The sequence below is a fragment of the Anticarsia gemmatalis genome, chromosome 20, assembly GCF_050436995.1.
Source record: "Anticarsia gemmatalis isolate Benzon Research Colony breed Stoneville strain chromosome 20, ilAntGemm2 primary, whole genome shotgun sequence".
Taxonomy (NCBI): Eukaryota; Metazoa; Arthropoda; class Insecta; order Lepidoptera; family Erebidae; genus Anticarsia; species Anticarsia gemmatalis.
The window spans coordinates 10,412,911-10,621,155 of NC_134764.1; the positions used below are offsets into that span (position 1 = coordinate 10,412,911).

General features: G+C 33.9%; 4 protein-coding genes and 1 non-coding gene across 6 annotated transcripts; 3 read left to right on the plus strand and 2 right to left on the minus strand.

The window, feature by feature from the left end:
- Positions 1 to 56,173: 56,173 nt before the first annotated feature.
- On the plus strand, positions 56,174 to 156,644 carry pigs (GAS2-like protein pickled eggs). Its single transcript, XM_076127318.1, has 5 exons — positions 56,174 to 56,358; positions 71,323 to 71,544; positions 142,337 to 142,903; positions 146,783 to 147,464; positions 153,320 to 156,644. The coding sequence occupies exons 2-5, from the start codon at positions 71,362 to 71,364 to the stop codon at positions 154,222 to 154,224; spliced, it is 2,337 nt and encodes a 778-aa protein (XP_075983433.1). The 5' UTR covers positions 56,174 to 56,358; positions 71,323 to 71,361; the 3' UTR covers positions 154,225 to 156,644.
- TRNAG-UCC (transfer RNA glycine (anticodon UCC)) lies at positions 124,218 to 124,289 on the plus strand. The gene has a single exon. It is a non-coding gene; the product is annotated as a tRNA-Gly (tRNA).
- A 5,594-nt stretch (positions 156,645 to 162,238) lies between the features above and the next one.
- Jhbp12 (Juvenile hormone binding protein 12) lies at positions 162,239 to 176,208 on the minus strand. Its single transcript, XM_076127904.1, has 6 exons — positions 176,048 to 176,208; positions 164,744 to 164,836; positions 164,397 to 164,544; positions 163,901 to 164,034; positions 163,400 to 163,565; positions 162,239 to 162,927 (listed from the first exon to the last, which is right to left on the minus strand). Exons 1-6 carry the CDS (start codon positions 176,109 to 176,111, stop codon positions 162,789 to 162,791), a joined length of 744 nt encoding a protein of 247 aa, XP_075984019.1. The 5' UTR covers positions 176,112 to 176,208; the 3' UTR covers positions 162,239 to 162,788.
- Positions 176,209 to 178,354: 2,146 nt separating this feature from the next.
- LOC142981906 (uncharacterized) lies at positions 178,355 to 179,470 on the minus strand. The gene has a single exon (XM_076128046.1). The coding sequence runs from the start codon at positions 179,468 to 179,470 to the stop codon at positions 178,355 to 178,357; it is 1,116 nt and encodes a 371-aa protein (XP_075984161.1).
- A 5,957-nt stretch (positions 179,471 to 185,427) lies between these two features.
- On the plus strand, positions 185,428 to 206,608 carry LOC142981542 (uncharacterized). Of its 2 annotated transcripts, none has more exons than XM_076127538.1 (4): positions 185,428 to 185,568; positions 202,330 to 202,481; positions 203,463 to 203,632; positions 205,020 to 206,608. In XM_076127538.1, exons 1-4 carry the CDS (start codon positions 185,503 to 185,505, stop codon positions 205,289 to 205,291), a joined length of 660 nt encoding a protein of 219 aa, XP_075983653.1. In that variant the 5' UTR covers positions 185,428 to 185,502; the 3' UTR covers positions 205,292 to 206,608. The 2 variants fall into 2 exon arrangements, with proteins under 2 accessions (XP_075983653.1, XP_075983654.1); XM_076127539.1 differs by lacking the exon at positions 185,428 to 185,568 and adding an exon at positions 186,162 to 186,300.
- Positions 206,609 to 208,245: the final 1,637 nt, after the last annotated feature.

A 208,245-nucleotide genomic window follows, 5' to 3' on the forward strand; every position in this document is an offset into this window, starting at 1 on the left:
TATTATTGACACAATTCCGAGGTCAGTGAACCGCTGACTATCGATAGTGTACCCCCATCACTATCGGAAGCAGCTAATTCATGAGAAGGGGTCAGCAGCTCAAGTGGTGTTCACGAGGGAGGGTCATGCACCACATACGATCAACAGTTTATTTACTTCAACTTAGGGTGGCACTGATTGGGTTAACTAATCTTTCCTGTGGATATTGTTTTTGTCTGATTATGTTGGTAGCATGGATTTTTTATTTTATTTACTACTTTACTTAGTACCAAACTAACTATTTACTTAATACCAAAGGTGTTTTCTGCCAGTCTACCTTGGGGTCATGCAGAGATTAAATGAAGTAGGTGTTTAAAATTAATAGTGGAAGGAAAAAAAGAGTTATCTTAAAGTGAGTGAGAGCTTTTGTAAATACAAACAGAAAACCGCTACTGCCCCACGGGGTAGGCAGACCAAAGAGCTTTTTTCTGCGGACTATGTGACCAATTTCGAAGAATAAATAAATATAACCCATTAATGTCCCACTGCTGAGCAAGGGTCGCCTCCCGTAATGAGGGAGGGGTTAGGCTTTGAGTCCACCGCGCTGATCGACTGCGGGTTGGGGACTTTACACACACATTACTATAAATCTATCCATGCGTTTTTGAGTAATCGTAACATATAGAAAAAAACCGCGCCTGTGAGAATTCTTTACAAGTCTGCTAAGGAAATATCGCTAGAATAATGTTTACGAGAAAGAAAGATCAATACATTGTGACAAAGCTAGTGGTCGTTTACTGTATTTTACAGGTGCTATAAAACCTTATCTAGGTTATTATGAATATACATAGATTGTAGTTGATAGCAATATGGACGTATTTGTTACAAGTCACACCCTTTTCCAATAACGATATTGTTTTTCCGAGTAAACACGATGGTGTATGATAAAAACATTTGTTTTTACAAGATTGTGTTATTTTACTGAATTAGAAGCTGATTCATCAATATTTCAGAATAGTTGGTGGTTAATTCTTTTTATCATGGAGCAAGCTTTTAAGCTTTGATTGCTTTCAATAATGTTGGTATTAAATTAAGACTTATATTTTCAATAATTTCGAGGGTAATTTTTAGCAATTTTATTATTTTGGAATAAATAAATGTAAAAAAAAATAAACAGAACATAGGTAACAATATTTTTGATTCGCAAAAAAATATCATTGAGGGTAAATATCGATGTTTTGCTAAGGTGTCTCGTAATTAGGTATTGTGTATGATATAAGCGTCATCAGTATCAAATGAAATCAGTATCTTTAAAGTGTATAGGTATTTACATTCATACATAAAATCATTTTCCCATAAAGGTAAGCAAAGACCAAAGATCATCACTTGGTACGTATTAATTAATTAAGTGAATAAAGTTTTCATGACAACAATTCCTCAAACTTTAAATAAATAGTTAATCTCTTATCAAGAATTACTTTCTTTTTACAACAGTAATCGTTTGATAAGTAATCAATAAAATATGTGAGTATCATAAACCTTTGTTTTGGTGTGACGCTACTTTGCACTAATTTATCGTATGTCTGATAAATAATAATTACTATCGTATAAGCAGTAGATAGAAATGGCCGGAAATATATTACCTAATAATAGTTGCTAGAAAATGACTTTATAAGAAGGATTTTATACCTTTAAGGTATAATAAATACTATGTTTTTCAGGAGAAAGGCTTCATTAATATAAGAAGAACTTTGTATGAATCTTTGTACTCCTGAAAGCAGAACAGTAGAAGAAAGGGACCGTTCCTAAACTAACAATTTAAATACAAATAGTCTTATTACACAAGCAAGGTCCCCCAATTCGAAGTATTTTTTTCAGAATTAAGAATACATTCTTAGCTGCTCTAAGATTAAGTTTCTTTTATTATTTTTTACTTTTTAAAGGAAAATTAAGTTCTTATGTCGGGGGATGTTTAAATTTTTAATTAAATTTTTTAATGCGGTACATTTTAAATGTCAAACTTTCGAAACACAAAAGTACCCATTGTACAGAATCTACGCTACGTGTTTACGGTTTTACCCATTTTTTTACTCCGAAGAGGCGCCTAATTATTATCAGTAATTGATTCATGTATCAGACGGATATAGTATACTATCTTGTAGATAAGAGTTGCTAAATTAAGTGTCGAATTGTAAAAGTGTTCGTCATTATCGTCGGTAAATGTGTGTACGTGCCGGCTGTCACATATGACATGACACGTGTTTACGCGGGAAAATCAAGCCATAGATTAGTTGTTTTTTTATTGTTGTTAGCCAGTGTTTTTGGTGGGTAGGTACTTTTTTCTGTTTTGTGGTTGTAAGTTCCTAGGGAATAGTTTTGTTAAAAGATTGTCGTTTCGGGCTTCTGTTGCTTTTTTATTAATCTTAAGTTGTAAATTTTGCTACTAAGTATTTATGTTTGGGATTATTTTTATCAATGTTTGTTTTAGCTGGATGTTTAATACTTATTTTGCCTATTACATAAGACAATAGCTGGCACTAAACCACTTCTGGAGAAAATTTTAAATTGTTTTTCAACTTTCTGCCAGAACTAGGTGAGAATAGAAAAGGGAATATTCTATTGTTTCTCTACTTAGATATGTCCCAGCAAAATAAAAAATATCTTACACATTACCATTTGATTTGGTGCCGAAACTGTGAACATTTTCATTAAATAAATGTCCAAATTCATGAAAATATTCTCGCACGCGACGAAAAATTAACTTTCAGCTTACACTCATATTTTCCAGAAAGAACTTTTCATTTTGCCACTCAGCTAATGCAGTTCATGTTTGTAACTTCCCTCGACGTCGCAGAATTCCCGCTTCAGACCATTCTGACGTTTATTTTCAGTCTTAATTAAGTAATTAGTCTAGTTCTGCTTGCAGTTTTAATGAACTGCCATCAAAGCTTGCAGAGAAGAATTCTCGTCGTTTTATTTGCGCGCGAAAATCCACTGGGACGGCAGCCATCTTTTGTGGATTAATATTTTTATTTTATTTGCTCGAATGGTTTTTTGTTTTGATTTCTCATGAGAATTGTATTGTAGAGATTGTTATTGAATGTATTGTGTGGTTTATTACTATAGTACAGTATAATAAACGTTGTTTAGTATACATTTTCTCGTTATTTCTGAGCCTTCATATTTTTTTCTTAGATATGATTAAGAATTTTATACTTCACATGGGTATTCAGAAATTGGTTTCTTGTTAAATTTTTATGCTATTTACAAATTTCTTGAAATAGTAAAAAGGTTCCATTCTGTCCTAGATTATTTATGATCATTCGTATATGAGAGCTTTTTCAGGGGCTCTTATTGGCTCTGGCTTCCCAACTGTCGGTGAATACACAACGGTAATTGTAACTTTGAAAATTGTAAAGATGATTTCAACTTTAAAGTCCATTCAATGGAAATAATGCAATACCAAAAGGTTACTTAACTCAATAACTAAAACTTTAACGACCAGTTTCCCGTTAATCATTGTTTAATGAAACAACATTCCTTCAATTGAAAGCTTTACATTTGTTAATAAAATAATAATAAATTAGTCTGTTAATGTCGTCTGTATATCATTATTTACAACGAGTGATTGAAGAAATGCATGAAATTATGTGTTCTTGCATTCTGTGCAATTGATAGTGATTGGTTCGTAAAGTGAGGAATTATCACACAATTCCTTTCGTTATCGAGTTGCCAACGAGTGTAAACCTAAACTTAGAGAGCATTTGCATGCATTTATCTAGATTATAAACATTCTGTCTATTTTCAAACAGGTCATTGTCAGCTAGATAAAATTGCAGGTAGCTAGAGTTTAAAATTTTGAATTTTGTATACTTACGACAGCCGCGAACTTTGCACACAAGGCTCTCTACTAAGTTGTTAGATTATAGTAGTGTTTATTACGAGAAAAAGAAAAGTTTGATTTTAATTTCTTGACAAAGTATGTAGTTTTGTATGATTTTATTGGTTTTAAAACATTGCTTTTCTGACTTTAGCACCTAAATTGGCCATAGTTAAACGGAAACGATCCAACCCACACAGACGTAGTTTCGAGATATTTAACTTTTAAGTTCAGATCACTAACTTTGGGGACTAACTCAGGACTATAACTTCATGGTGGGTTTGAATTTTACTTGGATTGTTTTCGTGATATTAAAATTTTAACTTCAAGGAGTGTTTTGGTATACATAACTCATTTTACCCATAGTGTGGGTTGGATCCTTTCCGTTTAACTATGGCCAATTATTCTAGAAAAACATAATATATTGAGGATCAACAAATAAGATTAAACATCGTTTTATTTCGAAAGTGTAGCTCGGCACAACATTGCCCACAGGCACATTCATTATCAAAGATTTCTGTAACAAACTAAGTTTCCATATGAAATTCACTTTCATCCTTTTGAGTGCTGCGGTATCAGGCACAAAAGAAACCCAACTACATCGCGTAAAGATCAATACTTCAATGTATCAAAGGTTAAGCTATAATTCGTTTGTTTATGATAGTATATATTCCTACGTCACTCGGGAATTTGATTTCGTTATCACAAATATGTATATTGCTTCTTTTATCTACGAGAGACTAACATATCAAACGTTATCTTATCAACCAATAATTAAATAATATTGAACAAAGTTTTGGCAGAATATTGTATTACAATTTCTTACTTAAAAGTTGATTGTGGGTTTGTCGATAAGCATGACTTACCTATATCTTACAATATCTTAAAATATTATATAAGTAGTTGCAGTTGAAGATGTTCAGTTACCAGTTGAAGATGCTGTGATAGTGACTTTAAAGTAATTTGACTCAAATAGGCATATGAATCTATACTAATATTATAAAGCTGAAGAGTTCGTTTGTTTGAACGCGCTAATCTCAGGAACTACTGGTGCGAATTGAAAAATAATTTTACTGCGGGATAGCGAAGTTGCGCGGGTCAGCTATGTATCCATAATAATGTTAATTACAATGTACCGCAATCCGATATTGACCGGGTTACTAACTTTTTTAACATCATTTTTAATACAATTTTCCAAAGTCTTTTCTTCGGTCGGCATTCTAATGTATCTTATTTCTTATAGTAATTATCAGGATTTTAAACCATTGCTGTAGTCAGCACTGGATCCTCATTCACTCATAATAAGATGTTAAAAGTTTGTATAGTTATTTATTTATTAGATGTAACAGTAGGATCTGCTCCCGCGACCTTAAAACAAAACGTCCATATCCAAATGGAAGATAGAAACATTTCAGCATCCCCTGAAATTATTTTTACAGTACCCATTTTTCTATAAATGAAATATATCTTAATATTTGAAATACTGTTGTTCCCAAAATAGAAATGTTATTACTTAATATCATAAGTTATTAATTCATTGATGTACAAAGTGCGTGTGCACTGCATGCGCATGCGCACCGTTCTATTTTGACGCGCCAAGTTCATTAACGTCCGTATAATTAGTGATGGGACGTAGACTTGAAGATGTATCGATAGATTGTATTTCTCATTTATTGTGTTCTAGTGGAAAAATAGTTTGCTCGCCCGCTGTAACACTCGATTAACAATATTAATGCCGAAACTTCGGTATTATATTACACCTCTGCCTACACTTTTGGGTATAACAGTGATATTATGTATGTATGTATTTAAGACATTTTTTAATACCAATAAAATGTCAGATATTCGATACAGTTTCTCGCTGAAAACGCATTTTTTTTCCAACTAATTAATCTTGTTTTCTGGGCCAGTTTGTAATTTATAATATACTTATTTTAGTCTACAGCGTGAAATTTTTTAAGTATACCTACCTTATATTTTAAGAACATAATTATTTTGAAAAACTTAAAAATATAGTTGTAATTAACTTTCCTAGAGCAAAAAGAATGTCCTTTATCATAATTATTATATTATATTAACACCGGACACGGAACTCGGATCCGGAAGTGAACTACCCGGTTTTTTATCAATGTTAATGTTATTCGTTAAACGAGTGCCGCCGGGAGGCCGGCTTGTATGTCTAATGTCATTTGCATAATAGTTTGGAGAGAATTAAGCTACTTAATTTGTATATAATTAATTATGTATTAAGTAGTCGTTTAAGGCTTAAAAGGCGAGGTTAACTAAAGCGCGGTCAGATTTTTGAGAGATTCGTGCGTCAATACTTTAAAAGGTACGTAAATACTAGTTTTAGAAGAAGTGTTAGTATGGAGATAATAATATTTCATTTTAATAGGGCTCATAGCATTCATATTTTTAATCCATTACTGTCCCACTGCTGGTCAATTGAAGAAGGGCAGAAAATTAATTCGCAAAAGCATTCCCAATAAGAGAAATTGAAATCGATAGCAGTAAAGATCATTCTATTTTCTAGCTATTCTGCTAGCAAAACTTACGACAAAGAGCTTTTCCAATGTAAGTATATAGTCAAATGATGTAAATTATAAACGAGTATACATAAAATAGTATCCATAAAGTATAAAAGTATAAAGTATTTAAATTGCAATCGACTTTTTCAAACAAGATAGATAACAGTGAAGGTGACAGGAGGCATAAAATATATTATAATTATGCTGGTTTTCAGGGTTTTGCTGATTTCTACCCAAATCTTGTATTAAGGAAATGAATTTTGTTTCGATAGAAATAAAACTGATCCTGTACTTTGATACGATCCTACTTTAGTATTCATAGTGACTGAGGAACGAATTCGCAAAGGGTTCCCGATGCGGGGAAATTGAAATCGATAGTCGTAAAGATCATTCTGCTTTAAACTAGACATTTTTAGCGGGTTTGCTTGCAAAGACTCTAAGGACAAATAGCTAGTTCAATGTAAGTATAAGTCAAAGTATAAGTAACGATACAATTGGTAAAATATTTATTAATTGTTTGATTATAATCTATAAAACTCTAATAGGCTTTTCGGATTCGTCAACTGTAACTGTTTTAAATAGAGCACGATTTCCGACCTGTATTGCCTTTTGCCAACCATGTATCTTTTTGATTTCCTTACGAAAAATCGATTTTTCAACCATTTTTATATTTCAAACGACAGTGACAGCGATTCTACGCAAAATACTTTACCTATACTCTTTAAAATATAGCTTGATTAAAATGACAGTTCTAAGCAAAACAGAGAACACAACTTTGTAGTGACGTCTTACGAGTATTACAAATTGAAACACGAAAAATCTGTCTTGTCTAGCATTATAACTATTTTTTAAATACAGATCCTCAATAAGAAATCAGAGTAATTCAATACAATCAGCCTTTAAACTAAAAATCAGTACTATTTTCTGTAGTCTTAAAAATAAACCTAATAATTTGCAACCTCTCTACAAGGCTACGTCATGTTGCAAAAATTTTAGTGAGGAGACACAATAGATGAGAGTAAATCGATTGATTAAAACAATATTAACAATAATTGTTATTTTTCATAAAGAAGTAAATCAGATTCATATTTCAAAATCGCAAGCTCGCAAGCCTATCATCAGAATTGCACCATTAACTGAATAAATTAATTTTAATTAACTGTTTTTATTGTTTTATTTAATTGATCCTAATTAATACTAAACTAGAAGAGGTCTCCGTTCGGTGTTAAAAGTAGGGCTGGTCGTCCTATACGAATTTGCTTAAACAATAAGATTCACAACAACAATTCGTAAAAAGCAAATTCAAAAATAATTGAATCGAATATAATTATTTTAGATTCGATTTTTTTGCTATCGATTTTGATCAATACTTCTACAACCCTAGTCAAAACAGTTTGACATCTGTCATTCTAATCAAGCTATATTTTAAAGAGTATAATTATTAATGTCATTGCGGAGAATCAATAAAAATATCAAAGTAACCTAATCCCAAAACTGATTCATAACAACTTAAATAGTACGTACATACAATTAACATTGTAATAGAACAGGTACATTAGAATCAATTAAGTAGCGGTCCCACCGGTGTGGTACAACAGTGCGGACACCCACGCACATTTTTATTTCATTGTCATCTCGTTACGACCGGCCCACTTCTGTCAATGTTAAGTCACTTGCACATCGTGGTAGATAGCTTTTGTATGAGGTTTTGTTTGATATGATATTTATATGTATATGTTTTTTTTATGTCTAGGTGTTTTTATTCCGGGTTCGAAACTTTTACAGCCTCCGTGGCGCAGTGGTTTATGTCGCCACGTCGCGTCGCTACCATTGCGTCAAGAGGACGTTGGGTCGATTCCCACACGGAGCAATTATTTGTGCGATCCACAAATAATTGTTTCGGGTCTAGTGGTACTTTGTGTAAGTTCTTTGTATGTTTGTAAAAGTCCCCGCGACACAAGAGCAATCCTTAGTGCGGGTGTTGTCTGTTAAAAAACACAGCACCAACGGATCAGTATTTGAGTAAATAGTTATTTATTTTCACTCTATGTAAGAACTGTAGTTTAGTTCCTAGGTTCCATTTCTTCACAGAATTTTGAATACAAACCTTTGTACATGGGAATCGAACCCACCGTATCATAAGTGGCGACATTGTGAATGAATAAACCGTTAATTTATATTACTAAAGAAATAGAGTATTAAAATTATGATACGTGTGGGAATTAGGATCATTTCAACAAAAATAAAGTTTTACTAAACCTTTTATTGTTTCGGGTGTGTGAAGTGAGAACTTATAGTAATTGTTTTGCAAGCGTGTTGATGTGTACGGCGTATAAATCATTGCCGTAATAGTAAAATTACGGTTGCATGGAATTACTTAAGAAGGTTACTTTTAAGAGATGACATAACTAAGTATATTTTGCATCTTTTCTAACTGAAGTATTGTAACTAACTCATTTAAAATGTTTGGAGCTGTCCATTATGATATATTGTTAAAAAATGTAAACATTCTTTTTTTATAAGTTTAGTTAGCGAATACTGAAACCCTTAGTTTAGGATCGAGTTTGCAATGGTTAGATAACTTTATTAAACAAATGAATTGAGCATTTTAACAAATAATCAATGACATTCTTCATTTATTATTTATCAAAATGGTTAATTTAAGAAATACAAAATGATTAGGTAATTGAAAAGTTTTTTAAGCTTCTACTAGCCCTCATTTAATAAACACTTAAAAAAAATATTGCATCCCCTGAAAAACGCAAGTTAAGGCCTAAGAAATATAGCATTTCAATAAAAAATTCATTTCAACCTTAAATGAAAAGAAATGTCGCCAATTCTTCGTTATTCTTTTTTTTTTTTTTTTTTTTTTTTTTTAATAACCCATATCTGTCCCACTGCAGGGCAAGGGTCTCCTCCCAAACGAGGGGGAGGGGTTAGGCCTTGAGTCCACCACGCTGGCCAAGTGCGGGTTGGGGACTTTGCATGCCCTCAATAAATGTATTAAACAAATTTTAGGCATGCAAGGTTTCCTCACGATGTTTTCCTTCACCGTTACAGCAAGTGATAATTATTTCTAATACACACATAACTTCGAAAAGTCATTGGTGTGTTGCCTCGGATTCGAACCTGCGACCACTTGCGTACCAACTTAAACCACTCGGCTATCACTGTAAAATTATTTAATCTAAACAAATTTTTGTTTACGCTTTTTACTTTCAACATACCATATTCATTGCAAGATATCTTCTATTTCCTAAGATAATTAGTCAATTAACCAACAATATAAACGATTAAAACCATTGTTTATTTGACACAGCATCTTACACAACCGCAAACCTTTTAACCCGAAGATAATTCGTCACAATACATTTTAAATTATCTTCAATAAAAGCTGGCCCATTAGCTACCGTCCTCGAAATTCCGATACGACTATCAAAGAGACGTAGAGTTTTATGTTGTGTTATATTTTCTATTGTGTTGGTACTTTTTGATGTTATTAAAAGTTTGTTGAATAGATTATGTATTTTTTGTTACAGGATTTGGTGGTTTGAAGTGGAGGTTAAAATCGAAAGGGAATTCGGTGAGTTTTTCATTGATAAGTATTCACAAGATAAACATAATAAGCGCACATAAAAAGATATATAAGATAGCTATCAAGAGTAAATAAAATATGAAACGAAAATTTCATTTCTTCAAAAAAAATAACCCAATAATATGCTAAAAATATAGAATTTTAGACGTTTACTTACATGGTCTTTGAAAATTTCGGACTTAAAATAATTTATGAATGGGACTTAAGGCCTTACCCCTCTCTCGTTCGGGACTCTCGCCTAACAGTGGGGCAGGAACGGATTTCAAAAGTGGCATAAATCTAATATATAAAATTCTCGCGTCATAGTTTTCGTTGCCATACTCCTCCGAAACGGCTTGACCAATTCTCATGAAATTTTGTGAGCATATTGAGTAGGTCTGAGAATCGGCCAAACAACGTTTGCCGGGTCAGCTAGTTTACTATAACATTTTAATAATTCAAACGAGCAATGACAGCGCACAAAATAACTGACATAACATAATAATATTGAGTCACCTCACTTCAAAGCTTGACTCAATCAAGTGAAAGATAACTTACAATATAAGTCAACACTCAATTGAACGGAATGTGCAGTCCACTTAACATTTTACTGACATTTCATCACCCCACAAGGCAAGTGGCATGCAAATCTATCATCGGTAAGAATCCGATACGATTGCGAGATATCGACTCGATAACATCGATAATCGTATGCTTGTTATATTGGATCGGTAAAGAATAATGAACGATTATTTCGTCACTTTACATTTGTATACACAACTTAAAAACTACTGCACCGATTTTGGTAATATTTATACTGTTTTGTAGATGAAACTTTAAGCTTTTATATTGTGTGAGTTTTATGAAAATATGTTTAGTAGTTTTTGTGTTATGTTGATGTAAACTTTTGCAATTTGATAACATTTCGCCATTTTAAATTAGGTTTCAAGTTAGGAGTCAAAGGTTGCGATCTTATCCGTTTAAACATAATTGCAATGATAAATCTTTCTTTGATTGTAATATCGACTCTCGTGTAGGCTTTGAAAGACAACGAAGGTTAGATGTTGATTTAGAAATTAAGAACAAGTTTGTTTTCTTTGAAATTGTAGGCAGCGTAACAATACACCTACATTTCGTCAGATCTGGTTAATCTATAGTTGTTTGATGCTTGTAATTTTTTTATACGTGGGCTTTATTCCCATAAATAAACAAATACATTTAACCCGTTATTGTCCCACTGCTGGATTTCTGTATCCTACCGTTATACCATAACTACTTTTAACTAACTCTGCTTTTAATAAAACTAGAGTAAGTTAGAAGCAGAGTCTACCGCGCTTGCTAAATACGGGTTGCGGGCAAATATGTGTTCAAATTATTTTATGAGTCAACTGAGAGCATGATGCATTTTTATTGAAAAGCTATTTCGATATCGATATTTTCACTACCCCATCCCTAATTGATTGTGCTGTGTACACTGAGGGATGCGGGCGTCTAACACTACATCGTGATGAATCACATGTCTGTACCCAGCTTTATTGGCTCTTCTGACAGTCAATATAGGGTAGATAGTAATGTATGTCTAGCTTATATTGGTAGTGTAAATATATTAGGTTTTATAGTGCTCCTCGTTTTGGTATATAGTTGTTTATTTATACAAAATTTTATAGAAGTTGATTCTTTTTACATAATGCACAATACAAGCTTAGGCGGTGCTCATAAAATAGTACAAAACATGTTGTCTGTATGTATGGTCCGGTTAATATATGAAATGGTGAGGTCGTTTTTGAAACATCGCGTTTAAAAAGTGGCGTAAAGTCATCGTGACTTTCTTAGGTATCTACAAAAATACTTTTTTAAAGTTTGTATAGTAAGATGCCCATGATATAGAATGCAAATTAAATTATATTATTATTCGATTCCTTGACACGTGTAACACAAGGGATAATTAATAAGCATTAATATTATAATACATAGTGCGTAGAATGCCATATTTGACTATAAAGGCGGCTTAAAGGTTTCTTTCATCTATGCCGAACAAAACAACAAAACAAGTTGTCATAGTCTATTTATACTAATTACTTCATTATATCTGCAGTCATTTAATTAAGAGATAAACTATGATCGTGTGTGAGGCTAATTCTCCGAAACTACAGCGTCAAGTCTAGATTATATTATATTGTGTAGATAATTAGCTATCGAAAAAAACACCAATATGTAATAAAGAAATTACGTGCTTTTCCTATTTGTGGATCTACATTTCAAGCGAGAGCATTATGCTAGACTTATAATATATTTATTGAATACTGAGACACCTTTCCGATTATTATAACCCACTACTGGGCAAGGGTCTCCTTCGAATGAGTGAGCGGTTAGACCTTGTCTCCACCGGGCTGGCCAGGTGAGGGTTGTGGTAAGTAAGTCTGAAATTATACTCTACAATAATTAACGAAAAAACCGTGCTATAGGAGGAACTTTTTGAATGAACATTTTAATACTTTACAACAAAGACTATACGTAATTTGTTTTATAAAACAAAGAAGTACGAAAACGTCTAAAGTTTCTGTTTGTGTGTGGTTTATTCTTCACAATTTGGGTGGCATGCCCTCCAAGTTGCACCCTCCAACTGCATCTAATTATAAATCACGTAAAACGAAGAAATACGACCGTTTACATCCTTGATCCTTTCCTCAAACCCATAGATTTATAACTAACAAAACACAACATTGGAAAATCAACCCTATAACTTTAAAATAAGGTGTGATTTTCAAAAGCATCGTGTGATCTATTTTGGTGGTCAATAAATCCTTATTTGATTGTTGAAGACAATGTTTTGTGTACGTGTTAGTATCAGTTGTTTATGAAACATTATTGGAGGTAAATAAACTAAGTTTGTTCATGAATGTCTGTTATTTTTGTTGGAAATGTAACTGGGATGTTTTTGGGTTTCCGCATTCGTGTGATGGTGGGTCTTTGTGATTATCTCACATTATGATGAGCGTTTTGCTTCTCGATTTACTAGTTAGTATATTATATTCTCCGCTCTTAAAATAACTTTGCAAGATCCCCTCGCTGTCTTTATTAAACTTTTAGATATGACTGTAAATTCATTTTATCTCTATTTTTTCTTAATTAATGGAAACGTTACCTGCCTGTTTGGTTACTTTAAAAGATTTAGTACATTAGATTCATATAGTTTCTTTAAGTTTTGAATACTGGATGCATAAGAACCACATAAGTTGTGTTTTTCAGTTGATACAGCAGGTGTAACCAAAAAGCTATAATATAGGAAACTATAATATTATGTCTTGCTTTTCAGTTTTTTACAAAACAACGTTCTTAACTGAAACTTACCCATATAGCTCGAAATTTAATTACGGAATCTGTAAGTTATAAAAACGGATCCCATAACTGAAATATTCAGTATTTTCAGCGCAGTATGTCGTAACGCAAGTAACAGGATGTGGCACATAGTGCACATAAACGTGTACATAAAACCGTCGCGGTAAAAGAATCACGCTCTCATGCGCCGACGGTTTAGAACGCCTTAAAAGGCACATGTCCATGTCAGGGCTGGCAAACTTTGTTATATTTTTTAGTAATTAATTTAACCTTACCTTTCCTTAATTGCGGGAGGAGTCACTTGGTTCACCAGCTGGGTTCAATTTAATTTGTTTTTTGAAATCAGCTCAGTGATAATATTTTTATCTGCATGCGTGCTCTAGCGTGCACTCGTCAAATGTTGTTTGCAGAAGACAACCTGCCGGAGCAGTATTTATAATTTTCCAATTCTATAATTTTCTTCCGAAGTCCGAATTGCGATGTTATGCCTAGTTTATAGCAATAGAAAAGCCGCTTATTAGAGTCAATTGCAAAAACCTTTGCTCACATCTTTGTATGGCATAGGCATACTATTGTTAAAAGAAAAACAAAACCTCCCGTTAAAAATCAAATCTAAAAAGAAGAATCTGATCATATTTACACACTCCCGTCACCCCTGACATAATATCACATTACGTAACATGTTATGGCCGACAGATGGCGTTGTATATTTCTGTACACTGCATTAGACACATGCACGTCCCCACCAACACATCAGGGAGGGGGGAGCCCTTCAGATTCAGCTGTGTGTTGATAACATGAATAACATGGATTAATTTTATAATTGGATTTCTTTTCTTTTTTTAAGACAACTCCCGTACTAAGAATTACTCTTGTGTCGCGGGCACTGTTACAAATATCCAAACAACGGACACAAAGTTCAGGCAGACCCGAAACAATTATTTGTGAATCGCACAAATAATTGTCCCGTGTAGGAATCGAAGCCGCGACCTCCCGAGGCAATGGTACGAAGTTTTTTCAAAGCGAGTGCAGGCTTCTTCAGGAAAAGTTAATACGTGTGAATCTACGAAAAAAACGTTAGTGTCTTGAACTTCTCGTATCATTTTGACAAGACGTAATTTCCAGTTAATTTCAAGCCCCACATAAATCACCATCATGCCATATCTAATTGGCAATGACATAACAGATTCCTAACCATTACGACTACAATGAAAAGGCGGGTCTGGCAGTGCGCTGCGCTTTTATCAATCAGCGTGATATACGTCGGAAATGTCCCCTACTGTCAATACTTTGCTGAAAGTACGTTGACCTTAGGAAGTTGACAAGTTCAATGGTATTTTCAATTGCCATGTGATTTAACGGTGAAACATCGTGAGGTATGTTTGACAGTCGTTGAAGGAAAGTGAGGTTCCTAACACGAACTTTGAAACTAGTTTAGTCCAAGTCCTAGCCATCAGTATAAGTATAATCGGGCTGTAAATATTAACTAAACAGTAATATACCAGTAGCGCTTAGATGCGTTTTAAAAATTTGGCAATGATGTTATCGTTTAGTCAATGTCGGTGGGAGTAGAAATCGTAGAATCCGTCTTAATGGATCTTAAAACCCTTAGACGAGTGTGTACTGTGTAATGTTAAAATTCGTTTTGACTGCTCATGTTTCAAAGCTTCAGAAGAAAATTCAGTCAAGCTACTATTTTATGATTCCAATGCTTGGATGGGCTCCTGACAATTTGAGGACTTCGTGCAACAGGAATATAAGATACAAGCGGACCCGACATACGTTGTCCTGTCTACACGTCAAAAAACCTTGTCCAGCGGACAAAATTGTGAATCTAAACCATTCTCAGATCCCTTTGGACACACACAAAAAAAAACATCAAAATCGGTCCAGTCGTTTAAGAGAAGTTCAGTGACATACACACTTACAGAAGAATTATATAAGTATATAAAGATAAAGATTGTCTTGTTAAGACGATGTCTGAAACTTTAACTTTGTCATTAGTTTGATGACTTCGCAAGCACTATTAATATTGTAATCAACCTTTAAATCCAATCTGATAATTTACTTCAAATAGTTATTTAGCGATAACCTACGTTTTCCTTAACTAGACAACAAAATAACATCCATTTATCATTACATCTTTAACAATTAAGGACAAAAGTCTATTGAAATCCAACGATCTATTGCTACGAGAATTACAAATTGTAATTAAAAGGTATTTTCCATAGATGTATGGAAGATGTAGTGGTTTCTTAGTATTGTGTATTAGTATTCTGTTACGATAGACAAATGGACACCGGCTACTTATATGGATTAAGGAAGATTTTGATTCCGATTGTTATATTGTTGACGTATTTCTGTTTCCCTGAAGAGTGTTGTTTTTGCATAAATGTCATCATCATTTTCGTCATAGTTAGGTAAAGGATAATATGTAATAAAGTCCCTTATAAGGTCTTAAAAGGGAGTGGCAGTGTGTTCTGATTAAATGACATCAGTAAAGTTCTAATAAGATAGATTCTTTGAAAAATGGTGACAGTAATTTTTGCTGTTGTGAAGTTGGTTGTCTACATTCCTATTTTTACTAATTGATGGACGTAATTATTGCTTGATTGATTATGACATTTTATTTAATTCTAATCATACTACTTAGATCTTGGCTAAATGTATAGCTATTTTCAGAACACGTCTCACAATTTCAATTAATTCTTTAAAAAAATTGGTTTAAGAGTAATACCGTAGGTCCTGAGAGGTTTCAAGGACCCTAAAATAATGACTAGCACATGACTCTCGCTATATGATAATCTAAATGAAGTCACTATCTTTGTGACACAGTCATGACAAACTACTATTATCTTTATCAACACACAAGTTTTCTCAGAAGAATTTCTCCCAAATACCTATTTTTCATAGTAATAACAGTCATTGTTTCTTCTTGTTTATTAAATTCCATCTCGCGTTGTTTCGCGCTGTGCACAGGAATGTGCATTGTGTAGTATATGAGTGTGTAGTGTTATAGTGAATCATTGTGAATCCAAATATTTGAGCTATCGGTGTTCATCGTGGAAATATTTGTTTCTGAGAATACGGGAATGTTGGGACAGATGGTTTGACAGTTTATAATTGCGTTAATTATGGGTATTGTTATATGATTACTTTTAGGTTTTCTTAGATGCATTTTTCTTTGTCGTGTTTATTGTCTAAGATTTTCAAATGCCCAAAGATTTGTGTATGTTGATTTGTTTTTTTTTATTATGAATGAAAACCGGTCTAAGTTATACAATTATAGTATCACGATATGAAAACAATATTTTTAAGTATTACATGTCATGTAATTTCAAATTTAATAAAAAAGATAATATTTTTAATTGAACTATGCTTACATCGGTGCAAAGATGGTTTACGAATTCACTACCTTTCGGTTGTTGTCTCAAAACCTAACTATTGAACTGTCTCGTGCAAAATTATCAGCAAATTCTAGACCTTTATAATTATACTTGACAGACTTTATTAATAACTCGATATCATGCCAGATGAATGAGGACCACAGTTAGAGCGCAGGTATGAATTATAAATACATCTGACCGGCTGATTGATAGCTTATCTTTGTACCTAGTTACTTGTAATAACTATGTTAATGTAAGTACTCTGGTACAGGTGCGTGGAAAACTTTTATATAAGAAGTTATTGTGACAATCTGGATACACTGAAAGAGGATATTTTTTTTAAACCTGATTGTTTCTTATTGGCATAATTTCAGTGCAGGTCACAGCTTAGAGTAGTTAACAATCAATGAAAACTGGGTAATTTTATAAAGATTTTATAAGTATTCTGTACAGTAACTGTAACAGTGAACATTTGTGATAGCTGAAAGTAAACGTTATGAAATCACAACAGTCATGTGTGTGTGCAACGACTATGAACTACATATCTGTTAGAAATTGGTACATATATTATGTTAAAACATCAATATATTACATTTCTGTAATATATTTACGTATTCAGTTTTTTTACAAGAAAATGCAATATTCTATGTGATAATAGCATCCTATAGGCTCATTGCCAAAGTCCAGAATAAGATAATAAATAAAATAGAATAATCATAACCGCAAATGTTCTGTATCCATCAGTACCTCGACATTCCATTAGCAGTCATGAGAGCACCGATAAGCGACTTATGTAAATAATATAATATATAATAATATAACTGAAATGCCATTCTGTAAGCGTGGCACCGTGCACTGAGCAGTTGTACCGGCGACCAGTCGGTGACAAGTGGCATTCTTGATCATGGAATGTTGACATCTGGTTTATCAAATATTTTATACAAATGATAATTTAATGTTATTGTTTACCACCAAAGGTTCGACTTCCACCCACCTTACTATTATAGTAAGGTGGGTGGAAGTCGAACCTAAATAAATAAATAAACACTATAAATAAGTAAATACTAGCTCGCACGTGTATAATACACGTGCGAGCTAGTATTTAAGTGAGCAACTACTGAATAAACGTTGTTTGATTTTTTTGTCAGGCCAGGTGCTATTAAGTATTCAAACAGTCGGAATATCCTCAATAGTAGATATAAGATAGTAAACCCTATTACATGGGACATTATTATTATATTTCTTTAATTTAAATTATTTACAACAAACATTCTTCCATCATAACAGGATACACCCAATATGACTTTAAGGACTGATTAGTAAAAAATATTACATTAAAAACGACTAAATCATAACATAAAAAAAAGTAGTACTAATTTATTTATATGACACGAGAAAATATATAAACAGCGGGATTGTAACCTTACAATTGCGTATAATAAACAATATTTATAAATATGATGTTATAAAAAAATAAGTCCTTCAATAGCGGGGAATTTTATCTTAGAGCTTATACAAAGGAATTGACAACTTCCATTAATATTCCTATTCTAAGAACACAAGTGTACCTCCATACTTCGCAGTATTTACACAAACAGACTTTATAATTAAGACATGCAAATATCAATTAACAAGAGTTCCACTGTACCAATAAATCTGTCATATAATTAGTGTTAATTAAAAGTCACTTGGGCGCAATTGTGCACGTGAGCGTTTGTGCCTAATAGGTAGTAGGTTCGAGGTTGATTAATTGTTCATTAGAAATATTAATGCTATGATATATGGTATTGTGAACAATTAATTGGTTTTATGAAGCTTTATGAGGTTCGGTGCTTCAGTCGGGTTAGCTGTTATTGAGTTACATTGGCATGAAGATCACTGCAACGTTTGAAATATAAAATATGTGCGAAACTACCTATCGAATATAGAGCTTGCTTATTTAGGTGTATTTCTTATGTATGAAATTGAAAAAGTAATGGAGGTATAAAAAAAGGCCTAATCATAGATCGCTCAATTTATCGAAGAGATATGACCGTTTTTATTCAGAAATTTATATTTTTGATTTATTTTCTTGTAGAAATTTTACTATACACTACCTTTACTCACTCACTCATCAATATTTTAATAAATTGGGTAGTTTATTAATTTTATTGAACGAATTGAAACTTAGAGTTATATTTTACAGGACGGGAATTAACGCGAACACGCATTTTACCTTAAAATGCCTAACGTTTCGGCGCAGGTTGCACTTGCCGTGATCGCAGCGTATTCTATTATTCATTAAACATGCAACGCGAGAGTTTAAAACTTATAATATTCTACAGATCTAGAGTGCAGTCGCTATTATACTATACTACTAATTTATCTACAGTTATTTAATTAGTAAGCTCATATAAATAACAAGTGCGTGTATCATCAAGCTTGTAAGTAAAGAGCGACATAACTGCAAGGTCAGTATCAACATGTTAATGAAGTGACCTCATGTTCGCAGCTTGCCAATTGCACATGCACTGATACAGGGCTGCTAAACATAAAGGTGGACACGTGATATACACAATTTTATTGACCATACATTTTAAGTTACTAACGTCCTGTGTGTGTTTGATAATGTCACCCGAAGATTTTTGCGAGAAAACCCAAAAAAAACTTGCAATGTATATCCACTACAATTAGTAAGATGAAGGTGAGACTTCACATAAGTAATATATTTATTATGTACATAGTTTTAGATTGTTAACATGGGAGTTTAATTATATTCACTGCACTTTAGAAATTTGTTCTACTTAAAGACGAGAGTTCAAAAATAAAAAAATTTGAAAAATCCAATACTATTTTCGTTGAATCAAAATGAAACTACATGATCAGTAGCGCAATTCTTTACAATGAAACCAAGTATCGAGAGTTTGACATTTAAAACGTACTGCAAAACAGTTCCTACGATGGCCGCTTGAGGCGCTGATCAGATATTCATACATTTTTTGTCGATAGCTTGCCAGTTGTCGATATTCAATAGTAGTAGAGAATCGGGCTACAGCATTCACAGGCACTATCGCACGAATTATAGAGACGGTAAAGGGTAATTCTATGTAAAATCCTTATTGTCAAAGGTTGTTTATCCCTGTGTAAGTACGCGGAGGATGTACGGATGGCGCCAGCCGGATCAATGGAGCTATCGTCTCGTTATCTCTTTATAAAGGGGAGTTGTCTCACAGGAACACTGTGGAGTAAACATCAATATTTTTAAATGTATTTTTGTCTGCTTTGGTAGTTTGAAAAGGCCATTTTTTTTTTATTGCCAAATAAAGCGGAATTTATTAATTGATTCTCGCATTGGTCGACTGCTCAAAATGTTATTAGATTCTCTGTCAAAAAATTAAAGACACGTTCAATGTTCATCTGGGCACCAGTCAATTCTATTGGCACTAACCAATTGCGTAGAACTCTGTACATTTATTGGCAGAAAAACTCAGAAATCACTTAGACCGACCCGGGATTTGAACGCGAGACCACTGCATGCCAGACTCATATGCTTATTACACAACAGAGGCAGTTATAATAGATCAAATCAATTTTTTGCCACAACATATTTTTTACCGACTTAAAAAAAGGAGGAGGTTCTCAATTCGACAGTATTTTTTGTTTCTATTTACTTAGTTAAATCTTCGCCTTATTAAACGTTTAATAAATACACACTTCAGTTTGATAGACAGACATGAGGTTTAAAACAATAAAGTTTTTATATACTAATAGTAATAAACAATTAGTTAATATTACATAAGGAAGTGTTTACAAGAAACGCGTGCGCAGTCTGCGCTGGTCATTAATTATAAACTATATTGACGAGCTTATGTAATATGGAGTCAAGAATCTATTTCACTTGTAACATTAACCCAATAACATTGCAAGCTTTAATGCAAGCTATATACATACGGATCACCACTGCAGTAAATAGGCCATGTTAAGACTAGTACACTGAAAGGCAATTTTACTCTACAAATTATGTTAGAATTTTTGTGTTTTGTTAATGTGTCATTACATATTATAAATCTAAGTACCACGCCGCGTTTGTCTATCTGTCTGTCTGTCTGTTTGCTCCCGATATACTTTAAAACCCGAACCGAACGGATTTTCATGCGGTTTTTACCAAAAGATACAAATAGATACCATTTCCCGAGGATGCCTTTAGAGTATATTTTGTAGAGGCTAACCCGGTGTAATCCGGACGTAGGCCGCTAGTGTATTATGAAGCAACCAGTACATTACGAAATTACTTAAAATTTACATTAACATAGAATTACTTAAGAATAAATCATCAATCCTATCTCATCTGTATCACATCACATAACACTGTCCGTCTCTTACAATCGTCGCACGCGCAGGCCCACTCGTGAGTTTTTGCGCATCGCACCCACACACGCGCGGGTCTCGCAGTGATTTTGTTTAATCGCCTATTTGTTCAACTAATATAAGTACTTGTTACTAAGGAAGCGGTTGTAGTGGATTTACTTTAGATTAGATCATTATAAGGAAATTATTTCAGTTAGAGGTCATAACGCTACTGAAGGTCAAGGGACTGACCTAATAGTTAGATAATATCTTAAAGAATAATTTAGGAGTTGCCAGTTGCGCTCCCGGTCTGTTAACGATTTGTGGGATAAGCATCGTTTGGCGCGGTCATTCCGTAGATGGATGACCGCTTAGCAGTATTCGAACTGGGCGTCTCCGCACTTCGGATGTCACGTTAAAAGTCGGTCTCGATTGTTATCCACAAAAATAACAGTCGTTAAGCCAAAGGCTTTATGGACGGCTTGAACAACTTTGACACTAGATTGACCACTAACCATACGATAAAATACGTCCTTATGAACCTTTTATATGTCCAAGTAATGCTGGTAGTTTGATCTCTAATACATATTCTCTAACTAAACTAGTCCAAACCTTCAAAATCTACCTACAAGGGCTGATATTAGCTACCATTGTACACATGTCATAGAAAACAGAAGACATGTTTTTTATGATTGTACAAAGCTAGCGAACGTTGCTTGGTAGGAGATACCAATAACAGACGTATAAATGAATAGAAAAACGATAATACTTCTAATAAAACAAAAATCTTACATCCCGAAAGCTTCTATATTTATGCTAGTAGTAATAGTATGATTAAAGTTGAGGCAAAATATTTGTATCCTGATGTCAACTGTTCCTGTTAAAATACATCGTGATATCATGCATGTATGGCATGTATGCACTTGTAGTCGTTAATCAGTGGACGATCAGCAAGGTTAAGTAATTATGTAGAGGAGTTTATTAGTCAGGTGTACGGCTCGATCGATACGATCTGCGAAACGTGAGCCCGACGGTATTGAGGCGTGCCCGTGCTCCGCGGGGCACGTGGGACTTTCAATTGGTTTGCGAAGTTCAATTTGGTAGGTCGATTGTTTTTTGCACAAAAGTACGTTAGTTAGCTGCACAAATTTAGTTGATAAAATCAATATAAAAGATTGAATAGAATTGATCTTGTTTTTAGTTTTCACCTTTTGAAATTATTGTGTAAATTATTTACTTATCGACTGCCAATTCTGAAAATATAGAAGTCTTATTGCCAGTTTCATAAATTATGGAGAAGGGTCGGATTATTATCTATCCGATAGATAAAGTGATAAAATTATATGAAAATGTCAGTCAGATTTTTACCTTATAAGCGATCCGATACTTATTTAGAAGTAGATATACCAACCATAAGTGTTCTATAATTATACGGTTTGGGTAAGGTCTTAAGTTACAATATTTATCTTAGAAACTTCTTAGTAGCAACTTAAAGCTACCATGCTTTGTTAATGGCAAATAGTTTATTGCGCGACTTAAAAACTTACTCTGCAAGAAATCACAAAAACTTTTACTGCAAGGTAACGCCTTGCAAGATGTGAACTAGGGCAAGTCTCCACCAAACATAGTCTTATAAAAATGAGGAATAGTCGTAGGTGTGCGTAAAGGACGTTGCTGATGGAATACGTGCCGCAGTCTCCAGGGCTCGTCCTCAGCAATTACCACTATCTGATCTTGTCCGGGCCGGTCTGCTTGCGACACGGCTAAGAATGTCATCTGGACACCCACTGATTTGTGCTGTTAGACAGCGGAGAGGCAGTAGGTTAAGTTAAGCTTCAGCTTTAGTGATTTGGTTACTTGAAGCTTGAAAGTCTGTTAACCAGTCTTACAGAGTATTTAAAATTAATAGCAAATTTGCCCGTGATTTTGAGAATTGTAAAACAATCTAGTTTATCAAAACCTTCTTAAGATTACTTAAAGTACTGTGTACTAATTCCGAATTTCTGCCATGGGATATAGCCTATATACCTGAAAGCAATTTTATTTTCTTGTAAAACACATCAACTTATTTGTCATCGATTTTCCAAGGACCATCCTTTTAGGTACTCTTATATAATGTGAAAATAATATATTATATATTAGCATTACGTATTATGTTATTGTAGTATAATAATTGTTATCGTAGGTAAGGGTTTTTGCCGAGCATTAGTTGAAGTGGTAATTATGAAACAACGCAATTTATTGTATTACGTAATCATTTATTATACCTTATTGTAATATTATATGATTGGTTTCAACGATAAAACCGATTGTAATTAAAACTTAAAAAAATATTAAACATTCTGATATTACATCTTCTTCTTATTAGAGACTAGCTGACCCGCGCAACTTCGCTTGCGTCATTTAAGAGAATAAGTCAAAAATTTTCCCCGTTTTTGTAACATTTTTCGTTGCTACTCCGCTCCTAATGACTGTAGCGTGATGTTATATAGCCTATAGCCTTCCTCGATAAATGGGCTATCTAACACTGAAAGAATTTTTCAAATCGGACCAGTAGTTCCTGAGATTAGCGCGTTCAAACAAACAAACAAACAAACAAACAAACAAACTCTTCAGCTTTATAATATTAGTATAGATGTATTTGATTACTGTTTAACAGGGAAAATCAAGAAAATATACCATGAAAGTGTAAAAAAAATACACAGTAGTCCATTAGCCAAGTTGTCAACTTCACCTACTGTTGTTTAGCTGTACAGTGGCAATCAACTCGGACCAAATCAGTCTCCTGGTGGGCGCTCTAATATCCTTGCTGCGCCCATATACCTAACCTTACAAATACGACTATACGACTAAACGTGACCACGACTAGTGTCGTGTGCAAGACTATGCCAAACAAGACTACTGACTTTTGATTAGTTAGACCATTTTTTTTACGATGACATTTTGTTTTTTTGCAATTTTGTCATTTTTTTGTTTTCAAATCTGTGAAAGTAGACTGTAATCTATACTAATCTATACTAATATTATAAAGCTGAAGAGTTTGTTTGTTTGTTTGTTTGTTTGAACGCGCTAATCTCAGGAACTACTGGTCCGATTTGAAAAAGTATTTCAGTGTTAGATAGTCCATTTATCGAGGAAGGTTATAGGCTATATATCATCACGCTACTACCAATAGGAGCAGAATACCAGTGAAAAATGTTACAAAAACGGGGAAATTTTTTAACTTATGTAACGCAAGCGAAGTTGCGCGGGTCAGCTAGTTCATCATAAAATTATTGTAAAACTAAGTTTCCCGCCAAGACTGTCTAAATTAATACATAGATCACGCCTTCTTCCATCGTCTATATATTTGTAAAAATGACAAATATTATAGAACCAATTTCCATGCTGTTTTAACAGAAGACAAACATTTTCTAGCAAGCGTATTTATCACTATCCAACCCAAAAATCGAATCTAGCACGGCGAAAACTACATTCGCATACACTTTGATCAATCGATATAACAATATTAGTAGTGTGAAATCAAAATATTTCGACATTGTTAAAAGACTATAAAAATCATAAAGTGTTGAAATCTTTGATTTGGTTTGTCACATCATAAAATATGAACTGTTGTGTTAATTTTCTGTATGTTTACTTAATTGTGGCTCTTTATGGCAAACATCTTTTATGGTATAGATTGACAAATTGATGCGTGTGGAAATCAACGAATAGAAGAACAACGCTCCTTTTTTGTAAGATATTAAAAAGATTTTTACACTACAATGAGAGTATAATATGATCTAATAATAATCATATTGTAAATGTTAACTTACAATTACAACCTTACAAGAACTTGTCACTGGTTACGAATACTACGCACCTGAAATTTTCTTCCTTATTTTATAGTGTGGTTTGTGATCAACCTAATGTCACAATTGTTCAAGCCGCCCAAATGCCTTTGACATGGCAATACGACTGTTATCTTTGTAGACAACAACCGGGACCGAATTTAGATGTGCCTTCCAAGGCCCGAGGTTCCTCAGTTCAAATATCACTATGTGGTCACCCATCTATAAAATGATCGTTCTTAACACACTGATCGTTTACTGATCTATGAGCGCAACTAGTTATGACCGCTTTTCTAATGCACACATACAAAATCAATTAGGCCACGTTTTTGGAGTTCAAAAAAAACTAGAGTATTATTTAGTACATAACAAAATAACATAGTAAATACATTACTCAGAGGTCCAAGGCGAGTTCCGTATAGCCCTCAAATTGCACCCAGCATAGTGTGATTCATACATGAGTGCTATGACCAAACATAGCCATCTCAGATCTGAACTTACTTCATCTTACTCATAGCGACCTTACATTCCTCAGATATTGTTTTGATGTTATTGGTAAGGGATGGTAGTGAGGTTTGGATTAGGATAGGTGAGCGATGCTGACTGCCGTATTAATGTGTATGGGCACTACGTCCCTGCACCTGCTCTGCCGCGTTTAGCGGGTTTGAATCCATTTGCAAAAACGTCTATAACGAACTCAAATGTCTATATGTTGAGTCTGGTTATTTATAAATAATACGGTTTCGAGTATAGGTGTAAAGGTTTGCAATGGTATACCTAGTTTGGAGTCAAATTGACTCGTTATCTCTCCATAAAAAAAATTCTATTGAGCTTGTGTCTACTTATACAAGCCAAGAAAATCTCTGGCCATAGCCTTACCTGTCCACAAAAATATTAGTTATCCGCAAATGGTAACATTGGCACCTTAAATCTGTTATTTTTAGGCTTACCAAAGTCCTCGTTACGCTAAATTAATCCCTAGTCTAAGAATTGTTTGAAAAAACTATTTAAAAGATTAAGAGTACTTATCCTTTGACCAATGACAGGTTATGAGGTAACAAATATACAAAAAATCTAACAAATTGAAAGCCTACTCCTTCTTGAAGTCGGTTAATTAAACGGAACTTTATCTCAACACAGTATTTCCTCAAGATGCTTGAGTGTTGAATCACTTGACACTCTGCTGAGCCCTACATGGTGTTATCATTGTGAGCTCTAATGAATACTGCCTGCTAGTATCCCATCTACGACGAACAATGACTACAACCACTACGGTGAGTTTGTGGGTTCGATTCTCAGACTGAACAAACATATTAGTATGGTCCACGAATGGTTGTATTACATAGAAGATGGACTTTAGGTCCATTGTTTGTAGGCTTATCAAAGCCCTCGTTGCACTTAACTAATTTTTAGTCTGATTTTTTTCTTATAGTATATTAAAAAAAAAACTGTTTAAAGAATTACGAGTACTTATCCATTCAAAAAAAGAGGAGAGCTATCAAAATCGGTTGACTGAATAAAACAAAAGGTAACGAAAAGAAATCACAAATTAAGAACCTCCTACTTCTTTAAAGTCGGTTAATTAAACGGAACTTTATCTCAACATAGTATTTCCTCAAGATGCCTGAGTGTTGAATCACTTGACACTCTGCTGAGCCCTACATGGCGTTATCGTCGAGCAGTAACGAAGGGTCGGGACCTTGCCAAGGTGCTTCCGCGCGATATTTGAGAATACTACTTGACAATGAACTGTGTGTAAGTTGCGTATGTGACTGAGTGAGTACTGCCTTTTTTGAAAATCGGTTAAGAATTTTGCAAAGTGGTTTTATTAGGAATAATGTCGCTGTCATTAAATTCAGGACTTTAAAGGCTAAGTAAGATACGAATAATTATTATCGACGATTTCTATTTTATTCTCTCCTCTGCTTCTATCAGGGCACAAGCTCTGATCTAATCATCATTCTAAAATATAACCTTATTAATTAATTGCTCATAGCCGGTATATTGTCCAGACCTTCTGAATTTTTATATTGTCTTTGCATTGACAGTTTTCTTATACGCTTCAAAAGATTTAAAGATTAGGTCATAAAATTATTGTCTTTCCTAAAACACCATCTATGAATGTCTTAAAATAGTATCTTAAATAGTTGTTACATAAGTTATTTATACATAGGTAATTTATGAACTGTTAATTTAGGCGAAAATTAAAATATCCTTTAATTTCCAATCGCTTTTAAGACACGTTACATTATAACATATACTTATATAAATAATCAAACTTATATACTTCGGTCCAGTACGCAACAAACCAGTAATAACTAAATAACAGTCACAACGCGCGGCGCCTGCGCTGCCCGGGTGCGCTTATATGGCGCTCTCCACGAAAACACTCTGTTAGGTATCGAGCTGTTTATTATAATATGCAAATACAAGGATAACGAACACCTGTCACTAGTTTGTATTCATTATTGCGGTTTCTTTTATTTTTCTTTTTGTATTTTTATTGGCGTCAAACTTCTGCCTGCGATTTTGTCTTAGTGGAAAGATTTTCCGAGTTAAAACGTATGTATCTTATCCTAAGTATAAATCAGGCATCAGTGTATCAAATTTCAATACAATTTGTCCAGAAGTTTATTCATTTTTGCAGTCACGAAGCTGCATTTGTATCTACAGACACATTTATTTCTTGCTAACTATGCTTATAAGACTCTACCCCTTTTCTAAGCTAGTGTTGCTCAGTACGTACCGTAGCTGGTAGACATAACAGAATAGCTACACAGGCAAATAAGAGTTATAAACACCGTAAGCTTTATTTTGCAGCCAATAAAAAGGATTCTAATCACTTTATCTGTCCCACAAGCTGACACGACAAGGCACATGTATGAATGTGAATGAATAAAAAAAAGCATTTACGTTCTATAGGGCTCCAATGGGCGTGTTTCATAAAAAAAATAACTCTACAACTAATCTTTCAATTTACCAACAAAATCATCAGCAACAATGACTTGTGAACAATACGTGTACGTTTTCATTAGATGTACCGGTCTGTTGTCCGTTGTTTCGTGGAAGTAAGTCGCGAATCATATCAAATCTGTCGCACGTTGTCTGAGGACACTCACCCCGTATTTATGTGTAGAGTTTAACAGTGTACTTGGCTAGATGTGAACTGAAGGCCTAACCCCTTCCTCGTTTGAAAGACCCTTGCCCAGGAGGGTGACAGTGATGGGTTAAAAAAGGAGTAATTGGCCAAAGGTTTATCTCTCTAACTAGCCTTTAAGGATTGAAATTTGATATCAGCTTTACGGAGTTTTGTGTGTATTAGAAATTACTATTAATGTAAAGAAAAATATCGCGATTAAAGGACAAAAATAATTCAGGATCATTGTTTTTAACTAGGAATTATTTGATTTCTGTCAGGCAGACGTAGGCTGGATAAAGTGAACATCTGATAATATGGCACATGTATTTTGATCTCCCAGTAGTCTATTGTTTACATAAACGAAAAAGCTTTGCAACGCTGACAAATATAATTTTGTAGAACTATAAATTCATATTTTTACGTGGCATTGAATGGCAGTTTATTAAAAAGAAATCTGCACACATCACCAAAGCGACACAGTTACAAAACGTCATAAGTAATATCATGAATAAAGCAACATACGTCCTTGTAGGGCTTGTCCTCGGGCTCGGCCCAAATACCGGTGTACATAATCCGATTGATTACTGCTAACTGTCACACTGACTCACTGAGACCTGATACACTCCGCGGTACCAATGTGTTTTGTGTAATTAGGGGATAGTGGGGTATCAGGACACGCTATTAGAATTAATTTTGATAGGTTTTTTATTGATCTTGCATTATTACCATTTGATTTTTTATGTTTCCGTATAGTTGCAAACTAGTGTTTTGTTTAATGTATAATAGAAAAATAGAAAAAAAAACTAGTGTTTTGCGTTGCAAAGAAAAATGTGAGCATTGTAGTAACTGAAGCTTAAGTTATGTATTTTGAAGGCGCTTTAAAAAGTGACGGGTCATAACCGATTATGGTAATAAACAATTCACTTTTTCTTTATCTGAATGGTTTCTGTTTGGTTGATGCGTCCAAATAATGTATTTAGCAATTAGTATATATTATATTGGTTATTTATTAAATTCGTAGATTTTCTCTCTAAAAAGTACAACCTTGCTCTTATCTAAAACGAATAGAAAGATAATAACTTTTGCCAACTTCCTGTACTTTTTCAACCAATTTCAAATTCAAGTACCTCCCTATATGGTCCTGGTAAATTCCCTGGTGTGTTTCCTAATTTAGTGTAGTCGTGTCCATTTTCCCCTCATGTCCTCATTCTACCAAACTGCGCGGAGTTTGTTGACGTGCGTGGGCGTTGGCTTGACCGGCTTGATACGATCTACTGATAACACACAGTAGGTAGCTAAGTAGGGCTGCCAATTGGCGGTGTGTTTTGTGAATAAAATTATACCGCTTGGTAGACGAAAGTCTTGCAAATGTATTTCAATAAAATTGTTAAGAATCGTTTGGAAATAAAGCTTTTCGAACAAGGAGGGTAAAACGTCGCGTTTTATATATTTTTATATAATTTGTCCATTTTAAATGGACAATCAAAATTAACCATCCGTAGACGACTAACTAACAGCTGACTCGTTCAATTTAAGTTTTCAAAGAATGGGATTACAGTTGATAAATTATATACCTACGTCAGATTTTTCAGCATCTTCTTTTAGGTTTTCCATAGCTGCTGCTTACATTGTGTAGTATTAGTAGTGTATAATGATGAGATAAGCTAGTATAACGATGGAAAATAAACATTAGAAATCTTGAAATGTTAAAAAAGTTGCATTTTTGGAACAGCCCTGATGAAACAATTTAAAACATAATGTTTACCAAACTGTGTATATACTTTATACAGTGTGGTGTAGTAATCTGTGCCCATTAGCCTTAGTCGGTACACATTCACATTATTGTAGCAATTATTGCTGTTTAAAAAATACTGTGGGTAGTACTACTTGCTGCATTGTTTTTTATTGTTACTTCCATATAGTATGAATTCTAAAAATATAGGGGAAAGGGATCAAATTTAAAGGTTCTCTGCTAAATATCTTTGAGATTAACATATTGCATTAGGTTTAGTAATACGCAACAAGTTTTTTCGGATATTTCCATGTTTAATCTTTCATCCTACTCTACATAATATTCAATATTAATGCCGAAAAGTTTTCTTTTACTATAAAAATATATCAGTAATATTCAGTTCAAACCCTGACTTTCCACCGTCACATTATTTGAATCCTGGATGAATTTATAAAAAAAAAAAAAATTGATTTAAATAATTAAACTAACTAATGATGTAAAAACAGATTTAGGTAACTGAACCTGAGACTATACGATCACCAATTGAACACCTTACATCCAAATCATAGAGTCTCTACACGTGCTGTACTCCTCCTAATTAATTAAAATGCTTTTAACTAATTAATTTGCACCACTTATAACATACTCCATCATAAAGATGAATATATCTGTCGCATTCTATTACTTCTAAATAGACAGAGACATAATAACACCATATGGACAAGTGAAGGTCGAACGACGTAATTGTGTCAAACGTCACTTGTGCTAAAACTGATCATTATTGGTTTAGGAATTTCATTGACGTGCGTTACTTGTTGTATTGTGAATCAATTGTTTTTTGTAGTGGCGTATGTGATACTTGGTATAAATAGTTGTTGTAAGGATTAATAGTTTATTTCTAGATGTGAAGTAGTCGTAATATAAATAAAAAACGTATCTTTTAATTTAAATAAGTCTCATAAGATCACTAAAGTCCCCTGAAACATTTGTTTTATGTTTTAGTAAAAATATTGAACGGACTTGCGATTTGACAATAATGTAATTTGCAATATGTAGCTTAGGTTGACTTTTATTAATACTCCTTACTCATCCTTCCAGAAATGTCTGAAGACTTTTCAGTAGCTATATACATAATATCACGCCTTTTTCCCATAGGGGTAGAACCAAAGAACGCCACTTGGTATGATCCTTAAAAACTTCCCTTGCTTCATTCTCATCCAAACATTTTGTAGTACAGGAGCGCCGGTTCCGAATACTACGCACCTGACCTTTTTTCAAGACTTCAATCATATTTTTTTAAATCGCTGTGAAAAGTAGCTAAATCAATAAACCAGGTGGAAAAGTTAACTAGGCAAGTTGATCTTCAACACCAAATCGACCATCTATTTAAACCCATTCACAATACACGAGCACACGTGTAAAACCCCCATAAATCACACTGGTCACTGGTCAGTGGCCACAGAGCTACGTCACATATGTTAGTGACACTCCGCGGCCGCGAGGTCAGCACATCACCTTGACACAGCCGTGACTCATGCATTCTCTCACTTGGTTTACTTACTTAGTTCTAATGTTACTATAACTTGAGTTGCTTAGGGACTTAGTTTTACTAGTTTGTGAGCAGAGATCTCATCCAATATGTTGTCGAAATAGCATTTTTGGAGTTCGATGGAATCTAGCACTCGAAAGTTTAGAGTAAAGAGAAAAATTTCGAAACAAGGATTTCCAATTTTTTATTTTGGGTATTATGACTAGGGTCTGTAGTAGCTTAAGCTGTTGCTAAGGCATCAGAGCCTTACAAGACTTCATTTTAATCAACGATTTGTGTGAGAAATACATATTTTCTTTTAGAAGCAGAACCTTTCATTCTTTCTTGAAAGATGAAACACGTCATGATATAAGATGAAGTTTACAACCTGCATTTGATCATACTGAAACTACTTCGTTTCAATATTGTGCACGCTATTTCTCAGCAGTCGTTCCTTCTAACTACTTTTAATAAAAAAAGTTAATATCTGTAGCCCGATTCTCTAGTATGACATTTAAAATCTACTGCAGAAATTGTTCCCGAGACGCCCACTAGAGGTGCTGAACAGATTTTCATGCAAAATTTCTCGATAGTCATCCGGTTATCGATAGTGGTAAATAATCGAGCTACAGTTTCTTTCTAATAACATTTATAAAACCGCAACCACAAACCAGTTTAAAATTATAAAGGATAATTTAAATTTAATATCAGTTATTAAATAGAGGCGCTTGCCGAAAGCGTGATGGATGGATGTGTGTGAAGCAATACATTAATATACTAAGTATTATAATTATTATTATATTCGCTATTATATCGAGTACGTTTCACAGTGATCGATTGATATGTAAGGTTACACATTCTTTCGTTTAATCGGGGTCAGGAGGATTGCAAATATGTGGTCAGTCCTTTTCATTAAAGTATAGGTAGGTAAGCTTTATTAGGTACATGTTTTTTGAAAAAAAAATATGTAAACGTTTATTTTAATAGAAAATAGTACAAAATACACAAAAAAGTTACAGTGAGATCAATTTAGATAATCGTGCCTGAAGAAATTATTTAGAGAATTTTGGTTTAATATGCGAGACATTGTGTTATAGGAAAGTTTTACATTGAAATTCTTTGAAAACTTAATGGTACTGTTGCCCTAGGTTCAAAGTTTCGAACTGTTCCAAGTGAAAGACGAATACTAGCAGTCAACCATCACTGCTAGCCAGAGAGGAAAAAAACATAGATTTTGGAATACAGATTAAATACTTTTATCAGTTTTTCTAACGGAGAAGGAATAAATGTGTCAAAATCTGTAGGGAGGCCCTTGACAAGTTGTGGAAAAGTTTGTTGAAAACAAATAATCCAGCGAATCACACACCTATGTTTCCATTATCACTAATACGCAATTATCGTGAGTTTGACTCATCAACCAAACCGTACATATATCTCTAAATGCGTCAATATAAAACAAAAATACATTCAATATTTCTACTACAAACCTTTTATAGTTATCCAAGCGTTAATAAATGGCTCCACAACTGTGTAAGGCATTAATTAAACTAAATACGTATCAATTAATAGATTTTTTGTTGATTAGTCGTTTTAATCGTGAGCTATAAATAAGTCGCCAATGAGCCTTTATATGGACAGGCGTGTCAACTTGTGGGTCACTGCGGATGTCAGTATATAGGGGTATTGAAGAAGTTTAAATGTATTTTGGATACTTTTAGCCCTGCTGTTAGCTATTCTCGGCCTCGAGGACGTAGGTTCTCATAGGACAATTTTTTTCTTCAATCCACAAATTGTTGTAATCTTACTATCGGAGCTGCCTAATTCAAGAATAAAGCTGCTTATTTCTAAAACAAATAAAGGAAATAAAATGCAAGCGACAAAAAATCTAAATATGCACAAAAACAAAAGAAATCAGTGGGTTCGATTCCTATTTTCTCCAGTTTTCATATTCCTGATTTCTTCAGTCTTGTTAGTTTAATTGCTAGGAAATTACATCGTTACTCGAAGTTTAGAAAGATGCTGATGAAGAAAGTTTATAAGGGCTTAATAAGGCAACAAATTGGGCTTTATAAGGGTTGAAAATTGAAGTCTCAGTTACAATACAAATTTCAAAAATAAGAAGTCGTTGTCCAAAAAAAACATTTTTGTTTGTAAATAACATAGTAAAGTGAAACTTCTGTATACATCTTGTGTGTTGTGTCCATACAGTCCGGCGCCACGGTGGCCGCCGGGTCAACTATGTATAACTGAGGTAAATACTAATGAACCGATACACACTTCCTTTATTATAATACACTCGGGACATTTACAACACACTTTGTATCACTTAGATAATGAACATTATAAATAGTCGTGACTGATGATAGGCGCCCATAGGCAGTAGCGCTCGCCGGTCGGTAAACGATCTCTGGTTTGGGCAAATCTTGGCGCGGTCATACCATAGATGGGTGACCGTATAGTGGTATTTGAACTGGGCGTCTCCGTGCTTCGGAGGGCACGTAAAAAGTCGGTTATCTACTACTGATACTAATACTAATAGCCGTTATGCCATGTCAAAGGCGAGGCGACTTGAATAACTTTGACACTAGTTTGTCCACTAACCTTTGATATTTGCTTGTAATCCAGTACAAGGAGTTCGCAATCTGAACTTAGCCAGCGTGGTGGACTCCAAACCTTACTTCTCCCTCATTCCGAGAGGAGATAGCCCAGCTACGAGTCAATAATGGATTAAATTAGTTTTTTGAATAATAAGCAAGCCCAAACAGATATATACACCTACTTCCTTGGAAAGGCAAAACCTTAGTAAAGTAAAACAGTAAAAATGTAACAAAATACACACATAACGTAATAATATTATTATTTCCTACATCCTCCATGTTAAACACAGCACATGCTCTCATAAGATCAAACAAGGGGTAAACTTTTATGACGCAATAAAGCACATCTATACAATTAAGTTTTTGTTAACTACGTACAGACCACGACCCCTTGCTCTCTGTACTGTGTACAGTCGAGTGCAAAACGCTTTGTATAGGAAAATACAATATTAATGTAAAAAGTGCTGTATTTTGCATGTCTTATAGTTAGCTATTTTTTATACCTGTATGATATTTTAATGTAGAACTTTAAATCTATACTAATATTATAAAGCTTAAGAGTTTGTTTGTTTGTTTGATTGTTTGTTTGTTTGTTTGTTTGTTTGAACGCGCTAATCTCAGAAACTACTGATCCGATTTGAAAAATTCTTTCAGTGTTAGATAGCCCATTTATCGAGGAAGGTTATAGGCTATATATCATCACGCTACGACCAGTAGGAGCAGAGTACCAGTATAAAAAATGTTACAAAAACGGGGAAAAAGTTGACCCATTCTCTCTTATGTGACGCAAGCGAAGTTGCGCGGGTCAGCTAGTTTCTTATACAAGTTTTTCAGTGTTCATTGATTTTTCTTTATAATAATAGTTCGCCACAAGAGTTTGAAGATTTTTTGAAAGAATTTTAATTTTTCGTTTGAATTTCCTTTAATTGTCTTAGATAAGTCAATAATAATTTGTTTTTATGACAAATAATGTATCTCATTACTCAAATACAGTCATACAAAAGTAAAGAAACAATTAAAATTATTAAAATGAAATGAAAAAGTTTTACGTGGTATGTTAGTTTTATTTTTAATTGTGTGTTTCACTTGTGTACACGAGCATACAAGCTTGCAGCCGGGCATCGCCCGCATCGCTATAAAATTAGTGACAAACAAACACATGTTCTTGGGGGATTTCTTTAACATGTGCGTATACGCATCCGACATAAAATTTACAAATATAAACCGTACTCCAATAGAATTACGGTTTAAAATACCATACCACTATAAAGGGCTTAACTGCCCTATAAATTGAAACTTTAGTCTTAAGTAAATTAAGTTCAAAATGCTTTCTAAAATAATCAAAATAAGTTCAAAAGCCCATTCTTTTTTAAATTTTCTAATACAATAATTATTTTATTACTCTAACTACTATTTAACCGAACACCAACTTTATTTCAACAAACATAAAATTCAAAATTGACTGTCAGACAAAACTGCGTAATAACATACTTATTCATTTCTTTATATTGAAATATTCTAGCGAAAATGATCTTTACAGTTTCAGGAATAAGGTTTAAAATGTGTTCAAGTTCAAGCACACGTGTCATATATAGGGTGTTCTCATAGGTCTGAAGGGTTATTGTATTATTATTGATAATGCACTCCTTATCTTGAAGAGTTCTCGATAAAATATTGTGTAACTTGTTTATTGTTATATAAAGTTAATAATAATGAATGTTTTATGAAGTTTGTAATGTGTTGCAAGAGCTAATTGTTTTGTGTTTAATTGTAATGAAATAAAACAATAGATTTTTTTAATTTTGTCGAAGATTTAGTTCATAATTTTGGAATTTTGGAACCATCTAACCAGGTGTTGTTTAGATCATTAGTACATTATTTTTGTAAATAAGAAAATATGTTCGCATGTTTGAATGATAGGGACTTCGTTTGTGAGTCCGTCGACTGGCTAAAGTTTACTTCAAAACTTATAATATGTTAAAATACTTTGGTAATGTTTATTTCTTACATAGGCAATAATAGGCATGGAATGTATTTATAAGCCAATCATAAAAATGGATTAATAAACATTTCTCCCAAGAAATCCTCCATTACGTTGCGCAGTCAGGTAAATATGTCGTCTGTGTGTCAGTCAGACGACACACAGAACATATCTAAACCAAACTTCTATCTAACTTAAATTGATTGTCCTAATTTTAAATCTACCAGAAAATTCTAGACTCCATCCCAGATTGTACAGATTTACACTTCAAATCTTATAAATTAGGTCAGGATTACAATAACAGGAAGGTTTCATACACAGTTAGGTCTCATAGTGAGCCACTTGAACGGTCACTGACCTCTGATTAGATAGCGCTGCCCTATATACTGATGCATAGATAAATATGCACAGATAGGTGATGTTTTGGTGATTGGTTGATAAAATAAGTTTGATATTAAGGGTTTTAGAAATAATGTCAAACACACATTGCAAGAAGGGATTAAAAGTATAGCCTAGAGGTTAAAAAAAATTGGTCAAAGTAAAGTGAAATAGATTTTTAACTTGTCTATGGTGGAATTCGGCGATATCTATGGTGTTTCCAAGACTAACAACTATTTGTGGTAGAAAAATGAATAACTTGTACCTCATGGTAACTAAAGCGATTGAAATGATATAATAAGTTAAGTTAACTTTTGACTAACTGGTTCTCAATTTTGATCATAACGATGTTCGGTAACCAATGGCCGCTAAAAATATATTTGCAGCGTCAAATTCGGTTCTTCATTTTGAGTAATAGTTATCTGCTTCTAAATTAAGAAAACATTAGCAGTAACAATTTTATCTCCAATTTTCTGTGTGTCAGGTTATACTATCTTCAATTTGCTTAAAAAGAAAGCTACTACAATTTTTCTCTCAAGGACTCAACTAATGAATATTCCTCATTCGTCCCACTAACGAGAGTAACGACTGTAGGGAAGAGATGAAAGCCTCACGTACAACCTAGTCGCTACGTGCTCTCTCTGTACGAGAAATTATTTGTACAAACTTTGTAGCTTTTTATGTGGTTTTAATTACATTTTTGTGGTTGTAAAGATTTACATTAGAAGTAATTGATCACATGATGGCGAAATCGTGATAAAACTTTGAATATCTGAAAGCATAATATTAATACGTTAAACGTTATCTGAAAGCAGTTCTTGAAGTCATTCATAAATCTAATTCTTATTTTGTGAAAAAAGTGCCTTGTGTTTATACTTTGAAAATTTAAAATCTAACATTGTTCATTCTGTCGCCTCAAAAAGGCTTAACCGATTTTGATAAAATATGACAGGGTTACATCTATACTAATATCATAAAGCTGAAGAGTTTGTTTGTTTGTTTGAAAGCGCTAATCTCAGGAACTACTGATCCGATTTGAAAAATTCTTTTAGTGTTATATAGCCCATTTATCGAGGAAGACTATAGGCTATATATCATCACGCTATGACCAATAGGAGCAGAGTACCAGTAAATTTTTTTACAAAAACGGGGAAAATTTTGATCCATTCTCTCTTATGTTACGCAAGCGAAGTTGCGCGGGTCAGCTAGCTCTAAGATATAGGCAAGTAAAAAAAACACAGGCAAACCTGTCGTAAACAAATATTTCATTTATCGGTTTACCCTTCTCCACCATATCTACTCTGTATCGACGTTCATCAACACTACATATTAAGCCATTGATACTTGACACTAATCCTCTCTCAACTGGTACAACACGCCACTGTGGCCGCGGACCAGGGACCTGGACGACTGACAGTCTAAAGTACAAGGGGTCAATACTTCCGATCAATGACCTAGTTACTATATTTGGATCATTCATCTTGTATTGAAGCATTGAATAAATACAAAATGATAGGCACATCATACCTCAATCTAGCATTTTTCAACCATGTGGCAGTCGGCTTCCAATTTTACCAGATGCAGCTGGAAACACGTTTACATGGAACGACGCAAATTAGGGGCATAGTGTGAAAAAATATTTTTAAAAGTTTGTTATTAAATTTTGCCAAAACTACTGAAGGGATTTTTGTGGTAGAGTGTATAACTTGTATTAACACTAGCATAACATAGGATACTTTTTACTTTGGGAAATCTTTTGACACGGACAAAATTGCTGGCAGAAGGTGGTTAGGAATAATGATCGCTTGTTCTAACATTAAAAGATAACATCGTGATGAAACCTTGAGTTCCTGAGAGTTCTTTAGAACAGTTCTTGAACGGATTTAATGTCCCCACTGACTGACACTGACCAGTAGTGACCAGTGTGTCATCAGGACTATCCGCCAAATCACTTCCTCATTAGTGGAAATGATCTGTACCCAACATTGGGATAGTAATGATTATATTATATAATAGAATACAGGGAATTGACGCGCATTTTACCCTAAAATGCCTGACGTTTCGGCGCAGGGACTTACCGTATTCTATTTTATGTGTAATAAAAACCTATGATGATTTTATATAGAGTTTGCTGTTCAGTATCGCAAAATCCTTTATACCAACTCTTGATTTAACCTCCCATGGTTCACAAAATCAATATTTCTATAGTATTTTTTGTTGCTCACATGTTACAATGCTCGATAGTTTTTATAACAATGTGTTATAAAGTTTATAACACGTACCATGACATCAGACATCTTTGTAGTCTTGTCTGTGAAGACTAGGTGTGGTTTCTGGGTTTATTTGCTTTTAATAACACTAGTAAGACACTGCGGGTCCACTGTCTTTCTGGCACAAAGTAAGAACAATGTCCGCGCCCAAGACTCAATTTATGCAAACCAAGAAATTATAATGATTATAAATCTGAAAGTTCTCTGTAACGGGCTAAACTTCTTGAAAAATAACTTTTATAATTTCGCGTTGCATGTTTTAATTGTAAGGGAATTAATACGAACATGAATATTACCTTGAATTGGCTTAGAATGCTTGACGCTTTGGCGCAGGATGCACTGGCAGTGGTGGCTAGCTAACTGAAACGCACGGTCTCCAAATTCTCGCATAATATTAAATGAAAAATAAAGATGTCAAGTCCAATGCCACCAGGACCAAACTTTGATATTAGCTACTAACATTCTTAATGAAAAAGAAACAATAAAAGTAAGTTTTGTTAAAGAATTTAAATATATATATGTTATAAAGCTCCAATAAATTTTTAAAATTCGAGTTTTGTATAATTATTAACCTTTATCAAAGCTCGACATTATAAATATCTCTCAATTTAAGCCTAGCTATTTCTAGTTCAATGACAGACCTAGATTCTAGACCAACGTTCTAGACATTCCAATTAATTCCATTCTATTCCAGTCACATCATATTAGTATGGAATAAATCACCTACTTACATTTCGCTCTATCAATTCTCCGATTTGCTACGGACAGACATACAAATTGCTTATAATATAGATCCGACAATGACCTTATGACCTCTGTGAGAAATATAGATAGTTTTTTGTTGGAGGTGTCATCATTATATTACATCATTGTGTTTGTATGTTTTATATGCTTTATTAACATAATATTATATGTTGAAGGAAGATTTGTATTAAGATGAGTCATATTGTGCATAGTAGAAAAGGCTTCCTTAAATTATATATCTGTTGTGTAAAACCTAAACAGTGCTTTGGGATTAAAAGCCAAGAGTTTCTTGCCAGCTCTTCTCATTGGACCTACCTTCCGAGCTGACGGTAAATACGCTCTTTGTATCATTGACTATCATAAGTGTCTGCATTTTACCTAAATGAATAAATATTTTGAAAAACTAACTTCCGAATATGCAGCTCTTAATTAAGTTGATAAAAATTAATATGTCTTGTAACTTAAAATAATCCGAAAAGAAGTGTATTTCAGAACAGGGAACTCGGAAATGTTGTTTTTTTCAAGATTTAAATAATCTTATTAAAATGATGACTTCGAGTACTATAATATACTACAACAATAAATACTGACTGAATAGAACTAATTTCGTGACTAGGTTCTTTTTTTAAAACGGATTTTCGCCTCTTTAAAGTAATCGTTTTTACTTTGCCTTATTAAAAGCTTTGTAAGCTTTGAAAGTTTCATTGTAAGTTCAAGGACTGTTCAAACGTTTTTTTGTAACTATCGGTTTAATAAAACTTCAAATAATATTACTTACACGACGTTTGATGTAAGATCAAAAGTCAAATAAGGTAAAAAATCGTGTTGTTGATGATTCATATAATATTGATTCTGACGTATACCAGTAAGGAAGTGTTAGGAAAATAAATAAAAAATTAAATATTAGCGAGGTGAATGAACTAAGTAATTCTTTCAACTTATTATTATTAAGATTTCAATTAAGGGTTTTAAAATAAATTGTCAACAACTGTGGCCTTAGAACCGTCGCGACCGTAGTTAGTGTTCATGACTTTTGATCATATGGATTGGGTTCGATTCTCCGGTCGGGCTATTGAGTTTTGAGTCTTTTAGTAGCAGGAACCATCGCTGCAATCCTTGTCAGTCATATACTACAGGCTGGCATCTAAATATATTATGTGTAACTAAAGGTGACTGACATAGTGATCTATTAGCGCACAGCCCAGACCACTGGACGGATCGGGCTGGAATTTGGCAATTTATGACGTAGGCATCTGCTTAGAAAGGATTTTGATCAATCCTACCCCCAAGGGGATCAAATAGGGAATGAAAGTTAGCATTGAAAATTCTGTCCTAAGTCACAAACCACGTAGATAAAGTCGCGGGCAACTGTTCTACAGAATAAAGTGTGACCCTCTGCCTACACCTTTGTGAATAACATGAAGTTATCAAAATATTATATTTTAATCTGACAATAAAAACAGTTAAGAAGGTAAAGAAAGGGCACAAATAAGTCATAAATTTTGCATAATCCGGTGCAATAAAAATACCAAAATATAATAAAAATGCCATAAAGTGTGACCTAGACCTATTGACCTATATAATTGCAATATATTACACAGTAAGAGCAGTGATAGCCGAGTGGTTTAAACATGCGTCTCCCACGCAAGTGGTCGAGAATTCGTACCCGAGGCAACACATCAATGACTTATCGAAGTTATGTGTGTATTAGAAATAATTATCACTTGTTCCAACGGTGAATTAATCCCGACTAAATATATATTTCCAAATACTTGAAGAAGTTAAGTAGCTGTAGTATGTTCTATCTCAAGTTTTAAAATTTAAAATTTAATTAAAATCGGTTCAGCAGTTTTAGCCTTACAAACGTAATAGAACGACACGTTACTTCAATTAGGAATTTTGTACGATCAGTCTCATTTCGTACAACATTATCCATCATTCAGATTAATATCACATTCGGTGCACTAGTTTAGCCGTAAATGTGTAACAGACAGACAGAATTAAGTATTTTTATATTAGTATATATTAAGACATAAATAGTTTCCTATGTACACACAATTAAGTCTCGATTATCGTAGAACGGTATGTATTTAAGACAATATGTCAGGTTGACAGTTAGTCGCGAATTGGCGGCGTTAGCGACAAGTGGCACGGAACTGTTTGTTTGAAGTATCGGTACTACTGAGAGCGGAGAGCGGGGCGACATTCGTCCTTGGTATAATGCGTGAACTGGATTTGTTGGTTGCTTTAGCTTGTTGTAGTACAGGAAAAATAATAAGACAGAAAATAGACGTTTGTAGGGTAATTTTTAACATTAACCAATAATTGCACACGTTAGACCTACTGCTATGTATTGGGTATATGACATACTTAATGATAAATATGATGAGAGATATTCAACCACTTTTAAAAAGCAGGTTTAAAACCGAGCAGGGTTTATACCTTGGTATAGATCGACCAGTAAAAATGTATAATCCTTAAGCGAAATAAAAACCAACGCACACAGTTATATTACTAAATAACAACAGTAAAAAATCTTCAATGCCAAAGAACCTCCCCTATTTTATTATTTTACCCCGTCAATAAGGTCGCGTGCTAACTAACAAGCAACCACATCGAACCAGAGAATCGCGTTTTTTCACCCGCTAATCGCTAACAATGCGACCTCGCCTCTATCCTTACACCGTTACCCACTCAGTAGCTTGGTTTAAACAAGTCAACTGGGCTAAGTACACGCTAACACAACGTTACTAGAAGAATTCAACACAGGATATTCATTTGTCTAATGGATAATTCGTTAGTAGGTAAAAACATGTTTTTGAACTACTTATGTGATGAGTATGTAGGTTTAATTATCACTTGTTTTAATGGTGGAGGAAAACATCGTAAGAAAACTTTGCATTCCTGAGAGCTCGAGTAAGTAGTTCTTGAAGAAATGCCAGGTCCCGAAATTGCATGTTTCTTAGTGTCCTCAAGGTCCTAAGCCTAGGAGGGGTGTCCGTCATCGGTAGTGTGGCAGTAATGGGTTAATACAACCTTTATTTCCTTAGAACTTTACTTAAAACGTGGCGTTTTTAGTTCACTACGCTTCTATTTCTCTTCTTTGAGACGCAGTTTGTGTAATATTTTAAAATTAACCCAATGCCTACTTCGCTGTAGGTAAGTTTCGAATCTTGTGTGTTAATCCAGGTTATGAGGTACCTGTGTTCAAAACCTCATTAAAATTTGTCCAGTACTTTTGGCGTGAAAGAGTAACAAACAAACATTCATCCTCACAAACATTCGCATTTATTATATTAAATAGTCTTAGGATTCATAAAAAAATATATATTTTCGGCAGATGACATTTCTCCACACTATTGCAAATATCACAAAAAGCTCTAACAAAACGATTACACAACAGATTTAAACGACAGTCGCAGATCCATCGCTGAACGGTTGCGAATAAAGAAAGTCATAGGTCAGCGGTTGCGACAATGTATGGAGTATTGATAATGTCTCACTTTCCAACGTGCATCGAGCGCCCGTGATGGATGAGTGCTCGAACGAATTGTTACGTGATGATATAGCGACTGGTTGCTATTGCTATGATTGTCATAGATACAGTGTTTAAAGGTATTGATTTTAGGAAAAGGTTTTTTAATGTACTGCGTTTTTAATGATTTTGTAGTTTTTGCAGGAAGTGTAGTGCTTTTTAGTTCAGCTTATTGTTAAGTCTTTGACTTTTGATTGAAAGCGTTAGGGATGGATTGGGTAAGAAATTGGGTATTTTTTAAATCACATTTTATTGATAATTTTTATTAGAAATTTTAGTTTTGAGGATGTCTTTATTTTCATAGCGAGAAACCCTTTGTGTTATCGAAATCCGATGTCAAAAGAAACATTAGAAAATTTTGTATCTTGCCCTTGCCTAATTTCTAGGGATTTTTAAAGTATCAAATCCTTCCAAATATAGTAAAACATCAAAACAGTTTTATACCCATTAAAGTTCAAATATGCCATAAGCATTGCTTACGAGTCTTTATCCAACACGTAATACAACCAAGTATTGGTCAGGTCAGTATCAATAGATTCGCGGGTCAGCAAATAAATTAATTATTGCGTATTTGCTTCAACGACCAGTGTTACCTGACCCGTGGGAAACCGCGCAATCATTCTAATGATCCTATTTAAAGACGATATTGTACATTAATCATTGATTGAACATTTGTTTAAGTAGATAATTATATAAATAAATATTTAAGGTACTAGTTTTGCTCGCGACTTTGTCTGCATAAGATCTTCTGGGGTAAAAAGTATGCTAAGTGTTCATCTAAATTGTAAACTGTTTGTATACCAAAATTCATTATAATCCGTTCAATTATTCTTAAAAATATTTATATTGACTAAGATACTTGTGTTTATGGATATATAAAATCACATCCATAGATAAAATCACATTTTTCCACAGGGGCAGGCAGAGACCAACAAACGCCACTTGCTACGGACTATCCATGGACATTATGCTTGTATAAGCAAAAATGGCCATGGATCGTAGCAAGTAGCAAATCCTCATTATAATAAATATTATAATAAGGATTGCCATTTTTATTTTTATTGAATTAATCACGTCATTATGATACAATCACTAAAAACTTAACAATTACGTAGAAATGACAATTAAATCGAACTTTAAAAAACCCATGGGAATAACCTCTAATCATTGCAAATCTTCTGAAACTGTTAAGTCATGTTTAATTCAAACGTTTTTGCGCTTCGCTTCACCTCGGGCACTTTGCAAAATCTCACTCAATAATGATGTTTTGACTAGAGTTCTATCAATAACGGTCAAGTAAAAGCGGTCGCCGCGGGCGGTCATTACGAGAAATGACCGTTTGATTGATCATATCGTTTATTTAGATATATCAATAAATTGTGAAATAAATATTTTAATGTTGGTACATACTGTAGTTGAATAATTCATCATTATCTTCTTAGTGATTTAGGGTTGTAAAATATGTAATCTGATTAAATGTGACCATGAAAATTGACCATGAACAGGTGAACATTAATACACAAGGACCATTTGAAGTAATTTTAATATTGCACGTTGCTGAAATGACCCTATTTATTGAGTAAAAGAGACACATTTTACGTCTATGTTTGTCCACAAAGCTAATTATACACCAGTTATTAATTATACGCCAGGAATATTATGAAAAACCGGTGTCAATTCAGGCAAGCCTATTTACTGTATAACGATATCAACAATCGATACCAGGATATAATTAAAAATTTTCACACAGATATCCTTTCAGAGCTTTGTGGTCCGGGACCTAAACCTAGGACTTCCATCTTCCGCTTCATTGCCGATCAAGTAATCACATAGACCACTCTCCGACCATAAAATCAGTTATTTATCTCTCTATATTAAAGCACTACAATCTTGCAATTTAACTGGCGAAATAGGTGTCACTTTAATTGCATAACTGGCGGTCGTTGGCCCATGCGTTTAGGAGTAATGCGCATACACACATACATAGGATATTATGTCCTGTAAAACATGTTCATTGGCTGACTGCCAGGCGAATACCTGGCGCATTCGTTATAGAACCATTTTAATGAGGTGCGAACTCTATTTAGAATTATTGAAGTGCTTCGGAGTTTGAAAGTATGAATAAATTTTGGGAATGGATCCTGAAATTAAGGTTTTAAGGATAAATTGTCCTTAAAAGTAGCTAATATTATATTTTTACTCAATATACCATACAATATTTCAAGATAATCGCAATTGATTTAAATTGAGATAAATTATTTTCTTTTAGGTTTTCTCTCTTTTGCCTAGTCGGTCTACCGGATTGAAATTTGAAGTTATGCACTATGACTTAATAGACGGGTAGTAGCCATTCAACAATGACAGCTGAGAGTCTCGGAAGACTCTTTAAAGACGCGGACTGTCTCGTTTCTTACACATTGTGATATAATAATTAAGAGATTAGGTCTGTTTGAGTAGTAAATTAATTCACGACTCATCATAATAAAAAAGAAACTCTTCGAAAATACATGCTTGTAAAATTAAAGGCGGATTACTCTTAAACGACACTCAATTTGAAGTTAAACTTCTAGTACTGTTAGTGTTGCTTCAATATTATGGCGTTGTAGCTTAAAATCGAGTCACGTTTGAATATTTAGCCGTTTAATCAATTTTTTAACCCCTATTTCCCTGCCGGGAAAGGGTCATACCCAGGTATAGATTTTTTTTTGAATCCACCGCGGTGGTCAAGAGCAAGTGCAATTCAAATTAATTAAATCAGAAGCGTAGGCAGAGCCATGCTCTTCACATAGGTCTCAGAGACCTTTCAGACAAGAACTGACCTGGGTGAAGAGTCATTGGCCAGTTAATGTGCAAGCATGCACGTTAGCATACATCACATAGTTCAGTACTGGAACCATGCCAGGATCTAGCGTGATGTATACGTGCCATGTGTTACCTCGTAGATTTAGGAGGTAGATGGAAGGTGGGTTTAAGGAAATTAGTATAATTTGAGGGTTATATAAGTAGCTGTGAATACTTATATTTTAGGTCCTGTAGCGCAATTCTCTACCACCATCGACTACCAGCAACAGGCTAGATTGAAAATTTTGTATGATAATTTAATCAGCGCCTCTAGCGGACGTCGTAGAAACTATTTTTGGCAGTACATTTTAAATGTCAAATTCTCTCGATACCCGATGGTTCCAATTGTAGAGAAATAGAAAATCGTGACAGGCCCTTCTTTTTAAGTTCAGTCGACTCTAATCTGATATCGGAGTCTATGAAGAGTTATAGCTTTTAAAGTTTAAATAAGGCAAAAAATATACTTTTGGGTTTTGTTTAAATTTTTTGACAGCATGACCATTTTTTGTATTTTTATGTTTAGAGTAATTACAAATATTATCTTGAAAGTGATAAAAATGTTCAATAAAACTTTTTTAGGGTTCCATGCCTCAGAAGACGAAAACAGAAACCCTTATTTGGCCAGCGTGGTGGAATCATGGCCTAACCCTTGCCCAGGAGTGGGACATTCACAAGTTACAAAATAGCTTAGGGAAATACGCAATTGTATAAGTGTTATACTAACTTAACTTAGCAGACCATTGTAGCTAAGTAGTTTATTAAGCAGTCAATTTTACATTGCCTAATAAATTCATCAAATAATTATAATCCTCTGAGTCATAAGGTTTCCCCTATATTTTCCATCACCGTTAAGGCGCGCTTATTCATTCGTAATACGCACATCAATTCGAAAAAGTCGAGCACGTGTTATGAATTCGAACGTGGGTCTCTTCCATGAATAACTATGTTTTTAATTTATACTGTAGTATTTAAATATGGTACTAAGAAGATTTTCTTTAGAAACCAAACCTATTCTTAATCTATACTATAATTATAATAAACTAAAAACAGATGATTGACTATATATTAACTCCTAGTTATAATATTGAGTATTACTTCTACTCCAACTACATTTTTTCAACAAATGAGCTTGTAGCACTTGCTAAATTTAAGCCTCTCTATGTATTAATATTTTTTTTTTTCTTGAAGATAATTTATAAGAATAATAAGAGACATTGACATCGCAAACTATCCTATGCCTTCCCAACTAGCACACAAGCGCTATAACAAGCTGCACAATGGCCGGTTAAAGGATTTTTATAACGCCTTAGGCTCCTTAGTAAGAAGTATAGTGGTTCTATAAGCGGCTACAGATCTCTTGTAGCGTCAAATAGGCCCATACTGTCCAGCTTATAGCTCTAAATTGGATCTACAGTGGTCGTAAATAGTAATTATAATAGTACGTAGTATAGTAGTAATACAGGAGCGCTAAAATAAGATGAAGGTGGTATAATCGCGCTACAAGAGCTTTTTCGCAGCTTCGTGGCGCTTACCAGCTGTTGTACAGAGGTGGTTAGCGCCACGAGCGTTCGAAAAAGCTCTTGCAGCGCGATTATACCACCTTTACCTTATTTTAGCGCTACTGTGTAACGGTTATAAATGCTAACGCTCTAAATTAGTAATATGGTCGGTTTATTATGGTGTAAACTAAATATATTTTTTTAAAATGAATCATCAGTGACAAATGAGGAGACATTTTATTTTTACGGATTGCATTATTAAAATAACAAGTAGTCTATCGCTTTTATTTCTTTGTGTACGTGATATGAAAGTGCGAGTTCCAGTTTGCTGTCAATATATATGTATATTATCGTCAATATTTTCATGCGCCCTCAAAATATTCAGTTTTAAATGCAAAAAATATATAGATATGTGGATTTGGAAATTGTATTTTGAACATAAATAAGACTTTGAGGGTTACAGATAATTTAATTAGGGTTATAGGTAATAAAAAATGATTTTAATTATGTTAACGTTACCAGGCTATAGATTTATATGATCTTCAAAAGATCGTAATAACCTCAAAAAATTTGTTTACCAAATGCTATAATGGCGTCTCGATCAAGCAGCTCTCAGAGTTGGTTACATCTGCTCTAGCGCCTTAAGCTGTACAAAGGCTCTAGTGTTTGCTGTTGTAGACCTCAAGGTTTTGCAGTTGTGGCATAGGAGTGCTTCAATATAACTGTTTTGGTCGCACACCAGCATTTTACTCGTACTTTTAGGGGTCAGTCGTTGAATATCAAAATAGTTTGAAAATCTTTTTTTATTTTTTTTATTTATTTTATTTTATTTTATTTTATTTTATTTTATTTTATTTTATTTTATTTTATTTTATTTTATTTTATTTTATTTTATTTTATTTTATTTTATTTTATTTTATTTTATTTTATTTTATTTTATTTTATTTTATTTTATTTTATTTTATTTTATTTTATTTTATTTTATTTTATTTTATTTTATTTTATTTTATTTTATTTTATTTTATTTTATTTTATTTTATTTTATTTTATTTTATTTTATTTTATTTTATTTTATTTTATTTTATTTTATTTTATTTTATTTTATTTTATTTTATTTTATTTTATTTTATTTTATTTTATTTTATTTTATTTTATTTTATTTTATTTTATTTTATTTTATTTTATTTTATTTTATTTTATTTTATTTTATTTATTCTTTAAAAACAGTTTACAGACTGAACCACCACTGCACCTATGTAAATATATTATGATAATAATTTTAAGCTTTAGTATAAAGGTATATTACTCGGTTATAGCGCTTTAGATGCTTAACATAATTCTGTAATCCCCATGGCTGTAAAAATGTTTCGAATGATACCTTATACATCTATTTGCCGTACAGAAGCCATATAAATATCTGATATAACGCTCAAGGCGCTATTAAAGACCTACGCAACTCTTTTATAGATGAGTAATACACTAGCCCTAAAAAAATCTGTTATAGAACCTAAGGCATTACAAAAAGCTTATTTACGCTCTTGAGCGCTATAAGCGCAACGCATAACTCCGTTTAAACTCCTTTATCTCCTAAAGTCCCCTTATACAGTTAACGGTGTTATAGAAGATTCCATTAACTCAGTTATACTTCCCTAGGCTGTCTAGCGATGCAATTACATGCTCATATATCACTATAAGTCATTCGTTTCCTACTAAACGGCTACTGTCCCGCCTAGCTGTTAAAGGGTTTTTTAAATAGCTAGTATACAACTTATAGAGAATTGTACAGCATTTGAACGACTCTTATGCAACTATCAGGCTGTATAACGACTGTATAAGCAGCTTGTGTGCTAGTTGGGTTGGCCTTATTAATGGTCACCTATCCAATTCCATACCTCTACAACACACCTTAACTTTTCCCAATACTTCCTATAATTTCCTATCTAATCACCTAATGTATTAGTTATTTAGTGGCCCCATTAACTAGATAGTAATCGAAGATAACAATGGGGAAACACGTAACATACAAGACTGACTCAGTGTGCGTGTTTCAAACGGAATGTTCACTGAAATTATGCTTTACATGATTTAGTTTGCCCGCATTGATTGCATTACTTCCACTGTAATAGGCCAGACCATGCAAGTATTCGTTATGTTTGATATTTTGGTATTTATGTAGAATTCCGTGCAATTAAAATTGTTTAATCCAAGAAGCTTCAAATTTTATGGTATTTCGGTATTTACGTAGAATTCTGTGCAAGAAAAATGTATTAGCTTCAATTCCCGGTTTTTTGACTAGATTTCCCGAGGTAAATATAACCTACGTGTTATTTGCCTACCCCTACGAAGGAAGCGTGATTTTTTGTATGCATGCAAAAAATATCTTGTATGTTTCAGCGATATACGAACAGCTTTTCATCCACCAAAACAAAATTCATGTTTGCATTATTAGTATGAAGGTCTAAAAGGTATAGACTGCGTATCAAGTCAAACCTATTTTGATTTCAGCCTTTAGTAGTATTACTGAAAATTGGCATCTTAATCGGTGTAGTTGTTTTTGAGTAATGCACAACAAACATCAACATACAAGTGAAACAATAAAAAAGAATGTTTCTTTGAAATCATTATATTATCCGAATAAAAGAATGTATAAATACGAAAGACATTGTGACGTTTTACATTTCAATAGATGTGAGTTTCATTTCCGTTTCAATGAAAATATTGTGTGTAATGTTTGTTGTGGAAGTGATTCAAATGAAAGGAAATATGTCATATTTTATATTGTGTGCTAAAGAAGAAATATATAAGGCATTATCACTTATTTATCTAGTAAACTTAAACTAATGCTTCTCTGAGCTGCCTCTTCAAAAGCATACTGATATTTGTGCGAATATCATGAAGCGGCCACCCTTCTGTGCCTTCGCGATAAGGTTGTTAAAACCTATTTGTATCACTTTTAACGCAAATAAACAATTAAAAAAAACCTTACTCATTTTATCCCAACCGAGTTTATATGACATCAACTCATGACTTTGTCACTATGTATTATGAAAGAAGTAGGTGCGATTTCATACAAAAACGTGCAATTGGTTATAATATACATAAATGAATTCCAAATTATAGTGTAAGAGCTGCCTTACTTTAGAAACAAAAAGATACAGACAAAATGAAACTCTCAACTAGTGCATATTCCCATTTCTACACAGGTGCATATAGTACGAAATATTTCGGTTATTTTCTTCCTCGCGTTGGCATCAGCGCGTCGCATTTCCGCCCGCCCAAGCTCTCACTGGGCGGGCGGCGATTGCCCTAAATACTCGCAGGTAATACCAGGTACTGAAACTAATATACATAATGGTATGTGGCTGAATTCTTTGAATTGGTATATTAATGTTAGTAAATCGATCGTTTTGTTGTTTAAAGGATGGGTAATGTGTGCAGGAGTTGGTTTAAAAATGTCGACAATTAGTTTGTAGATGTGCGTGGTTAAGATGGTCTTCTTACCGTTTAAACTGTGCCTGAAGTTCGTTGGTTCGCTTCTGTCACGGATGAAATGTTTGGGTGATCTACAAATAGATGTATACTGGTTGTACTTTGTACCCTTTGTTTATATGTTTGTAAAAGTTCCCGCAAAACAAAAATATTAGTGCGGAAGTTGTATTAAAAAACAAGCCTGTAGGTAAGCTAATCTCTCGCTATAAGAATTAAACTTTTACGTTTTTCAGTTTGAACCAATAACAATTCAAAAAAACACGCCACAACATATATTTTAAAGATAAGCAGGGCTTCATAGATGCGCATAACCTCCCTGTGATAAATCTAGATCTAAATCATAAAGGTATTTAAAGCCAAATAACTTACTAAATTGATTCCAATCCTTCCTAGGAATCAAACCTGCACACCAAACTTTAATCAATCATAACCCTACATCCCGTGATTATACCACAGCGATAACCTAGAGGGTTACATTATGACATGTTATCAGCGCGTCAGAAGGGTCGGCGATAAACAGGAACTGTACTGATAACACGAACTGCATGTGATAACGAATTTCAATGATATACTGACTGTGAATGTTTGAGTGTAATTTTGTTCCCGCTCTTGCCTACAACTTTCCGGGTGATATCATTGGCCTATTTAATATTAAAGGGTGATTTTTCCATAACCAGCAAGTTGAGATATAATTTTTGTTTTAAGTTACGGCTATATTTATATTCATTAAACATTTGACTAAGAAAACTACTTTTCAAATTAGGATTTAATTTTTATCACGGGACTTTTGCAAATATTGCTTTACAAACGGTGTAAGAAGTATCTACCATAAGTATTAGTTACTTAGTATCCGTGTTTTTTAGATTTCAATGCCACTTGCTTGTTCAGGAAAGCGAACCTAGGAATGATGGACATTTAAGACCATTTTGACACTCTTCGGCATTGGGCGCTCCTGAGACTGCAAATTAAAAACCAGAACACACAAAAGTAAAAATAAATATTGCAACAAAAGTACCGGTTAATAGATACGCTTTTTCAAACGTCTTAGCCCTTCGAAGAACAGCATGACACCATTCAAAATAGTTGTACCGAGGTGGAAACTTGGAAATCAAACATTTAGTCAGAAATTCCTACACATCAACGTCAAGGAGAACAATCAATCATGCATTCTTCTAACTTTATAACTAAATATGGTCATACGTACTACAGTTGTAGTGTTATATCACGATCTAAATTAAAATAATACAAGTATTTTGACGTAAAGACACAAGTGACCGTTGGTTTGATGGCATTATTGGGGGACTGTTAACGTTTCTGAGATGCGGTTTTGAAGGATTGCAGTAGCGACTGAAGCTTTACTACTACTACTTTCTTTCTTCCCACCGACTCAAAAAAATAAAGGTTTTTAATTCGACGCGAAATCTTATTTTTATTTTAGTTTCCCAATTATTCGGTAACGCGTGGACCAATTTCAGAAAAACGTATTTCAAATATACAATCTCTCTTGCGTCAAGGGGACTTTTACGAACATATTATATCATTATTTATATTAACAACAGGCACAAAGTATAACCAGACTCCAATAACTATTTGTAGACCGTTAAGTATATAACTGTTTAGTAATGCTCTAAATTTATCCTGTTATTGCGGTAATTTCTGAAGAATCCTTGATGAGTCAGGTGATCTTGTAACCTTCACAGTTAGGGGAAATCTTACAATGTCTTATATGTTGACAAATAGAATATTTTACGTGATGTGGAGCAAGGTCACACATTGTCACTTTCCTATAAATTTAATTAGTAATACGGTAAAATTAATATGAATGACTTTGTTAAAAACTCACTGATACAGAATTAATAGTAGAATTTAGAAATAATTATCACTTGCTCCAACAACGGTGTCAGAAAACATCGTGATGAATCCTTGCTTGCCTAAAAGTTAAAATATTTATTGAGGGCATCTACTCGTAAAGTCTCCAGCCCACACTTGGCCAGCATGGTGGACTCAAGGCCTCAATTTGGAAGTAGACCTCTGTCCTATAGTGGGACAACCAGCGGTAAAAAAACAGGTCATCTTTTTATTCTTCTTCTTCTTCTTCTTATGGTATGGTTAGTGGTCAACCTAGTTTCAAAGTTGTTCAAGCCGCCTGAAAGGCCTTTGGCATGGCTTAACGGCTGTTATAGCGGGACCGAAATTTTACGTGTCCTCCGAAGTACGGAGACGCCCAGCTCAAATACTACTATGCGGTCACCCATCTATATAATGACCGCGCCAACGGTTGCTTCACCCACAGATCGTTATCAGACCGGTGAGCGCAACTGGCTATGGGCACTCACATCTTTTCATTATATCTGGATGTTATTTTAATACATGCGTACACAAATCACGCCATCGTCCCTTAGGGGTTTGCAGAGACCAGAGACAAATAAGAGAGTTATTCTTTTTAATCACTCCTAGCAACCGAAGTCTCATAAATTTGCAATAGTCGGAAGAAACGCATATTTTTATCTGTCGCAAGGGCAATTATGTTAACCATATACACTAGGAACAAGATGTTGAAATATAAGATAGTAATGCGGAAAATTATCTGTGCGACATTCAATGATATTTTCATAGCAGAATACCCTTATATGGGTATATGTGCTCGCGGTTTGTTGCGGTTAAATAGTGACTGTTGTAGCTATAATTATATAAATTGTAAGCTTAGTTTTGTGTAAACTTGAATGAGTGTCTATTTAGTTAGTTGGTGACTGAAAGAATACGTGAATAATGTAGTGTATAAAACGTAGGTCAAATTCCACTAAACTATAACTTACTACTACTTGCAATGTCGGATAACGCCTCGATTTCTGGAGCAAAACCATTCTATGAAGGAAAGAAGTGATAGGTTCTACCATATGTTATTTTCTCGTAAAGTCTAACGATTTTTGTGTTAATTATAAGGAAATAGGTATTACAGTCACAGCACATTGTATAGCAGTTTTAATTAGACACGGAATACTTTTACAGAATCCCGGGATATTTTTATATTCCTCGGACTTTTAACCTTATTCCAATGAATCGTGTTTAACACACAAAGGACAAGCTTTTGTACACTAAAAACACAAAATGAAACATTAAGGACATAGCCAGTAAGAAAAACGAAATCTTTACATTCATCATTTATGTTATTTTTACAAAATAACAAACAAGCTTGTAATCAATCTGGTAATAAATATTTCAATATTATCGATAAAGAGTCAGCCTAACCATAGATTATTACACCATTATTACCAATTACTTTTACCCCGTGAACACAATTTTCACTTATTACATGCATATGGTCATAAAACATAGTATTTTGTTCGTTGTTTTCTCACATTAGTTATGTTTTCTAATAGTTACAATGGTAAAAGCTTGTTAGCTTCATGTAATCGTTGGTTACGATGATCCGTTGAGGTATTGTCTCATTGAAAGCGTTTTTGGTGGAAACAAACAAACATACTTTATTAATTAGTTAACCTTGTTGTTTAAACTACATAGGTATTGTTGGTTTAAACGCTTCTTATTCAAATAACAAATCAACAGCTAGCCGCGCAAAAACACAATATAAAATCAAAGTTTGCTTAACGCACTGACTGTATAGCTACTGCCGGTTGCGATCTGCGCTTCACATTTCTCACCAATCCTTGACTGACTTTTCATAGTGAAGTCACCTAAAGCCAACTTAGTGGACTTAAGACCTAATAATATCTCTTTCTCCGGTAGAAAACCCTTGCCCATCCGTGGGACAATAATGGGCACTAGCACGACCTATTGTAGTAGATATTTATCGCTAGCAATGCCACCTGGCGTCGTGTGATGGAAAGTCGTTATTGTTTACATATTGCAGTGGAAAACCGATGGGAAAGGAAATCGCACTGTGACTGACTACACTGTAGAAATTGTATGAGTTTAACATTACTATGACAGGTAGAATTGTCAAGTGCAGTTACTAAGTTAGAAAGAACAAATGCATAAATTTCATTAGCTTCTGGTTTTTCTTTTTGTGCAATAAGAAAAATAATCCCAGTCAGAAATCTAATTATCATTTGTAAATCAATGAATTGGGAGGTTAAGTATTTAGACAGGTGATTTGTTTTTAAGATTTTATATTACATTCTTTAGTTCTTATTGAGTATTTTAAAAGTCAATAAAATCATTAATGCAAACAATTTATTGGTAATTTTTTTAGAACTGAAATTTGGTACATTCATGGCCAGAAGTCTTGGTCTTTGGTTGAATGTCTAGTTCGATTTCCCTAAAAAAGAAGAATTCCTTAAGAAACTATCGGAAAAACGCATCAAATTAAGTACTCATTAACCCCTGGTAGTTTATCTATTCAATAGCGTTTATACTCAAATAAAAAAACGCTATTGAATAGATAAACTACCGCTTAATGTACCTCAGAAACCGGGGGTAAATCAATTATACATTTGTTTTCGTGTATCAAACTCCAGACAGGACAAATTTCAACATAATTAAGAGCAGTTGAATGCACCAGATTGAAATCTGTCAGCGATGTGTATCAGGGGGTAATGACCTCTTATCTCTTGTGTTAGGGGGAGATGTCATGATACGAGTGTCAAGTGTATGCTGCATTTTAAAGTAGAATTTTGTATTTCACGTTGCAAGTGACTTAAGTTTCGTACAAAAAATTAGAATAAAATCTATACTTGTTTGTTTGTTTGTTTGAACGCGCTAATCTCAGGAACTACTGGTCCGATTTGAAAAATTCTTTCAGTGTTAGATAGCCTATTTATCGAGGAAGGCTATAGGCTATATAACATCACGCTACGGTCATTAGGAGCGGAGTAGCAACGAAAAATGTTACGAAAACGGAGAAAATTTTGACCCATTCTCTTCAGTGACGCAAGCGAAGTTGCGCGTGTCAGCTAGTGTTGTTATAAAAGTTTTGATATTATTTCAAAATTTTGAAAAATATGTCCGTTAATATACAATACACATTACTATTTGGAAAGGAATCAATTTAATTTAATCAAAGTTTTGTGGTAGGTAGTAGGTTCGTTCGCCTAAAATTAAAATATAAAATAAATCAGCTCCTGCATTGAGAGTTTCCTAATAAACGGTATTGTGTCCCAGTTTAAGTGTTAAGAGTCTCCGGTAATAAATAACTATATATTTAAAGACACATAAAAAAGCAAAAATCTAATAAATTGATGGTACGTGTGACAAGCACTCAATTACAACGGGCCACATGTGCTAATAGTTGCTAATGAGACATTCATTCATTAATTAAATATATTAATGATATCCAAACCATTCCCAGCTTCCGTTCCCGCGGCACTCTAAAAAAAACTAACAAGATAAGAACGCTAATATTCCACTTCAATAGGCCAAGCCGTTTTGGAGTTAACCTCTAACAGACAAATAAATCTTTCCGCTTCATATTAGCATGAAGTACGCACCATATTCGTAACAAGAAACATCATCATCTAAATACTGAATTGCGAAATTCCAAAAAGGAACAATTTAAGATAAATCTCGAAATGCATTCAAGGTTGTTTTGTTGTCGGTACATGCGCGAGCGCAACTCCCGCGCGGCTGTCCGTCAGTCAACCCGCCGCCGTCGTGGAGCACGCACGCAGTCGCTCGCGACTATCGAAACGGTCGATAGAAAAGCGCAGCTCGCGATCATTTCGATAAAAACCTGTGTAGTGTTGTTTTTTGGCGAAAAAAAGGATTTTGTTTTAAAAAAATAGTGGTGTGACCAGTTGGAGAGGCGAGAATTTTTTTTCTTTAAGGTGCGTTTTTTTAGAATTAGTTGTAACGGCTTTTTTAGGATCCTGTAATTATACAATTATTTTATTAAAGGAACAGCATATCCGTATCGCACGGAGCGTTAGCAAAAAAACGGATTAATTGATTTTTTTTCGATTGAATATCAATTTTTAGTTATGTAAAAAAGTGATTTTATTAGCTTTTTATGGTTGTTATAGATTGTTCGGCGTAATAAAGCTGTGTGCTTTTATTTCATTTGCAAGTTATGAGTATTAGTTAAAATGATGCAATGTTCTAAAACAGTTTTTTGCTATGCATTGCTGCATAATAAAGATTAAAACAATAAAACAGTATCTCAGGTCCGGTTCGATGCGTCGATGCACCACACATTGAAGACGTTTGTCATATTTTTATCGATGACGTCATGATTGTATCTTTAAACCGATAATCTACTTATATACAATTGGACAGGTTTATTGTAGTACTCGCTTATCTGAAGGAAATAACACGTAACTTAGATATTAAAACAAACGTACTTGTAATATCTCATTAGTCATTAGTTACAATACCTACTTACAAGAAAATATTCGAATAGTAATGAAAGAGCTTCAAAACCATTTTGTCTGTAAACGGTGAATCGCATTAAAAAATCACGATGCACAAAAATATTATTCTAAGCCACTATACCTATACGATAAAAGAAAAGAAAGATAATCTATGAAATTTTTGGACTCTCTTTGCTCTCTTTGCTACACTCCAACCCAGGAAAAAAAGCATTTAGGTATATACCTACCATAAATGCTTTTTACACTTAAGTGAATAGTTAATTTACACTTCATCTGTATAATACAATAAGTGATTTATCAGTAGGCCTTTCATGGCTAAATTCTATGAAATTTCGATCTATTTGTGATAATTTAGGGTAAAAAAACAAGAATGCAGTTAGTTTTCAGTATTTGATTCCAATAAAGAAAACAGTACGAAGCCCACATAGAAAAAGCTTATGGGAATAAAAATACAAAGCAACGCGGAAGACACAGATTCGTATAAAAAAGTGTATATAGTTGACAATACGATAGAGACAGGTTGTCAGTACAAACAGCATTATAATCCGTTACTGACAGTTGATTCTTACTATTTAAAATGTCAATTGAATCAAGCTACTTTTTATGATATAATAATAATCTATACGCGATTTTTGCCCGTTTGAAAACTTATAATATCTTCATTTTTTGTTATTTAATTTTTATATGAAATATAGCAGCTTATAGGTAATTTTATAAGCTTTTACACAATATCAATTTTATAATAATCTGACCAGTATTTTTTAAGTTATGATCAAAAAACAAACACAATAAAAAATGTTTTTTAATGTTATGCCATCGTATTCGTTAAGTGTCACCAAAGGATAATTCTTAAAAACAAAAGACTAAAAAACAATAAAAAAATTAAACAAACGGAAATAAAAATGTCTACCACACGTCAATTATATTCATACCATAATTGTTAACTTAAATATGGTGTGAGACCTTAAATGCAGTTCACGATCGTACTGAGTTACATGACCATAATATGGTCCACAGATGTTTGGTACATGTCAATTTGTATGGTCGAATGGTGCCTAACCACCATAGATGTATCTCGTATCATCTCTTTGATACTCATGGGAAGCTGGTAGCCTGTGGGTGGTCTATTTTGAACCAGAAATGCATGAAAAAAGGGCTATTGTTTGTGTCAATATAGGGGCAGACTTTTTTTATAAATGTCAATCGTAAATAAGATCGTAAATTGGGTTGGTTAGATGTTTATAAGACGAGAGTTTCTTGCTTGTTAAGATAGTGCATTCAATATAGAAGTACCTATAACCCAATATGTGTTTTAAAATTATAACAGAAATAAGAATTTGAATTGATATGCAAATATTTTAATACATTATTTGCTTTATTTTATAAATGATTATTATTTATTGCTCATGTTAAATCCTTTTTTCAATACTAATAAATACTTATGACTTCTTGCTTATATTTACGTTAAAATCCTTCTTTTAGATACACAAAAAGAACAGGGCAGTTTCATTTGAGTATAATAATGTTCCTTATTTTGCTTTAGTCTTTCATAACGTTAGCTTGTAAATTTATATGATAAAAATATATTACAATCAAATTCATAATTATTATATGCTAGGGTGCATATAATAATTATGAATTTGATTGTATAATCAAAATCTGTATAACATATACTTTTAAATACTTCAGTTTCATTACACTATTATAATACAGAAAATACACATTTAAAACACAGATACTAAGAAACGTATCTTCCGAGTTCCAATGTTCAGCGGTTTACGATGTCTGTCGCAGCCAATCACGGAACAGTTTTATACATACAGATTAATCTATACTTAATATTATAAAGCTGAAGAGTTTGTTTGTTTGTTTGTTTGTTTGAACGCGCTAATCTCAGGAACTACTGGTCCGATTTGAAAAATTCTTTCAGTGTTAGATAGCCCATTTATCGAGGAAGGCTATAGGCTATATATCATCACGCAACGACCAATAGGAGCAGAGCACCAGTAAAAAATGATACAAAAACCGGGAAAATTTTAATTCTCTTTATGTGACGCAAGCGAAGTTGCGTCGGTCGGCTAGTTTAATAATACTGCTACACAAAGAACTGTCATGTATATAATATAATTCATTTATTACATATGGACGTAGTACTATTAATATATCAGTTCTTAGTGCAGTGGCCATTTTACGTGAATAAATAACTTGTTTGCAATTGCATATGAAATGACTAAAACTAGATGATTTTATAATGAATTTTCCTTGTTTATTATTTCAAAACAATACCTAAATATATAATTGTGTTTCAAATTACTAGCCGACGGAAAACAAATAAATCAATCCTAATAAAATTATAAACGCGAAAGTTTGTTGGGATAAACGTATGATTGTTTGTTACTCTTTCACGAAAAAACTGCAAAACGGATACCAATAAAAATTTAACCATAGATAGTTTATAACATAACCTATATTTTCACAAAGGTTTTTTTTACCACCATCAATCTTTTCACGCGGACGCAGTCGCGGGCAGAAGCGAGTAAAATATCTTTAAATGAAAAACTTTTTGCGTTTCAACTTATTTTGCTAACCGTACTGGTAGTAAAATAACGTCTTGGAACGGCGAAAATAAATTGAATTATTAGTTTTATCTGAATTGACTGTAGATAGCACAAAATGGCAGGTTTTTTGTACAAGTTTTTGACTCTAATATTATAATTAAGATTGTCAATGTAAATAACTTTTTATCGTTAGAAGCATTTTAATTATAATTTACTAGACTAGCTGACCCGCGCAACTTCGCTTGCGTCACATAAGAGAGAATGGGTCAAAATTTTCCCCGTTTTTGTAATATTTTTCGTTGCTACTCCGGTCCTATTAGTCGTAGCGTGATGAAATATAGCCTATAGCCTTCCTCGATAAATAGACTATCTAACACTAAAAGAATTTTTCAAATCGGACCAGTAGTTCCTGAGATTAGCGCGTTCAAACAAACAAACAAACTCTACAGCTTTATAATATTAGTATAGATTACGCCTGCGTTTTTGTCTGCCCTATTAATTAAAAACCTCGGCTGTATTTTGAAGTCAGTAAAGCCTAATGTAATTTCTTACATTGCAAATTTTACTCAATTCAGAGCAGCCGTTCTCGTGTGATATTTATTTTTTTAACCAAAAAACATTTATTAGTTTTTTGTCGTCAACTAATTTACATGACTCATGATCATATAATATTTAACGCAATTAAGACTGAAAATATCAACTGTAATTAACTCAGATAGTTAATTGTTTTACTTATAAATATCATGTGTTGTAAATAGGTCACGATAGGCCTTAGTCATTACTCTCCCGGGAAGAATGATCTAGATTCTATGCTGTTTATTCTATGTCTCATGTTTGTATGTTTGTAACACATGTGTTCTTATTACATGGACTATCGAGCGTGAAATTTAAAAACGTGTACAATTATAGCAGGTTTGATGCCGATGTGGTGTAGAATGGATTTCAAAAGGATAGTTTGCTATTTGTATGATTGCTCTGAAAGTGTTATTAGAATTTAGGGAACTTGCAAAAAAATTGTGATATTTTTTATAGTGTAAAAGTTCAAATTGTAAAAGTTCCGGTTATGATTATCAAGTTGACTGAAACTCTTTATTTAATCAATGAAATATAGGTTGAATAAAACGGTTTATTGAATATTATTTGCCTGGAAATTATTCTTCATTATATGTATATATTTCTAATTCAGCAATAGCGCCTGGGAGTAAAGAATTGTTGCCGATAAGTAGCAAAACTCTTTCAAATTAACCAACAAGTTGACCACTATAGAACGACTAAAAATCAGTTTAACAACATCGGAAATTCTTTAACCAGTAATTGGCGCAGAATGGTCAGCGCGATAGTGTGTATTTTTTATTGAATTTAGTACGGTTATACAAGTACTATATATTAAAAGAAGTCATTTTATATTTACCTCGTATCTTTTAAAAGAAGTCATTTTATATTTACAAATTGGGCAGGAACCGGCGCCACGCTATGACATGTCCGTTTGTAAACTCATAAAAGTGATCAGATGAACGAATACGATTAGTGTTTGTATCGTGAGAATTCCGCCGAACATATTACGTGGATATTCTTACATTTTAATAGTTTGTAGTTTATGTAAGACTTCCATTCATTAGTGGAGATCGATAATTGATATAGATCTAAAAATTAATTGCTTAGATTTTTTTTCTCATACATAGTCTAGCGATTAAATATGTTGTATATTGTGTATGAGTTTTAAAGTTTTACCGTGTCTTATCATGTACCCAGGTAAATGTATTTTAGTGATTCGATAGGCAGTCGTTCAATGATAAATACTGGAATCCGTTGTGACTAGGAGCCGACTCCAATATTCTTGGTGGAAAGATTAGGCTGATGATAAGTTTTGAACTTATAGTTTCACATTGTATTATATTATATTAACATACAGGAGACGCGATTTATTCCCAGTGCGGGTATTGACTTAAAGAATGCAGAGGGATAAGGAATTGGTTGAAGTTTACATTACCTAAAATTAAATCGAAATTTTGATATTTAATAGGAACAACTATTTAGCCAAAGTTTTAAACTCAAAACTTACTACCCAACAAGGAACCGCAAGTTTACCAATATTTTCAAACCGAGTCTAAAAGTCATACTCGGGAACATCGCTACATAATTAAATGCAATAAACCAAAAAAATACTAGCTTGTTCTTCTACATAATTCTTTATATAAATAAAGGTGTTAAGTATAACAAGTTCAAGTATCAGAATGATCTGTAAATACGTGAGACGAGGCATTCCAAATGGAGCAAGAGTGAGGTTATTTCGGGAGGCGACGGACTCCGCCGCGAGACATATTTAGTTCGTTTTACCTTACTTTCTTGTGGCTAAGCGGGAGATATTATTTTAGTATACATTTTAGGGCGAAATTTGACAGTATTTTTTTGCTTGAGTGTTTAATATACGCAATAATCTATCATTTGAATTTATATTATGCTAGCGTAAAAGCGCTGAGACTGACGTACAGGTGATGAAAAATAAGTGATAGCAACAATTCTTGTTTGCATAGGTACAAAGATTGACTGGTTTGATTAAAATGTGACCGTGTAATATTGATTCTTACGTCGATTTTGCGCATATTCCTTGCCCTGCAAAAGTTATAGTTAAATTAAAACTTGCCAAATGTAGTCAAGATTAAGTTATACGATTCAGCTCTATCCTTCAAGGAGAAACAAGCGTGAACTTAGTTCATAAGAACTTTAGCAGTATTACCGATTTCTTTGTAAATCTTAATTAGTATTTTGTTTTTAGTTTCGCTTGATCGCCCGCGGTTACGGCTTCAATTAGACAAGCCAATTATAATTGAGGTAAACACACTTTTTGTTTTATTAGAAGACAGAAGTATTGTGTTTCTAAGGTCTAGGCAGTGTGTTGAGGCTTGTTTAGGCATTGTTTTTAGAACTAGGAAATGTATGAAACAAAGACGTTTTTATTCATAACTTTTAAACTCTCGCGTTGCATGTTTAATGTATAATAAAATACGTGTATTTTAAGGTAAAATGCGTGTTCGCGTTAATTCCCGTAATCTATTATATAAAAGACGTTTTTATTGTTTTTGAAATTCAGTACACTTTTGGGAAATAACTCTTAATACATTTTTTATAGTGAAGATCTTTACAAACAATAATAAGGTATACCTTTCGGACTATAATTATTTGTCACTGAAGAAATCAAACCTTGAGGTGCAGGGATAATTACAAATCCATCCCATTGACTAAACCGTCGAAGTTATTTTGATTCTGACTTGACATTACACAAATCTATACTTCTATACTAATATTATAAAGCTGAAGAGTTTGTTTGTTTGATTGTTTGTTTGAACGCGCTAATCTCCGGAACTACTGGTCCGATTTGAAAAATTCTTTCAGTGTTAGATAGTCCATTTATCGAGGAAGGCTTTAGGCTATATATTATCACGCTACGACCAATAGGAGCAGAGTACCAGTAAAAAATGTTACAAAAACGGGGAAAATCTTGACCCATTCTCTCTTATGTGACGCAAGCGAAGTTGCGTGGGTCAGCTAGTATAAAATAAAATACATAGTTATTTCCAGTATAAATATTATACAAGTAGGTATTTAACAATATTATACGATAGTAATTTATTAGTTTTACACCTAAAAATAAATACGAAACTTGAAAATCGATGCCACATTTTATAGTTTTATTTATAGCTAACTAAAAGTGTTATAAAATAAAAATAGCCCGTAAATCAACATTTATTATTAAAAAATTTACCTTTATCAAATCAAAACGCTTCTGAAATTCAAATCAATTCATAACACATCAAATCAATTCAGTTTATTTATTTTAACGAGTTTATCAATTAAATCTTTAAAATTCTTAAATCGTGAGTGGTAGTATGAGAATTTTAGTAAAATTATAGGTTTAAGCTATTTTCTAGAATTCCGATAAGGTCAAGGCTTTTGAGGCAATTTAAGTCACTTAGGTACATGACGTCATCATAGGTAGGGTCATGTGCCATTATTGAAGAATGTTGCAGTTATGTGTGGAAGCACATTGACTATAATGACTTAAGTATGGTCTAAGCTGGTTTACAGAAAACAGGCAAATTTATCTATAGTTCACGATTTTTTTGTTTTAGCTAAGTACCTATATCATCAAATAATTGTTTTAAAATCAATTTCAAATTCTAATATTAAAACACAACATTTGAACCCATTACTGTCCCACTGCTGGGCAAGGGTCTCCTCCCGTAATGAGAGTTAGGCCTCGAGTCCACCACGCTGGCCAAGTGCGGATTGGGGACTTTGCATGCCCTCAATAAATGTATTAAACAAATTTTAGGCATGCAAGGTTTCCTCACGATGTTTTCCTTCACCGTTGGAGCATGTGATAATTATTTCTAATACACACCTAACTTCGAAAAGTCATTTGTGTGTTGCCTCGGGTTCGAACCTGCGACCACTTGAGTGGGAGGTGTCAACTTATACCGCTCGGCTATCATGTAAATCAATATTCAACTAAATAATTTGAGGAATGAATTAGGTAGGGGAGAACTTCCATAGACTAAATAGAACTTTGTAACAAAATTCCATAGATAAACATACACTTTTATCAATAGTAATATCAGATATTATCACCACAATCATTATTATTTCGTTCAAACTATTTCCTGTTTGGTATACAATCCTACCTACCTACCAGCCGTACCTATTTGTGGTACAAACCGTTATTATATATAGAGATATATTTTAGCTTTTGGCTTAAATTATTTAATCGGTTATTTGTATGATAATTTCTAGATTTATAAGAGATTTGTTTCATTCATGTGCTCAAATTGTCGTAAATTTTACTTAACCTGAAAAAACTAGGTCGCTAATTCAATTATTCATTTGGAATTTTATAAAATTGTTTGATTATTAACAGTTTATTACGGTTTTCAGTTAAATGTCCTTTTCTTTTTCTTAAATAAAAGTTCAAATGTTGAAATACGACGTGGATGTAAAGTAATATCCTGGAGGCAGTTTCATAGCTATATAAAAAAATCTGAGTTACAAAGTTAGAAATGTCCCTTTTCGTTGTATTTTTTATGTATCTGCTAAATTTTTCTGTCCCGCTGCTGAGCATGGGGCTGTCATGATGTTTAATAACAAAATTATCCATCTCCCTATGACAAATCAAAGTAATACAATATAAAACACATAAATAAGTCTAGCCAACGAACAATCGATCGCTATCATCATGTGAACCGAACATTTACATAAAAATAGCTCAAACAATGAAATACCTGATATTCTCTACCGTGGCCGGAGATAAAGCAAATATGTGAAACTAATCAGCATCAAAACTATAAAAAATTGTATTGTTAGTTATGTAAAATACACATTCCTTAATATTGTATTTATTATAAAAGAAAATTATCTGGAAACATGCACCTCTTAAAAATATCACTCTTTTTAAACCTATGGCAAACTTAAAAATAATTTAAGATGAAATAAAATATCTTCCAAATCCGTTCACGAGTTTTAGAGTAATCGGGAATCGCGATGAATTGAAAGCCTCCTTCTTTTTTGAAGTCGGTAATTTGTTTTTCATAAATAAAAATATTATTCACTTTTCTAATTTATATTTTTTGCGTTATTAGGAAAAACATAGTTTTACTCTTTAATTAATCTTTATAAGGTACCTACACAAAAAATGCCAAAGACCTTGCAAGACAATTTTAGACTCAGTGGCCTCATCAAAGAACTACAGAAACTTCACAAATCACTCGGAGATGTTCCCACGAAATGTAACATTCGCGTATAAACGATTTATCGTAATGTCACTATCGATTTATCAATTACGCCTGAAGGTCGCACACACACACACACACACACACACAAACATACACACACACACACACGCACACAAAATTCTCAGACATTATGTGCTAGATCGATATGTGTATTGTATAGGTATAGTCAAAAGCAAATATATGTATAATATATGAATGTATAAACTGTTCCATTATTATCAACGAAAAATGAAAAATTACTACCGGCCTGTGTACGTATTGTCGCATTTGAATGATTGAAAATACAAATATTGCTACCTGTATATTAACTACCCAGCGTAATAATTAAATTAATATGTTTATACAAAAATTACGATTAAAATGTGTCTATGAATATATATTTTTTCCCGACCGTGTATTCAAATGTGTTTGTGTGTGTGTGTGTGTGTGTATATTTCCGTGGAGGTTGTCATATTCACGATTGCCCTAAAGGGTGTCAAATTAAATAAGGAAGTGTTAGAAGTTTGTGATAATATCTATGACCAATATTAATTTTACCACATGTAGGTGGTATTGTAATGGTATTCATACGATTTATTTAGGGTTATAGTGTCATAACGAGGTAATTTATTGTGTAGTAACAGAAGTATTTTAGAAATTAAGCCTATGCTACTAAAACAAGAACCTAAGAACTTGATGCTGTACGAACATTTCCTTTTCAGAATCCAATCCCCTGAATTTCAGAACTAGCCTGTAAATCATAATTGCTACTTGCACCAATAGCCAACGTCCATTATTCATATATGATAATATATTATATTCTTCTAGATAGCATACCAATACATTTTTAGCAAAAGACCATTTTTATTCATAGTTTTAAACGCCAAAACAATAACTAAAACCCTTACTTTATACGTGTTTTCCTAGTTAACTGAATGCTTCGTCTCTACCTACCCTTTATGAGGTAGCTCGTTCATAAGTCATACACCGCGGTGTGTAATGGGCGACTCAAAATAAATGCGCCCGCGCAGCCGACGGTGATGCGCTGTAAACAGATTAGCCTACTATCTGTACTGAGGACAGACAAACGTATGAAAATACTCTTATAACGAACTTAAGTTTTTTTTTATGCAGTAGATACTAAACTTTAACTAGATACATCTATCCATAAACAAAGCAGTGAAACAATAAAATAATAAAAAAAACTCTAAAATCAATAATTTTTTTTTTCAGTATGTTTTTCATGTATTTGTATGTTAACTAATGTATCTTTTTTAAATTATATATTAACAATAATTGTATATGTTACCTTAACATGACATTATTAAATTTAAATTCATTCACTAGTTTATCATATAAATAAGCTCTAAACGTTTTTTTTTAAAATATTCGTTTTTTCTGCAGTCAGTACACTGGCGACAACGGAAGTCACCGGAGCGTGCGCTTGCGCAACTCGTGCCATTGTGTTGTCGTTGCTGACCCTACCGCCGACGTTTACTAACATTAGGCTTTTTAATTACACATTGTTTTGTTGTGTAAACAGATACGCCGTTCTATTATACTAATAACAAATATTATTGAAGCTATTACTCATCTAGATTTTACCTAATTCGTAAGGAATAAGAAATAGGGCAGCATTTCGTTCATAGTTTTAAGCAGTACATTAATAATCAAGCAAAAAATTTAAGTACACGTATAATAAAATAAATTGTATCACATTAGAATGCAATATATTTTTTTTTAAATAAATTCATCTTTTTTAATTTTGTGAAATTTCAATTTTGTGAGCACCTAAAGCGCCTTAATAAATAATAAATAGTACATACATAAAATTACGTCTTGTTCCTATAAGTGTAGGCAGTGACCAAAGAATATAATAATATGTAATAAACATAACTAGTAAAGTAAATAACCATCTCTCACGAGTCTTACATATCAAAATTAAAATAAAACAAACCAAAAATAATCTCCAATTAAATCCATACTTCAAACATCTTTACCTCGTAATTACTTAAACAAAAACCTCCTTGTTCTGCTACCAGTACAACGACAACGGAAGTCACCGAAGCGTGCGCTTGTGTAACGTCAGATTTATACCATTGTGTTGCTGACGGTACTGGGGTACTTAGTGCGGTGTTATGACTCTTATGACTGTGACTATTTCACGGTAGCTGCTTGAAGATGTATGTGTTCAAGAATTTTATGGTAATTTGACTGTTTCTGTATTAGTTCATAGATTTTTTTTTAAGTCTTAGGCTTTGTATTGCGTTTATCAGAAGACTCCTTTTTCCAAGATGGCGGCCGTGGGACTATGGCAGTGACCCCAAAAGCTTAATTTAAGCTTGTACTAAAAAAAAAAACAATCTGTTTTTAGAGGTCCTCATGATAAACAATTTTGGTTTTCTGTCTAATATGGACGACGTGCGTAGTCATGTTAAAAAAATATTATAGAAAATTAAAATAAACCGACGTATAATTTTAGTAGTCAGTATGTCAAGTCAAAATCATATTAAATTTAATGAATCAGTAAGTCTACATATATAAATACATTTAAAATGACTAACTCGAAAGATTCAAAACAAAAATATAGCTACCGAGAAAATAATCTAAAAATATATTTACCAGCCGGGAATCGAACACCAAGCGCCACTAGTACACTCATAGTATGACACACCACACCTACACACTTCCACCAAACTAAATTCCTAAACAACTAACAAACGACCTAAAAATCAATCTTTTATCACAAAAGATTAAAATCTCGGAAACAATAATCCGAGTTCTTAAAATTCTCACCAAAATAAGCCTACCAGTTTCCGAGATAAGAGCACAAGTTATGCGGACAATTCGGTTCAAACGTATTCGACCTAGATTTCGCCGTGACCTAGGCACTTAGAATATTTTGTAATGTCATTAGAGTTACAAAGTTTATACAGGCATTGTAAAATTTTTGTGGGAATACCGTACAAAAGCGAGTTATCTGTTACTGTCTGTAAGGTTTGTTTAGTCTATTTTGATAATTTGAAGTTAAAAGACTGCTAAAATATCATAAGGATCGTGCTTAGTAGCAAAGCTAAAAAAAAATACTTAACTTTATTTGTGTTTGCGTGTATTCGTAATAATATTGTATAATCTACTTACTTTATATTAAATGAGACAAAACTTTATTAAACAGATACTTATAGAGACATCGATTATTTACTTTCGCAATCACAAAATTTAATAATCTAAAAATGTATACTTTATTTTCATTTTAAACTTCCTAGCTAATGCTATAATCTAAGGAAGAAAACAATATACAGTGTAGTGGCTTTCAATTAGTTGACAACTGAGATACGTGACAGCCCCCTGAACTAACTCAGTCTCGACTGTCTGACACCAATTTCTACAAACATAGCCCAGCCTACTACAGTTAAACCATACTATCTTCTAAACTACCCATTACCCAACAGCATACCATGAGCATAACCACTTATAACCAGTGACCATCGCTTGAGTGAGCATACAGCAGGCAGTTTCACGGCAAGTGCGGCGTTTCCATACATCATCGGACGCAATGAGACGTGAGATATGTAATCGTTATGATGCTCACGTAAGAATGGAGCAGAAAGTATGGTAGTTATGTTGGTAGTACCTGGTAGAACAATTCTGGTGGGGAATAAAGGAGTAAATTTTGTTTTTTTTTATGATAGCAGAAGATTAGCTTATGCCTGTTTTCTGAGGCACATTAAGCGGTAGTTTTTCCATTCAATAGCGTTTAAGTTGATATAAACATGACAGTTTGAATAGAGAAACGGTGGTTAGTCATGATTCTCATAAATGCCTTAACTCTTAGAGAAATGACCTGTGCTCCGCAGTGGGACTAATGAGTGAGATAATAAATCTACTTTTTTATTGATGGCTATAAATTTCTGATAGAGGGTCTTCTGGCCTGAAGTTTCTTCTTTCTTGATTAAACGTGACGTAATCTAAAAGGCATAATCAACACTCCAAATCACGTAAAAATTACTTTTAGGTTCTTGCTACTGGAAGCTCTTTCAAATAATTGTTTTTTGAAAACTTGACTGTACGTAAGGACTACAGCATTGATCCTACAGACCACAAAAAATACTTTGCAATGAATGGCAACCAAACCTACTAAACAATACCTAAGGGTAGTTCAATCAATGAACAAATAGTCATAACAGACCGAACCGGGAGTGGTACCCGCGAAAGCGCGCAGTGAGCCGCGTCGCTCGCCGGACCGTGGGGGTAAATGAACTGTCGCCGCGATGACAAGTGTGATGTACCGTATTACATATATGCATACATACATAATGTATGTTGTTATAACAATGTATGTGATACATAGGAGGCAACAGGCGTGGAAATATATTATTTAGTTTAGTTTATATGGTTAGTTTGTTATGGCAAGGGTGTCTTTCTAGCATGAGCAAAGTGAATTAGGACTGAGTCCACCAGGCTGGCTTAATGCGGACCTATGAAAATATTAAAGAAAAGAGCATGAAATGAATATTTTCAAAGAGCACAGTTGCTCGATGATCGGGCGGGCTGGGGTCGTGTAGATTCGATTCCTACAAGAAGGTAATGTTTGTGTAATTCAGTTGTTTTCACTTTTGGGTCTTGTTGAACGCTGAGTCAGTTGTTTGTATGTTTATAGAAGTCACAACTACCAGTAAGCGGTCACCCATCTCTGTCTTGGCAGTAGTTCTGATAACACAAATTGTGAACCCAAAGTATACTGAATGCTCTTTAATTTTATAGGATATTTTTAAAATTCGCCGTAATGTCGTCATAGATAACGGTATTAGAAATAGAAAACAATTTGATTAGAAATAAATCTAGGATTATAAACTCATTCATTTCTAAAACGATAAGAAGATTATGACTAGTTCTTCGATTAATATAAAAGATAATTAAATTGATGTTTTTATCCTTATAATTTTCTAAATCAAGGTACAGGTAGCAACAAATTAATTACTCGTTTCCTAATTTCTGTAGTTTTTAATGTATTTTATGGCTTCCTTAAAGTTATGATTTATTTCCTGAAATTGAAGATTATTTGAATTGATCTATTAAAAAGAACTACTAGTTACATACGATTATTATAACCTAATTGTTCTTTGTTGGGAACTATAAAATGTAATGTAAACTTACGATTACCGTCACTAAATTATGAAGTTTAATCTATGGAATGACCGCGCCAATGGTTGCTTAACCCACAGATCGTTTACCGACCGGTGAGCGCAACTGTCTATGGGCGCCTCAGTAAGTTTTGCGATGCGATTGTCACGCAGAGGTCTCGGGTTCGAATTCCATGTAGGGTCAAAAACATACTCCTGAGTTTTTCTGTCTGTATTTACTGCTAGAAACCCAAACATGTCTAATTAAACAAAACGATCAATTAGTTCATAAATCAAGTGTTCCATCGTTGGCAATCTGGGCGCCATTACACTAAATGATGTGACAACTGCAATGTGTATGAGTTATGATGGCGACTGATGTCAATTAATGAATTATAAAGCTTTTTGTATGTCTAGACGTGAGGCTGTTAGGTGCTTGTATGGGTCTGTTTAAATGGGTTTTAGGAGTGATGACTGGTAGATGGAATGATCTTGCGGACTATGTTTTGTTAGTATTAAAGTTTGTTTTGTGTTTAACTAGATAACTTGGATAACTATACCATACATTTATTATACAATCTCAATCTCAAATCTCGGATCTGCAGTCATCTAAGGGTTACATTTCGTAAAGAAGTTTCGACGGTTTAGACGTAAGAACGTTAACTTATTTTAAAATAGGAGGTTTTCTAAGTTATAAGCTATAACTCTTTGCCGTGATATAAAATTAAGTAATTCGTACATAAACATGGCTGTTTATTAGCACGATTTTTTACAATACAAAAATTGACATTACAAAAAATTAATTTCAAAATTAGTTACTACTGCATTCACTAGGGGCGCTGATCAAGTTTTCATATAAAATTTTTCGATGACTAGCCGGCAGCCCGGCACAAAATCAACAATATTTCAGTATAAATAACCTCTAAGAATATTTTTAATTAACAATGCCATCTAACGTTCTTTCTTTTTTTCCAGACCCAGTAATGTCCATCTAACTCCACAAGAAACATCACAATGGCGAGTGCCGGCGCAGTACTTCTGGAGGCCAGGCCGTTCAGGCCCTTCAAGTCCTCGGAAGAATACCTGTATGCTATGAAGGAGGACTTGGCTGAGTGGCTGACAGTCCTGTACCCCGAACTTAGGATCAATGCTGATAATTTCCTGGATAGATTGGACACGGGCGTCGCTTTGTGCAGGGTAAGTTGACATTTTAGTTCTTTAGTAACAGTATTTTTGTATGACAAGATGTGTGCAGGAGTGGTTATGTATCTTTGTATGTAACTATGTATGTATTATTAAATACCTTTGGTTATTTTTGTTATAAATGGTTAGAGTTCAATCTAGCATTAAAGTTATTCAAGCTCGAAGACCCTTCGCGTCCTTTTCAAATACGTAGACTCTCAGTTCAAATGAAAATAAGCGGTCACCCATCTATGGAATGTTCGTGACAAAGGTTGCTTCACCCATCAATCGATTACTGGTGTGTGCAAGCTATAAGTGCCAATAGTCAATCGTAGTTTATTTCTAATAATATTGGGTATAAAGTATATAGTTATGAATAACTGACGTACCTTATGACTAATTGAAATAAATAAAATGTATTTTATAGTATTGTAGTCAAGCATATCTATAAAATGGAAAAATAAAACTACTAGGTGTTTTTCCAACTAGGTTAAAACGACGTCATTACTAGGGATAGCATATAAACAAAGTTTATTTTAAAATATAAATAAATTTCCAATAAACAATTAACACATTTAAGTACTAAACATTTTGTAATAGACATCATTTTATCACTTGTTTCAACTGTGAAAGAAAGCATTGTTTGATGAAAATTTTTTAACAAAGTTCTTGAAGGAATGCACAGTTTTTAACCCACACTTGGCCAGCATGGTCGTATGTGGGACAGTGGGACAGTGTTTTAAATTTTTAATAAATATTTTCAGCTTGAAAATGTTTCAGACAATGATTATATACTTATTTTTAGAACTTTTAAAACAGATGTCGTAATAAATATAACAATTATTTAAATAATCAAAATGGATTACAAATGATTAAACACTTTTAACACAAAAAATACATAATTACCTTTATCCAAATACCTATTAAGCCTAAAAAAAATATTTACGAAAGATAACAAACATATTTGTGTAGCGCCATTCATATTCTTTCGACAAGATTGTGCATAATCTTTAAAATTATTATTTTTAGAATAAAATACAATGACATCTGTAGTGGAGTTTATTCTTATATCGTCTTCCCTTGACCTTATACTCAATTATAATTAAAGATAAGTAAGGAGACATAATAATTACAAATAATTATGAGACTGTCGTAAGAATATGACAGAAATTATAAGAAAAGTGACTACTGTCTTAATTTTTATGCTACATTTACATTTATACCTAATTCATGCAAGCTGATGTACGCACCATTTTTAGTGATTCTAATTAGTACTTAAGATAATTGATTAAAGCTATAATGTATATTTTAAACATATAGGCTAAAAATAACCGCTCAAAGTTTCATTTCACCCTACCTAGCAATTTTATCAAAATTATAACACCAATTTTGATGAAAATTTTACATTGATGTACCGTGGACTCTTGAAGAGGATATAAATTTCTATTTACGCATAAAATATTGCAATAATAGGTTAAATCACGAAAACATATATTTAATCAATACTGGTATTTTTAATATAACACGATATCCCTTCGTGTGGTAAGCAGTAAAGCTACTGAAGGTACAAAGATCTTTTTTTTCTATCATAGTGATAGTACACATAATTTGACAGCTGGTCTTATATTTACCGTATAGGCTTATAATGATGAACTTATGTGACAACACTTTACAATAGATGTGATGTAGAAATAAGATAGTGTATGTTATAGTTTCATGATTAAAGGCAGTAGAAATGGAGAACGAACAATACATGTTTCAAAAATATATCAAAATTGTTTCACTGAAAATGTTTTGTTTAGTTTTGGAAAGGAAATTCTTGTGCCTATAAAAATGTTGTGAAACTTATAAGCTTCTAGAATTAAAATTAAAGTATCATTTTAAATAAATTTTGTAGTTCAAATAATCTATTACGTGATTATTTGATCTAAGTACTTATTTTAGCACAATACTATTAGAAAGCTTATACAATACGTATTTTAATAACATACATATATACACATATAGACCTTCTCTCGTGTAAATGTAAATTATTCGGTAGATCGAATGAAATTCCTGAAACAATTGATATTAAAATCTTTTCTACTGTTTCCGTAGTAGCTTTTATTGTAAATTGTTTGTTATTTCATCCAAAGATATCGGGTTTTTCATAGTATATGCAAATACAATAATAAGATATAATGACATTAGCACGTAATCTCAAGTATTTATCGTTGATAATATTTTATTGGCCTCTTTGAGTTTCGATAAACTGTAGGAAGTCATTACGCATGCGCAAATTCTTGTGAATGTGACTGAAATTACTTGCGGTTATTCCTAGAGAATTAAGTTGTATTGATAAGTGAAGTGGACTCCGACCTTTGTGTGGTTGAGTGGATATGTTAATTTATATAATGCTTTATAGTTTTATTTGTAGTCAGTTTTATTAAAAAAATATGATTTATCCATAAAGTCAAAATTAAAATCAAATGATTTATTAATTTAGGACATTCAGGTCAAATAAATAATTTATAAATTCTGCTATGTAAGCTGTATACAAATAACCCTTTAACTGCCAATAGTTGGAATATAGTGTAAATGAAAATTATAAGGTCACAAACACATCATCATCTTTAAATTGGCATAATTGGCAATCCTTAACTTTCTTGTTTTAACATTCGATTTACTTATGTAAATACATAAAAACACTCCCTTTTTCCCAACAGGGTAAGCAGATACAAAATAACTTAATATTAACAACCACACCAATTTCAGGCATAAAAACTTTAATTTAATAACAATCAGTTAAAAAGGAAATAACTTTAATTACACATATCGATTACCAATAAGTTTACAATGAACTTTCATGTGCTACGGCCACAGTGGGGTCAACGACCGTACTCCAAAGGAAAACCACTTATATCTTGAATGTTGAATGTGGTTCTAGTTTTACATTTATTTCTGCAAGTATTTTTGTTCATGGTCGGTAAATTTATTGATTTTTGTTAATAAGTTCTTTAACGGCTCCGGTTAATTAAGGAAGATGTATTGAGGAAGGAAAGTTAAGTACTGGCTAAATGATATACCAATATTATGTATAAAATATGTTTTTGTAGTAATGTTATAAAGAGGAAACATTTATTTCTTTATAATTGCATTAAATAATTGAAAAAAAAGACAAAAGTTACCTTAGCCCATTGCATTATTGTTTCATAGTAAATAAAAATCATTTGTTATAGTAATATTGGATGACTACAAAAATGAGTTCCAGGAATGGGCAAGGATGTTCTCTTCGGATGAGAGAGTGGAGTAATACAATTAACAATTTCAATGAAATCGTTATACCTGTAAAAGTATAAATTTAATTTCAGGACATTTGTGGCTCAATCACTAAGACATTGCCTAGGCTTGGAAGTCATGAGTTTGATTTATTATTTGTCAACAACAGTTATTTCATACCTTCGTCATACTTTTTATCGCGACTCTCGGAAAATCACTGAAAAATCTAAATGATGGAGACCCGATCAATAAATATATAAACTGATTGACACTTAGCGTTGGTCGAGTGGTAAACACGTGGTTATCTTAACAGTATTGATAAGATTACTGACTGACCGACTAACTGAACCAGTGATGAGGTAATGCGTCACGAGTGATAGGATGTAATAAATAGATGTTATGTATAAAGTTATGACTTTATTTGAGCAGTACATAATACGTATTATGAAGACTCAGGTTCTTTAAGGGGAAATAAAATGTTCCAGACATTTATGTTTTTTTTTTATTTACATTCTTATTAAGGTTTTTAGACAGGTATTTGTTCAGCAGTCGGACATTTTTTACACAGGGGATCTCCAATATAGTTGGAATAATCGCTAGGCTGATGGTGGGAGGTTCAGTTAATTTTTTTTTACAAAATGTGATTTATATGTGAAATAAATATCATATTTGTCCTTCAGACACTTGCGGGATTAATATTATTTATTACACAGGGGGGATCTACAATTAAGTTGCAATAAAGAATAGACTGATATGGTGGGAGGTACAGGAGCTATAAAAAAGACGTCAAGAGTGAATGTGAATGTCACATTTTCTTTTTAAATATATGATTATTTGTGAAGTAAATAAATGAACAAATAGTGCGTATGTGTAGCCGCAGTACCTGTGTAATCGTTTATAGTAAAAACCCAGTGGCGTAAAGCTATGAATATAAAATTGTCCATCAATAGTGGCCATGTATTTCGTAGTAATAACTCGGCACGTCAATCAAGATTATACTTGCGACATTGCTTATTAAACGTTTTGTCGAATTAATATGCTGTGTAGTAACGGTTGCATTGAGGTTAGTATATATAAGAGCATTTACGAGTTTTTAGTTACTGTGTTAATATGACTTATGGAAAGTTGAGCGCGAATAATATGAATGGGCACAGTTTTCAAATTCAAATTCTAAATATCCTTTATTTCGTAAACTTCGTATAAAGCATTTGGAATAGTCATATGTAAGATGTACCTGATCTTACTAATTTTCGAATCTAAGTAAAGAAAGTTCAGCAGTTTCAATCTCGTTTGTGGTGATAACTTGGATTTCATAGTTCGTAGCTGGATATTGGATGACTAATAGCCTTCTTCATATATGTGAAACAAACTTTGCTTTAGTCCAATAAAAATCAAACTATTAGTTTAAAAAAAAAAGCGTCATTATCAGCAAAAAAATGTAAAGCGGGCTACGCTTAAGAATCATCCTATCCTTCCTCAGTAAGGGGAATTGTGCCCTACATATACATATTATAGATAGCAAAGAGTGCCAGCCTTCCACTGTATTATTTAAAAAAGTATAAAACTTCTCGTACTGCCGAGGAATCGAACGTAACATTACTAACTAAATGCTCTAATGTATACTAAACTCAATTATGAAACAGTTTTGATAAGGACATTCGGACGGTTGCAGTCGTTATTGAAACTGACGGGCTGTCAACGTAATTGTAGGTCCACAGTTGTTTATCACTGACCATGCTAATGGTTTAGCTAATTAAATATACTTACAAAAATATTTTGGTCATATTACAATTATTACAGGTTCATGCCTAAGATTTTGAATGATCATGTGATGAAACGAGGCCGAAATGGATTTTTTTGAAACAGTTGTTTTACAAAAAACCTTTACATCTTTTACAGACAAACCTTCTTCTTGACAAATCTTCCTCCGTTCCTTACCTAGTTTCAAACATCTAAGCATACACAGATGTAGGGACAGACGCGGGGAGCGATTTTGCTTTATACTATGTGCTTATTATATACCCAAAGGTACACCTAAGTTTCGTTATTATTAATGTGAATCCCATGTAATAGAGCGCGAGTCTATTGATTACCGGTCACGTTAACAAACTCCGGGCAACTATTAGGAACATACATATATATTTTGTTATATTTTATGTATGTGATATGCCACGTAGTTTTCCGGTATTTATTAAAGAACAAATAATTTAAAATGTACATGTTTATGTGTCATAAATACGTGTTGATAAATAATAGTAGAATCACTGCAATATTTCTAAAATTATCGCATTTAATTAAAATCAAGGCTGACTTACGACACTAATTAGAAAAACACATTAGTCACGAATTTAATTTTAATAATATTAATTAATTTAGTGTTTGTTTGTTACCCAATTAGCTAAGTTTCCGTTAAGTTTAATACCTCAAATTTTCCTTTAATATTTCGAAATAATAGTCAACCGAGTCATTGGGGAATATTTTAATTGTCATTTAATGCCAGACCGTCTTCAATGTCAACCTAGTAATAGTCAAAGTTGTTGATTGACAACAACCGGGATTTATGTGCCCTCCGAAGCGTGGAGACACCCAGCGCATATAACACTAAGCGGTCACCCATCTATGGATTGACCGCGCCAACGGTTGCCTAACCAGTCGGACCACTAATTATAGAACCTGGGACTTGCCTATGCACGATTTATCTATATTCTAACGAAAAAGTCTGTATTAAAAAGGGCAGCTGCATAAACCTGAGGGTCACAAATGTCCTAAATTCTGAATTTTGTATATGCACCTCAAGCCGCGGAACTTACATACAAGGCTCTACTTAGTTGTATGACTATACGTAGTAATGGTACGGTAATCATATAAAATCCTTATTTTTCTATCTTTACTTGACCTGAGAATCGAACTTGAAACTTCACTCCAAGACCAGTTAGAAGGTCATTGTACTACATACGATAATATTTGTTTTCATTCTCACTCAAATTCGGCAACTTCACTTGAAACGAAATCTCTTTTATCTAGATAAGGGGAGGAATAATTTAGATAAGGCCTTATCGTATCAGTGTCATTCGTGAGTGATAAGCTTATCAATGCATATGCAGATTTGGAATCTGAGGATAAACGTGAGATGAATCGTTGTTACCCAGTAGCGTTTACCGTTGAAAGATTTGAAAAGATTTTAAATATTTTTTTCTTTTATTCATAAAATTAGACAAAAAGTGATATATTTTTAGAAGAGCGAACGATTTCAATGAGTAGTGCGACGATAAGTTCATGCATATAAAAGAGTTTTATTTCTCGTACAGATTTCGTTATTCCCATTTTCCGAACTTCATAATTTTCATTTTATGAGCATTAGTGTTGGTAGTTTAGCCTTATGTATTTACGTGACTGATTTATCGTTTACTAAATTATTGTTTTATACGATTCTTGTCGATTTGGGAAAGAATCGTCTTTTGTTTCTTGAGACTACTTCTTTCGCGTAAGATTGTAATTGTCTTATGTTACTAGACGATAGTAAAAGCGTGGTTGAAAATCGATCCCGCAGTAATGGAGATGACCTCCTACAAACTAACTCACTTGGTATGTTACACACCTTTGGGGGAAAAACGTTGTTTTTCTTATAGATATGAATATGAAGTCACGTTGTCTGCCTGTACACTTAGATAAAGTTATCGATATTGATAAAACATGTAGCCATTCTAAATATAGCGCGAGTAGTATTTGTATACACTTATCGTGTTTTAAGTGATTCGGGTAATTTGTTATTATTCATATTTATAAATAAATGTTGAAGTTTTAACTTCATAGAGAGAGGTCCTTCTTTCCTTAGAAACTTTACTTCTGTATTAACCGATTAAACGAATACGCAGACTTGGAAACTGACTTTAATATTAAATAGGCTTTTTAAACTTATATGTATTATTTACATTATGCCAAAAAACTTAAAGGGAAAATCCGAATAAAAGTACGAAATATCTATTAAAAAATGTGTACGGATTTTATTTACAAGCTCTGCTAAGTTTGGAATCAAAGACCGTGCATGAGTTGTCCAATTATACGTGTAAAATTTATATTATTTATTTATTACATAGGGCCACAGCTGACAAGCTTCTTTTAGCATCGACGATCGGCAATTTCGCAACTACCGCGTTTTATTTTATAATATTATATTTATGTATTTATATATTTATTTAATAATAAAAATATGCATTATTAAATAAAGTTTTCCGCATTGGAGCTGTCAACTCAACGGATATGGGATATTATATGGTTTCAAACGTTAACATAAAATATAATGTGCCATAAAGATAACAAGATAAGAACATTTACATAATCATTAATAAAGTTGTAAACTAGATTAATAGTTTATAAGCATTTTTGTTTATTAAATTCACTAGTGGACTGGCCTGACTTCGTCCGGGTATAGTACAATTTTATCCCGTTGATTCCATTCCTATGGGAATTGTGATCCCATACAAACCTTGTCCCGAAAGTTAGGTACATACATATTAAAAAAATATCTAGTTTAATTTAGTTGTTAAAATGTTATACGGGCACATACATTTCGGTGACTTATTTTTATTTATTTGTATATTATAGCAAAGAAGGTTATTCTAAAATTAGATTGTTCTATTTTAGTTGTAATTATTTTTTTAAGAGTTTTAACACAGAAATTAATACAGCTACGCTACTAATATTATTAATGTGAAAGTGTATTTGTTTGTTTATCCTGATATCACCTGAAACCAGCTAAACAGACTTTAATAAAATAATCACGATCCTGCAACCTATCCCGGAAATAATGTCTTTTTTTTCACGAGCTAATTTTTGATACTATTTTATTCTAGTTATCTTAATTAACTACAAGTTCAAAGTGTTATATCTTATCCTGGAAAAAGAGGCTACAATTTTCCACGGGTGAAATCACGGATATGCGTTAGTTTTACAATACTAATTAATTCTAGTAAGTAATTTACTACAATTTCAAAAAATAGCAACAAATAAGTGAAATATTTTCAAACGTCACCTTGAGTGTGTCGCAACCTCATTAGCAAGTTATAACATCTGGCTGCGTTTGTCGTAACTCGACCCTCAACGCCTATGTTGTACCGTTTCGCAAAATATGTGAGAAAAATAACGTTTTGTCGCCTCTTCTAGTTTACGATTGTGACGCCTTCTATGATTAAGTATGACTAGTCGATCTTCGCGGCTCTCCTTGCGTTAAATCTATACCAATATTATGATGTGTGTACGTCAGTCTGTAACAATTTCACAAGTAAACTCTGAAACGAAGTTTCATTGACAAATAGTCCATGAAACTTCGTAGTTGAAGGGTTCGGATCAAATAAAGGATACTTGAAGAAGTAATTGCTAAGTTGCTGAAATTGGGGATGAACCAGTAAAGGCGAAGTGATTGAGAAACTGTGATAAGCCGTTTTGATTTCATAAGAATTCAACTTTAAAAATTGGCATAATATACTTGACTCGGGGTTTCACATGTCTCTATAAAAAATTACACGAAAATGGGTCCAGCACTGCAGTTAAGCCTTAAAAGCATGACAGACAGTCACTTGTTTTTATGAGATTAGTACAGATTGGGTTGTTGATATAAAAGGCGTATATTTAAAGTTACTTTAACTTATTCCTTTAAATTATTCTGCTCCATATTTCATAAAATAATTTACAAACATTAGTCACAAAGCAAATCTGTAACATTTTCCATACAAATCAAGTAAATAATATTAGCGCAGTGATTCACGTGCCGCCCTAATTTCTTAGTATTTCTTATTCATACATACAACTCATACAATTTGTAAGCACTTCCAGACTTCATTCATGGTTTAAAACTGTTCAAGTGGATTTTAATTGATGTTGGGTCAATGACTGAGTGATCGAGTGTCGGTTTGATGCTTGGCTGAGGTTAGTGTCCATATTTGGACTGGTTGTTAGTTTTGAGTTTGAAAATTAAGCTGTTATTATTCTAGATATTTCTGAGGTAAGAATTGAGAATGAAAATACAAATGAAGTTCAGAGTTTGATTTTGCGCTTGAGTAAAATGTAATAGTTTTACTTTGCCAAAGTATTAATAGTATTAAGGAATTTGATGTCAAAGCGTCTCGTGTTCTAGGTTTGGGTTAAGCAAAGGTAGAATGCCAAAGTCACAAAATTTAATATGCGAAAAGGTCTTTTGATAAACGCGGGTTAAAAAAGACTAAGAATTCTAGTCTATTAGTTAATTCTAGTTAGTTTGAAAATGTAGTTCTACATAGGTAAAAATTTGAAAAAAAAATGTGCAACAGAAAATAACAATTTCCTACATACCTGCTATAAAAACTACTAGAACTGCAATTTTTACGACTTCAATATCTTTACGACTGTTGACGGAACAGCTGTTTATCTCTTCCTTTACTCATTTCTGTTTACATACAAACATACATACATACAAACACTGAGTAATATGTTAGTCATAGCGAAATTGGACACTACGTTGATAGCTTTAAATATCTAGACCGGGAAATGTGACTAAGACATTTAGTTGGGTATGTGTTTCGTCTTACTCTCTCTCTCTTATTTGAATCTCGTAAGAAGAACAGAGATAGAACCTGAATTACTACATAACGTAGTAATTACAATGTAATGGGTTGCTGTTTCGAATCTGAGGACATTTTTCTGTTTGTTATAGAATACTCGAAGTAAAATTTTATATTCTTTTAACCACTATTAGAATCTGGATAAGCAACATTTTTATATATTAATTACATTGTAAGTTTCTAACTTACACTTGACCAACATGATGGACTCTAAGGCCTAAGCACCCCAACATTCTGATAACAGACCCATGCCCAGCATTAGGACAGAAATAGGATACTTTTATATTACATGATTAGTTACACGATACCAAAAATTCCACTAACCACCTAAACTATTTTTAATAAGTTTTGATCTTTTTTGATTGTCTGTTTTGATTTATATGTATTCTATACCAGTTGTGTTACATGTAAATAAATAAGCTTAGAACCTTGTATTAGTATCGGGTTCCTATCAATAGTTCTAGAATAATTCTAGCCTACATTTAGTCTATCATTGCAACATACAACGCATTTCGTCAATTAGATTGCATGCGTATCTATTCTTTATCAACATTTCTTTACGTGCATTCTGATTGCGAGTACTACGCACTGCTTTTGAAGGACGAACCGATAACATCCAAGCGTTTCAAAATGATTTACCAGCGTTTAGACCTTTTGTTATTTAATTTTGAACCTTATGTGCCAGAAAATAGAGTGTAGTTTATAAAATGAAGTGTGCTGTTCATAGGTAAATGTGACTGAAACGGTTTTACGGTCTTTTGATTTCTTAAATACTGATTAGTAAATAATTTAGTTGTAATTAATTTGTAGGTTACTAAAGCTAGTTGTAAAATTAATTTTGATTGCGTCGAAATTACTAAATTTTAGGTTTCTTATTTCTCAATTTTGTAATCATATTTTAAAAATAATAATGGTTTGACAATTAACACTAGAATAAAATTAAAATATTACATTTTATTACACAGTATTAATTACTCAGACCGTTCAGGATATTTTTTCAGTATGTGTGTTTCAATTTACTTCGACTTAGATATATGTATATCCCGGGGTTGACCTTGACTTTTTAACATAAAAATAACAACATGGAAGAAACTGAAAATATAAGGTTGATGCTGTTAATTTTATCCCGACAACATTTAATCGTTTTAAAACATTTCTGGACCGAAAATTTCCAGTATTAATGCAAATTTAATGTCTCGTTCCAAGAAGACGCATATTTATACATATTAACATAAACTCCTATAGTTCTGTAATATATAATTTGTTGCATTCTTAATATATTCTTAAGTAACATATAATTGACAACATTGTTGTGTGCGTCTGACATTTATTAACATAATGTTGTATTATTTCACATTTAATACATGGGTTATTGATTATTAATAATGTTTAAGTATGCTTGAAGTGCACTGCATATTTTATATGAATAAAAAAGGTTTTGCATGGAGCTATTATTGTCTTTACAATATTTTCCGTTCACTGTCCCACTGCTAAAACAAGTGTGGTTAAAGGCATGCTTTGCTAGTCGTCCAGAATTTCAGGCCTGCGAGAAATTTGAAAGCTTGTATGCATTTAAATTCCGCATATGTAGCGAACATTGCTACTTACTTCTTTCTTTGAGTACATAGGAACCATCATGTCTCATATCATTCTAGACTTTACTTAGTCCTTAATTTAACACACATGCACCAAACTTAAAAAATAATTATAACAATTGGAGAAATTGCACTGGACTGACTGACCTGGGAATCGAATCGTCGGCCTATTTTATATTATTTTGTCTATTGTCATCAAATAACAATGGGCCCTTCACTTAATATATACGCATCTTCATATATTTTGTAACTCAATAGTCATAAAACAGTTTCCACTTAAGTTTGCTCTCAGCCTAACCTATAAATAAAATATTCAATCAACTGGCATTCAAGTGGTCACAGGCCATAAAGCTCTGATAGTTATTCCGTTAGTATAAACTGTTCAAAACGTTATAAAGTGTTTATCTTCAACATCTTGGGACACGATTAACGATTGAATTAGAATGCTTTACAAATGGCAAGTGGTTTAAAGGTCGGGTTAGCTAAAGGTCTGTCCATACTGTGGATATATAACATAGTAACATACACATGTAAAAAAGTATTTAAGTAATTGACAGATTGTGTTTCTATGTCATTTATTCATTAAGGTCAAATATTGACTCTTATGATAGTCGTTACAATTACTGAATCTACCACTAGCTCGGAAAGGGGGTAGAGCCTTATGAGAAGAGCTAGCGAGAAACTCACGGCCCCTGGCGTATAGGTACCGCAAGAACTAACTTTTCAAATAAATTGTAAACGTCAAACACTTGCAAATTAATGTAGCCTTTCTTATTTTTTTTTAAAGTTTAAACTTTAAAAAAAAATCGTTTAAAATGAACAGCGTAGTTTCCGAAATGAAATCATCATGTAACCGTAAAACCAAATTTTCACAAAACAAAAAAGGACTTTCAAAAAGCATTACCAAATAATATGTTTCATTTAAATGTACTAAATATCCTATTACAGCATATTATAGCCATAAAAGGCTAAAAGCCATAGTTATAAACCATTAACGTCACATTTTCCTTGTTCAAGTGATTCATGTTTTACAACTCATTTTAATAGTTATTTTGTAACTGATTATATTTGAAACACACAAGATTGGTTTAATGTCTAAATTCTTAGTCTATTTGTGGTTATTTTGTCCTGTTCTTATTCCGAGAATGTAGCCGTTACTTACTTAATAGTGAGAAAAGGAGACTTCAATTTCTTGGTCGAAATTTAAAAATACTGAGTCAATAGTAAAGAAAGGAGACTTCGAATTCTTGGTCGAAATGTATAAAAAAATGGGATATGGTTAAAATAATGCTTGTAATTCTTCATCTTTATAATGTTAATGAATTTCTTTATGATCAATGAAAAACCGAAATCTTGCAATGTGAAAAAGCAGCGGGGATTATAAATATGTTGACAACCGTTTGATAGCTACTATTCTGTATATTGTTTCATTCTATAATGATAGAGATTAATATGTTATGTCAAAGCTGCAAAGTGCAGTACAATGCAGCTTCGACATAGTTTGACATGGTGGCTATCAAATTGACGTATACTGTTTGTTAACTGAAATACTCAATAAGTGTGCAGTTGATAATTTAATTTGTTGAAATGTCTTTGTATAAAGGGTTGGCTATTATTATGTCTAAATTCTTAGGCTATTTGTGGTTATTTTGTCCTGTTCCTATTCCGAGAATGTAGCCGTTACTGAGTCAATTGTGGGGAAATTTATTGCATTGCTAATATGTTAGTAAGTAAAGTAGTAATATAATATGAGGTGAAATTAGTTCCTTGATTTGTGAGTAAGTCGTAATTTGTCCAAGGAGGCAGGATTTTTAAAAATATACAAACTGTGTGTACGGACAAGATTTGCATAAACATACAAACGGTAGGTACAAAGTACAAACAGATCTGAAACAGTATTCTTTATTACAAATATTTGTACCCCCACCCTTAGTTACTCCTATTTGGTCAGTGATACAAACATTTGTCAGAGTAAATGTAACATTTATAACTATTTTTTATGCGCCAGATATCTTCCTTTCGTGCCATAAGTTGGACATTGATAGATAATAATTTGGAATCTTTGAAAATAGTCAAACTTATACATCATATTAAGTTAACTTACAAATGCATTGCATTGAAAACAACAGTCATTAATAAAATAAACTTATTACAACTACGGTATTTACATTGGTTGAATCACAACTTACAAGTTAACCTCTTTATTATATGTAATTTTCCCATGATTTACTCAAAAAGTGACGGTCGCATTCTACGAATAACGCAGGACAAAGTTATGACAGAATCATTCAAGGATTTGGGACATAAGATCATGGTTTTATCAGCATTACAAGTGTTAAGGTTCGGTCAAATTAAGTGATCAGTGTTAATGATTATACCTTTGGAATAAAATTCGTTTATAAGAGTTTAAAGTGTGTTACCATTGGTTTTTATAGTGATTATTTATTATTCTCACTGGTCTGAATTAATTTATTGTTATTTTAATGAATAATTGTGTCTTGTTAATAAAATGACAAATTAAGTTAGGTAATTTAAATAGTTATGTACTCAAGATATCACGTCTCCCTCGTTCGGGGGACTCGCCTAGCAATGGGACATTTTCACATAAAAATATAGATATACGTTTGTTGACATTTAACAAATATCTGATATTTATGTTAAATACATCAATAACTTCAAATCCTAATTAATGCAATCTCTGCAACATAGAGACGTGCTCAAATTAATCGTATACATTTCTCAACCAAAGAACCTCACACAATTATTCATACAAACAAACAAACATTACTTACAATAGTAAAGCCGATCGATCACGTCCTTGCGATAGACAACGATCAGAGTAATCGCTGATCGTTGGCGGCGGCGCCTGCGCCCGCGCAGGTCTAATCACACGGCTACACTTATTGTTCCGACTTATTAAGTTATTTGCATATAATTGTATGGTGTTTTGATATTTATTGTAGTTATTTATTGTTTATTAAGCTTTAGTTGATGTCCATGGTCAGTTTCATTGAAACTGGCTATGCGTTACTATTACTATGAAGTGTGGAAAACCGGTAAGCTATCGATAAATATTGAATGAGATAAGCCCCTCTAGCGCTCTGTTACATATTCTGTATCGCGATTCTCTACAATTGGAACCATCTAGAATCGAGAGTTTGACATTTAAAATGTACTGCCAAAATAGTTTCTACGACGTCCGCTAGAGGCGCTGATCCGATTGTTATACAAATTTTCTCGATAGCTAGCCGGTTGTCGGTAGTCGATAATAATTATAGTAGAGAATCGGGCTACTGAGATACGTTTTAAATACCAGACTCTTGATACTCGATAGTACCTACAAAAATCGCGATACAGACCTTTGTTTGTAGTGGCCAAGTGTATAAACTTGTATTCTATTACTCTTGTAGCCCGGTGGCACAGTATTCTAACCAAGGAGAGGTCAGGTGCAGGGTCGACAGCTTTACATGCTCTTCGAGGCACGAAGGACTATGTCATTAAATTCCATACTCTGAACATTTACAAAAAAAATCTTGACAGAAAAACTGAGGAATAACTTAAAAGCTTGATTCAGCAATTAAATCCGCAGCTTCTGTGTAGATTCTTACTAACTTACATATTATTTTGTGCTGTGTGCAGTGTGGGCATTTGCCGGAATATAGCTTTAGAGAATTTTTGTTTTTTTATGTTATAAGTTTATCTCAAGAACTACTAGTTCGATTTTGAACATTCTTTCACAAATACTAAGCTGCGTTTTTTTTAATGCTTTACGCTTAAAATAATTTACGAACAAACGCGGTTGCAAATTATTTATAGATATTTTTTATTCTCATTTACAACCATGCTATCTTCTTTAAAAAATAACAACCATTGTAATTGGTATAAAGAGTCATTATAATAGAAAAATAACTATTGTTTCTTCATCTATTATGTTTATTACATAAATATTCTTTTTAACTAACAATACGTTATGTATGTATGTATGTATGTAGGTATGTCTGTATGTACAATGAGTAAAGTAAAGTTAACAACTCGAGTGGTGGGCGACGACCTTGTGTACAGTTACTTTTATGAATATATTATTTACTATTGTATAATAACTATAGGATGTAGAAGAATATTGTATTTTTTTCTGTTATACCGGTCTAATGTAGCGAATTTTGGCGTTTACCAGGTTCGATTACAAGGTCGGGACTCGGGAGTTTACGTCTTAATTAGCTATAGATTAGTTATTTGAATAGGTACATTTAATGGAAATTAGATTAATATACCGGATCTTAGCTTATCTCAAAGGTTTAGTAATGTGACTATTTTCTATTTGAGTGTTATCGTAAATAAACGAAAATACATTTTTTGATTATGATATACGAGTATTAGCAGTATTTTTTCCAGACCCCTTTGGTAATTATTGCTTAAATAATTATTGTTCGTTACTGTAGCTATGCTGCTAAAAGCTTCCTAAAGAGAAACACTGAAACTATAAACTAAAGTTAAGCCTAGGATTTAAAGCAAAATAAACTTAAAACAATCCTCAAAGTCCAGTTATTACCTAACTTGCTGTCAATATGCCCTTGACTTAGCCCTATTCTCAGTCTACCTATTGTTCTACAACTTCAGAACTTGCTACTTAGTACTCTGCTCACCCATCCGACACAAACGTTCACGCACATACCGCAGATATTACCAATATGAGACAATACCAAACAATGCTTTACAATGTTCAGTGGTGTTAGGAGAACTTCACATTGGTACAATTATTATTGTTGGTGTAAATAAGATGTTTTTACCAAAATTATTTTTTGTGGGTGGTTTTGTAGGAAACTTCAGATCATAAGGTTTCAGTTTCGACTCCCTAGTAAGGCAAAATTCTATTCGTTTGCGTTGAATGTTCTCAAATAGCGGTTTTTAGTTTGGCAGTAAGCTTTATTACACGCATGGAATCGACATTATAAACGACAAAAATGTAACAATTTCGGGAACCTTTTAGTAGTATTATGTGGCTTAGAAAACCTTATGTTTGTATACATAATACATAATGTGAAATAACTACCAACCGTTGATACGACCTGACACCAAAACTTTTTCAGTTTGCCGTCATTATCAAACCACACAATTATTGCTAGTCTATTCTATATACTAAGTTATAAGACAAATAAATGGCACCGAATTGTACTCTCACGGCGCAAGTTTCCAAGTGTACAAACCTACTAAAACACTCAGGTATTTCTTAAAGTCGATTTACATAATTAGGATTCTGTTCGCGTCGGCCGTCGATATTCGACGTACAGCGCTAAATTCTGCCTGTGCTCTCTTTGCCAAGCCACTGTGACTCAAACGTGATCAGCATCATTGATAACAGTGTGAAGCGTTGACATAAAGGTTTTATAGGAATTTGTGGGAATATGGGAATATTCCACCTGTTGGAAATATTTATTGATGCATTACACGTGCGATGCACTCAATAAGATTGGTTCGTTTTGATTTGACAATGCATTGTGTTTCAAATTGAAATAATTTTATTTTTACTTATATTTGATTTTGTGTGATCCTCCAATAGTGTAGAAGTAGTTGTTTCGGGTCTAGTAAAAGACAGTGTTCGGTGTTTGTTTGTTTGTAAAAGTCCCTGCAACACAAGGGATTTTTTTGTATGGGAGCTTTGCAAAATTCGAGACAAAATGTAGTTACTAACACAATTTTATATGTTTGTTTCGCTTTTACTATTAAACTGCTGTACCATTTTAGATTAAACTAAGGATACAGGCTACCTGTTTTCAGTAAATAATACTAGTAATAAAATAAATTGTAGAGCGATAAATAACTCATTTACTTTATAATAACCGATTTTCAAAATGATAAATGTTTTCAATCCCCAAAAACCAGTGTTTAACCTCCAAAAAATGGAAGTAATTTTTCAACACTTCAGTTTTAAAGTTTAACTTTCGACTAATTGCAAGGTATAAATATTTAATTAATCAATCTCTTTTATCTGTATCTGATCTGAATTGCTTTAATTATTACGAGATGTTAAATTTTAATTGACGTTTTAATGCGAAACCGTGTAAATTTACTGAAACAACTTCCACTGTTGTCGATATATGGAAAATAAATTTACTTGTCTGTGTAAAATTAATTATAAAATGTAATCTATTTGATTGCAAGATTGATACACTATTAAATGATTCTGTGTTCTGATATGTATTTTACAAGTAAACTCAACTGCCAACCATGAAAGCTCGAATTCTTCGGTTGTGTGAATTCTTCTTTTCTTATTGTCAAACATAACCTGAAATTAAGATATACAAGCTTGCCCCTTAATTACAAAAAACTAAAACATATCGGTAAAATGAGATGTGTTTCATCTGCCTACACATACAAATATTACTGTCGTCATATTACTACAATAATAAATAAAGACGTGAATAAAATCATACAAAATGAAGTTGTCCAATGATTGATTGGTTATTAAGGGCAAGTTATAAATAATCGCTGACAGGTGTGCGATGAAAGTAAAAGTTACAACTTAATACCGGTAAAATTATAAAACTTACGCATAACGAAACGATAACATTCGTTACGGTCAAACTAGAAATGTATAGTTATAAGCGAATATATGTATGAAAAGTTATATAAAATATAATTAAAATACTATTAGAGAACAAGGGGAGGGAAGATTGAAAAACTGGCATTGTCATTATACCAATCTACTTCTTACTAATCACTACGTTATAAATGTTATAAAATGAAGTCCCCTCACCGCAACTGTCTGACTGGTCGCGATATACTCAAAATCTACTGAACGGATTTTCATAAGGTTTCATGAGATTTTCCGTAAAAGTAACTTTTTATACCAGGCGGTGCGCGTTCATACCAATAAACCTTTTCAGGCAGTCAAAGCCGGGGGAAGAAAGCAGGTTATATTTGTAAAGAATCTATTGCTCGCTCTGTACCTCGATTCTGTACCACTATCGATTACCAACAACCGGCTAGCTATCGAAATTTTGACATTTAGAATGTACTGCCAAAATGTTTCCTACGACACCCGTCAGAGGCGCTGATCAGATTTTCATACAAAATTTTTCGATGACAGGTCGGTTGTCGGTAGTCGATAGTATTAGAGAATTGAGCTACTGTATTGGTTTCTTTGTAATAGACAAACAAAGCAGATGACAATGGTCAATTTCTTATTTGTTTAAAGCGCCATTGTTAATCTCTTTACGCATTTATTGTGTGATTAGTGTTTATCTTATTTTATATCTTTGTTTTTATGTTATCGATATTTCTACGACGTATCACTTTTTTTACTCTATGACTGTCGGTATTAAAATGTTTGATATAAGAATTATTAGTTACTAAATCAATCCATACCTTTCTTCTAAATATGTAGGGGTGGGCTTCCAGTAGATAGTTATAATGTAAATATTTTTATAGTTACCACAACTTAAGAAAAAAGTAAATGAATATATGATAATTTCAAGTTATAAATAAAAAGCTGAGAATGTACAGTAGCTATAACCTCGAGGAAGTTATTTTAAGAGAACAGTTTAAAAACTAATTAGCAAGTACTTTCGTTCCGCTATTATTAAAGGCAGATATATTATTTTAAAAACACGTAAATTAACGGCATAGATACCAAAACAGAAATAAATATATTATTATCAACTGCTACTTAAAGCAGCCATCTTGAAATCGAAAAAAACATTTTTTATTTTGACATTGCCTTTAAATTTATTTTTGTTTCATTAAACTTAACCTATATAAATCACCCCGACATTTTTGAAAAGGTGCTTAATTTCCAAAAGCACCCTATTTCCCGTTGACAACGTGTCTCGGCCTTAAGATAACCGAATGACATTTAATGGCGGGAGTGTCAATTGACTTTGACATTTACATTTTCGTTCAACAATCGTTCAGTTAAATGTTTTGCAACCTTTTTATTGTACTTGTTGATTGATGTGTTAATGAGGTGTTTTGTTAGAATTTGTTTGGTTTGCTTTTGAGTAGCAGTTACAAAATGATTAAAAATAATTCATGATTTAAGGGAACATGTTTGATTATAATGTACATATCATTTGAAAAAAATTATAGACACTAATAAAAAATAAAATTAACCCTAATTAATCTCCCACTGCTGGGCAACGGTCTCCTCCCGTAATGAGGCAGGGGTTAATGATATGCACTAATATTTACAGAAATATATATTTTATGTGTTTAGTGTCATTTATAAACTACTAGCATTTTAATGGTTATCAAGAAAATATCAACTATTTTAAAACATTTAAATTAATCTTTACTTGATACTTAAATCAGGCACAACTACATATTCCTTGTTTTAACTTTTTCATTGTCGGCATCACAACAATTCCCTTCAGCTTTTTTAATTAATTAAAAATTATATACTTTTCAACGATCACCATTTTGGTAAAAATCCGCCAATTTAAAAGCGCACGGCCTCGGTAATTATGACGAATGTAATATGAAAATTTAAATCATAATGTAATATTTTTTTGGGCTAGCAATTATGACTGAAATTAAAAATAATTTTAATGTAATTATTTCCAAATTGTAAAGCAATAACAATTGTAATAATTTTTAAAATCGTAAAAGGTTTTCTGATGGCTTGTCTTTCTCTTTTAATATCGTATTGTTTACACGAGCGATTATATTTAAGTAGCTGACCCAAGCGGCTCTGTTCATGTAGAGATTTAGTCTCTATTTCAAAGTAGCTGAAAAGATATTATTAGTTCATGAAAAAAAAAACAAATCAAAATCGGTTTAGCAGTTAAATCATAAACGCGTTTCAAACATACAGACTATGAGGTTTTAAAATAATTATTTGGATTACACTCATATCAACAATTTATAAAATATTGTAGAGTATATTAATTAGTATTTTAAGTCACAAAATTACGAAGAGTAAACGACCTCCAAAAAACAATAGTTAATTAATTAAAACCGAGAATCATCTACGCTTGTTATTCTTATTTGAAATGTAAGGACATTTTTTGTCTCTTCTGTGAGCTAGGTTTTGTAAACGTTTTTAGTCTGACCAGTCAACATTAGGCACCAACAGGTGCCTAGTCAGTCTAAAAACGTTTAGTTCTTTAACTTTAATCGATTGACAATAACTGCGACTGTAGACTGACCAAAAAAGAATTTCAATAAATGCAGAAGTGGCGGGACGACCTGGACGCGTTTGAAAAGAACTGGTTGGATCTTGCCACCGATAGGGTGATTTGGTAGGGAAGGGGGGAGGCCTTTCCCCGGCAGTGGGACACTTAAACAGGCTAGGAAAAAAAAATACATGCTAACCGGAAATAAAACTTAAGTTTTGTGATCGACTATCACATAAATTAGCCTTCGAAGCAGTAAGTTGTCGTCACAAAATAATGATTAAAGTTTATTTAAACCCGAGAACAGAATCCCAGACCTCTACATAACCGTGTCCAAATTCCCACTTAGTAAACACCAACTCATTATATTTTTTCACTTAATTAACGGATTCCTGAACGGAATTAAAATATCACGGCTACCAACATAACAGGGAGATGTGACAGGCGGCCATATTGGTTGACCATCGACAATTAGAGGTACAATAAATGTTTTTTTAACAGATAATTAATGCCTTATCGTGTGGTCATTAGGCTGTATAATTGAACTTCGAAGGCTGGCTGCAAGTGATGAATGGATGTCAATTGTACGGTTTTTTGTTTGTTTGTGAAATAATATTGGAATTTTCGCGGCCCTTTGTTGTTATTTTTGGATTTTGGGGTCGTGGATGTGCAGTCTGGTTTTTTAAATAAATACAAGACTAATTTTAATTTGTCTTGTTATCATTGAAAATTCATAACAATGTTGGAGCTTAAACATATTTTATAAACCGCATAATTAAAGTTGTAAGAAGGAACTGTAAGAAAAGTAAACTTGTACATGCGATATATTATTATTTAGGAGTCTTTTGCGACTTTGGAAAAACCTCACTCATAACTTCGGACTTAGCCTATAAGATACTCCTATAATAAAGGCTAAAATTGAAGTTTTGTGGTCCAGTTTAAAACTCACATCGTTTATTTTAACCTAAAATTTCAACGAAATGGTCACCAAAAATATACCTGCTAACTTATTTTGCATACAATGCTTAGCAAAACCAGTCACTATCACAAATCAAAGCTTAAAAACCTGTCTAATTTAAAATACGACATCAAACGGGACCCTATTAAATAGCCACAATAAAAAATAAACCTTAACTCAAAGGATTCAAGATTAAAATTGAATAAAATGTCTTTTATTTTCTGCCAAATATGGAGTATCCTTCCGTGTTCCGTCCAGTTTATCTTGATCCATATCCAGTGAAAGTTTGATTCTATTTGTTCTATGAGAAGGGGTCAGGTTACATTGGTGTTGGTTAGTCAGGATGTGCTTAGAACACGAGCCGAATACTAAAGTTCAAAGATTATGAAAGGATCAGAGAGTGTATATTTAGTGTGCTTGCCCCGTTAGGGACAATAATTTTTATAGCTTTTCTATTTCTATGAGTGTAGTTTTGGGTTAGCTGTAGTTTTGACGGAAGGAAATGAATGTATGTAATATTACTGCTGGCTGAAATTGAATAAGAATTTACTAAAGGTTTTCCCATGGTAAAAAGTATTCGGTGTGTATGCATGTAAATATTAAACGGCCCATGTTTTGGGTCGAACACGTGGAAGACTTAATTAAAGAGTGACTACATCTTCAGTAATTTATTCCTAAACTTAAAGTTATCCCAAAAAAAGAAATATTAGATAAATATTGTTTAAAAAAGAAATTCACTTAAAGGAAATAACTTTTATTTATCAAAATAAATATGACTACATTCAAAATGATAAATAAAACGCTCAAACAAACTAACTAGCAAACAATAGTTCGATTCCTAGTCCTATAAAAGGGGACCTACCTACAATTTACAAATACTATTTTTTAAATAACATATTCAATTACATTTAACATGCATCACATGAGCATAACCAAAATGGTCCTAGAACATTCTCGACTACGAGACAAGTCTACCCAAATGGTCTATGACCTGCGTCCTGTCTTATGTCATAACATTATACAAGTAATGAATAATAATAATATACGTAGGTCCGCCATATTTATATTGTTAACCGTGACGTCATACGCCTGTGTTTGGGGTGGAGACTTTAGTAAGGAAGATTATTGTTTGTTGTTTAGAACTTTCTAGAACAGTTTGATCGTATTTGAAGGGTAAATGTTTGAAATGGTAAGATCGATATTGATGCGATTTTTAGTTGAAGTAATTAGTGTGGAGTTTTGGTTCCTAAGCTCACTTTCTGTGCTGTAAAATGTACCTTTAGTGTGGGGTTTTAACAAATGTTCAAACGGCTAAAGTACAGTAAAGTACCATTTGAATTAAATTAAGTATTGGGTCTCGTAAATATCTGTTTTATATGGCAATCGATCCAAATAAATGCTAAAGTTTATTTTTAAAATGTACCTATATTACCTTCGTAAAAATGGAAAAGTGCTTGAATTCAATAAATACTTTGTCAATTATATGATTGTTTAAACTTCGTAGGCTTACACAGGTATAGTAAGTGTAAAAACGATGATCTAGTTTGAAAAACTGTGTTTTAAAACTACACGATACTTCCCGTTATAAAAAGACTGTATTCTTCCGTCCATTGTGGGGTTCGATTCCCGTGTGAACGTCACATGTTACTACTTACACAAGTTGTAAGTGACAATCGTTGTAACGACAATCAGCTACGACATAAGTGAATAAGTAATATGGAAGATAATAACTGTGACTTTATGTGGGGTTACAAGTAGTTACCTGCGGCTTTGCCTGTTCTATTTTTCATTAGAGATGGAAATATAATATTGAAGTTACTTTTAAATCTATGCATTGAAGGACTAGTTAACTTTAAACAATGTTCAGTGATAATTGCGACTAAATTTCAAACAAACCCAGTAAAAAATTGGGGAAGAATCTATCTATCTGACCCTCCCAAATTGTTCTCTAAATCGGTTAAGCTGTTTCAAAGTGAAATGACAAACAAACGTACATTCGTATTTACAATAGAAATACGTATGTTCTGTCGTTGTAATAATTATGTGAATCTTTGTTACGAAACATGATTTTCTTAGTAAATGATCGCGGTAGTTATTTATTTATTATAACATAATAATCACTTTCCGTAAAAGATTAGTATGAGTAACAATAGATGGGGTTTTAATTGATAAGTTATTCTGTTCTTACCAATATGGGTATGTAACATACTAGCGTTTCTCATGCTCAAGAAAAATTTCAAATACACACCGTATTCAAGTCCTCAAGCTTTTTGGTTTGGAAGTCTGAAAGCCAATATATTGGAGCCAAGTCATGATAGTTTTCTAGTAGTCTTACCTACGAACGTTTTTGTTATTCGCCCATATGCTGCCTCTCGTATATTAAAAGTAAATTTGGGATCGGCTCTTTACGTATGGTGTCTTACATATTATAATGCAGTGATAATATTTTTATTCAAACAGTGCTTTTCAGGATTTCTAAGAAACAAAGAAATAAAATTAAACCCTAAAGTTTCAATGTCAATTCAATGTTCGCACAATCAATTCTTCATGTCTTTCTTATAATACAAGATCTATAATATAATCATTGTTTGTCTACCCTTAGTTACGTAATCAAATAAAAACCCATAGGGTAAAAACTCCACTTGTCGTCCGTCACAAGTGATCAGGAAGCGAGTGACAGTTTGACGTTTACACGCCATGTTGTTACAATATTACCATAAATCATAGAGCGGTGTCATAGACAATGTCTTGTGTGAATTATAGGAGCAGTGATATACTAGACAATGCTGTGATGTTTCTCTATAAATCAAGCGTCTTGTTATATTAAACTATGTCCGAGATGTCCTTTTGGTCACCGCTGTTTTTGACATATTATCTAATATATAAAATTCTCGCGTCACAGTTTTCGTTGCCATACTCCTCCGAAACGGCTTGACCAATTCTCATTAAATTTTGTGAGCACATTGACTAGGTCTGAGAATCGGCCAACATCTATTTTTCATACACCTAAGCGACACATTTTTTTTTATATGGAAAAGCAACGTTTGCCCGGTCAGCTAGTATTATATATTTAGATGTACAGATTTCAATGATTTGCGATGAGGGAATGTTTGTAAGGATTGTAGCAATTGACATTCTTTGGTCTTTAGATTCTAGTTACGGAATCTTAATCTTTTCATTCTCAGTCTTTAACGTGCAGTTTCATACTCAATCTATATCTGACTTGTTGGTCAGCTGCTGACAAAACAATTTGAGTTGGTTGGCTTGGAGTTTCAACTGAAACACTAAAAGAACAAGTCTTTATAATTATAATTCAGTATATGTACATTTGATGGTATATTCCACAAGTTATCCGTCACTTAAGAATTAGATATATCTCACGGGTGATGTAAGACGATGTAGATATTGTCAGTGGTGGTATCGCCAGGAATTATGGTTGAATACTTGATTGACGGCTACATGATGTTTATTAATGATTACTATGATGATTGTGGCTTTTGAAGTTTACAAAAAACGTGTTAAAAGTGCCTAACAAAATTTTGTTTTGTTTTCGTTATAAAGGTAAATAAATAATCGTAATCCATACTAATATTATAAATACGAAAGTAACTCTGTCTGTCTGTCTGTCTGTCTGTCTGCTACTCAATCACGCCTAAACTACTGAACCAATTTGCATGAAATTTGGTATGGAGATATTTTGATACCCGAGAAAGGACATAGGCTACTTTTTACCCTGGGAAAATGATTTCCCGGGAAAATTCAGGTGGCGAACGAAATCGCGAATAATCAATATTATAATGACATTAAATTAACAAAATTCCGTTGTCATGGCAACTGTTTTAATGGCGGATAAAGCGCGGCTTCGTTATATTAAGAGGTATAAATAATTTTAAGAATATTTTTCGTGAAAAATAAGCTTATTTTATATCATCACGCTACGACTAATAGGAGCAGAGTAACAGTAAATAAGTGTAACAAAAACGTGGACAATTCTGACCCATTCTCTCTTATGTGACGCAAGCGAAGTTGCGCGGGTCAGCTAGTATCACATAACTTTCATAATTTGCAGATAAAATAAAATAGTTATTGAACATTTTGTATCGCTTGTTTAGGGTCTGTCTGGCCCCTATACGACACCAAAAGAAATGCCTTAATTGATTCAATTACAGTTAATTTAACCGCCTTTTAGTGACCCGCATCGTTCAAGTTGTTAAATAAGGGCCAATTTATCAGTCATTAACTTGTAAGTCTATAATTGATATTATTTAATAAGTAAATACAGTTTATAATTTGCTACAAATTAATAATTTTCTTAAATATGAATGTACTTAATGCATAAGGCATTCCTTTAGTAAGTTGGTAATGTTAATATATTTGAAAAATGTATAGATTACCACAGTTACTTTTAAAATTTTAAGTGTTATGTACCATACATTTGAGATTCTTGAGCATGACATTTTTGAGCGCAAACATCAACTAAGGTGAATTTAACACCAATACTTTTTTTTTAAATATTATTTTTTTTTATAATAGTTATACCATTCAGAAATGAATATACTATCCTATTAACTAAGAAATCAAATTAAATTGATACAAAAAATACACACAGCGAACTTAAAACATAACAATATTCTAAGCTAACAACACAAGCATGCAACAAAAACAAAAAGAAACTTTCATCTATTATTAGCTATAAGAAGCAATAGGGTGAAAACGCCAATTGTCAGTCGATCAGGAAACACTCAAGCACGGCACCTCGTTATATCGATTACCTTATAAGTAAAGATGATTGTACAGTCGGAAACAAAAATATGTTATTACACGCTATTGTTTTTTCAACATCAGTTGTGTCAATTAAAATCACAGTGTTTTTAGAGTTAGAGAATACACACATACATAATATATGACAGTATAGTACGTGTACTAAAAATAATGAATTTTTCTTAGAGTTATAGACAGAGATCAAAAAACGCCACGTACTATGAAATATTATACGTGTGCTGAAAATCACTACTTTTTCCCATTTGGGTAGACAGAGACACCACATACTACAATCAAAATAATTTTGCCTCATTCTTGAATACCAGTTCACAGATCCACGCATCTAACCTTTTTGACGGACACCACCAATCTGTGATTCTCTTTCTAAGGGGTCTTTTCTCGACATTTCCTACTATCTACGTTTATTGAGTAAAATTGTATTGTCCATCTAATATTTAATTTCACACATAAATTGTCTCAGTGAATGGGATATTGTTTACATATTTTTGCTCTCGACTGTACAATAATTTTATATGGCATCCACTTATAATACTCGAGAATGTTGTTGAACCTTTTTTGATGCGGTTTAACACCAATTAGTGGTTATCGTCGGCGAGAGTAAAAGGGGTTCGGTTTATTTGTTTATAGAGGCTTTAAAATCCGTGATTATTAAGATGTAATACTAAATTAATATGTTTATTTTGTTTTTGATTACTCGTAGCGTAAGCTCATGTCTTCAACTGGAGATTTAACTTCAGGCGTTAATATTACATAGTTATTTACAAACTACATACCAAATTTACTTATCTAAGGGATTAATTTCAAACTTTTGGTTATAGATTTTTATCCAGTCGTAGGAAATTCGAAACTCTTCCGGCTCAACTATATTTAAATGTTTCTTTGCATTTCGTTTCTCTTCAAATACTATTACACACTACACTTTTCATTAGGTCTTCTTAAATTACCATAGCCCATGGTGTCTCAAAAAACCACGATTCCCTACTACATAAAACAATAAACACTAACATTAGAACTTTGAACAAACACAAGCCGCTTCAATTTCCTTATTACGTTTTATAATTACGATCATAAAATCCAAGTTAATTTTATTACAAGCACAAATACACTGAATGTGTACAATTAAGAACGGATGTACCCAAGTTGAGTAAACTTTCATAAATAGAAGAAAGTGATTGCATATCGTTGCCTTAGGCGGAATATTTGACGCACTATCTTGAGATGAAGGTGTACTAGTGACTTGCGCAATTTCCACGAGTTCAACATTTCATCCCCTATTTTAATTGCTTAGGGGTTGTCTTTCGGAAAAAATAACTAGATTAACTTCTGGTCCTCAATGTTCTTTAAACTAAATTTCATCAAAATCTGTTCTGTATTTTTTGAGTGGATATATAACAAATTGTCGTATTACCTAGCTGACCCGTGCTGCTTTACACGCAAAAAAGTTGGTTAAAATGAAATATATCTATTATTTTCGAATTGTTTTGATAGACTTGCTTATGTGCTTTACTGATGTATAAGCTACTTTAAAGTTTCATCTAAATCTATCCAGTAGTTTAAAATTAATGAGTAATGAACAAACACAACTCACAAACTTTCGCATTTATTACCTGTATTGTCTGCTCCACAATGAGTGCGGACGATAATTGTGTCAGTTACCCTACTTTCTTATGGCTTATGAAGATGATATGTTTTTTATGATTGTTTGTATGAACATTTGCATAAGGGTTAATCGTTGACACTTGGCTACTAAACGTGTAGACAATAGGTCGTAAACAACGTGAAGGGAAATCATTATGACAGAAGTTAAGTAAAACTTTGGACTATTTTCACAGCTACTGGATATCTGCTGGAAAAGTGACAGTTATGAAAACTCCTGTCTAAAAATCACCTGATTAACTATCTAATACTTATCCGGCAGTACCGAAATCGGGACTTACTGTAGCATTTCGGATTATAAGGGCAATTTTGTAATATGAAGTGCAATAACGGAAAGTTTGGATGTTTGAACCTCAATCGTACCAAAACTGTTGAACCGAATTTGATGAGATTTGGTACACAGATACTGTAACCCCGCGTCATCTTTAACACTAACAAACATCCTAATACATATTATTATATACTTATTAATAACTAGCTGACCCGCGCAACTTCGCTTGCGACACATAAGAGAGAATGGGTCAAAATTTTCCCCGTTTTTGTAACATTTTTTACTGCTGATCTGCTCCTATTTGTCGCAATGTGATGATATATAGCCTATAACCTTCCTCGATAAATGGGCTATCTAACACTGAAAGAATTTTTCAAATCGGACCAGTAGTTCCTGAGATTAGCGCGTTCAAACAAACAAACAAACAAACAATCAAACAAACAAACAAACAAACTCTTCAGCTTTATAATATTAGTATAGATTATCCTGCTGCAAAATTTACCTCAAAAGTCACCTAGCTTTGACAAATTACTTACAAATGTTTCAAGAAATATTAATAATTGTCTCAGCAGGACACTAAACTCATAGGTAACCTCAGTTTGACCACATAACGTCATTGTTCTGATGTCAAACTTAATATTTTTCCTGTAACGCTATGAGATCAATGTATTGTATTATTTGTGTACATGTTATTTGTCTGGACATTCCAGTGTCAATATATTTGTGATGTCTGTTCTATTTATAGACATGGTTTCATTTTGACACGTTAAAATAACGTGGAATAATATGTAATTGTAAGTTTCAAATGCGGAAAATGTTGCAAAATCTGACTGATTGTAGTTTCCAGGGCTTTAACAAAAGCGTCTTAAAATAATTAGATGTCGACAAAAATACTCATTTTAAATAACATTCGTAACTTTTTTATTCATTAGAGTATTTTATAACTTCACTTTCCCGTTACCAGATAATAAAAACATTCATAAACATGGTCGCTTTTCCCATAGAGGTACAGGTACAGGGACAAGAGGACATTTGCTACAATGCTTACAAAGTTTCTTTTTTATTCGAAACTCCAATTACAAGTACTACGCACCTGACCTTTTTGCAGGACATCGTATTTCGCTACCGATACTTAAATAGATGGACTATAAAGCAAATATCATTACCTAAACGATCTCAATCAAATTCTAAATTTACATTCACTTTATGCAAAATTAAACCAGATGACAGTATACTTTTTCTCAAATTCCGCGACAGACTGACTGTTGTAATTCTGCTTACATAACTTGTGTAACGTTACGTTCAATTAAACTTACACCGCTGCTTCGAATCCATTAGCATTTGTACTGCTACCATCTTACATCTTACAATGTAATAGTTTTCACAAAGATTTACATCTATTTGTAGGGTGATACGACCAGTTGTTGGTACTTTATTTTGCTCGATTTGACATGTAGATTTATTGACTTCAGAAAATGAATTGAAGTTATGTCATTATAGATATTGAAATATCTTGTCTGATTTTGGGTTTGTTTGATGTCAAACAAACAGTTTTTTGTTAACTATATTTATGTTTGATATAACGGAGGTTTATTATGCTTTACTTATTTATCAAAATGCTATTTTTTTGCGATTACGTTAAGATGTTTTTAAGATAAGCGAAAAATGTTGGTCACAAACATTTTAAGATATTTTGTTTACAGTAATTTAATGAGGTTTATTGGATAACTTAAAAAAAGTGTGTCAAATTATTGATTATGTTTGTTATATTAATTTAGGAAATCAATCGGTCATTGCAATAAAATTCCAATTAGTATGATTGATTTGGCTACCGATGAAGAGATGATTGGTTATAAAAATGCTTTTTTAAATTATATGACACTACCGAAAACTGGTCACATTTGCTCTGCGATATTTTTTAAGCAAGTTATTGTTGGCAAAGATTATGTGTTGTATAAGCTTTTGCTCGCGACATTGTCCGCGTTAAAAGATTTTCCATGGTCAATCCTATGGGTTATTCAGGTTACAGACTATTAGTACTTAGTAATAAATTTTATTTCCAATTCATTCAATAATTTTGACGTGACAGAATAATTACGTGAAAAAATAATGTGATATGTCAAAGATTACATAGTCTTTTGACATTTTATTATGATACCTTTGTAAAGATATTATGTTTAGTGTATAGATAAAATTATTAATAGGTATATTGATCGTGTCACGGAAAGGATATTATCATTTCTCGTTTGTACAGGATTTCCTTTTGTAATTAAATAATTAATATTAACTGTGTAATATAATTTGTTATTACTTAATTAATTAGATGTTATGAAAACTAACTTTCTTTCGATAAATTGATTATTTATATAAATTCTTGTTACATATTTTTATTAATTATATTTTTCTTCTTTACAGGTAAGTTCAAATCTTCATAAATCACACATTTATCCGCAAAACACATTCAGGCGAAAAGGTAAGTGTATTTTGACAAATGAAACACAAGTTACATACGAAATTGAATTATAATAAATGTTTGCGGTAAAATAAAAATCTAATCATTTTATCATATAGGTCCAATACTGCTAATCAGACGCAAATTATAGTAAATGATACAAAAAGTGAATTTACCGCCGTTTCGGAAGAAGTCCAATAGGAAGAGCTGGCAAGAAACTCTTGGCCACTATTATAATCGTCAACTTTATTTTTACAATTTTCTACTACAAATCATTGAACGTGGCAAGTAGCTGTCACCTATTTTACCGAACTTAATCAAGATATATTATATTTGTGGGCAGGACGACAACTGGTACTTTCACCCTACATTTCTTCAACGCAGTACTTATTCATTAGATGATTCAGTATATTCCACCATTGTCCAAATTTCCCACATTTATTACGAAATTAATTGTTTCAAATGACCACTTAAATACATTATAAGTTGCATGACTGCTGATGCTATCTCAGACTAGCTGTAACCCGCGGCTACGTCCGCTTCTTTATGAAGATTTGTATACCACATCCTGAAAAGAATGCCTTTGCAAAATTTGAATTTCCTAGCACTAGTAGTATCGAAGTTTCATACAAATTATCAAACCCAAAAACAACGACTTAGGGGTTGAGTTCCGTAAAATCCCGTCTTAGTCAGTACCTACGTCCTAAAAAGACCCCTCATTTATAATTTTAATTCCTAGCACTTAATTTTTTTCTAGATTTTGTGATGAGTGAATGAGTCAATGAGTAAGGCTTGCTACAAACATATTCGACTCGGTTCGTTTGGTTCGGCAATATTTATCTAAAAACAAAACTGTATCGACTCACTTGTTCGGCTTGTGCCGATCAGATTCATCGGTTTTGCCGCCCGGCTAGTCCGATTAAAGCCGAACCAAATATGTGTACAGCAAGCCTAACCTTTCGCTTTTTTATATACGGACTCATCAAAGTGACATATAAGGCTATGTTTACAAAATCACATTTTACTGCCAGTCTTATTCCCAAGTTAGTAATACATAATACAATACTAAATTGAATTCTTAATGAACTAATGATTAGATTTAATGACTCGAAAACACATTTATCATAGATTATTTATGTGAGAATTCATATTAGTACAGTCATAAGCAAAAAATATGTACACTATCGCGTATTGAGTCTCATTTAGACTTACGAAAGGTTATCTTTTGAAAAATTACTGCATTTTGATTGCTTTAAAATTGATATATTATCATAGCAAAAAATATATTGCCGTTTTCATAAAATAGTTGAAAATTTTGTATTACATCTTTACTGATATAACATCAAGCATGTAATACCCGTGTTTGTAGACAGTAGAGTATAAAATACATCCGCGTTCGCTATTCACAATCTTAGCCCCATTTACTAAGCAAAAATGTGATATTGTATACACATATAACATCACGCCTGTAATACTCGAGTGACTAGGCAGAAACGTATGAAATACACTCACGGTTTGCAATACACGATATTAGTCCCATGTTAAACGCTAAAATGGTATATTGTATACTTATTTCTGCTTATGACTGTATCAAAATGTCTCGACTCATTAAGTAAATCTTAATCAAACTCATTAGTGTTGAAATCACCGTAAAATGTAAAAGTTAAACAAACATGTAATACTTGTTATTTGACGGTTTTTTATTATTAATGTCGGTGTAAAAGTTGTCATTAATAAACTTAGGAAAAGCTTTTACTTTCAGTTATATTTATTGCTTGAGAATTTTCTTACTAGTTGCGTTTATTTTGAAATAAGCGTGAGAGTGTAATATTTGTCACAATCAATACTATCGTGTAGACTCTAAGCATTTGAAATGCATAGCATTTAGATAAGTTCAATAAATAATATAATATACCGAGGTACTTTTTTCTGACAATTTTTTGAACTGACATTTAGTCCCGCCTTCACCAGAACCAAAAATTAGGCTCCACAGTTGCATTTTAAGCTAGAATAATAATCTATACGGATTTTGTATGCGTAATCAGGGTACTGATTTTTTGCATTAAAATATTGCGCCAAAATATATTTTTTATAAAAGCACTTGCCAATCAAAGCTTTAAACCTAGCTAAAATTAGCTAATAAAAGTAATAAGTAGAAAATAAATGTTAGAACATTTATTTTCTACTTATTACTTTTATTATATAACCAGACATAATATATCTGGTCTTTGCCTAACCCTACGGGAAGAAGGTGTGACTTTATGTACATATATATATATATATCTATAGCCAGACAATAATAAAATCACAAACAAAAACCTTATATCATACCAAAACTCAACAACTCGATTATAAAATTCAAAGATGGTCGATAAACTGTCACCCACGCGCCATTTTGCATCAATATAATATATTTTTTACAATCATAATCAAAAGTTATCAAGATAATGATTTATTTGGTCCGACTGTGTATCGTAAAGATTGCACGGTTGACATTGGGTGCCCGAGCCTTTTATATTCACAATAGTTTTGCATCACAACGCTCTTATAGGCAGGTGTTCAATGAGTATGATAATCTTGTACAAACAAGTTAGCTTTGTCATTGTTGTACATAATAATATGAATTATATTAAGGCAACACACCTATGACTTATCGAAGTTATGCGTGGATTAGAAATAATGATCACTTGGTCTAACGGTGAACGAAAATAACGTGATGGAACCTTGCATTCATGAAAATTTGTTGAATTTATTTATTCAGGACATGCAAAGTCCCTAACCCGCACTTGGCCAGCGTGGTGGACTCAAGGTCTAAACCCTCCCACTCGTTTGGGACCCCCTCCCTTGCTCTGCAATGGGACTTTAATGGGTAAAAACATCGCGATAATAAATGCTATACTAGCTTTTAAAGCTAACAGGGTTTCTTCACCAACTCAGTTCTGAATATTCTTTATGAAGAAGTTCTTAAAATAATGCACAAGTCCATACCATTCTATAACTACGGTCCTAAATCGCTTAACACTTTAGTTTGATGCTGCAGACATAAATATCAAACCTTGCTATATTTCGAACATTTTTATCTGTCATAAAACACGAGAACATGCAATAAAACATACAAAAGTTCTTCTCAGAATAAACCTAGTAAAACACTCGTTCAGTTGACATAAAACAAAGTATCAATCAAATCAAAACGTTAAGAAGTTACTCGCGCGCATTCCCTAAGCGCCATGCGTGCCATTTCACCGAGCGGGCCCGAGCGCACGCGAATCCTCTACGGAAACACCCGAACGATATGTGATCGGAATTACGAATGCTTCCTTCGTGCTGCATTCGTATAAATTCGGATTTAGTAGGCCGTTTATGAGGGTTTTCACCTTCCGATACTATTTTTAACTACGGAACCATCAAGAATTTAGGGTCAGTTGCATTTAACTAACGGCTATTTGTAATCGGTAATTCTGTGACGTGGTTTTATGCAATCAATCGAAATGTATGATTGTATTTGTTATTTCTCGAAAACTACTGAATCGAAGCTAAATCCTACTAATATTTTAAAAACGAAAGTTTGTGAGTATATTATTATATTTGTTATTCTTTCACGCCAATACTACTGAACCGATTACGATGAAATTTAGTATGCAGGTAGCTGAAGACTTAAAATAACACATAGGCTACTTTATATGCCGGAGTTCTCGAGGGATCGGGATTTACAAGGGAATAACGTTAATTAATTTTGTCGTAAGGCAGGCGAACAAAGTCGCGGGCGGCCTCTTATACTAAAATAATTGCAATAGTCGACTTTATTTCGGGTTCAGTGGTTTAATTATAAAATAACGGCATTAGAATCTTAGGTCAATGCTTTTCAAATTATTACTCCTTTTTTGTAAGATCTATTTATTACCTATGGATCGTGGGTGATATAATGATATACATAATTAAGTACCTGGTCCATTTAGTTAGCAAAAACTGGGACCAATGAACTGGTAAATCAAAGGCACCTCTGACATGTCATCAAGCATTAAAATTTAGTGCCTTAAATTTTTTACAAAGTTTTTCAATGTGCGTAAAAAAAAAATACTAAGTTTTAATTAAGATTAAGGATTTACTTTTGGTTGCAATAAGTCGTAATTAAAAGATTTAGAGCAGTTTTCATATTTCCTAAGTTTAGAATAAACTAAGTTTAGAATAGACTAAGTTAGTAGATTTTTTTCCGTTAATGTAAAACTTAATTAGTAAATACTAGAAATAAATCTCGCCTCTTGCTCAATATGCCTAGTCTGAAATCTTAACTTAGGGGTCTTCTCCGCGAACTAAGCTAAGTTATCCAAGCTAGCGACTTTGCACCCGATAAGTTTAAAAATCTTTCTGGCGTTCATGGTTTGTACTTATTACCCAGTGAAACATACTCTGTCATCTTCGTACCTACCAATTTACCAAAAGGGCACACCGTTACGAATCCCCCATCATAATTTATACACCAACAAGCTTGATGACATACAAAATACTATTTCCCGACAATAAATTATCATCCAATCTCATTATGATTACAAGACTTGCGGTTTTCATTCACCTCGACCTTACCGTAGCCAATTCATTACCATTATTAAGACTATACGAAAAATATTTGATACGAGGCCATTCCAAGTGTTGAAATATTACCAAAAATGGGCCAGCATTACCGTGGAATCTGTGTTTTTGGTAATTACGGACATAATTATTGCTAATTATAATTGTTTATTGTAACGGCCGTGTATTGTTGTGTTCGCCTCTGTTGAAAGGACCGAAAGGACGCAATGTAATGACCGTTGAGTAATTATGAGGGAGCAGTCTTTATATTTATTATTTCAGAATGTTATTTCGTGAGTTCTGGTAATCATGTAGTAGTTAATTCTGCTAAGGATGTATAATTATTATGAGGTCTATTTCAGCTGTTATAATAACTACTTAGGTCTTTTGGTTTAATATACTTGCTTTGATATATTTCTTCTACTTTAAAAATTAGACTTAGACTTTAGTTTCTGCTTACTTCCCCATGGGAAAAGAGCGTGATTTTGTGCAAGCAATTGAATTTTTTTGACTAGACTTTTGTTTAAGAAAATCTCGTTAACTATTTTTCCAAAGCAAACATCTTGTTTATCATTTTCAAAAGTATTTAAAGATATTAATATAAACAAAATCTATTCAAAGCCATTCCATCACATTCTACAGCAACTCCTATGGGGTTAGTGCCATAACCATCAGTCGTAGTAAGTTGAAAGTTATGGAGCAATGCACGTGGAATTACGTAACACGTACGTATACTCTAGGGAAGAGCAGGTTAAGCAACGTCGCTGAGGTTGGGTTTTAGATGGATAACCTTTATTTAAAGACCACTTGAAAAGGCATCGTACGGACTATCATGTAGGCTCCCGTAATTGTAGCCAAAACTATCGGATATCTGAATGAAAAACTTTATTCATACCCATAAAGTTTCGGATACAATTTAGTGTATTTTTTTTTCTTTTACTATTTCTTCAAAGATATCAAATACCTATTCATAACTTTAGGATAATTCTTAATTCAAATTCGGAACTGTATATTAATAAAGTTTTATCAATTTCGGATCCGTAATCGAATATTATGAACACATCCAAATCTATATCCGAATCCAAAATTCCATAGTTTAAACAATACCTATTTAATAACATAAATTCTTCATGATGATTCAATTTATAATATCCACTAGACAGTCGTTAACAGACATTATATTTTACGAGCGTAACAGGTAATCAATTAATTGTGGAGACACACTGATCGCCGTGACTGATTGCTCGGTCACAGCCCGGTCAAGGTCAGCTGTGGTTAACATGCTATATTGTTTCACTACTAGTTGATTAACAGCTTTGTGAAGAGATGAGGTGGTATGTTATGGTTATTAGCGTATGAAATAAATTTAAGCCATTAAAAATTATGTATGTATGGTTAGTGGTCAACCTAGTGTCAAAGAGTTTCAAGCCGCCCGAAGACCTATGACATGACAACAACCGGGATTTTTACGTGCCCTCCGAAGTGCGGAGATCTCAATTATTACGCGGCCATCCATCTAATGGAAATGTCCGGTCAAAGGTTGCTTGGCTTTAAGCGCGAATAATTGTCTAGGATTGACCTAGGACTTGCATTACCTAAATTTTATCAAATTCTTATAAGCGGTTTAACTGAAGAAGTATGAGTGTCCCACTGTTAGGCACCAGTACTTTGCTAAAATTAAAAAAATAATGACATATTGTATGTTCTTCGCCAACCCATCTAATAACAGACGGCACTAAGGTTTCTTAACCTGATAATTTATTCCCACAATTAGCAAATTGCATCAGCTAATCAATAAATCATTGCACGAGGTTGTTTCAAACGTTACCATCCCACATTCGAATGCAAAAATGTATTGAAAGTTCAATATTCGGTAAATGGAAGCTCGGTGTTAAAACCTTGATTATTTTGATAGAGTTATTGAATAACTGCCTCGAGGCACTCTGGAGTCAATCTTAGATAGTTTTTTGTAGACTAACTTAATCCCCGGGTTTGTCTGTGTGGATAAATTTTTGATAAAGGTTACCTCTGTTATTTGGCTTTAAAAAAAAATAGTAATTTTCCGTGACTATTATTTTGTTACAATTTATATGTTTGAGAAAGTCCCATTTGTTTACTATTACTCTCATGTTTTCAGAGGTAAAACAATCAAATCTGTGCTCCGTACGAAATATAATTGGGTCCCCATTTAACCCATTAGGTACGGAACCCTAAAATAAGTTTAGATACAAATGAGTCCCATTCAAACTTACTTACAAGTAAAAACTGAAAATTCGCGACTAAAAATAAATACTTGCTCATATTTATAAAATCAATACATCAAAACTTTTTGCAATATAAAACTGCAGTGTTCACTATTGAAAGATATAGCCTGAAGGCTTGAGCGGTGGGCGCGAAGGATAATGTTTTCGTAACTTTAAAAATAGTTATACATTATACTTGCAAAATAATAAGTTAAGATATTTTTACACGCAAATTATTGCACTCACGAAACAATTGTGAGGCAATATTTATGCCTTTAGGGATAAACTATTTTAAAATTACTAAAATAGTCAGTTTAAGCTACTTTTTGCAAAAGTTTTATTTTAAACTTAAGGCGTAACCCCTCTCTTATTAGGGGAGTAATCTCGCATCTACCAGTGGACCAGTATCAATATAATTTGCCTGTACGTTAAAGATTTCGAACAGATGCAAAAACCTTGCATGTTGGAAAATGTTATAAACAATTCTAGCAAAGTAAAGTTCTAAACCAGGACTTGGTTAGCTTGGTGACGCGTCTTCAAGCGCATAGCCCTTTTTCAAAAGAACACCCGTGGCCGGCAGTTAGACAGACATCATTATGGACATAGGCTTCTCACATGGCATTGACTAATGAGGCAATCATATATAATTTTTTATCGTTCCTCCTTGCAGAAAATTACCGCATCTCACATCTGAAATCTTTGCATAGATATTAACGTATCCAATCTTTCTCTCCCATGTCTAAGCGCAAGTAAAAGTTTTCTCATCTATTAAATAAAAACATGACATCACAAAAATCATTTAATTAAATTACATAATCGAACCGCGGGAAATATGTTAACGATTAATGCAACCGCCTGAAGCGACTTTCATGGCCAGAAGACAAATCTCGATTATCGGTAATCGTATAACGAGTCGAGACGAATCGATTTTTAGTATCGATTCATTCGGTCGACACTTTCGCTCGGTAATTGTGGATTCTTTACATGTTTGTGTCTTGTAATTGTGAGATAGATGAAAGTTTTTAACGTGACTGCACTCGTTAATCGATAACTCTGTGAGGAAAGTGACCTTTGGCATGGCTAAAGTTATTTTTTTTTTAGGCTGAGCTTTACCACTCTTGAACATTTATAGTGATCGTAGTAGAGGCGCCCATGGCCCATTGCGCTCACCGGGCGGTAAACAATTTGTGGGTTAAGCAACCATTGGCGCGGTCATTCCATAGATGGGTGACCGCTTAGTGTTATTTGAACTGGGCAGACGGCATGTAAAAAGTCGGCCCCGGTTGTTGTCTTCTAATATAACAGTCGTTACACCACATCAAAGGCTTTTGGTCGGCTTGAACGACTATGACACTAGGTCACCATACGATAAAATAAAATAAATAAATATAAATATATCAAAGTGGTCGTCGGTAAAGGCAGCTGAAGATAGCAAGTATTAAGTTCAAGACAGGTGCCTTAAGCGTAGTGGTTAAGGTTGGTCTCGAAGCAGTAAAATGTGTTCTAAAACTTTTTTTTGTGTTTATCTCGAATATTTGTTTTATTAAATAGGTAGGTAGGTAAATATGTATAGAAACAGATAAAATAAATAATTTTAGCTACAGTGGTAAGACACATGTGAGAAAACAAACTATTGCCCATAATGTCAATGTCTATGAAACATCATAAAGTCAATCAATAATCAGTCAATGATCGACTACATATTCACATTTGTTTATAAAAAGTAACTAATTGATGTATTACGTGTTGATTAATCGATTGATTAAATTATAAATCGTCATTAAGTCTAGTTCCCATGGTGGTAGTCATAGTGAGCATTTTGCTTTAAAAATATTAATTTTTCATTATATTATATATTATGAAGACAATGACGATGTCTGTGGCACAGTGGTGAAGACGATCACAGATTCGATTCCCACACAGAAAAAGACAGACATTTTTTAACCCTATTCTATCCCACCGTTAAGCAAGGGCCTCCCGAACGAGGAAGGGGTTAGGCCTTGAGTCTACTAGGCAAGCCAAGCGCAGGTTAGGGACTTTGCATGCCCTCAAGAAATGTATTAAACAATTACAGTTGTTAAGGGTAGCTATCGTCGGCTTGATAAATCCATAGACACATTACTTTTGGAGCAGGATATATTATGTAAGTCAATCTTCACTGAGGTTTGCACACAGCCTTATATCTCTTTGTAAAGTTATTCATAGCGTCTATAATTACCTTCTTACGTGTCAATATTATTGAATAATTAGACATAATTGATTGATTACAGCAATTGTGTTCGTGAGAGACATGCGACAGTTCACACGATAGAAAGTTTGTTGAACAATAATCATTGTTGATGCACTTTCAGATGCTCTTTGTATTCTATACTTGATTGAACTGGAAAAAAGAAACTGAAAAGTAAATATTTAAAAGGTATTAAGGATATACTACATTTTTGTTTGTTAATGTAATTGGTCACAATATGCCGTGTTAACATAAATAAATATCTGCATTAACTTCAAATTTTTGCACTCTTTCGACCCGACTCGGTTTTTTATTGAATTTTCAACGCTTAACATTAGTTCTATAGGTACGTAAAGTAAGTTATCAAAGTAAAGAAGTACCAATCAAGGAAATAGTTAAAACCAACAAAATCCTTTAGGTGTTTTAGAAAAAAATAACGTTTCTTTTTTGGTCTATTTACTAAACGTCACATAATTATCCGTACTAATATAATAATAATATGAAAGACAGTGTTATTATATAGACACTTTGTCATCTCATAACTACTAAAATAATTTGAATTAAATGTGATTGAGATAATTTAATTTATATTTCAAAGAAGGTCATACGACTTGATTAAAAAAAAGTAGTTTTCCTCTATATTTCTCTTGATACGCTAAACAACTAAACCAAGTGCTAATACTTTTCAACACTTACAAAAGTAGGAGGTTTTAATGAAACAATACACGTAGATATTAATTAATACTAATTATAAACACTAGTTGTGATAAAATCATTGCAAAGTGGCGAAATATTGCCAAATATTTTTAATTAACTTTATCACAAGTCTTTAATTAAACGTGTGCAAGCTGTTTTGTAATAGAAACCTCATCGGAATTTGTTTTGCAGTTTTTAGTCACGATGTACGAATCTGTTTATTTATTATTTATTGATCGATGTGAAATTTTTAAAGAGATATGATCTAGATAAGGATTGTGTTGTAATTTGACATAGTATAGTATAGATTTTAATTGGAATCTCACGATTGTGAGAAATTATTAGATTTTTTTTATTTTGCAATAAATATGAATTAAAAAATCAAAAGTTACTATGAAACGCTTTCATTACTGCAACGATGGAATTTCAACCTAAAATTTCTCCCAATGAGGCACATTCTTTGCAAAAAATACCACATTTTTATCAAATTGCACGACTCAGAAACCAACCTTGGTCATTATCGAGATCCTAAAGTAACAAAACATCTCTCATTAGATACAGATACAATTTGTATATTTTATTAATATAGTTTATTTTATCTGTTCTAACCATAAAGATATGTAATTTACCAAAAAAATTATACAGATTTCTTAAAAATAATAATAATGGAAGTTTTTTTAAATATAAGCAATAAAGTTACAAAAATACTTATTTACACAAGGAAAAACAACATAGCACACTAAATAGACCTTTAAATGTCAGTGAGACGAATCAATAATGTGTTTAAACCTAGGTATTCAATAAGAGCTGTGATCTAGACGCTATGTAGGCTATTGACTGGGTACGTAATTGGTTATTAAATATCAATTTATATGAGATAATAATCCACTATTACTGGAAGGCGCCAAGCTAGGAGATTGTAGGGTGACTATGTATTGTGACTTATGAGTTTAGTCTTGATTCTTAAGAGGAAGTAACAGAGAGGCCAAAGGGTTATTTTTGGTATATTAATATTGTATTTTTTAAAGAACACAGTATTTTTTAAATATTTGTTGCGAAAAACACCTGCCAATACTTCATAGAAATCTGCATGCTAGGTTTCATGTAACACGGTCAAAATACTGCGATATTTTATTTTAAAAGAAATATTATATAAATATACGGGAGATATTTAAGTATTATAAAGTTTTATGACAACTTACTTAAGATACCTATAAAAAAAATTAGCATTCCGAGTATATTCTTTTTTCAGTTGTAGTGTAGGTCCAAATAAATTTAATTTAGATTTATTTATATTTAAACGCAGACTGAAATAATGTAAAAAATGTCCTAACCTTATACGCAAATAGGTTGTAAAGGTCACTCAATCAAGAGTTTTGTAACTGAGCATTATAATTTGGATTACCTCGCGTTTTAATGTAATCAAATGCACGTCTATGCATTGAGTAAGTCGCGAAATACCAACGCGCAAATATTTAGGCTTTTTGGCAATAAATGTATATTATAGTGTTAAGACTGTTTAGTATGTATTGCTTTTTTAATATTAGCAAATATATTTATAATGATTTCGTTCTTAAGTATTAAAACAATGTTGTAGTCTTATTATATCAAAATTAGCTATTAGCTATACTATATAATTATTATGTATTTGTGTTTCTAAAATACAAAAACATGTGGCCTATGTAATAAAAAAGGACAATTCCCCTGTCATTTGTGAAAATCAAAGCAAACCGAAAAAGAAACACACTGGAACCTGAAGTCTCAAAGATAACATATCTTTAAATACCGTTGCAAAAATAAACCTATTGAAAAATGTACAATAAATAAACAGATTAATATGAGGTGGAAAATACCAATTTATTAAACGTCTAAAGTCAATAAAATCCACATAAATCCCACAAATTCTTGCCACCATACTAAGTAGAACTGTATCAAGTGTCTTCGCCCACGCTCATGCCCACGCGTGGCCTTCCACGTCCGCTACGCAGGCTACTATTTAGTCGATAGTTTTTTGTACCAAGTCAATTGGACAACTTTGAGATTGGGTGTTTATTACACCTAAACCTTAAGTTTGATTTGGTTTGAAATTGAGATTTTGAAGTATGTAATTTGGGTTAAAATGGTCCTTATTTGGAGTTTATTTGGTCGTTTAAAACTATTGCCTAAGATAAGTTTTGGAAGTGTACAAGTAATAGTGAAGGTTAGATAAAATGTATGAAAGTTTACATAGTGCAATGGTTGAGGTGGTCACCTCGCCTCTACCCTAGCGTCATAGACCTGGGTTCGATGGCATCAATCCGATTCTCGGGTCCATTTGACTGCATAAGCTCTGCGTAACAAATATTATTTTTTCTACATTACTCAAGAAGAAAAAATAAAACAAGCACAGCTTTTAGACTTCAGCGTTGTTCGGCTATTATGATAGAGTCCATCAGGCATTTATGATAATAGTATAATACATAATTTAGAAAAAGAACATTTTTTTTATTGTTTACAATATTTGTTTCTCGTTTCAACAAATAACATGAACCCAATCCATATTTTCTCAAAAGGCACACATGTTTGTAAACACATTCAGACGATGAGTCAGTCGACCTCTAATCGATTAAGGATCTATTGCGAATCGATTACAATTACCGAGATATCGATCTGTTTACGATACAAGAGAAGAGCCATTGTTTTAGAACGTGAATTGGTGTTTTACACTTGTATACGAGAGATATACAATATATTATGTACATGCTTGTAGACGACGTCTTACTGTACGATCTACAAAGCCTAGGGTTCAGTTCCCATTAAAGTTTATTTTATTGCTCATTCTATACCCTTTTTGTACAAGATCCTATTAATATTATAAATGCGAAAGTTTGTGAGAATGTATATGTATGTATGGATGTTTGATTGTTTGTTACTCCTTCACGCAAATTCTACTAAACCGATTACGATGAAATTTGGTATAAATTATAGCTGGAGGCCCAGCATAACACATCGCTACTTTTAATCTCGGAGTTCCCGAGGGGTCGGGATTTCCACGGGTAGGTTTCCACACGGACGAAGTCGCGGGCGGCCTCAAGTATTTTATATTCCTTGAAGTCCTTATTTAATACATATTTTAATTTTCATTATATATATTTTTGTAATTTCGTATTGTAGTTCATAAATCTCTAGATGACTTTCAGTAATCGTTTAACTTATTTAAAACTTAATGTTTGTATGTTACAATAACAGCTTACTTACGAATGTTTCTTTCTTTACAGGTAAGTTGGATCAAACAATTCCTTCACTACGAAAACTACGCATCACAAAGTATGAAACCTCCGTAGTAAGTAAACCGTACAATCTATACTAATATTATAAATGCGAAAGTAACTCTGTCTGTCTGTCTGTCTGTCTGCTACTTAATCACGCCTAAACTACTGAACCAATTTGCATGAAATTTGGTAAGGAGATACTTTGATACCCGAGAAAGGACATAGGCTATATATCATCACGCTACGACCAAAAGGAGCAGAGTAGCAGTAAAAAATGTTACAAAACGGGGAAAAATTTCACCCATTCTCTCTTATTGGACGCAAGCGAAGTTGCGCGGGTCAGCTAGTTAATAATAAAAACAATTACAAAAATAACTACCATAATTACATACAAACCAACTACATTAATTCTGCTTCAATTTTAAACAATATTCAATTAGTGTTATCTGTTGTATGAAGGTCTGTGACGTCAGTGATGACGTCATAGTACAGTACTTTCCGTCAATCGTATCTGATGTCGTGATGAGAGGCAATTTCTGTGGACATGACACTTTACAGGTGTAAAACAGTAGTACAATTAGTTTACTTTCTTATAAGATCCATGTATGTATAATGGCTGAAATTACCAATGTTGTTTGAATGTTATTTCTTATGTATAAGCATACAATCACGACTGTCTCAGTAGTCTGGGCGCAAGTGTAGGATTTGTTGATCTTGAGGTCTAGGGTTTGATTTTTGAATCGGTGAAACTGCTATCAGGTTTTTTGTTGCAAAATTCATAATACATAGCAGCGCGGCTTCTGGTATATGACAATATGTTTACACTCTAATACATGGGAATATCTAACAGTATAAATGGTATAACGCTAGTGTATTTCATATTCCTTAACCCACACTAGATATGATGTTATAAAAAACCTTTTCATAAGCCTCATAAGGAAGCCGCAATAAGGAATTAAATTTAATCTACTTTTGAAAAGCAAATTATTTTATTCATCTTATCACAAAAGGTACTGAACCATTCTAAATACATATAAGGAGTTTTACACAAAGAAAATGATCTAATACTGAATAAAATATTGATTAATGATGGATCACAGAAGCGGAATTTAATTAACTTTATTATACAATATTGTATTGTGAACAGGCGACCTGCTTTGACCCTCGGGATATAGAAACCTTGAACTTATGAGTCATTCGTATGTTCAAAACCTTGTTGAACGATGAGCTAGTTTAAACTACCTGTTTTGCTGTTAATTTAAGTATATGCCTCCGTCGTAGGTTAGCTAACAATAGCTGCCTTTACACACACACTCTATCGCACGTTCTTAAGAGCGTACAGGAATCCGCGCGGGAAAGCAGCGCTTTTTCGCTCGCGATTTTCTTCGCGGGCTTGACAGATGAGCGCGGCGCGTGGTCTTTCCTTTCCCTTATTGCATGCCTAAAAAAGGCTTTTAAGTTTATCACTACCCTAATATTAGATATTTTTGTATGTATAACTTAGTAAGCAATCAATGTTTTGAATTTGAATTTCCATCAGTTGTGGGTTCAAACCCCAAGTCAGGTAATAAATAATCAATACCGGGATGCTAAAGTACATCCATAGCGAGTTAATGAGACTGCTACGAGAGGTTTTAGATTCGCCTGAAAAAATGATTTATTTTGATGGTTATGTAGGCAAACGAATGCTATGAAAGATACAGTTTATGCTAAAAGAAACATTTTCTTTATTTAGCTGTATGTTTTGTTTTTGGTACCAGTCAGTACAATTAAAAAACGACCTTAGTGGTTTGAACAAGTTGATAATTATCATCCCTAACAAACACTAGTATAAAATCAACAATGATATTCTAATATTTGTGCAAAGTAAACTTACTGTCTTTTACTTGTACAGTGGTAATAATTTTTGACAAGTGTATTAAAAAATGAAGGCTTCAAGTTATCTTTTTACGACCTCGGCAGTAAATGGCGCGTTAAATGAATACGTATGTATGTCTGTCCATCTGGTTATGTATAATTGTCAGATTTTATGTAATTGTGGGCGGGTAAATAAGTACTTGGCTATTTTTTGCCTGAGGGACGGATTAAAATGGGTTTATTAGAGTAACGTAACTTGATTTTGAGGTCAATTTAGATAACAGAAAATCAGAAAATGTGATGTGTTCATTTTTTTATCGTTAATTTTGTTTACTTTTTTTATTAGTAAGTAATTTTTATGGGTTAAATCTTTAAACCTGAAGAGAAGTTCAAAATACACCATTGTTTCACAATTTTCGTAATCCGTCCCGTGTAATATGGCAGAAAGCGAGCCTATTGTCATAGGTCAAGCAGGGTACTAAACTCCTAGCTACTATTAAGAATATCTCATCAGAAATAAGAAAATCTTAATAGCACCTTACCGGACTTAGATATCGAACCCAAAACCTCGTGATCAGCAGACAGAGACCAAAGAGACAGTTCAATAAATCCCTCGTTCAGCTACTCATAGCTTAAACAGTTTTATCACAAGCTACTATGTAGTATCGGAACAATTGTGAAGACGAAGGCAGTAAGGTCGCCGGTATAATTAATGATTGCCGTGTTTGTTGACGGAACACGAGGATGACTCATGTCTGTCAAGAGCAGGGACAGTGTGAGCTTGTTGAATAGTGGCTTTAAGTTCAAGTAACATAGGATTACTATAAGAAATTGAGTTAAGAGAGAGAGAGAAATTAGACTGATTTTTGAACAGGCGGGAATAAAAAATGATGTGAGGGATAAATTGTTATTTATGGGATAATTATTTGTTATTCTGGGAGTATTGCTTGTATGTAAGTCCTCACAATGTAAGATAAATTATTTTGTAAAGATTGTATGTGTATGATTAAGCTTGATATGATTAAATGCTTAATCTGTCCGCGAATTCAACAGCTGTTTCCTGTATTTCTTATCCCCAGATATTGCTGAAAAGCAGCCATTATCCACACTGTCATTGTATGGTCGTTATACTTTCATTCCATTGCTAAAAATTGGATCTAATTTTGAAGAAATGATGTGTGGAGATAGTTTCAGACATAAGCTCACACTAAGGCTACTTATTTAAACGAAAAAGCACATTTTAGTTTTCCAACAGGTCGAATAAGAAGCATTACACATGTCATAGAATTTACTTTTCTAGTCAAGTTAATCTCATGATCTCTGTCAAACGTGTACGAGTCACTTAGTAGGGCACTAGGGACGTGTAGGCGACGTTACCGCTATCCACTAGCGGGTAAGCAGTGTTCTAACTACTTATAAAGGCATTACAGTTTTGTTTATGCGTTTGTTTTTGTGTTTAAAACGTTTATGACCGTCGTAATGTATGTATTAGATTGTAGTTTTAGGTTATATGAGGCTTGTGTGTCGTTTGAGAGTATTTAAAATAGGTTTTTCAACTTTTTGTTACTCACTAGTAGGTTTAATTGACGTCCCGTTTAAGCATATCTTTCTTGTTCCTGAGTGATAAATATTTTTTAGTCTTTTCGACAAACTAGGTCATTGACCTATCTTGTGACTGAATACCAATCTTTTAGAGATATACACTGACACCACTACACAAACTATGGCTATGTGTTATAACTCATGTTTTCTCTCTAAAACTAGCTATAAAGGCGATTGACTGATGTTATAACAGCCAGCCGCCTGCCTGATAACGACCTTACTTTGAATTTTAAAATTACTTAGAAACTTTATTAAGATTTACGTGCTTATTGCAGACCGTTTAAGTAACTCCTTTGTTCTATTCTCGTACTTTTGTCTATGGGTTTCGTTCCCGTGTAATATCTCAAAGCAGTCGCATTGTGGTTGACAGTTGCGCCATCATCCGCGCAGGGTGCTCATTGTGAACGATGCACACAATGGAGCACTTCCTTCCTTTATACACAACTGGGTCGCCGGTCAAGGAGTGACGGCGAGGTCGCTGTGAGGGCGGGCAGCGAATTGCTTAGACGACGGGGACTTTTGCGTTGTGTTACATCGAAAAATTAATTTCTGTTGTGTTGAAAACATGGCACTACGATCGCAAAGCGCTTAAAATATGTGTAGAATAGTTTTATGTTTAACTAGCACCTACATATAAATAAAATTCAAATATATCTTGCATATATTTTTCTCATTCTAACTTGTTTTTAAAAGTCAAATACACAAAGTAAACTTTAATATACCTACGTTTCTTTAAATAAGCGTATGTTTTATGAATGGATACAATATACACAGGATTTGCAATATACAAGAGATAGTTTGCGTTTTATAAGTAATCCGCTTCAGCGTCGCTCCTCGCTTGCAGTGGGACCACAGCTCACTCCATTGACAATTCGTAACGACAATATTTCAAAATGACTCAATACTCAGTACCGACGCAATATTAGAACATTCGTTTTTCACTTTATTAATGAGCTGGATAGAAATATTAGGGTGCGTCCACATCTGGCGAACGTGCCGCGAATGTGCAGCTCGCAAGCCGTTTGCGAGCTGCCGGCGAGCTGCGCGCGTGCAGTCACGGCAATAGTTTGGTGCGCCTCTTTAGCGCAACTCATACAAGGCTCGTATAAAGGCGTGCGCGCGGCGCGCGATCTGCGCGTACTCAATCCTCGCGCTTACAGTTCCATTTACTGGCTCAGTACTTTCGAAGATGTCGGACGACACTAGTGCTTTTAATATAATTGCTGCATCATTAGCTATTATATTACTGATAAAAAGGAAAAAAAAGAGACAACGGCGTTAGGGGTGCGGGGATTGAGACGCGGGTGGAAGGAAGACGCGAGCCGCTAGCGCGCCGCCCGCGCGCTGATCGCGTACGGCGCTTATGTTGCGCGTGAACTGCGCGCGGGCGGCGCAGGAGCAGCGCAGGAGCGGCGCTCGAACAAAATTGTACGCGCGCAGCTCGCAAACGGCTCGCGAGCTGCACATTCGCGGCACATTCGCCAGATGTGGACGCACCCTAACACTTTATTAGGGTTGGCACACTATGCGTCGAAAAACACCAAATAATTTTATAAATTTGCATTTGTTTCTGCGGGTGATTCTGCTAGGTTTTGTTAAGATTTATTGCAATTTTCGCAGGATGAAAAGGCAAATTAATAATGTATTAAACAAATCACTATAATAATCTCTAGTAATTATAAAGTTTAGGTAATATAATATAGGCTGGAATAATCATATTTTTTACCTAAAGGGAAAACTTCATTATACCATTCGGTATGTATTTTTCCTTTTAGCGAGCAAAATATTAACTATCACTTTCCTGTTTTAAGGGGAAATAATAATATAAGAATGTGTTTCAGTTGCCAGAATATTTTTAACAAAACTGTACTTGTATTCGTAGATATTATTATGTAATAGTTGTTAACACTAGACTATTTTTGAAATAGGCACCCCTACTTATAACCAGTAGACAGGCGAAAATTACGCAAAATTGTTTACTAAACAACGCGTGGGCTGGCATTCGGTGCCCGGCTGAGGCATTTTAAGAAACTTGATATATTTATGGTAGTTAGTCGGTTTTAATAGATTGTCCTGGGCTCGTAGGCGATGGGTTTGGTAGCCAGTTTCCAAGGATTGCTCAAGTCTCCTGACAGTGGAAGTTGTTATAAGTCATACTGAAATATTGGCTCATAACTTGTCTGAGAATTTGTCTGAGTTGAGCAGGAAATATGAATTACAGAACTAGCTAGAACCAAGTTTTTAAATGTGTTAAATCAATTTGGAGAAGAATCATTGTTTTAGAATTAAATTGGTATTAAATTTCGTAGCAGTGATGAATATTGAAAATGCATGTAGTCTTCTTATTTCTTATAAGATTATAAAATAGTCTAGGATTTTTGCGACTGAGTTTAGGGTAATTTTACATGTCAATATTTGCCCTAAATTAATAAATAAATAAATCATATGAACCACAATTATAATGCAAATTTTAATATTGTATTATTTGACAAAATATTAAAAGCGTTATATCAAAGTAAATTTTTAATACGAATAATCTCATGTTTTTCACGAAATATTCGAAATTCCTTTAACAAACTATTAAGTAACATAGCTAAACATTAACTAGTAAATGAATGGAGATATTTGAAATTTGATATAAGCTGTAAAACCTGAATGACTGTAGTTTATTGGCTGGAATGGCCGGTCATTATGCAAAGTGTCAATGAAAGCTAATTTTAGTTACATTGCATTCCAATTTGGTAATACTTAACTTTAATATAGAAAGGAATAGGCTATGATAATATAATTCCTTTATCGTATTATTATAAATGCGAAAGATTGGATGTTTAAATGTTTGTTTGTGAATATAAATGAATTCATTCTGAATGGATGATTATGAAATTTGGTAGCAGGTAGTTTAAAGCCTGGATTGACACATATAATGCCTACTTCATACCCCTGGATATCACTCAGTTGAGGATAGTCTACTATAGATACCTTACTATATTTGTTGCATCATAACTTTTTACCGAGTACACTGATTTTGATAATTATTTTTTTATTTGAAAGATGGTGACTCTGAAGTAGTCCCATTGATTATTTGAGCTTGATTTAATGAGTATATTTTGATATATCCCTAAGAGATCTTCATTTTGAATATGGTAAAAATGGTGATATTTATTCTTGGTTCAACTAAAGCTATATTCTTAAGTGGATTTTTTTTTGTAAGAATTATTTAACCTAACTGTTTCAATACAATATTAACAAGACATATCCTGTAGGGTAGGATTTGTGTCGTGGGAACGGAACGATGTCGTGCCGCGCCGCACCGCGCCCAATTACGTGCAACACATAGGTCGTAGCCTGCCCGCGGTTTATCGCCACTCGACAAACGATGCCGCACTCGCTGTGGCGACCATAAAACACAAAGAATAGCTGTTTTTTTTTGTAAAAGAAAGTAGATAGATTTTAGAAAGTAAAGGGTTAAAAATATTAAAAAAATAGCCACTTTAAAGTTTTATGTAATTTTATTCACCACGAAGCAAACATGACCATAATTATTATCATATTAAAGTTGAGTATTCTAAGGATTTAAATCGCATCAAATTGGAAAGACCGTTTATATAATACAGACATATTGAGGACCCCTTCTCGAAGTTGGTTCAGATGACGACATCATACTTTTAGGGCTACAAACAATGGATGAAATTGGTCCTGCATCAAGTAAACCGAGGGGGAATTCCTATGAAAAAAGAGGTTAGATGATAGAGTATGGAAGATGGGGTCATTTAACAATGGGTATTTAGGTTAAGATGGTTTTTAAAATAGTTACTACTTCATTGTGGTACAAAAAGATTTTTTGGCTCTGGTTAAGAAAAACAACCTATAAACAAACACCTAGGTGACATATTAACACCATAAAAACTCTGATTATAAAGCACCTTAAATTAAAATTTATTAGATATACAGTATACACATATAACATTGGCGATGTCTTGGAAAAAGGTCAGGTGCGTAGTACTCGTAACTGGCGGTCCTGTATGACAACTTATATGAATGTGAAAGAGGCAAAGAAAGTTTGTAAGGATCGTACTAAATGGCGCTCTCTGGTCTCTGCCTACCTCTATTGGAAAAAGACGTTAATTTGTGTATGTAATTATTAGCCACGCTTAATTTTTGTTTTAAAAGATCTGCAATGATATGCAAATGAAAATAATGATCTACAGACCGTAGATCCATGATTCATCGGCGGCGATTTACAAAGAGCTACATTGTAGCGCCCGCGCATCTCATGTTTACAACTATGTTTAAATTTAAATTAATTAATTTATTGCAACTCTTCATTTTGTAGATGATGACAGATAAGTGTTCATTGGTTCATTTTGTTTATGACTTTTTTAAGTGTATGGTAAGTTTTGTTAAGTAGTTCCTGTTGTGTGTCCATAACTTTAAAAAGTGCCTTGAAAATACGTTTAATATGAAATGTGGTGAAGTAAAGATTTTAAAATACTTTTGTTAGGAGATTAATATCTAATTATAATTAATATTAATTGGGTTTCTCTGGGCATACGAATAGTTCAAAAAGACATCCGTATATTTAAGAAATATGTTGCCAACCCCTGAAAGTTTCAAAACTCTGTCAACTAATGCGTTTAGTTTTAATTTATTTGAAAGACACCCCTTTACTCAGTAATCTATAAATCTTATATCAAATTTAGAAGCACTTTTCTTTAAAATACAGACAAAGATAACACCAAACAAGCAAACAAACAAATTCCGTCCTCGTCTCATAGATCACAGCATCATGGTGTCCCTATAAATCCCAGGTCGCGCTCCGGCCGGCGGCGATTTACAAAGTGATTGCGCGACAATAGCGCCGCTCATCTTTACGTGTTAGTTACTACATACGGGTTTACTTGCTTTTTGACCTGGTGTAGGAAGATCAGAATTGGAAGAAATTAAATTAAATTTATGTAATATTTTTTGAGTATGCTGTAATCTCCTATAAATTGAAGGAATATTTTGTTACAAATGTTGATTATGTGTATTCAAATGTGTAATGTATCCTTTGTTGGAGATTCATAACAATAAATAAATAAATAAATAAATTGCCTCGTTAAGTCCACCTTGTACGTCCTTTGGATGTAATAAATAAACTAAACTTAACACATGAATGTCCCACTACTGGGCAAAGGTCTCCTCTTGCAATGAGGGAGGGTTTATTTAAAAGTTTTTTCCCGTTTTATTTCCTTTTTCTCCAAAAATCCTTACTTAGCGCTTCTCTACACTTATACTAAAGAGTCTTCATTGCGAAATTCAATTTTTTATGCTTAGTAGTTCCGGCTGTGCGTTGTCCATCAGTCAGTCAGTCAGTAACGGAAGAGTTTTATACAGTTACAAAGATTACGTTATTACTGTAATAGTCTAATTTTTAAGTAGTAGTATTTATTATCTTTGCAAATTTTATACAATTCTTTCCAATTGAGTGATAAGAGCGTTATTATCTGTCTATTAAGTAATTTAGTGACGTAATATTGCATTATTAGTATTTGATATGATACGACTATTTGGACCATTATATCAGCTGCGATGGTGGTGTAATGGTCAGCATAGTTGCCTTCCAAGCAGTTGATCCGGGTTCGATTCCCGGCCATCGCAGGATCTTTTTGATGTTTTTGTTTATTTTTCTAAGTTTTTAACAATATTTGGTCATAAAATTTTGCAGTATTATTGAGAAAATTACTTATTTTACATTTTTAAATCGTATTTTAGCCATTTTATTACTGTTTGGTAAACAAAATACTAACATTAGAATATATTAATTTGAATGAATTAAGCAAGAATATTTAAATTCTATCGTTATTTAGAAACAAGTTATATATTTATATAATTAACTGATAAGGGGTCAAATTTTAATTAGCTATAAAATCTTTAGTGCAATGTTCTAGTATGATTTTTTGGTGCCTAAGAATCTAATTAAGATATACTAGTTTCTCCTCGTGACTTCGTTCGTAAGACAACATATCCCGGGCAAGCAGTATTCCATGTATTAATATAGGTTATAAACTATCTGTGTACATTTCATTATAATCTGTATCGTAGTTTTTGCGTGAAGGAGTTAAAAACATATAAACTCACAAACTTTCACATTTATATAACTAGAATCCCTTGCCCAGCACTGGGATACTAGATATTACAAAAGTTTTATCAAGCAAAGATACTTTATTTTTAAAAAATCGCTACACTATTTGTAGATTATGAAGTTATAGATTCAATTCCCGAATCAGACAGTGTAATTTTATTCAAAATCCTAATTACGCACCTGGATTTTCAAAATATAGAGATCCTTTAATTCACGTTAATCTAAAATGAATCAGCATCAAGTCTAGATTAACACGGTGACCGAAAAAAATTCGAAAACTCTATAAAAGAATGTAGTCATGTAAATATTTTACAAACATACATACAAAGAGGTCATCAGCATAGAACAATGCGGTGATTATGAGACTATGAGTAGAACAAGTAATACAATTATATAGTTAAGGTTTTTGTTTAGTATACCGAGATGTATTCAGGTGGTATTGAAGTTGCGATGCTTAAGTGTGTGTGGGTTAAGCAACCTTTAGCGCGGTCATTCCATAGATGGGTGACCGCATAGTGGTATTTGAACTGGGTGTCTCCGTGCTTCGGAGGGCACGTAAAAAGTCGGTCCCGGTTGTTGTCAATCAATATAGCAGTCGTTAAGCCACGTCAAAGGCCTTCGGGTAGTTTGAACAACTTTGACACTAAGTTGACCACTAACCATACGATAAGAAGAAGTGGTGGGTGCTATTTGAAATATTCTTTATGCTTTTGAAAATATTTTTGAATTAAGTATTAGTCTTTATAATTAAGGTTTTTTAGTTGAAATGTGACCTAAATAAATCTGTCAAATCCGGGAAGTGTTTTCAAGTTCTGAAAGTATTTTTGTAAAACTTTTGTCCTTTACTTAGTAGTACAGGGCCGCATTTAAACAATATTTTTGTTATTTTATTTCATTGTTGCAAATAAAAATTACCATTTAGATAACATTTAAGCCCTAAAAGGGCCAGGAAATCATCAGTATTTATTACATCCCCATTTTGGGTAAAAATATAAGATAGTAAAAATTCACTCGGAACTCAAGGTGATATAAAGTGCGTAAACAATTTCCTACTTGGCGTTAATAAATGCGAAAATTTAGATGCATTGCCACGTGACGTGGAAGCGCCATGTTGAGTGCGAAGGCGGTAGATGTGCCATATAAGGGCTGGCCCGCGCCGCCCTGCGCCAGTCGAGGCCGATAGCGCGACACGCAAGGCCACAAGCGGTCCACACAGGGGTGACTGACTCATATAAAAATTCACACTATAAAGTGAGATTTACGACTCTGATTACCCTAAAAGGCGTGAATACGGAAGAAAAAATGTTTTAATGTGACACTATGAGGATCATTACAGCTGATGGATGGAAAGAGTGAAATAATCGTAAATTAAATTGTTTTTATTTTTATCTTGTGTATCCTTGCTGAGGTCTTTGACTGGTTTTGTTTGTTTACTTAAAGTTTATCAGACAGGCAAACAGCTGTTATTTGTACTCATAAATGCTCAATACATAGTAATTTCATTACTGTGCTACATGACTATGTCTATTTACAAGAAACTAAAAATACGTAACATCTGATATCTATTTTAATATTACAAAATTGTAAAGATTGTTCGTTTGGTTGAACGCGCTAATCTCAGGGACTATTGGTGCAAATTTATTTATTTATTGAGAAAAGCTATAGGCTATATCATCATAACCAATAGGAGCAAAGAACTTGTGAAAAAATGTTACAAAAACGGGGAAAATATTGACCCATTCTCTCTTAAGTGACTCATTGCGGGGGTCAGCTAGTGTAAAATGTTGACTAGTTTTCCAGCACCTCTCGGCTTCCTCGCGGGAAGGTACCAACTTAGTATATAAGTAGTTCTTCGACCTTAGGTGAGAACTTCTTCCGTGTAAAGCCTTGCTTGTTACATGGTCGAGAGCACGCAACACGCTCAAGTTAGCTCCAGTCACGTACCAACTAATTTGAACAATATGGTCACGGCTAGCTTATGACCGAAATGTCGTGTTGCGTACGCGGTGAAAATATAGACAGAGAATAAAATTTACTTAAACATTCAAAGCTTAAAGAAAGCAACATATGTATATTTGTGCGAACCACAAATAATTGTCTCGGGTCTGGTTGTACTTTGTGTCCGATGTTTGTATGTTTGTAAAGTAGTAGTGCCGGAGACGTCTTTAAAAAAAAGTGTAGTTAAAATATATATACATAATATCACGCCTTTTTCCCATACGAAAAAACAAAAAATGCCATTTGGATCGATCCTTACAAACTTCCCTTGCTTTATTCACATGCATACATCTTGTAATACAGTAGCTATACTCGTAAAGCTAACTATTTGATTAATATGTTGCTTTTACAAAAATGAAGTATTCTTAAGCTAATCTTTACTGTGATGCAAAAAATAATTCATAAACTAGGAGTAAAAAACCTAAAATAATGTAAAAATACAATGGAGTTCAAGACCAAAATAAACCCAATTAAATCTATGACAATATACATGAATAGTCATAGTCATTCACATAGATTTGTTACAGATAGATGTTGCCCAAGTTCAAAAGCATACAAAACGAGGTCATGACATCGCCCAAAAGATCTAAATCTATAACGACGCCAAAATATTACTATACTCTAACTTAGTATAGCGCCTCGCCATGCATGATTCTATCAAAATTATACTTAAAAATTCTGTGTATTTCCAAAATAAAGGAGCTGTATCGAACAGGTTACCGCCAGCTGCATGAAGGACTACTCACATATCACTCATTTATTTAGCTCCATTTGCGTTTCGCTGAACGATTGTGGTCACACTTATACAACTCTAGTTCTACCAGCCGCGTACAGCGTCGCGGGAATGAGAAAAGCGTCACAGCATGTTATCTCTGCTAAAACGATTCTATCCACTGCGTATGGCGCTGAATATGCTACGAAGTCCCTAACTCTGCGAGTTACTAACGTTCTAAATTCTGAATTTTCCATAACTAAGCCAGTCGCGAACCGTGTGTATTCAAGGCTCTCGTAGAAGACGACGATGTCGGACTATGATAAGATCTGTCCAAATCAAAACGACGCTACAACAAACAAATATAAATGATAACCCTGACATTGCCATATATCTACAATCAGTACCTTGCAGTTATCACCATGTATGCTCAGACTGGGCCGGTCCACTCCGCCTTGAGATTGTGATCATTAGTTGATCACTTGCCTTATTTAGTGATTCATCAAAGCTTTTGTTGTGGTTTATTGATTTGGTATAGACTTATTGATTATTTGGTGTACAGATTGGATCATTTATTTTATGTTTTGTTGAAACAGAGTTTGTTTAGGATTTTCGATAGTCATTAGAAAGTGTTAGAATGGTCATGGATTTTATGGTACTCTAAAAATGTATACAATAGATTGTGAGCGAAAATTTAAGAATCTAAAATTTAACAATATTTTATGAATCCTTTGAAATATGGCAATTCGAAGTTGTACAAGCAGGTTTATTTTGCAATCATAATAGGTATATTTGGCCTATCAATGTTCTACTGCTAGGCAAGGGTCTCCTCCTGGAATGGGGGCGAAGTTAGGCCTTAAGGTTGCGGGTTGTACAAGGTGTTACATAAATCTTTACCTATGTATGTATAAAGCGTTTTATTTTTAGTTCAGAAATGTTGTTTAACTGCAACTCAAGATTAACAAATCCGAACACACCTTTCCGATATAATAATTTATGTAAAAATATTCATATTGTATTGTGGACTTGTTTGTAATAAACATTAACTGGTCGATTGTATAAATTAATAATTTATTGAGAACTAGCGCCCGCTCGCAACTTCGTCCGCGAAATAAAAATAAATTTTCCCGTCTTAACATCATTCTTTATTACTGCTCCACTCCTATTTGGCCCTAGCATTATGTTACAAAGTCTATAGTTTTCTTAAATAAATGGACTATTTAAATACTCCAAAAGAATTGCTTGTTTGGCGTAGTGGTAAACGTCATCACCTCGCCGCAATAACTGTAGTGCCGCGTGGAGTGTGGTCGAATTCAGGACAAAGATTTGTGTGATGAACACGAGTATCTAATCTGAGCATGGTAGTTAATTTATAAGTATACATGGTAGTTAATATATACTTGTATACTTCTATATATATATTCGCTTAGCCTTTGTTCCAAACTATGTTGGAGTCGGCTTCCAGTCTCACCGGATGCAGCTGGATACCAGTGTTTTACATGGAGCGACTGCCTATCTGACCTCCACAACCCAGTTACTTGGGTACTAACACGATACCCTTCGGTAAGACTGGTTGTCAGACTTTCAAGCTTCTGACTACTGTTAACGACTGTCAAAGATCTTCGAAAATGACAGCCGGGACCCACAATTTAACGTGCCTTCCGAAACACGGAGGAACTCGATATGTATAAGATGGTCACCCATCCACGAAACAACCTCGGCAAGCGTAGCTTAACCTCAGAGATCGGTCCGTGCGGCTATTGTAAACTAAGCCACGAGCGAGAGTATACTTCTATATATAAGTATATATTTAGAAGTATACAAGTATATTTATCAGTTATTTAGTTACCATAGTACAAGCTCTGCTTAAAATCAAATGACCGTGTGCGAGCTGTCCAATGAAATAAAAAAAATCGATCCAGTAGTTCCTAGGGCTTGCGCATTCAGACAAACAAACAAACAAGCAAACAAAATCTTTAGCTTTATTATAAGTATGATTTACATAGAGTTGGCCTAACTAGGTGATTTTTATGATGACAAACACGATAATAGAATCGCTTTGAGAGTTCATTTATATGTTGACATTGCTCTTTGTGATTTAAATCGAGGTTTTCTTATATGGTGACCAGTATTATGATTTAGATTGATGTTTTATGGGCATATCCATATTGTCAACAGTGGTATTAAACTAATGCGGCTTTATTTCCAAGAAATTGAAATGAATTGACGTTTCAAAGTCATGAAATATTAGTATTATAGCTTGTAGTGTTTTGCTTTACTATAGTGCTAAAGTTTAGGTACTTATGAGGAAGAATAAGGGTCCCATATTGGCATAGAAACTGTGGTGCAATAGATGAGGTGCTTATATTGACGGCTACCTAGAAAGAAATGAAGGGTTAATTTCTAGAAGGAACAAGTATTTGTATAAATGATCGAAAAAATAGTTGTTCAGAGTTCGTATTTAAAATTGGTTATCGGTATGTAAAAATTGTTATAAATGTTCTGCATTTGTAGGCGAAAGTAGAAAGAGTTAAGTTTATTGTGTCCTACATTTAAAATAACGTTAGATTCCAATATTACTTAGTCACCTATCTATTGATCTGAATCTAAAGATTGCACAAACAGATCGCCATCTTGGTCGGCTTTTTTAACACACAGAACTGAATATTTCTCTCTGGTCACTGATTGTATTTCAATATTAAACTACCCTTAAATGTTGTTATTTTTATTGATGGAAGACTTGAGGAGGAGGAGATGAGTCAAGTGTTTACAATTAATATGAGTCCATTGCCACAGGTGACGGAGCTTCCTCGAGGAAGTTATTACGATTTGACATATTAATTGTCTTCTTCCGATGCTCGGTAGCTTTTAATTGAACATCGTATTGACGATGTATTGTTTCGATTAAAGAATGTTGGGTCGAAGTTATCGCTTGTTCTGTTAATTGACGTTTTTGTGAAATTTAGTAAAAAATAAACTACACAGACTGACTGAAGGGTATTAGGGACATAGGTCCCAAACTAAGCCTGTATTTTAGGCACCTGTACAATATATCTCGAAAAAAGCAATTAAAAAAATATATATTTTATCGTATAGTCACTGGCCAACTTAGTGTCAAAGCTGCTCCAGTCGCTCGAAAAGCCTTTGACATATTATTATATTATTTTAAAAACAGTTATCTTAGTAGACAACAATTGTGACCAAATTTTACGTGTCTTCTAAAACAACCTTAAGAATTGAAATCTGAAATCATGAAAGTCCCTAATTGTATAGTTATCTATGTATATCTCTTGTTAATACAAGAATTATTGCCATTCTAAATATAGTAATTTCAAACCAATAATTATGTCTGATTGATAGACTTTGTCAATGTAATACATTCAATCGTTTAATCATTAAGCTCACCTTGTACCATACCATAATTAATATACAATTACTACAATTTGCAATATGAAAACATTAACTTTTCCTCGCGACTTCGCCTGCATGACTAAGATTTGCTGGAGTAAGAATTCTATGAAGAATATTAATCCCGATGTTTTAGAATATTTCTCCATTAGAATATGCTGGAGTTTGGTAACGAACCCGGTATATGGCAAAAGACTTGCCTTTAATGGGATGATGGGACTGACATTGTTAATGGCGTAACGTGGATGTACATCTCTCTCTACATCTTCGCGTATAACAGGCGTGATATTATGTATGTTTGTGTATCAAATCCCTTTATCAATATCCCAGGGGTATTCGTGTGACTGAGTAAGAAACCTTTCACATATGTAATATTAGTTATATTATAATACTTCCCTTGCCCTGGGACAGTAATGGGTTAAAAAAAAAAGTATAATAGTAAAATTAACAACAATCTTACTAACAAAATCAATTGCAATTTCATCTTTAAGCAACACTACTGATTCCTCTTCACACAATTTCATTCCCAAGCACAACCTACGCGATATTACCAACATCACCACCGTTTGTCTTAATGCTCACCAAAACTCATTTATCACGAAGACCTTCTTAGGGACTTATAAACCTGGGCCCATACTCAAACAAATATAGAAAGAGATAGCATTATACAGGTCATATAGCTGCATCTCTTTCTTCTATTGCGTTATGTCTTCAAACAATAGGAATAAGCTTCAAGTTAATATCTTTAATGATTGATTGTTTGTTTAATTCAATAGTTTTGTACCATTGGTGCCTGTTCGATGGCCTTCTAGATCTCTCTTATCGTTAGGAAGTCAAGATTTGGTATGTCAAAAGAAGTTTATAGGTGTGCCAATATTGGGAGTACTTGAGAATAGAATGGACGTTGAAGTTGCATAAGTAATTAGCTTAGTTAAATAGATCAACCAATATTTTTACCATATCTCAGGATACTTTACTATAATTGCAATTTTGTACGAACCCACAGTTTAACAAAGATCCCCCTTTATCCCTTAAATAAGGTCAATATGGAACAATCTCTTTTTCACCCCTATCCGAATTAACAGCCCTGGATTATTCTTCAAAAAATTCTAACCCATGACTGTCCCACTGTTGGGCAAAGGTGTCCTCTAGAATTGAGGGAAAAGAACCAAGCAAGCCCAGTTCGGGTTAGGGATTTGCATTAAGTAATGCGTTAAACAATTTTTAGGTATGCAAGGTTCATCATGATGTTTTCCTTCCCCAAGAGTAAGTGATAATAATTTCTAATACACACATAACTTCCTTTAAATGATGACATACTGAAATTATTACTTTCTTGAAAGGCCTGACTCAACGGTAATAAATTTATAAATTATGACTAAAATTCACAAGAAATTAAGTCCAATATTTGCATACGAGCGAACATAAATCACAATCACAATGCTTCAAGTTTTAAAGCAAGTGAGTAACAATCATGAAACAATTTACAACTCGCACCCACTTAACGGAATTGTCCGTTAATTGACTAAAAGTATCTGATGCAAGCGACAATTTCCTTACATATGTATATTATTAATATAAAACAAGAAACCTTTATACCTAGAAAAAACTAGTCATTCAGGAACAAAAAATCGCTTTTTAAAACCTTCAGATGGTTTCCGTAAACAATGAATAATTTCTCTTTAAAGTTGATAAATGGTAAGCCAAGTTTATAATTAGTACATTTTCGTTGTACATTGGAAGAGGGCCCACAAAGAATTGAGTAGGGTAAGGGCAAATGAGGCTGCGAGTGATAGACATCTACTTAGATGAAAAAGGGGTTAACTTACGTTCATCAAGGAAATTGGGGGTTTGTTAGCAGAAATAATTATGTGCATATGTACAATTTTTTTTACAAAATACCACTCCCGCACTAAGAATTGCTCTTTTACAAACACAATAACAACGGACACAAAGTACAACTAGGCCATCACAGTAGTAGTGGCATGGTGAACGCATGACCCACTGAGCCAGTAATGTCGTCAATATATTAGGTCGGGGAAAAAGTCTTTTCGCATTATAGTATGTATGAATTTGTAATCAAATCTTTTCTCTACACAAAAAAGCTCGATATTTGGGTACCTCACGAGCTCACTGACTGATTACAACTTCATACATACTATAATGCGAAAAGACTCTTTCCCCGACCTAATATTTAAAATGGTAATTTTCCTGAACCATATTCAATTAAATAACTCTAAAACATATTAACTACCTAATAATCATAACCGCTCAATTATCAACACCAACAAAACAATATAATCAACACGCAACAACGAACAAAAGTAAAAGTGAAATTTCTCGAACGCACGCGAGAGTGAAAAGCGCATCAGACGGCCTTGAACTCACGATCTTTCCGGTTTGGCGGCCGGACTGTCGAACCTTAATTGAGTCAAGTGCACGTTGCCGTTGGTGCCTTTACAGCTGTTTATATACTGCGGCCAGTTTTTATAAGGCTTTTAAAGGTTGAGTCATCGGGCCCTTCTGAACTTCCGAAATTACTTACATTGTTTTTAATTATCGTCTAGTTGTGAATAAAAATTATGGGTTTAAAAAATACTGTAGATATGTATGTTTTATATGTTAGATAGGGTGGGGTTGATATCTCACATGGAAATTGAAAAGGGGCCCTTTTTGATGTCACAATGAGATGTGATTATAAGAATCATAATATCACGCCTGTTTTACCCGAAGGTGTGGGCCAGAGGTGTATAAAATACACACAAGTGTCGCTATTTAAAAATATTAGTCCCATGTAATAGGGAGCGAGCCTATTTTCATATTACCGGACAAGTTGCCAAACTTAGGGCCATTATTGAAAAGTATTCTAACATAGGTACCTCTAAATTAGAAAAGTAGCATTTTGTCTGACCAGGGAATCGAACCTCATAATCAGCTTAGCCGACCACAGCACAGATAAAAATATTATATTTCAAACCATTACGTAACAGGCGCCTTCAGTAAATTAGTTGTCTGTTTGTTATTATAATAAAGTAATATTCATAACTTATAATATAATCTATGCAGTTTCAATTATTAACTTGTAGATCTAAACTGATAATATAATAACTAACGATACTGTATTACTATTTAAATAAAGGGCTATCTGGATTATAACTGGATTTTACTTTTAGTATCTATATTACGCAGTATTTTGCTACTGATCAGGCAATTTTTAAATCCAATTTTACTACTCTATCAAAATATAATTCACTTAGTAGAAAGCTAAAAAGTATTTTTAAAACAGACTTGCATTTTCAGAGGTATGTTCGATCGATGATTCGATCGTATTTGAAAAATATGTCCGAACAGTTAAAAAAAATCTCATAAATATTATAGGCTGTTGAAACTTTCTTTTAAAATCAATTACTGTATTTCTTTTCTACTGGGCAAAGGCCTCCTTCCGAAATGCGGGTTGGGACTTTGCATGCCCTCGACAAATGCATTAAAACAATTTTAAAGCACGCAAATTTCATCACATTGATTACTTTTTTAAACTTAAATACTTTATCATTTGAAACAACAGTGTTTACTACTTACTAAAACGTATCACCTTTAACAAGACTTATTGGTAAAGTAAACAAAATAATAATATATAAATATTAAACAACACACCCATGTTTGAGCTGTAATGACGAGTTAAAATTAAATTATTCATGCACCCGTGTCGATCCAATTACGGCCCTGTGTTTTTATTGAAATGCATAATTTATATTTTTATTAAATACTGGATGCAAAATCTGAAGTAATGGTAGAGTATGTTGGAAAAATATTATAAAAATGATTTCCGTTTAATATTTTTGCGCCATCTAAATCATAATCATTTTTATCATATTTTATTATTAAATTACATATTATCTTAAATATTGTTTTCAACTGTTTTTATGTATTTTTATAGCTATTAGCAAAATAATTTCAATATGATTGGTACAGATAATAAAATAATAAATTATCTGTAAAATTAAACTACATCACTGTCTAGAGGAATTCTCTCCTCAGTAAAAACCCTATGCAAACACCACAAATTAAAATTATACAATTAATAAAGTACCTGCTTGTCTGAACAGAAAGTGCGTAGAGATTGTACTCGTCATTGATAGTAGGTGTACCCTTGAACTAATTACCGATATTGACAATACATTATTAACTATAAGTATTAATACACGACTCGAATCAATAGAGCCTTACGAAATCATTAAGTATTTAATTAATTACTCGTGAGTAAGTTTTGTGTTAGAGCGAGAAATGTGCTTAAATCAGTTAAGAAATTAAAATAAATAAGTGATTTGTGCATTTCTTTTTCCGTAATTTAAATTACTATGTGGTCAAATCTTATTAGATTGGCTTAAAGCAATTCATAATTAAATATGTATCAGACTTGCAGACAGAATATTGCATTAAAATATTCGTACAAATGTAGAGCTTTCTTGATCTTACCCCTGGTTCCACCTGGTTTGAATATCTTAGAAAGAACTTATCCTGCCTCTCTAGAACATCCATCAAGCACTCTGCTGAATCCTATCAAAACTGGTCCAGTGATCAAATTGTAAAAGCAAAATACACAAACTGAAGACGAGAATATGAAAAACTAGGTTTTATCTATATATATTTAAAAAAATGAATTTCTGTTCGTTAGTCTCGCTAAAACTCGTGAACGGCTGGACCGATTTGACTAATTTTGGTCGTGAATTATTTGTGGAAGTCCAGAGAAGGTGTAAAAGGTGAATAAAAAGAAGAAAGCGTAAGCGGAGCTGCGCGGGTCAGCTAGTTATTTTATAAAAGCATGGATTTTGATATTATCAAAATCTAGTCTTGCCGCAAAGCCTATCACACCAATTCCTACAAACTTAATAAGATTATAATGATCATCTTTCAAGTACTTTCATCACACATTGTTGAGGCATCCACGTGTGGTGATTCACTCGTGGTGCCGGTGGGCTGGCTGTGTTACGTCACGGCGTGGGACTGATAGGTGTCATGGCTGAAGCATGCGCTTGTATCTGTGACCTGTGGTAGGACTTACGTTTTGAATTAATTGGGGATAGCTCCTGTTTGTTTTGTAACTTTTGCTCTATATTGTGTTTTAATCTAGGTTATAAACTATCTGTGTACCTTTTATTAAGGTCTGTTCAATAGCTTTGGCGTGCTTGATAAACACATATTTAAACATCCTGACATCCAAATTTTCGTATGTATTAAACAAAGATTTGTTATTAGTATTGGAATAGAACCTACGACTTCCAAGGCACTTCCAAGGTGCTTCTAATCCTAAGAATAGAGTGCAAACTAGGTCTTAATCAATGCAGATCTTAAACACATAATTGGATCTGATAAATCTGATGACATGCGAGTTTATATTAGTCCTTATTACATAAATGTAGTCGATAAATATATGGACAAATGACTCAATATTTCATAATTACTAACTATTTAAGGAACAATCTGACTCACAACCGAATACTGAACAAAAAACGTTATTACATATCGAATTACTTCCGAATACATGATACGGTGTATAATTGACAATATGGACGCCTTGTGAAGACTGACAGTTGCAGTAGACCTATTGTCTTTTTAAAGGATAAAACACTTTATTTTAATACTTAATTTACTGTATACTAAGTCTGTTTGACTGCCCCTGCGACTAGGTAGTAAATGCAACTGCCTGGCAGAGGTCTTAGGTTTAAATCCTGGGCCGGGCCAAAAATTTCTGAGTTTTCCTGCCCAGTCAATTGCCTAAAGTGAGTAAGTTGAGGTATGTAAAATTCGATGTTTAGGAAAGCATGTGAAGTCATCGGTCCTGCAGCTGGCTTCTCACTGTCGTGTATGTTAGCTGTCCCATCGGGCTATGAGAGTGAGGATACAGAAAGTAACTGTGTATTGGACACAATAAATAAACAAAGTCCCAAACCGATGGCTCGTTTCAATGAAACTAGGCACTCTGGCCGAATATCGGTTAGGAGGCTATATTAATTAATTAATAAATGAGTACAGTACTTACACCAGATAAAAACAATGTAAACATATTCTCTCTCTTTCTGCCCCACCTACACAACAATATTTTTGGACGACATCGAAAAAAATTAATTAAGCAAAAACCCTCCATATATCATTACACCTACATAAGCTTTTAAAGGTACCATTGAGGTTATTAACTGGACAGTGGGTAGGCAGGCCTTGGTATTAACTACTTCATTAAAGCCAGCAGTGGTCGATTCCGATTGGAACCATATTGGCAAAATTTTAAAGTAATTATTGGTGCAAAAAATTAACGAATTTAATAACTTATCGTATGCCAAAACTTGCGCTCCGAGCGAAATTACACATAGTTTTAACCGACTTAGGAAAATAAGAGGTTCTTAAATTGTCTGTATTTTTTTTACTTCGTATCTTTTCACTGATTAGACCGACTATGACGATTTGTTTGTTTGAAAGGTTTTGCTTCCCATATTTAAGATTTCGAGAGACTAAAATTACATAACTTTGTGTTAAGAAAATATTTTATAGAGCTCAATTTTAAACTTTTTGTAAATCGTTTTAAAACAAACTATATCAAACATACCGACATAAAATCACACCTTTTCCCGATAAAAGTAGGCAGAGACTAGAGAACGCCACTTGTTGCGATCCTTCTAAACTTTTCTTGCTTCATTCATTTCTATACATGTTATCTTATTATACAGAACCGGAAAAATGATCTGCGAAAAAGAAACTTACATCATAACTTTTAAATTCTCGCGTTGCATGTTCGACACAGTGGTCGTGGTTACAGTCAGCCTGGGACCACGGCGAGTGCAACCTGCGCCGAAACGTTAGGCATTTTAAGGTAAAATGGGTGTTCGCGTTAATTCCCGTATTCTATTATACAAGAAACTTATAACTTTTAGACCTAAAAGAAACAAACCACTCAATATCGAGCACGTATAAAACGTATAAAAATGCACAAGCATTCATTTAAAACAATAAACATTCGGATAAACATAAAATATAACATTTTAAACATGGCCGTGCAAGGAACACATGACAACGTATTATTAAGATCTCTTGTATTACATATAAGGAGTTTTATGAGTATCACTTATATACTTACTTTGTTACTGTTGCATAAGCGAGCAATATTTTGCAGAATTTTGACTTAAACAAGGACGATTTTCTACTACTATCGACCATTCGACTAGCGAGTGGCTATCGGCTTACGGTCTTACAATACTACTACTTTACTAATAAATGTTATGTAGGCACTGAATACTTACAAAATACATATAATAAATATATAAACAAGTACTTTGTTATAAAATTTTGTTAATATTTGCACGCCACATGTGGCAGAATATGTGCTCTTTCCCTTGTATTATCATCTATATACACTACACCATATTTGAGCAAATAAATTATTTGATTTGATTTGATTACATAAAATTACGAGTTTTTCTCATAGGGGTAAGTAGAAAACAAAGAACACCACTGGCTACGATTGCTACAAACTTCCCTTGCCTCTTTCACATCCCGTACATCTAGTCATACAGTAATTGAAGCTGTTTATGAATATAAACTAAAGTCGAATTGCGAACCTCCTCCTCCGAACAAAAGGACTGTAGACTTAATAAGTTTTAATGATGTACTACATATTAATAACTTAATTTCTAGTAACATTAGGTAATCATCAAAAGTAAGCCCTCATAAAACTTGCAAAAACGTTACGCAAAAAAACACCAAGGAGATCGATTGCTCCAATTATGGTAATAAAAAATTTGATAGATAGTTTTAAGTCTACTCTATTACTCATACTAATATTAATCTGTAGTACAAAATAGACGTACCTGTTCGTCTGTTTGTTCAAGCGTTACTACAAAATTACTACATCAGTTTGGTGAGATTTGTGTAATTGAAGGATATTTTGAACGTTACATACTTGTTTATATATTTTTTAAATGGCGTACCAAATCACAAAATTAGCAAAATTGGCAATAGAAAATTTTTTTTTTTCTCTTGATCAAAAATACTAGGTTTCACTGTAGATATAATTAAGTCTGAAACCTGTAACCAAAACTACATAACTGAGTTACAATTATTAAGAATATAAACCAACAACACTATAATCTATCCGAGAATTGAATCTAGGACTTCGTGTACATCTCATACAGATCCTCACATTGCAGATTTTTTAAACATTTTAATTATCATTGACCTTACACCCGAAGCCGGGGGCATTACCTAGTATAATAACATAACGACGTGATAAATATCTAGACGTCGCAACAACGTGTAATTGTACAGTAATTTACATTTATTAAGCTTGTAATAATCTTCTGAAAGATTACAGTTAACTGTGACAGGTCTGTGCGTGATTTATTTTGTATGCCGCGTCCGCACGCTTGCCAAACCTCAACAAGCGTCCACAAATTCAAACGTGTGGAGAGAGCGCTTGCCATGGTTTGTGAAGGTTTGCAAGCGTTTGTAGCCGTTCCGATCGAGTGTCGGTTTTTTGACACAAATCAAAGGGAATTTGTCGCAAGCGCTTGCGACGCATCCACATGTTGGTGCGCGCTCAGTTTGGTTTGTGTACTGGAGGCCAGCAGACTTAATTCTCTTTCTATATTGAGCCAATCTTCCGACGCCGAGGGCATTTGAAATGATCGCATATTATAGAATATTGATCGTTAGTAGTTTTTTTCTTTTCTTTTAAATAAAATTAACTTAAATCAAATGTTATGGCTGATATTACCTCAATATCCATCACGTCCGTTATGCTTGCCTCTTCAGAACATACTAAGTCACTCGCAAGCGTGTGGATAGCGATGTTTGATTGCCTAAATCAAGCCAAACGTTTGTAGAGGTTTGGAGTTTGCGGCAAGTGCCAAACGTGCGGACGCGGCATAAGTCTATGGTAGTATCTGGTTTGGGCTTATGGTTCAGTGGTTGTAACGTCGTTTTGGAATTGAACTAGGGCAATAAAATATATTTATAAAGCATTTGTTGGAATAAGTTGTGATAAAAATTAGGCATTGCTATTGTACCGAGTGTAGCGGGTTCGATTTCCAGAACAAAAAACTAAAAAATATTCCAAACTGAATTTTGTTCAAATGCACGTTTTATTTACGGCGTTTTAACCCACATGGATCACAATAACGACAAACTAATTTCTTTGGTTAAAATAATATTATCATATCCTAGAAAACGAATATCACAGTTTTTAAGAAATATCTATCAGAAAACTTTTTATTTCTACAAAGGCTTTATAAAACTCATCAAAAAATTAAGCAAACAAAACGATGTTCCATCTCTCTTTAATCACTTGAAAACGAGCGAGACAACAAATCTATTACTAAACTACAAATATACTAGAATATTTATGTCAAAAGCGTTTACCCGTTGACAACCAATTAGTGGGACCTCAATAGTAAATGCACAGAGTAAACATAGTTGCAGAGACTAATGCACAGAGTAATAGCTGAACGGTTGCGACAGGTAAAGACACGCATGCAAATTATGCGCATACGCATAAAGCTATACAGTAAAGGTTATTGTACACTTAAATGATCTGCTGAAAATTATTGACCATTTAATTTTAGACGTGGTTCAATTTTAAGTTCTGTTCAAAAGTATTTTGATCGCTATAACATACGTCAGTGTGACAAAGTTAATACAAGATGAATGCCACTTACGATTGAGTATGGTTCCAGTTGCAAGTTGTTTTTATCAGAAATACGGCAAATTTCTTTATACGGTTTTTTGTTTGTAAAGATATTCGTAGCCAGAATCGTAATCACACAGTTAAATTATCATTATAGAATAGCATTTATAGTCGAAAGTATTGGTAGTTAATAAGAGAACAGCTTTTAAATAGACCTATTACCAAAGACTCTTACAAAAAGCATAATATTAAAATTATATCTAGAAAATATCTACCTTATTTCTTAATTATATTATTTTCTCCGCTTTCCGTCTTCTTTTAACGCCCTAAATTATCGATATTTAAGTAAAGTCTATGTAGGCATATGTTCCTGTACCATTTAGCAATAAGACTCAATGCATTGCTATGCATTCGTCAGTACACTCGTACACTCAGTAGAAAGTGAATCATAATTTTTGCATTGCAAAGTGCCACGCCTAAATATGCAAGCATGTAACCTACATACAATCTGATATCGGTCTTATGTCGTGATAGAATTCTTTATACACGAAATAGACTAAAGCTTTTGAATAATGATTGACCATTTTATTGACATATTGCTCCCTTTTAATTGGTTAAATCATGACAAAAATATTTGGAAATTTCATGTGGTAGCTTTTCTCAAGTACCCGTAAGATAAGGGCCCTGTATGATAAGATGTATGGATGTGAAAGCAAAGGAAGTTGGAGTGTAAGTTGTTTTTGGTTTCTGCCTCCTATCGATCTAAAAAAAATTATAGAGGTCGGGGAAAAAGTCTCTTCGCATTAGAATATGTATGAACTTGTAGTAAAATCTCTTAGACTTCAAGAATCACAAATGAATACACGGTTCATTAGGTTTCTTTCAGTGAGCTCGTGAGGTACCCAAATATCGAGCTTGTTTGTATTACAAGTTCATACATACTATAATGCGAAAAGACTTTTTCCCCGACCTAATAGTACGTATATTATTATGTTTAATAGCTTTTAACGAACTTTTAGAGGCGGGTCGGCATCCAGAAAGTGAAGTATACAATGACATTCGTGTACCAATTTTATTAGCTGAACAGGGTTTAATTTAAAACCACAGATATTATAAAAACTTGACGAATAAAAATTGTTGCTCATGATGCTAGCTGTCTAGTCCTGCGAGATTTTTGGTGTTTTACAAATAACCCCGCATATCTTCAGTATTAAGACATTTAAACATAGTATATTATGTATTAAAATGCCTGTATAAACGCACCTTTATCCTTTTTATAATAATATAACTTGTAAACGAGGGCCATTAACGCGTAAAGTGCAAACACAATATTATGCATTCAATCACTCTACGTGCCTCTTGTGCGTTAGTCCTTTACTTTAATACGGTAATTAGCGAAGCTTATACGCACTTTACTTCGGTCGTGATTACTTCATAATGTGTTTGGGAAATAAACTACCCACTATAACTAAACTAAATTATTATGTAATGAGTAGCTTCTTCGTAGATCTTAAACGTGGAGACTTCAATATCAGTAAGGTTTTAAACTTAAAGTAAATATTTGAGCCATCTATGAAAAAATATTATTTTTGATCCCACCACAAAACTAACATTTTGAACCTACAAATCTTAGATCGCATATCTTATTAATCAATACAAAGCCGCTGAATTCATCTCTAAAACTACACACAAAACATAACTACCTACATGAAAAAACTTAACTGACATACCATTTATATCAAAAGCTAATTTCCACTTTTCTCTTGTTGCAGCACGCGAACGCCGTCCGAGACTCAGCTCGTTTGATCCTCGATTCCCCTCAACCAGAATCAGAAGATGCCCTCACCCTGGCCAAAGCCCTTCGTACACGACCACCAGTCAACATGCTCCCAGCAGCTAAAGCAGGCACATTCTTCGCCAGAGACAATCTATCCAACTTCATAGATTGGTGCAGAAAAGCTTTAGGCATTCTGGAGTGTCTGCTCTTCGAAACTGATGATTTATGTCTCCGAAAGAACGAGAAACATGTCGTGTTATGTCTTCTGGAAGTTGCTAGGAAAGGAGCCGTTCTTGGCATGCCTGCTCCACTCTTGGTACAGATGGAAAGGCAGATTGAAAGAGAGTTGGCTGGTGAAGAAATCAGACCTGATGATTCGGCTGTACTTGGCTTGGTGCCTTCTGGTCCTCAGCCGCAGTTGGTCACTAATGACTTGAGGAGTCTTGATGAGAGGGTAAGGGATCTAGTTGAGAGGTGCTCCTGCCCCACACAGTTCCCCATGGTGAGGGTTTCGGAGGGAAAATACAGGATTGGTGATACCAGGATGTTGATCTTTGTTAGGGTAAGTTGCAACTTATATTTTTTTTCCATGATTTTTTTTACATGTCCGCTGGTTTTTTATGATCTATGCTTTACGAGCATTACCTTACTTCCACAAGGACAGGAATTTTACAAAAATACATTTCAGTCAAGATATTTGAAGAAATTTATCAAAAACATGAAATTTTTTGGCTGATATATCAGTAATTACACCCATACGATTAAGCTAATCTTTTAGCTATAAGAAAATGAGCGTTTCGTTCATCAAACAAAACAAAGAACCAGCAAGCACACTCAACACTCATTCACTCCTTCATATAAGTACATTTTAGACAATTCCCAGCCGTACAAGTTTCCTTACACAGTTCAAACATAACAACCCATTTACAGCAAAAAACAAAAAGGCATTTTATGAATAAAACAAAGCGATATAATTGTGAATGGACGTGACCATTACTCGCCGCGCCTATTATAATATTTATAATAGTATTTACAAACTTGTCAATGGAAACGATTATGTAAATAGCTACAATTGCTATCATTATTGGTCTGAGAGGTGTTATTTACAAGGCTTAGGTGTGAAACTACACGTAAATGGTATAAATAGGTGTTTATATCCTTGTGTATTCAAGGTAGTTAAGGCGCGACAGATGTCTGGAGCCACGGAAGTCAAGACATGGGTTTATTTCAATTAAAATAATTACACTGATGGGTGCATATTACTTTATATTGCTTTTGAGAACCATTAAAACCGCTTCCAAATTATCTTTTTACAGCTATCTGAAAGCTTTAGATTTATCTCGTACTAGCTCTACGTCTGCAGTCTTTGCCCGCAGCGAATTTCATCCCTTTAGGGAGGGGGATTCCTAAAAAATATCTCTTAATGCTCTTCTACACTACCTGTATTTGCAAAAATTAAGTAGATATCTACATATCTTAGCAGAAGATATTTTGTAGTCGGTCTATAGCTATCTCTGTCTAATTCTCTTGCTGTTTTAGTTTCATGAATGAAAGTATGAATGTAGAGAATAGAGGGACAATTACTTTTTCCTGCTCTCAAATAGGTGTTCCTGTCTAGACATTCATTCATTATTCGTTGTCACTGTTTTAAAGAACAAAGAATGAACATTTGTACAAATTTATTAAAGAAAGTTAATTGCCAATGTGGCAAAAATATTTTTTTGTACTAGTTGAAGTACTAGATTTGCTTATAATTTTTTTTAAATAGCTTTTGTTCTTATTAATGGATAAATAATAAGTTAGAGTAGTAGTCACATGAACTTTAGGCACGTTTAGTTTTAGATGTTCATCACTGTTCCTTATGACTCTTTCCGTGGGAGGTAAAAGAAAATCTTTGTAAATTTAAAACACCAGTCGTTATGATAGAAGTCGGCATTTTTTCGATTAAGAATTCCAAAAATGTGTGTCTTATGTATGTTACATGTACACAGATAGATAGAGCTATACATAATACGAGTATGTACGAAAATACATTATGTGTGTGGTCTACACATTGTCATACAATCTATGCATGTTTCATATCTATCAGTAAAATCTGCGAATATCTTTAAAATGCTATACATGTCCAAATTACGAATTCAGGAATAAAATATAATTGTATAATGAACATATCCGGGTGGTCTTGTATTGCGTGAGGGAGATGCTATCAGATTATCAGACATTCAAATAATATGACAAACAGTAGCCATTTTAATTCACCTACAATCATCGAAGGATTATATAACGTCAAGACCATGCTATCGGTCTTCCATTAAATTATATTTTATACTAGAAATAAATCATAGTTCAAAAGGTTTAATATAAAGTGAATAACGAGTACGTTTACTTCAAAAATCCGTACTTTACAATGGTCCAACAATTCATTAAAAATTTAATTCTGCTTTCCTTGATCTCAGGTTCCCCTTCATCTTTTATATAAAATTCTCGTGTCACAATGTTTGCTCCCGTACTTTGACAAAACAAAAATGTTTTACAAGAAACATTTTTGTTTGATATTAAAAAAAACGGTATTATTTGGTATCTGCCTACTTCTATAAAAAAAGGCGTAACTGTATGTATTAATAAATAACTTTAAATTTTCTCCATAACTCTGAAAGTCTACACTGTTCAGTAAACAACACAAACACGTCGTCAGTTTGTCCACGCGATGTCCAAACAAAGCGGCATGTCGTCAGCTCTTGCTCAACTTACATAAACATTGTCACTGTAAGGATCCGCTAGTTCATGTTGAAAGTACTGCTAAAGGTTACTGGATACTAAATACACTTATATTGATTTGCAAATATTGAAGAGATGTAGGTGTGTCTTTATGTGAGGACTTTATGATTGCTTTTAATTAGATTGTGTAAACTCTGATAGGTTAAAAACATTTACTTTTTGTGAAAGAAACATATATCTAAATATTGCTTGTCTTAATCTATCCATTATTATTGCTATACCTATTCATTTATGGTCTATTCATAACTAAGTTTATTTTTTCAACATTTTACAATCTCAATCAATAAAATAATTTTAAAGACAACTCTCGCACGAGACCCGTAACTACTATTTGTAGATCGCACAAATAATTTCAATTTCAAATATCACCTATTATGGCTGTTAATATGAGGAATCGGGATCTTAAAATATCTCAAATATAGCTGAAATCGTTCAGGTCTAAAGACATTTGAAGTCCATTCTAAGCTTATAAAAGACAACCTTCTGAATTCTCATAGCCTTAGTCAATCGGCGCCAAAATTCTATCCACATTTCAAAACATCAACAAAATCTTCCATCTACAAAAGGCAGCTCAAAATCGCAAAACAAACTATTAAACCTAGTTACAAATACAACGACTGCTGTATTAGTACTAAAAATAGACTTCAAGCGCCTTTTAATGAAAAAAACAGACACACACACTCATTTCTGATACACCAACATGACATTTATGGCTACGCTAATAGCGTTCCAATTCCTTTGACGACTGTCCTATGATTCATTCTCATCGATTCCTTGTTTGGTCAAATCGAATGGACGCCTCTTAGAAAACGACTAGCGACCTTATAACAACCAATATCACTTGACCTTTCAACACCTGCACCATCTATGTCTCCACCGGTCATTTTATTCTGGTGGTTATACTACCAAATTTAGGAAGACCTCCAATTAGAAATGAAAAGTTAGAGGCGAGAGGTCTGTACAAGTTGGTAGGACTAGTACTCCATATTAAGGGATGCAAGGTTTACTAAACGAAGGTATATCGAGGTCATTGGTATTGATTGGGACTATCAAGGCATTCTCACGGTATCAGCGAATCTTTATTTGGAATTTCTAATAAACGAGTATAAGACGGTTCAAGATACACTAGTCTTTATACAAGAGATGTAGTGGCTGGTGTAAGCTGAGCTACATTGGTCCAATGCTCTTTATTGTCCGCTTACATTGTAAGCGATCAAAGATCACGAGTATTTAAACCTATTGAACTTATCGATATGTGCTGGAGGCAATACCATAGTAGAATCTTATCGACAGTGACCTTCGTGTGCTCAGGGTCATATGACTGTCCAAAATATGAGTTTTGGAGAGTCATTGTGACATTCATGACGTGTCATTCGTGTGTAGTTTGAACTATGTAAAAACCAGCTATTCTGGGTAGTTTTGCTCGCGTACAAAGTTTCATTCCCTGTTTCAACCGTTAAGGGATTGATTTAGACTATGTGTGTATGTGTTTTGATGGTCTCCTGCTATCTCCATGTTCAGTTTCATAAAAATCGTTTAATATACACTTTTCTTTCTATTCTAATAAAACATAAGACATTTGGGAACCCACCAGCCAATTTCAAAGAATTTTCTGCGTCAATAAGACATAACATATAACTAATCTTTTCTCTTTTTCTTCCAGATCCTCCGCTCTCACGTCATGGTCCGCGTCGGAGGAGGCTGGGACACCCTCGCCCACTACCTCGACAAACACGACCCTTGCCGCTGCAGAGCCCAGCATCGCTCATCTCTCTCCGCCCGCCTGGCCCGTCCCAAACACGACCTGGCCGGAGCCACCGTCACATACGAAAGGACCCCAGAACCAACTGGACCTTCAGGACCCACTTCTCTACCCTACAAGCCAGAGCCAAAGACCTACGAACCCATGTCATTGCAGTACAATCCCAAGATTTATAACGAGGAACCGAAATCTGGTCATTATCAGTCAAACCACAGATTAGATGCTCCTACCAGCCTCCCTTACCTGGGTGATTTGGACAGAGCCGTATCTCCGAATAGGAAGCACTTGGCTCCAAGAGCTAACAGTCCTAAGAGGAAGTCTACCTCTCCTGAACGAAGAACTAAGATTGTTGTCTCCAACCATTTGGTGCCTACTCCTCATGGTATGAGGAATAAGTCTCCCAGGCCTGTGTCGCCGGCTCCAGCAGCTGAAAGCGCCTCTGATAATGGGTCTGAGGTCTCTGATGAAGGGTACAGGAGTCTAGGCGTGGTGGCAGGGTCCACACAAGGGTCTCCTTCAACGAAAACGACGAACAGATACTCGTTGCACAGCCAGAATTCAATTGAAGATGCAGAATTTAATGGTGAGTGTTATTTTTTGTATTTTTTTTCTTTACCAAGTGATCAAGTCGTTAAATGATGTAACACATTTAGCTTTCTAGAAATGTTAAAAAAATCGCATATTTGAAAGTCTGCACGATTATCACATATTGCCAATAAAAGCGACTAAAACAATATACTTACCTCTATTTAACTTTCAGTTGGAACAATATGGAATTTAAAGCGGATTTATGATAGGAACTGGAAAATAGCAATTTATAAAATAGATTATTTTCTATATTTTGCACACCCCAAGGTTGAAAAACCACCTGCACTAAGAAACATCAAAATTATCGTTTTTTTCCAAAACTGCACTTGTCATCTAAATACATAAGTTTATATACTGTGTATGTACATTGTACGTTGCATCAGATAATATCCGTTCACCGTAGTTTCGACACGTGTGCAAATAATTACACGTGCATTATGTACTTACTACTATTTACATATGCATTGAAGGTTATGTGTGTTGGACAATTTTTAACATTTTACATCTACCGTTTTGTCGCGAAACTTCGGTAATATTTAACTGTTTTCGATCGGTATAATATTTTAAGTATGCCTTTTAAGACAACAAAAAGGTCAAGTGCGAGACGGATGTACATGAAGCGTACCAGTCCAAAGTAATAATATTTATTATAAGTCTTAGGCCTGAGATGAAAAGAGCAAGTGCAATTTGGGTCTCAAATATAAGGACAGAATGCTTTCCTATAGCAGTAAAACATAGACATTTTAACCCTATCTAAAATATACTATGACAAAATTACTTTACGTACTTAATTGTGCAACGATTCAAAATTTGAAATACTAGATTTAAGGTAAAATTAATTTTATTTTTATGATGAAAAACAAGATAACAATTGAGGTACCGATAGCTAATAGTATGATGTTCAGTATTATAATATGAATGTGTGAGTGTATGCTTGTGTAAAGCAACAAGGATCATTATTCGCGTTATTGAAATGTACTGTAGAACAGATGTGCAACCTGAACGAATTCTTTTTTGTTTGTTGTCTTTGGTCTAAGTTAAGAAAGACTTGCTACTGTAATTGTAACTTACAGAAATCTATAGAAACTGAATCTTGCGTAATATTGTTTTAGCGACAACTTTTAATAATATAGCTCCTGTTATGCCCGATGGTGTAAGTGAAGGTGTGAAATACACCCTTATTTTGCCATGAACAAAGTCCCATGTAATTAGGGGCGAGCTTGTTGCCAACCTCTAAAACCAAAAGTCGCTCCAGCAAGCTTTTTATGGGTTTACAATATTTAAAATATTCTCTAAAAATAATGACAGATTATTTAATTTATAAACTTAAGCGATCGCTACCTCTTATGCATTGTGTTCTTTATACAATAGTTTTCGCAAGCCACCGCGCAGCACCGTTAAATTGCTCTGTCTGTGTGTCCACATCTCATGAATAACTGTTACCGTTTTAGTAATATTGTTTTCAATAATAACATATTTCTGTTTTAACATAGTCTAGGGAGCTCGGGAGGTCGTTAGTTCGATTCCCACGCCGAACAATTATTTGTGCTAACCACAAACAGTTGTTTCGGGTCTGGTTGTACTTTGTGTTCGTTGTTTGTTTGTTTGTAAAAGTCCCCAAGACACGAGTAATTCTTAGTACGGAAGTTGTCTTTAAAAATAAAGTCCACGTAAGCAATAAATCCATTTACAACTAGCAACTACCGTGCTATAAATATACTATTATATCAGGAATGTTCTAAGTAATGTCAACTACTTATGCAACTGTTATTAAACATAAGATAACACGGGATCAAGTTCTCCATATAAGATTATGAGTAGACCTTAAAGAATTTATAAACAACGTATTAATGTCATATCAATGGCAGCTGGTGTTGGTTGGCTTTGTTATTTTCAACATACTATGGTGAGGTTTAAACCTTTCCTCATTACGGAAGGTGACCCTTGCCCAGCAGTAGGACGGTTATTGGTTAAGTTTTTCACTTAATAGTTACTTTTTAAGCCGAGTGAGTAAAGAAGTGCAGTGGGACTTTAATTAATGAGTTAAAACTATTTATTTATGTATTGGTTAGACTTTTGTTTTACTATTTTTGATGTTTAAAGAAATAAATACGAGATAGGCCTTTGTCCCAGCAGTAGGATAGGCTAAAAAAAAACAAAAAAAGCCGTCTGAGCGTTTATGAGCCTGTATAGCTAAAAGTTAAGCGTAGTTCTCACGGCCGAATTGCATAATCAATATAATTGAGTTGAACGCCTTAGCGTCCGAAATAACGGGTTTAAATATATATAGTGTTTTTCAAAGAATTTTAATAGAAATATAGTAAAAATTATTTAGCGTTACTTGCCAGCTGTTCTCATTGGCCCTACCTTCCGAACTGGCGGTAAATTCACTCTCTGTATCATTGACTATCATAAGTGTCAGCATTTGACCGAAATAAAAATGATTTGATTTTGATATCATAGTTAGTCGAGCCAGCGAGTATTATTAAGATATTGTTTAATTTATCTTTAAAACGTAATTTCTAAACGCAATCATTAGAAAGATAAGTATCGTCCTTGTTTTATCAATGCTGTTTGTTTATTAGATTGATAAAACTAATTGAAAATACTTGTACATTTAAAATCTTCTGATTAAACTGAAAGATTAACTGTGTAAGTAATAATTACAAAGGAAGGTTTTATTTTTTTAAAGACAACTCTTGCACTAAGAATTGATCTTGTGTCGCGGGGACTTTCACAAACATACAAACAACGGACACAAAGTACAAACAGACTCGAAACAATTTTATATTTTGTGGATCGCATAAGTAAAAGATCCGTGTAGTAATCGAGCCCACGACCTCCCGACGTAATGGTAGCGGCGTGGTGACCCTAAACCCATCTGCGCCTCGGAGGTTTCGATGCATAATTTGTTAAGGTTTTACTTAAAAGTAACCATTCTCTCTTATTGTATGGTTACTGGTCAACCTAGTGTCAAAGTTGTTCAAGCCGCCCGAAAGGCCTTCGACGTGGCTTAACGACAATTTCTTAATTAGTTGACAACAACCGGGACCGACTTTTTACGTGCCCTCCGAAGCACGGAGACCCCCAGTCCAAATACCACTATGCGGTCACTCATGTATAGAATGACCGCGCCATGGTTTGCTTAACACACAGATCTTTGACTGCCTCTGTGGCGCGGTCGGTAGTATATGCGACTGCGGTGCGAGAGGTCTCGGGTTCGAATCCTGGGTCGGGCCAAAAAGTCTTTTCTGAGATTTTCTGTTAAGAATTTCTTAGAGATTGCCCGGAGTTAGGAAGTTGAGGTCAAAGACCTCCGTGCCTCGGAGGGCACGTAAAGCCGTCGGTCCTGCGCCTGACCTCTCACTGGTCGTGTCGGTTATCCGTCCCACCAAACTATGAGAGTGATGGAATAGAGAGTGTACCTGTGTATTGTGCACACGCTTGAACACTATAAACAAAGTCCTGCACAGACTTCACAGTTTCAATGAAACTGACCATCGTAGCCGTATATCGGCTAGGAGGACATTAACCCACAGATCGTTTACCGATCGGTGAGCGCAATTACTGGCTATGGGCCATTTAAACCGGGTGAATAAAGAAGTTACTAGTACTTATGTATTATCATCAGGATATGATTCAAGAACTTTTCACCAATAACCTCGAACGATGTTTATCAATGATGACTAATAATGATTACAATCAAATACTTAATCAATTGACGTAACAATTTCAATATTAATGATGATACGTGCAATATGTACGTCATTGTCACCGTGTATTTGGATGCCCAAGGACCCATTGTGTGTAGTGATGTTGATGACCTGACTGGCTTGACCAAATAGTGACCAGCGTTTTTATGGGTGAAATTTTGGAAAACAAATAGGAATGATAATTTAATTTTTCAGAGTAATCTAGAGTACATTTCTAGATATCAAAGATAAGCTTTAGATTTTTTTAAATATACTTACTTACTTTTCATAAAACAGTAGTTATTTTTGAACTTAGTCAAAATATTTTCATTTTAATATTTTAACATGACTTAAAAAGATCTCACCAATAATTTTTGAATAATTAAACATAATAATATCTTGTAATTGTAATCACTATGGACAGTTAACTTCAGTAAAACGTTACTTTGAAGATTAACCTGCTCTACCACTCAACAGAAAATGATTAATAAAAAAAACAAACACAGTGTTTATTCACGATATTACGAAATTAAAATAACATAGTTAGGCAGAGCCAACTGTCACAATTTAAACATAATAATTTCAAACTTAATTCCCATCACTAATTCTATCACGAGGGTACACGGCAGTGCGCTCGCCAAGTAATTAATTATGTATCTTACATTCTAACTGATATAATTGTGATGTTAACTGACGGTTAACTGGCAGTCACGAAGCACACACGTGCATGACACGTGAGGCAAGACGTGATGAAAATGTTCCTTTAAGGGTAAACTAGTTTTTGATCGTGACTTCGTCCGAATGAGATGATTTTCCGGGGTAAAAGTGTAATATATGTTAGATTAGGTTGTTAACTAATAGTGTACTGGATTTCATCAAAATCCGTTTGATAATTTTGACGTGTAAGAGTTGTAAACATACATATGTATATTGTTTATCCATCTTAACAAACTCTCGCATTTATAATAATGGCTAGTTTGCAACTTCGTACGCCTTAAAAGATTTCCCACAAAAAGTATCTCATGTGTTAATTTAGTCTTTATACTATCTGTGTACCAGACTTCATCAAATTCCATTTGGTAGGTTTAACGTGAAAGAGTAACAAATTAGCGGGATTCGAAGTATTTGAGAGTTATAATAGACAACATAATCATTAGACCCGAGGTCCCTTATTCACTACTTCTTAACAAAATTAAAGTTAGTCGTTTTTATTTAGCAAAAAGCTTCTTTCAAAAAGGTCTCTCACTAGATTACAAAACACCGGATAAACCACCTTTGAAATACCTCCGCAGTATAATCACAGAGGCTTGCGGAAAAGGGAAGTAAACGCCGTGCTCAAGCCATGCCCTTACACGGCATCACTCAATGTACTTACTTATTACCTTAACTCTAGTTATTACTCCCAAATATGGCAATTGTTACTTAGTTTTTGTACTACAACTATTAATATGAAGGATTAGAACCTTGTTTGCGTAACCTTAAGTGAATGTGGTTTCATTGACTAGGAATGAATTGGCACGATTACATTGCGTGATTTGTTGTAGAGCTTGTACAAAATACGAATTGAAAACGACGATGAATGCGAAAGGATTTTCTAAATTGGCAATCATTTAAAACGCGATACGTTGCTATATTTTTTGTGGGTAGGCGTTTTGTTACTTCAGTTTTGGCAAAAATTGATTGGGTTTCGTTTAAAATGTATAATTAAGAAAAGAAGTGGCTTTACTTTGCGGCTATTACTTTAAGTATTGCAAGCTTTAGTTTGAACGATTTGGTATTTATAACGATGTTGTTTGATTTTGCTCGTAGTTTTTGTATAACACTCTATAAAGAGTGTGAGCCATCTATACTAATATTATAAAGCTGAAGAGTTTGTTTGTTTGTTTGTTTGTTTGTTTGAACGCACTAATCTCAGGAACTGCTGGTCCGATTTGAAAAATTCTTTCACTGTTAGATAGCCCATTTATCGAGGAAGGCAATAGGCTATATATCATCACGCTACGACCATTAGGAGCGGAGTAGTAACGAAAAATGTTACAAAAACGGGGAAAATTCCCATTCTCTCTTACGTGACGCAAGCGAAGTTGCGCGGGTCAGCTAGTAAGACATAAATAAGAGTGGAAACAGCTATTCTAAATATATGTTCTCCTTTTTCCAGAGCGTCTCGATCACGACGACGGCTGCCACATGGACAAGCCAGAACGAGTGGACGACTACGTGAGCCTCAACACCGGCCTCCGCAAGACTGACTTCTCCGACACCTTCTACGGCGGAAGAAAGACCAGCTCCATTGACGAGAAGTCAGTCAGAGGCAGTCCCGACCGCGTAGTCGTCAACGAATGCAACGATTCTCCCAGCAAGAGTCTTAGACCAACGAGGGAAGCTTCAGAGTCTCCCACAAAGACTATTAGAAGCCGACAAGCTAGCCGAATCCCTCACTCTCCAGTCAGGAATAGGACTCCAAGCCGAGGGAACACACCGAGCCCTAAGCACTCCGCTACTCCAGTCCAGACCTCTCCGAAGTTAACTCCTAAGCTGCCACCTACTGCCAGGAACACTTGGGGAGGAAGAACTGCTCCAAATCAGGCTAAAGCTAAAGCCAGGCCTACGATCGGAGCTGATACCTTCGAGAATCCCAACAAATCTCCCAAAATGAAGCCTAAAGCTCCTCAGACTGAGGCTTTCAAGAGAAATTCTCCTCTAAGAGCAAGTAGTGCTACTCTTAGATCCCCACCGAATAACAAGGCTCTGAGCCCTTTACTAGAACAGATCTTAAGGTCAGCGGAGACTGCGAAAGACGATATGGCGGTTCTGGAGAAGATGAAGGAGATTATTAGGACTTATTCAAAGGGAGACGACTCTTTATCTAGAACTAGCTCAAAGGACTCAGACTACGCTGACTTTACATCAGCCTGGGTTATGTCTGATGGAAAATTAGAAAGATCTACCAGCACAAGACAGCTGGCTGCTCCTAGGAAAGACCAAAGGAATGGTTCATCCAGAATACCGGCGCCAGTGTCCATTGGCTGCAGAAGGTCCACATCCACGTCACAGTTCCAATGACAGGAGTCTGAAGGTAGCGTGGTTACCAGTGATAATTGAACTATCAATTTTAGTGATTAGTTTCTGAGGACAGGTCAAATTAAATTGGTGGTTTAGTGAAAGGATTGTAGCCTAAATGGCACGGTGTGATATAGAAAATGTGTAAGGAATGTGTTTCACTGAAATTGTGTTAGCAAAGTTAGAATTTTATACGAGAAGATATTGACAGGTCTTTTGCAACCAGTAATTGGAATTACTGTGGTCTTTTCGGAGACATTGCAAAGACTGGCATTACACGGCTTTGACACAAATATCAATGTAAAAGCAGGCGAATTACGTGGAGCAAACTATGGAGCTGAATTTTTTAGGCTCTGTGTTTGTTTAGTGTAGAATAAACTCTATGCTTGTTGGCTTAAAGTTCATTTTACAACAGTTTTAAGTTTTGCTCCGCGTAACTGCTAGTTGCACCTTGTTAGCAAAAATGGTGTGACTCACCTTAAAATGACGATTATAAGATTTAACATAATTTTAGTACTAATGATCGATTAGAAAATTCGTACTAACCAATTTAACAATATTTTTGGTTTATTACCGAAAACTGTTTATTCCCGGATTCTCTTGTTTGCTTCAAGTCAACGTTTAATGTGCTGTTGGAATAAGTACCTATTGAAAATGGTATCTGAAATTTTGGAATAAAAACAGTATTTTATTCCAAAAAAATATTCACGTTTTAAAGGATGTAATGGCACAATAAAAGTTGATTTATTTATGGTGCTAAGCAATGAAAATATAAGCTTCTGTTGTTTAGTTATTGTTAATTTAATTATTTGGCTAAATGCTAGAGAAAGCGTTTTTACAATTTATAGTCATAAGTTAATTAAGATACAACTTGGCTTCTCAATGTAGCTTTAGTTGTCACGTTGCACCAAAGTTTACGAATTCGAAGTTTTTTTTTGCAAAAATAATTATATTATAAAAGGTTTTTTTTTCAAATGTTAGTGAACTTTGGCGCAAACATCTTTTATTTTAAAGACTCTAATCGAATTCAAATATCTTTATTAGAAGTAACTTGAAATAATTATGTTACTCTTAATAATTATTTGACTAGTACTCGCGTACTTTATTTTTGAGATGACAAGTTTAATTAAGTTTATTTTTAAGTTCTAGTTTTATTTTTTTATATATTTCCCGGTAACTTTACTAATGAATAAAATTATAATTATCAAATTATTGGGCATTTGAAAAAATATGCATTTAGATTTATCATTCCATACGAATATGAAAAAGCCGGGATTTTGGCAATTTTTATTTTAAAAGTAATCTCATTTTTGTAGGTTGTGAAGGGTAGAGCTTATAAAAATCTGTAGTGTTTTAAATGAAAAATTGAAATAGAATACACGTAGATTTTTGTTAGAAAAGCTATGGTAATATGGCATAAAAATATGAGAAAAAAACAACACGACAATTCATCCATTTTCATACCTCGTTCTAGTATATCAGAAAAGATATATTTTTGCACACACTTTACGAAAATTAATTAATTATGAAGATCATTAGATGTCATTAGCTGCCATAAAGCCGTCCGTAACAAAATGTAGCAAAGACATAGCTGTAGATTGGCATCGGTGAAGTCAGTTTAGCCACTAAATTATAAATCAATCTGAAATCTCTGTGATTGTAAATAATAGAGTGGCTTAATTGTACTTTTGCTAATAAATTATTACTTCTATCATTCTTATGGATAATTTAATAATAATTAAATTAATGATTGAAGTAATTATAAGTAACGATAGCGTTCTTAATCTTAATGTAGGTCTAATCGGACCTTAATTTTAAGATGTCACAAATACTTCTATGTTATAATTCTATGTCTTAAATAATTATTTGTCTATCTAACATCATTTTGTGGACACTTTTGAATTTTTCACCTACCATTTTATGAAGCTCAGCCCGAAGGCATCTACGTCATCTGTTCACAATCAAGAAAACTACAAAAAAATCGAGAAACAAAAAATTATGATAAAAATAAAAAATGTATTTATTTGTTTGTTTGTAAATGTGAGCAGATGACAAAAAATATGGACGTTCTATTTATAATACCTACTTATTGGAATATACTTAAGCTTTTTATCAAAAAGGATGTCTGTATAACCAGATGAATACTTTTCTGTTAAAACATTGTTACACTAAATTGTTACAAATCATTAGTAAAGCTAGAAATTAGCTTAACAAAATAATTGTAAAAGCTAGATTTTTCTAGCTTTTGTCGTAAAATTCTAGCTTTTTGGATAATCTAGCTTCTGAGTTAGTGTAACAATGTAGGAAGCTAGAGGCTAAGTTAAAATTAATTTGCATGATTTCACTTCGACGTAATGTTACCAGTGACTATGCCATAGATATCTGTTATTATTCACAGAATAAACGATAAGTTTATCTTAAAATTGTTATTTTATTTTACACATTATTCAACCTTACAATATTAGAAAAATACAAAGTGGGTTCGCATATCTGCCAACTGGGTGCCAGGGGATGGTCATCGTAGACGCAGGAGACCTAAACGGAGATGGCGATGGATGACCGGGACGCATTTGAAAAGGAAGGGAAAAAGGTTAAGGAAAAAAAATACAAGAGTTCAGACAAAAAAGTAGTACATTCTAGAGTTCAAAATAGCGTCTACGTACTCCTATGACCGTTGTCACCATTTCTACATAAGTATGGGTTACAATATCTGTCTGGTAGTTAATCCATCATTTCGCATAGACCGTAAAACCTCTACTAAACCTTATGTCTTTCATGTTTTTATTTTTAGAGTTAATAAATCTTACTAGGTTGGGATTTTTTCCAAGATTGATAACTTTATTTGAAAAGTAGGGTAACCTTATATGTAGATTATATAATATCGTAATATCACACTGGGGAAAGGGTGTTCTCTTTGATATTATCACTATATAGAATCAGCATAACATCAGCATCGCCATTAAACTAAATAAAAATAAAACGGCCCCCTTCAAAACCTTTGACACAAACCTGTCAGTTTAATCAATCCACAAAAAATGGTCAATGACAAAATAATTACAAATCTCATGGATAAATAGTGAAACAAAACCGGGAGAATGCTTAATAGTCTCATAGTAGGAAACATATTTGAGACCATATTCTTTCTGTGCATATTGTTTGCTGCTTATGTGTCTATAAGGTCACTGATCAGGATTACTAGGCCTAGAGGAATGTGTGGGTTAGTAGATACCTTATTTTTGTATAGTACTGCATGTTTGATGTGGTGGTATGTATTTATGTAGGTATTAGTTAAAAAGATGATGTTTTTCAAAAAGGCCAGTACTACTTGTAACTAGCAGTCCTGAATAATAAGATGTATACATGTGAATGAAGTAAGGAAAGTTTGTAGAGATCGTAGCAAATGGCGTTATTTGGTCTCTGCATATATCCCTGTAGAGAATGGTGTCACTTTTTGTATACCCCTGTTCAGAAAAAATACGTTTTTGCCAGCTCTTTTCATTAGACCTGCCTTCCGATCCGAACTCGTAGATTTTTTTTTCTTCGTACCATTGACTAGAAACGTATGTAAGCAAGTATGTATATAGGTAGCTTAAAAATAAAATCAAACTATTTGTTCATATAGGTCAAATACTCATGATTTGACTTATATGAACAAATAGTTTGATTTTATTTTTAAGCTACCCATATACATACTTGCTTACGAGCGCCTGCAATAAATGTCATACACAAACACATAAGTTACTGCTAAGTTAAAATATTAATGAAATTAATATTCCTAACAATAATTATATTTTATTACAGCGGTCCTAACAGTTAAACAACGGGATTCCGCAATAAATATAAAGAAAATGTACGAAGAAAAGCAATAATAATGAAAGAAACAATGAATCTTTCTCAATTACAGAGACTTGTATATTATTTTGCTCATTGACATAAACAGTCTTATAGTTTACAAAAATATCATGTACTTACCTGGTAAAATATAACTTTACCCTTTAAGATAATCTTTTATTTCTCGGCCAGTGGTCTTAGCATAAAAAAAAGCTTGGGTTTTCTAAAGTATTGCAACCATTTCTTTAGTGCATTAAAAGATGAGGCAAGGATACTGTTATTACTCACAGAAAAAATATTATTACATTTTTAAATCTATCCGTTATCTTGATTAAGGTCTATTATGTGGTCTTTTAATCAAAATGTAATGTGCTTAAGGCTTGTGTCAATGAAATTGAAAGACCTCTGAAATACCAACCTCTTTACGTCTCCTTAAGCATATGAAACTCTTTGGAAGATCGACTTGAAAAACAAATCTTCTGTCACGATCTGTCAAACTACAAAAACAACTATCAAAAGATGCCGTGACTATAAAATAATAAAATTGGAAATCTAATGGAGCAAGAATCTTCACAAAACAGGAAGGATGCTTCGTATGCTAATTGTTAGTCATTTCTGGGAGACGCTGTTTTTTCTACTCATTCTGTTCGCTGCTTACATGTCTCTTAGAGGGCTTATTAGGATCACTAGGCCTAGGGCTTGCTGGTGAGTAGCTAATCTTATTATCTTCCTTCCCTATCATTTTAGAATAAGCTACTTGTAGTACGGAAACCTGAAGAGTTTCTTTCAACGCAACTTCTATCAGTCAGATTTGACAATTTCTAGGTATGTCATATTGTCAGACGTAGGTAGTAGGAATGTTGTTACTGTTGTTAGCCATAATGAAGACTATCGGGAGCGGAATAAGCACGAAAGAACCAGCAGGGCTCAGCCAGTCTAATATAGTTTTTACGAGTAAAATACATTCGTGCAGTTGCTAAGATATCTACTTAGTACTACTGCTTCAACTATTGAGGGTATTCCTGTATATGCCATTATTAGTTATTGAATTATTTCTTTTATTTTATTACAGCAATGCGTCCTGATTGGTGTTTGCGAAATAAATGTGAGATTATTAAGGTAAGAAAAAAAATTTTGCTGGTAGGAAATGTGAATGGAGAGTCAGTTTTGAACAATTTTAGGTACCAAAATGCCTTTGTAAATTCTAGTTTATGTTTTTTTATTGTTGCTTACAAGTTTTTCTAATTATGGAGTTAAATAGGAGAGTTCTAAAGAATATGATGTTTTTCAGGCAGCAAAATGAAATACGAAAGCGGTTTTCTGGGACTAATAGTATACTTCGTGCTGGTCTTTGTGTGTTAGTATAATTTATAAAATGAACTTTTTATCAAAAATATTTAGGGTAACTGGCTCTATACTAGCCCCCAGTTTCTGAGGTGCATTTAACGGTAGTTTATCTTTTCAATAGAGTAAGCTCATATAAAAATGACTGTCTGAATAGATAAACTATCGCCAAATGTGCCCCAGAAACCAAGCAATTTTAATTCTTGTGTTATTGCTAGGAGTTATAACTGCTGTCTAGCTTGTGTTTTTATACTTTTAAAGTCGATTTTAACTGCAATTTTCATGTTAAGATATTTTTATGTTTTTCAGTCATCGTAATATACAGAGCCTTTGCTAAAGCATCGTCCATCAAGAGAGCGCAACAGATCCAACGGCAGCTGGGACTCAATGAATCCAGCGACATCGACCTAAATGAAAGATGGCCACAAAAATCTTTCAAAGTGCAATATACGCCTGGAGAAACATATCCTCAGTATATTACTTGACATAAGATGAAACTTTCATCAAATTAAGATGAGATTCTCGTACTATCTGTTCACTGTCTGTCTGATTTATTTAAAAAATACCATTAATATTCATTGTAACTAAAGATCTAATAAAATATGTACCATATAACATAGATAATGTGCTCTTACATTGGTCTTCAAAGCTTAGTTTTCAATATTTTAAGTCCAAACACTTTTTTATTTTTCATTCATAATTGTATGTTAAAGAATGTCACGGCAATAAAAATACAAATATAATAAACTTAATGGTTTTATTTCTTCCCTAAAATAGTAAGAAGCCATATCGCTGAGCTAATCTAACTTCTTCCATACACCATGAAGTGACTGAGAGTCATAATTAGAAATAGGTTAGGAGTCAACCTGTAACGAAGCTGTTTAAGAATCCCGAAGGCTCTATTTTCTGCTTATAACTTTACTACTCATCAGAAGTCAGTTTTGACTAACCTAAAATCTTTCTTTTTTTTATTTCACCTGTTCCTGTATCCCACTGCTAAGCAAAGACGTCTTCCTTGGACAATGCCCTCGGTCGCTTGCTTCTTGTAAACATGTCTGGCCCAATACCATTTTGTTCTGACGATTTTTTGGCTTATTATACATAGAACCTTTTTACACAAAAATAATTTGCCACACACGAACAGTCTTCAGAGCCGCGAGCCAACAAAAAAAGCCAAGTGTATCATCTGAAAAGCTGTCAGTCACAAATCATCTGTCAGTGAAATATGCCGTGATGATGCAAATCTTAAGTCTGATGGAGCCTGGTGTAGTGGCACACGAGGAAGGATGCTGCACATGCTCATTGTGAGCCACTTCTGGGAGACGGCGTTCTTTCTCCTGGCGGTGTTCGCTACGTACTTGTTTATTAGAGAACTGGTCAGGGTCACCAGGCCTAGGGCTCCTTGTTGGTAAGTCCATTTATCTTAAATAAGGTCTTCAATGCCACTATATTATAGGATAAGTGGATAATCGTAAGAAGTCATGAAGTCCTATAGATGAGCTCTACAGTATCCAAACATTTTGTAATAAACTAAAGTTGTGTAAGGGATAATTTCTTAATGTGCTAAATAATAAATATAAGGCTAAATAGCTATTTACCCTAGTGTTGAAACTGATGTGATATTTTGTTCACAGTACTAGGTAAAACTGCTCAGCTGAGTTGACTTTTCGTTCCAATGCAACCAGATTGCAACTATACAAGTAAGAAATATTTTTTTTGCTTTTAATGTTCTTAATCCTATATTCTTTGCATATTAGTGATAAAGATCTTGTAAAGGGAGATTAGTAGCTTTTGACTGTTCTCTATAAAATTGTTAACCTACAGACATATAGAAGTTCTCTGTATGTTAGGTCGATGAAAAAGTCTTTTCGCATTATACCTAGTATGTATGAACTTGTAATAAAATCTTTTTGGCTTCAAGAATCACAAATGAGTACACGGTTCATTAGGTTTCTTTCAGTGAGCTCGTGCGAGCTTTTTTGTGTAGAGAAAAGATTTTATTACAAGTTCATAGATACAATAATGCGAAAAGACTTTTTCCCAAATCTAATATCATAATGGTGTGTTTCAGCCATGTCCGTAATGGATTACCAGAGCGTGATCCTCGGAATTGTGATCTACTTGGTCCTTGTTGCGATTCGTTAGTACTTTTTCTTTTGATCATGCACTACTTTGAGCACCTCTATGGGCTGAACAGTATAAGTAAGAAATCATTCATTCATGTTCATCTTGTTACTCGCGAGTAATTTTGTCGCAGACACTGATTTGAGTCCAGAAACAGACACATTTAGAAATTTTGCATTATTTCTTGCAAACAAAGACTTGAGAAGATTAGTCATGTCAAATGAAATTATAAATTCTTTGGATGGATCAACGCGATTTAAGGTTTGTTCAGGCTTAGAAATTAATTATTCATAATCTGATTCTCTTTTTATTTCAGTGATAATACTGAACGAGACGTTCTGCAAAGCGTCTTGCATCAAGAACGCGCAACAGATCCAGCATGAACGAGAAGTAGAGGAGTCAAGTGACGTCGAATTGAACATCACACGCGCAAACAGACCCACATCTAAATACATCCACGCCACTGGCGATGCACCACACGCACCATACCGCTCTTACTTTAATGAACCCGCCTAACACACTAGATGGCGCCGGCTAGATACCAGTCCAAATACTAGCACGTAGTTTTACTATTAGTCGATAGATGGCGTTATTCTAAATATAATTTTGAATAGTTCAATAGTTAGGTTGTAAATTTGTAATTAATAAATTAAGATGTCACGGCAACAAAGTAAATGTAAATTCAAAAGTACAAATATAGTAATAAATAAAACTTCAATTTTGTAGTAAAAATGATTAACTTATTTTATTTCTATACAGTCTAATTAAAGCAGGTCAATAAATACCACATGAAGATATCTTAACTAGGTTTTTTATAAAGATTTTAATTACTTTTACTAAACCGATCTAGAAACCTAACTTATTATTCAATATTACACGGGCTTAATGTGACCAAGCACTTGGTATTGCACCTTAGTTTGCTTGAAGTTTCGTCCAAATTTAATTGGGTATGGACTATAATAATAATTATTGTCCAAGAACAGTACCGCTGCGCTGAACTGTCAATCTGACCAAGACGAATTCATACTAAACATATAAACCTCAACGCGTGTCTGATTGTATTTCCTTTACATGAAAACTTCAACTACTTATCACAACTTTTGTGATCAGATAGTATGAGAGCTGCTTAATGCGTAAAGTTACTTCCCTTTTGCTTTTGAGTAAAGCCACAGTCACCAGCTAGTATTAAAAAGATTAAATTTCAATAACTCCCCGTGCAATATTAGATTATAATCACGCAACGCGAAAGTCTGACAGCTAGCTTTAACTTAGTCTTCTAAGAATATCTTGTTCATCGGCACACTGTCAAATATTTTGTTGGTGACGTCCTGAAACACCGTGCTTAAAGACTTCTCGTACGATTCCTTTAGCTCATTGAACACTAGGTCGGAGTTCTCGTTTAGGAAACTGGAAAAGAGAAAATAAGGTTATTTTATTTATACAATCCTTACTCTGTGGTAGATAATATAAGTTCAATATTATTATGTACGAAGTACAAATACTGCTTTGTACATAATGACCCCAGTTGCACATAATGTAAAGGGTTGCATTTATTGCTAGATAAATACACGGTTGCGGTATAACAAAAACGCTTTCAGTTCGCAAAAGAAACCACTAATAATACCTCTGTGTCTCTGTGCAATAAGGTACATATTATTAGTGTATTTTTTTCTTATTAAACATTATTACAGTCATGAATAAAAGAAATAACATTAATGAAATGTAAGTGAATACACTACACAGCAATAGCGCTATCAACAGCATGATAATATTAAGTTACGCTATTCCACACTAGATGTCGCTAGTTGTACTATCATCAAAGATTCCAACAAAAGTCGAAAGAGACCACTTTTTAAAACAAATTTAATCATATACTCACAGGTTCATCTGGTCCCCAAGTCTCTTGTCTCCGTTGAAGAGGTTAGAGAAGTGCAGCAACACCCTCTGAGGTATAAACTTGACGCGGTAGTCGCGGATGTGCATGTATGTCTCTCCGTCACGTTGCACTGGCTCGCCTATTAGGTCGTGTTTTACTACTAAGTTCACTGGAAAATATAAAAATAAAGATACCTTAATGAACGTCGCGACTAGTCTGCGGTCAAGTGTGTGAGTTAATCACTGTTAACAGAAATCCTTACCCCATCGCCCATCTCTACAAAAATGATCTTATTCTTAGATTGTAGGGAGCCGCGATAACAGAAGGCTATGAATAAACAGTATTATACCTTATTGTACGGCCAAAAGATGATATTTATTACGTAAATTGTTAGTTATTGTTTTGCGAATTGCGAGATAAAAACGACTGACCGCTAAAAAACAAAAACAGTTCTCTAACTCATCATTAATACCGCTACTGTCTACTAGATGGCGTTGTACTCACCCATAGTGATGTTTGCGAGACCTTTGCCCTGGATGGGCAACACTAAGATCCTTCCTTTCATCACGTAATCGGCTATGAATTCCATTTTAGGAGTGATGGAGTCTGTTCTTAGTCTGTAGTTCTTTAGATCCGCTCTGGAAAATGTATAAGTACGGTTAGAAACGTTAGAGGGTGTCAAGTACCGTGGGTTTGATTCCCACACTGACTAAAATATTCGAATAACCAGATTCGATTGAAAAGATTTTCCGTAGAAATCGTATGTATGAATTTGGTAATTATCTGTGAGTTAAATTCGACCAAGATGCATTGAGTGGTTGTGTATGATAGGGTAAACAACCTGTCAGGCAAAAAGTTAATTACGCATTCAAACGTAATAATAATGAATTTTACTAAAAGATGGAAACCATGAAATTTAAATTTAAATTCCATAACTTAGGCCGACAATTAGTTCAAACAAACTTTTCGTTAAAATAATTATAATTATGTTGATACTTACTTGTACGAAGTAAGCACAGAGTCAGTGAGTCCATGTAGAGCGATGTTCCTATAGTTTTGTGTGATAACCACCGGGCCAGCGCCTGACTCGATGTTGATGCCTGACACGTGCAGCGGCTCCATCTGAGGCACGGACAGGGATGGGATACCTGGAACATTGGGACAGTAAGCACTTAGAGGAGCAACATTTGCCACTTAATTCTTGAATAAATTTCAAATGAATAGTTTTGTTTTTCTTGAACGATCGATTTTCGATGGTAAAACCTCCCCGAGTGAAGTTTCCCAGCAATAAAAACCTATGTATTGTGAAATAAAATATAATAGGTATTGGGTTAAAAGCAATGTTACCTTTTTTCATCCTTCTTAACGCATCAGGAACAGCCGCTTTTAGACACTCGTTTAGCTTCGTATCCTTTTGTCTGCATTTTGTGAAATCTTCCGCTGTAACAATACAATTATTCTATTATCAAAATGTTCGGAAATTATCGTGAATATTATATCGTAGTCATCAGCCTAGCCTTTTTCGTACTATGAAAGCTTCCAGTCTTACCGGATGCAGCTGGATACCAGTATTTTACATGGAGCGACTGTCTATCGGACCTCCACGACCTATATAGTTACCAGTAGCACGATTCCGTACAATTGGAGCCATCGAGTAAAGAGAGTTAGATATTTATTAGAATGTACTGCCAAAATAGGTTTTACGACGCCCGCTACAGGAGCTGAACCAATTGTCATTTTTTTTTATAGCTAGCCGGTTGTCAGTAGTCGACAGTGGTAGAGAATCGCAGTACTTGATAGTCGATATAGTTCACGAAAGCCCTTGCTAACGCTGTAATGTCAGACTTTCATACTTCTGCAACAACTAAGCAGTGAATAAAACACATATCTGTTGTACAGTACGGATCGTATCGTAATAACAAAGATGAAAAACTAACTTTGACATCTAGCGATTTTTGCACGCGCAGCTACAAAATAAGATATTGTTTATCGAGATAATTTTCGATTAATATGTTTATAATAATCTAATGTGCAGTACGATATCATGATTGCAGAATTATAGTACATAAACTACATACTACATAGACTGCACATAGTTGCGTCATCATCTGCATCAACAACGGACGACACAAATTACGTGGTAGGCACGTTATTCGTGTCATCCGACAATTCGCATACGTAAAAGATATACAGTAGTACCCGAGTATTGAACAATTAAACTGTTAGGTACATGTATCATTAACAAATTATAATCATGTCCGTCTAGCCGACATTTGGCTACAGTGGCTGGTGTCATTGCAACGGTACAGGACTTCGTTTAAAGTGTCCGAGTGTGTGCACAATACAAATGTACACTCCCTGTTCCCATTCTCGTAGCCTGGTTGGACGGATAACCGCCAAGATTAGTTAGAGGCCAGAGGGGCAAGATCGAAGTCTCACGTACTCTCCGAGGAACGGAGGTCTTCAACCTCAACTTCCATAAGACCATTACTAAAAAAATCTTAACAGAAAAACACAGATACCACTTATTGGCCCGCCTCGGCATTCGAACCCCAGACCTCAGTGCTGTAGTCGTATCCACTACTGACCGCCCGATAGAGACCAAAGTCGATCGCCCGATGGTCAGTTCGATTCCCACTCAGACATTGTAAAGTCATATCGTCTCTTACGTATCCATCACCATTCAAGATTCAAAAGTAAAATCTCTCTTTATAAAACGGCTATCCATCCAAATCCAATCCTTCCCACACATTGCTTAACTTAAACATGTGTTTCCCAACTGATACTTTTGCATTACACCGTATATTGTCATCTACACGCTAGCTATTCGTTACAAGGCCGGGCAGTTGCCAAACACCTCAGACGGAATTATACCGGCGTTGGCCAAGTATTATATACTATATATAAATAGTTCTTTATGTAAATTAGTAGCTAAATATATAATAATTAACTAACGGAAGTTTTGGAGGCTTTGTTTGTAAATAATCATGTCCGTGAACAGTTTCCGTTTAATGCAATAGCGAAATTTGCAATTTTTGAAATTAATTTTGCTTCGACTATTTAATAAAGAGCCTTGGTATGTACGATTTATGTACATTTTTATTAACAATACTATGTATTTCCAAAATAAAATAACTGTATCAAAGAGATCACCGTCAGATGCATAAGCCACTTAATTTTGAATTTTGTATACCTAACTACTTCCACTGGCTGTGAGCAAAATTCTCACTTCTTAACAATTAAGTACACTATAATAAAATTATGAGAGGTTTTGATTGAGTTTTCTACAGTAAGATACGTTTTAAATTAAATACGGACCAGATAGACACATAAAAAAGTTAAAATTGTTTAAGAAATAAGACTACATTCATGGCGGAAAGTCACCACGCCGGCGACGCTACCAGTTTGTACACGCTGTCTGCGCGTCAATTCTCATTCGTAGCTAATATTTGCAAAAAGGTTATTAGCCTAAATTCTACGAAAAATTACTTGAGGATACGAGACTCAAACATTTGTTTTTTTTAAACGACTCTTGCTATTATACTCTAAACAAACTTGGTCAGTAACGACTAACGACTATTTGGACAAAGTTTAAAAATATAATAGTCAGTTTTATGGTTATTATATTTGTCTGTCAAAACTAGCATCCTGTTAGGAATTTTCCAGTATTTCGTTAGATAACTTTAAAGTAGTTATAAACGGTTGTTTTTCTAGATATCTAGCCGGTTCTATATTAAGATTATTATAGCGTTTTTAAGCATTTAAATTTAGCAATAGCCATAAAGTAGTTTTCCTAACAATCATGTTCAATCATGTGTTATTTGCATATTAACAGTTCCAGATTTATCAATTTGATGACTGTAAGTGTCTTGTTCGATCATTATTTTTACAATGAGTATTTACTCAGAATGGAACCACACATTCTTTTACATTTTTACTCTTTTGCGGCATACTAATATAAAAGTAGTTTAAAACCTTACACAAAAAAGAACGACACGATTTTCGCTTAAAAATAGGGTTTACAAAAAGGTGAGCAACCAACTGCAACTGATAGAATAGACATGTTTTTGTAAAACCTTTGATATCTCGCTCTGTGGTTCCTATTTGCACAAATACGGAACATTATTTCTCCGTCGCACAAGCCTTTAGTTAGATAATATTATGCATATTGATTTATGTTTAACGGTCTACTAAACGGTAAACAATCACAGCTTGTCGCATAATAAATACTACAAGGCGCAACAGATCTTATAGGCGGTGATTTGGGGTCCTTTTCTTTTTTTATTTCCCGACGTTTCGACCGGCTTACATCAATCTTGTCGCGGGTTAAGTGAATTTTAATATTACATGCATTGATATCGATAACAAGTCATATTTGCTTTATATTAGTAGTTATGGTGTCCCAAAATCTTTTTTGCGAATCGTATAATATTGAGAAATTAATTAAAACGAGCAAGACGTGAGTTTCTTACCGGTTTTTCTCAAGAGTAACAGCAATTTCAAAACGGTGGTACTGTGGTAGATAAAAAATACTAAGACGAATTCAAAAACTTGTAAAAAAAAATGAGACATAATCATAATATATTTAACTTTTGTTACCTGAATTCTTCTCATTAACTTTCTGTAGCACCATAAACATATTCCTAGTTAATTTTTGTTTCTATTGTATTAGTAATTTAACTTTAGTTAAAACTCTATGTTAGTTATTTACAAGTTAACTAAGAACAGTTATAAACACAAAGTTAAAAGTAGCGATGTCGTAACTAGTTAAGTCACCAGGTTTTCCTCGCTGCGTCGTGTCTGGCATATCAATACTTACATCAGTATACGTAAAGCCTAGACTAGACTAGGGGTGACAAACTTAGGGCTTAAGTTTTACAGATATTTTACAAAGACATGTAAAAATAATTAACAAAATAAAAGCTGGGTTTGGTGTTGTATGATCGTTCCTATTTCTATAATGATAAATTCACGCCTGTTATACGCGTGTATAAAAAACACCCACGTTTCGCAATAATTAATATTTGTCCCATGTAAGAGGGGGCAGGCATATTGCCATATAGCGGGCACATTACCGAAACATTAGTAATTATCATTAAAAACATATTAGCACTTTGGGCAACGCGAGAATCGAACCAGGATACTTGTGACTTGTGTTCGTATACATAACCACTGAAATCAAAGAGAGCCTACCAATATACATTGTCGCATTAATTTAAATATATGAACCGTGAAAAGTATAAAAGTTGATGAGAATTTATAATAATTTAATGAATCTCGTGCCAGCCCTACTATCTCTGGTGTAACGTAACTCGCACGTAACATTGGTGTAACAGTTGAGATCAATATTCATTACAAATATATTGCGAACAGAAAGATCAAGGACGTCTCACTATAACTTTATTTATCGGTAATAAGAAAACCCTTAATAACCAATAAAAAAAAACTATTATTGTATCCGAAACTGGTAGCCCAATTTTATTGAAATTTTGTATGAAGATAGTTGAAAACCCGGGATCAAATATAGGACAGTTTTTTTATAAGGGGTTCATATTTGCACGTGCAATAGTTCCAAGAGACATTATATTGTAAACTGAAAAAAGACCTTTTTTATGAACACCCACTTAAACACCTGTAACGGGCCTTAACTACACTAAAAAATCTGCACATATGAACTACTAACTACTACTAATCCTGAACCATTTGCAGATTCCATAAATAATTGCTCCGAGTGAAATCCGAAATCATGATTTCTATGCGTAGTGGAAGCTTGTAGCGACCATATTATCCTCTACTCCGCAAGTGACATAATTACATTTATTGAATTACTCATTAATTAAATGAATACCTAAGGTTTCCTTAATTTTACAAAATTTATTTACCCAATTAATTTGGTTTTATCTCTTAGATGAAAGTAACCTTACTTTACGAGTAGGTCTCAGTCAACTTACCCTTTTACTGTTACACAACGTAATAAACGTTACACGCTGGAACTTTCTAAGTAACATCTAGATAATTCTAAGTAAACGTTTAGTTTGCGCAAGAAGTTTTATATCTAACAAGATCATAAAATTTAAACAACCCGAGATTGTTTAAACAACCAAGTAAAGTGACTTCTCGTTCATCATCAGCCCAGCCTTTCTTCTAAACTACATATATTGGTCTCGACGCATGTACCTGGATACCAGTACCTCCGCTATCCAGGTTATAACATGATACCCTTCGGTTAGTCTAGTTGTCAGACTTTTAAACTTCTACGAACTAATTGCTGTTAACGACTGTTCAAGGTCTCTGAAAATGACAGCCGGGACCCACAATTTCAAGGAGGAACTTGATATGTATTAGATGGTCACCCATCCCAAAGGTCTCTGAAAGTGACAGCCGGGACCCATAATTCCACGTCCACAGAACAACCTCGGCAAGCGTAACTTAACTTCAAAGATCGATCCGCACTGTTGTCTCGTTACACAACGGTAATCAAAGTTTACACGGTTACGTAAATAGATGGCGCTAAGAAAGGTCACGGTCAACAATGTTTAATGTGCACTTGTTATTACGAAAAGTGTTAAAAATAATGGGAGTTTGGTAAAAGGTTTAAGAGTTCGTAAATAAATATTTGTTAATGTTAAAATTTGCACAAGATTTTAGGTATATTTTTTTTATTTGATTTGGTTTTGAAGTACAGAATACGTAAAGGTCATTGAACTTTTTATATGCAAATGTTTGTTATAATATAATTTATTTTAGATTGGTTTATATATTTACGTTCATTTGTTTTAAAGGTTTTTTTAAATGTATCAGTTTGGTGGTTATACTTTCCTTCACCATTCATAAAAATAACAGTATGCATCAATAAACGGAGCATAAAAATTCCTCAATCTCAACTTAGAAATACTTGTATTGATTCATTTCTTGAAAGAAAATCCCATTTAATGAGTTAGAAATCGCACCTGAAGTCTCTGCACACCAATCCCATCTACCGCTATACATATGTCTTTTAACAACATCTCTTAAAACTCATCTCAATTTTTTAAGTCTTATCTCAACGCATACCCAAGCTCAAACTTTAATCAACACTTAAACTGAATCTCAAAGTCCCTGACACGATCACTTTCACAACGTCCTTCCTGCTTTCTCAATTATATTTAAGTTTATTTCACATCATATCTTTACTCTTGTGAAACGACGCCGGGCGACCTTCGTAGTTTCGCACTCAGCTTTGTGCAAGACAGACAGACAAATATAGATGTTGCGTATAGATATGTATTGCATCTTTCTTTGAGTCAATAAACTATATGAGAAGTGGTGATCAAAGGTTGAGATGATTTGTTAATCGTGTTCTGTTGATACGAATTGAATTGATAAAATGTGAAATTTTTCTTCGTAATAATAAATAGTATTGTGTTGTGTTCCTTTATGTATACGTAAATAATATATGGCAAAAAGCAGGTAAATAGTTCTAGATAAAATCTGGATAATAAAATATCATGTCTTGCAGATGATTAACGTACCTAAATACACATTTTGAAGAAAGACAAGTTAATTTTATGTTCGCAATGTCCTCGCAGGTAAGGTAATACTTTGAATCGACCAAACAAAAAGTAGATACTAGTGCCTGATTATAGCCCGACAACTTAGAAGTGAGACTTGTACGCAATGTTTGTGGCTTTCGGACGTTTACAAAATTCTATCTTTAGAACATCAGTGACTCGGATTATAACGTTATTTAATTTCAACTTTAGTGAACAGAAATTACCTATAATTTTTCTGTTGACCCAGTTAACTACCTACCCTATTACAAAATACAAATAAAAATAAACAAAAAATCTAGAAATATCTAGACAAATCTAATCTTCGAAAATCAAGTAAAACAGATTCGCTAACAAACACTACGGGTCAAGGTCGTACAGCGGACGCATGTAAATAGTTGCGTCGTCTCATTGACATGCGCACGCGCACGCCGACCTTGCGCATGCGATACTGACCCTACGGTTATTGGTGGTATAATAGCACACGTAGAGACACTTAGGGCCCGGGATGACGCCTTGGACCAATGTGATGGTTTTAAGCATTTAGTTAATGACTGTGACCTCACACGAAGGCTCATATCTGTGTATTGTTCTTCTCTTGAAGAGAATTTAATTTGGGTCGACTTTTAGCATGCCGAGATGACCAATGGTCATCGTCAGAAATGATTAACAATACAAAATCCTACAATATATATTTTTTACATTTTATTTATAAAATCACGCTTGAAGGTAGGCCCAGTTAGTCTATTGAGCTACACGATGACATGTTTGACAATATTTTAAAGGTTTATTTATTCATATGATTGAAAATATTCGTAAAAACAATTCACATATAAACATATTAATCCACATAGTCCGAGATATTCGAGTATGAATATGGAGCAATTTGAAAACGATTATCAAAAAAAGAAACGTCTGGTGTTACGGCTTGACTATTATGGTGAAATTTTGTGGTCAATTAGTTATAATTTTTTTCATATTTCTCATGATGTACGATTTCTTTTTATAACTAAGCCAGGCCAAGCAGTATTTGACAAATAGTAAACACAAACACCAACAACCAACTGAAGCATCGTCAACAAAAGACAAACTCTTCTCCTTTTCACGTTTGGCATGTTTGTAAAGAAATTTCTCTGGTTCGATAAAAACTCTATTTGACAATGACAAAGCTTCTTGTGAATCATTATAATAAGAAGACCCCGGATATCACACAATGTACTTACAGTACCTTCGGGCAATTTCTCGTGTATTCCATATTTGCAATACTTAACCTTAACGAAGGATAGCAGTCATAAATTATGTTTCAATATTTATTCACAACCGGTTTGGTAATAAATTATGTAATACTGAGAAATATAGACTGTTTGTATGTTTGTGACACGGATGTTTATTCATATTAATAGAATTAATATGAATAAACATCTTATAAATTCTAAATGAAGAATAACGTGAGCATGCATTATTTATCTCAGTTTGATTGATATTATTGCATCTTCGTTCCTGTTTTTGCAAATCAAGAATATGACTCTTGTGGGATTGTATATCGCTTAATTAAATAGAGAGACATTATACATAATAACAGGCCTCTGTTAGCCACTGCGCCAAAAAATGATTTGTTTATGCATGAACTTATCAAGGTATCTGCACTTTCTGATGATCGAAATTTTAGGTTACTGTAATGGAATACTACACCCTAAAGTCTTTGAGCAAAATAATGTTACTAAATAAGTGACCGTAATAAATTAAGTGACATTAAAAAAAAAGCACTTTACAATAAAAATATTATAAATTGTGAACCTGAGTTTAAAGCCACAATAACACTGGAATGATTTAACTCATTACCTTCAGTTTTAGTTTTTCGATAAAAAAGAACTTTATCTATACTAATATTATAAAGCTGAAGAGTTTGTTTGTATGTTTGTTTGTTTGTTTGAACGCGCTAATCTCGGGAACTACTGGTCCGATTTGAATAATTGTTTCAGTGTTAGATAGCCCATTTATCGAGGAAGGCTATAGGCTATATATCATCACGCTACGACCAATAGGAGCAGAGTACCAATGAAAAATTTTACAAAAACGGGGAAATTTAAGATTCTCTTATGACGCAAGCGAAGTTGCGCGGGTCAGCTAGTCAGACATAATTGTTTACTTTATCTACATTAAACAACCCAATAATTATCAGAAAGTAGCAAAACAAGCTGCAAATTTACCACAAAACAGCAAGGGGCCAGTGAAAGCGAACACGGAAATATATTCATTACATGATCTCAAATGTAAGTGTAAACAATTTAATACGGCTCTTACGTTATATTACCGAGCATTACGGCTTACTACGGCTTACTCCGGCTTACACGCGACTGTTAGATAATGCACATCATTAATTTATTATGTGATTTGAAGCTGAATTCGGAAGTTGATTTTTTAGGTTGGCGCCGTCTGTTGTGCAGGGGTTACGAAGTTGATCGACGGCGGTGATCGCTTTTTTTATATAGATGGCACATCTATTTTTTACTAGCTCTTGTCCGCGACTCTGTCCGCGTGGATTATAGTCATACATCTTACGGCAAAAACCACAGGCAAAAGCTAGTACTTCTGAATTGTAGGTGTAATTCTGGTACATAAGCTACAACACTGCCAAGTTTCATCAAATTCCGTCATTGAGTGCAAACGTTAATCCAAACACATATATTATTTATTTAATAAGTACCTAACAGATAACTTATAAGATGGAATTTCAACAGTTGTTTATACATATTTTCTGTCACTTTATTTAGTAGATAAGTCATCTGGCACCTGTTCATAACTTAAACACTGTTACTATCAACTATGTTCTTAAGCATAGATAGAATAAGTAAGTAAAAAAACAACTCAAAATTAAATGCAAAAATTATTTGCAAGGATCGTATTTAGTGACAGGCTTCTGGTATGCGTTTGGCCAATGTAATTAATTATGATGATGTATTTTATTCTTCACTTATATTCAGGCTGGAATGGTGTCAGGTAAAGAGAGGCTACATCGTTAATTTTGTAAGTTATTTCCATCCTTGAATTGATGTAAAACCAGGAAGAGTTCTGTGGAGGTGGACCGGTGTCATGCGTTGAAGATGATTATTTATACCAAGCTGTTAGCCTTCTTGAAAAGCGATAAATAGTAAAAGACATTACAAAGACAGCAATGGAAGGATGATGTTCTTTGATTTCTTACTGGTGTTAGTATAGTATACTAGTCAGACTGTTTTGAATCATATTTCACATTAAATAAACTAACAGTTGCCATTACCACAGAATAACCATTACAGTTTCACCGGCTACCGTGATTTCGGCAGAATAAGATGCAAACGAAAATAAAAACCATTTGAACTCTAAGTAAATACTAATATGTCGTTAAAAACTTTAACATTGTCCTCTAACCAAGACAATACAAAAATAGGTGTATTTTATTAAATCGTACTCTATTTGCATTTTAAATACAAAAGTTTGTGAGTATGTTTAATATCCTTTTGGGCAAATAAATATCACTTTATGGATTTTAAAGAAAGTAAATTCACAGATAGTTTAATGCCATGATTCATATTTTAGATACTTGTTACTCCGATAAAACTATCTACGCGATTGAAGTCGCAAGCAGAGGCTAGTCTTTGCATAATCCCATTCTGGGGTGCTGTTATGTCTAAGGAAGTATCTTCCAGGTCACTCTAATCAATGACCATATTAATTCAGTTCACGAGTTAAGAGTAATGTTTCGTAACAAATGAAAAAAATATAATCGTGATCATTATATCGAGTAGTGTTAAATAACTGTGGTCTAGACATTAAATGAATAGTAAGAATGGTCATTTGGGATTCACTTTCCAATTAAGGTCTATGAATCTTTAAATCGAGATGAAATGAAATATCTTTGAACGCTTTCTCAAGGCCTTAATCAACACTATGCAGACCCTACGCCATGGTTACCATACCATATAAAATATCACGCCTATTATTCCCGGAGGTGTAGGTTAAAGTGTATGAACTACACCCCCGGTAATACATTAACAATGTTGATCCTTTTGAAAGACAACTCCCGCACTAAGAATTGCTCTTGTGTCGCGGGGACTTTTACAAACATACAAACAACGGACACAAAGCACAACCAGACCCGAAACAATTATTTGTGGATCGCACAAATAATTGCTCCGTGTGGGAATCGAACCCACGACCTCCCGACGCAGTAGTGTTGGCGTGGTGACCTAAACCACTGCGCCACGGAGGCAGTCAATGTTAGTCCCGTGTAATAGGGAGCGAGCTTAATGCTATTGGCTACCATGGATATATATTTTTATATAAATTAGAAAATATCATTAACAATGTAGGTACCCGACCAGGGAATCGAACCGAAAACCTTATGATCAGCAGTCGGATGCACCATACTATTAATAAAATAATAATATAATTATAGTATACTAAAAATATGCATGTGCTTGACCTCAAAAATATGGGTTAGGACATTTAAGATTATCTATTGATCAATAAAAAAAATAGCGAATTTCGCTCCTAATGTAAAAATATCGCAGATTCATGAATGGAATATTTCAAGTCTTTACAACATAACGAACAAAACGGACAACATGTTACGCAAACAAGATACCTATCTTTAGCTTAGAGCTTACAAACTTAACTGTCTGTGAAATAAACCGGGAAATGCATATGACATAGTTCAACAAGGTTGTATAGAGCCTTCTATGCAAGGATTGAGTGTACAAAATTAAGAATTTAGTACATCAGTGGCCCGCAGACCTATGCAGGTGGCCTGTATGATACAGTTATTTTATTTTGGAATTATAAAGAATTTTCAATATACCTATATAAACTCTTCCGTGAATGTGTGAGTGACTGAGTGATGGTCAACGCACAGCCGAAACTACTGAACGAAGAAATTTGAAATTTAATATAAAAATTCTTTAGGAAGTGTAGAGGAGCAATAAGATAGGATTTTTGGAAATTCCACGTCACTGAAGCCGCGGGCGGAAAGCTAGTTTCGTAAAATCTAGGTAAATCATGCATGCCAAGACTCTCTACTAAGTTGTCGTACTACTCAGTAACACGGAAACAATAAAAATAAAAGAAGAAATAAAATACTTACGTAAACTATTATCAGCTGCCACGAAACTCATAAAACAAACAAAAATAATTAAATAATTATACATCTTAAATGTTTAAATTTTAATTTCACTTCAACACATTCGCGATTCAGAACGAAAGTGACAGTTCTCGCGCATGCGCAGTGTACACAACTGAGGCGCGCGCGCGACCGCCGCCATTTTTATCCAAAACTGCGGGAAGGGTTGTGAAACGAATGATTGCTTCTCAATTTTGCTGTATAATTGACGTAATTTTCCATAGAGGATGAAATAAAAGAATGAAATTGGATATTCGAAGTTTTATCGTTCCGTTTTAATCTGTTGCAGACGGAATATGTGTCGAGGACGTTTTAAATCGTCATTATTTGAAGCTTGCAATCATGGTGATGCAGTAATGTAGGCAATTGTTATTGTCATCTGAAATATTAATGGATTCTTTAATAGTTTTTGAGCACGTGCTTTGTATTGGGAAAGGATTAACTTAGGCATTAAAATGTTCAGTAAGACAGTAGGTAGAGAATGTAGAGATACAATGCATTCTATTTACGCATTTACGGTCATAGTTGACATAATTATTTTTTTTTAATTTTATATCTTATCATCACCTCCGGATAAGTATCATATCGAAGTTTATGGTATTTTTCATACATTTACTGACACTTTATCTAGCAGATTGGTTATCTGACACTTATTTATTACTTGTGAAAATTACCCCTATTCTGTTTTAATTTTATTTCTTGAATAAAAAAATAATGATAATTGGCTTTGATCGCACATCAATATTGCATTTTTAAAGCTATTTTAAGAAAGTATTCAAGTTAGGAAGCTATGAATATAAATTAAGGATTAGGTAAATACAGTGACGTAAAACTTAACATGACATTAAAATTTGATTACACACATTGCAGTTAAGTTAGGAAAATATAAGTGACGACATATTTGCGAGATCTGACGATACTTAAATGGCTCTAGGTTATCTATCTAAATATGTATAACGCAAAGGTGACTGACTAACTGACTTACCCCCGGTTTCTGAGTACATTTAACGGTAGTTTATCTATTCAAAAGGGTTTTTTTAAATGAGTTTAACGCTATTGAATAGATAAACTACCGCTAAATGTACCTCAGAAACCGGGAAATAGTGATCTATTAACGCGCAGCCCAAACCACTGGACGGATGGGGCTGAAATTTGGCATGCACGTAGATGTTATAACGTAAGTATCCGCTAAGAAAGGATTTCGGTCAATTCTACCGCCAAGGGGATAAAAAAGGGGATGAAAGTTTGTATGAAATTTCTGTCCTAAGTTGCAAACCATGTGGATGAAGTCGCGGGCAAAAGCTAGTAAATAATAAAGTCAATAAAAACATTAGTACTTTTAGTCTGGGCGGTCGTATACACGACCATATTATATATTTTCAATACTGTGTGCAACTGCTGCAAGTTAAATATAAATTTAAACGTCCTTGATTCCTTGACGGGTTACAAACAAAGCCTCTTTAACAAACGTAGTGCTAAAGATGGTACCCTACCATTTATACGCTAGTATTTAAAGCGAACAATGCACAAAGAGTGAGGCTAGGTCATTGTCATTGTCACTTGCTATTTGCAAACCAAAATACAAAAAACGTATACATAAAATATTATATTTATATAAAGGTCAGATAATTTATTTATTTAAAAAAGACAACTCCCGCACTAAGAATTTATCTTGTGTTGCGGGGACTTTTACAATCATACAGACAACGGACACAAAGTATAACCAGACCCGAAACAATTATTTGTGCACCGCACAAATCATAAAATGCCACTTGTGGGAATCGAACCTACGACTTCCCGACGCAATGTTAGCGGCGTGGCGACCTAAACCACTGCGCCACGGAGGCAGTCAAATAATAATATTATTTTTGCCTAGGGTGAAGGTAAGTTACGCGAAAGACTTAAAGGAGATTGTGGGATCACCTGGACGCAATCTAGAAAAGCTCCAAATCATTTGTAAAGAACAAGAGTGGGATCGTTAGCAGTAGGACATTCAAAGAAGCTAAAATTTTGGAATACAACCGTATTTATTATTATTGTTTAACAGCCGTGTAAACTAAAATTATTTTTTCAAGGAAAGTTATATTTTGACTTTTTTCAGCTTTTTTATGGCATTACAAACATAGAAATGATTTTAAATTTAATGTATGGAGTATCTAAAACTTCCCTTAACCGCTTTGGCAAGAAACAATAACAGTCTATTATTTATTATTTCTCCCAAAATCAATTTAAAATCAAACCAAATTCTTTCGTAATTACTTTATTGTCAATTCAAATCACAATAACATCATCATCGTCTACATGTTTATACCTATACCGATCATCATACTGGAACTCTTTATACCCTTTCTGATACCTCAGGGCTAAAGAATCATGGGGCAAAGTCTTATTAAACAACGAATTACCATCACAACTTAGTTTAACCACTCCAAAGTAAACATATTCATTATTAACCTCTCTCTCTTCCTTACGCCTCTCTTTAATAATCAAAGATTCCTTTATAGGCAATAATAAAACCATATCTTGAGTAGTCTTACCAAGTTTCACTTTAGCTTGTATAGTCCCATTAATTTTATCGCCTGAATTATCCTGTTTAATGTCCATTGGTAGGTGACATTCTACACAGCGCACTTTGTTGTTGCAGTCAGTGTTCAATGGAACGGGAAATAGTCGATCGTTCAAATAGAATCGGTAGACGCATTTGTGGTCGCTCAAACTGGTCACGTTCGCTCGAGTTTTGATTCTAGATTTTGCTGAATGGCATTCGAAATAGTTTTTATTTCTGAATTCTTTTAGTTTTTCTATGTTTTCGTCGTCATCTGGGTCTAAATAGGTTATGTCTTCATCAGAATCGGAATAAATCATGAATATAGACTCTTCGGAAACGTTGTGTCGTTCGGAGACCTCTTTGATAGTGTCAAGAGAGTTTTTCAGTATATCTTGTGCATTTAAATTTAGAGATTCAGCAGATACATTAAAGTTTTCGTTTTTAAAGTACTGTTGTATTGGTTTTGATGATTTTTTCTTGACAATGTTGTCGTGGCGGACACTTTTCACGTTCATAGCACTTACTATTTTGTTGATGTCTTCTTTTTCATCATTTTCTTTCACATCGCCACACTTTTTGCAGTAGTCCCCAGAGTTTACTGCTTGGTACTTTTTAGTGACATTTGCATCGGATTTGGTAGTCTTTTTGGGTCTTTCCGGGTACTTTTTGCTGCTAATAGTGCTTGTAGGACAGCTCTTATTCTCAGAACAGTTTGATGCCAATTTCTTTGAAGGAATAACTTTCTTTGGTAGTGGTTTTTTAGACTTATTTGTTTTATTCGAAGATGTTTTGGTACTTCTTGAATAAAATGTACTTGTACTGCTTTTATTGTTCGACATTTTGCCGAAAATGTACTTACAATGTGTACAAGCCGTTGCTATAGCAATGATGTTTTATTTTTAAAGTGGCCATAGATAATTCTATGTTGCGTAAGGCTATGGTTAAAATCTAGCTGCGTTTAGTAAATACGTAATTTGTTTGACGTCGGAAATGCAAATTGTAGTACGCAATTAGAGTAATTAGTATTTCGTAAGAGAGAAAACAAAGCGGTATATGCGTGCGCTCTTGTAACGTCATCTAGCGGTGAGTAGCCGTATTAGGTGAATTTTAAAGCTGAATAAATGTAATGTAGATGGCGTTATGTGTCACATTTTTTTCTCATAATATACATTTTGGTACTATATTGTTCGCATTATTTAAATAATATTAATAATAAAAGAGACGTAATAATTAGTGTGTAAATGATAACTAATAATGTGAACGCAGAAACAACATTTTCTAGTAAACAACACAATACACTACAACCAAAAAGTAATTCGTTCGTAACTTTATAATATTAGGGGTTAAAAAGTAAATGTTTTCGAGTGGTTACTCGTGTCTACGGTCTAAGTTAAAGTGTTTGGACTGCGAAGATTGTTTGACAACTACTTTGTTATTGGACAACCGCTTAGAGTAGGGGGACCATGCTAGGCGATCCATTTTTGTAACATTATTATTATTCTTATCTTTCTTGAGGACACCCAGCAGACGGATAGTAAAGAGTGGCAAGAAAACAGCGAGCATAATCCAATTACCACATTAGAGTTTATTCTATAATGTCGTCTTCTTTTTCTAATATTTTCCTACTTTAAATATGACCGCACGTTTGGCGCAGCGGTTAACGTGGTCGCTTCGCTACAATACCTACCCTGCCGCTTGTGGTGGATTCGAATCCCACTCAGGACAAATATTTGTGATGAACGCCATCTGTTAAGAGTTTGAATGAAAATGGATCTATGTAAATTTATGCATGCAGTTGTAGTAGGTTAAGCTCTGCTCTGCAATGTAGAATCGGAAGATTGTGTGTATTTGAATGTGAATTTAATATTCATTTTCATTATATCAAGAGTTAATTATATTATTTATCTGAGACAGATACAGGTTCGACTACAAGGTCATGTACCTTTCTATGACATTTGAATAACCAGGAAGGCAGTAAAATAAATGACTTTCACACACATAAGCTTTGAGTGTATTTAATAGAAATGCTATTGATAGATATTTTCAGACAACATTTTTCATGCCTTGAAGTTCTATCACCAACTTACGCTTCACCGGTTGCTACATCTATACTTAATATTATAAAGCTGAAGAGTTTGTTTGTTTGTTTGTTTGAACGCGCTAATCTCAGGAACTACTGGCCCGATTTGAATAATTCTTTCAGTTTTAGATAGTCCATTTGTCGAGGAAGGCTATAGGCTATATATCATCACGCTACGACTAATAGAAGCAGAGTAGCAGCAATAAATGATACAACAACGGGGAAAATTTTGACCCATTCTCTCTTATGTTACGCAAGCGAAGTTGCGCGGGTCAGCTAGTTGTAAATATATATATTGTATTTTACCTCTCTTTCTCACTAAATTAATACTGTTGTGCAAGCTATATAAAGTTGAGTTATTTATTAATAACCTAAGTAAAGATTTTATTTTCAACTCGTGGCCACCCTACTGGGGGTTACAATCGTATTTTCTTTGTCAAAACTTGGAGGGTACAGTTAAAAGTTTCTTTTGACCTCTCACTCGTAATATCAGCCATTTATAACACTGAATAACTACGATATTGTTTAAATGTACTTTATACATTTTGTCTATTCTCCTTTGCCTAAAAAAAGTTATTGTTTAATTTTTATTAGACTTAAACTTGCGACGATACTACAAGCTCTGCTTAGTTTGAAATCAGATGACCGTATTTAATTTACTTTTGCGGCTATTGGAAAAAAAGGGGAAATATAGGTTCATAATTATTTCAAGCTTTAAATCAATTGAATTACGGATATGATAGGCTCGGATCTTCTTTTAAAATGCTACTACACCGGCCGAAAGCTTATTGACTTGTGCTCCTATAAAAAATATTTTAAGATCTTGATGTACAATATAACGTTCTCTTGACCATTTAAAAAGGTATTTAAATCAATTTAAAAATTACTATACCAATCCATAAAATTATATATTAGACACTTCCTTTCTCCCAAACTTTCGTTACAAAACGTATATGCGTGAAAGATTAAGTAACTTTTGCCGATACAATTTGTAAAAAACAAACGTGTAATCATCTCATTACCTTGTCATAGGTGTTCTTTAAGTTATGCTTGATTACAGATTACACGCACCCACTGTCTGTCGACCTCTAAAACAATTCGTTACTGCAACAATGCTATTGACAGATTTACAGAGAGAATTTGTCAAGCAGCTTACAAATATATCCTTCATAATAATTCGTGATTGTTTTTCCTGAAAGAACAAACTTAAAGTATACCGATAAACGTTTCCTTAATAATTCAAACCATTAATAAATACTAAATAATGAAATTAAATTTGGTTGAACGCGCTAATCTCAGGAACTTTTTGTGCTGTGGGATAGCCTTCTTATTGAAGAAGGCTATTTAACATTACGCTACGACCATTAGGAGCGGAGCAGAACGAAAAATGTTACAAAAAAGGGAAAATATTTCAACATACGATTTTGATTCCCCAATAAAAATACTTCGTTACTATTTTTACATTTTTTACACAGGCAGTGATACAAACATATCTTGAAGATAAAATTTACTCCTTTTTTCTATGAGCTTAGTACATAGAACTTTAGGCTACACACAAGTACCTATTATTACACCATAGCCTACGGGGAGGACTGAAATCCCATGGCTTACAACACAATTTGAATACTAACGATGTTCTAAGCACTATCCCATGCTCTGATTGCAATAATAGACATGAAGCAATATCTTAAAGACATCTTAATTACTCTCTTAATGAGAAGATGTTTTAACAGGAGCAGCTTTAAATTACTGGGTTCGTTTCCCGGATGAGGTAAGCTTTTTGTTGGCTGGTTTAGTTCTTATTTCTGCCTCTATGGGGCGGTGGGTAGTGTTCATCATTGCGAGATCTCCGGTTCGATTTCCAGATTAGGCAATAAGCTGTCAGGCTTTTATTATTCATAAGCTCTTGGCCAAATCTTTTTTTTTTTGTTTAATTGGTATAATTTCAATACCCAGGCAATACCCAGGTAACTGGGTTCTGGATGTCCGATAGGCTGTCACTCTATGTAAAATACTGATATTCAGCTGCATCCGGTGAAACTGAAAGCCGAGTCCAACATAGTTAGAAGAAATGCTAGGCTGATGATGGTGATATGGCAATAGGCCCTGTATCACATGATACTAACATTGAAAGTTGCCAAATCCGGGTGTATTTCATACAGGGTGTATGAAATACAGAAGGTAATACTTTTCAATATAAATATTATTACATAATTAATTACCCACGTTTTATAATACGGAAGAAAAGGCGTCCATAATAAAAACATCCATTCTTTGAAACAAATAGAAGGAAGGAATTTGTTTATTTTATATATTATAAGAATGTGGGTTTACTTGCACATCGAAGTATATAAAATAACAAGGACTGTTATGGAATACAATAAAGTTAACAATAATAAGGTACGATTCTCATGAAGAAAGCAACTGTATAATTCTAACTGGTAACTGCAGGATTTACATGTTAATGTTAAACAAGTGCCAACAAATTATAATCTAGATAAAGCATAAATAACATTTATGTTATCTAAATATTACATTTAAATAGATTTTGTTTTAAAATTAAATGATAAAGTTTTTTTAATCCATGTAGGAAGGATGTTAGGAACCTTTTTTTGTGAGTAACTACATAAATTCCATTACAAAATATCAATAATACGGTTAGTTGTATTCGGTAACACTCGTTTTCAGTACCCCATCTATCCACTGTTCATTCTCCAGAAGCAAGCATAATCTATTAGTCTCTCGTTACTTCGATTACTCAGTATAATCTATTCATGGATATACTTCTACCGGGTCTATCTCATTAAGAGTCCTGTTGAGATGTCCGGTGATAGTCCCATCTTTCCACTGGTACTTTTATATCCCACCTGTCCCGTGGTGGGGATAGTGACAAAATCATGGGGCGAATGGGATAGACGAAAGATCATTCCAAAATAGTGTCAGTTGTCCCGTCGCGGAACTACTCTATGGAACTGGTAGGATAGACCCCTTCTAGCGCAATCAGTTAATGACACATCATTTTGTATAAGTTAACCATCTATCTATCAATCTGTAATCCTAGACAGAATACTGAAAATGGTCGATATGTTACTGTAAAAGCCCGAACTGTGGTATATCTTAAGATTTTCCAGTAAAACCTAAGATTTACCAACTCTCAATGGTAAAAGTCCGAACGTTCTTTTATTTCGAACTTTTACCACCATTTAATTAGCAAATCTTAGGATTTACATAACGAAACGGTAAAAGTTGATTATCATGTGTTTGAGCCGTAATATAAAGATATTGCTAGGGATATAATCATATGCCGAAATAAATAGTTATAATGAGAGTTTGAAGATGTCGCCGGAGCCCCGCTTCGCGGGGCTCCTCCTTCTGGGTGGTTTAAAAAAAAATAACCACGAAGGCTGAGGTGGGAGCTTCGCTTCGCTCGCTCCCACCTCAGCCTTCTAACCTAACCTACCCATGTCGGTTTGCCCAAAACTCCTTCTTTATAACTGTAAAATTATTTTATATTAGCTACATTTACCTGCCCTTGAGGTATATCCTAAGATTTACCAAGTAAATAGGGGTAAAAGTTCGAAATAAAAGAATTGTTCGGACTTTTACCATTGAGAGTTGGTAAATCTTAGGATATACCGGAAAATCTTAGGATTTACCACAGTCCGGGCTTTTACAGTAACAGATACATCTTTCACTTGCATTAGTTGCCTCATTATATTAATTGCATTAATGGCGCAGTGGTTTAGGTCACCAATACCATTGCGTCTGGAGGCCGTGGGTTCAATTCCCACACGGAGCAATTTGTGCGATCCACAAATAATTTGTTCCGGGTCTGGTTATGCCTGGTGTCCGATGTTTTATACGTTTGTAAAAGCCAATGCACAATAGCAATTCTTAGGGCGGGAGTAGATTGTATAAAAAAATATTTAGCCCATTTCTTTAAATACATAATTCATTAATTTTAATCGATTTGCAGTTGACACCGGTATCTCTCAGTAGTATAACAATCGTAGCAGATCGGTGCGTCAATGCACAATGGTCGGTGTTGGTTCGCTGCGCACGATGCTCTTGCGCAGGGTCGCGGCGGCCTGCTGGGGCGACCATGATAAAGAATATATGCGGATATTCATTATGTTAATGTTTAGTTTTAAGTCGAAATGATATAGTTTTAGTTTAAAAGATTTTATGTATGTACTTGCAATTAGGTTTAAGTAAATTAATTTTGTGCGTTTATATAATGGTTTAACTGTAGAATTATGACATACTATTACATTAATAAAAATTTAAGTACATATAGCATGCATTTATTTAAATTTTTCACGTTGCAGTACACAAATGCAACGTTAACACAACATTTAGGTACTTACAACATAGCTAGGTAGAGACTTTCATACTACATATAAAACACAAATTTAAATTCTAATAATAAAACCAGAATATCATGACTCTAAAACCTATTTCAATTTGATATTTTTACTAACGTTCACACACATCATTAAAACGGTCAAACTAAACGATGATATGCAAAACATCCCTATTAAGTACCACAACTTACAATAAATAGGTAATATTAAAGAATTTTCTTTATTCTATTATTCCTTTGTAATACATTACATTCTGAATGGAATACTATTACTATTATTTACTTCATAGGCAATTACAATTATTATATAAGAAGGAATTAAATTATAGAAATAATCAGTTGATCTACTAAAAGCCAAAATGTGGGGTTGGTTGATAACTTTTATTATGATCACTCCTTATTTATTAGTTTGTATTTAGTTTAAAATAATGGTAGAAATAAATAATGGAATTAAAATGAAGAAAGTGATTTATTACGGAATAATTTTGACTGTGGTGAGTGTTTTTATTAAATTTACTTATTCTTATGTCAATAGGCTTGCCTTATAATGATAGGAACTTTTGATAATGACGTAACGTGAGAGTATTTCATATACATTTGCCTTTATATAAGGGTAAATAGCGTGATGTTATGTATGTATCTCAAACTACATATGTATTTATTGACATTTTAGTTTCTCCATTTACAATATTAGTCCCATGTATTAAGAGGCAAGGTTTTTTTCTATACCACGTTACCAATTCAATTACTGCCTTTGTAGCACGGTCGGTAGTAAAACCAACTGCTGATCATAAAATCCCGGGTTCGAAACATAGATCGGGCAAGGTATTGGTATTTTCTAATTTATATTAAAATATTTCTTACTAATAGCCCAGAGTATGGTAACGCAACCGGAAAATGGCTTGCCCCCTATTTCATGGAACTATCATGTTAATGATGAAACGTGTGTATTTCATACACATCTATCTAAGCCGAGTATAACATATAGAATTATTCGTAAAGTCCTATGTTTTCCCAATGTCTTGTCACCATGTCCATCTGTTATGGTCCCGGCGTCGCTCAGCTGAGCACTCACAGTTCGATGTGCGCGGGCGCCACTCGCTTGTACCGCCTCTTTCGACTCCGCCGCAGTAAAAAGTGGACGTTCCTCAGAAAGTTATTTAAAATTAAATAATTTATTAATTATTATTATGATGAAGTTTGTGGTTCTGTTCGCGTGTGTGCTGGTGAGTTTTGTTTGTTTGTTTGTTGTTAAGGGGGCTTTAGGGGTGGTGTGCCCCATTAAATATTTGGCTAAAATCGTCTAATTATAATAAAGTAATATAAATAGGTTCTGATAACGTTATTGCAAAAAAATACCATATTAAAAGTTTAAATGAAAAAATATTTTGTGATAAATACATATATCATTGGACTAAACTTACGGCCATGTGATTCCAAACTAATCACTTATTGACAGCTCAACATTTGAAACAAAAGGACCTTTAAAAAATCTTAAGCAGTTTTCTTTTGATTCTAAGGCAACTTGCTGAGTTCCTTGCTACAAGATAGCATAGAGGCTTTTTGATAATCGATTACTACTATAAATAATAAATTTAACTCAACCCCAACCCGCACTTGGCCTGCGTGGTGGACTCAAGGCCTAACCCCTCCCCCTCGTCTGGGAGGAGACCCTTGCGCTGCAGTGGGACAGTAATGAATTAAAAAAACCTCCCACTGCCGGGCAAGGATATTCCGTAATGTGAGTGGGGTTATGCCTTGAGTCCACCACGTTATCCAAATGTGGGTTGGAGACTTTGTATACCTTCAAGAACTTTCAGGCATGCAGGGTTGCATCGCGGTGTTTTCCTTCAGCGTTAGAACAAGTGATAATTATTTCTAATACAAATGTTTTGAAAAGTCATTGCTGTGTTGCATCGGGTTCGAACCTGCAACCACTTGCGTGGGAGGTTACAGCTTTTGCCACAGGCCATCATTGCTCCCTGTGTGTACGATAACATAAGAATTAATATAAATATTTAAATATTTACAGTCTCATTATTTATCTTGTTTAAAGAAATAATTGAATAACTTACCCAAATACTAATTAAAAAGATATCGTGTGATAAAGTACGAAATAATGTGAGCTTTCTTTTGTCCTACATTGAAAACGACTGCTCCAATTACGATAAAAGCATACCGTTGTACAGCTCAAAAGTCGAACATCGTGATACAGTGTGTAAATTGAAAATTATGGTCTCAAATTACTTGATATGATGATAATTAAAATACAATAATATCATTTCAATGATATTAAATGCGGCTTGAAAGTTTAAAAAATATTTAAAAGTCCTTTTTGATTCAAAAAGAAAGTGTTATTTTTGAGTAAAAAAGGCAAAGTCACTGATCATTACAGACTGATAATAATAATTGTCGTTTAAAATAATAGTGTAGAAAAACACCATGAGAAAAGATTTACACGCTTGAAAGTTCTTTAAAACAGGTCTTAAGATGGTAAATGTCTAACCCTCATTTGGCCAGGGTGGTTGATATGAGGAGGGGGTCGGACCTATTCTCATTTGAAAAGGAGACTATTACCCATGGGTGGTAAAGGTAGAGTCAATACGTCTGATTTTTAAAATTAGTTGACTAATTACTTATTACAGATCAAAATGGTCCTTATCATAGTAATCGACCTTAAGACCTTTAGATATCGAAGTCGAAGGATCCAAAAACCACACATTAATAGTAATTTACATAAATAAATAATAAAAATACTAAAAAACACTTATATTTATATTTATGTTTCCACTTAACGTTTCCTAATTATAATCTTCCTAGGAATGCAGGGCTACCTAAATGCTACTTAGAAGTAAAGTAGACGATTATAATTTTAAAAGAGAATGTTGTCGGAATTTCGCAATTAGCACGGATGCGACAGCCCTTATTATGATCATAAATTATAGACAGAAACTTAAAGACTGAATTATCCTTTTAAATTTAGATAAATTATGTAAAGACTAGCTGACCTATGTAGCTGACCTCCATTGTCGTTCAATTTGGATAAAATTAAAAAATGTTATATGGAGTTGAAAAAAATCCCCCAAATATTTTTTTCTTAACGTATGCTGTCTAAAGGTCTCTTCCAAACTGAACTATATTGATGCTATATAAAATTTAGTCCTGATGTGCGAGCATAAAAGCGTAATTGGTACACAGAAAAGCAGACTTTTGGATTCATATTGAAAGTGTTTATGCTATGCACATCGTAATCATTAAATGATTATTATAAAGCAATTGATTTTGATATAAAGAACGAATAATAATGAATAGCGTTATAATATACTCTCTCTTTCCATATATGTATATTCCAATCTATTTATAACCTTAAAAACACCACCCAGGTATCGAACCTGACCCCATTTAGGCACCGTTTTCCAGACACTTTAACAGTATATTACCGTGTTGTTATATAATAGTTAATAATTCAACTATTATATCACTTATCAATGATCAGTTCATTTAGTCACGTTTTACGATTATGTCGGTCAATGACATTGTCGAGATGAATCAACGATATTATTTAAATTTATTTACTTACTTCTATATTAGTTCGTAGTATCGTAAGAATACATGATAATATACTTATCTGTTATTTAAATGATTTGTAAATGTGAAGTTTAAATATAACTACCTACCCCTAAGTTTAAGGTTTTCTTAGTACATAACTTAAGGAATGCAGCTATATACATACTTGTAAAGAGTAATTTAGCTATTAACCAAACAGAAACAAAAATATATGTTTCCGTAAGAAATACATAGATAATAATAAAATAAACGACTGATTTAACAAATACATAAGTATATCCTTCGTGGATAATTAATGAGGAGAAAACAAATGAATAAATGTATTTCTTAGTATTTAGTTTCGTTAAACAAAAGCGCATATATTTAAATTGATAAATGTGTCTTGTTGTCTTATTTATTATCAACAGAATATCCAAACTTTCATGATATTCTAGGAATTTTAAAGCTATTTATTTCACAATATAATAAATCGTATTTATTTGTCTTACTTTTTTGTGCCAAAACTCTCTTTTTACAATATAATTAAGTTAGTAAATGCAGAATAGTTCAATTTTGATAATTGGGAAAACAATCATCTATTGTTTTTAATTATGTGATTAGTATGACATTAAAATCGGCAAATATTACGATTTTCAAACCAGTTTTAATGTAGTTCACTGAACCGGCTTTTTACCTTTAAATTCAATTATTCTATTATATTTGTTATATAAAAAATAACCTTTATCCGCAGTTGTAGTCTGATTTGTTTACTTAAAACTAGTTCAATAAGTAAACTAGACTTTAAAATAGATATTCGAATTTATTAGATAAATAAAAACATAAAAGTATTTAATACACATTTAAGTACTATAACATCATTTTATTGGAACTTAATCAGTATATGTTAATATAGAAAAATAAGAAATTTCGAAAAAAAAAATGTTTAAATACTGACATTGCTATATGATATTATTTTTGGGCTAACATTGTTACTAGCGAAGAATTATTACGCAGGTGTATTTCATATACCACTGCCTAAACCTTCGGTCTTAACTGGCGTGATATTATATATGTATCTTCCTTTTAAAATATTTTATTTTATAATACAGTCCATAAAAACATAAAATACACCCGGAATTGACAATTAAATCGGTATAAAAGTAACGCAATTTACTTTTAAACTTCGATACAAGGCAGTGATTTCCAAATTCTTTAGACTTTTCCTCACCCATGTTCTAAAGGGAAAACATCAAAAATTGACGTCCAAGGTTCTGTGCTAGATCCTTATCGAGGTCGTATCGGAATTATCACAGGGTTTTCCTTCAGGACATCTCCAAATAAGTAGCCATTAACTTCCTAGATTGATACTAGTAAGTTTTCCCTTCCTGCTACGCTGAGGTCCCGAGTGTGATTACCGGGTCAAACAGAATGGTATTGGTATTTTCTATTTTATATAGGGAGGTTTTTCAGATGTATAGTTACATATTATTATGTCATAATCTGTGTATAAAATCTCGATTATTTTATGCAGGTATTAGGTACGAGTTATAAACAACTACTAATGTTTTTTAAGATACAATTAAGAATCAAATGACGTTATGTATGGGACTATTTTTTAAAATCTTACTTCATATTACTTTATCAAATAAATAAATATTTTCAAAATATCCATCCATAGATGGCAGAGCACTCGATGAAAATACACAAAAATCATTCTAACAGGTACCTCTTTCTTTTTGCAGTCGGTAAAAGATATTAAGTCTCAGAAAAGTCAGGAATCATTGTTTTCAGCACTCATATAAACTGTCACTGGACATTGTTTAATTAACTTTGTTTTAATTAAATGTATTGAATGAATAATGAGTTGTAATACAAATGTTATTATATACACTTAATTTGTGTTTCTTCTTCCCATGGGAGAGAGAGAGATGTTTTTTAAATATCATATTATTATTATTTAATTTTGTATATTATTCAACGGTTGTTTAAAAATATTTATATTTATGTCAGTAGGTACCTATATTTAACAAGCGAGTAAGCGAATGGAATTAGTTTTTACGATAAAGGATATTAAATTGATCTTTAGTTTTAATAAGAGGTAAAAACTTTATATCTAGAATTCAGTTAAATAAAATCTAAAAAAGAACAGATTTTATGCAATTATTTACTTTTTTACATATGTATATAAACATAATATATCGGCCGTTATACCCGAAGGTGTAGGCAGAGGTGTAGTGAACCCACTATTCGCTATAACAATATTAGTCCCATGAAATGGAAGGCGCACCTATTACTACTTAGGTAATAGGTGCTTCTTCTTATACATTGGCGGTACCGTAATTAAAATATCTACTTCAATTAACGTAATTAAACCGCGAATGTTTGAAAATCTATATCTTACTTATCTCAAAATATGAACAAAACGTATATTAATAAAATCTGCTGTTATAACGACAGTTATTTAATAAAAACCATGCGAAAGTTGATTTCGTATCGCACATCTCGTGATGAATCAAACTCGTTTCAACGGTACTCTTGGTAATTCGGCACATAAAGTGACCAACATTATAGGTATACCTGATTTAAAAATTGTTCTTTATCGATATTTATAACATTACGATATTTCAGTATTATTTAAGATTGTTAATATAATTGTTGTAGCCTTATTACTTGGACCACAGCTATATATTAGTCTCAAATATTGTAGACACCGCACAAACGCCGAAGTCAGTCCTAGGCCTAACGGCTATTTGAGATTTCTGAAGCTCTAAAAATTTGACAGAAAATCTGACTTATAAAATAGCCCAACCAGGTAATCGAACCTGATACTCAAGGAGTAATAACACCACTATTATGGTGGCAGAAACGTATGAGTACATTATTTCCCCATTACTTAGGAATCGAATCTGAGACTTTACAAAGCAGTTGTTACTGCTACATTAATCACTTACTTATCACACCTATTCACAAAACCAAAACATAAAAAAAAATCAATAGGGTAATTTCATAAAGAGTAATTGATTTGACTGGTAGCCATAATAAAAAGATATTTTGGTATAGACATAAGTAGGGTGTAGTGGCTTCACTGTTTCGTATCAAACTAGTTTCTTAAACAATGTTTCAGTCTGCAATAATTACAATTTCAACATCAATTAAAAACAATTACATAGCCTGAGCATTTTAGATGAATCTTTTACTAGAATACCCGTAGTGTGTGGTATTGTACCAAACTCCTCTCGATTGATATAGATACTGATATAAAATGATACGAGAAGCTAGATAGAAGAAAAATATGTTTATTACTGCTAAAGTTCTAATGCTACGTATAAACTGATAGTAATGATAAATGATAGAATGATAGAGTACACGCGACGCGGTTGATGACCGGTAGTGAACTGATTTTTATATAAAACTAATGAATTACGAATGCGTCGTCGCGAAAATGCTGACATGACTGAATGATAATTGTGCAATGTACGGTTGCACCGTACATGCTCCCGGGCGAGATGAGAGATGTGGGTGGGTGATAGTAATGATAACAAGATGAAAAAACAATGGTTGATATTTAAAGTATGATTAATATAAAATTAATTTATTGTCCCTGTTCGTCCATATGAAACACTGATCTACACATTGGTGAGGTAGCCGAATCTTTTTTAAAGTAACTTTTAGTGGGAATTTCGTCACTATTACCGTCACTGAGGTCTATACGCGAACAATTTACACTTTTACGACACTTGGCACACGCGCACTCATTATTGCACTGAGTTGGGACACTGACACTGGTGACACTAACTGCTGGCTGCAACACCGCAGGGTCCTCCGCCCGCGGCGCGGTGGGAGCCTCCCTCGACCACCGCGAACATCCGAAGAGACCTCGCAATCGTCGCCATGCTACTGCTGCTCCAAGCAGTATCACGATGCAGAGAATACTGTAGATCGCTACATAGTGATGTACATCATGGAAACTCACATTTTCTGTTATTGGAGTACTCTGCTTGATTACATCCAATTGGTTCTTGATATTTGACAACTCTTGTCGTTGTAATTTCATGTCACTAAGGTTGAAAACTGATTCATGGAGTGCAGGTGTCAAGTTAACTATGTTGTTGATAGGTGCCATCTCAAATGTGTTTATTTCCGGCAGGACTATCGTTTTGCTTGAACCTTGTCGGTGTCCATAAATACTAAAGTTTTCCGTCTTTATAACACATCCTTGACCTATGTTAAACAAGCCTGCATGGGTCAATTGTAATGCGGAAATTTGATCGGGGCACAACAAACGTAGTCGACATAATTCACAGCAAGTGTATAAGTAATGATTCATTTTATTTGTTTCTATAAATTTATTTATACACGGCTTAGCTATTGTTTTACATGCTCCAGTCGCTTGCGAAATCAAACAGTAGCTTTCATCATTTTTGATGTTATATATAGGCTTTTGTAAGCTACATAACAAAGTGCCTGGATTGTGTTGTGTACACGAATTGATATCGTTTTCGGTTAATGATAATAGAGCGTCCTTTTTTAAGTTAACGGCAACGTATTCTGATACAGGCACTATCTCGAGCATTTGCAGATCGACTCTATGGGGCACTGGAATGATTTTAAGAATTTCGTAAATATCCCTGGTAATCAGTGGTATTTTTACTTCAAAGATAAGGTAGTGTTCTGACATTTTGGTGCGTACTCTAAGTAAATGATAGATCTCTGTAAACTGCATTCCATCTACAGGTGACATAAGATCATTTGGGAGATGACTCGAAATGACATCAATCTCGTGCTTTAATTGCTGGGGTGATATCATGTGCAAGTTGAATTTGCCATGATATATATCGGTAACAGTATCGATTAACTCATCTTGAATGGTTTTCAATTGTAACAATATATTGTTAGCTATTAATGCCGACAAATTAAAATCGGTTATGATAGTGCAATTTTGTACGGCAGATTTTAAATGACTTATGGCATTTTCTAAACTGAGTAGTTTTTGATTGATTGCTTTATGTTGCTTTTCCATGACAGATTCCGTTCTCTTCAACAAATTATATTCTGATTCAACAATAGAGGTTTGATTTTTCCAAAGCATAGCCATATGATTTTGATTTGTTTTTATTGCATTAATGTCTCGCTCATACTTTTCTGCGAAGCGGTCATCTAACACGCCGAACAATGTGTTGGCTAGATATCCGACACCGTTTATGATACCGCGCTTGTATCGCGCACGGGCGTCAATTTGCTGATTCGATAATACACGGTTGTAATGTTGAATTTCTTGGTAGCCGTGACGTAATTGTATGAGGATTCCCTCGCAATGTGACACTGTGTTTATTTTTGTACATAGTCTGTCTAAGTACTCGATATTCTTTGATAAGGCTTTGAGACCGGCCCAGTATGGATTCATATCGAAATAAACTACTAAATTCCAATCTTCTCGAATCAGATGCATATTATTAATCTTATCAAAATATAGTGATTGATTATTCGGAAAGGTTATGTAGTTATATGAGGTATGGGACGAGGTTATTAACGTCATAAAAAATAATAAAAATGTGATAGCCATAGTTGTAAAGTTACATTTTTGTCGAGTAGGTTTTTTCGATGATTTGCTTGTTGTATTTGTTTGTTGCTGATTGTCTGTTTGTGTTGTAGGTTGATGAACTGGTAAGACGGATAGTTTTACAATGGGACGTTTTATGAGTCCATTTTTTGTTTTTACAGTAACGACTCGTACGTGACCATCCTGCCCTGGGTGAAGTGCCATAACTCTTCCCATAGGCCATTTGCCGGGGGGTGTATTTTGGTCATTTATTAGCACTATGTCGTTAATTTTGATCTCACTTTGTGCTTGTTTCCACTTACTTCTCGCGTTGAGTTGAGTGAGGTATTCTGACTGCCACCTTGCCCAAATGTCATGATATATTTTTTGTGCTAGTTGCCATCTGATTGGTAGATTTGTTTCAGAATCATATATTGTAAGGTTTGGACCACTAGCTAGAAAATGTGAAGGTGTCAATACGTCGAGATCTTCTGGGTCCTCTGACATAGGGCCAAGAGGACTCGAGTTTAAGCAAGCTTCTATTTGCGCTAGTATGGTGGCTAGCTCCTCGTAGGTGAGTTTTTGATCGCCTATTACCCTTCTCATGTGGTGTTTCAGACTCTTGACGCCTGCTTCCCAGAGTCCTCCTGCAGATGGCCATGACGGGGCATTAAAATGCCACTCAATTTCCATCGCTGTTATTCCTGGAATGGCTTGCTCTTGAATATCTTGATATTGCTGTTGTAATACGTGGTTCGCTCCTAAGAAGTTGGTGCCATTATCACTAAATATGTGACGTGGTGTACCTCTTCTGGCAGCCATCCGCCGCAGTGCTGCTAAAAATGCTGATGTTGTTAGATCCGAGACCAACTCTAAGTGTACAGCTTTGGTCGCCATACAGACAAAGAGGGCCACGTATCCCTTCGTGGTCTTGACGCCGCGACCTTTGTTTGTTTTGATGTCAATAAATCCTGTGTAATCTACGCCTGTGTTATAGAAAGGCCTTGAACGATTACAACGAGCTTCCGGCAAGTCACCCATGAGTTGGTAGTGTTTGTCGGGATTATGCCGCCTACAAGTAACGCACAAACGTAATTGTTTCTTGATAGCTCTGTTCCCGCCCAAAATCCAAAATTTCTTTCGTAAAAATGCCGATGTTAATTTCGGGCCTCCATGCAGCGTAGATTCATGACCAAAATCAATTATCAGATTTGTTAATCGATTGTTATTGGGCATAATTATGGGGTGCTTCATCTCCTCGCTAATGTAAGCTTTCCTAAGCCTACCGCCGACTCTCAAAATACCTTCACCGTCAATATAGGGATTTAGGTTTACAATCCTGCTAGATGCTTTGATTTTGTTAGTTTTCTGTAATGCTAAAATTTCTTCTAAAAATTCTGTTTGCTGTACATGTTTAATTAATAATAACTTGGCTTTATGTAACTCTTGTAATGATAAAAATGTTCCTTTCTGTTGATTTTTGTTTATAAATCGTAGAACCATTGCTAACGCACGCACAATCTTCATGTAAGAACTGCACCTTTCTATAAGTTGTGATATAATACTTTCCCTTTCTTGCTTTGTGACTACGTTTACTTTGATATTCTTCTTTACTTCTTGATCTGTAGTATATTGTAATGTCCTGTTGCTGCTCGGTATCTCTGACTGCATTAGCCAAGTAGGTCCACGCCACCAAAGAGAGTGATTCAACAATTGAGAGGGTGACAAACCCCTGCTAGCACAATCTGCCGGGTTATCCTCGGATTTGACATAATACCACTGCTCTGCTGACACTGCTTGTGTGATATGAGACACTCGGTTAGCGACAAAGGTATTCCAACGAGTGACGTCACCCTTGAGCCAACCCAACACTACCATCGAATCTGTCCAACAGTATTCCTTTATCTTATAATTTTGTAAGCACTCTTTAAGTTTAAGCATTAATTTGGATAAAAGAAGTGCTCCGCAAAGTTCTAATCGAGGGAGTGATATACATTTGCTTGTAGGTACTAATCTAGCTTTTCCAGTCATCAAAGTTATAGATGTGCTGCTTGTTTTATTTATCTTGCAATACACCACACACGCATAAACTTTAGTAGACGCATCGCAGAAGCCATGTAGTTCGATATGATCGTGCTCCTCTGTTTGTATCCACCTTTCGACGCGATATTGATTAATGGTGACAAGATCTTCCCGAATTTTAATCCATTCTCTAAGAATTTCATCCGGTAAAGCGTCATCCCATTGAAGATTCGAAATCCAAACCTTTTGAAACAGGATTTTTAATTTAGTTGTGATCGGGGAAAGCCAACCTAGCGGGTCAAATAGTTTTGATATGTTTGATAGCAATGTACGCTTAGTTGTTTTTGATATATTTTTTTCTATGTTGTATTGAAAATGGAATGTATCTTCATGCGGATTCCAGCTGAGTCCTAAAGTTTTTGTTGATTCTATATGTCTGAAATCATATCCAGATTGATTGTTGTCAAGTGAATCAACGTTATGTAACAACTCAGGTGTATTGGACTTCCACTTGCGCAAGTTGAAACCGCCTGATTGCAATATTTGTATTAGTTCATGTTGTATACGTTTAGCCGATTCAATTTGATGTGCTCCGTATAAGGCGTCGTCCATATAAAACGAGTTCAATAAAATATTAATAGCACAGCTGTTGGGATAATTTGGCTTTTCATCTTGAGCAAGTTGACGTAAAGTCATCATTGCAAGAAAAGGCGCTGCTTTTGTTCCGTATGTCACGGTTGTCAAACGAAATTCTTGTACCCTGTCTCCAGGATGATCTCTCCAAACGATCTTCTGCAGCTCTTGATCACATTCGTTCACCCAAATCATACGAAACATTTTCTCTATGTCTGCTGTAAATCCGTATCTAAACTGCCGCCATATAATGATCAAATTTTGTAAATCTTGCTGTAAGTTTGGCCCTCGATACATAAGATCATTCAAGCTATATCCAGAGGTTGTTTTTGAGGACGCATTAAAAACAACGCGTAATTTCGTCGTTGTGGAATCAGCCTTATGAACGCAATGATGAGGTAAATAATAACTTTTGTCAATTTCACAGTTTTTGCTTGCTAACGTCATATGGCCGAGTGATAGGTATTCATGAATAAATGATTTATATTCACGTGCAATATCTTTTTGCTGAGTAAATTTTCTTTCCAACTGTTTAAATTGTGCAATTGCTTTGGACTTTGAGTTGCCTAAATTTTCATAGAACATTGATTTTAAGGGCAACCGAACTTCATATCTGCCATCCTGGCGTCGCTTAGTCGTATTTTTGTAAAAATCTATGCATTTTTGATCCTCTTGTGAATACGTAGTATTGTCATGCTGACTTATGTCCTCTATCTCCCAAAATCTTTTGATATCTTCCATGTTTCTCAAAACTACGTTGCATTGTAATGGTTTGATAGTTTTGCCACATAATATCCAACCGAGGCTAGTCTGCTGAGCAGTCGGGAAGGAATCTGATTTGCAAATCCCCTCTAAAATGATTTCCGAATATACTTCGCTACCTAAGAGTATATCGACAGGACGGCTGACGTAAAACTCGGTATCGGCAAGTTGAATATTATCTAGACAAGACCATGCTGGCTTGTTAAAGGTAACATTAGGTAAATTATTCACTAACGACTGCATGATAAAGACATCCGATTGATACATGATATTGCTATATATTGATTTGAAATTAATAGTGATTGCTCCTGTACAATTACTATTTTTGGAACCTACACCGGACACCACACCTTTCAGTTTTTGTCTCGGAAGGCATAATAGTCGCGCTGCGTTCTCTGTTATCAATGACGTTTGCGATCCTTGATCTAGCAGAGCGCGCATTTTGATAAAGATTCCATCTGCGTTTTGCACCATTATCATAGCGGTAGGTAATAAAACTTCTTGTGCTTGGCCCTGCAAAGACACATGCGAGTTCCAATGACCCCGAGGTGACTCGTTGTTGGTCGCGGATTTTGATGTCGATGCAGCGGGCGTCACGTTGCCGCGCGTGTATGATTCATGTAGGACAGTGTTATGATTTCCATTGCACGTGCGACACCGTTTTTCTGATATACATGCCTTATTATGATGATTGTAAAGACAATTACTGCATAAACTGTATTTCTTTACAGCCCTTTTTTTCTCATCGGGGGACATGCCTAAAAACTTTTCGCAATAAAATATGCCATGATCGTATGTTTCACAAATGGGGCAGTTGTATTTGGATTGATGTCCAAACGTGTTGCCGTCTGACACTGCTTCAGTTCGATTACTCGTAGATGATTTTTGATAATGCAGTTTTTGCTGTTTGCTTCTCAACGACGATATGATATGATTGTTGCTAAAACTATTCTGAATAGTCTTTACATCCGCCTTCCTAGCTGACGTCTCTAATGTAATAAATTTACTTTCAAGAAAATCAAGAAACTCTTTCAACACTGGTAGTTCTCTTGGTTCTTTAAGTGATTGAAGGTATTCTGTATGAGTTTCGGGATCTAATTTCTGTGACAATATGTATACTAGAAAAGGGTCCCATGATGTAACATCAATACCTAAATTCCTAATGGCATTCAAACACTCGTTGGTGGTTGAATGAACTCTTTTGATATGATTGACTGATAACTTAGCGCTTATGGGGATATTTAACAGGATACTCGCTTGAGATGTAAATAAGAGTTTTTTATTATTGTATCGCTGATTTAGAATATCCCAGCATACAGTGTAGTTGTCGGTGCTAATCGTAAGATGTTGAATCAAACGCTCGGCCTCTCCTTTGACCTTTCCTTTCAAAAATTGCATTTTTTGAGCTCCCGACAATGACGGATTTTTGTGTATGGTCTCTGTAAAGAGGTCCCTAAAGGATGTCCACTGTCTATAACTACCACTAAAAGTAGGGATTTCCATTTGCGGTGTAGTTTTCTTAGTGAACGAAGTAGACCATAATTTTTTGTTGATTGTCTTTTTCATGTCATTGTAAATCTGCTCATAGGAAGAATACATATCCTCATACTCTTTGTTTGAACCTTCCAAGTCACTATCTATCTCCCAATGTAAGGTGTCGATGACCGACCAACGCGTTTGAAGGGTATGAAGTAAATCATCGAACTCCCATTTCTCTGCTACGGAATGTAAATTAATGTTTGATACAGTTCGTTTAAATGCTCTAAAATTGCTCATCTGTTTCCTCAACATCTCGTCTGTTTTACTACTAATGCCCTTGGACACGGAAGGAGAAGGCAGGCTCGATCCAGCCCCGGAAAGAAGTGTAGCCGGCTTCAACATAGGTGTAGTTGGCCTGCTTTCCTCCCTATACTGATAATTTTGTATCGCCTGACGTATATTACCGAACCTATCCTTTACAATATCATACTGATTAGCGGTAAAATATTCATGAGATGTTACTCCAAAACGGCACAAATTGTCATGGTTTGCTTGGAACTCATGCCAGTAACTGTAGCCGTCTAAGGTCTCGAGACGACGCTTGATGTAGGAAGAGGTCTTCCTCTCCGCTCCGTCTTTCTTAAAATTGGTAAAAAGTTGCTCAATAGCAGAAACAATTTGCTGTTGCGTGGACAAAAGATCTTCCATCGTTGCTTTTCAGATGAAAGTAAGAAAAAGGGAAAGATCTTGCTTGATATTCCGCTGAATAGTTTACCAGTTGACCGCGAATGCTGGATGCTCACGATCACCGCTGATAGTTCCGACGCACAAAACACAATAGTTCACGAATGTTGCTGGTTATACACTTCACTATGTAACAGTCTCACACGCGAAATGTAACTGAGTGTCCGTTTTATTCTCGAAGGACCAAAAAGATGTGTGGTATTGTACCAAACACCTCTCGATTGATATAGATACTGATATAAAATGATACGAGAAGCTAGATAGAAGAAAAATATGTTTATTACTGCTAAAGTTCTAATGCTACGTATAAACTGATAGTAATGATAAATGATAGAATGATAGAGTACACGCGACGCGGTTGATGACCGGTAGTGAACTGATTTTTATATAAAACTAATGAATTACGAATGCGTCGTCGCGAAAATGCTGACATGACTGAATGATAATTGTGCAATGTACGGTTGCACCGTACACGTAGAGTACCAGAGTAGTTTTATAATACCAGTTAAATAATTTTTCGTTAAACCAGTCAACTACCCAATTCACCTAATACCTAAGTCCATCCTCATCACAAAACCAAGTCACATCCCGATGACATAAACGCAGTAACCATCACAAGGCTGGTCCTCGACATAACCTCCGCGCGCAGTTGGCAGGCAGCTCACGTGCCAATGCCATTCAGTTCCTCACCTATTGTTTGATGCGAGTTTAATCTTTAGGGGTTTAGTGCTTCCTAGAGATTGCGTGTTACTTGGTTATTTTAGCAGTTATTGCTGGTTTAGATAAAGGCTAAATGGTGGCATAAGTTGTGAGATTTGTATGTTCGTAAACTGCTGAAAATGCTTGCGAAGCTGAATGTTCTTAAACTTAAACGCAAATTATATAGTATTTCGAAAAACTTTGCAGATAGGCACGCAGACAGTATTACTCGATTTTATATACAAAACCCAGTAAAAAACTATTTGTGAACTATTAAACTCATCATTTTGTGTCGAGTAAAAATCCCTATCACTAATTAATTTATCACTAATTTAAGTGTTGTAAAGTTACACAAATTTTTCTATAGGACAATTTTAAGTGTTTGTAAGTCTTTTTATTTATTTATTGGTCAAACGGATATCCACTGTAAAAAAATGTCTTGTACCTTGCAGTAAAGATAAATAAATCTCCTTTATGTTACGGTACGCAAATTAATCATATACCGCAATCAGGCACTTTTTGAATGAAATGATTGCGTTCTTCGGTCTCTGCAACTCCTATGGGAAGAAGGCGTGATTTTTTGTGTGTAGGAATTCCTGTTATTATAAATCAGTTAAATCATATGTTACTAAAATAATACAAAAACCATACAAAACTATGAAAAGATCAACACTATCTATTTAAAATTCACGTTCAGTGTTGTCGATTTACTTGTTTTATAGTTAGTACGTGAGGTGGCGCTAGTGTCGTCGAATAAATTTCTTTTGATGTCTCCTACCTTTGCTGAATAGTGATGAACATCGTCTGTTTAATGTGGAGATAATGTTTCTTTTGACATATATTCATGCTTAGTTTTGCCGTAGCAAAAATATATGTAAGTATTTCTGTTTTTGTATATAGCAAAGGGTATTTAAAAAATATTATTACATTGAATTTGCTAATTACTTAATACTACTGTATACGCTTCTATAAAGAGCTAGTTTTTGGAAACGATTCATATTGATAATGCAAAATGTAGGATTCTAAACTCACCAATTTTCGATTGTCGTAACTTACCAAAACTATGTATCTGAAAAATATTTTGTTCAAATGTGTACCTATATAGTTTTTTAGAAATAATAATTTATGATTTTCAAATTATCAATGACTTTATCAATGTGTTAAACTATTCCAAAAATCATATTAATAACAAAGACATTTTGTTGGAGTGTCCCTACTCACTACTAGATGGCATTGCCACCAACATTACACGCGGAATCCTTTCTTGTACCGACTAAGGTGAACATAAGCAATTTAGCTGAAACAATTAATAGTTTAATAACATTACTGAATCACTATTGACGTAATATAACTCTATAAGACATTGAGGGTAGTAATTAACATAATAATGAGTCTCAATGTCTGCCTACTGCCATGGGAACAAGGCGTGATAATACTTTGATTTTATTGTTTCATTTTAGTACAAATTACTTGTGCTTATTTGGTGAAAGTACTTAATAATAGTTGTGATTTAAATACGAATTATTTAATTATGAACTAAGTATCCTTTGATGTATGACGTCTTATCACGTAGAATAAAATAAGTAGTGACGTAGGTTCGATTGCCACTGGAAACAAATATTTGACCACAAGTTATTAAATATTCATGTCCTCGCCACTGGTCACCGGTCTCCTACCGGAATATGATTAAGTGCAGGTTGGAGATTTTGTCTCCCTTCAGGAACTACCTTAAAACTGTCAGGCATGCTGACCATTAGTGCTCGTAGATACTTGTTTAGGAATAAAAATCTAAATCATTTTCCATCTCAATTCTTCATTATCTTCGTTCCAGTTGTCCCCACAATGCAGCGGCGTGCCGGTAGAGGACTCCGTGGTGTCGGTGTACACCACGCAGTCCACCACGGCCGGCACCAGCCCTTCCCTCGACGTCTACCACCAGATAGCCAATAACATCGCTGAGAGAATCACTTCGCCGATATACAGGTAACTAGACTAATTACTAGACTACTAGACTACAATGATAAAGCACTTTGCAGTCCCACTGCTGAGACTATTAATGTTTACCACCACTTTGATCAAGATCATGCCAGAGGTTAATGATTTAAAAAAATCTATTAATGTCCTAAATTAGATTTTCATTTTGGGAGTATAAACCCAAAATAAAAATGAAGTTGAGGCCGGCCTTGAGGCTACCACACAGGCTAAGTCAGTTCAAGGCACAGATTACGACATCAAAAATTATATTTACATAGGGCGATGGAAGAATAGTGCAGTTTTTCCATTCACGATGAACTTTGCAACAAAAGTAAGCATAATGCGAAATGAATTTACATTTGGATTCTCTTTCAAAAACATTCAAAAAAGTTTTCCCATTGCGCAACACGGTACAACAAAGAGTTATAAATAATACTTGTATATAACTAAACAGATATGATTGTCGTCACATATTCTAAACAGACAGTGTATTGTGTAGTGACATAAATGGACTTCCTCAGTCCAGTGACGCTATGTTTGGTGGGCTCTTTATTGTCATGGAGTTATACACTAAGAGACAAAGGAAAGGGATTGGATAGGAATAATTAGATTATGCTAAGAGGATCGGTAAGTGAAGCTATTTATGGGAGCTGAGTGATTGACAAATCACTAAGAGGAAACTTAAAATTTTGACAGCAGATACTAGTTTCTGCAGGCATATTATATTGCGCAACGAAAATTTGACTTAATAAGTTAGGTGTAGGTAGCTGGGTGAAGATTCTTTTAAATTAAAAGTAAAAGGAAGAACTTGGATTTTAAAAAGTATTTTACAACTTAACACAAACAAAGCTGCGGAAGAAAGCTAGTGGTACAACTGAAAATAACATTGCAGACAGCATCTTCTTTTCTATGCTTTTAATTTAGTATCAAGAAATATCTTAAGAGAATTCATTTCACATAAAATCTGAAAGCTCCATATCTCAATTCCAGGTTCCTCGGCTACAACACCACGACTACGGCTGCAGCAGAGACGACCACAAAACAACCCTGGGACAAAATAGAACTGCTCGACGATCCTGACCTCACGAAGACCCACGACATGAAGCCGGTTGACAACGACATCGCACACGAGAGAGATGTGGAGGAACTGTCCGTCGCAGGTAAGAGGAATGTCAGCCTAGCTTTTCTTACAACTATGTTGTAGTCGGCTTCCAGTCGCAGTGGATGCAGCTATGTAGCAGTATTTTACTTAGAGCGCCTCATTGGGCCTCCACAACTCAGTTAGTTAAGTTATAATACGATACCCCTCTGTAAGACTTTCAAGCTTCTGACTGCTGGGAAAGACCCAACTATGATGAATTTGGATTCCAGTCTCACTGGATGCAGCAGAATATCAGCATTTTACATGCAGCGACTGCCTATCAGACCTCCGCAACCCAGTTACCTTCGGTAAGCTTAGTTATCAGACTTTCAAGCTTCTGACTACTGGTAGAGACCCAAATATGTTGGAGTTGGCTTCCAGTCTCACCGAATGCAGTTGAATACCCGTTTTTTATATGGAGCGACTGCCTATCAGAGTTCCACAGCCCAATTACTTGGGAATAACACGATACCCTCCAGTAAGACTGGTTATCAGACTTTCAAGTTGCTGACTACTGGTAAAGACCCAACTATGTTGGAGTAGGCTTCTAGTCTCACTGGATGCAGCTAAATACCAGTACCTTACATGGCTACTGCCTATATGACCTCCACAACCCAGTTACCTGCGTTGTAACACAATACCCTTAGGTAAGACTGGTTATTAGACTTTCAAGGTTCTGACTACTGGTAACGATTGTCATCTTTGAAAATGACAGCCGGGACACACAATTTAACTTGTCTCCCGAAACACGAAGGAACTCGGAATGTTTAATCACCCATCCATTTATCAACCTCGGCAAGCGTAGCTAAACTTGAGAGATCGATCTGCGCGGCTGTTAATTCTTAGCCACAAGCTTCTAAGGTACGAGTAGCTTCTTGGAATATATACATACATTGAGTGAATACGTTAGTAGCTGCCAGGACTGGGAGCTCACGTCGCTAGACGGGGATAAAACAAGATTATGCCGTTTCCTGGAATCTGCAGGAGTACGAAATGTCACTAATAATTGTATCTGCATAGTGTTAGTTCCCACTTCTCTATAAATTTGGTTTTACGTATAAATGTCAAAGTGTATGGTAAACTAGCTGCTGCCGGCGACTTTGTCTATGTTAAAGTATTTTCTAGGATAAAAAGTATTATAACGTGTGTTAATCCAGGTTTTAAAGTATCTGAGTACCAAGGAAAATAAAAATCCGTTCAGTGGCATTGGGGTGATGAAGTAACAATACTTTTACATTAATATGCTGCATGAATGTATTAAGGAAAGTTAATAGGTACTTAATAGTTTAAAGCTATTTTTAAAACGAATGATACATTCAACCTCTGTAACAACCACCATATGATTTCAATTTAATTTTAACAGAAAACAAGTAGATCTGCAGCTAAATTATCCTATCCTTTCACAGGCATAACAAAATCAGACAAGAAGCCAGAAAAGATCACACTGTACTCCAGCCTATCCTCGTACCTTCCAGCCAAACTGGAAAAGAACGACACCATAAAGAACGAGGTGGACAATGACCTGGACTCCTTAGAATTAGACGACATCGAACCTGAGAAACCCAGGGAAGGACCTTTCATTTATGTACTGGAATTCTTCGGAAGCATCCTACAGTTGCTCTGGGGAGGCTTTCTCGCTTTGTTCAAACCTAGTAATGGTAGTAATGGAAGTAGATAAGTTTTTTGATTTATATGTGTGTTGTAAATTGAATGAATTCTTGAAGTGCTATTTAAATTCGCTAAATATTGTTAAAAAGGTGATTGTGAGCTTTAAAATTCAAGGGATTTTTTGGCTTTGAAATTTTAAGAAATAGAGTACCTATATAGTTATTTGTTCGGTTACAGTTTTTAATTTTTAAGGTCACCATTGTTTTTGTCGTTTCGGCGGTACATATTTTTTTCGATGGATTACATCAGAGTGGGAATTTCGAATTAGTGTGGAAAATATTTTTAAAAAGCTTTACGTTGCGATAAGATGTTATGTTCGTGCCTAAAGTAAAAAGATTTTAAGTAGATAGCTTAAAATTTCTAACCTCGTTCTAATATTGGTGTTTTAAAAGGTTGTGACTTATCTATATCGTCTGTGTTCGTAAAATTTTAGGGCACCTTTATAAAGAGATCGTTTTTACGAGAAAATTTTAAAACTATTCTGTGGTTCGAGTAAAATTCTGGCTCAATTTGTTTGGTCGGGAATTTTTGAAAATATGCTACTTTTTTGTTACTCTTTTGAAGATATTATATGCATAATATTAAAATGCTACGTATCTGGTACCCTGTGAAAATGCGCGGTGACCTATCCGTTGTCCATCTTATATGTATACAAATCTTAATATGACGTATAACAAGTATAACGTGAATATTTTAACTGTTAAATTGGGAAACCACTAGCGAATGGTCTATAATAATATATGTGTGCTATGTGTGTAACAGACTAATGTAATAAATAACTACAATTTAGAGGCTATACTTAGAAAATAGTATTGAAAGTACTACAGGTTTATAAAACTTGAGTTAATTTAATTAATTTATACGTATAATGGAGATTTATTTACTGTTATAAATCTATGCGATACATTATCGATTTAGTGCCTTTGCTAAGTTAGTTGTATACGATCGTAATTGTATTACAATTCTGTATTGTGCTTGACGCGACTCAAATGCGATGCAACTTAGATCCAGTCACTATATAACATCGGTACAATCGCGATGCAGATTCTATTGAGATAAATTTGACTTATGACAGTTTACCTTCATTATACAAAAATAAGAATAATGTATAATTATGTATATTGGTCACAATTTTTATTGTTAACATTAAAATACTTGTGATTGATTTTATATTTATTTAAGTATGTTTTTATTTTATATTTGTTCATTGGTTTGAGATAAAAAGGTGCCATGGTGTGAAATATAGTCAAAAACTATGTATTATGTGTTAATATATTTTTTGTAGATTTTAAGATTTTATTTATGTAAAATGTTAATAAATCAGAATAAAAATAATTTATCTTATTCGATTTTAATTACCTCTTTTTAGTTGCTTTTTATTGCATAGTAATCAATACTTATTTTTGTGATTTTATTTTCTTCTATGTTTACATTGTTTCAATTTAAGATCTGTGTGGTAGAGCATATTGCTGCAAATCTCGAGGTCTTGGGTTCGATTTCCGAGTCGAACATACCTTTTTTAATTTGGTACAAAATTTAATTTGTAAAATATCGTGATATTTAGCAATAAGTTCACCGCCTATTACATGGGACAGGGGACCAACTTTAGATCTATCTATCTATCTAATCAGCCCGTATCCACCCACTGTTGAGTATAGGCTAGTCTCATCCATTTCGGCCCTACACATTTTACAATTGTCCAACTTTAGATGCGGTGAAATTAATACGACTTGGGTATTCATAGATATACAACTTTACCTACACCTTAGAGTAGAAAAGCGTGAAACATATCCAAAAATAAAACTTCATTTTCTCTTTATTTGTTCAGTACACCGTCAATAGGTACTCGTAATAAAATAAGATGTTTTTCTGTCTCGCCTCGTCGTCTGAATCACTACAAATCGGCCATCAGCCCGTCTACGACGGAAACTGTTCGAAATAGCAGCCATCTTTAAACTAGGACAAGAATAAAAATGTAAAATATAGTAGGTATAGTGGATTATTTTGTTTCAATGATATACGACGAGCAAGAATATTCGACAGATATAACCAAATACAGTTACACTTTGCGATGTAAAAAAAAACTATTTTTGCCGTGAAGTTTTTTTTTATTTTCAATAAAAGTGTATCGTAGGTATGACTTTCAAACAAATGCTAATCGGAACCTAATTTAGCGTAGTGATATAGCTTACCCAACCAATGGATGACTGTTGGCATCAAAAAACAGTCGACAAACTGATGGAATGGCGTCGATTAGTAGGTACTGTATAGCAGAAGTGTATACTGTTATAACCATCCAATACCGAGTGCGTATGGTGTGCTGCAAGCCTTAAGAGTAAAGAAAACTTAAGCTTAAGACGTTGGCTCTTCCCATGACGATGATTGATCACTTCTTCAATAAATCACACAGGAGTTACAAGGAAAAATATATTATTTCATGTTGAAACAAACAAAAAATTGGCACAGACACAACAAAATAAAACGTTTTTGCCGTCGACGTCAACCCAATTTCCCTCAGGTATCGTAAAACGAATAAAATTATGCCTCATGTACAAAAGAATAAACAAAATATAAATACATTATATTTATTGTGAAGCGCCTGCCGTTCGCTTAATAGCAATATTCTCTGAGGACTATTGCTAGTAATGTTTTTATAGGAATTGTTCTAGACGTTTATTCTTTGATAAGTTAATGTCGAAATGTATGATATTGTTTTAGTATCGATATTTTAAGAGAATGTGCGAAGAGTAAGTATTGTTTTTGCCGGTAGAAAAGTCGTTTATGAAGAGATTGTCGTCTACGAGTTTGTCGTTTCGATATGAAAGGCGATAAAGATTTTACGACAGTAGATAGTCTTGTTTTAGGCTTTTATTACTATCTTGCCGCATCTCCTCAATTCGCTTGCTTGTAACAAAAGATAATTTTTATAGTAGCCTAAGTCAGACGATGAGGAATCACTAAGTA

Excerpts from the sequence above, each read along its gene's own strand:
- pigs (XM_076127318.1), top strand. The coding sequence starts at position 71,362 with ATGGCGAGTGCCGGCGCAGTACTTCTGGAGGCCAGGCCGTTCAGGCCC. Across the intron at positions 71,545-142,336 it reads CGGGCGTCGCTTTGTGCAGG|CACGCGAACGCCGTCCGAGA; the intron begins GTAAGTTGACAT and ends CTCTTGTTGCAG. Across the intron at positions 142,904-146,782 it reads GGATGTTGATCTTTGTTAGG|ATCCTCCGCTCTCACGTCAT; the intron begins GTAAGTTGCAAC and ends TTTTTCTTCCAG.
- LOC142981906 (XM_076128046.1), bottom strand. The coding sequence starts at position 179,470 with ATGTCGAACAATAAAAGCAGTACAAGTACATTTTATTCAAGAAGTACC.
- LOC142981542 (XM_076127538.1), top strand. The coding sequence starts at position 185,503 with ATGGTAGAAATAAATAATGGAATTAAAATGAAGAAAGTGATTTATTAC. Across the intron at positions 185,569-202,329 it reads ACGGAATAATTTTGACTGTG|TTGTCCCCACAATGCAGCGG; the intron begins GTGAGTGTTTTT and ends TCTTCGTTCCAG. Across the intron at positions 203,633-205,019 it reads GGAGGAACTGTCCGTCGCAG|GCATAACAAAATCAGACAAG; the intron begins GTAAGAGGAATG and ends ATCCTTTCACAG.
- Jhbp12 (XM_076127904.1), bottom strand. The coding sequence starts at position 176,111 with ATGTATAATTATTTAATTATTTTTGTTTGTTTTATGAGTTTCGTGGCA. Across the intron at positions 164,545-164,743 it reads GTTAAGAAGGATGAAAAAAG|GTATCCCATCCCTGTCCGTG; the intron begins GTAACATTGCTT and ends CCAATGTTCCAG. Across the intron at positions 164,035-164,396 it reads TCTGTGCTTACTTCGTACAA|AGCGGATCTAAAGAACTACA; the intron begins GTAAGTATCAAC and ends TACATTTTCCAG.